The sequence below is a fragment of the Rhinolophus ferrumequinum genome, chromosome 6 (assembly GCF_004115265.2).
Source record: "Rhinolophus ferrumequinum isolate MPI-CBG mRhiFer1 chromosome 6, mRhiFer1_v1.p, whole genome shotgun sequence".
Taxonomy (NCBI): Eukaryota; Metazoa; Chordata; class Mammalia; order Chiroptera; family Rhinolophidae; genus Rhinolophus; species Rhinolophus ferrumequinum.
In genome coordinates this window covers 66050981-66283543 of record NC_046289.1, presented here as the reverse complement: position 1 = coordinate 66283543, position 232563 = coordinate 66050981, and the positions used below count along the sequence as shown (strand labels likewise).

The window sequence follows — 232563 nt, the reverse complement described above, 5'->3', positions numbered from 1 at the left end:
GATGAACTTCTTTAGCTTTTTCCTCTCTGAGAAGCTCCTTATCTGACCTTCAATTCTAAAAGATAGCTTTGCTGGATAGATTAATGTTAGTTGTAGGTCTTTGCTTTTCACCACTTTGAATATTTCCTGACAATCACTTCTGGCCTGCAAAGTTTCTGTTGAAAAATCAGCTGATCGTCTCATGGGAACTCCCTTGTAGGTAACTAATTGCTTTTCTCTTGCTGCTTTTAAGATTCTTTCTTTGTCTTTAACTTTTGGCATTTTAATTATGATGTGCCTTGGTTGGGCCTGTTTGGGTTCGTCTTGTTTGGGACTCTGTGATTCCTGGGCTTGTATGTCTATTTCCTTTGCCAGGTTAGGGAAGTTTTCCCGCATTATTTCTTCAAATAGGTTTTCAATTCCTTGCTCTCTCTCCTGTCCGTCTGGTACCCCTATAATTTGAATATTGGTATGCTTGATGTTGTCCCAGAGGCCCTTTAAACTATCTTATTTTGTTTGTTTGTTTTGTTTCGTTTGTTGTTTGTTGCTGTTCTGATTGGGTGTTTTCTGCTATTTTACCTTCTAAATCACTGATTGAACCCTCTGCTTCATCTAATCTACTGTTGGGTCCCTCTAATGTATTCTTCATTTTAGTTACTGCATTTTTCATTTCTGATTGGTTCTTTTTTATGTTTTCTATCTTCATTTTTATGTTTCCTATCTCTTTGTTAAAATTCTCCTTAGAATCATTGAGAATCCTTTTAACCAGTGTTTTAAACTCTGCATCCGATATTTGTTCTTTGGAGATTTTTTCTGTTCTTTCATTTGGGACATGTTCATTTGTCTCCCCATTTTGGTTACCTCCCTGAGTTTGTTTCTATGTATTAGGCAGAGCTTCTATGTCTCACGGTCTTAGGAAAGTGGCCTTATGTAGTAGATGTCCTGTGGGGCCCAGTGTCACAGTCTCTAGTCACTTGTGCTGGGTGTTCCACGTGTGTCTTTTGTGTAGGCTGTATGTGCCCTGTTGTAGTCGAGCCTTGGTTTCTGTTTGTACATCAATGGTAGGGATTGACCCTCAGGGTGGTTGGTTGTGAGGACTGGTCGTGACTACAGTGGAAGAGCTGTTGTGCAGGGGCTGACCCTACAGAGTAGGATTCACTTTAGTGGGATTCTGGTGCCTACCCAGTCTGCCCTTTAGGTGTGTCTTTTGTGGAGGTGGTTGGGTAGTGCTGTGGTGTGGTCCGAAGCTAGCCACCTCATGTGTTGTTTCAGGGGTTTCTTGGGAGGGGCGCTGTTGAAGACTAAGGTCAGCCGCTGCCTGTGCCCTGCCTCGGGCCACTTGGTATGAGCTACAAAGTGATCTGTAGATGTTTGCCACTTGTGCTGGACTTGGTGATGCCTAAGCTGCAAACCAAGGCCAGCTGCCAAGCACATGGAGGTGAGATGCTCTTTGTTTGGGGTTTGTGAACTTTTGAGAGATATTTGAAAAGTCCATAGCATGAGCCAAGACAGGCCATTTGTGTGGAAAAGCCACCAGAAGCAGCTCGGGTGAGCCCACAAGTAGGGTGAGATAGGGTCTTAGGAAATTACCAGGGTGGGGCGAATGTTATATTAGCTAGGTTGATGGAGACTCAGATATAGCCATCACCTGTGTCTTCATGCTGGGTGAGGGGAGGGCTCAACAAAAGAACACTGGCTTCTGCCAGCACTTTTGTCTGGGAGAAAGCTGATCCTTCAGCCCTCGCCCTGAAGCCAGACAATTCAGTGCCTCCCCCTATGTCTCTGGTACCTTTTGAGCGGCTGCCCCAACACTGAAATTCAGAGCAAGTGAATCCATCAGTAAGTTCACATATGGGCCTTTTAAGAGGAACACCTGGGACTCCAGCAGCCTTCCGTCTCGCTCAGTCACAATCTCTGCTGGTTTTCACAGCCAAAAATTATGGGGACTTCTCTTTCCGGGTCTAGAACTCTGGGATGGGGCGTTTGGTGTGGGACTGGGACCTCTCACTCCTCAGGGAGGCCTCTGCAGCCAAGATAGCCTGCCCAATTTTGTGGGGCCAGACCATTCCGTATCTGCCCCCACCCCTGGGGGGAGGCTTCTCATGTGGCTTCTTCTGTATATCCTTAGTTATAGAACTTCTGTTCAGCTAGACATTGGGTGGTTTTCAATCATGGTTGTTAGATAGCTTAGTTGTAATTTTGATGTGGTCGTGAGAGGAGGTGAGCACAGCATTTACCTACTCTGACATCTGAAGTTTGAAATTTTACTTTTAAATGAATGATTTTACAAGGGAATAATTTCTTAATTCCCACTCACATTTATTTTATTTCTGGGCCCACTTTTTATCTATCTTACTAAGTTGTGCACTATCCACAGTATGGCATGTGGAAATCCTTAAAATTGGGAGAATAAAATTGAGATAATGTTCCAGTATAGTGTGCTGATCCAACAGAAAGCACTAAAGACATATATACAGTCAGTATGTGGTATTGCTCAATTTGCTCAATTGGTAGCATTTCCCTAACGATTTTGAGTCGGAAGGATTCTTTTTCACCAAAGCAATACTTTTTCTTAAGGCAATAGAAAACAATGTTCTCAAATGAGTCTTTTCCTGTATTATACACTTTTATTTTCCTCTCTTTTTCAAATGGCCATCCATTCATATGTCAGTTATTCTAGAAAGCCTGTCTTTGAACCAGAGTTGCATTTAGTATCAGGGCTACTTCTTGCACATATATCAGAATGATTAGGTTAGTGTCCCCTCTTCTGTCAAATTTAATTTAACCTCAAATAATTCACAGTAACCTAGAGTCTGTGTGCAGTTAGGAAAGAAGTTGTACAGAAAGAATTGCAGAATTTCTAATATTGAAATAAGATCATTATTTTCTCGACAATAAAACTTAAGGAAACCTGTGTAACTTTTGTTTCCATCACTTCTTAATTTTGCATTGCCAAATTGCAAGGTTTTAACTAAATGACTGTTTTTCTTTTTAAAATGTATTGTGATATAGAAGCTCTTATGCATATTACTTGTCAAACATAAACCTCTTTGGTGCCCTCTATGTTTTCCTCCTTTCTTTTCCTTATTACAGGAATAATGTCTCCAACTTCTCCAAATCTATGAGGGGAATAATTCATGGAGAGGAAATTCCAACAGTTTATTATAATTATTTTTTAAATTCTTGTATTTCCTTCAAGAAAGGCCAGCAAGCTTAAATTTGTGTCTTTCTTCAGTAGGGGACAGCAGTGTTTCACTGTCTCTTAAAATTTAAGAGAAAAGTTGTATGGATTTATGAGCTCCCAACTAGTTAATACTTCCTGTTAAAGTTCTTGTTAAATTGTCAAAATGCACAAGCAGAATAATCCAGTTCTAAGAAGGAAATAAAAATGCAGCCCAAGTTAAGATTATTGATAAAGTTGAGTTCATTGATGTCTTAAGGCTGGGAGGCACTTTAGAGGTTGTTAATACAACACCTTTATGCTACAAATATAGAAATGGGCCCAAGGAGGCTAAGATACCAGTGCAAGGTCAGTTGCTTACTTAATAACACAGCCTGCACTTTAAACCCACACATCCAACTACCTGAAATACATCTCTTGCAGGCACCTCAAATTCAATACGGCCCAAATTGATTTTCCCGATTCTTCAACTTTTTCCCCCCTCTTCTCTGTCTTGATAGATGGTGACACCACTGCCCATCCAGTAACCTGGTCATCATCCTTAATTTCTCATTTTCCCTCACATTTCACCATCCATTCTCAATTTTCTACAATTCTGTTTCCTGTGTTCCTAAAATCTGTCTGTGTCCCTCTCTCCTCACTGCCGCTATCCTAGTAGAAATTATCTTGCACTACTGACATTGAAGATTTGGCATTGAATTACTTGGACATCTCTATGAAATACAGAGATGCTCTATATTTTAAATACATTGGAAGGTGAAAATAACAAAATGGTGATAAAAAATTGAGATCTTCAGATTGCGATATCCCCAGATTTAGACAAAAGAAATGGTTTGTGGTTGGAATGAGGAATCGGATGATGATGACTTTACAGAACAGTTCAGCACCTAGGACCATCTAGAGAACTGAGAGTAACTTGTACTATAAAGTACAAACTTGCAGAAATGATCAACTAAATTGTATGTGTGTACACCTTTCCTCAAATTTTGCATTGCCAAATTTTTTGTAATATAAGTTTTGCATTCCCTTTTTTATGTAATATAAGTTTGTCTATTGTTTGTTGTGGTGGTTTTCTGTAAGATTGGATGAAAGAAGAGAGTCCATTACTGGAAACCTTTGAAATCTTATTGTTGATAGCATTTTAAGTAAATCAGTAGCTGCATAAGCAGGCGAGCCCTTACTAAAAAGATTTTCTTTGCTTTTTGACAAATCTTTTTTTCCGTAAAGCAACATAAAGAATAGCCTACCTGGTATAGGTTTCCCTCTTTGAAGGTCACATGTCCAGGTAAGGCTGAACACTTACCTCAAGGATGTTGAGCAGGTACCGTTTTAGAGATAATAGTCAAGGATGGCCATGCAAATAAGTGGGAAAAGAATCATCGAGGTTAAAGGAAGAGCAAAAACACAAAGGCTCTGAATACAAAGAAGCTTGGCTTGTTTAAGGAAGAGCAAGAAGGCTAGTATGACTAGAGGTCAATGAGGCAGCTCATGAAAGGAGGTAAAGTCACAGAGACAGCTTTTGACACATTCTTCACTTCCTTGGCACTACACTACCCTGGTTTCCTCCTGTTTCACTGATTTCTACCCTCTTTGCTAGTTCCTTCTCCTCTTTCCAATCTCTGTAAATTGGAATTCCTCAGGATATAGTAATAGATTCTCTCCTTTTTAGCAATATTCCACTCTCAGGGGATTTCATCCAATTTTAGTTGTCTGTCAACTATATTGGTGGTAATGTCGTTCAGATCTTCTACTTGGTGTCTCCACTTGGATGTCACACATTTCAGTTTTTTGATTTTTTTTTTAATTAAAGTTAATTGGGGTGGCAATGGTTAGTAAAGTTGCATAGCTTTCAAGTGTACAATTCTGTAATTCAGCATCTATGTATCACATCTGTGTTCACCACCCAGAGTCAGTTCTCCTTCCATCACTATGTATTTGATCCCATTTACCCTCATCTACCACCCCCCCTTCCCCTCTGGTAACCACTAAACTATTGTCTGTCTGTCAGTTTTGTTTCTTTGTCTTGTTCCTTTGTTGCTTTCAGTTTTATAGCCCATGTATCAGTGAAATCATATGGTTCTCTATTTTTTCTGTCTGACTTATTTCACTCAGCATTATAATCTCAAGATCCCTCAATGTTGTCACAAATGGCTCTATTTCATCTTTTCTTATGGCAGAATAGTATTCCATTGTGTATATATACCACATCTTCTTTATCCAATCATCTATCGAAGGACACTGGTTGTTTCCATGTCTTGGCCACTATAAATAAAGCTGCAATGAACATTGGAGCTCATATGTCTTTATGGGTAAATGTTTTCAGATTTTTTGAGTAGATATCCAGGAGAGAGATTTCTGGGTCATAAGGTAATTATATTCTTAATTTTTAGAGGACCCTCCACACTGCCTTCTATAGCAGCTGCACCAATCTGCATTCCCACCAATAGTGTATGAGGGTTCCTTTTTCTCCACAGCCTCTCCAACACTTATTATTTGTCTTATTGATGATAGCCATTCTAACTGGTGTGAGGTAATATCATTGTTGTTTTTACTTACCCAAAGCAATATACAGATTCAGTGCAATCCCCATCAAAATCTCAATGGCATTTTTTAAAGAAAAAGAACACAAAATCCTCAGGTTTGTATGGAACCACAAAAGACCCCGAATAGCCAAAGCAATCCTAAGAAAAAAGAATAATGCTGGAGGTGTCACACTCCCTGACTTCAGCTTGTACTACAGAGCAACAATAATCAAAATAGTATGGTACTGACAGAAAAACAGACACATAGACCAATGGAATAGAACTGAAAACCCAGAAATAAACCCACATAAATATGGACAGATAAGATTGTCTTTGGAAAATTGACTGTTACTTTAGTGTCACTGGTGGGTAAGAATGGGTCAGTGAGTATAATAAAATGCTGAATAATGAGAAAAAATACGAAGGCAGGAATTTGAGGTGGAAAGACAGATTGAACAAAAGCAATAAAACAATAGAAATCAAAGTGGAGGGTTGACCAAGGATTTAAGGAAGACACAATGGAGGAAGGCCCCACAAAGACAGAATGGTAGCCAGGAAAGCGTGGACAAAGGAGCCAAAACATACAATGGAGAAAAGACAGCCTCTTCAATAAATGGTGCTGGGAGAGTTTGAAAGCCGTAAGGAGCAAATATCCAAAATATATAAGGAACTCATAAAACTCAACAACAAAAAAAAATCCAATTTAAAAATGGGCAGAAGACCTGAATAGACATTTCTCCAAAGAGGACATACAGATGGCCAATAGACATATGAAAAGACACACATTTCAGTTTTGATAAGGCCGAATCAGTTTTGATTTCTCCTTCAAACCTATTCCACCTTCACTCACCTTATTTAAAGAAATTATTATAATTTATGTAGTTCTTGGAAGAATTACTGTCTTTCCTCACCAAGAGACTCAAAAATTGATTGCAAATCTGAACAGTTCTGACCACGTGCACCATGACCATCTCAGACCAAGCCTCAATTTTGTCTTGCCCAGACCTAACAGCTTCCTGTCTCCACTCTTTCACAACTAGGTCTTTTATTTTTATTTTTTTCCCCATGGAACACTCATGTTTATTCCTTTCACTTCTAACTTACTAGAATTAGAAAAATGGCTTTTACATACACAGTATTGCCGAGGTCTTTTAGGTTTAGAATTGATGTATTACCTTATGTTCATTCAATATTTGTCTCCCATTATCATAGTTTCAGAATCGCTACATTTTTTTCTTAATTTGACAGTTATTTCCCTTACTCTGTACCTTGCCCTCCCACTTGTACTTTGAGAACAGGTAAGGAAAGCGAAGAACTTAACATTTAATATGTTTCTGTTAGAATCAGGCACTGTTGAACATATGCATATATATTATTTAATTTCTCAATAATTTTGTGAAGTAGATATGATTACTTCTATTTCACAGATGTGGAAGCTGAGGGCATACAGAAATTAAGAAACTTACCTACATTCTTAAGTAAGTGTAGGAGCTGAAATTGAACTGCTCTTTTCTGATTCCCACGCTTTCCTGGCTACCATTCTGTCTTTGTGGGGCCTTCCTCCATTGTGTCCTCCTTAAATCCTTGGTCAATCCTTCACTTTGATTTCTATTGTTTTCTTGCTTTTGCTCAATCTGTCTTTCCCCGTCAAATTCGTGCCTTCATATTTTTTCTCATTCTGCATTTTATTATGCTCACTGACACATTCTTACCCACCAGTGACACTAAAGTAACAGTCAATTTTCCAAGGACAGTCTAGGATTAGCTTCATGACTACCATTAATATCAAAGCCACTTAAATAAGTTAAGTCTATGCTTTGAAGACTTACAAAGAAAAGGACTAACAGGATGGGCAGCTGAGCCTCTATAGCATGTGTCTGTAAATGCCTTACATTCTGACAGAGGGCCTTTATTTGCTGCCTGGTAATGGAGCAGCATTAAGTCTATTGTGTTTAGTAAATGCTGGCATCCATCTATTACTTTCTTTAGTTTGATCTGCACTTGGTTAAAATTTCTACTTCTGATGACAATGTAGGTCTAATCTGTGTGTAGTTTGATAGAGAATTTCTCCTTTTCAGCATGATATTTTTCTTAGGTTTTTCATTTTCCTCACTAAATTTTTAATATAAGTAAACCTAATAATACATGCTATTGTTTTTAACCAGAATTAAATTATTATTTACTGTTAGTAATAGTATCTCATTTCGAAACTCCCATTTGCTTCTCAAGAAGTCATCTAATTCACAAAATTATAAACATGAATCAAGAACAAGAACTTTGGAAAAGTAGTGTTCAACACTAAAACAATCCTGGGACCACTCAGTTTTCACCAGCAAGAAGCAGGCTGAGAAAGCTGTACAGCCTCCGAAGTCCCACTTCAGATGGGGGGTAATAAAAAGGAATAATTTCCTGTAGGAGGCTGAATGATAGCCCCGAAAGGTAACAGATCCTAATCCCTGGAACCTGTAAATGTTACTTTATATCAAAAAATACTCTCTCTGAGTATGACTACTTTAAGGATCTTGAGATAGATTATCCTTGATTATCCAGCTAGACCCTAACTACAATTACAAGTGTCCTTATAAAAAAATAGAAAAAAAGTAACAAACAGGAAAAGACAATGAAAAGATGGAGCAGGGAGAGATTTGAAGATTGAAGGGATATAGCCCGAAGCCAAGGAATGCTGGTGCCACCAGAAGCCAAAACAGGAAAGAAAGGATTCACCCCCAGAAGGAGCATACCTGCTGACACCTTGATTTCAGCCCAATGATTTCTAATTGCAAACTTGGCCTCTAGAACTGTGAGGGAATAAATTTCTATTGTTTTAAGACATCAAGTTTGTGGTAATTTGTTACAACAGCCACAAAAAAGTAATATACCTCTCAAAAGGCAGAGCATTGGGCCATAGAGAACAATAGATGAGAGAATTTTTCTCAGCAGAATCAGGGGCTTTTCCACCTCTAGAGTAGGAGACCTACCTGGTGTCTCCCAAGTGGGAGAATTGCTGTGGACTATTGATTGCTTTATGTTTGCTATTTCTCTTTTATTGTTTTCCTGTTTTTGCTTCAGTGTTATACATGGGATGTGTTGGAGGGAGGGACAGGTAAGTTGACTCTTGGCTCACCGGTCTGTGGAGAAGAAACCTGCATCAAAGGAGACAAGTACGTAGATCCAGGACATGAAGCCGGACGCAACAATAGGATGGCACGTGAGGTTGCCTCACTTGGGAATGGATTGATTGTTCTTTGTGTGGATAGAAAGGATTGAAGGAGTAATTGGTGACCTGATTGAGGCAGAGATTGTTCATGCTTCTCCAGTACCCATGTGTTTCTCTACATTTCCGAGTGGCCCCTCATATGTCAGGCCAGAATTTAAACTTTATCCTGAAGATTATAAAAATCCATGGATGGGAGGGTTGTGCCATAATCAGATTTGCTTTGTTGAGTGATCATTTTATTAAATGATTCAACCCATATTTATTAAGGGGATTCCAGGGTGAACAGGACCGAGAAGCCCCGGCTTTCATGGGACTTACGTTCTAAGTAGGGCAGAAGGGAGTTCAATAAACAAACAGCTAAATCGAAGAGTGACTTTTGGGATGAAACCCAATGTAATGAGCCAGTCATGTGGAAATTAGAGGAAAGTCCATTTCTAGAAATAGGGAGCAGTTCTGTGATTGAGACTTTTGGAACTCTTATCTGACTTGCTTCTCCTTGGCATACAGGAGGATTATAATTCCCCAACATCTTGCAAGTAGGTGGAGTGACGGATTAGTTCTGGAAAATGGGCCGTGAGGAGACGTGATAGAAATAATTTCCAGGCTGATATAAGACCCTCTAGTACTCTTTTCCTCTTATCACAACGATTATGGATGAGGCCACGTACTGAAATGGTGGAAACTCCAGATTGAGGCAGCCTGAATTACTGAGTTCCCTCATGGCCCTAGAGAATTATCTGATCCCACTGGATACTTGTGTGATTGGGGGATTGCGTATTACAGTAGCATAACCTACCCTAGCCTGTCTAAAGCAGGCCCTAAGGTGGGAACAAGCTTTATGGCTTACAGGAAGACCTAAAAGACCAGAAGACGAACAGACTGAGTATGAGGAGACGGTCAGAAGCCCCATCATATCGGCTTTGTAAACCAAGGTAAGAAGTTTCGATTTTATTCTAAGTATGAGAGGAAATAATAGAAGGGTTTTAAATGGAGCATGATATTTTCAAATTTACAATTCTAAAAGATTGTTCTGGCAGCTATCTGGGGAATTGGTTGGGGAGGAGGGAGGCAAAACAGAAAGCAGGAAAATACAATTGGGAGGCTACTATCGTAGTCTTGGTGAGTTACTCTTGTTTGAATCAGGGAGGTGGTAGTGAGGGGGAGAAGAAGTGGACAGATTCTACATACATTTTGGAGGAGGTATCAAAAGGACTTCCTAATGGATTAAATAGGATGGATAGGAGGAGGGAATCAGTGAAAGAGAATAATCCGTGGGCTTCAGTCTGGAGAGAGACTGATGTAGACAAGGCGCAAGTCTTGGTAGGGTGTGAAGGAAGGTCATATCCCTTTTGAGTTGACTGTTAGACATCCAAACGCAGAAGCTGAATAGGGACTTTAATATGTGAATATAGTCTTGAGAAGAAACCAGGTTTAAAGATGTAAAATTGGTATGTAAGTGATTTTGCCTTGACTTTTAGTTTTCTTTTTGTGTGACTCATAGGATTATTAATTACATAAATAACAAGCTTGATCTACGAACACATATTGTACCCCCAAAATTGCAGAGTATGCATTATTTTCAAATGCGCTCAGAAAGTTTACCAAAATTGACTATATGTTGGACCATAAAATATTTTAATAAATTTACAAGATTGGTTATAGACACATCTCTGATTTCAATGAAGTTAGGAGACAAAAAGATAATTAGAAAAAAATATATAAGAAACATTAGAATCATAGTGCTAAATAACTGGTTCAAAGAGGGACTTAATAAAATTTAAGATTCTTTAGACCAGCACAATAATAAAAATAGCATATATCAAAGAAAAACATTTAAAATGCAACTAAAGCATTTAAAAATTTTTTCTTCGATATATGCTATTTGATATATGATATACTTGGAGAAAATTTTATAGCTTTAAATTCTAATATTAGAAAAGAAGAAAGTCTTTTTTTAAAGATTTTTATTTAAAAATATAGCTAACATACAATATTATATCACTTTTAGGTATACATCATAGTCGTTCAACACTTATATACCTAAAGAAGTTATCACTGTAAGTCCAGCAACCATCTCACACCGTACCATGCTATCACAATATTATTGACTATATTCCCCATGCTGTACATTACATCCCCATGACTTATTTGTTTTAACCTAGAAATTTGGACCTCTTATTCCCTTTCACCTTTCCCCCCCTATTTTACGTTTTCAATTACAGTTGAAAAAACGAAAGTCTTAAAGCTAATGAGCTACTAAAGAGCCAATATGAAAATTTAGAAAAAGAATAGTATAATAAAGTTCATAAAGAAAGAAAATAAGAAAGAAAAGGATGGAATTTAATAAACTATAAAATATACAATATAGAAGATCAACAGAGCCAACATTGGTTTTGAAAAAAATCTAATAAAATTAATAAACCTCTGGCAAGATTGGATCAAATATACTGGGACTAATAAAGATTAGGTTCTTTAGCCAACAAAAATATATTTCAAAAACAAAAGTGAAATGAAGACTTGTTCAGATATATGAAAGTGAAAGAATTCATTACTAGCAGGTCCACACTGCAACACACGCAAAAAAGAAGTCTTGCAGCCAGAATGAAAATGATACCAGATGGGAATCTGGATCTAAATGAAGGAATGAAGAGCACCAGAAGTAACTACGTGGTTAAATAAAGCTTTACTCATATTCAGTGTTGTTTTTTTTTTAACAATATTCACTGTTTAACCAAAAATGAAAACAATGTAGTACGTGGTTTATAACAGATATATAAAAATAAAATATATGACAAGAGCACGAGAGGTGGGAGGGGAGACATGGAATTATAAGATTCTTAGACTATAAGTGAAATGTTATCACTTGAAGGCAGACTGGTAAATATTTACACTATAAATTCTAAAGTAACCTCTAAAGTAGCAAAACAGAGTGACAGGAAGATTCCCGCTGTCCATAAAGGAAATAGCCTCTTATATTTCTAGCCTGGGAAGGTTTAGTTCTCCAGATTGGGCCCAGCACCTAACATGCATAATAAAAAATAAAATAAAATGAAATAAAATAAAAACGCTCATTAAGGTATTTTTTTAAAATGTGCCAACCTCTTGAGCCTTGGCACTCAGCACCACAAGCAAACTGTGTTTTAAAATTACAGTTTCCTTATGGCTTCTACCTTCACTAATTTCAGTCATTGGATGGAGGTCCATTGAAATTTTATGTTCTCAGTCCAGAGCAATCCTTTCTTGTACATATCCAATCTTCCCTAACCAAGTATAATTTCACTTGGGCAGGGACTTATTGTTATTTAAACAGTGTTTGTCCTTCAGCCCCACAAAACTCTTCATTTTGATTTGTATCTCAGCTTAGAAGTTCATTAAATATTTGCTGAATACACGAATGGTTGGCTGCAGGCCATTTAAAGGCACGTGGAAACAGCATAATATAACTGACTCACAGGAGCCCGGGTCCCGCCCCCCTCCCGTAGTCCCACTCCACCACAATTAGGAATCCATGAGTTTGGTGCAAACGGAATTACGGACTTTGTAATTATTTTTAACCTTTTAACCCGCAATTACGTTTGCACCAAACTATTATCTCCCCAAAACTGGTCATCTGATTTGGCTGCTTCTGTCTTGCTTCTTTTGAGCTGCATCATAACACTCTGCTACTTCTGCTTCTCTGCTGTTTTTTTTCCTGGCCTCAATTTGTAAAATGATCTGTACTCACTTCTAATACCTTATTCTCAAACGTTACTGCCTGTTTTGCACAGACTTATGTGCCAAGAGAACTATCATTCCTCACTCCCAATACAAAGTTGATTATTCAGTCAACAGGGCAGAAGCTGCATCACCCTTTACCATCTAGCCTGGGGAGTTACATAGCATCGCTTTGGTTGTACTCTAGAGCAGCGATAGATAGAGAAACTTTTTCTATAAAGGCCCAGGTAGCAAATAGTTTAGGTTTTGTGGGTCATACGGTTTCTGTCACAGCTACTCACAACTACTCAGCTCTGCCACTGTAGCATGAAAACAGCTATGAAGGGGCTGCTTGGTTAGCCTGAGTCTTAGTAGGGGATGTGAGGTTGGCACCAATCCACTGGCAACCTAGAGCAGAACCTCAGAGCCACAGAGCTGCTGGACTTCAGCTGGTCTGTGGCTGATGTGTAACATGAATGACAAATAACCTCTATTGTTGCAAACCACTGAGATTTTCCTCAGCATGACTAGAAAAATGAGCATCTACTATGTGCCAAGATCCTGAGCATATATAGCACACGTGCAATGGATTGCTCCTATTCTTTAGCATGGCCTAGGAGCCCTTCGTAATCTGGTTTCTCCTGCCACATTACCTGACAGTCTCTTTCCAGTGGTTCCAGGTTTCTGTGTCCTTTGCACAGAAACACTATACCCTCTGCCCTTGGCTGCCTATCAAATTGTATGTACGCTTCCGAACTCATGGAAACGCCATCTGCTTTCTGAGCACCCCCAACAGTCTCTCCTAGTACCTTCTCCAGTGCTCATTCACATGCCCTGAACTTTTATCTTTGTAAGATGCTAGCTTACCAGTCCGAGTCCCCCACTAGACTCTAGTCCCGTTGAAGACAGCGAGAGTGATGTTCCCATGTTTTTATCAAGTCCTCAGGCTTTAGCACAAAGCCTAGCACTGAGGAGTATTCAAGGAATGTTGTTGCACTAGTGACCCAAAGAAAAGGGAGTCCTTGAGGGTAAGGGATACAAGTTTTCAGCTCGGGCCAAATTCTGTTTGGACCTCTCTCATTTCTTTCCTCCACCATTTTTCTGCAGAACAAATCAGATTCAAATAAACATCAATGGAAAGTTTAAAGAGTAAAGGAGTCACAAAAATTCATGCTGAAAACTGTTGTGGTCTTAGGAGTCTGGGGGTTGATTTTATGTATCTGTCTATCTTAGTGTGTTTGTTTATTTTAGTACTTCCACTCCACCCATCTTCTCCCCCCTTCAGCAGTCTTCTCGTCTTCAAGCCCCCCAAACTGTGTGTTCCAGGTGACCACCCAATTTATAATACTCTAGCATGCCCTCAAAGAACAACTCTGGGTTCCTAGCAGACCAGACAGTTCTGACTTACCTACCACCTTCCCTTTTAGGGGTCTCCGTCGGAGTCCAAGGGACAGTTTTCTGAAAGCATACGATGCCTAGTATGGATCAGTCCCCACCCAGGAGGCACTGAGGTGAGGGGACGGGCCTTTTCTGTCGAAAGTGATCACAGCATGGTGCATGGAGCTACGCACACACCATTTGCTGATTAACGAGGAACATTTGTCAGCTGAATTTGGTTATCTTGTTAGCACAACGGGGACATGCTTAGGTGAGTCTTAAATTTTCCATGCATTTCTTTAAAAATCTTACGTGATAGTAATAGATAGTAATTAGGTAAGATAGTGATAGGTAGTAACCTATCAGAGATTGTGAGTATTAATTGGGTATGTACTTGTTTTATTTGACTCTAATCCTGGCTCTGCTTCTAGCTAGGTCTTTGGGCCTCAGCAAAATGAGTGATTTGGAAGTAACTGAAAGCTAATGTTCCCTTAAACCTTGAGATTCTAAGATTTCATAATGGATTTAGCAGCTGCAGGTTTTTGATGATGTGCCCAGAAATACTCACCATGATTTGATCAAGATCGAGAACGTGCTGATCTTTAAGTAAGGATGAGGGTAGGGGAACTGATGAAATTTTGGGAAGGATAACATAAAATGGTGAATGTGAACATGCTTTGAAAATGTTTATGCATTTTATGCAAAGTCTTGTCCATATTGAAGAGTGAAACACTGCATTCGTATGGAGCTTGCTATCTCCTGAACAAAACTGGTGATTATTCTGTATGAATAGGGACCTACAAAGGAGAGAAATGGCTCAGAGCAGGTCCTACGGAGAGATGGTATAAGCAACAGGACATCCCTCACACTGCTGATGGTCTTCTGCCCTTTCCTTGCTCCATGAATCACTGGTTGTCCTCACCATCTGACCTGTCTGCAAGCTAGAAACCCACTTGTCCTTCTGGACTCAGCCTCTCCTGGGAGGCAAGGGACCGTGTTTATTTTTGTTCATCATTTGAATCCCTAACACCTAGCAGAGCAAGAGCTCAATACATTTATTTTTTTTAAGTTGAATAGTGTTAAGCATTACCCTCTTTCCCCGGTCCTCCCCTGAGGCACAAGTACCCTGAGACCAGAATACTCGAAGTTATCAGATCTGCTTTCCTCGGTGACAGTAACCACCTAGGGGTGAGGGCACTAAGACCGTTGTGTACTTGGTATTGCAGGTAACTCAGAGTGTGGAGTGAGCATTGACAGGGGCAATGAGAAGTGCTTGAAGATCAGGTAAGACACCCCTTCTTCCCCAGGTACCCAGGATTGGTTTTGTGTGTTGGTTTGTCTGCTTGGAGATCCTGCATGGATAGAGGGCATCCACCCACTGGTCCCTGAGCTCTCGGGGCCCTTCCAGTTCTGAACACCAAAAGGAAGAAAATGCAGGTAACCATGAGTTACTAATTATATCAGAGTGACCAGAAAAATCATGGGCATGGCCTAAATTTTATCTATGTGGGTGAGGCAAAATTAACCCACTCGACAGGATTATTAAGGCAATTGCGAGAAAAGGAGTAAAGTCTCTTCGTTGTACCCTTAAAGTCCTGCTTCCTCCATGGAATGGTTCATTTATGCGTGCTATTCTGCTTATATGTCTAAGTGAAAGACACTCCTACTCACCTCTCAGCTTCTTTCAGGACAGTGGACCAACACTTCCTTCTTTCTTGAAACATTCTTCTTTTAGTTCTGGGGATACCACTTTCTTGTGTTCCTTAAACTCTTGGGCAGTTCCTTCTCAGCCCCTTTTATTGTCTCCTTCTCTGCTAAGAGGCTAAATTGTGTCCCAGGCCTCAGTTCTTTTAACTTCGCTGAGTGATCTCATCCGGAAACATGGCTTTAATTACCATCTATTAACTGAAGAGCTCCCAAATTTATATCTCTGATTTTGACCTCTCCCCTGACTCCCAGACTTGCATAATCAAAAAGAAAAACAAAACAAAACCAAAAAATCCTTCTTAACATCTCCATTGGGGTGTAGTGCTGGATATTTTTGATTTTGCCCTCCAGATCCACTCTCCTCCTGTCTCCTCCCTGCTCTGTGCCCTGTGACACTGACCATTTTGTGTGACATCACCAAGCAGTCTTGTCTCTGGCCTCCATTTGGGTTTGCCCAATGGAAGGCATGGACAATCGATGGGAAGGCAGGAGGAGAGTGAGATCAGGCGTCTTCCTCTCGGCGTGCTCACCATGGGTTAGATGTTTCCCTCTGCTGAGGTCGGCACTCCGCAATGGCCATAGCTGTTCTCTCTGGCTTCTGTTAAGACCACTCTCCTCCACTTGCCTCTTTAGGCCTAGGGCTGGTCACTGTTCTGTGCTGTGGCTTTAACATGGCCCAGACAGGGCTCCTGTTTGTCCTAAACCTCCCAGTCTTCCTATCCCAGTAGGTGGCACCAGCATGCACCCCCTTGCTCAAGCCAAGCACCTAAGGCTCAATTCTACTATAAAATGTTGGCATTTTGCTGGATCATCATGATTTTTTCAGGAAAGTTGTTCATCTGTGATTCTCCATCTGTAACAACTATAGAATTAGAAGACTGTGGCTTCTCCTGAATGCTGTTTGGTTCACCTGCAGTGAGAATTTCCTAGCATTTCTCCCTCCACTATGAACCCTTCAATCACATAACCTTATTCATCTTTGTATCATTACCTAGCGCAGTGTATGAAATATAATAGATGCAAAATATATATGTTGGGTTTATGACTTAATTAAGGTTTGCTAGGTATTGGTCTGGTTAAAAGAACCCTTTTTGTTCTTGTATATTTAAACTCTTAATAATAGTGTAAAACTTTTATCTGGTAAGTATGGTCTTAATTTACCTAGAAGTGAGTTTTGCTCAGCCTTGGTATTCTACGACTTTTAGTTTGAGTTTTTCTAAAGTGCAAGAGACGAGAATTAAATAGGAATGTTTTTGGCTTTTGAGTTGTTTTTGAGCAGAAGTTCACAAAACTACTGGGAGACTTTTACATGGGCAGCTGTTATGTGACCCCGGAGAAGGAAATGTGCATTTAAAAAAAGACCGAGTATAAACAATAAACATGCTGGGAGGTCAAATTGAGAAGGGGAAGAGGAAGGCTGGGAATAGACAAGGGAATATTTCACACTCGCTCTGAAAGAGCTAAGCATTTTTCCTGATGTCTTTGAAAGAAGTTGTAACTGTTTTTTGGAGAAGAGACGATTGTGGCTATTTATGAACATCGTGTTGCTAGGTGACAGCATGGGATGAGCACCACTCTAACCTATAACTCACTGGTTTCCAGGACTAGCAATGAAAGGGATGTATGGGGGTGGGGGACAGAATCCAGGAAGGAACGCAGAGATATCAGGACAAGAACTATCTGGAGTAAATGAATCAGCGCTAGAAAAATTTTCATTTTTCTCCATTCCAGTAAAATGATCTGCTCAGGATCGTAGGTCCAACCTTTCCCCTGCTCTCTCCTTGGGTGGGGTGGGGGTGGGGGGGTTGTTGCTAGCAGCCTTTTCCTCTATTATGACATTTGGCCTCCTCTGGGAGAAAAGCAGATCTGCTTCCTGCAGGAGCCAAGTCGGGAAATCGCCAGGGAGGAAACCGAGGAGTCAGCCTCCCTATGCAGCGAGTCTGAGAACTGGCATTTTCTTCCGTCTGTACTCACGCAGCCTGGGAATGCGTGGGCGGCCATGCAGCCGGGCTTGAGTGTAAGTCGGGGCTTTGAATATGATGCTGCGTGTGCTCCAGTGTGATGAGGCTGACATCCAACCAACTGACCGCCTGCAATTTCAATACATTGTTAGCCTTTCTGGAAGAATTGTGACCTGAGGAAAAGTCAATCACCACTTTGAACTGTACCTATCGAAAGCGAGGCCGCTAAAGTTTTAGTTACCTAATGAACATGGATTTAGGCTGGGAATATACAGGTTCACAAAGCTGGTAGGAATAGCCTCTGTGAGATATTAGCCAGCATCCTGAGGGAATCAGGAATTGATGAGTGCTTTGGGGCACGGTGGTGTGTGTGCAAGTGTTATGTAAGCCGGTGTTTCCTGAGATTATCCCCACCTTTGGGACGGGCTTGAGTAGAATTGCAAGGTGGACGCTGTGAGCCTCACCCAAAGCACTTCCTGGAACTGGCAATGCCTTTTATCCCCGCCCATCACTGAGGCTACAGTGAGTCTAATGCACCGCCTAGTGGCCACGAGTTGGTGTGAACCGGGTCCGCTGCTGCTGCTGCTGCTGCTGCTGCTGCTGCTGCTGCTGCTGCTGCTGCTGCTGCTGCTGCTGCTGCTGCTGCTGCTGCTGCTGCTGCTGCTGCTGCTGCTGCTGCTGCTGCTGCTGCTGCTGCTGCTGCTGCTGCTGCTGCTGCTGCTGCTGCTGCTGCTGCTGCTGCTGCTGCTGCTGCTGCTGCTTCAAAAATGCGTTGGCTGCTCTTCTCTCTTCGGGTCTTCCCTGGCTTCTCCCTCTGGCTCCGTTGCGGTTCTCCACTTTAGAGAAGAGGTTGTCCTCAGTGATACTAACTCTTGAATGCCACCCATTCTAAGCCCCCTGATAGTCACGTTTATGCAAAATTTTAAAAGATGATATCCTACTACGAATAGCAAACAGATAACCCTTTCAAGTGAACCATTAAAAAAATGTTTCTTCTTCCTGCTGACACCGCAGTCCTCCAAGGTAAATGAATGGTGGGACTTCTGTCCCCACTTGTCCTGTAAGCCTGACTGGTGCCCTGTGAACACCATATGTGGAGGCCTTGTGTTTGAGACAGCACACTAGTTTGGGGGGGAAGGGAAATGTTTATTACGAAATATTTCCAACCTATACAAAATAGATGGAATAAGAAGAAAAAGATAAAGCACTCAATATGGAAATCACCCATCTTCAACAATTAGCTCATGGCTAATCTTGTTTATATATACCTTAATTTTCTCCCCCACCCGAAATATTCTAAAGAAAATTCTGAAGGGGTTGCATTTAATCTGTATCGATAATTTCATCTGTAAATATTTCAGTATGTATCTCTAAAAGATAAGGACTCCTATAAAAATAGAAGCAATACCATTGCCATAAATGGTTAAAAACAGCTAACAGTATCAACAAATATCCAAGGTGATAGTCATATCTCCTTATTTGTCTCATAATATATTTTTTAATAGTTTGCTTATTTGAATCAGGACTCAAATTAGTTGTGATTAGTTGGTTTGTCTCTTAAGTCTCTCTGAATTCCTTTTTACTTTCAAATGTTTGTTGAAGAAATGGCATTATTCGTTCTATTTCCCAGTCTGGGTATTATTGATTCCATCTCTGTGGTGATTTATTGTCTATCCCTCAATACAGTGCTCCCCCATTATCTGAGATTTTGCTTTCCGTTACCTATGGTCAACTCTGGCCTGAAAATACTACATGAAACATTCCAGAAATAAACAATTCATAAGTTTTAAGTTGTGTGCCGTTCTGAGTAGTGTGATGAAATCTCGTGCTATCCTGCCCAGGATGGCAATTGTCTCTTTGTCCAGCGTCTCCACGCTGTATACGCTGCCTGTCCGTTACTTGCTCAGTAGCCCTCTGTTATCAGAGCGACTGTCTTGGTATCACAGTGCTTATATTTAAGTAACCCTTGTTTTACTTAATGCCACATTCACATAACTTTTATTACAGCATATTACTATAATTGTTCTATTTTATTATTGTTGTTAATCTCTTAATGTGCCTAATTTATAAATTAAACTTTATCATAGACATGTATGTTTAGGAAAAACCTGTATATATTGGGTGCGGTAGGATCCACGGTTTCAGGCATCCACTGAGGGTCTTGAAACATATCTCCCATGGATAGGGGGGCTATTGTACGTACTTGGTATTTTCTGTAAGTTGGAAATTGTATCAAGAGTCTTGCTCAGATGCAGGTTTGTTTTTTCTTAGTGAAATGACTTTATGGGTCGTGGAGGATGCTTCTATCGGGAGATGCATAATTTGTGGTTGTTGGGTTGTTGTTCTGGTGTGTGTGTGTGTGTGTGTGTGTGTGAGAGAGAGAGAGAGAGAGAGAGAGAGAGAGAGAGAGAGAGAGAGAGAGAGAGAGATTACTAGCTATCAGTGTTCACTGTCTGGTTCCATTAATTTATTAGGGGATGCAAAAGAATGCTTTTCTAGTTTCTTCTTTCCCTCTTCGTGTATGAACTGGGGTGCTTCCATAAGGGAAAGTGCAGCAACTATTTGGTTACCCTGAGGCTTAGTTCATACAGAACAGGCAGTATAAATGCTTGATCCTTCCCCTTTACTTACCAGTTTTCAAAATAGTTGGTTCCCTAGAATCATTCAATTTGAGAATTTTTTGAGTATTTTTTTAAATCCATGAACTCTTAGCTTTAAACATATTTGATGTGTTTTAATCCATTACAGATATTACCTTTATTGATGTTCAAATTGTCCTACCTTTGGTCAGTGGAAACTCAAGCAGATTGCCTTCCCCAATATTGTCTTTTCATTGTTGTTGTAATACTATCATTTATTTATTCATTCATCAAAGTCATCAAACTTTTCCCTACTGGTTTTCACATCTATTTCTACGTGTATTATTGACTTCTACTGTTAGGTAAAACTTTCTCTTTTCCACATTTGTTTGTTATTTATTTCATTAGGTAAGTATGGACTCGCGGTGTTTCAAAGTGTTATGACACATTATTATCATTATTTATTTTGATGCTCTGTTGTCCCAGATATGGCCAGTGTGAGCACCTTCGGATTAACTTCTGTGCCTTTGACATGTCTTCATTGTTGTTTGAGCACTTTGTAACTTTCTGGCACAATAGATGTTCCAGGCTCATCTTGTGCTTTCTGGGTCCCAGTCCTGGAACTGGTTATTTCCCCAGTGAGCTCTAGTACCTATTACTGGAAGATGGTAGTTAGAAATCAAGATCTGGGCAGTAGGTTCTCTGTTGTTATTGAGGTGTTGCTACTCCGAGGCCTTCTCAGTGGACAGACCCATGTGTGCATGTATTGTATCCCTGCACAGATGTACAAACATTTACATCTATATTTATCTCTCTATATTTTTAAAACACAAGTTCATTCTGATATCTCTGATTCTAATCCAACACAACAGGGTGCATTCTAGCCTTCCCGTGTTTGTAAGTGTCTTCTTCAACAGTGAGAAGCCTAAATCTCATTATCTGCAACATATGTGCCTACTAACTCCCTCTTTCTCCACTCCTCTTAGTGTGTATTTCTTGTGTAGGCCCGCTACCTGCCTCTGAGATGCCACTGCCCACATTGGCGTACCCCCCAGGGATACCATATGCAACTTCTTCACTCAGGCCCCCGATGCCAAAGAGTTTTAGACTGAACTAAGAAGGAAGAAAGGGAGGAACAGAGGAAGGGAGAGAGATTGGGAAGGAGAAAGGAAGGGAAGGAAGGAAGGAAGGAAAGGAGGAAGGAAAGAAAGAGGGAAGGAAGGGAGGGAGGAAGGAAGGAAGCAAGAAAGGAAGGAAGGAAAGAAGGAAGGGAAAGGAGGAAAGAAGAAAGAAAGGAAGGCGAGATTTATGTTTATTTTTATAGATATATTCTGTAGAATTAATCAAATTCTCCAGAGTCCATGTCTTGAAAAGGCTGAGAGGTACTACTTATATAGCTTATAGGGACATAGTTAAATATTTTGGGATTCTCAAATGAGAAAAGCATTTTAAAATACCAGGATACCATTGTCTCAGGTGTTCTTTAATGTTTACAGCCATGGTGGCGGTGGGCGTAAATCACTAACGATAAGTGATAAGTAATGATTCACTGGGGATGGGAGGAAAAGAATAGAACTTCTATGTATCTTTACTTTTATTTAAAACCTTGAAAAGAAATTAAGCTTCACAAATATTGACTGAAACAGCTAGGACTGAGTGTTAGTCACCTCACACAAGTGTCAACCAAGGTATCCTGAGGCAAGACTAGACTCTCACCGTTTTAGAGGCCTATCTATCCTTTTCGTAACTAAGTGCGATTTGCATACATTCAGTTAAGGGGACTAACAAATAGTACTATTTAGCTTTAACAAATACACCATGATAGAATGGACAAATCATTTTAAAAGATTCCTGCAAAAACAACTTAAGATGAAAGATAATGCTATTGGTGTCAGCACATATTTGTATTAAGGAAATGGCAGACGGAGCATTATGGTAGCCTGTGCAAGCTCTTCCACAGCCATGTGAGAGTCAGTCAATGAAGGCTCGGAGTCAGCCCTGTCAAGAGACCACCGGAAGTATGAACTTCTATCTACTCTCCTCAATCACGATCCTCTCTTTGTATGGTTATTTAAGGTACTATGTGCCCCAATGTTCATAACAGCACTATTTACAATAGCTAAAGTGTGGAAGCAACCCAAGTGTCCATCGACAGATGAATGGATAAGCAAAATGTGATCTCCACATACAATGAAATATTATTCAGCCTTAAAAATGAAGGACATTCTCAGAAACAGTTTTGGAGACAAAGAGGAAAAACTGAGGGTTGCTAGATGGGCGGGAGGGGTGGGGGGGTGGGGGGGAGGGTGAGGGGATTGAAGGGCAGTCGGTGACCACAGGATGGCCACGGGTTTGAAAATTAATCTGGGGAACGTAATTTGGTGGTTACCAGAGGGTAAGGGGGTTAGGGGGTGGGGGATGAGGGTGAGGGGGATCAAATGTATGGTGATGGAAGGGGAGCTGACTCTGGGTGGTGAACACACAGTGTGATTTATGGATGATGTGATACAGAATTGCACACCTGACATCTATGTAATTTTACTAACAATTGTCACCCCAATAAATTAAAAATAAATAAATACATAAATAAATAAATAAATAAATAAATAAATAAATAAATAAATGAAGGACATTCTAATATATGCTATAACATGGGTGAATCTTGGGGATATTATGCTAAGTGAAATAAGCCAATAACAAAAAGACAAATTTTGTATCATTCCTCCTCTTTGAGATACTTAGAGTACTCAGTATCTTAGAGACAGAAAGCAGAATTGTGGTTGCTGGGGGTTGAGGACAGGGAAGGAATGGGGAGTTATTGTTTACTGGGTATAAAGTTACAGTGATACAAGATGAAAAGAGCTACGGAGATGATGGTGGTGATGATGGTACATTGTTATGAATGTCTTTAGGACCACTGAACTGTAAGCTTAACAATGGTTAAGATGGTAAATTTTATGAAATGTACATGGTACTACAATTAAAAAATTGGAGGAAAAAACGATATTAGCCAATGACAGTATGAAGCCATCACGATTAGGAAAATAAAATCTGATTCTCCAATTGTGAAGACAAACACCTACATTTTTCTAGCAATGTTTAAATTTATCCAATACCATATACAGTTTCTCTAAATTCAATAATACATGGTTAGAAGATTATTTACTATTAATAAGAGGTTTTTTAAAACTGTAATGGGGAAACCCTTGCTGTTAAAAATGGCATAGAAATCAACATGGCAAAGACATAAATTACACTCTGTTGTTAGGAGATACTGTTGGAAGACAGAAATCATTGTTGATAATATGAAGATACAAATATAAGAAAGCATGTTAGAATGGAAGATTTGCTATCCTTTCAAAGTGGGCAAATTATGGCCCGCTTATCAAACTGGCTCTTTGCTTATTTCTGTAAATAAAGTGTTACTGGATTACAGCCCCACTCATTCATTTATTATTGTCTATGGCTACTTTCACGCTTCAGTGGCAGAGCTGAGTAGTTGTGACAAAGACTATACATGGCCTTCAAGGCCCAAAATACTTACTGTTTGGCCTTTTACAGGAAAAGTTGCTGACTCCTGAGTTAGATGAAAAAGTAAGGTGGTCCTAATATATTAAAGTATATTGTAATTCCCAGAGTGTTTCAATAATAAAATATACAAAAAAAACCACACCTATGTTTCTACTCAATAATAAATGATATTTGAAAGCTAACAAACACCAATGTTTATAGAAAGTTTGCATACATGTAACTACTAAATAGGGTAGCTGCTTTGACCAGAATAAATAAATAAAGGATTCTGGAACTACAAATATAGCACCACATATGATATTCATTCTCCACATGATTCACAGGCAAGCTATTGCTCCAAAAATGAGTAAAGCCAGAAATTTACAGAGAGCCACAGATGTCATTGTTGAGGTTAATTTTATACAAACAAAATTGTTTAAAAACCTTTTGTATCTCACAGAGGTTTGCTCGTTATCTGTGTCAATATATGTAAATCTGTAGCTTAATGTCTATCATCAGTTATGGAAAATTCTCAGTTATTATCTCTTCAAATATTTCTTTTGCCCCAATTTTCTTTCTTTTCAAATTATAGGTGTTCTTACATGTATACCTCCTTTCTTTATTTCTGATCCTTTTATCTCTTCACGGTTCGGTCTCTACCAACATTCTCAGACTTGTCTTTTAACTACTTGGCCATACTAATCATAGATATTTTGAACATATTAATCAGATATTTTAAGGTTATATTTGAAAACTTTTTTATTTGGATCTCTTGTGCATTTGTATCTATTGTGTGTTTTTCCTCTTGATTTATTTTCTTGTATGCTTGGTTATTTTTTATTGAGACCTTGACATTGAAGAAATATTCTAAATCTCTGGATTGTTATCTTCCTCTAAGAAGATTTGCTTTTGTTCAGGCAGATATCTAGGCTAGGGGTGCTAGCAATTTCAGATCACCTTAATTCAGACAGGGGTTGATACGCTTTGAAGTTAGGCTTCAATCATTGAGAGAGATGATTTATTTCTAGTTCACCTTACTTCTAGGTTTAGCCCTTGAATTTTTTATCAGGGCTCCTCTTCTGGTTTTTGTTCCCCTAGTCTTGTGAATCTGTTGCAAGCTTGTTTAACCTTTCGGTCATTACTTTTTAGGCTGACAATTGCCTGGAAGGCAGAAGCAGCTCTAAATGCTGGGCCCACCTCTTTCTTGGGTCGTGGTCCAGAGTTCCTCACCACGTTAGTAGCTCTCTAATACCTTCAAGCAACTTTAAAATTTTTTCTGTTTAATTTTTCTAATGTTTTAAATGAAAAAGCAGTTCCGAAACAAACTAGTCCACCCAAACTAGAAGCAAAATTCCAGCAAAAGGGAAAGATGAGTATGAGATTTGTTTGTGAAAGGTGAAGTATACCAAATTTGCTAATGTTTTGTCTGATACCATATAGTTATTGATAATATGCTCCCTAGCAGATTTTAAAAAAACAACAATTAACATTCTTGATCTATTTCTTCAAGGTAAAGGTGATACTTAACAGGCAAGACACTGCTTTTCGAAAGAAATTTGTGCTATGAAGAATTTAAATGAATGTTTGAAAAACATTTCCATCACCTCAAAATTTTGTTGTTGCAAATGATATCAGGTTGGCACTTACAAAATCTTTCAACTGCACAGTAGTTAAAAACTAGGAATTATGGTTTTCTTATTTAAATGTTTCTAGCTAAAAAATTTCAGTGAGTCTTGAAACGATTTGTTGAAAATACAAAAATGCAACATCTTCTGATTGCCCAACAGCAGCAAAATTAGAAATTTACTAACCAGATTGTTCCCCTCATTGCCCCCCCCACACAAAAAACCTTTTGTATAATTGTTAGGTGAGGTTTAAATAGTAAGCACCAAGTTTAATAATCATAGCCAATGATGCACTTCTTTCATTTAGATTTACATATCTAAGTGAATTTTTTTCTAAGTAGAGCGTCCATTAAAATCAATTATAAAAACTGAATTTAGGCTCAGATATTTGAAGCATGTCCAGTAACACTGCTCATATTATTAATTTCTTAATGAAATAGAAAATGATTTTGTACTGTTTTAATAAATGTTATTTTTAAATATGATTTCATCCTTTTTTAGATGTTATTGAGAATGCACACAATATATAAATATTGTAGTATATATACAACTTATAAATAAACATTTTAGGGGTAATGCTCAAAAATATTTGCTGATGAGTATGTGATCAAAAAAGTTTGGATGCTACAGCTCTAGGGAATGTATCAGAGGCAGTGCATATACTAAAAAAATTCAGTTGTTTATATTTCAAAGACCAAACAAACTGTTAAAAAGAAAAACGAACAGCTGGGTTAACATTCCCTTGCATTGCAGAGCCAGGAGGAAGTTGGAGTTTCTGCTTCAAATTCCTTCTCTTTGTTTTTAGACAGGCAGCATGGTGTCGACACAGGTTTCCTGAGGCTGGACACCTTTCCAGCCATCACTGTACAGTGGTTAGGAGCACGAGTTTTGAGCCCTGGTAAAGTTGTGTGAATTCAGGGAAGATATATAGAAAGTCTGCACACCTCAATTTTCTCATCTGTAGAAGCGGCTAATAATAGTATTTTTTTTTTCTACCTGACTTCTTGGCACCCTTCCTGTTTACAGTTGTCCCCTTGCCCATTTTGGGACTCTAACCTGTGTGGAAGCCAAAGGGGCAGCTAGAGAGGAGTGGCTGTGATAGAATGGAGCACCCCGTGCCAGCCCGAGGTCTCTACAGCATCAGCTTCCCTGTCCTAATTCTTCGCCATACTTGTCAATTCTTGAGCCAATTAATAGTCTTCAAAAAAAAAAAAAAGCAGCTTTTCTGCTTAAGTTGGGTGGAGTCAATGCTCATGTTTGATCTAAGAAATGTGAGAGATATACTTATCTCACTGTTATCTTGTTGTTAATTCTATTTTTAAAATTATCATACCAAATAGGTGTACAGTGTTATGAATTTTAATACCTGCATAGGTTCATGTTACCACCGCCAAAATCAGGATACAGAACGGTTTCGTACCAGGAAAAATTCCCTCCTGCTGATTCATTCTAGTCAAAGCTGCCAGCTTCCCTGCATGTGCACCCCCTAGTGGTCGGTCTGCAACCCGGGTAGTGGTCTATCGTTAGTCCAGTTCTCGCCAAGTCTTTGGTATGCCGGTTAGGATCAGATGCCTGCAAGCGCAACTAGCGGGGAGGCAAGTAGTTCACCACAAAACTTTATGGGCTCACTTTCCTGAGCTTGTTAATCTTTGCAATTTTCCTGTAGTTTCTGGTTCCTTGGGATCCCTCTCTTTGGTCCTCTGGCCAGGATCCCGTGGCTTTAGTTATCCCACTCTGCTGTCCACGCGACCAAGAGATGGAAGGTTGGAGACAGAGCGGAACTCTGTCTGGCTAAACTGGAACATCCAGTTTAGCCCAACTCTCTTGGGATCACACCTCCACCAACTTGAGAGGAAGGTTTCCTTCTCTCATAGTTCTGGCTCCTGTTGAATTGCAGCCTCTGCAACCACTGTCATGGATTGCAGGGTGTAAGAAAATGGAGAGGGAGACCTCTACATCCTCTTTGAGCTTTAGGAGTTCCCTTTTCTGCCGCTGAGCCAGATCTAGAGGGCTTCTCCTGCACCTCTGTCTGTTCACACCAATGGCCACTTCCGGGTTCTGGGCTGCATTGAGTTCAGGCCCGATGATGCCCGAGACAAAAAATAAACTAAAAAATTTTAAAAATGGTAACTATAACCAGTTTGGTTTGAATTCTGTTCTTCTTCTTTAATCCTCCTGCTACCATTTATCTTCCAGAGTCCTCAAACAGCTGCTGCATGCATTCTGTCCAGGGCTTATAGGGGTGTTTTTTGGGAGACTCGCTGGGTTTTTGCAAGGCTTCAATGTGATATTGCATGTTGTATCAGGATGCCTGACACAAACTAAAGGCTCATTAAATATTAGATATAATTGCTACTAATTTTTATTTATTTTGGTTAATTAATAATCTCTTAATGAAGATTAATTAGAAACGTTAAATTTCTTCTGAAGCATTTAAAACCAAAAGACTGACTGAAAAACAATTCTGTCAAGGACCGTGTATAATAAAATGTCTCCTTTTAAAGAGTTTCCAAAAAATACCTTTCCTCTCTCCTCCCCCTTTTCAACTTGATTTAGAGGTCATGTTTCTTTACAGTTGGAATGTGCTAGTTTTAATGGCATCAATGTCACAGAACAGAGTGATTTGAAGACGCCATGGCCTTATGGTTTGCAGATCACCGGAGATTTGAGGAATGGCTGGCTCTGCTTCAAGGATGGTGTTTTTCTTCCCTTTGAATCCACATTTGTGAGCACAAGCCAGTTAGTATGGTGACTTACTCCAGAGTTTATGTTTTATTTATTTACTTTTAACTTAGCCCAGAGAAAAGAGAACAGGATTTATAGTGTGGAGAATTCAGTTCTTCTAGACCAGAGGTTGGCAAACTGTAGCTTGTGAGCCAAACAAATCCAGCCCACCCACCACCCATAAAATACATACATAAAGTAATAATGTAGTAAGTATATCAACTTTTATGGGAACACAGGCACACTCATTTCTTTATATATTGTCTATCACATATTCTTTTTGTTTTTTCCAGCTTTATTGAGAAATAATTGATATACATCACTTTAAGTTTAAGGGGAACAGCATGATGGTTCGATTTACATATATTGTGAAATGATTACTACAATAGGTTTAGTTAACATCCATCATCTCACATAGATACAATAAAAAGAAAAGGCAATAAGTTTTCTCCTTGTGACGAGAACTCTTAGGATTTAATCTCTTAATAACTTTCCTATATATCTAGGGAATATATCAGAGGCACTGCATACACTTGATTAAAAAAAATGATTGTGGCCAGTTTCTATTTCAGTGACCTCCATTTTTAGAAGAAAAACTCCTAAAGTAGTTTCATGTGTATCGTATTTTTAAAGTTGGAGTAAATGCATGCTCATTGAATCTATTTAGTACTTGAGTTTGTCAGCTCGGGTTTTTGAATTGGTCATGTGGGAGAGGAATTCCTTGAAATGTTTTATTTATTTTCTGCTTTATATAAAGCACACCATGTTCCCAAGCTCCAATGTTGTTAAAGAAATCCTCACTTCCAAAATAACATATTGTCCAAAGTGGCTGCCCTAACTCACGCCTCTGGTTAATGGCAGCTGACTCACTGTGTGCTGGCAAGACTTCTACCTTCCACAAACAGTTTGAATTCTGTAGACATTAGGACAAGCTTCCTGTTTGGTCAGTCAGTGGCTAAGAGTCAAATGGAGGTTGTGGTTTCTGGATATGGTATTCAAGATGGAATTCACTGTGGGAGAGCTTCGGTGTTATTCTGTTTGTATGAGTATGATAGAAAATGGTCAGGGATCCTCTCATTCAGTCATCCCCCAACCTCTCCCATGGCAAAGATCCAAATTCTCATATTTCCACTAAAAACTTTCCCATGATCAACTTTCAAGTCCTCTGGTTTGTACTTCGACTTTCCAGACATGTAACCACAAGGTGAGTATAACAATTCATGTGTTTGTCCCCCAGGATTTAATCTGTGATGAAAACTTTCTTCCACATTTCCTTTGAGCTGCTTCCTTCCTCTTCAACAGGTTGTCTCTAGAGCCCCTCACATATTCTTACACTTTTCTTCCCTAACTTTTTGGCACCTTCCACCTCTATCTTTTCTTAAAAATCATTGCTAAATTTGTTCCCCATCCCACCACGAATTTCTGATCCTGAGAACAATGGCTCTTCTTTTGCAACGGCTTTGGTCTGGAGTGACCTCATGCTCTGTATCTACCTGCCATCTATTTCCACAAGGGCAGTCTAAATTCTTGCCTTATTGAAAATGTTATGAAGGTCAAAAGTCAAAGGCAAAGGGAATCAAGGGGATGATTATCATCCTTTGCCATAATTCTAGAGTATAACTATATTTTAAAGTATAACACACATAAAAGTACAACCCACCCTAAAGTTGATTTTCAGGGGAATTTTTCCACTCCTTTTTTCTGCACTGCTGTTTTAGAGGGTAATGTTGGAGGGGTAAGGCAGGAGTATTATTAAGTCAGCTTCTGAATTTTTCTCTTTTTCTGGTCACCACTTTTTCAAGAATGTAGCAAGAGTTGGTGCTCCTATATTTCTTGCTTGATTTTTCTTATTTTAAGATCATGTTTCTTTGGTTTTAATGAATCAAATTTAAAAATCTGGCTTTATGCTGGCACCCTGTTTTGGAAGGCTTTCTGATCCCTCAAGCTTTGTAGGGGGTGGGGGGAAATTGAACTATTTAACTGATTATTTCTCAGAGTCAGTTTCTCAATAAGGCCTGACCAGTACTGCATTAATATTAAGGCTAAGAAATAATGATGATAGCAATGAAGATACAATAAAAACCATGGAACACATTAGTATTCTGACCCAATTAAAACTGATTTCCAAGGTAGAGGATGAAACAAGGTTAGGCTTCCCAAGGCAGATGCTGATAAGTTACAAAAATAACTTCAAATCTAGCTGCTCTTCACCTGCTTGGGGTCAGCTTACTACTTAAAAAAAAAAAAAAAAAAAATTGTGGTGAAATAGACGTAACATAAAATTTACCATAGCATAAAATTTGTCATTCCAACCATTTGAAGGTGTACAGTTCAGTGGCATTAGGTATATTCACATTGTTATGCAACCATCACCAGTATCAATCTCTGGAACTCTTTTCATCTTACAAAACTGAAACTCTGTACCCATTGCATGGTAACTCCCCATTCTTCTTCTTCTACTTTTTGTCTCTACAAATTTTTCTATTTTTGGTGCCTCATATAAGTGAAATTGGACAGCATTTGTCCTTTTCATGGTTGGCTTATTTCACTTAGCATAATGTGCTCAAGGCTCATCCATGTTGTAGCATGTGTCAGAATTTCCCTCCATTTAAGTGTAAAAAATATTCCATTGTGTGTGTGTATGCCACATTTTTTAAATCTATTTATCTGTCAGTGGATAGTTGGGGTTGCTTTCACCATTTGGCTTTGTGAATAATACTGCTGTGAACATTGGTGTAAAATACCTCTTTGACACTCTGTTTTCAATTCTTTTTTTTTAAAATGTTAGTTTTTGTTTTTTTTAAGATTTTATTGGGGAACAGTGTGTACTTCCAGGACTTTTTTCCAAGTCAAGTTGTTGTCATTTCAATATTTGTTGTGGAGGGTGCCGTTCAGCTTCAAGTTGTTGTCCTTTCAGTCTTAGTTGTGGAGGGCGCAGCTCAGCTCCAGGTCCAGTTGCCATTTCTAGTTGCAGGGGGCGCAGTCCACCATCCCTTGCAGGAGTTGAACTGGCAACCTTGTGGTTGAAAGGACGCGCTCCAACCAACTGAACCATCCAGGAGGCAGCTCAGCTCAAGGTGCCGTGTTCAATCTTAGTTGCAGTGGGCAGAGCCCACCATCCCTTGCGGGACTCGAGGAATTGAACGGGCAACCTTGTGGCTGAGAGCCCACTGGCCCATGTGGGAATCGAACCAGAAACCTTCGGAGTTAGGAGCATGGAGCTCTAACCGCCTGAGCCACCGGGCCAGCCCTGTTTTCAATTCTTTTGGATATATACCTAAAGATGGAATTGCTAGATTATATGGTAGTTCTATTTTTAATTTCTTAAGGAATCACCATACTGTTTTCTAGAAATTTATTCCTTTTAACTTAAAATGAAATCTCCTACTAGGGAACAGTTCACCCTGGATTTGGGTTTGCTTTTGAAGGACTGCTGAAAACAGTCCATTAGATGCTAGTAATTTCATGGTAGCCCCAAATTGGGAACACTAGATGGTAACAACCAACCTAGCAAAGCAAAGGGGAAATAAAGCATACGAAATAAATACTGAGTGATGGATTCAGATATAATAACTCTTACCCTACTTGGAACTGTGCTATGGCTAATACTCACCATTGTCCTTTCATTTCAGGTGTCCTTGAAGAGGTTCTGGGTGATGAGCACTTGGCAGAGGCTGGGGTGCTCTTTCCAGAGAAACACTTCTGGAGTGAGATGGAAATAGTTTGGTGTCTATTCATCATGGTTTGGTATCTGTGGATTTCACTGGAATGAATCAGTAAGTTGGACTTCCAGAATGCTACCCTGAGGACAGTGGGCAGAGCTCTCTTTGAATTAAAAACAAGGGTCTGGAATACATCTTGTGTTCCTCTGCCAGGTGGAGGGCTGTCTGTGGAGCAGGCTGAATCTGCAGCATGGTGGGCTTTCTTCCCACAGCTGCAAGGGAACTTTTCTGGGAAATGACAGAATATATATGTCCAGACTTCAAACTTGTCACTTTTCGTAGGTTAAGGTAGGCCTTAGGTTGCCTGTTTTCAGGTTCTAGGCTTAGTTTTGATGGACAAAATATAACTTCCAGCTTCAGAAATTGGGGGTAACAGTGGGAAAAAAATGTGCTTTTAGAGGCTGATGTTTAAAAAAGAAAGAGAAAGCACATCAGGCTTCTCAGACATCAAATAGCGCTTATAAAACTGCGTTTTCATGTGTTAAGTGTAAATGATCCCAAAACATGTGGATTAAATTTTCCAAGAAGCACACATGGATTTAAAAATCAGAAGGAAGGAGATCTTGGCAATGTTAGTTTGGGACCTTCCCAGACTCCAAATGCTTTGCTGTTCTTAGTGCCTAATGGTATAATCTCACTCAGTTGTTTGTTATGGTGACTCACAGGATGGTTGACTGAATAGTTGTCTGAGAAATGAGACAACGGGCCAGATTGAGCAATTCAGACTGAAAGCTCTACTTGAGCTCTACTCATTCAGGTTGGTTCTCCACACCACCACATTCACCAGTGACTCAGCCATTTTTATCCTCTTTATCACTTGGGACATCTGCATAAGGAACACCATCAATTCTGCCACTATCACCACCTCCCCACTCAGAGGACAGTCCATGTGTGGGAGCACACTCACCTACCTCCTGCTTCACGCAGGTGAAATGCTGATGGAGGCAGCATGGACTAGAGAAAGAACTTAGGTGCATGGGTTCAGATTTCAGTGCCACCATTTATCAGTTCTTCCTGCAACTCTCCAGCCTGGTTTTTATCATAGTTTGTGAGGATCAAAGAAGACATAGATGAAGTACCTAAAAGAGCACTGGGTAATTAGGAAGTGCCTAATACATGATGGTGGTAGACAACCCCTTGTTTCAGTTTCTTTTTTTTTGTTGTTGGGCCACTCACCACTTCCAGAGGATTCCTTAACCGTTGCCCTGGTGTCTGCTCTATTCCTCAGACCAGAGTTATAAAATGTGAGGGTGCGTAAAAATTGCCTTTGGTTCTTTTGAAAATGCAGATTCTCTGGGTCCCATGTTCAAATTCTTAGGGCTGAAGTGGGACTCTGCAGTCCCAATTCCAACAAGTATCTCTGGTCACACTTTGTATGCAGTTGTCCCAAGACCTCCCCGCTGCAACCATCGAAAATGATGTGTCCTGTGAGCCAGGCATGTGTAGTCACATATAATAATGGCTTAAATTCATGTCTCTCTGGTCACATATTAGCACTTGATTATACAACAGGGTTGTATTATTAGAAAATAAATGAAGGACACTCCGGCTTGGATGTCAATTTTGCAAGTAGTGTCTGTGTGGAAAGAGGGCTGGCTGGTATTCACAGAAGGAATTCCTGAGTAGGTCAAATCATATCAGTGACTGCTCTGTCCCAGGTTCTGCTCTTTTACATTAAATACACTTGAGTGGGGGTCTTTACTCTGGGACTTTGAAATAGTTCTTTAGAGCAGTGGTCCTTAAAGAGTGCTCTCAGACTAGCAGATCAGCAACAAACACAAAGGAACTTGTTAAAAAATGCGAATTACCCGGCCCCGCCCCCCCCCGCCCCCAGACTCGGGATTGTGTCCAGCAATCTGTGTTTTAAAAAACCTTGCAAGTGATTCTGATACATGTTAAAGTTTGAGAATCACTAATTTAGAAGAACAAAAATCATTATTCTTGCAAGCAGATATGTATGCATTACAACATATGCATACATGTATGGCATTTAGAATTGTCTGTCCTAAAATGTGTTAAAACAAGATGTAGTACATGTAGTACACAAACACACACACACACACACACACACACACACACACACAGAGAGACATGCTGGTCTGTGCTTAACTATATTCTGGAAGTATACACAAAAACTCATTACAGGAGTTTTGCAAAGTGAAACTGGGAGTGGGGTGAGCAGAGAGAGAAATTTACTTTCTATATTACCCCTTTCTGAACTCTTCGGCATATTTTCTTTAAATATGTGCGTATTTTTTATTTTAAAATTTTAATTTAATAACAACTACAAAAGAAACAAAAAACAACTAAAAGAAAATACATATCAGTATCTCATGTTGAGGGAAAACATGAAAAGAAAGTAATCACAAGGAAAGAAAAGGATAGATTTATATAACAATATAAAACTTTTGTAAATTAATATACCATTGATACAGAAACATGTAAAAATAAAGTGGTTAGTAAAATGGATAGTTCCCCCGGCAAGATTAGTTAAAGGGAAAAAAAAGAGTGAGATCACAAATTACTAACAATAGAAATGAAAAAAGGACATCAGTATAGGCTAGAAATATAAAAAGAAGATATTATCAATTTCTTTCTAGCAAATAATTTGGCATTTTAGGTGAGCTGCACAAATTGCTAGGGAAAAAATAGTTTATCAAAATTCCTTCAAAAAGAATTCGAAAAGCTGAAAAATCCTATATCTACTGAAGAAATTGAATCTATAATTAAAAACCTTCCCCCACCCCACACACACAAAAAACAAAACTACAGGACAATATAACATCACCAGTGAATTATGCCAAACATTTAATAAAGAAATATCTATTACTGATAAGGAATTAAAATGCTTATTACATAAAGAGGTCTCTTAAAAGTCAATTAACAAAATGTCTCATTAAAAACAGAAAAACAACACAAATAGACAGTTTATAGAAAAGGGGTAAAGAAGCTTAAATTAGCAATAATCCTATAACATGTTAATTCTTACTAATAATTACACTAAAAATAGAGTTATTTTTGTGTTTTTGAAGGTGATACAAATTGGCAATTGCTATGAATTTTGTGGAGGGCAATTTGACAATATGTAAGAAGCACCTACACAACCTACACATCATTTGAGCCAGCACTTCCACTTTTAGGAATTTATTTATTTAAGAAAATGAACATAGATGAAGAGGGAAAGTTTATTTATAAGAATATCCATCTCTGTGTTGCTAGTAGTAAAATAAGTTTTGGAATCATAAATGTTCAATGATAGGTTAAATAAAATAAACTATGACATATCTATACAATGGCATATTATGCAGCCATTAGAAGTATGTCAAAGAATAGTTAGTAACATGAAAAATGTGGAAAACAATGGCAAAATAAGTTAGAGAATAGATGTTTGCTTTTATTTATACACACCCAGACCTCCCCCTACACACACCCACACACACCCACACACACACACGCACACACTCATGGGAAGAAACTGAAAAAAAAATAAAAAATGTCCAAGTGGTTCTTCTGAATGGTGAGATTCTAGGTGATTTAATTTTTTTCTTTTTGTTTGACAATATTTTCCAAAAAATCATAAAATGAATATTCATTAATTGTATAAGAAAAATAAAAACTAGTTGATAATACCTATGGAGTTAGATAAAAATGAAAACTTATAATACCTATCACCAAAAACTTACCACAGTACGTACTAAGAGTTTCTGCATTTACTCCATGACAAATGCTTAACCCAATTATTTCTTACAACACATTGATAGATTGAACACCATTATCATCCCCATTTTACAGATGAGAAAACAAGACTGGCAGATATAAAATGACTTTCCCAAGGTCAAAAAGCTGGTGAGTGGAGGAACCAGGATGCAAATGGAAGCCTTTCTGTCTCTAGAAGCATACACCCTGTAAACCATCACTAACTTTTGGTTGACACTGCCAGAATCTAGAAAAACTTTATAACTAGAAAACCTAAGAAGCCGATGTGGAAAACATAATTGGTGATCTATTCTGTGATGTGCCAACCAGAACAAAGATGGAACGACCCATCTTTTGGTCTGTCATGGAAGATCTGCACCAAATGAAAAAATGGGCAGTCTTCCCTCCGCTCTATTGGCGCTTTCTCTTGAAGCAGCCAGTGCTGTCTCTGGTTCCCATCTGTACCTTTTTTTTTTCTTCTTTTTTTCTGTATTCTGCAGAATAAACCACTTTCAGGAAACAACTGGGCAGGAAGTAAAGGAGGACGGAATTTCATCCTGGGAGGTTTGATTCCCACAAGTAAGGCGCTGTGGTGGGAGCAGTCAGGAAGCATTGTCGGCACATGGGGACCATCGTGCTTTATGAATTCCATCTGTTCAGAGCATCTGAGAGTCACACAGTGGGGCAGGGCAAGATTCTATTTCATTCCAGCATATTCCTATTAGATGAACTCCTGCTAGAAATTGGGAACTAGCTAAAAATTGTGTGCATTAACTCATCATACACGGACATCAGACATAGATGTGAGAAGATGACTCAATCTACTCCACTTGGAGTGGGGCCAACTGAGAAGCATGCGGTCTATGTAGATATTAGCCAACACGAGATCTAAATGGAGCTCACTTCATTCTAGGATGAAAAAATAGAGTGAAATGTGGGTCTGGGGGTGAGGGGGTAGTATTTCCAAGTAAAAGGAAGGAAGCAACATTCTAAAACCCAGAGAAAGGACAGACCTCTGAAAAACAGTTTACCACAAGAACCAGGAGAAAATTGTTTGGCACACTCCTCGGATGCAGGAAGACATGACACTATGAAATGGGTATAAAATACTAGAAAGGAAGTATTGCTGATGTGAAAAAACAATGGCATTAAATGAAAAGAGGTACCTGAGAGGAGAAGAGAACAAACATAAAAATTAAAATCCCATAGTAATCATTCATTTGTTATTTATTCAGGAAACATTTAATATTCACATATGTGCCAGGCTCAGAATAGAAGCAGTAAGAAGAGTTCTCATGGTCAAAACTGAATCAGAGACATGGAAGATAGGAAAGATTCTCAAAAATATAGGGAGGACAAAGAGATGAAAATGAGAGAGAAGATGATTGACATGGAGGACAGGAACTGGAGATCTAATCTAGCAATAACAGATGCTTCTGGTGATTAAAAAAAAAAAAACAAGGACAATTGGAATATAAACCATGAGCAAAGAAAAATTTCCTGAGTGTAAAAAGAACAAATAAATATGATATGTAAACAGAACTAGTTTACCACATTCCAGACAAAAATCAATGAAAAACAGAATAATCTTTGGGCGTAACCGAAAATTTAAAAAAATTAACAATGATATAAAAAATGATTTAAAAAATATTCATGCAGGGTAAAAATTACATACAAAAAAACAGCACCCAGGCTGGCTTCAGATCTTTCTTTTGTAAAACAAAATGCCAGATAACAATGAAGCAAAATTGCCAAAGTTGTGAGGTTAAATGGTTGAAAACAAGTAAGTTTACATACAAAACAACTGCGTATAAAAATGCAAAGATAGTTTGAAATATGTTAGATTTTGGAAAACATCATGAAAATTACTATAACTATTCCAACTTACTGAGGGCTGGGGGTTCAATAAATAACACCCCCCTTCTCTGTCTAAGTTCTGAACTAATTTAGAAATAGAAGTTGGGCAGATGGGCCAAAATATTCTTTTTATGTTGTTGATAAAGCTCATGTTGGAGAATGTGCCTTATCTATGGATTACTGGATTTCCTGACTAAACTCTAGGACTAGACTGCTGAACCCACAAATGTCTTCTCCATGTGGGTGTCTGTTCTAAGGAACGTTCAGCACGGAGGGGCCGAGCTATAGAACAAATGCTTCTGGAAGGCAGGCTTGGTTCAGAAAGGGTGAAGCAATTTCAAACAGATCCGGGTTTTAGCCCAAACTTGCTCATCAGGTAGGTCACTGTTCCACTCTGATTCCCACCCAGGGAAAAGTGAGCAAGGGATGGGGAAAGGGGCCGGGAGTGTTCTACTGGTGACATCCGGAGTAAGGAAGAAGCATCCCCCTTCTGCCTGTTGCATCAATCCAATCTCCCCTTCCTGCACCCCCTGCCCACCCCATGCAGCTGCCTGAGAGATAAATGAAGGTGGAAAACTGAACATTGGGGAAGTTGTGATATAAAAGGTGTGACATTTATGCTCCCTGTTAGAACCTATACTAAGGGAAAAAAATAGAAATAAAAATAAAATTTGTTATTCATTGCAGCATTATTTATTATTTCAATATAGTTTTGTACTATTTATAATAATAAAATATTGTGAACAATCTAAATGATTAACTTTAGGAAATGGAAAAATCATTCTGCCTTAAAAGTGATGTTTTATAGACTTTTAACAACATAGGGAAATCATAATGATACGAGTATATAGTACAGAAATTGTATGTAGTTTTTTTTATCTTGTATATCAACTAGAATTGAGTGTGAGTGACTGCTTTTTTTTTTTTTTCCAGATAGATTTTGAGGCCACATCTGGGCTCAATGGAAAAGAATGCTGTGAACAAAACTGGACATGAACATGGGATGTCATTGTTTGGGGTGGGATGAGGGTCAGGCTAGGGAATGGTGTGAAACCTGCCAAATATTGGCCATCCATCTTATGGTATAATTTTAACTGTGTCAGGAGAAGAAAGCAAATTTTTTTAAAAAGATGAGAGGAAGATACAGCGAAATGTAATTAGACATGGCGTCAGGGAATCAGGATCGTGTGTGGTGTTTTCCTTGCTTCCTCTGCATGTTGCTCTGTGGATCTTCAGCTAATCAGCCTCCCTGGGATTGAATACCGTTCTGCTACTTCCTGGCACATGTTGCTTAACCTATCTGTGCCTCAATTTCCTCTTTTAAAGAAATGGTGATAATAACTGCACCTACCTGGTATGGTCCACTCAGGCTGATGGGCCAAAATTAAATGCATCCAAATATATAATGTGTGGAGGACAGTGTCTGGCACATAGGAAGTGCTATACAAGTTTTAGCCATTATTATTCGTAGTAGTAGTACAGTGAGCAAATATTATTTTTCTAGTGAGATAAAAAGAAAAATCAGGGAAGATAATGCAGAAGTATGAAAAAATATTGGATAAAATACTAAGGGGCTGAAAGCCAGTAGATAGATAGATGATAGGTAGGTAGGTAGGAAGTAGGTAGATAGATAGATAGATAGATAGATAGATAGATAGATAGATAGATAGATAGATAGGTGATTTTATATTTAATTTGAATACAACTATATAAAACCATGTGTACATGTGGAAAGATATTTGAACGGATTATCAAAAAGACTTTTAAGAGATCAAAATTATATAAAAACCATTTCCTTTCATGTCTTTATTTTCTTAAGTTATTTAAAAATATGCATGTGATTTTAAAAATCCCCTCCCCGATATCCTTACAAACAAATATCTTCGTCTGTAGTAGTGTCTATATTTGTGTTTGCTCAGCATCTCTCTGTCCTTGTTTTGGGAAGACCAGCCCCCTTTTGGTTGGTTTCACCTTCCTCGGTAACTATGATATTTGTACAAATGCTGTTATAGCTGATTGACCCAAGGAGGGCACTTGACCCAAGCTAAGCCAATTAGAATCCTTCCTTGGGAAACTTGGAACTTGGGACGTGAGAATATGAATCAGTATCTCTCTCTGGTGGTGGGAGCCATGGTTTGAGAGTATTGGCAGCCATGTTACCCATCAAGGGAGTGAGTCTTTTCTAGTGAGAAAGGGATATCCTGCACACGGAAGAGGAGATGAATGAGAGTTTTAATATATATGTACTCATATATGTGTGTGTGTGTGTATATATATGTGCTTGTATATGTATATACATGTATATTCTATATCTATCTATCTATCTATCTATCTATCTATCTATCTATCTATCTATCTACCTATCTATATATTTATCCAGTGTGTCCTGGTAAGATTTATGTCTCTGGTCCCAGTTATTCCTCTAACCCTGCCTTTTCCACAATTTAATCGTTTAACTCCTATTGCATTCATGGAGAAACCCCATATCATTCCAATAAATTTCCCTTTATGTCTGAGGTAGTTTGCGTTGGTTGCAACCAAGAACCACAACTGATTCATATAACAGCTTTACTAACAACAGCAAAAAATAGGGAACAATATTAATCAGTAATATTAGGGAATGGTTAAATAAATTATGTCATATCCATGTGATGGGAAATTACATAGTCATTAAAATAACACCTTCAAAAAACATTTGAGAAATCATTTGGAATGTTACTGAATGAAAATAGGCGACTACCTGACATTGGAAGAGGGATGGCGATTGGACACAATACAAGAAGGATCAACATGTCCAGAGAGCTTGAGGTCTGATGAACTTGACTTGTGAAGGTACCGACAGGAGGCTAATGTACTTGGAACAAAGAAAGCGAGTGGGAATGAGGAATGCAGTGAAGATGGAGGGATAGATGCTGTGGGCCATTGGGAGCCAAGTGACTTTTATCTCAGAGCAATGAAAAGTCATTGAAGGGTGGTGTAAAAGAAGAGTGACGTGAATGATTGACATTTTTAGCTTCTGGGAAGAGAACATATTGGAGATGGGCAAAAGTGGAAGCAGGGAAAATGGGCAGGAAGCTATTACCAGGGGAGCCACATAATTACGTTTAACAACTGGACAATTTGGGGAGTGAAAAGGAGACTTCTATTCATTACACCAGGCACAGGTTTAAGCTAGGACTTCCCTGGCCAAACCAGGACAGATGGTCACCAAGTTATTATAGTTCAGACAACAAACAATGGGGACATGAAGTAGGGTGAGGAGATTGGTAAGCATTGTAGCCGTGGGTGGCTTATGGCTGAATCCTAGTCCTTGATTTGTTATATTTGGCGTTATCCTCTTTTGATGGTCCTTGCTTTGCCTTACTGGCTTTGATAGGTAGCTTTTCCTGGTGATTTTAATGCCTGTGGCTCAGTGGTTCTCACACTTTAGTGTACATCAGAATCACCGGGTTGGTTGGTGCTGCTGGACTGGGGACCACACTTTGAGAAGCATTGCTTTAGATTTATGCTGACTGTGAAGCATACTGAGGCTCTCTTCTGTATTGGAGTCCAGTTTCCATTATGCATGTTTTATGCCTTTTCTGATGCAAGTTTCTAGTTTTTAAATCTCTAACATGTCTCTGTTTCATTGCATTTATGCATTCATGAGTTGCTTTACCCAGTTGGGTTGGAAATATCCGTGATCTAGTCAGGAAAACTATGACTGTTCTAAACTTGCACTGGGCTTAGTTTTTCGTCATGGTGGTGGCTTTAGAGTTTCTCACCTCTACATCATTCCTTACTCCCAATTTCACAGTATCCATTTTTTTTTTTAATAATGCAACAGTGTTCCTGTACTGCCCAACTGCTGACTAGGTATACCTTTTCTCTGTAGCTGTTCCTTGAAGCTGCACTTTTCTTCAGCTACAGTTCCTGAGGTCTTTGGCCTCTCACATGTCATGAAGCTCATCTTTATCTGCATGACAGAGACTTGTTCCTATCTTCTGTTCCTATCTTCTTACAGATCTTCTTACAGATCTCCGGGGATCACATGGCTGTACTGACCTCTAGACAGCACTGACTGTGCCAAACTGACCGTCTATCACATCTCTCTGCCTTCTTTGACTCTCTGCTTTGTCTTATATCTCTTCTGGTCTCTGCTGATTTCGGTCCCATGAATCCTCTGCAGTCATCACTCAAAAGGCCTTCTAAGTCCACACAGGAAGGCAAAGTTTCTGAGAACAGTGTTGCCAGGGAGACTGGAAGCCTAGATATAGCAGCCACTTTTCTCAGTAGTCTTTTCCTGTTACCGCTCTCAAAATCTTTCCCCCTTTTTACAGCTTCAGAGTAAGAGACCAAGCAGCTGTGCTTTGTGTTTGAAAACTGCAACTCATATTCAACATATCCCAGTGGAAAGCCTGTTTTCAGCACTTCTTTTTGGAGAAGTAAGCAAAACTTATTCTTTTAATATAACTTTGTGTGTGTGTGTTAATTACAAAAGTAATACTTTTTCATTGTTGAAAATTTAGAAGATACAGAAAGCAAAAATAGGAAAACAACCACTGATGATCCAAAAACAAAACCAAAAACCAGAGATAAACTTTTCAGCACTTCAAAATTCTCTAATACATGGTTTTTAGCAGCAAAAACTCTCCTTCAAATAAAATTGTACTCAGAAGCCCAATACGTAAACAGATGACGCCGCCTGGGTTGGACTGAAGGCAGCAGACTTGGGGCCCAGCTAGTCAGCTGGAGCCTCCCTGCCCACGGCAGACCCACAGGCGCCCCTGCTGGATGCTAAGCCTTCCACAGGCCTGTGTGAAGATGCTGCTCTAGGTAATTCCTGTGCAAAGCGTAGACCCTGGAGAGTCACTGCCACAGGCAATGACTTGGCTTGGCTCTCTGGTTGCCTGGGGTGGGGGGCAGGAGGAACAGATGCTATTTTGGGGTTGATGTGCCTTTCAGTTTCCACATACTCCATTCTTTCTTAGCGCGCATGTTACCCACCCCCTTCTGAAGCAGAGATTATTAACCTGGGGCTCAAACATTCCCTGCAAAATATATACCCATAGTTTTAATTAGTGTAGGATTCGTGCAAATTATTATTTCCTCCATTAATGATATTTTTGAAGATCTCAGCAATTTCCAGTTCATCAATACATTGGAAATACTTGCATTTACATAATTAAATAGTCAGAGTATTAAATGTTTAGGAACAAAGGAGAAAACAATTGGAGTATAAATTTTGTTACCATTGCTTTTAAGCTTGAGTTTAATGTGTCCATTATGTTTTTTAAACAACTGATTGGCATTTTCCATCTCAAATTTAAATTGCAATGCTGTCTTCCATCTAATATTTTAATACCATCATTATGAAATAATTACATAGCACATAAAACTAACCTTCGAATAAAATGAGTGATAATGGCACTGATTGCTTATAACGATTATGCTTTTGTTCTGTTGGTAGTATAATTCAGTATGCAATAAATACATTGCGGGAAATGTATGTTTGTAAAATTTTAATAATTTCACCTATTTTAAATGTCGGTAATTCACTTGTTTTAAATGCACTGGGAGGATTTCTTTCAAATGAAATTCCACAACAAGTACATCCTTTTAAACAGTGATACGTAGTGCTTCGGTAATGTTAACTCTTGTAATGTGAAGAGGGGTCATATTTTGTTGTTTTATAGGTTCTGGCTGATTTCACCTTTATTTTGAATTTTCTGAGAGTTGGGCCCATTGTGTATTGGGCGTTATTGGCTAAGCACTTGTCCTACAGGGAGAGGCATTCTTGTACTCATTGAGAGGCGACTAATCAAAATGCTTCTCACCTCTCATTCTCTTCGCCAGTTTGTAGTGAACAGTCTGCTGCCTTTAAGGCCTCTGATCGAGGGGAAGCAGGGCTGGGCCCTGACTCTGCCCTCCATCGCGATCCCATTACCCCGCCTGAGCATCTTCAGCCCCTAATGATGTGCAGAATAGTTTATCTCTTATTTTGTGTTCATGATAAAATTACGACAGATTGAGATGAGACCCTAAATGTCCTGCCCCTTCGCTGGAGCCTTCAGTTAGCTCATTTTATTTAATGTCTTCTTATTTGTAATGATTGTTCTTAATGTATAAATGCAGCACTGCATGGTCTCCTGTTAGTGGATATTGGAGAGAACAGGCAGAAATCCACAGGTTAAGAATTTTAAAGGACAAAATGAATGCAACAGGCAGCCTCCCTGTGGCTTCCCCCAGAGTGCCGGAGTCTCCCTCCACTCCTTGGAGCTGTGGTCCCCCCAGTGGCTCTGCAGCAATTTCTCCTCCTAGAGTGTCTTCCTTTTTCAATCGGACTGCGCCACCTGCCAGCCAGAGGTTCCCGTGTGTTTGAATTAGAGAATCACAGCAAGTTCTTTATCTCTTTGACATGAGTTGCATGTGGGCCTTTTTGTTCCATGTCGCATGGCTTTAAATGAAAAAGGTCCCTAAAGCATGGAAACAGTAGGTAATTGAAATTCTCCATTTCCTCTTATTGTTAGTTCCTGTTCTCTTCAGATAAATCCTTTCCGTGTTCTGCCCAAGAGAACACAAAAGAGGACAGGTGTGCAGAGACATTGAAGGTGCGGGTTCAGGACACTGCCCCTCCAATGGTCCACTCCTGGGAAACCCAGCTCTCGCTGTGCACACCTCTGTTGATCTGTGCCACAAAGCCCTTATGCTGCAAGAGAACAAACAGTTCTTTTCACCTCTCGAAGCTATTTGGGTATATCTCAGAGGCTCTGGGGCCCTAGAAATTACTTCCGTTGAATTTTAGACTAGCCCATTGAGTGCTGGCCCCCTTTGTCTCTGAGCACAATATGTGCTTAACATGTGTTGCAATGAAATAATGAACAGGTACTTGTGTGTATCTGACACCCCATCTCAACTCTGGTTTCATAGGGGAAATGCATTATTTCCCTTGGCATACTTCCCCTTCAGAATCACTTAAAACTTGAAAATAGTCCCTGAAGAGATATATACTGTTTAATACTACAGTATTCTTGTTTTTCACCCCTTCTTGGGGGACGAACTGAAAACTTTCGGCACTTTCCATGCCCGTTCGTAGACTGTGACGTTGTTTGTTTGTTTCAATCTAGGATGCAGACCTGTGAACGGTAGTGATGTGCGGACATCGAGTCCATCCACTTTGGAATCTTACAGAGAGTGTACCAAACGGATAATTTGACCTAACAATTAAAATATGCTGCCATTTGATGGAGTGATGTCCAAGGAGCGGCTCTGGCAGCTTTGTCAGGGACGGTGGACAGAAAAGTTTAGCACAGGGAGTTAGGAGACAACTAGATAAACCCTTAGGTCTCTGCCAACTCTGTTATGGGAGTCTGTGATTCTTACTCTAAATTTTAAAATATTCGGGTCTTATGAGCCCATCATCTTAGCTTTTGTTTTAAAAATAAAAAATTGAGATGGAGGACTATGAATCAGTGCAACTAAGTTATAGCCTCTGGCCCAGTCTGCATTGAGGAAATTGTTCCCTGCTTGGGCTAGAACATCTCATGCACGTTCCTTCAACCCCAGCATCCTCCTGCTACGCTCCTTGATGTCCCTTTCCTCTTCTAATCCATCATATGGATCTCAGATCTTTATCAGGCATTGCTTTTTCTAAACAAGATGCCCCGCCACTGAGTTGGCATGGCTCCACCAAGACACGCCTTCTGCACTGCCTCCCATCTTTTGCTCTGGCATTGTCTTGATCCTCTGCTCCATTTTACTGCTACCTTGCTAAAGTGGATGAGAGGTGAGCATAGAAAGAATACTCGCTACTCCCTAGTAAACTCTGTTACCAGGTCACAACACAATGTTGTCTACGTCTTCTGATACAGTTCTTTCATTTGGCCAGGTATCGCAGTTTATTGTTACTCTTTGAAAACTAGGAAGCAATCTGAACCAGAAAGCAAAGCTCCTGGGGAGGACGTGGACGAAATTGGCATAAGGAGACCAACCAGGGTTTCCTGGGATAGAAGGAACTAGTATCGCAAACCTTATATCCTGAAAGAGTCAACGTTAGAGAGTCCTGCTGAGATGGACCCTGACTAAAGGTCCTTTGAAACAAAATTGCCCTAAAGCAGCCAGGAGACTGGGATTCGTGGACAAGTCTGGCACTGGCTCAGGAATGATGTGGCTTGAGTCTTTGAGCCAGTCCCAGCCCTCGGGAGTGGCCAAGTTATGATCTGAAAGGGTTGGTCTCAAAGAGGCTGGAGACACCTGAAGTTTTATGAGAGCCTGAAACTTTCTTTGTGCAGCAGAATGCTGGGAGGATTGTCCTCTTTCAAAGAGCTCTCATAAAATCATCAGGACAGTGGCATGTACCACTGGGACCTAAATCTCTGCCACAAGTGTTTCTATAGCCTAGAATGCGATTGAGCTAGGATTGAAACAGACATTCTTTCCACCATGCCAAGCTCCTAAACCATCATCCAGCCCAGAGCTGAGTGGTGTTTGTGGTTTCACAACAGACACAATGTCAAGCCAACACACTGGCACAGGATGTCTGGTGGAATCAGCAAGTGGGTGAGATGATTTAGGGCCCAGAATAATGAGGTCGGCCTAGTGCTTCCAAAGTCTACATGGGTAATCGGCAATTTTACATTCTCTGCTTGTGAACAATTGAGCTTGATAGAGTCTGCATATAATAAGACTCAAAAATTTCTCCAAAATTCTTTTGTGATCCCTCGTCCAGGGTGTCCTTTCAATGCTTCTCCATTTTATGTCTCACTCCTAGTTTGCATCAAACAACGTCACGTGATCTCATCACTCTATGTAATAGGGTCAACATCTATGATTGCAGCATTTCAAGAAAACAATTATCGAACATTTGTTACACACTGTACAGGAAAAAATGGACCAAGGAAATACCTGCAAAATGCTTTTGCTCATTTCAGGTGTAAAGATATAAAGGTATAAAGATACTAATTCTGTTTTGAGAGATTACTTCATTTCCAAGAGTGCTAAATCTTACCTAATATAACTCTTTTTTAGCATGCACTTAAAATGACATGAAAATTACTTGGTTCTCAAAAAATAGCTTTACATAATGATTTATTAGAGTAAGGAATAATTTGATACTATTTCTTTTGAGGAAGAAAAAGTATATTTTAAAATCGCCTTTATTACCTACTAAAGCTGATTGGACAGTGCAGCTTTAAATCTGTGGCCACGTGGGCATACTGATAACATCATCCATGAAGTAGGTGTACACATGCAGGCCTTGGCGCGGCTGGACAACCACACGTCTCTCTCATATGGCAAAGAACAAACCAAATGGACACTTCCTGTAGGTGAGCAAAGCTGTGATGACAAAGAGGAAGTGACGGACTTGGGCACATCAGGCTCCTACAATTGCATCCATTGCATTGACCAAATAACTCATTCCTGCATAGAGGTGAGTAAAAGAGTGCAGAGAGCCCAGAAACGAATGGAAGCATGAGGCCAGGGACTCGGAGCTTTGTCTATTGAGTGGTGTGGGTTGTGCAGCGAACACCTGGGTGGCCCTGTTAAATAGGTTCCCCTAATAAACTAAGCTAACATAAATGCTTCCTCCCGAGGAGCCTTTCTTAACCTCCACTTTTTCAAGAATGGGCTGGCTTTGACTACTCAGTTTCTCCCCGACACCAGCCCTTTGGAAAGAGTTTTGTCATTATTAGATGATTTTAAAGCTTTTAAATGCAGACTTAGGACTGAAGGGGGGACAAAATCATACAAAACCAAGAGCATGAAGAGCAATTTGGGGCAAGTGGATGCTGGAGAACCTATGAGGCATAAAAGCAGCACCCGGAAGAGGAATGGGGGATTTAGTTCTAAGAGTGGCTTACTGAGAACTTTGTGTCTCCTCCACAGTGTTTGAGAAATTCAGTAAAGAACTTCAGTTCCTTTGAAATTGTGTTTTGGTTGCTAGACTGTGTTTCTTTGACCATGATACACCTAGAAATTGTATCACATTAGGTTGGTTATGAAAGGTGATTTAAAGGGAGGGGACAGGGTTTCCAACATGGCTACTGAATGAATTGTGCTGTCTTTAATTAGGAGAAGGAGTGTTTAGGGGTAGAGGGTACTGATTTCAGCTCTGTTTTTGCTTTAGGCAATTCAAATTCAACATGTCTTACTATTATTTCGGGGAGAGGAGTTAACAGCTGTATTGATATGTATAGCACATATACCATAAAATTCATCCATTTATAGTGTACAATTCACTATATTTTAGTATATTCACAGAGTTGTGCAAACATCACAATTAATTTTAGACTATTGTCATCACCTCAAAAAGAAACACTGTATCCTTCTGCTATCACTCCCAAATCCACCACAACCCCCTGCTCCAGCTTTAAGCAACCATCAATATATTTTTTGTTTTTATAGATTTAATTGTTCTGGACATTTCAAATAAGTAGAAGCACAATATATAGTCTTTTATGACTGAATTTTTTCACTTAGCATATTTTCAAGATGCATTCTTGTTGTTGCATATATCAATATTTCATTTCTCTTTATAACCAAACAATATCCTATTATATGGATATACCACATTTTGTTTATTCATTCACCTGTTGATGGGCATTTGAGTTATTTCCACTTTTTAGATGTTATGAACATTGCCGCTATGAATATCCACTTGAATCTTTGTGTGGACATGTCATTTCTCTTGGGTACACGCAAAAGAATGGAATTGCTGGGTCTATGTTTAACTTTTTTGAGGAACTGCTGACCTGTTTTCTACAGTGGCTGCCCCATTTTACATTTCCACCAGCAAGATGTGAGGGTTTCTATTTCTCCACATTCTTGACAACATTTGTTATTATTTGCCTTTTTGATTATAGCCATCCTAGTTGTTGTGGTTTTCATTTGCATTTCCTTGATGACTAATAATGTCCACTATTTTTTCATGTGCTCATTGGCCATTTGTACGTCTTCTTTGGAGAAATATCTACTCAGATCATTTGCCCATTTTTTAATTGGGTTATTTGTCTTTTTCTTGTGGCATTGTAAGAGTTTATATATTCTAGATACAAATCCCTTATCAGATATATGGTTTGCAAATATTTTGTCCATTATATGGGTTGTCTTTTCATTTTCTTGACATTGCCCTTTGAAGCACAAACGTTTTTAATTTTGAATAAGTCCAATTATTTATTTTTGTCAATATGTATTTTTAAAGGCTATTAATTTATGAACCAATTATCCTAGTTTTTGGTTCCTATTATGTACACTTTTTTGATATCTTGCTATTTGAAAAATCTTACAATCTACATGTATGTCCTACACCTTGATAAAAGTTGCTGTTAGATCGATAATGCATTTCCCAAGCAGTGTTATATTATAATTAAGGAAATATAGTAGTATAGTGTATTTCTCAGTAACCATGACCTATTATCAGTGATACTTTAATCTGACCCATGTCTTAGTTGTGGACTTTGATTCGTATATATGCGTATCTTTATAACTTGCATTAAATACCATCAGACCTGTCCCATCACTAGCACAGGCTCAGATATTTTTTATCTAGCATGAAATTTTTTTTAAAACTCCTTGCACTTGTCCATCTCCTTCTGAATTCAATGGCTATTTCAATTGAGGGAATTAAATTGTATATTTGTTGCTAAAGTCAATCTTTTCTTTCACATCCTAGAAACTCAAAACTGTTTATTTAGACATGTTAAGCCTCCAAGAACACAAAAATCTCCGAAATGAAGTCTTTTCAATCAGAAGTTTCCCTTTACTCCAAAAAAGTGTGAAATATTCATCTCCCCAAAAGGTATTTTCACAAGGTACTACTGGCTGGGTAGAATTTAAATCAATACATGACAGCATTTGCTTATTTTTAAGCAATACTTTAAATTCAGAACCTGCTGCCTTTACAGAATTTCCAGTTACAAGTCCAATCAGATTAGAACTGTCCAGTGAAATTTAAACAAAGTGCTTTTAATCAATTTGAATGAAGTTCAGTTATTCCTAACTCAGTGTAGGAAACTTCATAACTCAAACCCCTCTTTCCTCACAAATTCACCCATAAAAAGGTCATCCTTTCTTTTATGTGTGAGGAAATAGGTTTTAATTCATGCATGTATTCATTGTTTAGATGTTTGCATAGCCTTATTGATTTCTGTGTGAAGAAGTGTGTTTCAGATTGTGAAACTAATGTTTTATTTTGTTGATTTGTTTCAAAGTCTTCCGAAGAAATAGAGTTTATCTCCTTTAGTATTATTCACTCGGAAGAGACCCAATACTCTTATGAGTGTTAAGATAGGTAAGAGCCAAGGTGTGCTCTTGAAAATAGTACTTAGGCTTCAGTCCCAAATCTGGCTGATCACCTCAATCACCTGGTGAGTCACTGGTCTAGGTGACAAGGATGAGACAGACTCCACAATGGGTTGGCTCAGACTTAAAAAAAAAAAAAAAAAAAAAAAAAAAAAAAAAAAAAAAAAACCACAGAAAAGGCCAAGTGTTAAAGGCATAATGAACACAGACATAAAAGTTACATGTGATGACCAGTTGGTGAGAGAAGGATATACACGTGCATATTTTGAGGAGAATTGGGAAGACTAGCATAATGGAAGGTACCTCATTAAGTCTCCTTACCTTTCCCTTTCCTCCCCCACACTTTTGAAATATATTTTTAACTTTCATTTTTTTAATATTTAAAAATCTGTAACTTAAAGGGAAAGGTAGCTGATTTACACTATGTGTGAAGTCAAAATGCATGTAAATATTTAGTACAAAGGTAGTTTCCAAGCCTTACTCTTCATTAGAATCATCCGAAGAACTTTAAAATAGAGTTGCCTCTTGAACAACACAGGGGTTAGGGGTGTCGACCCCTATGCAGTCAAAAATCCTCATACAATGTTTGACTGCCCCAAAGCTTAACTACTAATAGCCTACCATTGACCGGAAGCCTTAATGATAACATAAAGAGTCAATTAACACATATTTTATGCGTTATATGTATTATACATTATATTCTTGCAATAAAGTAAGCTGGAGAAAAGAAAATGTTGTTATTAAGACATAAGGAAGAGAAAATGCATTTACAGTACTGTATGTATTTATTGAAAAATATGCGTGTATAGGCAGACCTGTGCAGTTCAAAGCCGTGTTGTTCAAGGGTCACCTGTATACAGATTTCTAGGCCCCGTCTCTTCCTGGGTCAGAATCTCTGAGGACAGAGCCTGGATGCATGTTTGTGTAGAAAGCTCTGCAGGTGGTTCTCAGCGGCAGACAGCCCTGCTTCTGGGCCCATGCAGATGAAGTAAGTCAAATCCCTGTTTTCATATTTTTAATCAAATAACACCAAAACACTGGGACCCAAAATGCAGCTGGATGATGTCTTGCAGTAGTAGTTCTCAAAAAATGTTTGAGCTAGAAACTTTTTATTTAAAGAAATGCTAGCTTGATCTGTAAACTCTGAGAACAGGAGAAGATCAATTGGAATTGCTCCCGTCGGCGGTGGTGTGGGAGGTAGACGTGTTCCAGATTGGCTGCATCCTCCCGTTGGCTAAAGGAGGACTAGGAAGAACCTCCACGGCTCTGAGGGGACATGTACAAATCGACGTTTCCTTTCATTCCCTCCCTCTGCCTTGTCCCCTAGAGAGTCCCCAGTGTCTGTTACCATTACCATCCTTCTCGCTGTTAGGAATCAAAAGCCCTGGAGGCTGCCTTTTAGGGGACTGTAATATAAATGTAAAGAGAATATATAAACTCTTACAATGCCACAAGAAAAAGACAAATAACCCCGTTAAAAAATGGGCAAGTGATCCTTCATTGTTTCTCCTTCATTGTTTCTTGGAACATAAATCCTGTGACGCTCTGTACATGGTCCTTGTTGTCAGACAGTCGGCCCCGGCTTGGATTTTAACTCCTGATCCTTCCTGGTGAACAGAGCTGGACAAGCTAGAAGGAGAGTTGATGGTTCAAACTAAGATGTAGTCCCCAGATTCCTCTCTCTGGGCTTTAACATCTTCAAATGGGCTTCTCTCCAAGCAAATTTCTCAGAAGGCCCAGTCCTACCAACTCGCAGATATTTATAATCCCTTTACTTCTCTGATTAGAGGCCCCACTCTCTAATATCTTGATGGTTTTATCCTGGAGATGGCGGTGGAGTGGGAGGTGGGAGGTGGACATAACCTCCTGTACCCTCCTCTTCTCCTCCCTGGGCCATTATCTCATTCACTTTTAGTTTTTCAGTGATTATTATCTTCACTGCTCTGCTCTGAGGTCTTTCAGCCTTCTCCACCACTCTCCTGTATGACAGTACTTCCTGTCTTCACCCAGAGGAGGCTGGAGCAAGGAGGATAGGCATGGGCTTTCTGGCAGCTCCTCTGCTCTGGTAGTGACCACACATGTGACTTTGAACAAGTCACTCAGCCTCTCTGGAACTCAGCTCACCTGTAAAATGGGTCTAGGTTAGGTAATCCTCAATGGCTCTTTACTTTACAATAATGTTATGACCCCTTCTATGATTCTTCTTTCTTCCATCCCCTCATATACCCTCTCTCCTCTTTTCAGTGAGGACACTGGCTGTCCCTGTCCTTTCATTCCTTCTGCCCCAAGGCTCATTAACATCTTTATCACCTTATGTGGAGACAATAGCATCCAGCATTCTCCATTTTCTCCCCCAGTCAAAAGCATGAAATTGTCAAGTACGTTTTTCAAAAAACCTCTTTTGTCTTTATATTACTCTAATCAGAAATCTACAATGGCTTTCTAGTTTCTACCAAGTAAAACATGAATCCTCACTGTCTCCGCTGACTGATCTGAACTTACATTTCCAAACTTATCCATTCCTTTCCCTTTAGGAGCTCCTCTTGATCCAAACTGCTCTGGTCAATTTTTCTATAATTATTTTCTACCCCCTCACCTAAATCCCTTTCAGAGGTCGTCTTTCCCTCTTATGTTTAAATCTTACTCCTCAGTCAAAACCCAGCTTCCATCCTGTGCTTGGTGGGGGGTTCTCTCCACCTCTGCTGACCTGAATGGTCTCTGCTTCTTCGGAAGTGCTGTTAGGCTCACTGGCCACATTACTTTTGGCCTTGACTATGACTTACTAGGTAACTATATCTTTGAAGACACAGATGATATCAGGTCATTATTTATTTTCTCCTGAGGGTATAGTTCAGCAACTTGTACAAAATGTGTACTCAAAAAACAGAATCAATTTATTGAATATCAGATGCTTATTTATCAGTTACTTAGACTTATAACCTCATATAAATGTCATACATATGATAATTCTCCAACACCAAAGCAAAGCATTGCAGGGACTACGAAATGCATACTCCCTTCTCCCCCACACATATGCATGTTCATGCACACACACAGACACACACACAGGCTGCAAGCTTTTCTTTGGAGTTCAGGTCAAAAAGTGTCTGGAGGTACCAGGTGGGCTTGCAGAACCTTAGGAAATGTTATCAGGATTGTATTAGTTGGGAGTGGCTTTCAAGGGTAGCTTAAACAAGAATGTGTTGTGTTCTGTAATGGGGAATTCAAGAGATGGATTTTCAGTTAAAGCTGGATTGAAGGCTTTCTGTGGGTCCCAGGTCTGATTTAATCCACGTTGGTTTTATCCTCAAGGAAGTTCTCTCTACATGATGATAATATAAGCCTTGGCAACTCCAGGCTGAAGTCCCTACAATGAGCAATCCCAAAGGGGGCACTGCTCTTCCCAACAGCACAGTGACCTGCACTTTAAGTGACCACTGCATTTTTACCAACGATGCCCCTGGACCAACTCTACTTCATGCATGTATTACAGAGGACACTTCATGACAGCACCCAACCCCTAGTTAATACCCACTTCTAATCCCACCTCAGAAGTAGCAACCAATCCAGAATTGATGGCCACTTTCTAGAATCCTTCAGCAGAATCCAAACCTTACACAAGATGTTTCCTTTTCTTGTTGAGAGGCATGCCACAGTTCCTGTGATGGTTAATTTTGTGTGTCATCTTGACTGGGCTATGGGATCCCCAGAAATATAGGTAAAACATTATATTTCTGGGTATGCCTGTGAGGGTATCGCCAAATGAGGTTAGAATTTGATTCAGTAGAGTGAGTAAAGAAGATCTACCTTCACCAACGTGGGTGGACATCATCTAATCCATTCAGGGCCTGAATAAAACAAAAAGATGAAAGAAAGGCAAACACTCTCTTTTCTTGAACTGAGGCATCCATCTTCTCCTACCTTCAAATATCAGAGCTCCTGGTTCTTGGACTTTCAGACTTCTATTCCACTGGCTTTCCTGATTCTCCAGCTTACAGAGGGGAGATGTTGGGACTTCTCAGCCTCCATAACCATGAGTCAATTGTATTATCTGTCTGTTTGTCTATATCCATCCATCCATCCTATTCTGTTTTTCTGGAGAACCCTGACTAATGCAGTTCCTCTGCAATGTGCTCCCTCACTGTAAATCAATTATGTCTGATTTTGTCAGACTATAAGTTCGTGCTTTGTATGGTCTCTGGCTTATTTAATTTTCACACAGACATGGGAGGAGTGAGGCTGTATGTATAAACTTTACCCTAAATTACTCCTTAGAGGATGTTTTCTGATCATATTTTCTTGTGGGATTTTGACTTCTTGTGTTAAGCAGCACCTAGCCATTTTCTCTGGAATCTTTGCAGATAGATCTGAATGCTTTTAACATTGCATCACCAAGGTTTCCTTCCCTTACCTCTAGCATCACACAGAAAACAAGATTACGTTACTCCTAGGAGTCCTGATTCCATATAACTAATTTTCAACACAAAAACCAATGTAAATCGGAATGTGGGAAGGTAGGTATTGAAAGTAAACATGAAAAGTGAATATGGCAGCCCAAGACAGAGTGACTGCTGGTGGCCCAACATAGATCCTATCCATTTCATTATCTTCCCTTTAGAAGCTTATTCCTTTACCATTAAGTTCAGGTTATCTATTCTTCTTATCCAACCAACTTGGCAGATTTAAAATAACTTACATCATCCTTATGGATTCTGTAAGTCAAGAATTCAGAAAGAATGCAGTGGGGATGGCTTACCTCTGTTTCAATCTTTGGAGCCTCAGCTGACATGACTCAAAAACTAGGGTAATGATGTTATTATTATTATTTTTTATTAGTTTCAGGTGTACAAAACAATATAATAATTAGACATTTACATCCCTTATAAAATGATACGGTAATTCCCTCTCCCCCAGTCTACTACCCCTCCGATATAGTATATAGCTGTTACAATTCCTTTGACTCTATTCCCTATGCTTTACACCACATCCTGTGACTATACATATATTAAAATTATAGTTACCACATGTTATTATTATTATTTTTAAAAGTTATTATTATTATTACATAAAACCGTTTCAGACACTGAGGGTCTGTTGCCTCTGGGCCAGGAACCATTGCGCCGGCAGTCAGAAGCGCTTCAGGCTTCTTTAGTCGATACTCCCACCGGAACCTTGGCGCCGTAACACCGGTTTCCGGCGGGCTCCTTAGAACGGTGAACAGCTTTGGGCCAAAGGACCATGAGAGGGCCGGAGCAGGGTCCCGAGCCTACGATGGAGGGGGACGTGCTGGACACACTAGAGGCGCTGGGGTGAGTATTCCTGGCGAGGTCTTTCCTCCGAAAACGTAAGCTTTCCCTTGGCTCGGCTGATGCAGTCTCCTCCCTGTGGGTCTCCTCTGGGCTCGGGCAGCTCGGGGCAGGCCTCCTCTGCCTCTCTCCCTCCGGCGCCGACGGAGTTAAGAGGGAGGCGGGAGATAAAGCGGTCTGTGGGGTAGGGCGTGGAGTAGGGTCGGAAAGCTGGGGCTCGTGGTCCCCTCTTCCAAACTCCTCGCCTCGGAACTCCGCAGCCGGGACTTGTGGCAATGGCGCGGAGCGGCCTGGCTGGTTTCTGTCCTGGGGGAAGCATGCCCCTATCCGGCGCGTGATGTTTTTGTTGACGTAGTTGTCGCGCCTAGTGGGAGGTGCTGGAACTCGGACTGCGACCGGGGACTGCTGCCTGCAGCGGGGTCCAACCTGTGGCTTAATTAGGACTCATCTGTGGCTTGATGAGGGCTCAGGAGAGAATCTCTTCTGCTTCCTTGACCGGAGAAACTGTTTTAGTACAGTGCGAGTCCATTCATTCCACTATTTCATTTGTTCGTTAGCTGTATATTTACTTGGTGTTAATAGGTGTTCAATTAATGCGTATTTATGTGCTAGACAGAGGAAAGAGCGTTTCAGATTGCTAGTTTACATAGTCGTGGGGGCTACAAAGAGTGGACTAGTATTTACAATTCAGAGTGGTAAGTGCTGCGAGAACTTCTGGGATGATGCTAATACTTGTGTGCACGGGGAGCAGTAAGAGCAACATAGTCTCTACCTCAGCCTTATCCCATTTTTCCTTCACAGCCCTTGTCCCGAATTCAGATTATCTTGTCCTCCACACTTATTGTCTCTTGAATGCCTCTGCTCCCCACCCCGCAACCCCACCTCTAGTCAGCTCCAGGAAAACAGGTGCCTTACCTGTCTCATTCCAAAACCATCCTTTTGTGGTGTCTAGCACAATAAATAGTGGTTGAATGAATGGGTAAATAAATGAAGAAACGTTCAAAGAAGAGAGTGCACAGAGATATGCATAGGGCCAGATAGTTGAGAGTCAGAAACTACACTTAAAGAGATTGGAGCCATCTGCATTATTGTTTGCCTTTCCACCGCTGGACTTTCTTGAATGGGATAGGCTGTGCCTTTGTAGTGCTATTGTGAAGGTTGAACCCCTCTCACCCCCTTTATTTTTTCCTAAAACTGCACTTGCTTCTGTATCAACTGATTCTTTCGGACTCTAATAATACCTACTTTGCAATGACCCATTTTTACAGAGCCCTGCATTTAGTAGATTCTGAATAAATGTTTGCCAAATGAAAGAACAGAGCCAGTGGTTATTTAGGGGGCATTTTTACTTCTGTGAAATCCCTTGAAAATTTTCATTTAACTTAATTAAAGAAGTAACCAACACAAGAAGTTAAAATACTTAATGGAAGTGTTTAGGCCTCAAACAGTTTGACCTCTGACGTACTCCAGGTAAGAATAGTGGGATTCTGTAAATAGTTTATGAAAAAGGTAGTCAGTGCTTTTTTTCCTTCCCTCATTCCTTGACTTTGTTTGTATTACAGGTGGTTTGAAAAATGAAGTTTGCTATAATCTTGACCTTTATCAAGGAAAATTTGTTTCAGATTATTCAATATGGAAAGTAAAACAATTTACACACTTGAGAGTTGATTTTTCTTGGAATAACTGAGGAGAAGGTTTTGAAGTTTAAATTTTCTATAATAATGAAATGTGAAAAAAAGAGTTGTTCATTTAGAATATGTGTTATAATTGAACACTTTTAAAATACAATCCATGTAGATTGTGAATAATGCGTTTTCTATTGCGATTAAAGCATTTAGTATATCAGAGAAGATACTGTAGTTTTTGTCAGATAGAACAGGATTTAAAGGGAGGAAATAAAAGAGGAAATCTATGTGAAAGAACAATTTAGTGACACAGTATATTATACGTGAAAACAAGGTAGAAATGACTTAATTTCCTCTTCTGTGAAAGGAGCAGGCCAAAGCAAATGCTTTCCGAAGTCTTTCAGTTCTGACAGTCCATGATTTTTTAGAACAGTGGATTTCAATCCTGATTGTGCATCAAGATCATGTGTGGAGCTTGTGAAAATATGTGCCAGTCTTGTATATACCACAGGCTGACTAAATCATGATCTTCAGGGGTGCAGTTATAGACATGCATATTTTTAAAAAGCTTCCCAACCTAGGTTGAGAACACCATTATGAAGAGAAGTTTATTTCAAATATTTATTGAGCCCAACTCTATATTGGACTCTGTTCTGAGAAGTCAGTGGTGAACAAAATAGACTTTCCCTTGTCCCTGTGGAGCTTACAGTTCAGTGGAGAGACATGATCACACGAATATTAACTATAATGAGTGATTTAAAGGAAGAGAACAGGGTGACAAAACATGACAGGAGGAACTATGTAGTCTCAAGGGATAGTGATAGATTCCCGAGGAAGGGATATTTGAGTTGCAATAGCAAGGGTGAATAGGCGTTAACTAGCTGAAGTTGGATAGAAAAGGAGAACAAAGGATTCCTGAGAACAAAATATGAAAGACCGTGAAGTTGAAAGGAACATGCCGTATTAGAAGAACTGGAAGGCTAATGTGGCTGGAGGTCAGAAAGCAAAGGCCAGTGTGGTAGAATATTGGATTGCAGTTAGGTGTGGACCAGGACACAGCACCTTTTAGGCTGTATTGTAGATTTTGTTTTTTGTCATAATAATGGGGTATAATTGATGGATTTTAAATAAAAAGGATTTATTGTCTAGTTTGAAAAGTGACCTGTGTCAGCAAGGTGGAGAGTGGATTGGAGAATTTAGTTAGTCTAGGCAAGAAGTGATGGTTGCTTAGTGGCAGTGGATATGGAAAGAAGTGCATTACAGGACTTAGTGATTGACTGAATATTAGAACTGAAGGAGATGAGCATATGAAGGATTTGTTTCTTCAGTAGGTATTTGCTGAGCACCAAAATGAAAAGATACAGCTTGGAATCTAAATTGAATAGGGAAGAAAGTGAAAACAGCAGGGAGCCAGTAAATGCAGAGAATACAGAGCAACCAGTGGAGTGGAGGTAGGATATCATAGCTGTAGGTGAGTGGTCAGAAGAGCAAGCTGAAAGGATAGATGTAGGTTGTGTTTGGGAAGTGACATGTTTGAATTAGCGATTTCAGAGGTGGAGTAGTTCCAGGTGATGACAAGGTCTGGGGGTGGCTCCCGGACATCTTGTGGTGAAGGTTGGAAAAGAGGGAGTTAGGGAATTGAGAACTTGTGGTATTGGATAGGGTATACGTATGGACTTTAAAGAAACATAACAAAAATGGGGACGGAAAGGAAAACTGAGCACAGGGAATGTTGGGGATTAATCCAAGAGATTGATAGATGAAAATCACAAGAGAAAGAGGGTGCCTAGAGAGAGCAGGAATATGAGATAATGAGGGAGCTATGATATGAATGCTGTAGTGGGAAACAAGGAGGACAAACCCTACCATCTGATCTTAAGGAACTCGAGAGAGTAAAATAGCCAAAGCTCGAGGTGTAGGCATAATCTTTCTGAGAAGAGATTGACAATGTTGGAGATTTGTTTATGGATGGAACATAGTGGAAGGGTCTGGGAAGCGGGGGGAACTGGAGAGCTGGATCAGAGGCAAGCCAGTAGGGTCAGTAAATGACAGGGGGAAAGGGTTTCCTATTTTATATGTTGGTTGATGAAAAGAGAAAACAGAAAGTAAATTAAGCCCTGGCTGTGTCTTTGTTGAGGTTTGCCAATGGCCCCAACAGACTGAAGGTTGGATCCCCCATCTTGAAGTAGTGTCAGACCAGCAGCGACGGTTCCAGTGGATGGCGGACTCCTGGGGGAGTCTGGGCCTAGGGGAGGGATCCCCAGTGTTTGCAATAAGAGGGGCACTAATTAAGTTCGAGTATATACAACTACAACAAATTAAGAGCAAAATAACAGTACCTATTTTTCAGGACGTTGTGGCAACTAAACGAGGCAATATACATAAAGCACACAGCACTGGCCTATCATAAGAGCAATTTGTAAATGTTAGTTGCTGTTATGATTATGATTGTTATTAGATGTTAGCTTTGTTAAATGCATTTAGTTTTTATTTTTACCTCATTTGATGAGCTGAAGCATTAATGACTGGGTTCCCCCCCTCCTAAATTCAGCATTTTGGGTGATCTAATCAATTTTTGTTGAATTTTATAGTTGGCGTTTTAGTAAAAATAACTATCTGAATTAGTTAAATTTATTCAACAATTTATGATTATTGCAGAAATGAAAGGAAGTAGGGGGAATAAAATATTTTCTGTTAAGTCCCAATGAGAGGTACTATAAGAAACGGAGGAAAGGCAATGAATGAATGAGGAACCAGTCTTGGCTGCAGGAGCAGACAGCCATCTAGTCCCAGCCCTGCCTTTACTTCGCTGCATCACCTGGCCAGGTTATTTGCTTAGTTTCCATATTATTGTAGATAGAAGTTTAAAAGTTCACACGGAACATTTGAGGTCAAATCTGAATTTAAATCAGCATGTCATTATTTAGTTATTTATCTTCCGGTCCTACAGAATTAGGATAATACTAACTTCAAAGCATCACTGTAAAGATTAAGTGAATTATAAGTAAATGAATATATTTGTTTATAAATGTATATATATAGACACACACACACACACACACACACACGGGAATATGCCTACCACTGTAGCTGGCCTGCTACTTAAAACAGGTATTCTAACTCTGTTAACCCTTAATTTCTTACCCTCAGCATGGAGATTGGAAAATACCCTTCATGAGATAGGACCAGAGAATTTACAGAAAAAGAAATGCAAATGGCCTAAACATGTGAAAAGATGTACAGCCTTGTTCTTAAGAAAAACGTAAATTAAAACTATACTGAGATACCAAATGGTCAAATATCCCAGTGTTTGACAAGTTTGGTGAGTTACGGGGAATGGGTGCTCTCATACCTTGATGGTACCGCCCCTATAGAGGAGAATTTAATGCTATCTAGCAAAGTTACATATCCACTTACCCTTTGACCTAACAGTCCCACATACAGGACTCTACCCAGATATACACTGACAAAAATTTGCCAAATTTTTTAATAATAGCAAAACATTACACACAATCCAAATGTCCTTCAGGGGAGCATAATGAATAAAATACAGTGCATCCAGACAGCAAAGTACTATTACACAACAGTAAAAATGAGCAATAACTACAAATCTCTAGTACATGTAAATATGTGTATGTGTGATGTGTTTAAAGTAAGAAACAGAGCAGTATATATAGGCTACCTTTTATGTAAAGAAGAAAAAGTATGTATGTTTATATTTAAAAACATGGAATGACAAACCAAAACTAATAAATATGATTACCTATGGGGGAGGGAGGGAACAGAGTAGAGGGAACAAGATTAAGATTGTAAACTAGATTTGTCTGAATGTACCTTGTTTTGTAAATTAGGTTTTGAAACCATATAAATGTTTTAAATAATTATGAAGCAAAATTTAATAAAAATGAAATCACAACAACAAAAAAAGACAAATCCCTAAAAATTAAAAGCTAAATGAAACAAAGGTCTTTCAGTATGTTGAGTGGGTGTTTTAATCACATGGGAAGGAATTTCTTTTTTTTATACATCCTTACTGGAATATATTCTAATGATAAAAACATCAGTTGTTTTGCGTAATTTTATTAATAATACTAGTTTTCCTATTCTGAAACTACATATAATTTATATTTATGTTTTAGGTTTATATAAATGTCATTAGAAACCAGAATTTCATTGTAAGAGAAAATAGATAAAAATGTAAAACAAAATAAATAAAAAAACGCCACAATTCTAAATTTGAATAGGAACTAGCAATGTGAACTCCTGATGTAATTTCTCTTAAAAAGGTATAGATACAGTGACTAACCTTTAGTACCAGGTCGTGTACTTGAACTACCATTAAAAGGAATCAGGGCTTGTTGGAGAAATGGCTGATTACAGGTATGGGACAGGAACATCTTGTCTTAGGAAACAAAGTCAATGAAAGTATTCCACAAATACTGGGGATAAGTCACAGGACTCATTGGCTAACATGAATGGCCTCCCACTAGCCAGGATTTGAATAGCAAAAGAAAAATAACTGCAATGGATTAAAACCCATCAAATATATTAAAATCTTTGATTATAATGTGAAAAAAAAGTTCAGTTACAGAAAGAACAATAAAAGTAAAACTGTTATGCAATTCAATTAAGATAATATACAAAATGATTAAAAATTTTAAGGTTCTGTACTTTGTGGCAATGTTTTAAAAGTATAAAATTACAAAATAAATAATTTAGGTTAAAATGGTCTCAGGTCTTTTTCAGCTTTAACTTTTTAAATTTAAAATGTGCATCTGTTCTTTTTTTCACAACTTCACTGTATTTCCTTTTTCTTACTCTTGTTACCTAGTATGATTTTTAGACTTTGCTCTGTTTGACTTTGTGTTTATGTAATATTTCTCTTAAACTTGGTTGATAATTTTACTTTTTAAAAATGGTAAAATACCAAAAAAAAGCCAAATGAATGTTAATTATATAGAGCAGAAATCGGCAAACTATGACAGACCAGATAGTAAAAATTTTAGGCTTTGTTGGCCATACTATCTTTGTCACTACTCAACTCAGCCATTGCACTGTGAAAGCAGCCAGAGACAGTCTGTAAATGGATACGTTTATTTGCTGTGTGCCAATAAAAATTTATTTACAAAAACAGGCAATAGCCTATGATAAAGAATATTAGGGATTTGTTTGTTTGTTTGTTTTTAACCTTTTATATTTTCCTTTCTAGATATAAGGGACCACTGTTAGAAGAGCAAGCCCTTACCAAGGCAGCTGAGGGTGGACTATCTTCCCCTGAATTTTCAGAGCTTTGTGTTTGGTTAGGCTCTCAAATAAAATCACTGTGCAACTTGGAAGAAAGTATCACTTCAGCTGGTATTGTATTGTGTTTTAATTTACTTTTCTGTTTAATAGTAAAAAGAAATGATAGTGATGTGGGAATATGTCTCTGTGAGTCCCCAAATGATGTAGGGGACTTGTGAGTGAGTGAGTGCCAGGATCCTGTCTCCTGAGACCGAAGAATGGAAACACGGACCCAGGAGAGGCAGAGAGTTTTAAAAAGAGGATAGTTTATTGAAAGCAAAGGGTCAGAATTCCCAAGCAGGCGGGGGTCCCGAATCGGGGTGCCCAGTGACTGAGGCAAAAGTTCGTACTTTTATACCTTCCCTTGCCTGCTTGGGGAAGGGGGTTGGAGCCTTCTAAATCTCCTGTTTGCCCATCCTGAAGGGATTAACGAAATAAACCATTCATATCTATCAGGTCTGCTCCTTTGTCCGGCCAAAAGGGATTTGAGATAATTTATTTACCTCAAGTCGTGTTCTCATATCTTTGTCCAGGAGTGAAGGAGACGTTCCAGAACCTGGAATTTCGGGATATAGCTGCCTTTTGTTTATTTCACCAGGGATCTTTCCTGTCAGCCTAACAAAATATCAACTAACCTGTCTTAGTAGTTCATGCTTTACAGTTTGTCTACAATGTGCTCACTGTACAAAGAAAAAGCACTAATATGAAGAACTTCAGTATGTTATATTAAATATCTTTGGATTAAATTTTATATTAATTCAAAATTGGTTCTTCAATTTGTGTGAAATTATAAACAATTACTGTTTATCTGCTGTCTTAACCTGAGTATTGTTCTTAAGAAAAAGTAGAGTCTGAATTTCGTTATTTAAAAAGTTTAATTTTTGAATACTGTTTATTTTGAATTAAGATGTTTTTTTGTTTTTTTTAGAGCACATATAATCCCCAGTTAAATTGTATTACCAAGCCTGTAATTCAGGACACGGATTCACAGAGGAATACTTGTATAAAAAAATTCCTGTACTTCCTCATAAAATTTGTTTAATTCACTACTATCTTGGTAACTAGAGTCCTTGTGGGTCTTGGATTGGTAGAAATTCAGATAGTGTAATAAAATAAAAAATTAAAAAAATTATTGGTCATTTGCTAGGGAACAAAGTAGTCTTCCGTTTTGAAGCTATCCTGTTTTTTTCCTTGCCAAATCTAATAGAATTCACTTGAGGCAAAATAAAATAAACTAAATTGAAAACATGTGATATAAGCTCCTACACAATTAAATTACGAAAGAAATATAAGTAGTGAGGCTAATTAGGTGGTTTCATTTATTTGAATCCATAGAAATATAACAGAAATGGATCGTTTGCTCTGAAGCCAATTCACGATTATAGCCATAAAAATGCTTTTTATATTTTGGTTACTTGCATAAAATATTTTCATTTTATCTGCTTTTATGAAAAGTCCACATTGGAACATCCTTACCAGGGATTTAAATATAAAAATATTTATAATCTCATAATTAGGTACTTATGTTCTTAAATTTATAATTATATTTCTGAATTTAGGAGTTACTTTCTATATGTTGAAATTGTTTAGATACCTTTACCTAAGCTTTGAGGTCACACATGTAAGGATTTAACGACAAAGTGATAGAATTGAATGTAAAAAGTGAAATTAACTAGTGGTAGATTTTATAGTAACAGATTATATGGTACTTTTTCAGTAAATGTCTTATGATTTTTCTTTTTAAGGGACAGATGATCTAGAAAGCTTCCAGCTTGAAATAAGTGGTTTTTTAAAAGAAATGGCATGTCCATATTCTGTACTCATATCGGGAGATATTAAAGACCGTTTAAAAAAGAAGGATGACCATTTGAAACTTCTGTGTAAGTTATCTTTCTTGGAACATTTAAGTGCATGTTTGATCTGGTATTTTTTTATTTATTTTCAAGTCAAGATTTATGAAGTTTCATTAATGAAGCATTAGACATTTTGTATATTTAGAAAGTTTTAACATTTCACTTAAAATATGAAACTGACTCAGATATTTATATAAACGTAGTATAAATTTTCATGTACTGAGATTTCTAACACTTATTATTTTATTTGGCCAATATAGAATTCCCTGTTTTTGTAATTTATATGGTATTTTAGTAATATTTCTTTCACCTACTTCATGTCTTAGCATTTATGACTAGATGGCTAAAGTTGGTGATCTCCAAAGTCTTATTTAATCTTAACTCTCTGAAATTAGGCTGCGAAACAGATTATCAGATCTTGCTTTAATGATAGGCACTGAATGATAGTGGGTTCAAAAATATGTATTGATTATTTACTATTGTACCAGTAACTGATCTAGGCACTAGGGAGATATCAGTTAAAAAAAAAAAATGTGCTCCCTTGGGCCACTTGAATTCTAGTGAGTGGGGTCTATTTTCGTCAGGGGAGAATTTGGAGTATAAATTACCCTATATCTAAACAATTACTTTAAAATATCCATTTATTTGCATTGGGTCCCTTCAAAAATTTCTTAGTTAATTTAATTTCATGCTTTTTGAAAGCTCTACAGTGTCCATTTGAAAATTTTTTCTAACATCTATTATTGAAGATTTCTATTAGGTTTATACCATCTGTAAACAAATCCATGTGATATATTTCTTCTGGGCTCTAGTGTTAGTAATGTTTGTTTCATTAGAGCAAAAACTACATGTATGTGTTTAACGAGTGGTGATGATAGGCGTGTTGATATTTGAATTACCTTGTGTGTGTTGTAGGAAATAAAAATTATGCCGCCCCATTTCTTGCACTGTTTCCCCATCTTTCTTCCATTCAGTGTGAGTTACTGATTTAATGAATTTTAAGTTATTAATTGGAGATCACAGTAATCCTTTGGAATATTGGGACAGAAAGTGAGCTAAGAAGCATGGCCTAGAGGAACTTGCATGCTCTTTATGTCAGTCTATGAACTATGTAATTCATCATGTTTCCCTTTTTGCCTTAGCTGCTAAGAAGCTCAGCAATAATAGTAATATAGGCTTCTGGTACAAGTAAAAGTAAAGAGGAGATATAAGAGAAGTTGGTATAGGTTTTTTCCTGGTTATGAAAATACTACATCCTCAGGAGATGGAGTAAGATGAGGAGTTAGTGTTAAACGTGTAGCATGTAACTACCTATATAACATGCTAATCATAGAAATCTTACAAAGTAGATAAACTTACAAAGAAGAAAGTCATTTATAATCTCACTCCCCAGAGAGAATCATGAATAACTTTGGGGTGTATTTCTTTTCCCTTCTCTTTTTCATTTGTAGACACATATTTAAATAAGATTGAGATCCTGTTATATATATACAGTTCCTTTTCTTTCTCTTCATTTAATGTATTGTAAGCATTTCCCCATCTTTTAATATTAATATTTTAAAAGAATTTAAATTGGCCACATAAACATTCTATGCTATGGACCTAACATTTTTTTAATAAATTTCAAATTTGGGGGCACTTGGATTTTTTTTCCATTTTAAATTAATTTCTTTGTTCATAATTTTGGATTACTTTTACTTAGACAGGCATTATGAACATTGAAAAAAAAAATCTGTCATCTAAGTATATATTGCCACGTTTTGCTCCAGAAAGGTTATACCAGTTCACAATCTTACCGGCATCTATTCCATCTTTATCTTTAGTTTAACTCTCTTTAAAACATACATACATAAGAAGCTTCTTCATGTTCTTCTTGGAAGTGTTTGCAATATGTATAAAACAAAAAGGGCCAAACCCCTTACTATGTGGAGAGCTTTTATAAATCAAGAAGAAAAAGATAACTCACTGAAAATACGTATTGAGTTTATGAGACATGCACAGGCTTTTACAAAGAAAAGTTTTTTAAAAATTGCTTTTAAACCTGAAAAAAATGCACAGCACCCCTCAAAGTTAGAGTTACAAAAACACAATGACAGTATACAATTTTTTCACTTGTCTAGCAAATACGAAAAAAGCCAACAAAGATAATACAAGTTTGCGGGAGTAAATCATTCTCATATACTCTAGGCATTAGAGTGTGGTGAATAACTGGTAAAACCTTTTGGAAGAGCAATTATTAATACTACAATTAAAATTCACCTGCCGTTTGACTTGGAAATTCCATGACTGCATACACATATTGGTTTCCCCAAGAGTACAGATATATATGAAAAGGAGGTTCATTGTGGCGTTGTCCTAGGTGATGAGGCAGAAAAGGGTTAATAAAAGAGAACCTGAAGGGGGACTGCCCAGGCCTACATCCCCTCCCTAGGAACTGCCTGGGCTCATCCCCTAGAAATAAATCGAAGATGTCTAAACCCTTATAAAAAGAGGAGATAAGACCCAACTGGTTTTAACTGGTTCTTCACACATGCGCAAACTGCCAAAACCTGCTTAGTTGAACTCTAGCCTAATTATAATGCAATTAGAATGGAATGGACATTAAGGCTTGGCCACCCCCCTACTTCCCCCACCCCCGTGGGTTTTTCTGTGTGCATTCTGGGTAGGAGCGTGCACAGGAAGAAACTAGTTATAAAAGCAACATGTGTCAATCAAATGACATCAGTCTATGCGTCACTTCTGCCATAAGGAAATTTACCTATACTTTCCTGTATAAGAAAAAGCTAACCTAAAGTTAGGTGCAGTCCTCTGCCCTGGCAACGTCTAGGTCAGCTTCTTTCTTCTTGAATAAACTTACTTCCTTGCCCTCCTCATTTCAGGCTGAGTCTGTGAATTCTTTTCACCTTTTGCAAACGTCTAGGGGTTAATTCCAATGACACAACACTAGTTAAGTAGGAATGATATCTCGGTGCCATGCTACCACTATATAGTCATTAGAAAGAAAACAGTTCAAATGTGCTGATAAGGAATGATCTCTAAGATATATTGGTAAATAAATAATATAGGGAACATGTATAGTACGCCTTGTTTGTATAAAAGAAATAAAAGTGCATAAATGGTAGATGTGCATACTAAATATACATACACATATATACTTAAAAAGATAGCCAAGGAACTAATTATAGCGATTGCCTCAGGAAGGGAAATCTGAAGACTTCCCTGTAGTGTTTACCATCTGCATGGATTAGCATTTTAAAAACTAGGCTGAACTCTTCTTTGTACTATTACATAGAGCATGTGTCCATAGAACAAAGGTGGACTTCAGCCAAGGTTCTGTCCAAAATACACATTTTTGAAGAACTGGTGATTTGTTTTAATGAGGTTTTGAAATCAGAGGGACCTTGGCATAGTCCTCATAAGCAAAGTTTGGTCTTAACTTTTTGTGGGCACTTTGGACTGTGTAATGTGTAGATTGCATGAAAAAGTCTTTAAATCTGTGGTTTCAATTCTCTCTGCCCGTGAGAATCATAGATGCTCTACTCCTACTTCGGATCTACTGGTTCAGAAACTCAGTATGTGACCCTGGCACCTGTACTTTTGAACAGTTTCTTAGATACTATTTCTGCTCAGCTGAAGTCAAAACTACAGTATTAAATTATGGAGAGAAAGAGAGAAACTTGAAACAAATAAAAACAAGCAAAACCCCAATATTTTAACTGCTGAAGTAAAAGTTAATTTAAAACAAGATTATAAATAACCATCTAAGAATTTTCAATAATTTTCTTACATATGACTGTTGAAAGGATTAAATGAAATGGTGACAGTAAAGGGACTTGTGAGCAGCCTGGGGTGGTCTGTCCTGAAGGCAAACAATTACTCAGATTATGCGTATAGATCAATTAGAGCTATACATTCTGCCCTGGCTTGAGCACTTTGCGTATGAGAGAGAGAATATTTTATCAGAGCTTTATGTGTTCTTACACATTCTTAAGTTATTGATTTACTGGTGTGAGTCTTCTACTGGACTTTAAACTGTTTGTGGGAGGGCACTGTCTCTTTTTTGGTTGTTAAATTTCCTCCTGTCCTCTATTTCTTTTTGTGATTAAGAACACAACGAGGTCTACCCTCTTAGCAAATCTTTAAGTACACAATAGAGTGGTGTGAGCTACAGGCACTGCTGTAAGGACCTGCTCATCTTGTGTAACTGACCAGTTAGTATCCGATGTGGCTTATGAGGACTATGCCTAGGTCTCCAAAAACAGATACCAGTTCTTAAAAAAGTTTATATTTAACTGATAACTCCTTGTTTCTCCTCCCCCGCCAGCTACCATTCTACTTTCTGCTTTATGAGTTTGACTGTTTTAGATTTCTCATAAAAGTGATATATATATAGTATTTGTACTTCGGTATCTGCCTCATTTCTGGCTCATTTGTGTAGTGTCTTCCAGATTCATCCATGTTGTTGCAAATGGCTGGATTTCCTTTTTTAAGGCTGAATAACGTTCTATTGTATGTAAATACCACATTTTCTTTATCCATTCATCTGTTGAAGAACACTTAGATTGTTTCCGTATCTTGGTTTTTGTAAACAGTGCTGCTGGGAACGTGGTGGTACAGATCTCCTTGAGATCTCATTTTAATTCCTCTGGGTATACACCCAGAAGTGGGATTTTCAAGGAGTTTGTATACATTTAACATTATTTGTTTTTCCCTTTTCTTAACAGTATTTTTAAGTACAGAGCTGCAAGCTTTACAGATACTACAGAACAAGAAACGTAAAAATTCTCAATTAGATAAAAATAGTGAAATTTATCAGGAAGTTCAAGCTATCTGTGATACCCTTGGTATTCCCAAGTCAACAACTTCTGACATTCCACTTATGCTAAACCAAGTGGAGTCAAAGGTATGCATTTGTTTTATTTTTCTTTTCCAAAATTCAATGAAATGCTAACATGTAAATGTATTAAAAATGAAAATATTTCCTTTAAATAAAAGTTGTACTTTCCGTCAAGAGAAGTTTATCTTTATGGGAGCTAAATTTTGGATTTGGAGTTAATATGCCTGTCATCTAATTTGCCTATAGTTTATACTCAGGAATCAGATCTTAATGAGCGAGTGCCCTTAGGCTGTGGGAATTGCTGTGATAGAAACCACTTTGCAAATTTAAGGATCTCTATTAAAAAAAGATTGAAATACATTATAATGAAACAAGCAGAGTTATACTATAAAGTCAAAGACATACTAAATTTTTTTTTAATGGACCATTTTAGCGGAATTGCAATGTGGTTGTCTTTGGCAGTGAACAAGCAGTTTCTGGTGGATAAGTGTTTAGTAACTGTTTGCTGTATAGTGAATGAATGAATGAGTAACCTAATGGAGTAAAAACAGCCAAAAACTATGTACTTCAAACTTTTTGAAAAATTTTTTTCAATTATTAAACTACTTTTTCCTAGTCAAGTATATGTTAGAGAGAATGCTACTCTCACAGAACAAATTCTGGCCTAATTTCTAGGTTTTGTAGGAGCCTTCTAGGGAGTAATACAGAATTCATTTTTAAGGAAAAAAAATTCTCATCTTCAAGAATAGGTACTAAAACTCCATTTTTAAACACACTGCTTTAAGCTAAATCCTTGAATAAAGTACTTTTTGCATTTATAATTTACGAACTGAGGAAGACACTTGTCTTAATGAATGTGAGAGAAATTTAGTATCATTAAGATGAAACACAATATTAAAAACTTTTGGGGAGTCCCATAGAACTTGCAAACCAAAGATTGTCTGTGAATCCCAGCTCAAAAACATTGTTCTGGAGTTAACAAGTTACTCTTCAGAGTTTTTTCCCTCTGGATTAAGAATGATCTGTGTTTGGCTAAAATGTCTGGGACCATTTCAAATTGAAATAGATTTCTGGGCTCTTCTAATCAGCCATTGTATTACCGGAAGATGGGCCCTTCTCGGCACGGTGTCCAGGTTCTTGGTGTCTCGAGCAAAGAATTGAACGTAGTGAAGTAGTGAAAAGTAGTGAAAGTAGTGAAAAAGTAGTGAAAAAACAGTTTATTAGCGGAGAAGGTACACTTCAAATAAATAGGAGCGGACCCGAACAGCAGACAATGGCTCAAGGGCCCAAGGTGGCATTATTAGAAGAAAAAGTACACTGCAAAGAATTTGGAACCTGCCGAGCAAAAGAAGAAACTCAAAAGGCAAAAAAAGCCCAAAGCGCCAAGGGCCTGGGCTCAAAAAGAGCCTGACTGGCGGCGAGGACTTGGAGTTTTTATCTGTTTTTTCCTCTAGAATGGGCTATTCCTTTCTGGGTGTGGGACCGCTTGATTGACACTTGTGATTGACAAGAGGCTATTAACTCATCTTTTTTAAACTGCACAGGTGTGAGTGGCTAGTTTGAGCTAGTTGGGAATCTTGTACCCATTTGTTTCTCACAGAGGTAGATAATTACAATGAAAAGGGGGAAGTTTTGGGTGGAGAGGGGAGGTCTTTTGGGCAGTTGAATATTATGGGTTATGCAGGAATGCAGAGACCCGATGCCTATCTCTAACTGCCTGCCTTGTTTTCCCCTTGAGAGACATGATCCCCATAAAATCTTTGGGGGAAGTTGAGGGACAGGAGATCTTGTCTTCTGTGTCTGCTTCCTGCTAGACGGGCACAGAGCTAGCTGTCCCTACCTCTTGGGGGATTCACGGAACTCTCGCCTTATCTAATCTCAGACGAGAGGAAGGGGTCTCAGGATCCACCTGGAAGACCCTGTTGGCTTTGTTGGTTGGGACTGGCAATCTTGCCGGGGTATCCTCTGTATCCCTAAGACCCCTGAATGAGGAAAAATATTTTAATTAATAAATCCGTTAGCTCTATAGAGCCTGTGGCCATTCAACCAGTCATTCAGGTGGCATCAGTTGTCCAGGAGCTGGGCCCAGAATGGGTTGGAAAGAACATTAGGCTTCAATGATTACTACCAACAAGTATACTGGCCTGGGGGGTCCCGAATGGCTTGGGGGATGTTGGGAAGTTATAGGCTTTTAAGTAGTTATCTGAGAGACATTCTGTGATGCAGGCTAGGAGCAATCTTTAGTCTAGGATTCAGAAACTGATGAGAAGAGTAATCAAAGCCAGGGGCTAAGGAACTAAGAAACTACTGTGTTTCCCCGAAAACAAGACCTAGCTGGACAATCAGCTCTAATGTGCCTTTTGGAGCAAAAATTAATATGAGACCCGGACTTATAGTAAAATAAGAGTCTAATACAATGTAATACAATTGACATGCGGGGAGTCAGCTCCCGCTCCCCACACAAGAACGCAGGATATGGTGAGGCCAAAAAGGAACACCAACGGAGCCATAGGTAGGGGAGTCATACCACTGTTTCTCGCTGATGGCTGGGTTGGAGACGCAAGAAGCAGGCTCCACACGATCTGCAGCCTGCCCTCCGCTTCTCTGCCTGCCAACCAACTAAGCAACAAGCGTAGCCACAGCAGTTATGTCAGTGGCTAATGGCTAACTGGTTATAGCTGATGGGCAACCAGTCACAGCTGATGGCCATCTACTACCTGAGCCAGCACCTTTCCACGTGAGGCCAAGAGCTGGAAACTGCTCTCTGGGGCTCTGTCCCCACACTCCACCCCCCAGGGTCTCGCCTCACAATCTACGCAACAAGCAGACAAGTGTCTTCTGCGAGGGGCCCTGTGCCGTATTAGCCTATAGGCACCTACGTGTGGAAAGAAATAGTAATCATAGGAACCAACAATGGCAAATCCCTTCCATCTGGGAGGATGCATGCTAGCCTTTTGTCCTGGGAAAGGAGGGTCGCTGCCACCGGCACCTTTCCCGGTTTGTGGTACCAGACCTTTATGGCAGTGCTTGGGGTCCCTTACATAGTTTCAACATGTAACAGAACAGGGGATCCCATAATAGGCCATAGCGAGAGCGCATAAGTTCCCCGCAAAATTTTCCCGGCCTCTGGACCTCCATATACCACAGTCACTTGCAGTGGCCACTCAGCCACCACCCCTGGCATCAGTTGCAAATCCTGGGTCAAACCAGGCCCCCAAGGGGTTATCAGGCCCAACCACCGACAGTGGGGGCTTTTGACCCACCAGGGCCAAGTCCATTGCTGCCGTTCCCCTGCTTTCAAGCATGTGGGTGCTGGCAGCAAAATGTTTCCATTTCTGCCATAGCCTGACTTTAACAGAGTCTCACTTATGGTAACGTGTAACTGAATGGGAGCGCCGTTAAATGTAGCAGAGCTTCTTTTGGTGTGGGCCCTCCCTTCTGTGGCCTCTCATTCAGGATTCTCAAGACGTCCCATAGACGAGAGGCCCAGTCACCGCATTGTGGGAAGGTGTTTTGACACCCGGAGGCCTTGCTTCAATAGGCCGTTGTAGCGTTCAATCATGCCACCTGCTTGTGGGTTATAGGGGGTATGAAACAACCATTGTACGTCCATCCTGGCAGCCCCGCGCTGCACTTCTTGCCCTGTAAAATGAGTACCCCTGTCACTTTCAATGAAATCTGAGTTTGGATACTGCTCCTGCAGATGCTTTTGGATCCTTGGTTGCCATTCTTACGCCCTATGTGGGGCGGTGGATCCATGAAGTTACCATTGCCATGGCTACCCTGGGGGGTGGAGTGTGGGGACAGCGTCCCAGAGAGCAGTTTCCAGGCTCTTGGCCTCATGGAAAGGTGCTGGGTCGGGTAGTAGATGGCCATCAGCTGTGACTGGTTGCCCATCAGCTGTAACCAGTTAGCCAGTTAGCCACTGACATAACTGCTGTGACTATGTTGGTCAGTTGGTTGGTTGGCAGGCAGAGAAGAGGATGGCAGGCTGCAGATCGTGTGGAGCCTGCTTCCTGTCTCCAACCCAGCCGCCAGCGAGAATAGACTGGTATGACTCCCCTATCTGGCTCCGTGGCCTCACCATATCCTGTGTTCTTGTGCGGGGAGCGGGAGCTGAGACTTCCTTCTCCATTCAGTTCCTATCACAAGCAAAACTTTCCATATTTTCTTTCTTTTGTGTGTAATGTGTGCATGACAAATAATATAATATATCATATATAAATTATATATATTATAAATTATATATATTATGATATATAATATGATATTCTATATTATGACATAATGTATAATATATAAGACTGGGTTTTACATTAATTTTTGCTCCAAAAGATGCATTAGAACTGATTTTCTGGCTAGGTCTTATTTTTGGGGAAACACGGTAGGGAAAAGGAGACTTAAAATTTCTATAGTGAGGGAGGCTTAAAACTTTTGTAGTGAGGGAGCTCTCCCACATCAGTTGCTTTCACATGTTCATCCCAAAGAGGCTTTTCTCTGTTTATGGGTTTCAGCTAGTATTAACAAATTCCCAAACCTCTCTTTACCCTCCTTCAAGCAGGCTATCATACCTGTGTTCAGGGGCTGGCAGGCTAATTAATTATAAGGTAGTTGATATTGGGATCATTGTGGCTAAATATTTACGTCAAAGAACTTCCTTCTCCATTCAGTTCCTATCACAAGCAAAACTTTCCATATTTTCTTTCTTTTGTGTGTAATGTGTGCAGAGATTTTGTCACCATTGGGAAGAAAGTATTATTTTATAACTTGAAATTGTTTAAATGTTAATCTAAAGTAATTATAGTAATATTAATAGCAAATACATAACGTTTACTGTTCTAAGTGTAACAACTATGTAACCTATATAACAACTCATTGACTTATTAGATCCCCTATAATGAGGTAGGTACTGTTATCTACAGCAGCTATATGAGGAAACCAAGGTACTGAAAGATTTAATAAGTTAGATAAGCAAGTTTCTAAGTAGAAGTGGTAGACCTGAGGGTTGAACCCAGGTAGTCAACCTCCAGAGTCTATATATTCTTCACTCCCTCATTGTCACAAGTAATTCTCAAACTTATTAAAACTGTTATCTGATGTTGAAATCCTGGAAATATGATTACGTGTAAGAAATTGTAAGTATGCATTCAAAAATCCCTCTTGAGGGAGGAGTTACAACTAAAACTTTTAATAATATATGAAATAATCAAATTGAAAGTATTTACAATACTTGGGGAATCTATACAAAAGACCTATTTTAAGAAAATAAGTTAATAATTTTTTACAGTATGTTAGAATTGTGTCAGTAATTGTATTATTGTAGAGGTAGATTTGCTATGAAGCTAATAAAGCCTAAGCTTTAGGACCCTTCATTAGCACAAGTTCTTTCTAAGCTAATTTTTAAAAAACAACTGTCTCAAGATATACATACCATACAGTTCACCCATATCAAGTGTGCAATCCAATAAATTTTAGTATATTTGCAGAATACCATCATCAAAACCTAATTTCAGAACATTTCTGTCACCCACAAAAGAAACCTTGTGATTTATAGTCACTCCCCATCGCCACCACCAGTCTTCAAGCTAAGTTTGTGTTCATAATTTTTAATTCTTTTTGTTAAAGAGTGCCCCTAACATTAAATAAACTTCATACCTCTCAAAATCTGAACTGCCCGATTGTTTTCCCTAGTTACCGTATAACTAAGAAACTGTAAATATTTCATTGTTTTGAAATACTTTCTTTAGATAAGAAAGGATTTTCCATTTAGGAAGGGGAGCCCAACTTAGTCATTTTCTCAGTCATTTTCCTCAGGATAAATGATTGTTGGAATGATCCCTGACACTGCTAAAGCAAAAGAGAGTGCCTAATATCTTGTTCACCAAAATAAAAATGTTTCAAGTCATTCAAATTAGTGGCTTTGCAAAAGGAATGAAATGTGTATGTGGTGACCAGTTGAGAGGGCTTGCTGTCTTATGTTGTCGTGCTAAACAATGAAACCACAATACTTACAATTGGAATGTGTACGTCGTACTTAATTGAGAAAAATCAATGTGCTCATCAAAGGTTTTATTAGCATCCCTTTTGAGAATTTACCAGGATGTAAGAGAGTGCCATCTTAAGAAGAAACTCCAAATTTATTTCACATAAAAACGTACGGAGTCTCATAGTACAACCTTTTAATAGCTACTTTAGTTTTCTATGTGCATTACTCATATTTCTCATTTTGGAAAAGGTGTGCTATAGCTTAAATTAGTGTAACTAATATTTCTTTGAAAAAGATATTCTGCATAGTGGTGATATTCTTTCCTAGTAAGTAAAGGTATATTTTAGTCATTTCACGGTAACATTTTATTCTCTAGCATTCAAAATAACATTTTAAGCAAGAATAAGATTGTTTTAAATTAGGGATATACATTTTTACAATCTTTTATATTTACTTTTAGGTGAAAGATATTCTCTCAAAAGTCCAGAAAAATCATGTGGGAAAACCACTGCTGAAAATTGATTTAAATCTGGAACAGGCGGTAAATACCACTTTTATTAGTTTTTTGTGTAATTCAGTTAGTGAATGTGACTTACTTTGATAAATGGACATTTAGAATTTACAATGTGTGGCATGCATTTATTATTCTGGATAATTAAAATAGATTGATATTCCAGAGTAATAGGTCCAAACATTTCTCCAAATAGATACATTTTAAAAAACCTGCCCAAGAGTATTTATGGTGCCCAGTATGTTAGCATAGTTGTGATTTGAAATGGATAGTAGTTCAAAGCCAGCAAGATGGGAAGTTATTGGTATTTTCTTTCCTTATTGGTCCAGACTACTTAGCAAGTAGATGTTTTATGTAAATTAACATATTTGATTGAAGATGACAGTTGTAGAGTTTATATGTTTACTGTCTTCTGAATATCATAAGTGTTCTATCAAATACTCTTTATTATTTAAATAATTTGTAAAGTCTCATGGATGAGAAAATGGTCATCAAGTTCACATAATCTTTTGAATCACTGGAAAGTATTGACCACGGTTTTCAAATTTGTTTTCTGTGCAAAAAGAAAGTATGTCAAATTTATCATATTTGTTTCCAAATTCTTTAGGAACAGTTGGAAAGAATCAACGCCGCTCTTTGCAGTGAGTATGAGTGCCGCCGCCGCATGTTGATGAAGCGGCTGGATGTCACGGTACAGTCCTTTGGCTGGTCTGACCGAGCGAAGGTGAGGCTGTTCTCCCATCTGCGTCCTGTAGGTGGCGCTCTGTGACAGCTCCTCAGGCTTTCTCGTCTGTTACGTAATTGCCACATCTACACTTTTTATCACTCTACGCGGAGCACATGCTCAGGCCAACTACTGGTCTTACATAATAATCCTGGTCTTGTATAAATCCCTGTTTTCAAATATCTTGATTTCCATTCAGATCTTTCACATTTATTTTAAATTAATAGACGGTGTGATTTATGTATGCAAGGATATGCATAAAAGAAAGCATATGAGACAGGGAGATAGATAAAATGAGCAAAGGGTCAAGAAAAGAGGATATAAGAATAGGTACAGGCAGTACTGATGCCTGAACAAGTCTTTTTAAAAGTGTCTTAAGGCGGTGAAGTGTGGTCCAGTTGAAGAGGGGGTTGGAAATATCCCTGTATCTCCAAATATGAATCTCTTCAGATGGCTTTCTAGAGAGCTGTCTTCCATCCCTCACATTTTATGCCGTTAACCTGTACCCAGGCTTCATCTGGGATCCCCTGCCTCACCTTGCATCATAGTCTGGAAACTCTCCTGACAGTAAACGGGGACAATTATAGGAAATCATTTGCTTCCCCTGTTTCAGGGATCACTATCTTGTGCTCCTTGATGTCCAGTTTCTGAAAAGTCACTGGCTAACATGGGTTGGCCGGTTTTAGATTGTTTCAGGTGGAAGGGGAAATCATGCGCGTGTTACTCTCCGCTGTCATCTTTGTTACATTGGATTAACTGTGCAGTTCTGCCCCACGTTGTATTACCTGGGATACATACTCAGCTTCATTCAGCTAGTGCCTGGGCTGGGCTGAAACATCCAAGATGCTTGTCTCACATGTCTGGGTTCTGTCTGCTCGGGTGCTTTGGTTGTCTTCTTGGCTCTGATGTGGTCTCTTCATGTGGTGTCTTGTATTGGTTTCCTATGGCTGCTGTAACAAATTACCACAAACTTAGTGGCTTACATAATACACATTTATTCATTTACAGTTCTAGAGATAAGAAGCCCTAAAATGAAGGTATTGGCGGGGTTGTATTCTTTCCAGACCTTCAGGGGAGAGTCTGTTTCCTTTTATTTTGTAGCTTCCAGATGCCACATCTGTGGACCTTGGCCACGTCTGTGGACCACCTTGGCTCTGGACCTCATTTGCCATCTTCAAAACGAGCAGTGTAGGATCCTCCCGTCTTTCTTTCTCTGCTTTCAGTGTCAGTTCTTCTCCTGTGTCTGACACTTCTGTCTCTCTTACAAGGATCCTTGTGATTACACTTGGCCCACCCAGGTAGTCCAGTGTAATTTATTCATCTCAAAATCCTTAACTTTATCACATCTGCATCTGCAAGGTAACGTATTCACAGGTTCTCGGGATTAGGATGTGGACATCTTTAGGGGCCATTATTCAGTTTACTGAATGTCTCATCTTCCTTCTAAGAGGATTTTATTTTTTCTTGCATTGTGTTTCTCTATCATATCCTGCTGCTGCTTTTTCTTTTTAGATATACATTTTAAAATCACATTGTCTAATGAGTCCTCCATTTTCTGTATACTTTCCCTCCTAAAAGCTTGTATCTCCTATTGCAATCTGGGTTGTTTGCATGGCTGTCCTTGGCTACCCCACTATGTCCTGCATCCGTTTCGTTGTTTATTCCCTCATTCTGCTACAGTAAATCCACAAATAACTTCCTAATAAAGGATACATAGGAGTGATTTTCTGACTCCTTGCATTGTGAAAATATGTATATTCTGCTCTCACATTTGATTGATTGGGTAAATAGAGAATTCTAGGTTGAAAATATTTTCCTCTAAGAATATTGAAGGTATTGTTTCATTGTTTTCTAGCATTTAGTGCTATTGTTGAGAAACCTGATGCCATTCTCAGTGCTTTTGGATGACCTTTTATTTTTCTCTGGAAAATTTTGGACTCCCTTCTCTGTCCTTGGAGTTCTGAAATTTCACAGTAGATGTCGGTCTGGATCTTTGTTCATTCATTTGTGCAAAATGCTAAGTGGACCTTTAAATCTGTATATTCTTAGCTTTTATGTTTTTCTTTATTAATTTCTTCACTTTCGTTTTCTGTGTTTTCTCTTTCTGAAATTCTTTGTTAGTCAGATATTGGACATCACAGATATATCTACTTAAGTTGCGTTATTTATTCTTTTATACTCTTTCCCTTTTTGATTCACTTTCTTGGAAATGCCCGTGGTATTGAATTTTTGTTTTTGCCATCTTTTTAATTTTCAGAAATTCTTTTTTATTCTTGAGTTTTTATTTTTCATATATTTTTTCTTATTTTATGAATGTGCTATCTTCTTGAATGAGGATGAAAATTAAAAAAAAAAAACATACCTTTTTTGGTCTTCAATTATTTTTATTTTCTCCTGGGTAGTTATTTGTTTGTTTTTCTTGGTTTCTCTCTTGTGGTGGCTTTCTTCGAATGCACGATGGTTACTGATTGTCCGTATTGAAGAGCAAGACTGAAAAACTGGGGAACTACAGTCACTGATTGAGATTGTTAATACGAGGCTTTGGAGCTGGCTCCTGGGCTGTGGGAATTCCTAATGCCGACTTGTAGAACTCTTTTCTCTGAAGCTGCTCATTTTTTCAAGAAGGGAAACCTCATTTTTTCTGTACACTTTTCTTTACTTGGTCAGGGGAGGAGGAGTAGCAGCGTGGCACCAGGGGATGGAGGAATAGACTGTTCTACAAACAGACTGAATGAACCCCTATTTTTGGCTCCAGATTTCATTTTCTGAGATGTTGGTTCCCTTCTTATCTGTATCCTTCTTTTCCATTCTCTTTGTTTTAGTATACATGTCTTTTTATAATTTAGTGTGGTCATTGTGATTCATTTACCTTTAAATACTCCCTCGTGTGTATTTCCAAACACCTGGCAGACAGATACGAAAAATTGAAGAGTTACTAGAACAAGGTTGCTGGTGAAAACTATTATTATTTCAGGGAACATTTTTTATTTTTTTAGCACATTAATAGAATAGCTATGAGGTACAGTTGAAGACTACCATTTATGTTTTTCTTTCAATATTTATTCAGTATCTCATGTGTCAAGCACTGTGATATACCTGGTTCTGGATGAGCATTTCAACATCCTGTATGATTAAGTATAGAACATTTTTAGACTATTTCTGTATCTGTAATACCTAATCAGCTCCTCAGATGGTAAAAGCCTGTTTTTCTTCTGCATGCACACTAGGATAAACTCCAGAGATGCGTGTATGTCCATGTTATTAGAGTAAGTCTTGTATGCAAGAAGCCCAGATGCCCTAAGAGCTGTGAGTTACCAAAGAAATAGATGACATGCTTGCTGACCTCAAGAAATTCAGTAGAGTTCAGTTGTATGGAGGTTAGTTTTACTGACCTCTGGAAACTCAATAGAGGTTTTATATCAGTTTAACCTGATAAAATTTTAATGAGAAAAAGGAATTTAGGAATAGAACAACTGTGAAAGGTAGTGTATTAAAAATGTCTCAACATAATAACTGAAAGGATGTTTTCAGTGTTGGCCTTAAGTTTACAGAGAAATCCATAACAAATGAGTTTTGACATGTTCTTTTCTTTGAACATTCAGGGTGGCATGGATTTATGGGCATGTTGACTCTACTAGTCTTAAACTTGGGGACTTTGAGAAAATATGCCTTTAGGAACTATCTTAACTTATCTTTTCATCTTGGTCCTTTTCCATATTTCGGTATAAGGAGGTTTTGTTTTTGTTTTTTTCTCCTTAATTTAGAAAAATTTTTTAAATATGTTTTTCTTAGACTATGGGTCAATTTAGGCCTTTCATTTGATCCTTTTCAGTTGATTATATGAGTATATGCATGTATACCCTGAGTTTTCTTGTTTAATTTCATGTAAATTTAATATATTAGGTTGGTGCAAAAGTAATTGTGGTTTAAAAGGTTAAAAATAATTGCAGAAACGTCAATTACTTTTGCACCAGCATAATGTCTTTATCGTTATGCCCTTATTTCATGTGTCTGATATTGTTGAATGACTCATTTTAAAACTACCGAAAATGTTATCATATAGATATACTCTTATTTGACATTGAGATTTCCTTTAATTCCTTGTTTGACCCTTTAATTAAATCCTTAGTAGCTAAATTTTTGTACATGTTGATGACGTAGTCCTAAATTTTTGTTTTAAATTGAGGTATAATTGATATATATTATACTAGTTTAGGTGGTGCACAACATAATTGTTTGATACTTGTATATATTGCAAAATGATCACCACAACAAGTTTAATTAGCATCCATCAGTTACAGAATTTTTTTTGTGATGAGAATTTTTAAGATTGACTCTTTTAGCAACTTTCAAGGATACAATACAGTGTTATTAGCTATAGTCACCATGCTGTACATTACATCCTCATGACTTATTTATTTTATAACTGTAAGTTTGTATCTTTGACTCCCTTCACCCATTTCACACACCCGCCAACACCCACTTCTGGCAACCACAAATTTGATCTCTGTAAGTTGGGTTGTGTTTGTTGGGGGTTGGCTGGGGGGGGGGGTGGTCTGTTTTTATATTCCACATAAAAATGAGATCATATGGTATTTATCTTTGTCTGTCTGACTTATTTCACTTAGCACAATGCCTGCAAGGTATATCTATGTTGTTGCAGACGGCAAGATTTCGTTCTTTTTATGGCTGTATAATATTCCATTGTGTGTGCGTGTGTGTGTTTTCTTTATCCATTTATCCATCGTTGGACACTTAGGTTGTTACCATACCTTGGCTATTATAAATAAAGCTGCAGTGAACATGGGGGTACATAAATCTTTTTGAGTTAGTGTTTTTGTTGTCTTTGGATAAATACCCAGAAGTGGGATTGTTGGATCATATAATAGTTGTATTTTTAATTTTTTGAGGAACCTCCATATTGTTTTCTGTAGTGGCTACACCAATTTACATTAAACTTCAACAGTGCACAAGGGTTCCCTTTTCTCCACAGCCTTGCCAACACTTGTTAATTGTTGATTTATTGATGATTTACCCATCCTGACAGTTCTGAAGTTGTGTCTCATTGTGGTTTTGATCTGCATTTCCCTGATGATTAATGATGTTGAGCATCTTTTCATGTATCTGTTGGCCATCTTGATATCCTCTTTGGAAAAATGTCTATTCAGATCCTCTGCCCATTTTTTAATCAGAGTTTTATTTTTGCTGTTATATGAGTTATTGATATATTTTAGATATTAATCCCTTATTAGATGTATGATATGCAAATATTTTCTTCCATTCAGTTCATTGTCTTTTCATTTTGTTGATGAAGCTTTTTAGTTTGATGTAGTCCCACTGTTTTATTTTTGCTTTTGTTGTATTTGCTTTTGGTGTCAAATCCAAAAAATCATTGCCAAGATTGATGTCAGGGACCTTACAGCCTATGTTTTCTTCCAGGACTTTTAAAATTTCAGGTCTTATATTCAAGTCTTTAATCTGTTTTGAGTTATTTTTGTGTATGTTGTAAAATACGGGTCCATTTTCACTCTTTCTTGTTGCTGTCAAATTTGCCCAATACCATTTATTGAATAGACCGTCCTTTCCCCATCGTATATTTTTGACTTCTTTGTCATAAATTAATTGACCATACATATGTGGGTTTATTTCTGGGGTCTCTATTCTGTTCCATTGATCTGTGTGTTTGTTATTATGCCAGTACCATGCTGTTTTTATTACTATAGCTTTGTCATGTATTTTGAGATCGAGGAGCGTGATGCCACCAGCTTTGTGCGTTTTCAAGATTGCTCGGCTGTTTGGGGTCCTTTGTGTTTCAAGTGGAATTTCTTGATCAGAAAATAGACATGATTTTAATGCTTTTGATGCATACTCCAGAGTTACCTTTCAAAAAGATTGTATACCTTTGTTAGTATGGTTACTCTGGTTTCTTTTTTTCTATTATTTTGCTCATATTAGATAAGACTGTGAGTGTAATTTTATAGTTTGCTTTTTTCACTGAATTTATTATGATCAGTCTCATATCTCTATCAGATATGATGTCAATACCCTTTTTAAAATTAATTTTTAATTTCTTACTTTTGGAGATATAATTACCATCTTAAAGTGTACAACTCATTGATATTTAGTGTATTCACTGTATTCTGTAACCATTACCACTATCTAATTCCAGAACATTTCCATCATTGCAAAAAGAAACACGCATCCATTAGCAATCATTCCCAATACCCCCTCCCTTCCCTGGCAGCCACTACTATGACCTTTCTGTCTCTTTGGATTTGCCTGTTCTGGACACTTCATGTAAATGGAATCATACAACATGTGGCCTTTTGTGTCTGGCTTCTTAGCATAATGCTTTCAAGGTTCATCCGTGTGGTCTTACATAACTGTACTTCATTTCACTATCCTTTTTATGGCTGTGCTATATTTTATATAGTGATGCCATAATTTAACTCTTATTTTATACATTTTTTCCTGTATAACACCAGGAATTTTCATATGTTTAATTGTTATTTATAAATTTCAAAGTATATTTTTATGATGGATTCCTAAGTGGAAATTTACTGTGTCAAAGGTTATGACTCTTAATGCTCTTGACTCACATGGCCAAATTGGTTTTTTTTGAAAATTGATATGAATTTAAACTCCTATCAGTAAAGTAAATGAAATTTTGTCCTCACTTTAGCCTCTTTCATATTTAGAATACTATCAATTTTATTGTGAACTTGATGGTTAAAAAAGACTAAATTGTTTTAATTTGTATATTTTATTGGGTAAAGTGTAACTTTTTTTCATAAGATTATTAGTCATTTGAATTTCCTCTTTTTTTGAAATTTCTATTTGTGTCTTGTCATTTTTTTCCCCTTAGGGTCTTCCTGTTTTCCTTTTGATTGAGCTTTTTATATATTAAGGAAGTTAGTTAGTTGCTTTATTTGTTGAAAATATTTTCCCCAGTTGTCTTGACTTTTTTTTTATGACTTTCAGTGTGTAAGAAATTATAATCTTCATAATATAGTTAAGTTTTTCAGTTTAAAATAAAACCTTACACAATGAACTCTTTATTATATTTGGAATTCCACTATGGTGTACCTTATTATTTTTAGAAATAGCCAACAGCTCATTCCAGCACCATTTAAAAAAAAATCCATCCCTTTTCTCACTGACCTTTGATGTCCCCTTTATCATTCATTGCATTCATACATTTATGAGGCTCTGAATTGCCTGTTTTGTTTCATCAATCTATTTTTTTGTTCTCCCCAAGTTCCATTTCATTAGGCTGAGGTAGGATAGTGTACTGTTACCTGTATACCTGTGCTTGGCGATCAGGTATCTCTTTATTAGTAAGTGGGCAAAATTGGGATTCTCCCTCTTTTTGGGGAAACTGTTTAAGCTTTCTAAGCCTCCTTTTTTTTTCCATCTTCCAAAAACAACCACTCTAAAAGGATGTTTTGAGGATTAAAGAAATGACTATTAAGTGAACGGTATTCTGGCACATTAAATAAGTACTCAATGAATGTTAGCTATTAAGACAAGGATAATAATTTCATATTGCCTATTAATATCTGGTAGAACTCTTCTTTTGCAAAATTCTTTCAGTCATTCTTACATATTTAATTTCTGGATTAACTTTAGATTCCTCTTCCCTCCCTGCACCATCTTCTCAAACACCATTCCAATAGAATTGCAGTAAATCTAATAGTTAATTTGGGGGAAAACTGACGATACTCCTCCAGAAGAAACTTGGTATTTCTCTCCATTTATTCAGGTTTTCCTTTTGTTTTTATAAGATTCACTAATGTTTTTTTCTTAAAGGTCATGTATGTGTTTTCGGGAAAGGTTTTTTAAGGTTTGTCTTTTGTTATGAATGGAACGTTTTTTGGTGTTACTTTTTAAATAAGTTGTTACTGGTAGTTGTGTATTCTTTTAGCATCTGTTGGTCTGCTTTTTTCATTCTACATACAGATTATCAGATATTTGTGATTTCTATTGCTTTTTCATTGACATATTCTTTGGTTCCTTTCCCCCCTAACTTGTCATTTAGGTGAAAACAGATGACATAGCAAAAATTTATCAGCCTAAGCGTTATGCTTTGTCACCCAAGACAACGATTACGTTGGCACATCTACTTGCTGCTCGTGAAGACCTATCCAAGATCATTAGGACAAGTAGTGGCTCCAGCCGGGAGAAGACAGCATGTGCCATTAACAAGGTTGTTTTTTCGTTCAGTACAGTAGAGAATGAATTCATAATATCCCCGTTTGGGGTTTTTACAGATTTCAGTCCATTTTTCTTTTGTCTTAGTGAATTCCTAGAAGAGAGTTGTAGAGGGGCGTCAGTCCATCTTGGCTTAGTTATGTTTTGTGTGTGCATGGTCATTTGAATTTCTGTATTCATAAATTAAACCAAAATTTTATCTGAATTAGAGGAATTAAGAATTGTTTTTATCAATAGCTTTAGAAAGCATAATTTGTCTTTCCAAGAATGTAATCATTCTTTGTCAGTGAAAATCTGTAGAAATCATTTCAGGTACTGACAGTTTCCTTATATCCTTGGTGTAAAGGGAAGAGTACATACTTTGGAGTCATACAAATCTAGGTTCCCATCTTATCTCGCATCATTTACTTGGGCAAATTGCTGAATCTCTTGGAGGTTCCATTTCCTGATTCAGAGTATACGTAGATCCATTTGTCTGACAGTGGATTTTAACATGCTCAAAGAGTGTGAATTTTTACCTTAACAGCAGCAACAACAATAAAGTAATCTAGAATATTTGTCAGCTCAGATAACATTTAGAGCACTCTATTGCAAACTTTACTACAAAAGAGCAAAAAATCAGAAGTAAGGGATTTGAGTAATTTAAAAATATTGTTTCTTACTCAGGGTAGTAAGAAAGGTATCCTTAATATAAGATACTTGATCAGTGGTTGTATATAAATTTGATTGGCCTAATTATTGCTCTATTAGGCACCAGTGTTCATGCTTCCCTACTTCCATTTTAGATCAACCTCCTCTATTTCCTGACAAAGTGTTCTGCCTTTAAATATGTTACTTAATGTCTTGGATCAGGTTATGATCTAGTTTTGCTGGATCAAGAGTTTCACTTCTTTAGGTGAAATTTCCCATCTCTTTTCTTAGTTTATAATTTATAGTCTGATTATTTAAGGGCAGTGTTATGATCAGTTCTTGAAGCAGTGTCCCCTGTATACCCACCAACATGACGTTTGGTGGGGAGACCAGTGAGAATAACAACCAAGAAAAGCTTTTTTTGGATTTGGTAATTAGGACATTATTGCTGACTTTAAAACAATTTTTATATATTTCAAACCTTGCCCCACAGTGAGGATGTTGTACTTTCTGTCTTTCATTTATGACATAAATTTCTCAAACATAGTGTTGATTAAATTATCAAGAGAATTAGAACCCGATTCATAGGTCATTTTGGTTGAGGCAGTTATTGTTTTACCTTCTTTCCTGAAAGAAACTAGCAGGAAGCTATTGGCTTCCCCTTGGCAGTGGTGGGTGGGGGGGCCTGTTGTCTGTCTTTATCTGTTCATGGGCATATAAAGTAGGTCCTTTCTGCAGAAGGTCAGGGACTAAAACCAAACTTTCCTGGTTTATCCTTCAAAATATTGTAAAACATGGTTAAGGAAGTATATCAAGTCTTTATTTTCTTTATAATAATATAATAATTAGTATCATCATTGAAAGTGAGCTTAAGTTTCTCGTAAGAAAGGAATAGTTCATTGAGAATCCTTTCTTATTATATATTAGATATATTATATATATTATATATATATTATATATATATTTTCTTTATAATAATATATATATAATATTATATATATATTATTATAAAGAAAATAAAGAAAATATCTCCTTGAAGTGATGATACCTTGGATTACAGTTATTATACTTATCTTTGACTTCATTGCATCCACATGTTATCATATATATTTCATACTTTGTTGAAATAAAATGTGCGTAGAAATATAATCTTTTATTGGATAGTCTATTACCAAATGAGTGGCAATGGAAAGTTCTGAGTTTTTGTTGTTGTATAAATGGAGGTGAATTTAATTTGATGTTAATTAAGGTATGTAGTTTATGTATATTGAAAATGTTTTGCTAAAAAATTTCTTAGCGTGATGGGTACTAGGTTTGTTGCAGAATCTGGTAAACAAGAGAAATTAACAAGCCCTTAAGTTTCAGAATTGTTTCCCCAGATTGTTTAAAGATAATACCACATTATGAAGAATTTGTCATACATCACATTTATATTTTCAGTATTCATACTGCCATGTCTGATACTTTCAGGTCCTTAAATATTTGGCTTCTGTTTCTTTATTAGAACAGTAACTTCAATATCACTAGAATCATTTAAGTAAATTTTAACTTTTAAAATATTAGAAACTGAAAGAAAATGTTTCCTCACACAGGTGCTGATGGGAAGAGTGCCTGACAGGGGAGGACGGCCAAATGAAATTGAACCGCCACCCCCTGAAATGCCACCTTGGCAAAAGAGACAAGAAGGCGGAGGAAGGGGTGGTTGGGGTGGTGGGGGTGGGGGTAGGGGAGGTGGTGGAAGAGGTGGCTGGGGAGGGGGTGGGGGCGGGGGTGGTAGAGGAGGAGGTTTCCAAGGCAGGGGAGATTATGGCGGGAGGGGAGATTATGGAGGAAGAGGGGGCTATGGAGGAAGAGGGGGCTATGGTGGAAGAGGTTATGGAGACCCGTATGGAGGCGGTGGCGGCGGATACAGAAGATACTGAAAACTACAAAAACTAGACAGCAGTGCTTACTTCTTCATAGATACATTAGGTGTTCTAAATAACATACTTGAATGTCATCTTTGAGGTAAACACCATATTAGATTCTCTGATGTTATCATTCTTGAATTGAATTAATATGTAAGAGCATTGTTTTATACTACCATTTGATCTCTTAGATAAAGTGATGCTTTTTCCCATATTCTGTGTACCCTTAAGCATGTTATGTCTTTAAAAAAAATGAGCAAAACTATTTTTAAAAATGTAAATATTTATTACCATCGAACTTGGAAAATGGAAAGTATTTTATTGTCATGATGGAATTTAGATTGTTACCTGTATTTTATTCAGGTTTGAGACACATAAATGACCCCACTTGTAATTAGAATATTGCCTCATCTGTATTCCTGTGGCTGTGTCTTTTATTTGTTAATTCTATTTTACAAAATAGGGAAAGGGACTGATAGTTTTGTTCAATAGGTAGTTGTCATGACTTGTTTTTTTCTTTTATAGGAAGCGATTCCTCTGGCAAGGTTTCTGTTAAAAGTTCCATTAATTGAAGCCTGAGTGTGTACTTTTTGGTATACATATTTACTTTCCAACTGGATTTGAAATCTGCAATTTTGTTTGGCTGACAAAGCAAAGTTATATTGGGGTCAGGATTACTCTAAAGGGACAAAGATGTACCAATTTTACATGATGATATAAAAAATATTCCTATAAATTGATTTCTTCATCCTTTGGGCATCATTTTAGGTATCGGAATATTAAAAGGCAGGCTGAGATGTATTACGTAGGATTAGAGCAGTGATTTCCAGTTTCAGGAGATCAGAGGTGGGGCCAAGGCATCCCTTGGTAATTCTGATTCACATCCAGGTTTGGGAAACACAGAGCTAGGGAATGGTATATGTGGTTTGGTGGTTGGAGCAGTCAATGGCTTAGGGACCGGAAGCTGTGAATTCAAATCATAGTACTAGCCCATTGAGCTGTGGGCTGAAATGACCAGAGATCTCAAGGGTTGATTTGTCCTTATTTGTCAATGAGGAATGTGATACTTGAGCGCCACTCAGGTTGTTTCATAAAGACCTAAGTACAAGTGAAATTTGTTGAGAATTTATAGTGGGCCTGTTGTTTTACTGGTTTAAGAAATCGGCCAAGTAATGCATTCTTCTCTTAGTATAGAAAGTTGGAGAAAAAGAGATAGCCACACAAGTTTTTTCATTTCCCACTGTAAAGTCTGTATTCCGAAGTAGGCTTCTGGTCAACACCTGTGCGTAACAAGTTTCTGTGCTCTAACCAACTCAGTAGATGGAAAGATGAGTACCAGTAGACAAATGGTCTTTGATATTTGCCAGTATTGTTGTTGTTTTGTTTTACGTAAACCCTGTGGTGAAATTTAAAATAATGTTAAAACTAAAAGTAAATATACTGTGTATACTGCAGTCTTGGCCATGTATTTTTCAAGCTAACCCTTCAAAGAAATTTGTTCAGGATAGGAAAACAATTTTTTTTGGTTATTTGTAAACTTAGATTGTTTTTATTACGTTTATATTTAATGAAGAGACTTAATTTCATTTGTGAGAATTGGAGAAAAATGTTTTCCATAATTAAGGAAACAGTAGATGTGAACTCTGAAATATAATATTGAAAAATATATAAGCAGAGACCACTGGAGTAATATTTCAAGCGAGTTATTAGTTAAAACAGAAAATGTTCATTTAAAACCTTTACATTTCTGCTTCATTTCTTTCGGGAGCTTTAATTGCTGATACAGAAAGGGTTTACAACTGCCTTCAACTTTTTATCACTAAAGGGTTATGGCAAATAATGGCAGAAACATTAATTTATCAGTTTCTGTAAGATTTCTTTGTACCTTCATAGGGGTGCAGTTGAATTTTCCACTCACTGTAAATCTTACCTAAGTTTAGCACTTGTTACTAGAATCACGTTGTAGCTGGAACAACATTTATACATTCCTATAAACTTCACTTGAATCAAAAGCTGAGTGGTTTAGGCAGACCCTACTATCTTATTCTTTCCTGTAAGTTAGGATTTTCATGATAGTCTTTGTTCATTTGTAGAAGAGTACACTGAGGAATAAGACAATCATGTGAAAGTGTTTTACAAAATAAGTGCAGTGCAGTTGTAGAGCATGATGCACTTCACTGCTTGAAGCCCAACACCTTTTTCTCTGCCTCTGCATTCCTTTTTGCCTGGTCCTTATTTTCATTTTTTCCTATTACCTTGTTGTCCCTCCCCTTTTTTCTTTTTCTTGCCTTGGTGTAGCCTGTGGTATCTAATAGCATATATAGATATGTCTTTACTGGGAGTTTCTGGGTTAAAGAAGGTAACGGACCTCACATTTGGACCATATAAAAAGAACGTTAAGTCCTTTCCGTACATAACCACCACACCATTACACATAAGCTGTCAGCAAAAGAACAGATCAAGTGTTTTCTTTGAAACTATTCCCTGTGTTCTGCAGATCAGGGAAACTTGTCTCACTAAATAGAAAAAAGTTTGTAATTTGTTTTTTCTAGTAGGATTTTTACTGAGATTGATTTAATTCTATAGAACAATTTTGAAAGATTTAATATCGCTACAGTTTTTGGTTTTACAAAGAACAAAACATTTTAAACCAAAAACAATTACCTATATTTGTGTGAAAAGAAGGTACGATAACCCAAAAAAAGGTTTGTGACCAGAGAATGTTCTGATAGGCGATACTGTCCATACCTTGTAAGGAGCCCGGGTAGAGATCTTTGGGATGGGCATTGGGGCTGGAGGAGGAGAGGCAGTTTAATCTCTTCTTTAGGTTTAAGTTGTCAGTGTGACTTCATTATTTTGTGTGAAGTATTACGAATTGCCCAAATGATAAATACACCCACATCCAAATATATTAAGATGCGTTCTGCAGTGGAATTTGAGTGATTGGAATTTTTGTCTCTTCTGGTTGAATAAAAGTTGGCTGGGGATTAGGGGAAAATTATGGCTGTCTCTGTTCACTATAAATAGTCATGAGCACAAATGAAGTACTCTGGGTGGTCTACACTGGATTGAACCATCCTCTACTAATTTCACCCACAGCTTCAAAGTTTCTTTACTTGCTAGTTTCCTTAGAACTGTGTAAAGACGAAAACCACTAAGAAATGACAACCTCAAATTTGGCTCCTTCAGTGTTAAGTATCTATAAACTTAATATTTGGGATCACTGTAAGTCATTATGCAATAAGATGAGAAGAGGTTGAATATTTCTGTACTGTTATTTTGTCATGTTATAAAAAAATGTCTAAGAACTGACACTGAATAATTAGTTGCTTTGCTTTTCCTTCTAGGAAAACTGCTTAATAGAATAGGATAGGGGCGTGGTCTCAGCTGTGGATTAGTCAAAATTCAGGCGAAGTTTCTACATATTCATGAACTAAAAGAAATACAAGACATATATATTGTAGGGATCCTAAGGTCTTTTATCATATAAATATTACACAAAGAAAACTTACATTAGGTATAAAAAAACTTTACATTCTATACATTTGTTTTTTCTTTGCAATTCTTTTACATAATACATCTTTAGACAGAAATTCACATATAGTCAGTAAAAAGGTAAGTCAATTACCAAAGAAAATGAGAAGTGACATTGCTGTTAAAACAAAATTTGTCCTTGATTTGACAGATAAATATATGCCCAAACTTATTTCAAGTAAGTACAAGACACAAAAATTTGTATCCTAGGCTTGATAAACCAAAAATTTGTTCCATATTATTTTTGGAAGATTCCACTAATCCCATGTAGCTCAGTGCAAATAATATTAATGTACACACTATACTTCTTTGGCCCTTGCTGGACTGTAAAAACCTGTGATGATACTACTGCTTCCTATCCATTTCAGTGATAAATTCTGGCATGCTTGAGACCCTGTAACCATGTTACTTTGACTAATTAAGGGGACTGTGACATTTTGAATTCCTGTAGCTTACAGGTTATTTACATAGAAACTAACCTGGATGGAGGGTAAGAAAAATGAAAAAATTTAATTGTTACATGACTGTTCAAAGAAATTGAGCGGTACCGGCTTTGGTCTATATAAGAAGAAAATAATAATAGTGAAGAATATGAATTTTAAAGATTATGATGAACTAATGTTCCATATAAGGTAAGTAGCAAAGTGCTTCTGTAAGTTTCCATACCAGGTGGTGGACCTCAGCAGCCCTGCTGTGCGATTTTTGAATTTGGATTTAGAAAAGAGTAAGTTTGTGTGTAAAATAATTATTTAAAAACACTAACTGAAAGCTAGTCACTAGCTTTGTCAATAAAGCTCAGTACAAGGAGGTACGCAAATGGTAACTGGTCTTGGCATCAAAGAAGCTTCTTAAATTGTCTGAATCCTCCAAGGAAGCTACTGTGTGTGTGTGTGTGCGCACACACGCACACATATATACTTTATATTCTGATTAAGACTTGTTGTTGGCTTTAGGTTTGGAACTTCTAATTGTTGAGATTATATTCTTGGCAGTTGGTCAGCTTGTTTATTAATTTCAAGTCATTTTGATAACCAGGCTTTCCAAGCATGGAAGGTAAGTCCTCCCCCCCCAAATAAAATGACCATATGAATTTTTTTAGAGAAATAAAGAATCATCTGACAAAGGAGTTCGTGAACAGATGCCCAGACCACTAAATGAGCCCATTTTTCATTTACCTTATTAATAGATAATTCATAGGACTCTTACTTGTGACTTAGCCAAACAATACCGTTTACATTGTGAGTAAATTCTTCATCTAATAACAAACTGAACTTTATATTTGTGTAAATGACTAAAAGTTGTTTAATTCACTTCCTCCATTTTATGAAAGAGGAAACAAATTTGAAGTCACATACATGCCTATTATTGTATATACATAATATATACGTATATGTACACACTTGTCAGCTGTTATTGAAGGCTGTGATCCAATTAGCTTATTTCTAAATAGTATTAATAGTGAAGACAGTATAAGCACAAATTCAGCTCAATAATAGTTACTTCCAAAAAGAGGGTCAAGATGGCACATGAAGCACTAAAATAAACACTTTAAAAAAACCAGTCATAAAGTCCTAATTCTATCCACTGTAGGTGATAATGAGGACAGTTTGCAGTATGTTTATTTTTAGCTAATTAGCCAGTCATGTATGAGATGATAATAGCCATGTTTTCAGGTATTTAATTTGGCTACTTATTTTATTATGACTGTGAGACTAAAACTATGAGTTGATCTGCAATTGGATAATGTCATGTTGTTTAATCAGCACCCTCCTGCCCTGAAATTTGTGGCTATATCTCTAGACGTTCACTTCTGCCTAGGTAGGTATCCTCGTGTGTATGTATGAGTGTAGTGAGGAAGGAGGACGGAAAGGTTAACTGATTAGATTTGAGGTAGTGAAGTGGGAACCAGATTTGTAAAGAATGCTGGAATATAGAGAGGTGAATCTCCTTTTGGAATGTGGGTATTTTAATATAAGCAAGCTCTGGATAGAACAAAGTAAATCCCTCAGTTCACAGAAAACCCTGGGGAAGGAAGCAAATTTCATTTTTTAGGGATTTTAGTTCTAAGGAAGCAGCCAGGCAGGCCACGTAGAAGCTGCCCTGTCAGAAAACTATAGTCATGTTTTTATCACACTTTTGCTATTCGTCTCAGGGAAAAAAAGTTTGTGGTATGAATGGTAAAAATTTTGCATCCTTCAGTTTTCCTCCCCATTGATTCAGCTAAGTAGAAGAGAAAACAGTACCACACACGAGGACTCTGAGGTTAAAAAAAAGAATAATTAGCTTTTCTTTTTTAAAGTACCCTTTTTAAAGCTGGTCAACCTAAGGTTCCCTGGGTCTTTGTGTTAATCGTCTGGGAACTGAGACTTCTGATACACTCATCTACTGATTGTGCCCCTTAGAGTTTCTGGGCTAAGAACAGTCACTCTGTTCCATCTGATTTAAGCCATGGTTGCTTTTTGCAAGTTGGAGGCTTTCTATTTTCTTCTTTGCATATTTCAGTTGAATCTTTAGAGCATCATTATCTGCTTTCAGGGTATTTATTTCCTAAAGGGAAAGGAGAATGAGGCATGTTAATAAAGCAGCAATGAATAGCAGATCATCACAATATCAGGAGTATCACACTTGATTGTCACTTCCCATTCACTGTGGCTGAGAATTAAAAACTATTTTCAAAACAGTTATTTTGCCCTGAATAGAAAATAACAAGTTAAATATTCAATGAGCAAACAGCAGTGTCCGCTTTTGTTCCTCATGTGGAAGATGTGAGTGCCTAAGGCAGAACCAAGCATTCCTGGGCAATATAGGTGGGTAATGACAGCACCTTTGCCTGTTGTCTAGCAGGAGACCTAAACGTGGCAGAAACAGGCTCTGGTGGGTCTAAGGGATGACAGCAGCGCCCAGAAAACGAATGGAGTCTCGATAAACAGAGAAGTTTTATCCCGCCCTCTAAACTCGGATCTCGTTATCGAATTTTCGTGAATTAATTATAGAGGCAGCAGTTGGTTTCCTGTCTTGATTTTTTTAATTGAAATCTATTTGACACATTATGTAAATTTAAGGTGTACAGCATGTTAGTTTGATACTTACATATTATAATATGATTGCCATTGTAGCTATAATTAACACCTATCATGTTACGTCATTATCCTGTTTTTAGTAGTTGGGATAATTTAAGTTCTAGTTTCTTATCGAGTTTGATGATTTTAATGCAGTATTGTTTGTATTCACTATACTGTACATTATATCCCTAGGGCTTATTTACCACGCGTTGTAAGATTGTACCCTTAAACAACATCTATTCTATCCTCCCCCCCCCCATTGCCTGGTCACTGCCATTTTAGTCACTGTTTTGACAAGTTTGGCTTTTTAATATTCTACATATTAATGGTAGAATGTAGTGCTTGTTTTTCTGTCTGACTTACCTCACTTAGCATATCGTGTTCGAGATTCATCTGTGTTGTTGCAAATGGCAAGATTTCATTCTTTTTTATGGCTGAATAATATTCCATTGTATATATGTACCACATTTTATCCATTCATTCATCAATGGATTCGTAGGTTGTTTCCATATCTTGGCTATTGTAAATAATGCTGCAGTGAACATGGTGGTGCATTTATGTTTTTGCGTTAGTTTTTTTGTTTTCTTCCGATAAATACCCAGAAATGGAATTGCTGAATCATATGGTAGTTCTGTTTTCCCATTTTTTGAGGAACCTCCATATTGTTTTCCACATTGGTATTACAATTTACATTCCCACCAACAGTGCACGAGGGTTTCCTTTTCTTCACATCCTCATCAGCACTTACTATCGCATGTCTTCTAGACGACAGCTATTCTAACAGGTGTCAGGTGGTATTTAACTGATTTTGATTTCCATTTCCCTGATGATTAGTGATGTTGAGCAACTTTTCGTGTAACTTTTGGCCATCTGTATGTCTTTGGAAAAATGTCTTTTCTCATTTTTAAATTGGATTTTGTTGTTGTTATTGAGTTGTAATGAGTTCTTTATATATTTTGGCTATTAACCCCTTATCTGATGTATGGTTTGCAAAAATTTTCTGCCTTTCTGTAGGTTTCATTTATCATTTTGTTTCTTTTCTGCAAAAGCTTTTAAGTGTGATGTAGTCTCATTTGTTGATTTTTACTTTTGTTTTTCGTGCTTTTGGTGTCATATCCAAAAAATCATTGCCAAAACCAATATTGAGGAACTTCTTCCCTACATTTTCTTCCAGGAGTTTTATAGTATCTTGTCTTATGTTTAAGTCTTTGATCCATTTTGAGTTAATCTTTGTGAGTCGTGTAACATAGGAGTTTCATTGTTCTGCAAGTGTTTTTCCAGTTTTCGCAACACCATTTGTTAAAGAAACTATGTTTTCCACATTGGGTGCTCTTGCCTCCCTTGTCGAATATTAGCTAATTGTACAAGCAGGGGTTTAATTCTGGGTGCTCTTTTCAGTTTCATTGATCTATGTTTATTTTTGTGCCAGTATAATGCTGTTTTTATTACTATAGCTTTGTAGTATAGTTTGAAATCAGGAAGTGTGATACCTCCAGCTTTTTTTAATTTTTATTATCAGGATTGCTTTGGCTATTCAGGGTCTTCTGTGGATTCATACTGTTTTGGGGATTGTTTTTTCTATGTCTAAATAATGCCATTGGTATTTTGATGGGGATTGCATTGAATCTATAGATTGCTTTGGGTAGTATAGGTGTTTCAATAATATTCTTCTAATCCATGACCACGGGTGTTTTTCCATTTGTTCATGTCTTCAGTTTCTTTCAGCAAATTCTTGTCATTTTCATGGTACAGATCTTTCACTTCCTTGGTTAAATCTATTCCAAGTATTTTATTGTCTTTGATGCTATTGTGAATGGGATAGTTTTATTTCTTTTTCAGATGTTTCAACCTTAGTGTATAGAAATGCAACTGATTTTTGTATGTTGATTTTGTATACTGCCAACTTTATCCTTTCAACAATCCTGAAATTGTTGATTAGTTACAATGGTTTCTTGGTTGAGTCTTTGGGGTTTTCTATACACAGACTCATATTATCTGCAGATAATGATGGTGTTACTTCTTTCCTGTTTTGGATGCGTTTTATTTATTTTTCTTGCCTAATTACTCTAGGTAAGACTTCAGTACTATATTGAGTGGCGAGAATGGGTATCCTTGTCTAGTTCTGATCTAAGAGGAAAAGCTTCATATTTTTCTCCATTGAGTACAAGGTTGGCTGTGGGTTTGTTATACGTGGCCCTTGTTATCTTGAGGTATGTTCCTTCTGTACCCAATCTGCTGAGATTTTTTTATCATGAAAGTGTGTTATATTATTTCCCTTTTGATTTCTTTGACCCATTGGTTGTTTAGATTCCATGTATTTGTATATTTCCCAGCGTTACTCTTTTTGTTGATTTCTATTTTCACACCATTGTGGTCAGGAAAGATAGTTGGTATTATTTCAATCTTTAAATTTGCTAAGATTTATTTTGTGCCTCATCATATGATCTCTCCTAGAAAATGTTCCCTGTGTACTTAAGAAGCTGAGAAATTTTTTGGATGGAATTTTCTATGTATGTAAATTCGATTTGTTCTAGAGTGTGGTTCTATTCCAACATTTCCTTATTGATTCTCTGTCTATATGACCTATCCATTGCTGACAGTGGGGTATTGAAGTCCCCTACTGTTATTCTATTGTCTATTTCTCCCTTTAGATGTGTTAGTATTTGCTTAATATATTTCAGTGTTCCAGTTATGGTTGTATATGTATTTACCATTGTTATACCTTGTAATACTCCTTTTTAACCCTTTATACTATAATTAAGTGGTTAATACACCATTCTATTATGTAGTTTTCCAATTCTGTTTTTCACCTTTGCTAGAGTATTGTAGGAAAGTAGGAGATGGGACAACTGGGGACAACAGGCAGTTGTCCAAATACTTTATTCTGTAGGGTCAATGCACTTCTTTTTGTTTAGAGTACAAAGCTCAGGGTGAGCTTTGAATTACAGATAGATAAGTCATTGTAAGGATTTTACTTAGCGGGAAAGTGGGACTCATTGTTCTTCTAACGTAATAATGAATTCTTATCCCTAGGTCTCCGACAGGATAAAAGGGGCAGCTGGGAGGATGGTGAGAGGGTTTACGAGCTCTGGTATTACTGGGTAGGAAGTATTCTGGACCTAACTCATCTCAAAGCTTTCTACCACCACTGCTTGCAGAAAGAAGTCATTGTTGCCAGCTACACTGTTCCTTTTCATGGGCATGTAAAATGTCAATATCTGAAACAAACGGTAGAGAGGGCATGGACTCCTGGCCCTGTGTTTTACAGAGGACCAAACAGCTCACAGAGTTAAGAGACAGCTCACTAGCTAGTGTAGTAGATGTATCTGGGACTAGAAACACAAATCTTCGTCCCCAAGGCCAAAGTTCTTTCTGTTCCGTTTAGTTCACTTTTCAAGATTTCTTCCTTTTTTTTTTTCCTTAAAAGTTGCTTTTGGCAGTTTCTATACCAAAAGAGAGAGGGCTTTGTGTAACCCACATTTTGCCACCTTCTGAGTGTTTTGATTCTTAAAGTATGTCTTAAGAGCAAGAGAGTATGTTTCATTCAGAAAGTCTGTTCTCTTTTCATATGTTCCTCCTAATATTATGTTCTTTGTTCCAGGCACCAAACCAAAAGTTTCTTCATATGTGTCTCTAACTCAGTTCCTGGGAATGACAGGGAATAAGGTAGGGAATCCTGAGGCCTTCTTGCAGTTTCACTGTGTACTACGTGGAATTATTTAAGGAATTCTACCGAGGCAGATGTTGGTTTTATATTTGTACTGATAGGCCTCCAGAAACACATGGCCATCCTGGTTGTTTTGAAACAAAGACAGATAGGCATTCCCCCCCTTTAATAAAGTGAATAACATGGGAGCTAATATATCTTTGCTTCCCTGTCTCTAAAACAACGTACCTGTCATTGGTAAGAATCTACTGTCCCCATGACAAGAAGTCTTATCTAAGCCAGCTCACTGTGAGCTTTGTACTCTAAACAAGAGAAGTGCATTAGTAATTGACCCTATGGAATTGAATATTGGGGCAACAGGCAGTTATCCCATCTCCTACTTTGCTATCTTTTCTTTAACCTCATTAGACGTGAGCCTAACAGGAAAAAAGCAGCTCTTGGTACCACAGTCGTTACCATTTTATAGGATATATTAGAAGAGAGGCTTTTCCTTGGTTGAGCTATGATACTTACCATTATTATTATTGTTTGGTAGCACAAAAATCACCTGCCTTCTCTTAGGAAGATACCTAGACATCCATGAAAGGCCCAAAACATAACCCTGATGAATCGATAGATTAGCAAAGACCTCTGTGGAACCAAGCAAGTTCATTTTAAGTTCCATCTAGAAAAGGGGTGGTGTCAGCACAGTAAAGCTGATAGTAGAACCTGGTTTTTCTCACGGAGCCTTCTGTGAGCAGTTTTGGGCCCTGGCACCAACATTTTCAAATCGGTACCTTTACGGCAATAAAGGGAGCCCTGTCTATCCTGTTCTACTTATGTAATATGAACCAGGGCCCCTGGAATCCTTTTTTTCCCTTTCTTTGCTTTATCCTGCTAGTAAATCAACCTGGTCTGAATCATCAGTTTACATGCCCTCTCCTGGTTTAGCCCCACTTCTCTCAGAAAGTCTGAAAAAAAGGAAGGTACCTGTTTCAGCTCTTGGTAGGTTGGGAGTCTGAGGTGATGGAGTTCCTCCTTTGATTTTATGAGGGATTCTTTATTCTCCCACTTGACAAAAGCCCGCTTTTTGACCGAGACTGGGCTGGGGCATGGAGACGTGGGACTGTGAAGCACATACAGCGTGTCCTGGGCTGCCTTCCTTGGGGAAGTCAGCGTGAAAGTGCTCTCGCTGCCCACCCAAGGCAGCAGCTCGGTCTGGGTGGCCTTGTGGGCAACAGTCCTCCTCAGCCGGACAGAAATCTTCTGTGAGGACACTCCCATGAGCATGATGGTCCGGTCCTTACTCTCCTCACTGTGTTCCACAGCCTCCCCATTAGGGAATGTGAAAGGTCCCTCTTCAGGCGCTGTAGGAAGATACACGACAGCTTAGTGCTCTTCCTCAGAAAAGCAGAGACTCAAGATCGACACATTAGTTTCAGAGGAGATGGTTCTTACTGTTACAGGAATTCCACTGCCCCAGATGGACTCCGTTTTTGCGCACCCAATTTAGGGGAGGAAGGGGGCTGAAATTCAGGGGCTTTGCTGGCCAAGCTGGTATTAGACTACATCCACCCTGAGGTAAGGGCGTCTTTTTCTGTTTGCACAAAAGTTGCCTAGAGGGTTTCTGCAGAAAATTCGAAGCCCCTGCCTCAATGATGGAAAGTTTCATAAATTAAAGAGAGCAGGGTCAATATATAGACAGATATGCCTTATAAATATTTGCAGTGGGAGCTGTCAGTACTTAAGTTTTGGTCCTAATAACAGGTAGCCTTCAACAGCTGGTAGGAATTCTCTGTGGCACCTATTTGTACAGTGGATACAGCTTAACTGTGATAGGGGAGTTCTAGCTTTGTGCAGGTGGATCAAAATATGTTGCCTGGTTTGATACTGATTGGAAAAGGAGAGAGAGAGGAGTCATTCTAGTTTTCTTCTTTGAACCGACACCCCTGTCCAGCATAGATCTTAACCAAAAGGAGTAAGTTCCTGGAAAAGGAGAGGAGGAGCAGATGTATTCGAGATGGGTGGTAGGCTTTAAGATAGACTGCAGAACATCTACGTTTCCTGCTTTGCTAAGACTCAGCAGTAATTTTAAGGTCTAAGATGTTTTATATATATGGGAGAGAGAGCAAGCGAGCGAGCTATCGCTAAACTTTCTGGCCAAGACACGGGATTGATATAGTCAAAATGGCTTCTGACAACTTCAAAAGTGCTCTAATTAGCACTTGAAATCTGAATCAACAGTTGAAATACTAGAAACCTTATAAGTATCCTAGTGTAATTTTTTCCTAGGGGAACATAATTTAAATTAACATTAAATATTTACCCAAATAAAACTCAAAATTATACTGTTATTTAAGCACCAGAATATTTAAATTGTCGTATTCATCCTAAAATAATTACACTTTTTCTTTTTTAGAGGATTACACTTTTTCTTTTTTAGAGGATTATTATGGGTGGTGATATTTTATATCTCCATTTCCCAACTTTTCTGTAACATAGTTATATTCCTACCAGCCCAAATTATAAACCCTTCTATGATTTAGGTCAAATTCCTAGACATACAGAACGCTTGGGACAGATTCTTAGGCACTCTATCATTTTAGGAGCAAAAGGAAGAAAGCAAATTAAAAAGCAACAGAAAAGGAGCCCTTAAAATGGCAGGAAAAGTTCTAGGAGACCACAATGTTATAAAAGTCAGGAGAGTTGTAAGTTTCAAGAAAGGAAAAGTAAGTGAATGTAGAAAGGTGCAGCCCCTTTCCAAGCTTCACGCTGAGGTTCCAGACTTGTATGCTGTTCTCTGCCACTTTTTGCCCATGAAAATGTGCATTTTATGTGACAGAATTGTGGTGCCCAAAAGTGAAGTGTTACTCTTAAAATTCAGGGTGTATAATATTCGGGCATGTCTTCCACAGTGGTATTTGTGCTTGTTTCTATTTAGAGAGAGAAGGATAAAGGTACTCTTTCCTCCTTGAAAACCTGATCCTTTCCATTTCACGTTCCAAGATGAATGTTCCCAGGGCCTGGTACTTACTGTGGAGCAGATCTTTGGCTCCTAGTGAGCAAAGGCTGGACGCCGGCCCCACAGAGGTGCTGTTCTCGGTGGGAGCTGCTGAGGTCTTGGCTCGCTTCTTGCACTCGAACACAACCAGATCTTTGCATTGCTTGTGGCAGTTCATCCCGCAGTCTGTGCACAAGACACTCTGGTCAGGAAGTCTTTCGGTTCCCTCTTTAGCATCTCAAAACCACATCCATGCAGCTCTCTTAGCACACATGCCTGTCCTGTTTTCTGGAGCTAGGACACCTAATGTTCCGAATGAGCCCAGCATTTTCCCTCTGCCCACCCCGATCTCGTGAGTCACCTAAGTGGCATCCTGTTAGCTTGGAGGGTAGAGGTGGGATCTTGGTTATCCCACACACTGCCTACTCTAAGGAGACTGGAGGCTTCCAGTGGTTAGGTCCTTTCTTTTTTGCAGTAAAAGGACTCCTATCTTTCACCCCTGAATTTTTCTAGTCACAAGGTATCTACTGATAAAAGGAAAGCTGACAAGGGTCTTTGGTAATCACTTCTGTTCCAAAAGTGGTTCTGTGCCTTTCATTGGGGATCCACCTTTCCATGACCATGTGAGAGTATAATCTCCTACCAGCCATCTCTCTTTCTAGGACTCCCGAGGCAGAGAGAGGATCTTGTAAAAGGAAGCTGCATAACTGGTCACTCAGGCACTCCTCTCGCCTGTCTGGTGGCAGCCACTACGCGGGGTGCTCTAGGGAAGCCAGTTTGGGGGTGAGGCTATGCTGAGAGGTTGTGGACTGAATGGACCACTGCTGTGGGTAAAGTGCTTTGTAGGAGAGCCGCTAAGCCAAGGAGAAACAATGCAGCCGACAGCATGGCGCCTTACCTTTACATCGATATCCTTGTTTGATCACTCCCCAGAGCTGCAAGACAAACGAGACAGAATGCACCACAGTCACCCATCGGGTAGGAGGCTAGGCACTGACGTTCAGTCTTGATTTTCCCTCATTCTATTTTCTAGTTCAAGTGGCAGGGGAACCTCATTTATCTCTCATGTGTATTGTCCCTCGTGACCTTAAGTTGCAAACAGGAAAAGTTTGTGCTGATGAAGGTCAAATGTTCTTAAGAAGCTCATTACAGTAGATTTAGGAGCCAGGCCTTCCCCAAGCCTGAAGTGGATGAATCATGGGAGAAACGGGCTTGTCGGGACTCCAGACTAAAGAACAAGGATATAGAATCCTGGGGTCAGGGCCCGGGTGTAGGAGGAAGCCCTGTTGGCCAGGGGTGAGGCAGAGGAAGGGCAGAGCCTGGAGGGCTTCTTACAGGCAGTTCCCTTTAAAGTGGGGACGGGCGAGGGTGTCTCCTACTGCTTTTTCATAACATTTGGAATAGCATTATGATACTGAAAAAGTATATCCCAATTCAATATTTCTTTACCATTTATCCAAGGCTTCAACGCACCAGAGGGAAAATAAAGCAGGAAGGAATGGGAAAAGGTGGGTGCAAGTAAAAACCATGTATGTGAGGACCAGGTTGTTAAGGGTGTTTGCTTAGGTAGGCTCTAAGCTGGGCTAAGTCGTTGAGGGTTGTGAGGTCTGTGCCTGGCTTACTCATTTAACCTGTCTCATACTCTTCCCCGGTTCAGCCCTGAAGCACTCTAAGAACAACTTACAAATCCAGCACAGTTGTCACAGAAAGTGGGCTTCAGGTAGGTTGTCTCTTGGAAGTTGTGAGGAAAGCCCAGGCCCAGCTTAGAGTAGATTGAGCTGGCCCTCATGAAGTAGGCCGTGATCTCGTCCCTGCTGATAAGGCCTTCCCTGCCGGCAGAGGACACGGAGAAGGGTGTGAGGGGGGAGCAAGGGCGGCTTCGAGCCTCAGAAACTCACCGTTCTTTTTATCCTCGAGTGGTAGGTAGTACAGTGTGTATTACCTGGGAATTACGTGCAGGACCCTTCCTCTTAATAAGGATACATGAATACATGTAATACGTAGGTGAGACGGGATTACTCATCTTTACAGTTGTTGTTTGGCTAAACTGTTTTCCTAATGTCACCACTGTCTATAGGACTTGAAAAAGAAATGATGGACATTTTGTGTATAGAGGGAGAAATACCTTACGCGGCAGTTTCTGATTTCAGACTTCAGTATATAATACATAACTGGAACCCACCAACCATACATTTGATTTTATATGGAGAATCAAGATAAAACTTACATAACTGTGCAAAAAGTAAATATGCAAATTATTAATTCTTAGTTTCTCAACCTATAAGTACAAAACAAGAAAGAAGACTTAAACTTTTTAAAATTAATAAGTTGACTATTCCTAAACTGTTTTCACAGTTTATTGTGGTCCAAACCAAAGCCAGACAGGCATTCATCTGATGATTGCTCTGTTAGCCCCAGTATCTTAGCCCAAATATCATTAAGTGATCACAGCAGCAACACATCCAAGATAAATTCGCCTAGCGATGCCCATAAACTTTTTGTGCCTAAGGGCTTATAACCATATATTCCATACACAAACCCTCACCTGTCTTTGTCCATCACACAGAAGGAAAATGGAAAACTCGCAGCAATCTTTTCAAATTCTTCCTGAGAAATGTAACCATCTTGGTCATGATCATAGTTCTTGAAGACAGACTGTGAAAAAAGGAATTTCTTTGGTGATTACCGAAGAGAAAACACTCATTTCTCCCTTTAGCCAAATGACAAGGGCCAGAGCAGCTGGCAAAAGCCGCCTCCCCAGCCTGAAGGAGAGGAACCGGGAACATGCTCCTTAGGCTGCTGCGAAGATGCGTGGGTCACATCCCAGGTCCTTGCTGGTCCCAGAATCTGGAGGGTGACCAAAGGCTTTCGATCCCTTAGCATGTCAATTATCCGTCACCCTGGTGGCACACTCCTTGCTCATTGCACAGAGGGGCGTTCTCCCTCCACTCTGCCCTTTGATCGCTCAGCTCAGGCTGCACCATCTCTGAAGCTTCTACTAACCAGCTCAGTCCTCTGCCACTCATTGTTCCTCGTCTCTTGTTAACGCTGGAGTGGTCCACAGGATAAATGTAGAAATATGAACCTATGTAGTGCCCCTTCGGCATTTAGCACAGTGAACTGAATCAAGCAGTGCCAAAATTTTCAATTTTAGATTCTCCTTATTACCTTTACTTATACTCAGACCTTTTCCAACATCTCTCTGCCCCCACATCAACCAGCAACCTTTCCGTATATACTCTCCTGCTGGGTCTTTAGGAGGAGGCACAGCTCCCCCATATAAGGCCCCCCGTGTTGGCAAAATGTAGCTTCTGAACTGTTCTGCAGCCACAATGTGAGAAGTTGTTCCCTGTGCTCACATAGGAACGAGTTTCAAGTTTCTCACCTTGTGTTTCTACCACTGCCCCCACCCCCTCTCCCAACATACAAAATTAAGCCTGGCAGTGCCTGGCTTTTGTCTGCTGAAACAGCTGTACTCACATCCACCATCCTCTGGACGTGTTTGCTTATAGTCTTTGGGTCAGGCTTGGGAGACACTCCAGAGGCCCAGTCCACGACTACTGGTGGCTTTGAAGGTGTTAGTGGCTAAAATGAAATAAGCAGAGAAATCTCCATGATTATAATGCACTGTAATTTACAGCTCCTTCCTTTCCACTACCCAATGGCTGCATGTACCTGACGGCTGTGAACACCCACCTGTGTATGTGGTAAGGAGCAGAGAGCCCAGGTCATTGAAATTTAGAACAGTAATCGTGGCTACCACTGTTACTGTGCTTTACGGTTTACAAAGGGCTCCTCACATATCTCCATCTACAGATAATGTAAAATTCTCAACCTGAGTTTCAGTTCCCCCCCATTAAACTTTTTTGTCAAAGCTATCAATAAAGAGTAAAGAAGATCACTTATTTACTATTTAGTGGGGATGTAGATGAGGAGAAAAATAGCTAAAAGGCAGGAAGACACAAGAGAAAAATCTGAGGCCTGGACAAGCTGAGATAGGATGGATTCCACCCTTAAATATTTTAAGACTTGGCCCGACTTAAAATCTCTTCTAAAAACAAGAGAAGGTACCCTTTCTATTGAAATGCTTCTAACATTCTGAAAAGGAACCTACCAGTGAACATCTTTCATTACAATAGGAAGCTAGAACTTGATCTGTGTAGAGACAAGGACATTTAGCCACCTGACAGGTCAGCTGTGTTTCTTATGTGGGGGCACTCTCTCCCTTGAGTACCACTTGTTTGGGGCCTGGGAAGCTTCCCAGGATACTGGCAATTACTGGTCCCTCAGGAGGAAGACTGCTATTATTAACCCTCCTGCAGGAGAGGTGGGGCCAGATAACCTGCGAAGCTCCTGCTGTGCAGTCCCCAGCCTGCTATTGGAGGGCTGCTCTGCACAAAGGTCTCTTTCTGACCCATGTGACTCTCGGATGACGGGGGCTTGTCTATCTACCACGCTGGAAATCTGCTGAAGTTCGGCTTCTGATAGTATCCATATTGCTCTCATTATCATCAGCAAATCACAGAAGGGAAACAACGATGTGGGGACACTTCCTACTAAATGGGAGGGAGAGGTCACTCCAGCCCACAGGACTGCCTCCCTTCTCTACCTCGGAAACCACCGACTGATTTCACTGCTCATTCTGATGCCCTATGACATTTAGTTATTTACTGTTCACACAGGAGTCTTACCCCTTCAACCACAGGCTATTTATGGTCAGGAACTAGTCCTCATGCATACATTGAAGCTTTCTCTGTTCTTAGCACACAGTTGGGCACACAGTAGAAACAACACACTAACTGAACTAAAAGTCCCTTCAGATGAATGACGTTGATAGATAGCTTGTAAAGCACCTGTTACCTGCAGGAGTCTTAATATGACAAACTCACTGGGGCTTTGTGGTTCCTTGGTTCCCGGGCGTAGGAAAGCTCGTAGATTTCATCCTCCGTGTAGTAGAGATCCAGGGATAACTGCAGATCAAAGGAGAACGGGGTTAATTGTTCAGATGCTGTCTGCCTTGCCCAGGGCTGATGTGTTTCTTTCTTAGTTCTTCCTCTCTAGTGGTTTAGTCTAGGCTCTTAATAGTTGGCTTTTAAATTTAAAAATTCACAAAGTTTGGAGGGTGTAACACCTACTGTTACAATACCGCAAGCACTAGTTCTTTTTCGTTAAAATGTTTTTGAATTTTGGAAATTTCTCAAGATGCCCTCATTTAAACTATAATATCTAAGCCTTTACATAGAGCTTAGGCCCTAACTGCTCAGATGGTCCACACCTCACTCATTCTCTCCCAAAGCAGACAGATGACCTGAAAGGACTGTTTGCATGACCTGATATTAAAATTTGATTCTAGCAACAGAACCCAGTTTGAATGACAACAGGTATTAGACGAATAAGAGTTAAGGAGTTTCATTTATCTTAGAACTATAAAATTTTAGAGGTGAGAAGTCTTAGAAATAATCTTAACCCAGAGTCTGTGGATGGGCTTCAGGCGGTCCAGAACTCAAAAACATACAAGTTTTTGCATATATGGCTCATGTATATTTTTCTGAGAAGAATGTTCACAGCTTTCATTACAGGATTTGTGATTCCAAAATGTTAAGATTCTGTACTTCTTTCCACTGATGATGATATCAAAGGCCGAGACCTGTCAAGGTCACCTTGCCAGTTAGTGAAAAGGCTAGGATTAGACACACCAGCTGGATGTGAAGCTTCGGGCTCTACCAGAATCACCCTGTGATATACGTAGAAGCTATGCTAATTATTCCATTTTGCAACAAAAGTGGATGAAAAATTGTATAATTTTAGAACTACCAGAAAAGTTAGAAGTCATTCCAGACACGAATCCCTGATTTTACAGAGGAGGAACCGGACTTAGTTACGTGCCCACAGTCACACAACTAGTGAGCTGCAGAACTGCACGTCTGGAAGGGAGGGAGCTCGTCTGGTCTCCCTATCCCCCAAAGTGCAAATCCTGGTCTCCTGTACCGATACCAGTGTGTCTGCTTTCCCTTGGCTCACATGCTTCCAGAAGCAGGGATCTAGGCCAGTGGGGGCAGGGGCCAAATACTGAACCTGTTTGTCTTTTTAATTCACTGCCTTGTCCTTTTTTTATGAGAACACACTGTCTCTGTCTCTCACCAAGCCTGTGTCCTGATTTGCTATCGGCTCCTCCCAGAGAGCTTAGGACTGCTTTTGCAGGGAGGGGGAAATGCCCCTCGGAGTCCAGAGGGCATACACCCCCTGGGTCTGAACCCAGGCTCCGCTGCAGACTGTGTGGTCCTCAGGCAGGTTATGTCTCTGTGCCTCAGTATCCCCATCCAGAAAACGCAGATAACAGTATTTCCTTCCTCCAGTTTGTCTGAGGATTGACTGAGCTCTGTTTGGTAGGGTGCGGAGCGGCACCTGGCACACCAGGTGCTCGGTGCTCCTCTCCTGGGGGGGGCTCACCGTCAGCAGGTGCACCAAGTCCTTGTTGGCCTCCAAGGGCGGGGCCACCTCTTGCAGCTGCACCAGTTCGTTGATGTGATTGTAAAGGGCCAGCAGCTTGTGGACGTTCACCTTCCCGTCCTCCAGGTGGTCGGGCATGGCTTCGTACAGGGAGATGAGGTCCTTGAGGTGCACCCCCAGGATGGGGATCTTAAAGTGGGTGCACTCCCCGTAGGCGCGCCGGTAGTTGTCGTAGTTTCTGCAGGAGGACAGCAGCTCTGTCATCTCCCCCAGGACCTACAAAGCAGAGAAGAGACCCACTCACAGGTACCTTCCAGGCAGGTGTACTGTCTGCAGTGGCCACCTTGTCGACTCTCCGCCTCTACCATCACTTCACCCCAGCCCTACTCTGCCGGCCAGGGGATGATTCATCTGAAAGGTGCGGATTATGTCAAACGTCACAGAATCGGCTTTACTTGAGCCTACTACATAACTGGAAAAAACCTGAAATGAGGCCTTATTTATCATTTTTGTATTAAAATTTGTTAAAAAATAAGTACGACCTGGGCTGGCCCTGTGGCTCAGGCGGTTGGAGCTCCGTGCTCCTGGCGCCGAGAGCTGCCGGTTCGATTCCCACATGGGCCAGTGGGCTCTCAACCACAAGGTTGCCGGTTCGTTCCTCCACTCCTGCAAGGGATGGTGGGCAGTGCCCCCTGCAACTAAGATTGAACACGGCACCTCGAACTGAGCTGCCGCTGAGCTCCCAGATGGCTCAGTTGGTTGGAGTGCGTCCTCTCAACCACAAGGTTGCCGGTTCGACTCCCACAAGGGATGGTGGGCTGTGCCCCCTGCAACTAGCAACGGCAACTGGACCTGGAGCTGAGCTGCGCCCTCCACAACTAAGACTGAAAGGACAACAACTTGACTTGGAGGAAGTTCTGGAGGTGCACACTGTTCCCCAATAAAGCCCTGTTCCCCTTCCCCAATTAAAAAAAGAGAAAGACCTGATGTAAAAATTAAAGCTAGAAGTGTATATAGTGAACAGTAAGTGTCCCTCTGACCTCTGTCCCCAAGCCATGCAGTTCCCCTCCCTCGTGTCATCTGAATGCTTCTAGAGACACTGCACTGCCGAGCAGCTGAAATGGGATGTCAGAAGTGCTGATTTGCTGGCAGGGGGAAAGGCCTGTGTTAAGTGTGGCGCTTTATCAGCAGGCCATTGCATGTTCTTCGCTCTGTGGGCGTCACCTCAGTTATTCTGAAAACGAAAACGGGCCTATGTCTAGGAAGCAGCTGGGCAGCTGGCACTCCATCCACTGACTGAAAGCTGGAACTAGAGAGACTGAATCACCTAGACCAATTTCCAGCAAAGGACATGCAAGAGAATGAGGCAGAAGCCCCAGGGAGCTCTTCATCAGAGCTTGCCCGCTCCCTCGGCCCTGGAAGGGGCATGGCAGCTCAGCAGCACAGAAAAGGAGCGGCCCGATGTGGTGTTCTTGTCACACACACCTGGTTCCAGTCAGCACGCAGGTCACAACCCCACTTCCCGTGTGTGAGTGGGAAGCAAAGACAGGAAGTAAAGACTGCCAGTCACGTTACAACTCAAAATTACCATTTTAAACACTGCCAGAAATCCCTTTAATAAAACTGGCCTAAGAAGTACCATTTCTCCCCAGTTGAAGATTCTGAGGTTCTGGCATCGGCCTTCGTCAGTCCCTGAGCTGGCAAGAGCACCTCCTCCTCACACATCTCTAGCAAACAGTGCAGGTGAGCGTGAAGTGTGGAAGGTGCTCAGACGAGAGGCGAAGAGCAAAAAGGAGAGATGTTTGTTCTTAGGAGGTGAAATAAACTACCGGGGGCACACTTGCTTTAACCCTGGACTTACTAATTCACTACGTAGACCAGCCTGAGGTGCAAGCAGCTGCAGACAAGGAAGCACTGCAGAGGGCGACCGCAAGCTGAAGAAGAGGAGCAAGCTCTAAGTGAAATGACACAGAGACAAGTTAATCTATATTTCCCTGTCACATCTGAGACACGGGCAATCTTTTCAGTTGTTCCACCTGGTCTCCACAGAACTAAGGGAATTACAAGGTGACCAGACCACTGACGGGTGCGAGTGGGGGAGCTCCACAGAGCCCAGCGTTGTGAGAGCATGGATGACTAGTAAGCGACTCCCAAAGGAGCTAAACACCTGGGAAAAACAGATGGGGCAACGAGGCGCAGGCATCTCTCCCTAAGAAAGTCTCTCCGTGCCAGTTTGGGAGAATGGGGGTTTGAGTTTAGGAAGGGAGGACTGCTTGGTCCACTTAAATGAGATGAAATGCTCAGAAGAGCAGTCATCGTTTAGCCCATACCATATATTGCTGCACTGAGATCTTCAGTATATCCTAGTGGCTTATGTTTATAGTAACGGCCTTATGTTATAAAAGATTAAAGTCTCTTCTGTAAAATCTAAGAATGTAGGAAAGTGCATAGGATATTTAAGAAAAACATTCCTCAGTGAAACACTCTCTATTACACAATGGTGCCTGAAAAACTCATTTCCAATTATCTGGGTAACTTTATCCAGAATGTCATTCTCCAAGGGATGTTGAGAGGTAGGGTTTTAATGTATCACTATGTAACTACACTTGATGTGCAAACTGAACTATGGTCAACTGAACCACTCCTCTGTTCGGGAAAACACTTGGGAGTAAGGGAGTCAATATTTAAGACGGTGACCGAATATCCAGTGGCACATGAACATGGGAAAGAGGCACATTATTTCAGCTGACCAGCGGGAACGTGTGCAGTGGTACGGAGCCAAGGCTGAATCACAGCCACTCACACCTGTGACGTCCCCATCCTGTGGGTTTTACTGGGGTTTACCTCCTCCGTATTCTGCCTGGTTGGGTGGGATGGTGTGGTTCACAAATGCTTCCTGGGTTGCCCCTAAGGAGGAGACACTGACACTGGTCCTAAGAATGCTGCTAAGGAGCCACAGAGGAGACAGCACTGACCTTGTTGATTTCGGGTGGGACGTGCGAACTTGTCTCTTTGAGCCTGGAGATTGAGCTGTGACAGAGACCGCCTATCACAGCCATCAGTGTGTTGAAGTTCTGTAGTTGGTGGAGCTTCTGTGACACATAAAACAGATGGAAACAGAGTCACTGTACATGTCAGTTACATGCGAGTGTACAGGCTGCCTCTCGTCTCTGTGCCCCGTTTTCCTTCTGCGGGTCAAAGACTAGCAATCAGGTGTTGCAATTTCCTGTTCATATCTCCTCTTAGCCTTAATTCCAGACAACTAGGTGCCAAGCCAGACAAGGTGTCACATCTCCCTCCTTTTGTGTTGCTGGTCTTTGACCACCATCTAGATCAGTGGTTTCTAAGAACCACCAAAAGTACCGTGTTTTCCCGAAAATAAGACATAGCTGGACCATCAGCGCTACTGTGTCTTTTGGAGCAAAAATTAATATAAGACCTGGTATTATTATAAGACCCGGTCTTATCTTACTATAATACCTTATAGTAAGATAAGACCGGGTCTAGACCCGGTCTTATATTAATTTTTGCTCCAAAAGACACATTACAGCTGATAGTCCGGCTAGGTCTTATTTTCGGGGAAACACGGTACTAGTTTGATACACAGATTTTTGGACCCAAATCCAGATATTCTGATTGCCTGGGTCTGGGGTTGACCTTAGGAGTCTGTGCTTTTAATATACCTCTAGTTAATATCAGAGCAGGTGATCCCTGTCCCAGACTTCGAGGAACACTGGTGTAGACCATCTGGAGCTGGAAAAATGTTTCATTAAGTATAATATTTTATATCCTTCGCACCAAATTAACCAGACTTATTTTTGAGGGCAAGGACTTTGTCTTAATTCCTTGGCAATGCCAGTGCCTACAGAGGTCAGTAACTGGGACAGAGAAGATAGAATTTGGTGAATTTAAAATAATGTGTCCATAGCACTGCAGGCCCTCGAATAACATCATTTCAGTCAACGTCATTTCATTATAATGATGCCACAGGAACCTAACTCTTGTTTACGTCAATTAGCCTATGGTAAAATGGGTTTCATTATATGTCATTTCACTTAAAGTCACAGAACCTAATGATGATAAGTGAGGACTTACTGTACCGTTTTCCTCTTACCAAATGTTTACACATTGCTCCTCAAACATTAAACCTAGACATTTAACACAGCATGAGCTCAAAGACCTAAGACAACTCCAGCCCCAGGCAAAGTTGGAATTACCCTTTCCTTTGCCGTGTGGGCCAGATTTGGGAAAACAATGCAGGCTGGTAAGCATCTGAAAAACGGTAACTATCTAAAATAGATCTAAAACCATAGCCTGACTCCTGAGATGGCCCTCTCCACATTGCCCTTGTCTGGGAAATAGAAGTCCCCATGTCTAGATCTCAGGACAGTTTAAGGTACACTAACCCCACCGTGGCTCAGGAGGGAAAGACTTGGCAGGGTGGGGGAGGAGAGGGGATAATTTACCCCATAGCCCAGGCCAGACTTTCACTCCATCACTCACCTGGGCCACCTGGATGAACTTGGTAAAGACTTCAGCGCGGAGCTGCGGGGTGGGGCGGCTGAGCACCATGAGCTGCACCCACTGGGAGATGCCGTTGCACAGGGCAATGGAGCGCTCCATGGTGGGGTTCTCCTTCACGCAGCTGTTCACCAGGTAATTCTGATAATCAGAGAACTAGGGGGAAAGAAGCCCATCAGGGTGGCTGCTCTGCTGTCCTGGGAGACCTGAGGGGCATGTCCCCTCTGCTCAGCTGCTGGCGCAGAACTGCTATGGGGCAGAGGAGCTCTGGGCCCTCCTCCCTGTCATGCGCTCTGCTTGGCTGAAAAGCAATGGTAGGGAGGAGATCTTTCTTACTGTGCCCACAGCATGGTCTGTACACCACAAGTCACTGGCATAAGTGGATGTGTACCTGGCAATCCAACACATTAGTTAATCCAAATGTTGTATTTGGGATGATACTGATACTTCTAAATTCTAAAGAGTACAGAATAGAAGGAAAATCTCAATACTAATTCCAGCTCTCCTACTGAAGGGCAAATATGTATATTGGCTGAGTGACTAGGGATATATATATATTCCTCTTATAAAACTATTTTTCGGGGGGTGGGGAGTGGGAGATGAGGGTAAGGGGGATCAAATATATGGTGATGGAAGGAGAACTGACTCTGGGTGGTGAACATACAATGGGATTTATAGATGATGTAATACAGAATTGTACACCTGAAATCTATGTAATTTTACTAACAATTGTCACCCCAATAAATTAAAAAAAACACTATTTTTCTCCTGTTCCCCCCTTGCATGCCCTCCATCTTCTTCCACTTCTTTCTTCTCTCCTTTTTTTCTCTCTTTCCCTCCTCACCCTCTCCCGCTCCCCCAACTGTTTTCTTACCTTAAAAAATGGGATGATAAAAATCTTCCCTATCTAGCACATGGAATTGTTATGATCAAACATGATAATATGTGAAAGCACTTTAATTTTTCAAAGTGCTACATACATGTGAGGCGGTGCTAATGGGATAATTATTAACTTCATGCTAAAGCAAACCTGTTGGGATTTCCTTTTAACTTGAACAGAAGCCAAGTGAGTTGGGTACATGAAACCTGGTTAGCCAATTCTGTGACCACAATTTCCGAACTGGACAATAGCACTGACTATGGTTGACAATGAAACAGCATATACGAAACTAGAAAGATCCCAGATCACTGTATAAGTAATGATGGTAGCTCTTGTGTCTTTGTCACAACCAATCCTGCTCAAATAGGATAACCAAGAGGGAGTAGTCTATCTGCTCCAGTGCTCTATGGAAGTTTTTGGTGCTGCACCTGTAAGAGACTGTTAGCATGAGAACTGCTATCTTTAGGGCAGGGTTAACAGCCCCTAGCCTGAAACAACATAATTATAAAATTCCAGGATTTGGGCAGTTGCAGCATGGAGACTAGAAGTTCTGTAGCTTATCTTATACTCCTTATAGCTATGCAAGTCCTGTAGCTTATCTTATACTCCTGGTCTCCTTGTCCTGTAGTAAATCTTATACTCTTTGAAGCTATGTAAGTCCTGTAAGTTTATCTAGTACTCTCAGAAGCTATGGAAAGCCTTGAAAATGCTATATAACCCCTTGGCTTTAAGTGTTTGGGGTCCTTGTTAAAACCCGCTGCGTCGGGCAGAGACTTGGACCCCAGCTGGCTGGAAATAAACCTCGCTGTGTGACTTGCATTATTGTGCGGGTTCTCTGTCTGTCTGAGGGGGACAATTCCGGACCTTAACACCCCCCCCCCTATTTCAGCTCTCCCCTCTGAAATCAGGGGTGGCCATGTGGCATAGTTTTGCCAGTAACATGTGAGCGGAAGTGATGTTACTTTCGAGGGAAAGATAGAAGAACCAGGGAATGATGTGTCGTGTTCCCTTTCCACCACTACACAGAGTGTGTCAAGATGAAACCTCCCACATCTGGGTCCCTGAATTACTGAACCTCTGCTGACCTATGTTAGATATGTAGTGTGAGTGAAAGATAAACTATTGCTTTGTTAAGCCACTGAGACTATGGGGGAGGGACTCGGGGAGTTGTCATTTCAGTACACATACCTTAGTCCCGCCTGACTAGTAATATACTAATGAGAAAACAACCTAAATAAAATAAATGCAAATGAACCGATCCCTGTTTTACTGGGCTGTGATTGCTAGTGGTTAGAAAACTATGCGTAGGACCAAAATGACTCTAGGAGAGACTCAGAGCAAAACTTACTGGCGCTAAGAGAAAATTCCAGTGCTCCTCCCAGTGAACACACTTATATGCCCCTCTAACGTGTTCAATTCACTTGTTTTCTAAAAGAATCATCCCAGTGATCTCCCTCACCCCACCCTCCAAAGTATTGTAATGAAAAGAAAATAGCAAATGCCGCTCAGTGCACAACAGGGAGCAATTTCCCTCCAGTCCTATGTTGGAGGGAAAAATTATTGTTTGGGAAAACTGTTTAGAACATTTGTTTTAGGGAAAACAAAAAAGCCCCCCAGTCTTCTAGGAGGGGCCTTGCCATTCAAAAGCAATTAAGGTTGGAACTGAGGTTCTCTTTTGCAAATAGAACACTGCCTCAGCGGCAGGGGAGCACTGGAGGGGGAACGTAGGCTCAGAGTCATTGTTCTACACTGATTTTTCACTTCTGCCTCTGCTGATCTGAGCACTGGCATCAAGCAGGCATCCTGTAGGCCTGACTGAGCAGCCCTGCCAGCTGGGACTCCGATTTCCAGTGTGATAATGGCTCCTTTCAGTGTCCCTCCTCGTGACAGAGGAAGGCACTGCCAAATGGAAACTCCCCAGGTGGAGCTTCCAAGTCGGGGCCTGAGGTTCTGTCTGAGGGGTGCCAATGAGGGGACTGGGGGGCTAGTGCAGAATAATGCTTGGAGATTTATTTCCAAATGGTACCTGGAGGTGGGGGTTGGGGGTCCTGCCTGGGCAAACAGCTGTGTGAAAATAGGGCAGATGTCAACATTATGGGAGAAAAGATGAAACAACCTCTGTAACTGGGTTTTCAGGTCTCTTTCCAGTACAACGGGGCTCAATAAGTTGGTGCTGAGTGACTGAGACTTGCATGTGATCTGAGCCGCAGCCCTGGCTCTAATAAGCCGTATGACCTTGTTCAAGCCACCCCCTGGGCTCCATCCCTCATCCAGGGAACACAGGTCGTCATTCTAAGAAATGCACCCAGCAACTAGGTAGTCCGTATTTTTAGAATAAAGCTGAAGACTGCATCTTTCAGTCGGGGTGGGGGCTAAGTAAAGGTAACATTTCTCAGGAAAGCATATTGGCAGGTGAGGGTCTAAGTGGCATCTGCCATGTCAACGAGCTCTCTTCTTTGGTACCAGTGTGTTTTGGTATCACATAGAGCGTTTTAAGGAGCACGGTTTGGATCAGTGTAGTTTATCTCTAGGATCAGGGGTGAATGCTGGGCCATGCAATCACCAGGTATATTTTAGGCTAGACCAGTGACATCTACTTTATTTTGGGAATTCCCATAGCCATTCAAAACCTATCCTAGAATGAACTCAAACTCTCAAAGGACATATCTCCATTTTGGGGGGAAGGAAAATTTTAAAAAGTTTTTCTGGAACCCTAATGATTATCGGGGTAAAAGGTTGTGTGTGTATATGCTCACGTATGCATGTGTGCCCACCATGTTGTCACTTGAGCGAGTGGTAGGGTGGGGACAGGCACGGAGGATGGAGGGAATCACAGCAGGAGCAACAAAGGAATTCAGAGTGTACTGATTCTCCGGACTGCACGTCTGATGGGAAAGCCTACCGTCACGGAAGGGGGCTCTAGAGGTACGACGTGGACAAGCTGTTGAATTTCTCTGCTTATGTTCAGAAATACATCCCAGGGAAGCTTTTCTCCTGCCCCTTGGGTACATACGGATATCCTCCGGAACGACTTGAACTCAAGGTAGGTGAGGTGCTCCGATAGCTCCTCTGGTTCCAGATGGTCAAAGAGTAGGGAGACTTTCCGTTTCTTGCTGGTGTTTGATTTTATCCTTTGAGTAAGTTTCCTGGACCAGTCGCGGGCATTGCTTTTGTGGTTAAACGTGAAAGAGAGACAATGAGGAAAAATTAGAAATCGAAATTGCTTTTTAATGCAAGTAAATCCATTAATGTTTCCCGCAAGAATATGCAAAAAAATCATTAGCTGAGTTTCCTTGGCCAAAACAATGCATTAACAGAGTTTCCTCAAATGAATTATTTTCTATGGCGGCAACTAGGAAGCCTTGCTGGTTTTCTATGAACCTTCTGAACGCACAGCGGAACTGGGTAAAATGCGTTTACTTTAAGGCCATGGGAAGGACAGAGCCGCAGGCATCCGTCAGTTTCCTGGCCATTGGTCACTGCTCCTTCATCTAACCCCTGGCACGTCTGTTCTCTCCATGCATCCTATGTGTTCCCTCATGCTCATAAGGGTGACGGGAACTCTATCTGGTTGGAAATCTCAAGGTAAGAGGGCAGTTTTCATGCCAGAAGAGCACAGAGAATCACACAGAGATGTCACGTTGCACAGAATTACGTGTAGGAACGTGTGGTCCCTCTGGGCAGACGTGTGGCGTTTTCCTTAAATGTCCCCAGCCTCTGAAATGACCGAGGAAGCCTAGCTGTCCCTAGAGTGCCCCCCACACCCTCATTTTGTTGTAATCAACCCCTGTATTTGTGATTCAGCTTCAATTTCCTCCACTAAGAAAGGAAAGGGAAGCAGCCATCGGAGAGGTAGGAGGTTGCAGGTCTGTTTCCCAAACCGGTATTCCTGAGACCCTTGTCTCTTTACAGAAGGATTCTGTGGTCAAATGAGTTTGGAAGATGCTACAAATTCTATAGCCTCCTTGGCCAACGAGCACATTACATACTCTGAGATGCATGGCAAAAGGCGAGTTTATCTCACCACTTCTCAAATATAACTGGTCAGACAACATCCCACTGACTAATTCCTAAACAGTATTCTCTGGGAAATATTGGGAGAGGAAAGTCAGCAAGGGGCCTATGGGGACAAGGAGATTTTGATTTGAGATCTGCCCTGGAGCCCAAGTTCTGCATCTGTAAAATGAGGAAATTGTTACTTGGAAATCTCTTACTTTTCAAGTTGTATAATTCTAAGCAGAGTACAGAGACTCCATACTGATAAATAGATTTATTTGGGACTATGAAACATGATTTCGAAATCATTTTTACATGGCTATGGCACAGTGAACGAAGGCCCTGAGTCCAGCTTCTGCTCTGCAACTAACTTAGCAAGCTGTGTGACCCAAGCCGAGTCAGACACCTTTGCTGAGCCTCAGTGTCGTAGGATGTTGAAGGAAATGAGCTCTAGAATTTGTTTCAGTTCTAGAGTTCTATATCCTAGGGATCTGCACTATTCCAAAATAAAGTGGCCAAGTTGTGAAAATCTTAGCATCCAGTGTGTGCATTCTGTTCTCCCAAATGAGGGAAGGCACTCGTTTTTCCAGAGTGGACCAACCTCATAAATAAGAAATCCAAGGAATAATGTGAAATATTCCTGAGATCTCTTCCAGCTCTGGAAGTCTAAGTGTCTTTCATAGAATCCACATATGTTATAAGCCCTCTGCTCAATGCATTTTTCAGCAGTCCCTTCCCCATTTTCAAGTTTGGGGGGGGGAGGGGGGCCCTCTGGGCCTTAGCTGCTGAAGAAGCACAAGTTTAGTCACTGCACTTTCAGTTTCTCATGATCTGGATACATTTTAGTCAATTATTGTGCTACCTGATTTCTTTTTGACTAGGACTTACATTTTTTTCTGCTCTTGAATTATTAGTCACCCACAGCTTTATCACCAGGGGGCTTCTCTGCTTGCTTGTTAAATGTCAAGCTTTTTACTTTGGTGAGGCAATTTGAACGTGTCTGTCTGAGGGGCTTGTGTCAGCGGTGAGAGAGCAGCAGTCACAGCCAGGAGTCAGAGCCTAGCTGAGCAGCCTGGATGGTATTAGACAAGGGAGGTGGTTTTGAAAGATTCGTCACAACCCTGACACTCACATTTGAGTTGTGTCAATCAGGCGGCAGTGTAACTCCTCACCATTAGCTTTCACCAGTTCCTGAAACTCCTCCATAGTGTTTGTCAAGCTGGCATCCATTTTAAACATGATCCAAAATTCTGTTATCCAGTACCTACGAGATGGAAGTTAGAAAACACAATCCAAAACGGAAGGCAAGGACTCATACTTTGGTGGGTTCTTCCCACAAAGAGTACTCAGAAAAAGACAGAGGCTGGTTTGTCCTGTATTCCTGGGAATATAGAATATAGAAAAGGGCTGGGGTGAAGTTTGGGGTCGGGGAGAGGGAAGACAACCCCCTGTTGACAAGTCGCTGCCCCACCATATACTAAATGCTCTGATAGGACAAGGTGTATCATAATCAAGGGAGCCATGACAGATTTAAGCACAACTGTTAATCAGAGATAAAATGATAAATAAGACAACTACAGACAAACCAAATTCCAAAGATGGGGCAATGTCTCTGTAAATTATTGCACTTTATCAATTCTTAGACTATTATAAGGCCATTAAAAACAATGTTTACAAAAAGTTTTTAATGACTAGACAAGGGTACTATGATATAAAGTTAAGTGAAAACTATAGGATACAAAACTATATGTGTTTTGATCTCAACTATGTTTTTAAAATTTGCTTGGAAAAAAGACAAAGGAGATACACCAAAATAGGTAGTTGCATGTGAGTGAGTATTGCTATAGTTATATTCTTTTCAGCATTTTCAAAATGCACAAATATGAGCTATTTACTTTGATAATTAGGAATAAAAACAAACAAGGTAATGTCTCCCTAAGTCATTTGATACAAAATGTAAGACAGAGGAAAATATCCATAGAAGGTGTGAAGCTCAGGCACACTTGAAAAAATTGACTGCTGTGTCGAGGAATTTCCAGTATTAACGACGGCCCTTACCAGCCTGGCCAGCAGTGGTTTATAGATAGATGGTCAGAAATAGAGGCAGGGAGGATAAGAGCTAGAGTCGCCTTGCTGCAATCATTCATTTCACCCCACCCCTCCACAAAGCCGCACGTGCATGCAGAAACATTACCTTACAAAATAGCAGATCTTCAGGCAAAGGCCTGGTGAATTCTTTGCCAAGGCATCCTGATACGTGGGCTGTGGTTAAGGCAAATAGAAGCCTATGACAGAAACCAAAAAACTTCTCATCTGTGGAAGCATTTGCTAAAATTACCCCTCCCCCAATAATTCTTATTTTTTTTAATGACAGTCTTTTCTCTCCAGCCATGGGATAAAAACCAACTTGATGTGTGCAGCTGTCTGCCTGTTAACCTCTAGAAGGGTCACATGTTGACTTTCTATCTGGCTCATGCTCAAATAGCTTATGGAATGAGGCTGCAGCATTTCCTTTGCAGAAGTAGAGCTAGGAAGTCAACAGTATGGAAAGAGCCCAGCACAGGTGACCTAAAAGAAGTGAGGAAGTGGCAAATGACCTCCTGCCCATGCCCGGAGAACAGGAGTCCAACAGAGACAAAAAGAGGAGCCCCTTCTTAACTTTTAAAATGGATAAACAATTTATACAGTGAATGAGAAGAAAGGGACGGAATAAGTATTCAGATATATTGTCATGATTATAAGAATGATATGAAAATGATAATATATGCCTAGAGAATATCAGTAGGTTGATCTTATATGTTCTGATGGGAACTCCAACAAAGCTATGTGAATAATCCAAAATACAACTGAAGATCACATGAAGGTATCATTCGGAATATTCCACAAGAATGGTGCCATCCTAAGAATATGAAAGAACAGCAAGATGCCATCAAGTTCATGGGTCTCTCAAGATATATGGAAAGAACATTCATGTAAGAGTGAAAGAAATGCAAAATTCAATCCAGTGATGAATCTGGGTGGGTCCGACCATCTTCTGTCAACAGACCGAGGCAATCAGGCTAGTGGGCTCTGTGCCCTGCAAGACTCCGCCCTCTTTTTCTTCTAAAAACTGTGCCATAATTACTGCAATACAGGGCTCAATGTATCCCAGCAGGGCCTTTGAGAGGAACCCAGGGAGAAGCTGGTGGAGATGTCAATTAACTGGGGCAGCAGGAGTCTTCCCTCAGTGTGCCTGCCTATTGTAACCCCTGGAATATTTAGAATTAAAAATAGCAAAGTGAAAGCCAGTCCAAATCATGGTATAGCTGTTTTTTTATCAGGAAGGAATCTGTGCATTTTGAGATGTTACATGTCTGCAAAGTTTTAGCGCATATTAGAATGATAGTCTTGAAACTTCAATTTGGAATATATAATTGTTTTATACTTGTGGTTTTAAATTGAAATCTCAGGAAGCTTATGCATAGCTTTGGAACATCTAAGATAATGTTAGCTTTTGTGTTTATAACTTTAACTACTAGAGTTATAAAAACTATTTAGAATTCAGGAAGTCCTCTGAAATATTTAAACATAGTCTAAAATGTAGAATTCATAATTGTAGTTTAAAACCATTGGCAGTATTTAATTAATTAGCATTGTCCGAATTAAACAAACCTTTTTCAAGGCCCCATAAAAATGCTTCGTGGAACATGCCAGACTTATAGAAAGAATAATAAGATTTGCAAGCTAAACTTGAACCCCTAAAGAAAAGCTATGGTTGTAACATTTGTACCTTTAATAAAATAATTTTAAAAACCTATATTTTAATAGATTTACTACCTATAAAATCTGTCCTTGAGGGCACCAAAACAAAACAAAAACAAAACCACAAAACCACACATGCATCAACAAAGGTAATAAAACTAAGCCCAGGCAACTGGCAAACCTCATGAAGTAACAGGTTTTCAGCCCTGCCTTTCTTTGGGCATAGAAGGTAGGAGTGAGAATTACATGACTTTGTCTTTATGCCATGTGCTAAGAAAATGCAGAGATTCCCCTCAATGCAAAGAGATTCAAGCCTAAGGCACATTCTAGATAAATACATCTTAGATTCTATATTTCTATTATTTGATCCACTTGTTGACATTTTTCTTCTTCCTTTCTTACGAGGAAGGCACAAAAACCACATTTCTCTTTTCAAACAACTAAGTGGACATATAAATCAACATGGGGCCTTTCACTGTGTTTAACTTCCTCCTGGTCGTTCTTATCCTTCTCTTCCAATGTCCCTTCTGGCGGCAGTGTCTTCGTCAATCCAGTCCGTCTAGGTCTACATCGGAGTGCTGAGCCCTTAGGGGCAAACAGAATGCCAGGCAGAAGGGCAGGACCTCCCAAGGTCATTAGAGCTCCTGGGCTTAGCAGAGGCAGCCCGGTGAGGCAGGCACCGCTTTCCCACTTGAGGAGATGAGGAGATACATATGCCTTACCCAGGCTGGTAATAAGAGGCTGGGGCTTCTGCCCCCTGGGGTAAGCGTCCTCGTGGGGGTGGGGGGAGTTCAGGCTTCACACCCTTTCCTTCTTCTCATAGCTACTATTCTCTGGGAAGTACCAGGGCGGTTCTGACTGTAGTTTTCAGGCCTCTGAACGATACAAAGCATGTTTTAAAATTTTTTCTCTTTCTCTCTTTTTAACAGTGGTAAAACAGGAACCCTGCTGAGCTTCCTGAACTAACAATTCTATTACTTCCAAGACAGAGAACAGGGAACCTAAGTGCAATCAAACTATCGTTTTGCCTTCAATGTTTAACCTGGGTTTCATGATGGGAAGTCTTCTTTCCTATTCCCTTCTTAGAATCCCTTCCCCCGCCCCAGACCTGAGCAAAGCCCAGATTTCTCACCTAAAAGTCCTGACAAATACAGAAAAAGTATCCCAGTGTTTTGCACCCAACATGTTGCAACAGTCATTGTGTCCTGCCTTGCAATGGCTCTAAGCTAAGTTCTAGAGAAACGAAGATAAGCCTCGCTTCCTGCCCTAGTGGGGGAGACCACGGAAACAAATCATTTACAATACAGTGTATGTATTTTTAAATCTATGTTAAAAATATATTTACATTTTTTCTTACAGTCACATGTAATTTAATTAATTTTTCAGTACCCTTGTGAAAATTCTATATTACTAACACAATTCAAACTACAGCAATGAGACCTGAACATTTTGCAGTGTACTTAAAATAGTCACCTATAAAGACCAGAGTATGTAGATACCACATTTCAAAACGTACAGACTGAAGTTTAGGCAGATCAATTTATTTAGCTAACAGAATACAAATACTTCACACTTTCTGCAATCATAGATGAAAAGCTTTTCAAGGCAGATTACATCCAGGCCAAAGATACGAGGGCTATACTGACTTAAGCAATATAAAACTTTTAGGAATTACATAGATTTTCAATCAATAATACCATTTTCAAACACTAGATGTCTTCTTAAAAGGAGGGGGTTGGGAAAGTCAGGAAAGACTTCACAGGGGGCCTTGAAAGAGTTTGCTAGGGAAGAGGGAAGAACAGTGAGAGGACCCATGACAATCTGGTGCATTGAGAAGTTCAGTGTGGAGGGAAAAGGGTTTCTGAGAGCTGCAGGATGAAGCAGGAGTGATGCACTGGGGTCAGACTGTGGAGGGCCGTTTCCTGGCAACTGAGAAGTCTGACGTTATCCCTCTGAAGCAACGGTGCATCTGATTTGCTTCTTAGGAAATAACTTCAGAGGTGGGTAATGAACGGGAGGGGGAGGCATGCAGATGAGAAGATTGTAGGGGACAGAGGCCCAGGAGAGAGACCATGGGGGCCCGAACAAACGCAGTGGCATGGGAATGGAGAGAAGAGACCTAGTAAGAGTCATTGCTGGAGTAGAAACCTGGGATTGGGTGATGGACTCTGTAGGAGGTGAAAGGCAGGGAGGAGTCGAGAGTGCTTCTGATGTCTCTGGTTTAGGCAACTGCATGGGTAATGACACCATTAACTGAAACGGAAAATGAAAAGCCAGATGTCAAAGCAGCATTAATGGGGTAGTGTTTGGGGATGGGGGTGGTGAGTTAATGAGTTAAGTTTTGAACATATTAAGATTGAAGTGTCTGCAGCACAAACTAGTCCATATATATATATATATATATATATATATATATATATATATTTTTTTTTTTTTTTAATGGTTTGAGTTAGAGAAATCCAGACTTGAAAGTCATCAACACAGAGGAATGGTGGCGACAATCCTGGTGAGAAATCACTCAGGGAAGGAAGGAGAGTGAGAAGAAAACCAGGATGTTATCCTTATATTTCAGAGGTGCTCCAAGAAGATGCTAGATGGAATGGTAGAGGAGAGACAGCCCAGGAAGAAGGAGAGCCAGGAAGGGGCAATTCCGGAGCCCTGGAGGGAGAGTGGAGAGGCAAGGGTTTGTCACTAATGCCCAGTACTTCTGGGAGGTCAAAGTAAACAAGGATGGAAAAAAGCCACTGGGGCTTAGCAACCAGGAGGTCATGGGTGACATCAGAGGAAAGTTTGAGTGCAGGGGTGGGGGCCACAGTTGAATTAAGGAGCGAGTGGGAGTTGAAAGATTGGAGATACTGAATGCAGACTATTTTAAGAAGTTTGCACATCAAATTTCTAACCCTAACAATGGAATGAAGGGGAGGCAGGGCTGAGAGTTTATTTTTAGGTTGGGGAGATTTGAATGTGTTTTAGGCTGAGAGGCAGGTGCCATTGAAGAAGCAGAGTTTAACAGTATAGGGGAGAGGGGAAACAACTGACGGGTAAGATTCTGTGAGACACGCAAGGGAGGAACGGGAAGGGGGGAGGAGTGCGTCCACCTTGTGGGCAGGCAGCTGGCGGTGCCCTAAGGGCGGGCACTCCAGGGACCGTTTAGTCCATAGACCAGCAAACAGTTTTCCAGTATTTAATCCCTGACATTGTTTAGAATTGCTGGTGCATTGAGTTAATAAAAAGCAGACCGACTTTGAGGCGGTTTTGTTATAGTTTTGAACTTCTCTGCTGACGCCCACTTATTACTTGCACCTCTTAGGCTGTGGACCTCTCATAAGGCTCCACCCTTGGAATGCCACTGGAAACGCCTCCTTTGAGATGCGAGGTAAAGATTTCTAAGTAGGGTTAGAGAAGACATTCAGTCCTGATGGCATTTATTTTTTTCTGTGTGCCATAAGATGAAAAGGGTGGGGTCAGGAGAGTGGTACAAAATTTGAAGAGCTGCCTCGTGACTCAGTGCCAGAGACCCGGGCTTCAGGTGCTAAACAGTCTCACCCCACCTACGGCCCTTCTTCTTCAGAGGCACAGCTTACAGTGTCATCAGCGAGAGGGATAGGGCAGGCACTTTACCTCCCCTACTCAGTTCACATCCCATAAGAAGGTTAAAATCCAGCAGGGCTTGCTGCCTGAAGCAAAAAGGCACCAGCAGACTCTCCAGATGCTACGGCATTAGGAAGCTTTCTTCAGAATCTGGAGAAGATTGCAGAATTGCACAGGAAAGCCAGAATGCAGTTCATCATTTGAGTCATGCTTGCACGCTTGTCAGTTTGCACAGGATGAATATGAATTTTGATTGTTCTACAGGAAAAGTATGTTTACTCGCTACAGGTACTGAAGAAGACTGTTTTTGCATGTTGATTTCTTCGACTACTTCCTAGAGCAATTGGCAATCAATAATATTGCTTGACCCAACAGAAGATACATACGGACATATGTGTACACACACAGACACACCTTGAAAGGACATATGAACCCACTTACCACTCAGGGTTATTCCAAACCAATCAATATGAAAGGACACTTCAAATTTCAAGATACTTCTAAAGGAATCCCATTTTGGGATTGCCAGTCACTGTACTAAAAGGATATAGGGTTATCACTTTTTGGAGCAGTTCAGCAGAGGAAATGATAATTCGGTGCATGGTCAGCATGACTTGCAACAGTTGGTTACTTCGACACAGGTTTCCATCTGCATCTGAAAACATAAAGAGCAGCAGCTGAGTGAGGCCCCATCTGGGGCTACACAGCCCGCCTGTGGGCTCTTCCCGCACAGAGATTTCCTTCCACTGCCTCTAGCACCACCCATCCCTCCCTGCTCTGCTTTTATCCTCCTACTGCGTTCTCCCCTTCCCAAAATGTCCACTGTGATGCTCATTAACCCCCTCCCGCCTGAAAAGTGGCAGAATCTTGGGAAAGGAATAAAATTTGCACCAGGTACACACGAGTCTCTGTTGGAAGCAGAGCCACATACAGGTTTTGTGGGGCCTAAAGCGCGTATGTGCTTTAGGGGGGTCCCATCTGGGTTCAGAGTAAAAAAATTGTAGTCTTAATAGATTATAGATAAATTACCTTACTTTCGCAATTTTTACAGAAACGTACGACCATCTAAATCCATTTCTAGCGCTCTCCCATGGACTCAGAGGAGCCGTGAAACATAAGCTTCCCTAGTTTTTTGGGGTGTATATCTCTGGATGCAAACAAAGGAGGAAGACTATGGGCAGACATTACATTTGGGGATTATGGGTGGGTTACAGGCATCCATGATTTTATCAAAGAGCATGGTTAGCTAGGTTTTCCAAATCCTGGGTGGTACCAAATAATAAGATGCATTCTATACACTGGCATTGGGTATAAAGATTTCCCTTAGAGTGATTTCCAAAATATTTTCAACAGTTATGGCATGAAGTATTAGAGGCTGTGCTGGTTATTCGCTGCCAGATCTCCTTGTCCTTCACCACGGGTTGCATCACCTTTGCCAGCTAGCTTCCAGATGGGTTCAGCCATTAGGAGGCATCAGAAAGAGATGAGAGGAGGGAGAAGTCAGGATATTTTTTTTCTCAGGCGCCACTTGCCTGACAGTAGCTACAGGTCTCCTTGTTCACACTGGTTGGTCCCTCCTTCAGGACTCCAGCTCTCAGTTGGATCTGACACTACTCATCTCTCTTGGCCCTTTGGCCCTAATGGCGGCAATGACTTCTGGCTGTTGATAGTCTCTGGGTGCAGCTCTCTAAATCCACTCTTATCTCTGTAAATAGTTCCTTCAGTAAAGTGTAGTCATTTAAACAAACCAAATGAATTCTATTCCCTGCTGGGAACTTGAATAATTCAGGGTAAAGTATCAAATGAAAAGAATAAAACATGAATTGGGCTTGATCATTGGATAGCTTTTTAAAATACATTATATAAAGGGTTGTCATTGTCCTCTGTTCCAAGGGTACCAAATGGTAAATGAAGGACACAGTGCATTTGGGCCGAGGATTCAGAAGTCCTGCCTCGTTCTCAAAGGATGACCTGAAGTACTAGTTCATTGAGAAAATATAAGTAAACTAAGAGGATCACGCACTTCCTATCACCAAACCCACCAAATACCCGCACGCTATTACTCTTACTGCTTGCTTTCCATTTCCAAGGAAGGCCTCTCAGAAGCCAACGCTGCCACTGTGCTCTGGTCTCCTCCTTTCTCAAGGACTTTTATCCTGCCTTTGTCCACTTTCTCTCCTGCGTAACAAACTTTTTTTTCTCTCTCCTGATTTACATCCAATGGCATTGAACATGCCCCATGATCTCCTATTTAAAGCAAAATGAAATAAAACAAAACCTTAAACTCTCGTCCTCCCTAGCTACCTCTCCATGTCTCTGTTGTCTTTTTCATTAAAACTTCACTGTCATCAATTTCTCACCTCCTGTTCATTTTCAACCATTCTACTTTGACTTCTAATTCTATTATTCTACTACACGTTTTACTTTCAAGGTCACCAGCCAGCTCCACATTGCCAAATCCAATAGTTTATGCCTCTGTCCTCATCTTACTTTATGACTCAAGTTGCACTCAACCCAACTCAACCCACGTTGACAACTCTCTCTTTCCCAGCACACTTTCTTCTCCTGGCTCCCATAACATCACACACTCTCAGCTTCTCTCTCATGCTCTTCTGTCTTCTCTTCCTCTGCTGAGCTTTTAAATGTCACCATGCTCTGTGGCTTACTCCTCCCACTTCTTTTTTTCTAACACTTTTTAAAATTTAAAACTTCTTAAATTTTAAATTAAAAAAAAAAGTAACTATTTTTCTAAGTGAACTCATCTAGTCCTTTGGCTAAAATACTTCCTATATGCTGATGACTGTCTGACTTACATCTTCAGCCCTGAGTACCAAATTAGTATGTCCGACATCCGACTTGGCAAATCCACTCAGACGTCTAATTTCAAACCTAACTCATCCAAACAAAACTCTTGACCTCTCCCTCCCCGATTGCATTCCTCCTCCACTCTTTCTCATCTTAGGAAATGGCACCACCAACTATCCTCTCAGTCACCCAAACAAAAAACCTAGGAGTCATCCTTCATCTCTCACTTTCTCTCACATTGAACCCATCAACAAGTCTTGATTCTACCTTCAAAAGTGTATCACAAATCCATCCATTTCTCTCCATCCTTGCCATCTTATTAGTTGTAGCCATCACCACCATGCAATAACCTAATTGCCCTCCCTGCTTCCACTCGTGTCCACCTACAATCCATTTTTTATACAGAAGCCAGGGGCACGTGAGATCCTAAAACCCATACATCAGGTCATGTGCTTAAAACACTTTAATGGATTCCATGATACGTGTACTAAACCACTACCTCCATACTATGGCCAATGGAGCTCCACAAGCTCTGCCCCCTTTACTATTTCCCACTTCATTTCATACCACATTGCTCTTCTCCCCACCTGTTTGTGCCTTGGACCCTCCAAGTTTATTCCTACCTCATGGCCTTTGTATTTGTTATTTCCTGTAATATGGTCTTGCTTCCCGTGGCCCATTCGTGTCATTTAGGCCTCAGCTTCAATGTCACAATCTCAGAGAGGTCTTCCGTAAACTTCCTAAGGGAGCCACTACCCTGCCTGGGTTTCTTCATAGCTCTAATCATTATCTGAAGTTATCTTTTCTATTTGCTGAATTTTTGTTTTCTGAGTTGCCACTAGAATATAACCTTCATGAGACCTGAGTCTTGTTCTTTTTTTCCACAACCATCTCTCCAGGGCCTAGAACAGGGCTGATACGTGGTAGGTATTCATTAAACATCTGTTGAGTAAATGAGTGGACTGTATCAAATAGAAGACCCCTTAACTTTTTATGTGTCTTGGATATTGAGTTCACTTTTATCATTAGCTATTTCATTGATGATATGTAATATACATACTTATTTTCTTCTTGGCCAGTTTACAAAAGAATCTGAAGGTTACAACTTGACAAATCATTTTTATGAAGTATTCAGCTAGCCTGGTTATAGTTCTGTGGATCTTTCATTAATTCTTCTAAACTTATACTCTGGTGAGGTAGGGTTAGTATTGCTATTGCTGTGTTTTCTAGCCCACACAATTGCTGTATTAGTTATCTCTTACCACAAAATTCTGCATAACAAACCACCCCAAAACTCATGCATTTTTTCTCAAGTGTCTGAGGCGTGGCTGGGGGTTGGCTGAGATCCGCTGACCTTTGCTGGGGGTCCTGCCCCACATGCCCCCAGCTTCCTTGGACCAGTGGGCTAGCTGAGATATGTTCTCTCATGGTGGTGGCAGGGCACCAAAGTCCAACTGGAAATATCCAAGGCCTCTTAAGCCTATGCTTGGAACTGGCATCCCATCACTTCTGGCTTGTTCTGTTGGCCAAAGCAAGTTATACTGCAGAATATCCAGTCAAAATGGAAAAGATCACTGACACAGAGAAGGCGAAAAATTGAGAGATGGGGGCATAGTGCAATCAACTCTACTACAGTTATGGGGGGTAACTTTTCAATTCAGCATCTGAAAATCATAGTTTTTGTAATGCAGCTTTCCTCACAGAAGTAGTAGCATTCATATTCCCATACACTACGGTAAATGGCAGGAGAAACTGTGAAATATATTTGTAGAGTATGCATTAGAATGTTCAAAGGAGCTATGGACACAGTCACAGGCTTATTTAGTATGAACAGAATCTAAGACTAGTGATCTCAATTGTTCTTTGTGGCTGGTTAGCCTCTTTCCATGGATGCTCATATATCAGGGAAAGGGGCTTAGAAGTATCCTGGGTGAGATGAAAACCAAGTCACATAGGGAAGGAACTAAAGAGGCTTGCTATGGACAAGACTCTGGAGAGAGATTAGAATTGTCTTTAAATATTTGGAGTGTTATTTGTGGGAGAAGCTTTAGACTTGTTCTGTGGGGTCAGCAGAACCAGAGAGGATGAATAGAAGAAGTTACAAGAAAGAATGGGGCACAACGTGTGGCAGGAACGTCTAACCACCGGGACTGCCCAACGAGGGAAGCGTTTCCATCACAATGCATTCGAGAGGAGGCTGGAGAAGGACACTTAATAAGCCTGACTGTAACTGGCCGAGCAGCTATTATTGACTGAAATCCTATGAAAAATCCCAGGGCCTGTGCTAAGCACTTGACAAAGCTATTTCTATTTTTTCACAACAACTCTGCCATGTTGGTATTGCTCACTATTAACAGCGGAGGAAATTAAAGCCTGGAGAGATCAGGTAACGTGTTCTAGGTCAGAGAGACGAGGGGTAGAAGGGCTAGGATCTGGCTCCAGGATGTTTGGTTCCCAAACCCCTGCTCTGCCCACTATAGTCGCTGCACGCTGCACAACCATGTATCAGGACAAGGAATTCAAGTGTTAAATGAGGGGGCTAAAGTGGATGAGCTCTTAGACCTCTTCCACTCCTTAGGGCTAAAAATCAAAAAGATGCCACTGGACATTAGATCGGAATCGATATACATTTGGAAGAGTCGCTTTTGTACTTGGGTGATTTCTGACAACCTCGAGTAAGCTCTGGATGACTGATACTGACCACGGACGTTGCCTTTAAGAGAAGAAGGTTGCCGTGCCTCACATTTGCCATCCTCTTCACACTCACTGGTACCTCACACCTCCTCTTCCACACAATTGCATGATGTTTCTCTACTTGAGCTTATTTATCCTCACGTGCTCTCTGTGGAGGGTGGGCTGGCCAACGGTAATGCTAGCAGGGGATGACTCACTCAGCAAAGGGAGGCAGAGGCAGGGTGACAGAAGAAGCACCTCTGCACTGAGGCCGAGAAGCCCCTTCTTGGCTTTCCATTTTCAACAGGAGAATGTCTTGAGTATTCACATGCTCTCCTTCCCACCACCATCTCTCCCCTGCATGACCTTCACCCTCCATGTGACCTCATGGGGGTGCATTCCCTTCCTGTCCTCGTCTCCCAGAGCACCTACCTCTACCTTTCTGAGGGGAAAAGCCTGCTTTTGAAAGTCAGCTTTCAATGCGGGTAGTCAAAGGGAATCTACCCTCCCAGACTGCTGGGTGTTATTTTGATATAATTGCTGTAAGCTGATTTAAATATTTCAATGAATAATTTTATTTTGATTGCATCTTGAGGCTTTTAAAAAATGCTTTTTATCACACTAAAAATTCTAATAAGTAGAAGGTGCAATGCATAATAAAATGTGCATATTTTCTCGTTACCATCTGCTTTTTCTTACACTTCAGAGGAAGACTTCTTTAAAGGGTTGAAACCTCAGTGGGGTATGAAATGTTAAGTGACATACTCTGTCACTTGACTTAGGAAGTAATGTGAGCTGCTATAAAAGTATACTAAAGACCCACCCAGCCTGTGAACCATTTACTCCACAGAGCAAACAGAAAAGTCATGTGGCGTCTAGAAAGTCATTTGTCTACGAAGCCGTGACCCATTTTCCATCATTAGACTCAATGGCAGCAATAGCTATATTCCATGGAATCATAGAATCTTGGGGTCGAAAAGACTTTAGGCATCTTCCACCTCAACCTTCCATCTGATCCATTATTTCCCTAACTATTCCAGCAACTTATCATTTTACTGCCATTAAAAACAGTTTTGGACACAATGAACCAATACTGATCATTAATCGACCCTGTGCAAGGCAGTATCCCAGGTCCCCAAGGAGATCTGAAGCGCTACAAGAAAACCCATCACGGAGGAGCTCACAATCTAGTTGGGGGAGTGAGACACACATCCAAGACACCGAACCATATCCGGCAGTAACTGTGAAGTGTGAAGCCATGCTGAGTGGTGGTGAAGTGCCGAGAAGGGAGAGACGCCATGCAGTGTGGTGGTTCAGGAAACGTCTCTTGATATCCGTGATAAGGTGACCCAGAACTTCAAGATTCAAGAGGCCATATGGTCCAGCCCTCTTCCTCTAAATCGGCCTGCACACTCTTTTTTTCCTTTCTGTGGTTTCATCTCAAATAAGCTATTTGTCTCTGACAGCGATGCCTTGCTCCCTGATGATTAGAATCCCGTGCGAGCCAAGTTGCAAAGGGCTGCATTCCAGGGCCTGCTCGTGCTGGTGAGAGCTGGGGAGACTTTCCTACAGTAAAGGCTTGGCTGGGGCATGAGGCAGAAACGACTTGCTGCAAAATGGACATAAAACATTTCCAACACCAGAGAGACTCCAAAACAGTCTTTTCTTCTCCTTTGTTTTGGTTTCCATGGCAATCTCTTGACGTGTGAAGGGATTTTGAATGTACCAAAGGCAGAACATCAGAAATTGGTGTACTGAGGGTAGGGAGTCTGTCAGCGTTGGGGGCATAACACAAAAGAACAGGTCAGTGCTCTAACCTAAAGACAAGCATTTTAACGTGAGGGGAGATGTCCCACCCAGTTCCTTATCAACCCAGCCCTGCTCTTGGTGCCTCTGGGAGAACCAGGTATATCACACCAAGCCGATGGTGTGGGGCCAGCCACATGAGTAAGAAGATGTTTGTCTAGCTAGAATATTTTCTATTTCTCGGCCCAATACAGTGTCCAGGAGTTCTGAGTATCCTGGTTACAATTAGCTTTTAACCATCTATCTGTAAAGGCCAGGGGCACCAAGATGTGGCACACAAGCCTCAATTTAACCATGACCTGCAACTTCAAACCTCTGCCGCAGGACCTTAAGCAGTCTTAACAAAGTGGAAAAGGCTGACCAGGCGCACCTCTTCCCTCTGCTCCCACCTAACCTCTGGGGGTGGTGATGGCCAAAGCCAGGGACTCAGACAAGGGGAAAACCTGGCTCATCGAGCCCTGCATAAAGGGGATTTGGTCTAACCAGGCCTCCCTCGACTTCTGTCCCAGAGAGACCAACTGGGGAGACACTTGGTGAAGGAAAAGATCCCGTGCTTCCTCCCTGCATTCTACTGATATTTATTCACTGTCCTGCTGGGTCAGAGTGGTGGAGTGGGGGTCGGGGCGGGGGACAGGTGTTTCAAGTGGCACAGCATCTAGATACACACATGCAGGAACCGGCATGGACACAAAACGTGCACCTGCACACACAAACCATCCCCGAAGCCAGCCAGCCCTGGAGGACCACTATTCTCCCTAGATGAGAACACCTGATAGCCGTACATTATGTTTTCATAACACTTAGGTTCAGCACAAGCAGAATCACCTGTGCTGAACACCTGAATTGTACAACTCTGTGCGGTAGTAGGGACCATGGGCTCCATTTTAAACATGAGGAAACTGAGGTATTGTGACTTGGCCACCATCCCAGGGCTGATGAGTGGAGGCTCCTGGACAGGCACAGCCATCTGGTCCCCAGCCCAGGGCCCTTTCCTCGGCACCTGCCACTCTCTAGGGCTTAGGAGATGACTGGGGTGAAGATTAGCTCTATGGGGAAAAGTTCTACCTCACAGCCATTCACGCCACAAAACTGAACTCCCTACCCCCCCTCCACGGCTTTCTCCCCAAAAAGCCCTACACCCATACAGACCAACCTCTTCACCCTTCTCACTGCAATTCGGTACATACACTCTAAAAATCTCTCTGGAGAGCTGAACCCTTAAAGCCATCACTTTTCCCGACACCACCACAAGGCAGCTATCCCTGGCATCACTTAGCTAGGACAACTGGAAACCAGAGAGCCTGTGCGCCAGGGGCCGTGTGGGTGAAAACAAGAGCTCCGCTGGGAGCTTGAGCCCCTGTGCTGGCCCACCTCTGCCCCCCTCACCCCCCCCACTCCCCTCCGCTGCAGCAGGCACTCTCTCCACCCCATCAGCCAAACCAGGCATCAACAGGAACATCCCTCCCTGGGCATGGCTTTGCTTCCGAAGCGTGAAGCGCTGTGTAAAGGATGACCTAGATTTTTTGGATGAGCGACTGCGATCTATAAATGTCTAACCAAGCGCATGAATTGCCTAAAGTGAAAAAGAGCTTTTAGCTGTGTTGCCTCTGCTGAGCAAGAGAGCTGGCCTTCCTTGGGAATTGCCATCTCGACTGGACCTGTCACATCTGACGAATCAGGGGCCTAAAAAGTCGCAAGGGCAGCTGTCCTCTTCAGTTCTGCAAATTGGACACAGTTCTGGGCCTGGGGGTTGAGGGGCTGGGCTGGCACTAAACGACAAGGGGAAGGAGGAGAAATGACAGGTCCTGGGTAGACCCAGTGATCCGATTCTGAGGTGACAACGATGCTATGACTTCAAACCCTCAGAGCCATTATTGGAAGGTAATGTCCACTGGACACCCTGGGACAGCTGCTTCTCTGGGGCCCATGGAACTCCATGGGAACAAATAAAATTATCTGGCTGAGAAGGTAAGTGGCAATTTGATTGTTGGTGACCCAGCCTGCCTGGCTTACAGTGATCAATCCCCACCACAGCACCATAGGAATGGGCCTGGTAGAGGGCAAACCCTCCCAGAGGACACAGAGCTGCCAGCTGGTGGCCGGGAGAGAGGTAAGTAAAGGGGGAGTGGGCCAGGAGAAACACAAATGCAAACAAAACAGGGAAGAAAATCTGGGGCGCCGCTCTTTCCTTGCTCACCAGCGCACCTTCCTCTGGCCTCATTCTTATCTGTTCAATTCTGGGCCCTTTTTTGCATATTTGTTGACAGACTGAATAGGTGCTAAAAGGCAACTCGAGGAACTTCCCAAATGCTCACACAGTGAAATAATACAAGGCCTCGCTGAGATTGGTTAGCCTCAAATTCAGCCTTCTTCACAAAGTTTTTCTCAATGTGACTGGATCCTAACAGACCTACATGCCGAGATAACCTCATTCCAGGGCGTAACAGGACTGAAGTCGTTGGTGTATGTTGACATAAAATAGCAATACACCAAGTACAGTCTCACCACAAATTGTGCTTTCACCAGAAAAACTGTCATTGGCTTATAATTCTCTGCAGGGAACAGTACTGTACCAAAAACATCATCATATCACCATGGATGGTACAAGTAACTAAAAATGTCTTGTAATCAAAGTTATTCTGCAAGTCTCCTCTCCCCTTCTTTGGTTGTAGTTTGATTACATTTGATTAAATATAGAGAAATGCTTAGTAAACTGAGGCACAGCAACAGTGAATTGTTCTTATTTCTCTTGCTGGATTCGGGACATGATTTTGACTTTCTCCTTGCTTCAGCTATCCTAAATGAAACTATGATTTTTCATGAAACACTGACTATAACTAAAACTCAAAGAATGGCTGTCGACTGTGGTTGTGACCCCGTCCGTGCCAGTGAGATTGGACGTGGCTTCCCCTCAAGCATGGTTGCACTCCGTGGCACAGTTAGTTGGGGGCCTTCAAAACTTCCTTCCAATCCTAGGTTTTAAGTGCACCCTCCCCTGAGACCCTTAAGACGAAAGGATTCTTAGAGTTTACTGAGGTGCTAGAGAGAAATCTGCATGAGGACCTGGTGAACAACTCTGAAAGAGAGACTTGCGTGGCTGGGTAAGGAATCTCTTACTATTGGAAGGAAAGAAGAAACTGTCCTCTACTAAGGAGCCAAGAACTAGATAAGAAGATTTCAACACACCCCAAATCATGAATTGGTGCTGTGTCACCGTCTTACAGAAAGAGTCCAAATGCACCACTGAAACTCACAAGATTGATACCAGTTGGGAGAAGGAATAGCCACGAGAAATATGTGGTAGTTGAGGGAATGCAGCATCTGACCAGAAGAAATGAACTATACTCAAAGGTTAGCCTGATTCGCTCTCCCTCTCTCCCTATCTGTCTTTCTCTGCTGCTCTCTTTTTGTTTACATACAATGGAATGCTTCCTGCACAGAAAGAGTCATTACGTGTATTACCTCTATGAGACAGGTGGTATTACTGTCCTCTGATGGTGCAGAAACTGAAGCAAAGAGGTAACTTTCCCAAGTTCAGCTATTAGGTGGCAGACTTGGGATTCGAACCCAGGCTGCGCAGCCTTGGGATAGCTCTGATCGTTTCCGAGCCTCAATTGGCTCGTTTGCAGAATGAGAGCTTGACAACGTCCTACCCCCATCCCTCCCAGCAGAGACATAATCAGGAGATCAGTCAAGATAACACAGAGCTTTGATATCTTTTAGGGAGAACAAGGTCCTGAACTGATTCCAAAGCACTGCGATTTCTGGTTGACTTGTGGGTCCCAAAATAGCTAGGCTGCCTGACAGTTGTCTCGCAGGCACACGAAACCCTCCCTCTGTTGTTAAAGCCCTCATAACGTACAATTATTAGTGCTTTCTTGCTGCACACCCTACCCATGCTGTTAGCGCATTTGAGCCTCACGACAACTCTGGGGGGTGGGTATTATGCTTATTCTTGTATAGGTGAGGAAATGGAGAGGGAGGTGAAGTGACCTGCCTGAAATCACACAGCTCACGAGTGCCAGTGTTGGGACTTGAGTTCTGGTCCTCTGACTCAAGCCCCGCCCTTTCCACGGTATCCCAGGGCTTCCTGCTCTGAGAGCTGTGAGGATTAAAGGCACATCCTTTACCTCGGCACTTCAGGGTTTCTGGAGCCAGCCTCCATGCTAAATGAGAATACTAGCAACAATGTCACTACGTTTCACTGAGCATCCCATGTGCCAGATACGGGCAAGGCCCTGTTACAGACATTTTCTCTAATTGTTACCACAGCTCCGCGCGGTAGGTGTTTCTCTGTGTCACACATGAAGAAACAGACTGAAGAGAGGTCAAATAACTCAGCAGTGGTCCCACAGCTAGGAAGTGGCGGGAAAGGGCTGCAAATTATTGTCCTGGTTACTTTATCATTCTGATTCTAGGGTTTTCAGTCTATGACAGTCCTGCTTTGCCTTTTAAATAGGGATCCTCAAGGGATAAGAAAAAGGGTGTGTCTACTTCCAATCATTCCTTCTGTACACATTACACTGGGGCCATGTCCTTCACTTAAATCACCATATATAAGAACAGCCATCAACTAGCAACCACTGATAAACACACAACAGCAGCTGCACACTTACTATGAGTAAGAGCTCAATGCTTTTGGAAGGAAGAAATAGCTAAGGATGTGTATTCCCTCGATCCAGAGCTGTTAGGGGATGCGGGGAGCGGAAGGTGAGGAAACTAGCACAGTTTTTAAGAAGAAAAGGTAAAAAGAAGAATCAAGAAACTGTATGGACAAAGTAGGAACTAAGGATTAGACTGTTCTTTCAATCTCTGTTAATGTCACTGGCATTTAATTTCATTTACAGATCAGCCCCTTGATACACAATGACAATCAGAGAGCCACATGTCTTTAGGATTCTGAATTTTAAGGTCATTGTGCAATAGAACAAGATGTCCTCAAGTGAAAAGAAAAAGCTTAGTTAAAGTTCAAAAATCCTGTTCTGGGCTTTTGGGCTTGATTAGATCTTCCAAAATTTACCAAAAAACTGACATTTTCAGGACTGAAATGATGTTTGAAGAAGCTGATATCCTGAGTTTCTGTGGAATCTAACAGTTCTAAGCGTTCTCCAATTTGTTGTGTCCTGTTCAACTGATCAAAACCTCCTTAGTCAGCTCCTAGGAGCCTGTTCTGAGCAGAGCAGAAGGGAATGCTGAGGGCAGGGCTCCCATCCCCACACACTAGCCTAGGAAATCCCACAACCACCTGACATATTTGCATAACACTTCACAAAATATTTTCCCACATATGATCTCATTTGACCATCATAACATCCTTGTGAGGGAGGTAGAGACTATATCTATTTTACAGATGAGAAAGTTCCTACAGCGCTGATGTTCAATGTGTCCAATTGCATCTGTTCACTTTGATGGGGGCCTGTGCCGCACCAGTTATTAAATATTTGGAATAGCACCTCAATAAACAACTGGCCCGTGGATAATACCACTACCAAGTGGCAGAGTTGGAGTTACAGGCTTGGATGTTCTCTCCACAAGTCCAGGTTCTTGTTCAAAGAGCACTGTGCTAGGTACTATGGGGGGTGCAGAGATAACCAGGATCCCGTCCCAGTAAGTGTCCAGAAGCTACCAGCTACACTACAGTAGAGAATACAGTAATGGCCTGGAGGGAGGTACAAACAAAACAAAAGGCAGTATGGAGGAGGCGGCAAGCCAGATTTGACAAGAAGAAATGGCTCAACCTTCATGAAGAGGTAGCATTTGAGGTGGGCCTTAAAAAAGAAGAAGGGGTCCGATTTTCACAGACTAAGATGGAGGTGAGGGTATTCTAGGTGGGGGAAGAAATGGTTTCTACTTTCAGATGAGAGAGTTACAAGTATATTCGGGAAAGGATGTAAAGTCCAGTTTGGTTGAATCAGAAAGCACTTGTGGGGCGGCCAGTTGGCTCAGTCGGTCAGAGGGGTTCGAGTCCCACATGGGACAGTGAGCTGCACCCTTCACAACAAGATTGAAAAAAACAATGATTTGACTTGGACCTGAGCTGCTCCCCCCACAACTAGATTGAGAACAACTTGATTTGGAGCTGATGGGTCCTGGAAGAACACACCGTTCCCCAATTAAAAAAAAAAAAAAAAAAGGAAGAAGAAAGAAAAGAAAGCACTTGTTAGGTAGGGAGAGAAGTGTGGAAATGTAGATCAGGGGTATACTGAGGGAACCTCACATAGTAAATTGGGGAGTTGCCCTTACTCTGATCTTTGTCTTGAAATTCTACAAAAACAGACGGTCTATAGAGAAAGGAAAGCAGTATGCCCTCACCTAGTGTTCAGGTTGTTGCATGTTACGACATCAGCCCTAAGGGCTCTTTCCAAGGTAGATCATTTTTAAAGAACTTTGAACCTTATTTTAATTTCTACTTTTATATCTTTCCCTAACCGCATAGCCCCTCAAAAGACACAGCCACCACAGGAAGGCTAGAAAGTGTGTGAGGGTGTATGTGTGTGTACGTGTGTACACTTGCTGCTACAATGAGGTCATATCACAGTATGAAATAAAGGTTGGATTTTGTTGAATTCAGCTAATTTTGTTGTTATTTAGGAAGCTCGGCCACTTGCAGTTCTTTTTCCTTCCTCACTTCGCCAGCATGAGCATCTTAACCCTCCATTTCCTTCCCTGTCCACACTCTTCCCCACTAGCTTTAGAAGCTGAGCAACCAAATGGAAGGCCATCCATGATGACAAGGAGCAACAACTCTAGGGCTCCCCAGATCTGTCACCAAGTTACTGGATCACTCACATTCAGACAAAATCAGATCCCAAAACTGGACAAGAAGTCAGCAGGATGGGCTGAAAGTTGGTAATGCTTTGGCTTCAGCTGCTCGGCTCAGAGTTTTATCCCAGTGGGATAAATACCACAATTTCGTCTTTGGTCCCTCATCTCCCCCAGATAGTACATCTACCCATGGTCCACGCTAGTGATCTGAGGAAAATTATAACCCTGTGGCCAGTCCAGAGAGGTCTAGAGCAGATTGTGAAGTAGGTAAGGACTTCAATGCTTTCCCTGTTGGTGTGTTTCTTCCCATTACTTTCCATCTTTCCACACACCTCGTGATTACCTATGGAAACCATAGGAAAGATCTACCTGTGCTAAGGTGTTGGAGACATCAATATTCTTCAAGTCATATTTGCATAAAAATAGTCATTCTGAGAGGAGACAACAGTGAAAAGAAAAATTCACAATAGGTTAAATTTGGGGCTTTCAGTGGGTAATATTTTTTTCTTTTTCTAGTCGGGGGGCTCTTAATTTAATAGAGTTTCAGGGGGGAAAAACAATCGTTTCACATCTCAGGATGAATATGTTCAGGCTTATCCAGAAGCAAATAAGCATATTAAATCCGATTGACTTTTCAAGACCTCCTGGGTGGCTTAAAAATAAAACAAAACAAAAAAACTAAACAACCTCCCTCCCCCAAACGAATTCCAAGTTCTTATGTCATACCTATCACATCGAGATACCCAGGAATGAGGCAAAGAATTCTGTATTTTTCAAAATCTCTCCAGGGATCTGATGATCAGTCAAGTTTGATTGGGCTGATTAGAACATTTAGTTCATTCCATGCCCTGGGGTAAGTCTACGAGCTACTACCGGACCCAGGGAAGAATCTTCCGATTTCAGAAATCAGTGGGGGAAGTCTTTCAGTTGTTTTCAGCGCTAGACACAAGGGAAGTACTTAACAAATAGGTGATCGGTGCCAACATTACAGGCTCCTTCGTGGGGCTTCGTTAGTCCTAATTTCCAAAGCGCCAGGAGAAATCAGTCTAGGATGAGCCAGAGGAGCACAATCAAAGGAAATTGGCCTGCATCACACGGGAGTTTTTGACTGTATATTAGCAAAGCTCCGTCTCTCTCGGGCCTGCACAGCCATATTCTGAGGTGATGCTTTATTCCTGAAGCCAGAGGCCTTGGCCCTTCATACTCTCCAAAATAATGATATCAGTTCTCCGGTGGCCTTCCCAGGCTCTCCTGGTCACGGATCTTTGCCTATCCTGTTTCCCCGAAAATAAGACCTAGCAAGACAATCAGCTCTAATGCATCCTTTGGAGCAAAAATTAATATAAGACCCGGTCTTACTTTACTATAATATAAGACCGGGTCTTTAATATAATAATATAATATAATGCCAGGTCTTATATTAATTTTTGCTCCAAAAGACGCAGTAGAGCTGATTGTCCGGTTAGGTCTTATTTTCGGGGAAACACGGTATGGTATCTGGGTTGTCTTCTCTTTCTTTCCCCTCTGCCTCTGGTAGCTGAGAAAGTGTCCACTGGGCTCTATCACTTTGCCAGCATTAATGAAGGGATACCCAAAGCTCAGTTCTGGGGATGGGCCTGTTCGACATTGTTAGGACAGGGCCATTTTATCCAGGACATTAAAACACTTCCCTTTCCCTTTCCCACCATCCAACTCTTGGGACTTTTACCACTGACAGCACTTCTGCCAGAGAGAGGATCCACAGGAGGACTGAATGCTAATTATTTTATAGTATTTCAGCAACTCTGGTAAAACAATTGGAACAGTCTTAAAAGGATGATTAAAATGTGTGGGTACTTGATAAATTCCAATACACCCCTCTTCTGGACTGCATGGTCTCATGAATTAACTTTCAAGTAATTTGCCATTTCACCTCTTTAGTTCTTGGGGGTGTTGCAAAAAATGTTTCATTAACAGCAGGTCATCTGTCTACAGAAGGACGTTCTTTTTGGCAGGTTTTTATTTACTCCCCACGCCTGCCCAGCAAGTCATCAGAAGGGGGCTCTGTTTTCTGATACTAAACATTTTGTGCCTCAGATCTTTGCCCTCACGTATTTGATCACGCACATCACAGTGTAACCCAAAGAATTAAGCCAAAGGTGAAGCAGAAGTTAGTCATCTTCATTTGTCATCTGCTGCTACCTTGAAAAGTCTTGCTCCGCCTTCTAGCAAGTTCTACCACATAGGCATGGACTGTGAAAAAGAGATTTCCCCTCACTTACAGTTCCTACAGAAGGAACTTCCACCAGTTTTTTTGGTCGCCTGCTTTTTCTATCTTAATGAGTCCAGTGAAAGGCAGGCATCTCATTGTACAGTTTGATGTCTTCTGACAAATACATACATTCAAGTAACCCAAACCCCTCTCCAGATCCAGCACAGTTCTATGACCCAATAAGTTCCCTAATCTTCCCAGTCAGTTCCTCCAACACCACTCCACCATAAAACCGTTATTCTTATTTCTAAAAAACATAGACTAGTTTTACCTATTTTAGAACTTCATATAATTGGAACACACAGTACGTATTTTTTTCTGTAATGCTTCTTTCATGAAGCAAAATGTTCTTTGAGATTAACCAATGTTAATTATATCAGTGGTTCATTCCTTTTCATTGATGAGTAGGTATGCTGCTGTATCAATAATACTTTTATTCTTTTTGATGTCAAGTGATATACAGGTTGTTCCAGTTTTGAATTTCTATGGCTAAAGCGGTTATGGACAGTCTTGTACAAGTCATACGGTCGACATATGCTTTCCTTCCTCTTACGTAAATACCTAGGAGGGGAATTGATGGCTCATAGGGTAGGTGCATGTTTAACTTTATGAGAAACTGCTAAGTTTTCCAAAGTGATTGTATCATTTTACAATCCCATCAGTAATGCTTAAGAGTTCCAGATGCTCTACCTCCTTACCAACAGTTGGTGTTGTCTGTTTAATTTCAGCCTTTTCTATGGGTGTACAGTGCCATGTCATTGTGATTATAATTCATATTTTCTAGTGCGTAATAATGCCAAGGATTTTGTGTTTATTTACATTTATGTCTTCCTTTGCGATGTTAATATTCAATTATTTTGTTCATTTTTAATTGTATTTTTTTTTTTATTATTGAGTTGCAGAAGTTCTCTCTACATTTGAATAAAAGTTCCTGTCAAAGTTATATATTACCAAGTATTTTCTCCCATTCTGTGGCTTGGCCATTCATCTCTTTTATGGTTTTTTAACAAGGAGAAATTTTTTATTTTCGTGAAGTCCAATTTATTAAATACATTATGTACTGTAAGTCTTTTGCATCCTATTTAAAAATATCTACCCCAAGTTTGCAAAAATTTTCTCCTATATTACCTTCTAGAAGTCTACTGCTTTAATTTTATATCCAGATCCCTGATTCATCGCAAACTATTTTTGTGTGTGGTGTGAATTACAAGTCACAGTCATTTTTCTCATGGGTATCAGTTGTTCCATCACCATGTGTTGAAGGGACATTCCTTTTTCCATTGACTTGCTTTGGTGCTTTTGTTGAAGATTAACTGCCAATATATGGAGGTATACTTTTGAACTCACTATTCTGTTCCACTGATATATTTGTCTATCCTTACGTGGTCTTGATTATTATAGCTCTGTAGTAAATCTTGACATCATATAGTGTAAATTTTCCAACTTCATTCTTCTTTTTCAAGAAAGTTTTGGCTATTTTAGTTCCTTTCATTTCCACATAAGCTCTAGATGCATGGCCTGAAACTCTAGGTTTTTTTCTTTTTCAGTCTTCTCTTTCTAAATTATTGATTTACCTTCAAATTCACTGATCTTTCCTTTTTCAGTGTCCAGTGTAGTATTAAGCCGATGCAGTGAATTTTTCCATTTGGTGTATTTTATTTTTCACTTCTAGAATTTCCATTTGGTTCTTTTTATTGTTTCCATTTCTCTATTGAGGTTACCCATCTGCTTACCTTACTTTAAATCCTTCAATATATTTACAATAGCTGTTTTAAATTCCTAATGAACTAATTCCGTATGGGCTAATTCTATGACGCAATATTTGCATGAACTCTGAGTTCATTTCTATTAATGTTATTTCGTCTGGTTATTGATCACATTTTCCTGCTTTGTTACATCTTGCAATTTTATATTACATGCTATGCATTGTGGGTATAATGTTGAGGCATTTAATTTACATAAGCCTTAAATTGATCTTGTCAAGGCTGGAATTTAGGTTTTGTTAGTGTGGGTCAAATGTAGCTCTTAATTCTAGGGCTGGAGTAGCCCATCTCTTAGGTTGCAATCTTTTTCATGTCCCAATTGAATGCCCAAGATGTAACATCTCTCCATTCTGGCTGGTTGGACTGTGATATGAGATTTCCTGTGACTCACAGACCCCCAGTAACTATTTGGTGTCATGGAGTATTACTATATTCAGACACAGTTTAGTATTTGGCCAAAGACTCAAGGAGATGCTTTTCTCCAGTACCCTACTCCACAAATTCCAGCCATCCCAGAAGCCCTGAACATGAACTCTGTTTCCTCTGCCAGACAAGATGTCTGAGATCTCGTTCCCTGTACCACAGTTTATAAAGTGCCCCTAGGCAGAAAACCAAGATTTATTTTTGCGTTTACCTCCTGTCTTTTCATTTTATCCACCATCACAAGTCTGTCCTGTTTTCCAATGCTTGAAACTAGTTGCTTCACATATTTTTTCCAGTTTTATAGTTGTTTACAGCAGGAAAATAATTACAATACCAAATATTCCCTTATGGCTAGAACTGGAAGTTCCTGTTTTGATGTTAATACATTTATAAATGGGAAGTTACAGTTTTTTGCTGAAATTTGAATCCGTTTAAACTTTTTATCTGTCCTCTTGGAGGTAAATAACTCGTATTAAATCTTTAATGCTTAACATTCTCAAGATATACATATGCTTAACACCTTAATATATGTTAAGACCAAGAAGAAAGAAAAGGCCACCTATTTTTCTTTTGTTCAGGTGCTGTCACCTTATATCCTCATAGATTTTATTTCTATATCATTTCTTAACTATTTATCTCCTCTGTACTCACTCCAGCCTTCCATTCCGATCTTAAAACCCAGAAACTAAACCTGAATTTAACAATACCCTGGAGTCTAGTATTTGGTCACATCTTAGTCTGAGATCTTGATGTCCAGAACATCAGCCTTCCTTTGGGAAATATTCCTTCCCTGAATTCCATTGTGTGACTTTAGAGAGAAATGTCCCATTCTTAGATTACTCCACTCATGTGACCACAGTTGCTTGGTTCAAGCAGTACCTACCTGCCCCAATTTAAATCAAAGTTCTTTGCTGGCAATTTTTTCTTTGAACTTGAGGAAAAAATATTACATCTCTAATGGTTAGAAATACAGAATTTGTAGCTGTTAGCGCCATATTCCCTGTCCATGGAGGAAACAAATCTTGGTGAAAGAGAATGATTAGCTGACAATCAGAGAGAAGCAAGTCAGAGAGAGAAGACAGGAGATAGAGGGAGGGGGAAGGAGAGGGAGAGAGAGAGGGAGAGAAAGAGTGGGAGGGAGAGGGGGAGAGAGAGGAGAGGAAGGGAGGGAGGGAGGGAGGGAAGAAGGGAGAAGGAGAGAGGAAGAGAGAGAGAGGGAGAGGGAGGGAAGGAGAGAGGGAGGGAGGGAGAGGGAGAGAGAAAGAGAGAGAGAGAGAGAGAGAGAGAGAGAGAGAGAGAGAGAGAGAGATCGAAATATGTGTTTCCCTGAAAATAAGACCAAGCTGGACAATTAGCTCTAATGCGTCTCTTGGAGCAAAAATTAATATAAGACCCGGTCTCATATTATAAGACCCGGTCTTATAGTAAAATAAGACCGGGTCTTATATTAATTTTTGCTCCAAAAGACGCATTAGAGCTGATTGTCTAGCTAGGTCTAATTTTCGGGGAAACAGGGTACATGCTAGAATCTCCTGATGATGTTCTAGTCCCTAATTTCAGATGTCCCCAAGGCCTATAGGTATCCTGTACTCTTCCTGTGTTTCCGTTATATGTAATAGCTATATTCCTTCTAATAAATTCCATCAGATAGTTCATGTTGGATTTCTGAAAATGTCCTGACTAATATATTGAGAAATGAAAGGATTATTTTTTGGGGTCTTATTTACTGAACAGATATTAATCCAGCCCAAATTCATGTAAAATTTAAAATGATAGCACTAAATTCATACCTGCTGTGTCTATTATGATAACATCCCAGTAATTTTTTGACTCAGCTATTCCAACCAGGTATTGCCACATTGTATCACCAGGATGTATTTTGGATCACTGACAGCTTGCATTATTAATCTGAGGGAGTGAAACACTAATAGTAATAATGACTGTTACTATTTTTGAGTGTCTACTATGTAATGATGTTTTGATAGTATTTTACATAAATTCTTTTTTTCTACTAAGATACCTACTTCACAACAATAATAAAATATGTATTAATTCTCATGTTTATAGAAACTGAGTCTCAGAAACATTAAGAAACTTGCTAAGGGCAAGAAGTTACTATGTGCCAGTGTTAGGATTGGACCTCAGAATACAATTGGGGTATTAATCCCTTCACCCGGAAAGTCTATTTCTATTAATGCAATCTCAGAATATTTTAACTTTTTAAGAAGACACATGGCATTATTGGCTCATACTGAGTTAACAATCCACTAAAATCTTTTGGTATTTTTCACACGCATGACAATCCAGTTTTTCTCTATGCAGAACATACTTGTATATGAATCAATATTTTTAAATTTAAGTGCAAGACATTTATTCCTACCGACATGCTGTTTGTTAGAGTTCTTTGTTTTACCTTATTCATCTTCCTGAATTTTGATTTTCATGTAAAGTATTTACTATTTCCATCATTGTGTCTAACAAAAACATAGATTGTGTTTAAGTCTGATGAACATGTCCAGAGCCACTCACAAATGCTTATAGCTGCAGACTGACATCCATCTAAGCTCCTACCTGTATGTATACACTCCTTGAGTATGATTATTAACCAGCTATAAATTTGTTTATCTGGATTTTTATGTAGCTCATATTTGCCTGTCTAACATTTTTTGAGCATTTATTTTTTAGCTTTATAACAAGTCTGTCAGGGTCCCACCCATTTACTCTCAGGCCTTACCATTATAACGTATACCCACTCAACTTCCACCTGCCTGAGGGCTTTCTCTGGAAGCCCGACCCACCCCAACATAAGGCAGGCCAGACACGCTAGAGAATTAACACCCCTTAAAAGCAGCCCGTAACCAGTGACTGATGGAACTTGTTATATAAATAACCCAGCTCCTTTGCCTTGGGTGGAACCGTTCCGATCTCTTCTATCCTGACTCCAGAGTATTAACTCACCTGACAATGCACCCTTTAGAAGCTGCCTTCCTTATTCCTCTATCAGTTTTTCCTAATATCATCTTTCAAATTAAGTATTTGTATTCAAATCCTTGTCTTCGGATCTGCTTCTGGGAAAACCCAAACTAACAAGTGTTGGTAAGGATGTGGAGAAAAGGGAAGCCTTGTGCACTGTTGGTGGGATTGTACATCGATGCTGCCACTATGGGATATAGTATGAAATTCCTCGAAAATCTAAAAACAGAACTTCTGTACAACCAAGAAATTCCACTTCTAGGTATTTATCTAAAGAAAATGAAAATAATAATTTGAAAATATACATATGCACCCCTATGCTCATTGCAGAATTGTTTACAATAGCCAAGATATGGAAGCAACCTAAATGTCCATTGATAGATAAATGGATAAAGAAAATATAGTCCATATATACAACAGAATATCACTCAGCCATAAAAAAGAATGAAATCTTGCCATTTGCAACAACATGGATAGATCTAGAGAGTATTATATTAGGAGAAATAAGTCAAACAGAGAAAGACAAATAAGGTATGATTTAACTTAAATGTGGAATCTGAAACACAAAAACCAACAAACGAAATGAAACAGAAACAAACTCATAGATACAGAGAACAAACGGATGGCTACCAGTGTGGAGGGATGAGGGGTGGGGAGAAAAGGGGAAAAGGACTAAGAAGTACAAACTTTCAATTATAAAATAAGTCACAAGGATGTAATGTATAGCATAGGGAATACAGTCAATAATATCCTGATAAACACGTATGGTGATTGATAGTTACTAGGCTTATTGTAGCGATCACTTTGTAAGGTATATAAATGTTGAATCACTATGTTGCACACCTGAAGCTAATATAATACTGTACATCACCTATAATTAAAAATAAATTAAAATAAGTAAATTTTCTAGCACTGATAAGATTTTTTTCAGCATTAGTATCCATTTTGTAAATGAGAAAACTGCAGTGAAACAACTTATCTAAGGCAAATACTTGATACATGGTAGATTCAGGATTTGATTCCAAAGATCATGATGCTGTGTGGCCTCCAATGGCCTCCTCTGTAATTCGTTCACTGCCTTGCTGAAATCAGGCTTATTATAGCCCTGGTCTTTCCCTGTTCAAATTGGGTGTATATGTGTGTAAGACGGGGTGGGGAGGAGAGTATTACATTTTCTCACTTACTTAACTCCAACTCCCACCTCTGATAATAGGATTGAAGGTTAAAGTTTCTAGTTTTATTTCTTGTCTTTCTACCAGACAAGACATTTCTACCAGAAATGCAACATCTCAGTGTCGAGCAGGAAATGGCCTGAATTTGATGTGGGATGCCAAGTACAGGACATGAATAAGTTATTTCAGTGGTATGTAACCAAAGTACCCCATTTTTATTCTTTACTCTCTTCCCTCTTTAATACAAACATGACACTCTATTTCATCATCGAAAAAAACGAGAACAATTGATTCCTTTGAATTTTCTGTAATTCTTAATCATCTATTTTTCTTAGGTCTTGAGGACACTTTTCTTCTTAGGTATTAATATGGAAAAGTATAGATTTCCGGTCAAGATGACAGAGGAGGTAAACACTGTGCTTGATTCCTCCCACAAAACCATCAAAATTACAAGTAAATTATAGAACAATTATCATTGAGAACCACTTGAAGTATAGCTGAACAGAATTCCTATAACAAAAGAAATAAAGAAGAAGCCACATTGAGACTGTAGAAGGTATGGAGACACAGGAGGGGCAGGTCTCACACCCACGATGTGGTGATTAAGAGTCAGGAGGGATATCTCTGCTGCGGAAGACCCCCCTGAGGAGTGAACTGTCCCAGCCCAACACCGGGCTCCCCGGGCTGGGACACCAGTGCAGAGAAGAGGAGTCATAACATCTGGCTGTGAAAACCAGTGGGCATTGCGTCCAAGTGAGACGAGGGCTGCTGGAGTCCCAGGCACTCCTCTTAAAGGGCCCATGCACAGACTTATTCACTGACAGACTCACTCAATCTGAGCTCCAGTGCAGGGACAGCATTTCGAGAAGCACCAGGGACATACGGGGATGAAGTAAATTGACTAACTTCAGGGAGAGAGCTGGAGGGTCAGGGCAGCTCTCTCTGGGGTTAGAGTACTGCCAGGCACTCTTGTTCCTTTGTTTAACTCTCCTCCCACTCGGCCTGCAGGCACAGGCAGGCGCCAAATCTGAGCTCTCCATTAACCTGGCTAATAATGTTCACCCTACTCTGGTGATTCCCTGAGACCCTGCATCACCAAACTCCCTCATCTGCCCAAGTCTCTTCCAGCAGCTACTCCACACAAGCAACCTGCCTCTCCTTGTGCTGAGGACTTTCCTAAAATATCTCAAAGGTCCCAAAACCCCAAACAAGCAGTGGTAGGCCTTGGTGTGCCCTGTACCTCTTGCTAAGCATCCCAAATCCTGGCACAAGTGGTGACCAGACTCAATTTGCATTATACCTTCCATCAGGTGACCCCAAGACTGGCATATATGGTGGCCAGTCTTGGTTTGGAACACAGCTTCAATTAAGCAGCACAAACCTGACAAAAGTGGGGGGTGTCCTCAGCTCATTTTCTGGTGCCCACCAAAGGGTGCCACGCCCAGGAAAAGTAGCAGCCAGCCCTTGTTCACAGCATAGCCTTTCCCAAGCATCTCCATGCCTAACACAAGTGGTAACTAACTGCAGATCATCTTGTAGCTCCTACTAAGCAGTCCCAAGCTTGGCACAACCCATGGTTGACCATGGCCTGCATTGGAGTCCCACCCAAGAGGCTCCAGAACCAACACACCTAGTGGCTGCCTTCAGATCACCTCACAGCACCACCCAGCCAGTTCCACAAATGACACACCTGAAGGGTGGACTCGACTGGCCCTAGAGCCCTGCTAAAGTGACTCTTGTTCCATGGGTCAGCTCCTGCACAACAGCTCATCTACTGTGGTCACACCCAGGCCTCACAGTCAGTCAGCCTGAGACACAACCCCACCCACTGACATGCCAAGAGCAATCAAGGCTCAATTACAACACAAAACCCAAACAAGGGACACTCCTGGAACACTCAGCTCAGGTGACCAGAGAGACTTCCCCAATGGGCCACACCTTCTACATCTGGCCACTCTGTCAAGATCAGTAGTCATAGCAAAAATACCTAATACACTGAAACAAACACAAAGAGTCAGCCAAAATGAGGGGACACAAGTCCCAAATGAAAGAACAGAACAAAACTCCAGAAAAAAATCTAACCATAATGGAGACAAGCAATTTCCTAGATGCAAAATTCAAAACGTTCATTATAAGGATGTCCAATGAACTTAGGGGAGGAATAAATGAACTCAACAGAGATATAAAACATTAAAAAAAAAACACCAGTCAGAAATGAAGTACACAATAACTGAAATGAAGACTACATTAGAGAGAATAAACAGAGTAGAAGAAGGAGAGTACTGACTCAGCAATTTGGGAGTCAAGTAGTGGAAAACACCCAATCATAGCAGCAATGAGAAAAATTAAAAAAAAAAATTGAATGAGGACAGTTTAAGGAGTCTCTGGGACAACACTAAGTATACCAACATTTGCATCATAGGGGTATCAGAAGGAGAAGAGAGAGAGCAAGGATTTGAAAACCTATTTGAAAAATAACAGAAAACTTCCTTAATCTGGTGAAGGAAATAGACATACAAGTCCAGGCAGTGCACAGAGTTCCAAACAAGATGACCCAAAAAGGCCCACACCACAACACCTCATAATTAAAATGCCAGAGGTAAAGACAAAGAAAGAACCTTAACAGCAGCAAGAGAAAAGCATTTAGGGAGCTCCCATAAGGCTATCAGCTGATTTCTGAACCAAAATTTTGCAGGCCAGAAGGGATTGGCACACAGTATTCACAGTGATGAAAAGCAAGGACCTACAACCAAGATTATTCTACCCAGCAAGGCTATCATTTAGAATCAAAGGAGACATAAAGAGTTTCCCAGACAAGAAAAAGCTCAAGGAGTTCATCACCACTAAACCAGTATTACAAGAAATGTCAAAGTGACTTTTTTTTTAAATAAGAATATCAAAAACATGAATAAATAAATACAAGAAAGGAAAAAATTCTCTCTGACAGAGGCAAACAGTAAAGCAGTGGATTTGCCAACTGTAAAGCTAGTACCTACTACCTACTGGCTTTGTAAAAGCCAGTACAAAAGTTAAAAGGCAAAAGTAGGAAGATGATATATAATTACAACAATAAATTAAGGGATACACACAAGCACACACACACACAATGACAAAAACATAAACATGGAAGGGGTAAGTAAACACTGTAGTGATTTTAGAATGTGTTTGAACTTAAGCAACCAGCAACTTAAAATATAAAACTTAAAATAGACTGCTGTAAACATAGTTTAGTCAGTATGAGGCACATGACCACCACAAACTGAAAATCTACAAGAGATACACAAGGAATAAAGAGAAGAGAATCCAACACAACACTACAGAAAGTCACCAGCATACAAGAGAAGAGAACAAGAGAAAAAGAAAAGGAACAAAGAACTACAAAAACAGTCAGAACACAATCAATAAAATGATAATAACTACATACCTATCAATAATTACTTTAAATGGAAATAGACTAAATGCTCCAATTAAAAGACATAGGGTGGCTGAAATGATTTAAAAAAGAAAAAATTAGACCTGTACATTTATGCCTACAGAACAGCTACTTCAGAGCAAAATACACACATAAACTAAATGTAAATGAATGGAAAAAGATATTTCATGCAAATGGAAACAAAAAATTATTGGGTAGCAATAATTATATAAAACAAAATAGACTTTAAAACAAGAGCTGAAACAAGAGACTAACAAAGGGATTTCATAATGATAAAGGGATCAAACCAACAGTAGGATATAACTCTTGTAAACATTTATGTACCTAACATAAGAGCATCTAAATATATAAAGCAAACATTGATGGACATAAAGGGAGAGACTGACAGTAAAACAATAATAGTAGGGGACTTTAACACCTCCCTTATATCAATAGACCATCCACACAGAAAATCAACGGACAGAAGCTTTAAATGACACGTTAGACCAGATGGACTTAATTGATATTTTTAGAGCATTTCACCCCAAAGCAGCAGGATATAAATTATTTTCAAGTACACATGGAACATTTTCCAGAAGAGACCACATGTTAGTCTACACAATGAGTCTTACAAAATTTAAGATTGAAATTATATCAAGCATTTTCCCTGATCACAATGGTATGAAACTAGGAATCAATTATAAGACGAAAATTAAAAGACACACAAACATGTGGAGGCTAAAGAAACATGCTATGAAACAATGAATGTGTTAACCATAAGATCAAGAAAGAAATCAAAAGATACGTTGGCACAAATGAAAATGAAAACACAACCCCAAATCTATGGGACACGGCCAGTTATAAGAGGGGAATTCATAGCAATACAAGCCTACCTCAAGAAACAAGAAAAATCTCAAATAAACAATCTAGTCTTACATTTAAAGGAACTAGAAAAAGAAGAACAAAGCCCAAAGTAAGTAGAAGGAAGGAAATAATGAAGATCAGAACAGAAAAAACAAAATAGTCTAAAAATAATAGGAAAAAAAATCAATGAAACCAAGAGCTGGTTTGAAAAGACAAACACAATTGATAAACCTTTAACTAGAATCATCAAGAAAACAAAGAGTGGGCCCAAATAAATAAAATCAGAAATGAAAGAGAAGTGACAACTGACACCACAGGAATACAAAAATGCTACAATTATATGCCAACAAATTGCACAACCGAAAAGAAATGGATAAATTCCTAGAAATGTGCACTCTTCTAAGACTGAATCATCCCATGATACATCCAATAAGGGATTAATATCCAAAATATATCCAATGATACATCCAATAGGGGTTAATATTCAAAATATATAAGGAATTCAAACAACTCAACACCAAAAACAAACAAACAAAAACAAATCCAATTAAATAATGGGCATAGGTTTTGACTAGACATTTCTCTAAAGAGGACATACAGATGGCCAACAGATAGACGAAAAGATGTTCAATGTAACGAATCATTAGAGAAACGCAAATTAAAACCAGAGTGAGATATCACCTCACACTTGTCAGGATGGCTATCATCAATAAATCAACAAACAACAAGTGTTGGCAAGGATGTGGAGAAAAGGAAACCCTCGTGCCCTGTTGGTGGGATTGCAAATGGGTGCAGCCACTATGGAAAACAGTATGGAACTTCCTCAAAATATTAAATAGAACTACCTTATGACTTAGCAATTCTACTTCTGGGTTTTTTCCCAACGAAATCCAAAACAGTAATTTGAAAAGACATATGCACCCCTATGTTCACTGCAATAACCAAGCACTATTTACAATAACCAAGATATGGAAGCAACCTAAGTGTTCATCGATAAATGAATGGATAAAGATGTGATGCGTATATACAATGAAATATTACTGTCATAAGAAAGACTGGAATCTCGCTATTTGTGACAACATGGATGGATGTAGAGGGTATTATACTAAGTGAAATAAGTCAGACAGAGGACAAATACCTTATGATTTCACTTATATGTGGAATCTATAAAACAAAATAAATGAACAAACAAGACAGAAACAAACTCATAGATACAGAGAACAAAGTGAGGATTGGCAGCTGGGTTAGGGTTTGGAGGCTGGGTGAAAAAGGTGAAGGGATTAAGAAGTACAAGTTGGCAGTTATAAAAATAGTCACAGTAAAGTTCAGCATAGGGAATATAGTCAATAGTAATAGTTATGTATGATTTCATATGGGTACTAGAGTTATCAGAGTGATCACTTAGTAAATTATATAAATGTCTAATCACTATGATTTATACCTGAAACTAATATAATATTGTATGTCAACTATCACTGAAAAGTTAAAAAAAAAATAGATAAGCACATACCACAGAAGGCAAAACAGTGTAAGGACTCTCCACGGACTCGCCCAGCTTCAACAATGCCATCTATTCCCTATTCACTTCTCCCTCCAATATGATTTTAAAGCAAATCCAAAACCTGGTATTTCATCAGTAAATATTTCAGTATGTATTTTTAAAAACAAGGATTCAAAGAAAACCCTAATGCAACATTAATATGCCTAAAACAAAACCAATAGTAATTCCTAATATCAAATATGCAGTCAACATACAAATTTCCAAGTATCTATAATTATATAATTATGAGAGTGTGTGTATGTGTGTGTGTACGAGTACACGCACGCAGTTGTGTACACACACACAATTTTTAGAAGAAAGGTTCACAAACTATGGAAAGTTGAAAACTCCGTTATGTCTCTTTCAGTTGCAATTTTGAGGGCACACTGTCTCAGTTAACAAGTTAAGTCCATCTTAGGTAGATGGTGGTGGTTGCTGACCAGGTAATGGGACTCAACCACTGGGAACAGAGAAGATTGGGGAACCACAGGCACAGTGTGGGGAGCTCTTTCCTAGGGGCTTAAAGCAATGCCAGTCCAGTAAACCCCAGTGTCACTCGCTGAGACCAAGCGCTCAGCCATCCTTGGCTATAACTGTAGACAGATTCCAGGAGCCAGTAGTGTGGACACTACAGCTTCCGGGAAGCTGTGGGTCAGAGGCTGGAGTGACACTACAGCTGTGTGGCTTGAACTGGAACTGCCTGGGAGTGAAGTAAATGGTGATCCCATCACGGCAGGTTTGGATGGAGCAAATCTGGAACCCACGCTGCTAAGAGGAAGAAAGGGAAAGGAAGCATGCTAATGCTCCTCTGCATTTGACATTAAATAAGTGAATGTAAAATTAACCAAAGTGATGAACTGCTCATTAGGTGGAAGGACGCTCCGTAGGCTGTAACTACATTTTAACAAGACACACACATCAATGATAATGCTGGCACATTTCTTGGCTTCCTAGAAGCCCTGGGTGCCCCCTTAAAATGGGACTGCTCACAAGATTACGAAAACAAGTCCTGGTTAGAGGTTCGGAGACCAGTGAAGGGAAGCCAGACATAGCTACCTTTGCTCCTCCACCCCAAAAATTCCCAGATGACTTCATCACTGACTGCCTCAGTACTCTGGTTATTCCATTCTCTCCTTCACTACGAAACTGGCACGCTCTGCTTCCCCCGCCCCTTCAAGAACAGTGTGCCTCTAGTCCATACCCCTTTTGCCGGTTTCAGTTAATCACTGGTGTCCCTTCAACCCAAGCTCTATCCTGGCAGCATCTTCTGACTGAAAATTTTGGTAAGAACTTCAGCAATCACCCCAGGGTCCTTGACCACTCTCAGGAAAAATCCAAAGCAGACAACATGGCCTCCCCCACACCACCGCCCACCATCTCTTCTATGCTGCAGAAGAAGCACAGATGTACCAAATTGTAGCATCTTGTGTTTTTGTTATGTATCTTTCCCAGTTGCTACTTAAGAGTCTCTTAGAAAGTTAGTAAAGACACAAGAGTTTTTCATTGTTTCTGAAAGCAAAGCTTCTCTTCCACAAAACCCATCTGAATTTCCCTATACTTAAGAAAAGCCCACCTAGAATTTTAAGCTAATGGAAGCATGTTTTTCTTTGTTTCCTTCTTTCCTTATAACTACAGTCACATGGTTATCATACTTAGCATTTGGCCCTGGAAAGAAATGAGTAACTACTCATTTTTCTTATAATGTCTTTTCTGATAATGTCTTTAATTCCTCATTAGAATCATTTTAGTTGCCAAGCAACCTTCACTTTTAAGTCCCATATTTGAAGGGATTATGTCAGAATTATTTTTAAAAATCCATTTTAGGATAGAATAGCAACTTTCTGTGCTAGCATACCTCTTTATAAATACTAATGTTGATTTTAAGAGCATAATTGTTTAAAATGTGAATTACAGAAAGCAGAGTTAATTATAGCGACTCTACCATTAAAAAGTTAATGTGATTAAAGTACATGTAAATATGCACAGGAGGGAATGTGGGAAGATATTCCTAACAATGCTAAATAACACTCCTTATCTTGCTCTTGGTGGTAGAATGGATGACTGTAGTTTTCTTCGTTTTGCTAGTCCGTGTTTTCTAAGTTTTCTATAGCGTGCAGGAATAAATTTTAAAGTTATGAAATTTTAAAAAGTAAATATGAGAGCTGGGTTAAAGCTACATCTTTGTAAATACAAGATTTATAAAACAGTAGGATTAAATAATATGTTTATGAACTATATGAACACTGCTGTTCATAGTAAATACAAGTTAACTATTACTCAAATATTTTAAAAATCTATGCAAGTGGTAAATTTGATGTACATTTTACCATAATAAATGGTCTATGCTAGAACAATATAGACTCAGTGTATATTAATAATTTAGAAATAATGGATTTAAATTTGGTTGGTTTTCTAAGTCTCCACCCTAAGGAAATTGACTCTTCAAACAGATCAAAAGTACTTTCTTTAAACGTACAAATTCCTAAAGGACTTTCTTCAAATTCACATTCAACATCATGACTGAAACTTCATTAGACCCTCTCCCAGATATTTTCAGTCCCAGAGATCATTTCAGCAGTATCATAGTGAGGGGAAACTGAGGCTGTGAGTTACAAAGTGACTGTCTAAGCACTCTGGTTTTAAGCCAATGACAATCCAGAAACAAAACTGAAGGCTTCTTTTTCTCCAGCAAAAACTTATTGACAAACTTTTACTGATCATCCACAACAGTGGATTACAGAATTACTCTATATCACAGACTGGACTGAATAAAACTTTGATTAAAACAACAATGGAATATTCACCAAATCTTTGGCATAGGGATATTATTTTTAAGTTTAGAGTTAATAAAAGAAAAGATACCAGGAAACACAGGCACATTTAACTGTTAATACATAAAAATGTAAAATTTCTATCCATTAAAATCCCAAAACCAATATAAAAATGGAAATGAGAATAAGGGAAAAAATGCCCATAGTAAGTGATAGGCAAAGAGTTAATAGCTTTTTAACATAAAAAGCTTTTGCCACCCTCAAATAATAAAAACATTAAGCAGCAAGTGATAAATAGGCAAAGGATGTGAACAGACAGTTCACAAAATTGGAAATATAGTTAGCAAACAAACTTATGAAAACACACTTAACAAAAGCCTGGTTATATAGATATATCAATAGCACCTGTTACCACGTAGCAGGAAATGAAGGCAAATAATTAAACAGATGGAATCAGAAACAAATAGAGACAGCATATAATACATGAAGAACAGAAAGTTCACAAAATTGAGATTTTGTTGGTCAGAAATAAGGGTCAGTTAAATCATGGAGAATTTCTAGAGGAGGTTAATTAACAAAACAAAAACACAGAGTGAGAACTTTGACTCCAGAATGAGAATCTCAGTTCTAAAGTTCCACTGTCACTTCTTTGAGAAAATTTCTCAGCTTCACTGATATTTGATTTCCTTACTTCTAAGGTATACCGTTTCTTTTTTCTTTTTGGAAGAACACATGGAGAATTGTTTTATAAAATACGTAGATGAAAGGAGCAAAACAACAGCAAATACTACCTTCTCCTAATTAGGTGATACAAAATTAAATTTCCAGTTTTAGCTTCCTCTTCCCACCTCAACACTTTGCTTTGTAAGCACCCTCTATAGCTGGGGAAAGCGTTGTGCTGGTAAATGTTTAACCATGGCCTCTCCAGGGATGGGGTTTCAGGGGAAACCCTGATTAGCAGTGTTTGTCCATTTTCTGGTATAAATACTCCCAACACAGGCAATTTCAAGCTACTAGCCTGACTTCACTGAACATGGAGCTTGGAAGGAATGTCCATACCATAGCTTACGACTATATAGCAGTCGTACCATATAGATCCAACAGATCTAATCTCAAGAGCATAGATGATAGTAAAATATGGCAATATACTAGGAAAGGATGAGTTTTGAGGATTGATCTTGCAAGTTTATACAATAATGGTTAATGATGGCTGTGTTCAACAACTGGCTTGCAAAAATTTCCGAAAATTTAACAATCCACTTTCGCAGATGAAGACTTTCAAGACTGCGCCAGCATTAAATCAAGTGTGATACCCTGTGTGTCTGCACAGGTCGTGTGCCCATGAACACGAAGCTGGCCCTGTGTACACTTTTGCTCTTTCCCGGCTGTTTTCCTCCCAACCAGTGTAGGACAACCCCAACTAGGTAGTAGCCCAAACTACCCACAGAACAAGGCACAAAGTCCAGCAGCTAGAACTGCTCTGGGCAGAAGTGGGCAGGTCCTACCCTCAGGAGACGGGTCTGCTGGTGGGGCCTGCACTTCAGATGACCTCCTCAGTGGTCTCACTGCCCAATCACTGCTGTTTCAGTCCATTACTGAACACACAGCTTTTGCTTTCACACTACTTCCTAATGTGTTTCTATCATGGACTTAAAACCTTCATGCCAATCTATGGCCTTAAAAAATCTATTGGAAAAGTGGCACTTTTGGAGAAGTACTTAGAGGAAGCACCTCTCTTGTTTTCCCCCTTTCCCGCTGCCTCCCAGCGAAGCCACTACTTCTAGGCCTCTGACCCATGGGGGACAGGCATACAGTAGAGAGCAAGGCCCTACAGCACCACAATAAACTGGTCTGGTTGTGCTGTCAAGCTGGAAATGCAGAATAGGCATGCTGCTTATGAGGACAAAGAATGCAAGTGTAATAATAACAGACACCCATGTTCTGTTCATTTCCATGGCCAAAGATTAACTGGCTGGAAGTTTTGAAGAGAGTTTCAGCAGCTGAGAATGGATAGAGACGTGGGAAAATCTGGTAGAAGTGGGCCCAGGGTTGCAAACCTGCTCGGGGGCAGGCCTCTCTCTAATTAGATCTGGCCAGATTGCATTACAGATGCCCAGGAGGCTGGCTACACCATGTGCTTTTCTAATTCATAGAGTTGAAAAACCTATTTGCTCTATCACTTCTCATAGGATTTGTACCCTTCAGGTTTTCCATGCTTTCCTAGAAAGCCCAAGAAAATGCTCTGGGACATCTAAGAAGCAAGTGTACCATAGGATAGTATTTCTTAAAATTAGTTCATGGGAGTTGTCTCCATCAAAACCATAGTGACTGCTGGCTGAATGGAAATCTCTGGAGTGGACCCTCAGAAATCTGAATATTGAACACACACGGTCCAACTCCTGAAGATTACTGCTCAAATTAAGCTGGAGAACCTCTGGTACAGTGGGAAGAACGTGAGCCTTGGGGATAAACTGACCAGAGACCAGATCTCAACGGCTCTCCCACTAGTGCGTAGGGCCACTTTCCACAGGTTCTTAACATCCCTGTGCTTCAATTTTCTATTAATTAAAGGAGCAAAATAATATCCATCTTTTAGGGTTATTGTGAAAATCAGTGGGCCCAATTCAGGTAAAGGCCCACTAGCCTTCAGAACCCACAGTAAGTAACTGTCCAACCACCATCAGTCTACTATCTGTCTGTTTGACTGTCTGTCTTGTTCTCTTAGCAGTAAATCTCATCTCTCTGGATGGACTTGCTGAACTAAAATGCTCAGAATTCCTGAGACTTTGTCCATCTTATGAATAAACATTTTTATGACTGCCTCTGTTCTCTACCACACAGAGAGATCTGTTCTCAACGCCGCCACACAAGAGAGCACAGGTGAGAGTGAAGGGGGTTTCCCATCACCTCCTTTCGCAGGCCTGGCAGTCACCGAAACTCACACATGAGAGGGCAGACATGCCAGCCTGGGGCACTGGATGATGCCAGCCTGTCAAAGATGCAACAAAAAGGCTCCTTGGAATAAACAGCACCTTGATCACAGAATGCTAATTCACTGCAGAGGACTGAGGACAGGCATTCCTGGGAAATGCTCTGAGGCCTAGAAGCCTCAGTTAGGATGTGGGTGCCCCAGGACTCTCCTTTACAGGTGAAACTTGTGGTCAAGACTCCCAGTGATGGGTGTTCCACTGAGGAGGCTACTGGGACAGCTGTGGTCTTCTTCACGAAAGGCCTGTCACCAACAGTGGCCAAGGCCCCTTTCTGACCCTGCACTTGGCTTTGTTCCTTGGAGGTGCCCATTCTTGGATCCCAGTGGCCTTTGATGTCATGGCCCTGGGCTTCTGGTCTTGTGTTCCTGTTGCCTCTGGGTACCTCGCTTTGGTGCACAGACTCTAAGCTGCAGAGTGGTAAGGAATACCTAACCTTCCCTTGTCGTGTGTGTCGTCCCAACTAGTATGTGTTTGCCTTCATGGATCCTATTTTAAAAACATGTGTAGTGTTTTACCCTTAATAAGTTTTACCCTTAATAAGTTAAGGTCTATTCAACTGCTCCATGCTGTGGGAAATATACGTATTACCTTACAGGTATTTCTACTTTGGCAGGTCTTTGGATAGCATCAATACAATGTATATGGTAATTTTAATCACTTAACACTTCATTCAAGAAGAATTTTCAGGCAGACACCTATGGCATAAAGATGGGGTCCAATATATGTATTTCTTGTATTTCACGGAGTTTAATTTCTAATCCAGGGAAGACCAAGGCTGCAGAATGTGGGCCCAGGGCGCAGGCCTGTCCTGCGTGGCATGCAGATCTCCCCTGTCCTAGGAGAGAGACCTGAGCATGTGCCAGAGGGACCCAGATCGCAAGTGGCTGCTGGGGGCACAGGGGGCAGAGGTGAGCAGCATGTTTTCTCTTCAGACTGGAGTCGTGAGGCTAGTTGTTTCAGTTCTCAGGGGCTCAATTTATTTTCTCATTTGTCCAGTGGAGGAGACAATAATATCTGACCTGCCTATTTCAGAGTTGTTTTGAGTTTAAAAGAAAATCAATATATTATGGAGCTCTAAGAAAAAATAAACAACACTCTAAATATAAGATACTAGCTAAGCTGTTTCCCTTCACACTGACAGGTAAGACAAAGACATCGAGTTCCCTCCCACATCCCAGTGGGGAGCAGGAAGGCTGCTTGCTGAGGGACAGGTAGGCCGTTCTCTTTCTGATGTTGTCAGAAGTTGTCTTGCATTCAGAAGGGGACAGGGTAGAGCTTTGTGAATTTGGACATCTGAAGCGGTGCATTTAGCCCCAAATGCTGGCAGCCCTCTTACAAAGTGAAAATATTAATTTGAAAAAAAAAAAAAGAAAGGCCCAGATGATCTCATAGGTCTTTTCTACCTCTGAAATAGATGGTATGATTCACATACATTTGACATAAACGTACCAGGTTGTGATGATTTGCCTCATTATGCTCAGCTGAAGAGTGGATTAACAAACAATAATATGCTGAGAGTGTAAAGCATGACCTCTGATTAAAACAGAAGGTGGGAGTGGGTTGTTCCATGGTTAAAGCAATGAACTATGACTCAAGGCTCTGAGTTTCTCATCACAGATCTGTAACCTTGTATGTGACACTGGGAGGCTTTCTAGAGACCTTCAAGAGTACCCTTAATTTGCACATGCGGATCACCGCTTCTTAAAAGCATTGCAATAAGCCCTCCCTCTGCAAACAGTGGGTGATAATTAATGGCTAATAATATAAAAGAGAGAGCGATCAGTAAAGATTGCCAAATGTCCATGATACCTTAGGAAGTATTCAGACTACTCCCTAGAGATGCTACAAAAAGGCAAATCCCACCATTTCCAGAACATCTGTCTGTTGCTGTCTCCCTTCCAATCAGCCATCTACCCTGTCCCGCACGGCCCAACAGACATTCTGTGAGGATGGAAATATTTTCTATTCATTCTGTCCAGAGGCAGCTACCACTTATGGCTATGGAGCACTTGAAATATGACTAGTGAAGCGTAGGAACTAAATTTTACATTTGATTTCATTTTAATTCATTGAAATGTGTATGTAAACAGCCACATGTGGCTAGGGGCTACCATACCAGACAGAATAGCTCTAGCCAAGTCAAACCTCCTCAAAGCAACAGGATGAAGATAGAAAGTAAATTAACTAATTAGTCTTTATGTTCATAACAGGTTTTTTTCCTCCTCTTTTTTTCAAGTCGGAGGGAGGAATGGCCGAAATCAGGGTCTGAAGCGAGAGATCGTACCAAAAAATCAGAATAATTTCCCCACACCTCTGTACTATTTCCCTCTCTTTTCATGCATATTAAAACGAAACAGCACCTAAGCTCATTAACAAAAGGCTAAGCTAGATTGCTTTATTCTACAGCAAAAGTCTTCTATACAAACCTGAGGAAATGACCAGTGAGATAAGGTTCAAGAGAAACGAGCCTCACTCTGTACCATTCTCCGATGGCCTCTGAGGAGACCCACAGGCACATATTTTGCCTCGGGTTGTTCTCTGTCTTTGCTACCCATCCCCAGCCCCACTTACCTCTGTGGCTCAAACTCCACTCCCCTCCCCCACGAGACACATCAACTGATAACCTACGAGTCAAAATCATAGGCGAAGTGCTGTCTCCCATTCCCTCCAGACATAGGGTACCTTTTCATTTTTGCCCCTTTCATGTAAATTCTGTGGCAGGAAACTGTAGTACATAATACGCAGAGCCCTGAGGTCTTTTCTTCCTGCCTTCCCGCAGCATTCCCACGCCCCCAAAAGGGGTTTGCTTAAACAGTGGCTGTTCTCCCTAATCTACGTCCTCACCCTTGAAGTGAATTTACTCCAACTCTTTGTGGTATTAGGTGGGTGCAAAAGTAATTGCGGTTTTTGCAATTTTTTTTTAACTTTTTAAACCGCGATTACTTTTGCACCAATGTAATATAAAGAATCTATTCTTCCTGCGCTTCGTTTATTTCTGCTCTGTCATTTGTATCTGTTTTCTTCCTGACCACTGCATTTCTCAGATATGCTGAGCTGAAATACTAGAACAGGGATTTGGTCCCTAATTCTCCTTGTGCACTGCCTAACACAGCGCCAGATGCAACGAGGGGCTTCATCAAAGCCTCTTGATAATGGATACAAGACTATTAGGCTCAGTGGGATTTTTATAGCTTTGGGATGTGAAGGTACTTCTTTAGTTCAACATATTCTGGGAAACAATGTAATATTTTTCCCTTGTGGGACTTGTTGAGGGGAGTGGGTTAGGCTTGGTTCTTTTAGGGAAGGACTTCAGAATCGGTCCTGCATTTTTCAGGTTGATGTCATAACAATTTGAAGGAAAACGGCCCTGAACTCAGCCAACAGTTGCATGAGTAGCATGGGAGGAAGAAAGAAATCATGACAAATACACTATGGGTCCCTCTTGTCTCAACAGTGAAGGGAAAAGGGAATAAAAATCCTTATTCATGAAATAGCCACACTGCCCCATTTAAGACCAGTAAATATGACTACCAAGCCTTGTGAGGAACTTTGCAGTTTATTCAAATTGGGCGTGAGGTAACAGGCAAGTACATGATGAATAACAGCTCATCAGAGCCATATTTCCACTAGTCTCCATGGGCTCCTAGTATAATTTGTGGCATGCTTATTTTCTAAGGAGATTATTTTGAAATAGAAAAACATTCATTCTGCTTGCAAATTCATCCTTAAGTGAAGGATGAAAGTTATAATAAATAGAAATTTAATTAAATATTAAGGTTAAACTAGCAATAATAAAAATGCTCCCTCTTCTTCAAGTTAAAAAACGTACAACAAACCATAAAGCAAAGTTGGGTTCTCGGATCAGCTGCAGCAGCATCACCTGGGCATGTGTGAGAAACGTAAATTCTTGGACCCCACCCAGACCTACTGGAGCAGAAACTCTGGGAGTGGGGCCCAGCAATCCCCATTACAAAAAAATCTCCACGTGATTCTGCACTAACATTTGAGAATGATTGCTTTAAACCAATGTTGAAATCATCAAAACTATTATTTTCAATGTCATACTCAAGTGTACTAAAGGAGTGCCCCTGAAATGTCAAATCTTTTCCAATTTTGTACGTAAGGTCTGAACAAGTCCAGCCAGGGTTCCCCAGTTCTGAGTTCTCACAGATCTGCAAGCTGTGCTACCTGCGATCTGATCAAGCTACCCCTGTACTCCCAGAGGCGCCAGGGCGCCGGCTGGGCAGGCACTTCTGAGCTGAGCCACCAGCTATCTGCTGCATGGTGGGAGAGGGAGGGGTTCAAAAAGGGGGTGCAGGGATGCAGTTGGTGGATGGATCCATTGGTGATGCTGGAAATCTATGACTTTTCCATCAATTGTGATCGTTCCTTTTTGGGAGGGGAGCACATATTGAGTGCCTTTCAATCACTCTTTCACAAATAACAATCAAAAGAAAGACCGTGCTTATAAAAAAAAAAAGGCATCTCTGCAGATAATTGCTTGTCAGCTACACTAAACAGTGCATCCATCATAGTGAGTCTGGGTGATGACAAAGTGCAGCGTCTGGATAATTCACTGCCACCGTGTGTCTGTACACTTCTTCCCCAGATCCTTGAACCTCAGTCGCAACGCTTATTAACCAGGACCTGGCAGCCAGACATTCTGGCTTTCCCCGATCCTCTCCTATTTCAGCGCAATTACCCTCCAGATTCTAAAGGGAATTTTTAAGATGTTTTTGTCCACATGATTCAAAGACTTTGAAATTTGTTTGATAACAGTATTTGTCATGTAACCTATTCTTTGTATGCCCCAAGAACACAAGGACAAAAACAAGTCAAAGTGCCAGACGCACAATAACATTTTGTGACATTTTTCGCCAGAAGAAAAACTCTGTCCTAAGAAAAATGGGATGCAAACTCTCCTCAGTAACTTTCCTCACTTGAAATCACACCTCGCATCACGACCTATTACACCCACACAGTCATGTGCCATAGGCACTGCACAGTCTCCAGCATTTCAAAGGCTCAAAAGCTATTTTTAAAGCCAAAATACAATCTAGGTTGCTATTCTATAAAGTACTTTTTAAGGAAGAACAAAGTAATATAGTCATTTTTATACATGTGGGCAGTTAGCCAACTCACCAAAAGATTGAATGCAGCTGTCGATGAGATCGTCCAGACTGGCTCCTTTGGCTAAATGTCCCAGAGACACCATCATTCGGAACTGGGTGATCTGGGCCAGGCTGGGATGGGAGGGAAAGGGGTTGCGGGCTGGCTTCGTCTCTAGTTTTGCTTTAGGGGCAGCTCTGCAGCCATGAGGTTTCCTGGGGCAAAACAGAGGAGGCAGTGAGTGCAAGCAGAGCAGCCAGGGGACAAACAACCTGGCAGCTCCGTGCTCTGGAGGCAGATTGGAGAGGAAAGGAGTAGAGATAAAACAATTAATCCCAGGAGTTGGGCTGATAGAAGATATACCACTCCCACTTGGCAAATGCACCAAACGGACTGGTTGGCTGTTAAAGAGACATCTCCCAAGTAAATAACAAGGTGAGATTTCAGGGTTGCAACTAGGGCTCGTCCTCCTGGGGTTAGGAATGCTTTGGCCTGCTGTCTCCATTTCTCGAAGGGGAGAGGCAGAGGCAGGGCTGTCGGCAGTCCTCAGTGCCTAGTAGTAATTTTAAACTTTAGCCTCAAGGCCACTGACTTTGGCCTTAAGAATTAAGTTTCAGGTAGTCTCATCTTCAGCTAAATTGATTCATCTTGAGCAACACCAGAGGTGCTACAGAAGGTCAGGTGGCCTCAGAAATATCTTCAAGGGCTTCGGGGGTAAAGTCAGAGACGGAGGACTCATGTGCAGGGGGTGAGGAGTGGGGATGAGTGTGGTATTTAGATTTTAAGCTAGTCCTGCCTGTCTCACAGATGTTGGTTGGTTTTAAGATTCTGTTTTTCATGATGGATAGTAATCATTAGGAGCTATTTTTAGTCTTAAACATCATTCTATCAAGTCCTTACTTGGGTTCCTACCTATTGAAAAACAGAAACCAAAACAGAGCTTAGGAGAGCTTTATTCCAAAGCTGAAATGCCAAAGGACAAGCCTGGACCTGGAAATGGCATAGGAGACTGAGAAGTCACCTTTGGCCACTCTCATCTAGCTTTACCTTTGGCCATGACCTCTCAGTATAATTCAAGTTGTTTGCAAAATGATATATGAAGGTTAATTAAGCATTTTGTTTTCCTTTCCATTAAAAAAGACAAACATACGCAGATACATTTCTATAATCTTTAAAGGTTTAACAGTGATAGGTGTTCTTGCTGATAACTTCTATAGTTAATTCTCTTGTCCCTACTGTGGTTTGGTTATTTCATAATTTACAAAAAGTCAAGAAGAAACAAGAAATATGCCTCAGATCCATAACTTTTGCTACTCACTATATATTTTGATGAACACATGATGGCATCGATTAATTAATAATGCTTATTCCATGACACTATCATAGGCCAGAGAAGACCAATGAGATCGTCTATGTGAAGGTGCTGTATAAACTGTAAAACATATTTGTTAGATGTGAGCTGTTGTTTAAAGATCATCTAGCAGTTCCTGAAAACAAAAATCTGGTTGGAGAATCAGCCCCAGACCATGACGAAGACAACGCTATCGAGTATCAAGGGTAAGAAGTGGGATATTCTCAGAGCAGGGAGAACCAGTTCCAGGTCGAGGGCTGGGGAAAGCTTCTCTGACAAGATAGAATCTCACCTAGAAAGGGCTGAAGAAGTGATGAGATCAAAATAAAATGCTGGGGCACACATGGAATTGGGGAAACCAGCCGACCTATGAAAAGATTACCTAACTACAGGGCCACTCAGCACCCAGCCAGGCTTAGGGACGGAACACCCTGCCCTTCATGCTTCATTTCAAACTAGCTCCAAAGCCCTGGGCTGGCAGTGGCTGCTGGGCTGTTCCCACCTAGGGAGGGCCCAATGACATCGAGTCAGCAACTGGCTATTGGGAGCCTGCTAACCCAGGCTCTGATTTCTGAAAAGTCAAGTTGATGTTACACGACTTGATCAAGTTTCTTCTGGCCGTTACTGATTTTTACCCAGGCCCTCTGATAGCCGCAGGATCATATCAGTATCTGCAAATGGGAGGAGCTAATAATGGCCACCTGTGACCCTGTGCTGGGGATCTTTACAGCTTACGGCCCAGAAAGATATCTCCATTTCTTCAGGATGTTGAAACTGAGTCTAAAAGAGGCTAAATGACATAGCCAAGGCTGTACAACTCATATGTGCTAGATCTGGGATTTGCACAGGGCTCCTCTCTGGCTCTATTTGTTTAATAAATATTTACTGTGTTTGGAATTGAGCATCAGAATTAGCCAGAGGGGCTGTAAAGGTCAATTCGACTTAAAACAAAAGTAACATCCTCCAAAAGCAGAGCTGCTAACATAGAGACTGACTCCCAGTCCCGAGACCTTCTGCGGGTCCCTGGAACAGTTCTCAGACCCCAGAGCTGGATGGACTCTTCATGGTTATTTTCCAAGCCCTTTACCTAGAGGTGTGGAGGTCCAAGCTCAGAAGGGCAACGTGACTGGCCACAGGTGCCGACACACGTAGAAGCCAGGCCACCTGTGCCCATGCCATGCTCCCTAGCTGGGCTCCCTCCCCTTCCAGGGAACACTGACAACAATCTAAACCAGGGGCTGGTTGTTAGGTTGGAATTAACCAGCTTTCTGCCTTAGCTACTATCTTTTTACCCAAAGCAGAATTGGGAAAGGAGAAAATAATGTCCTCGGTACAAGTCTCTTTCTCTTAGGCCTTCCACATTACTTCTTCCTGGCCCCTAGAGAAGAGGCACTTGGAAGAAGAGGCTGGGCCCCCACATACAGATCTTCCCTCTGGGGCTGGGAAGTGTCTACCTGTCTCTCCGCTGAAGATCCAAGGAAAACTCCATTTCTCTTTCAGTTGGTGGCATTTACCATTTGGACTCTGAAAACTGCCCTGGCTCTCATTCTAGAAATGGTTCCTAGCGTCAGCAGTAGGGGAAACCACTTTGGTTCACAAGGTGAGATGCTTTTACCAGAACTAGGAGGAACTGGGGTAGATTCAAGTAGAAAGAAAGAACTTGAAGGAGGAAGGGAGGGGAGGCTAAGAGATGCAATTTGGGATGTCGGTAGCCCAGAGAGACTCAGACAGCTTCAGCATGAGAAACCAGGGATTAGAAAAACTACTAAAAACCAAATTGCAACCTGAGAGGTCTAGGAAGAGGCGGGTAATCTGCACCATAAACAGGGAAACTCAGCTCTTCTGCTGTGCAGTCTCTTGATTGGCTGCTTTGTGACAAACCTTCAAATCATTGTTTCTTCTGGTGAAATGGCTGTAGATAAGGATTTACAAAATGTTTCATTATAGACAGGTCTTGAGGGTGTTTTAATCCATAGAAGGAATAGCTTCTAGAGTGCCAAGACCTGCTTTTAAAGGATAGTAGCCAAGTGTTTCCTGACCAGTTCCCTGGTGAATTAAAAAAAAAGGGGGGGGGAGTGGCAAGAGAAACAAATTAACTTGAAGGTGTTTTTGAGGCTAAACTTGGCTAAGGTCTCAAGTTTGCTGAAGGAGATTGTCAAAACTTGGAACTGGTTCAAGTGAAATCCTCTCCGGGCACAGGTACCTCAGAGGAGGTCACAATTTAAGGCTGCACTTTTTATAGACTCTTCCATGACTTTCTTTGCAGTGGAAGACGGTTTTTATTGGCTTCTAGTGAGTCTTTCTTCCAGGCCTGTCCTCTACCCACCCCCATAATATAGACTCAATTTAACTTACTAAAGCCTTGCCCCTCCATCTAGTGCAAGGTACAGTGCTGGACTCTAGGGGATACAGGGTGGGGAGGTGCATAAATGGCTGAGAACCTTTAGCTCCAGAAAGTCCAGCAGGGCAAAGCTTCCTGCCTCTAATGGGCACGCGTGTGCAGACTGGGCACGGGGCAGTCACGCCAGAGTCCCTGCGGATGGAGGTGGGAAGAGCACAATCTATCCAGCCCTATGATGAACCCAGGCCCTCATCCAGCCAGTTGTCTGGTTCTGGCCCTTTGGGGGACAAACCCAAAGTTGCCTGGCCCCTCCAGGCCTTTCTCCTGCCAAGAGCCTTTTCACTGAGTTACTCCTGTTTCACCTTCTGTCACCCCAAGATCCTTCTAAAATATCTCCCTAGAATCACAGTGGGGTGGAGGAGAATACAGGTTTCCACCCAGAATGTTAATGGTTCGCTAACCTCTGCTTGCTTCCTGCAAGCACAGTTGGCCTTTCCGAGCCTTCCCGAGACCCGCAGGGCCGGGACAGGCCGCCAGGTGGCGGTGCCGGAGCCCCGCGCCCGCACCAGGTGCGGGCGACGGGGAAAGCCCGCGAGTGGGAGTCCCAGGTACGCGGCGGCGAAGAGGTCCATCCGTGCAATTCTGGAGCTCGCTGGGCGAACTCTGGCCACGCAGAACTCACAACCTAGCTCCCTCCCCTACTTGCCGGGTGCGACGCGCTGGGAGCTCCCAGAGCGTCCGTCCCTTGTGCGCGTTTCCCCGGACTTCAGTGGAGACCCCGGCCTGCCGCCGTCCGCACCCCAGAGGGCAACTTCCCATAGGAAGAGGTGCCCGCGTGGGCCGCCGCACTTCCCATCCCCGAGAGATCTCAGAGGGCCTTGGCGCAGTGGCCCCCAACCCAAGGATGGAAATTGGCACTCCCGAAGGCCCGGGCCCCTACTCACCGCGGAGCCTCTCTCGCCTTGCCTAGGGTGCCCATGGCCGCGGCCGCGCTCCGGGAGCCGCCTCACCTCGGGCGGCGGGTCGGGCTCGGCTGGGCGCAGCGCATCGCCACCGCCGCCACCGCCTGCGGAGCCCTGCGCCCGGGCCTCTGCACCCCCGGGCCGCCCACCCGCCGCTCTCGGAGCCGGGTGAGCCTGCCCGACGCGCACCCGCAGGCACAAACTTTGTGTGCGCGCGCCCTCTCGCCTTCATCCGCGCGCGCACACACCCGTCCGCACGAACCACCTGACACACTGATGTTATCGGCTGTAGGAAGTGTGTGGCGCTCTTCAGCAGCGCTTCTCCGAAACGTGCCCCCAGTACTCGGTAGGGTCTGTAGGCCAGCGCCTCTCGCAGTCCTCGCCTTTTACCCCTGCCCCCGACCTCTTCCAGCCCGAGGGTGCCGTCCGAAGGGAAGCTGGAGGGCTGGGGAGGCTCCAGGTGCCCTGGATCCCACCAAACCTGTGCTAGGAGAGCAGGTGTGCGCCCCATGGAAGCCGCTTCGCCCAGCGGTTCTCGGGGGGAACCCCCGCCCCCTGCCGTCCCGCATTTCAGTCCTGGCTCGCGAGGACCCCTTGTGCCCTCGCAGGCCTCTTTTGTATATCAGAGCGTGGAGCCGGGGGCGGGGTAAGGAACTAATACACAGTTGTGGATTTGCCTTAGCTTGCGTCTTTGGGGGTCTTCTTCGTAGCAATTTGCGAGACTGGGCTAGAGATACTTGCACTGTACCCTGCAAGAGGCGGCGGGTTTGGAGGTGCGCTCTGGGGCGTGATCTCCCACCGTGACCCGGTGGGAGACAGCTGCCTGGCTGCTGTGGGTGTAGGAGATGTGGGGAGGGGGTCATCGAGGTGGGGAGAACTTTCTTAGAGCAGACCTGGCCAGGAATGGCAGCCTACCCCTGCGTCCAAGTGAAGATAACAAGGAGAACTAATGTCAATTGAGTGTACTGTGCTAAGTGCTTTCTGTGCATTGCCTCGTTTAATCCATCTCCCCCAAATACCAAGAGGTCATTAATTTAAAGATGAGAAAATTAATGTTTCCAAAATAATATGCCTCCCATTACATAACTGGTAAACACCTGAGAGAACTGTGACTGGGCTGAGATCTGACTCCCTGTAATCACTGCTGGACTGTCCAGATAACTCACCCATTATTGTCACATGCCATAACTCCAGCCACAATAATAGGTCTCTTCCCAGCTATAATGTTTTGGACCTTAAAGCCTCCCTCTGCGACTTTATCTATACATTTCCTTATATTTATATGTCATCTTGTCCTAGAAAAACAATTCAAGATAGCTAACAGAGGTACGTAACCTACAAAAGAAATGTGCGAAATGAAAAATGAAAAATAAGGTACATAAAATGGAGCCAGAAATGAAAGTTTTTTTTCCATAGAAATGCACCCCATAGAGTCCAATACACTTGCTACAAGTGGGACAAAAACTTGTCTCCTGGATTTCTAGCAGTGAAGTTCAAAAGGAAGCCTTATCTAAAATTCAATTCCTGTCACATGCAAGACAAAAAAAAAAAAAAAAAAGAAAGAAAGAAAGAAAGAAAATTGCTCAAGAGAAGATCAGCTCTTGTTGATACTGAGACCAGAAAGAAATTTCTCTAGAGAATCCTCATGAACTTGGAGTGATAGAAAGAACCAAGTCCTCAGTCACAGCCATATACATATAGACGGGGCATGTGGATGTTTAATAAATATTAAATAATGACACTCCTCTAGACTTGCACTGTATATGCATATTTATATATGCCAAATGGGTAAACATATACCTTTATGTAAATGCACAATTATATGTAAATGTGTGTATGTGTAGATTGATAGGCTATTTGGTGTATACATACAATACTAAGCACATATATAGGAGCTGCACACACCTACATACTTGCAGTCCATATGTATATAAGTATAGAAATTATTAGCTTATTCCAGAAATGAGTCATGCCAAGTTTTCTAGGGAAAGAGGCCTGCTTCTGGCCTGGAAGCTTTTTCCTTTCCAGCTTCCTGAGAGCTCTGCACGCCACTTGCACTGGATCCTGTTTCTCTGCCCACCTGAACTCTTTGATGAGGCTTTCTGGCTGTTCCTACTTGAGCAATTTGTTTTTTCCAGACATCTAAAAAATTAGAATCTCTTCCTTCATCTTCTGCCATGTGGTTAGTCTCCCTGGCATTGCATGCGGTGTCTCTGACCTCAAGAGCAAAGTTCTCCTTCTTTTCTCTCATCCTCTCCTCTTACCCTCTCTCCTGCTTATCTAACTGCTTTGATGAGCAGTAGTCAATGCCTCTGTACCAGTTGAGAAAGGTTGGGGACCATTGTCTTCCTCTGCCCACCCCTTGGGTGAGGTCATTCCTTGAGACTCTTTCTCTGTCATTCTTCTTTTCATTCAGGCGTTCTTAACTGATGGCCATGGAGTTTTATTTGGCTTTTTGGTGGGTATTGTGAAATACCTGCTTTTATCAGATTTTCTAAATGATCCATTGCTCAAGTTAGGTGTTTTTATTTTCTTCTATGACTTCAACAGAATCCATATGATTCGTATGTCTGAATATCCAACCTTGATATCTAACATCTACACCCACATTTCCAACTGGTCACCAACTCCTTTAATTATTCCACAGGGCTTCCTCTCCATCTCCATGGCCACATGTTGGTCTTGGCCCCAATTATCTCAGAATCTGGACATGTGTAATAGCCTCATACCTGGCCTCCCTAATTACAGAACCTCCTCTTCTCCTCACAGATCCTTCTTTCATATTACTTACAGAGTTACCTGATCATGTCATGTCTCTGCTTCCAAGCTGCCAAGGAACCCCCGTTTCCTACAGAATAAAGTACAAACTTATTAACATCGTGCCTCTTCACAGCTGGACTTTACCTGTCCAGCCTGGCCTCCAGCCATGCCCCTCCCAGGCACCTGACCTTTTAGGTTGCACCTTGGTCACATCTGGTAATTGCTGTGTTCTGTGCCCCTGCAAACCTCAGTGCTTTTGCTCGTGTACTTCTTTCTGCCTGACATCTGTTTTCACCTGGGAAACACACAAAGGCACATTTATACCAAACTCACGTCAAACTGGCAAGTCACCTTAGAGGGCACACATAGAGCTGCCTCCCAGGTGCAGAGGGGGGCAGACTCACCTTTCAGAATCTGCCCGATGACTGGTGGTGCTTGGAGAACCTACTGGCTACCACAGCTTCCACTCTGTTGTCTACCATTTATTCACCCGTTTAAGATATATTCACTGGGTACCTACTTAGGGTCAGATGCTGTCCTTGTCATTGAGAGCCTGGTAAAGAACAAGACAGGCAAGATCCTGGTTCACAAGAGCTTACGTGTCTAACAAACAGACAGTAACCAAGTCAACAAATAAACAGATAAACCACGGTTTTACACCCTGATTTCCAGGAGCTGCCTCTTCAGAGTTGGGTTACCCCTGCCTTCACGGGACATCATGACCTATCCCAGTTGGGGCCCCCACATGGAACTGTGAGGACAAAACTGCCATATTTGAGGGCACACAGCTGCAAAGAAGAATGGAGAGAGATAGAGAGGGAAAAGAGGGAGGGCGTGTGGCACCATCCTTTACTCTGCTGCTGAGTGCGACTCCTATTTCTGAGGCGGGGAGCCTTGGTGTCATTATTTTATGGTTGTGACTGGCCGCCCATTGCAGCGGCACATTGGACACTGTCAGTCCCTGCTGTTGTTCACCTTGGACCAACGCTAGAGGAACTGCCCACGTGAGCAGCGTCTCCTTTTGCTCAATGCCTATAGATGGGGGACTCCTGGTTGCATGCCTGCTTGTTTCTTTGTCCTGGGCGTCTTCATATGGATGCAGCAGGTTGTCTCTCTGACTGTGGGCCAGCTATTCTGCAGAGTATTCTGCCTCCTTGAGGTACTCCCAGGATTCTCCAAAGGGAATTTTATGAATGTCATGTCAATTCCAGTTTAACACAGGTCACCCGACAGATAGGCCCTAAATGTGAATAACTATTCTTGTTTTCACCCGCTGTGACGAGTGCTGCCTTTTGCTGTGACGTCCCTTCCCAAAACCCCCCCGCCACCTCTGTTCATATTTATTTACATCAGAGCCTATATTTTCAGTTAGATTGGTCTCAATAGTCTCTCCAAATTTGATTTTATAATATTTTTAGGATGCTAATACAACGCACAACTAGAGGTACATGTTTTCTCACGCTTTTATTCCTAGTGACATAGGAGTCCCTGGAGAACTTTGAACAGATGAGGGACAGGATCTGATTTCTGCTTTATAGGGTCACTCAGGCTGCTGAGTTCCAAAGTGATTCTTGGGAAGTAAGGGCAGAAGGTTCTTGGTGGAAACGGCCTTCAATTTCTTGCTGGGTGGGTCTGCCAGGTCGGCAGCTTTCAAACTGCTTTGAACATTACTCTATGGCAAGAAGAGTAAAGCCAAATTTTATACTCTGTGACTCAGATGTACATTTATGCTACGTGTAAAACTGTGTGAAACACAAGCTGTGTGAAAGAGGACCACACTACATGTGGTCCACTCTGATCCTTTCAAATCATTTTTGAAAAATGACATTAAAAAATAAATGCTGGTCAGGACCCACTAAAGTCATCCATTACTGGGCTGGGATCATAGTTTACAAAATACAGCTCTAGGTCCACCTCTCATGCTAACAATAGGTCTCCATAGTTACCTCAGGAAATGGGAAGCAGGTGGCTCTGAGTAGAGGGGGAATTTTTTCATTGTTTCCCCTTTGTAATTTTTATTTTTGTGTTATGTGCACAGATCTATTCAATAAATAAATCCTATTTGGAATCATGGCAAAAAATTTTGTGCTTTCTGATTCTGACCTAAATGGCTTTAAAAAATCAGAAGCTGGGGCCAGCAAAGGTAAGTTGCCAGTGAATTCACTGTGTTCAAGTTTATCAAAAAATATCGAACAATATATGTTTTTTTACAAACATTTGGGAGACCTTACGGCACCGTGGTTAAAAGTGTAAGCTCTGGAGTTAGATTGACTTTGAATGTAACCCCAATGCTCCTAGTCATGTGACCCTGAGCAAATTAACTTTTCTAAGCCTCAGTTTCCATGTCTGTAAAAATGGGTGTAAACAAGGTATACCTTACGGAACTTTGCTAATGATTGTATGGAGCTGATCTACACCTAACATGTAGTAACCACTGAAGACATGTTAGTGTTGTGGTTGATTACTCTGTGCCAGGTTGTGGCCATACAAGGTGAATGTTTCAGGAACCTAGGAAGTACTCACATAATCACATCCAAGGGACACCTATCCTAGTTCTTGGCTGATGGAGCCAACTTCTCAGCAGAAGTAAGCTGTAGGTAAAGATGCAAAGGGTGAGACGAATAGAGAGCCAAAGAGAAGTGAGGGGAGAGGAGAAGTGAGTGTTGCAGAGAAAAGGAGGATGCAGAGGTAAGGGAAAGGAAGAGCAGGTGCTTTGCTGAACTATACGACTCAGGAACTTAATTCTGATGCGCCCCCTGCCCCCACCAGCCAATATAGAAATAAGGTTCTCAAGTCTGACTTAATCTGACTGCCTTTGCAGAATCCCAGAGGTTTCACACCTTGAAGAGTCAGCCCCCATGGCTCTTTACACACCCCCCCACTCCACTGTAGTTATGATTCAATGAACACCGCTCCTCAAGTTTGTCTTTGGGTGCTTGAGATGAGTGCTGCTGAAAAGAGGACTGAGTTAATTAAAATTCAACACTGGACTTCTTTTACATGGCTGGCATTGCAATCGAATGGCAGGAATTTAAATGCTAAAACTCGTTTAGTAATGCAACCACTATTTTAAAGACACCTAGTGTGCACCCAGCACCATACTAACATTAATACTACTTAATAATTGAACAGCTACAAAGACACATGGGTAAAAGCTGGTAAAAAAAAAACCCGGTTCATAGAAAGATTCAAATAGCCTGGACCAGCCCATGGATGTGGTTATCTGGGTACAAAAAGTATTTAATATGCATTCAAGAAAATGCTGTGATAAGCATTGCACTGAAATGACAACTCCTGAATATTAATAGTTGTACCGGTGAGCAGTGAGAAAATCATTGTAAATTCAAATTCTCAATCTGGGATCATCTAAAGATGCATCCTTAAGTGTCTAGAAGAATTTTCTTTTCCCTTTAAAAAGGGTAATGTTTTACTTATGTTTCAGAAATAGCAAATTATGCCATTTCACATGCAACCTACAAGCATTTTACCTCTTGATTTCAATAGTGTAGTTCTAATACTCCATCCCACTCCCCTGTGCTAAAGCCCAGTCTTCCCCACCCCCCCTTGGGGGGTAAGTATCTTTGTATTCAGCCTGATTCTTTGTCATGGGACTTGGGAGTGAAACAGTTGTGGCCTTAGGAAAATCTAAATTGGGATAGAATAATCTTTTCTATTTCTCTGGCTTTGGAAGTGGGAAGCGAGGCTCTTGCAGCCCTATGAAGGAGGGTGTATAATCCTGTGGGTAACTGTGTTCTCTGAGTACAGAATTTGTGTTTCACAAATACTAAAGTCACACCCCAGAGAGCGTCATGAAAATTAGAAATTCACTGATTAGAAAACAAAAGTGAAAGCTTAAATTTGCTGCAAGTATCAATCAAGACTGATCTGCCCCCGTGTGCAACTGGCAACTGACTCAAACATCCTGGTCACAGTAATTTCTCAGTGTCCATCCAAATGATAGCCAAAATTTACTGTAAAAGAAAACTGTCCTTTTTGTATTGTATTGGGTTGGTGTGTGTGTGTGTGTGTGTGTGTGTGTGTGTGTGTGTGTGTGTATCTTGCATCAAACTGAGAACTTAATTCTAAACAAAGCATGCAGCTGGCGGAGTCTGCATTGTGGTTTCATGAGTACAGATGGAGACCTAACGGTCAATCAAGATAGTCAACCAAGTGTTCAGCTTAATTGATTTTAAATTAAGTTAAGCAATGAAAAGCACTGCCATATGTTACGATAAATCCAGTTAATGCCCATTTATGTGTGATTTTCAAGTGCTCCAGAAGTGAGGCTTTGCTCCCTGAGCAAGGTTACCTCATGTTGGATCTTAATTTGGCCCATGCAGGTGTGATCCTGCTGTAGTGTTATTGCTTTGACGTTGTTAGTTTGTATTTGGGTCAGGGGTTGAAGACATCTGGGTGAGACTTATGATGGAAATAGACCAGTTATATATAATCAATGTTGCGGTTGTTTAAAAAATCCTCTTAAAATTCTAAGTCAGTAAGTGACTTTTGTCCTGTAACAGCTAGAGGAAGCAAATGGGTCAAATTGGAGGGAGCAGTGGGAGGTGAGGGTGGGAGGAAGGTGAGTTTGCTCAGACCTTCTCCACTTAGGACCACTCTAAACTCAGCAGGATTGGCAGGGCCATATTTTACCATTCATGGGCCCTTCCTTCATAAAAATATATTAAAAATATTTTATGATTGTGTTGGCACAAAGGTGAATATAATCCAAACTGGACTCATTATTATATATCCATTCTTGTCATATTCATTTTTCTTCTGATTTTAAAAGAAATTAAACTAAAACACTTAATTTGACATGGGCCCCGATAAGTACCATCGACGCTAGGCGCTGCCTCTCCTGGATTAGTCAGCCCTGGGTTGGGAGGTTGGCTGTCTCCTTCATGAAAGACAAAATTCTCTTTCTTGGCTCCAGGAGAGTTCATGGCTTCTGGCTGTTCAGAAATGGTGTAAAATGAGGGGAAAGGTGAGTTTCGAAGAGGAGCTCCCTCTCTGCCCCTTGTGGGCAAGCAGTAAGGAGGAACATGAAAGATTGCCTGGAGAGCAGTAAGGTGAGAAATGGGATGAAAAGTGAAGGCTTGTGTGGGACAGAGCCCCAGAGAGCAGTTTCCAGGCTCTCGGCCTCACGTGGAAAGGTGCTGGCTCGGGTAGTAGATGGCCATCGGCTGCAACCAGTTAGCCACTGGCCACTGATATAACTGCCGTGGCTGAGCTAGCAGGTGTGGATTGCTGTTAGCAAGGGGATTGGTTGGTGGGCAGAAAAGTGCATTGTGGATTGTGGATCCTGTGGATCCTACTTCCTGTGTCTTGCCCGCAGCCGCCAGTGAGAGTGGGGTGCAAGAAGACCCCCTGTTGGGATACTGGCGGATGTTTGCTTTTGTGTCTCGACCAGCCAGGCGAGATTATAGTGGTATGAACCCCTCATCCATGGCTCTGTTGTTGTTGCTTTTTGGCGTCACCATTATCCTGTGTTCTGGTGCAGGGAGCTGGACCAGAGACCCTGCATGACAGCTTGCCTGGGGAGGAGAGAGAAACACATGATACTGTTTAAAATAGGGGTTCTGAAGGGTGATTCAAGGCCAGAGGGGCCAACTTAAAGGGGCCAAAAAAAATAGTACTTACTGACCAACTAGCTGTCGGCACAGTGAATTAGGAGTCCTTGTCCTGTATCAGGGAGTGAGTAAGAACTTATTGCTTCCATGTTAGACTTGAACTTGGAACTACCATCCCAGAGGCTGAACCAGAAAGGACCTGACAATCTCCAACTATTGCAGAAAGTCGACTAGACGATTGCACACAATTGGTGGTTGGCAAAAAAAAAACAAACAATAAATGGACTGACATGTGTTAAACTGTGCTGAGCTAGAGTCTTTCTTTGATCAAACAGAATGCTTTTTACTTTTTTCTCTGTATATCTGTTGATCCTAAATTCGTCATGATGATTATATAAGCCACTATATTGGGTACTTCCTCTGTGTCAAGCACTGTGTCAAGAAATCAGTATACATTATTTCACTGCATCTTCACAACAAACCTTATGACGATTTACCATTGTGGTCCCCACTTTGAAGATGGGGCATTCAAGTCTCAGAAAGGAACTCACCCAAGGATGCAGAGCTAGTGAAAAGTGAAGCTGGGTTTCAAGTCAATGTGAGTCTGGAGTGCAAGCTTATCACTATTTTGCTACACTGCCTGCTCATAATATGTTTGATTTTGCTCCCAAAACAGTTGAGCTTGTTGGGTGTTACCTGTTATGAACGTCTGGGTGAGGTAAAGAGAGTAAGTAACAAGTACTAACTATATTGTTGATGGTCTCAAAGAAGTGATAAGCTTTCAGCTGTCTTAGCAACCACAACTTACAACCTTGACCGTACATAGAGGGTCAAAATTTTAGTCTAGTTACATAGATGCTCCTCAGCCCAGCTCAAGCTAAAATTGTCTCTAAAAAGACTTGGCCATTGGTGGGGGGAGGGAGACCCCCTGACTTGAGGCTTCTTTAGGCCCTACCTCAAGTTCTCACTTTTCAGTTATTTGAAAAGTGAAAGTAAAAGTGTTGTCAATGTGCTATTAATATGTTGGTCAGGCCTACATTACTTTTATGTATTAGTTCTCAAATGACAGGTACCATAGCTTGTGTGTGTGTGTGTGTCTACACATGTGAATATTTCCTTAACAAATTGGGCTAAAACCATGGTTCCTGCTACATTCTCTTCTCCATGATTCTCTTTTTAGGTGCTTTGGTCCTTCTCTTTAAGAAATGGGGATTTATTAGATCAAGTGATTAAAGTATTATTCCTTAGGACTTTCCTACTACAACCCAAGAAGTTTTATCTATTTATTTACTTAACAAGAGTTTTAGCTCATTATTACAGTCGTCCCCTTTTATTCATGGGGGTTATGTTTCAAGACCCCCCAATGGATGCCTAAAACCTGGATAGAACTGAACCCCATCTCTCTCTCTGTCTATATAAATATAATATATATTGTAATATATATATTATAATATATATACACATATATATGCATATATATACATATATATGTATACATATGAATACATATATTTTTTTCCTATATACACATACCTATGATATAGTTTAATTTATAAATTAGGCATAGTAAGAGACTAACAATAGTAACTAATAATAGAACAATTATAACAATCAATATACAGTAATAAAAGTTATATGAATGTGGTTTCTCTCTCTGAAAATATCTTATTGTACTGTATGTACTCACCCTTCTTCTTCTCATCATGATGTGAGATAATATAACGCCTATGTGATGTGATGAAGTGAGGTGGAATTTTCCATTTAATACTTTTGGTGTGCAGGTGACCACGGGTAACTGAAACTGCAGAAAGCAAAAGGTGGATAAGGGGGACTACTGTATACTTTTAAAAGAATTCTTATGACTGAGCTATTAATACAGTTATACTTCAATTTCAAAATCTACTTTTAAGAGGTATGAATATTTTTCTGAGGTGCAGATGTAAATTCAGACATTTGGTCGAATCTGTTCAAGTTAGGTGTTAAGACTGATATTGACTTTTCTCCTTTTTGGATTATTTTGTCCAGTCCCTCAAGTTCCCAGTCGGGGCCATCCTTTCCTGGAACATCACAGAAACCCACTGTTCTCAGTATCTTCCTGCCTGTTGGCCTACCCAGCCTGCTTACAGCTTCTGATAGAGATCTGGACACTGAAGAAAAAGGGCCTCTTACTTGCCTTGCTGTCAATAGAGGGCAAATCACATGTCACATGCTAGGATGTTCCTGATTCAGTGGGTGCTGCTTTTCTTCCTGGTCCCCAGCCTCTTGGGAAGACTCACATAGACTTCTATTTCCTGCTATTCCATCAGTGTTTCACTTTTCCTTCTCCTTTTCTGGAACAGTTGAGGACCACTTTTTATTTTATCTTCTACTTAACGTGCTGCTTGGCATCTCTGCCAGCCCTGAAAGTACATGCCAAATCCTGTCCTTACAAACTCTGGAGCACACAGAGGAAGGATCAGATGGTCACCTATCCAGGATGCCTATGAACCAGACAGGGGGCTAGAGATAAGGAAATACACGGAGCCGCAGTGAGTAGGGTGGCTCGCCCACTTTCTAGCTTCTGCTACAAGGAAGTATGATAGGTCCAGGTTCCTGGAAAATTGTTTAACTATGTCCCACCCTACTCCATGCTCTGGGGGAAGATTTTTCCTCTGCTCAGACTTTTGTTTTTGTCCTCGTCACTTGGGACCAGAGGTTTGAGCTGCCTAAGATAGACAACTGTCTTAATATTTTTAATGCGGTATCTTAACTAAGGTTATGGTTATCCCAAACCTAGGACAGGCTTCTGACAGTCAGTGGTGGCTTTTGATTCAGATGCTCACAGTCTAATGTTTTGGGCCGGTGTAGCTCTTTCTGAACAGTAAGTCATTGTTGGGTGATACGAATAAGTCCAGATCTAATGAAAATTAAGGTTTCAAAAGATTGTCAAAAACAAAAGTCCTTTCAGTGCCTGGTATTCAGGGTTTCATCCCTCCCTGAACCAAGGCTGCTCATTTTGCAGAGAGAAAGCACACGAAACTGCGTTCTGGAAGGCAAGCGCACTTGGCTTGGGAGGTCGGCTGCCATTTAAGGATATGAAGTGCTCATTGCTTGGCATAAAGTTTATCTGGAAGGGGCAGAAATTGATAACTCTTTCCTGTTATTTGCACTTATTATTATCTTGTATTTCATAAGGGAAATGACTGTAATTACAGGTAACTATCAAACAGAAAACAGTGTCATTCCAGTTTACTAGGTTCCTTCCTCCCTATGCTTTCTTTTTCTTTTTCTTTTTTTTTTTTTTTTAACTCATTTTGAAAGCTGTTGAGGTCTAGTTGTTTCTTAAGGTTTAACTCAGATCTCAACTAGAGGACTCAGGAGGGTCTTATCAATTGTGGTTTTGACCTTAGGAAGTGACTCCTGTCTGGGCATGGAGGGGAAGGCGCAGCACTCTGAGACCTCTAAGGAGCCCATGGACGTTTAAAGATGGACTGGTTCCCTGGGGGAGATTTCGAGACGTGAGAGGCCCCTGGAAACATGGTAGACTGAGCCTTCCCAACTGGGGCATGTCTAAAACAGGGCAGTTCCAGACTTTCAGGGTTGAGAAGTGGGGAATCCCAAAATTTCCTAAATTTTTCTTGGAATTTCAGGAGACAGATGATTTCTCTTACTTCACAGAGGACTTTCCACCCCTGTTCTTTGTTCATTGCTCACAAGAGTCCTTCCCAAAGCACCGAGGTAAGTGATTTGTGTTGCCCCACAGGTTGAGTCATTAACAAATTGAGAATTGCATCATGTCTCAGTCTAGCTCGGCTTCTTGACCAAAATATCATCGAGTCTTTCTTGAAAAGATTATGTCACAGTTCCCTTTTCCTTTCCTCATTTCATTTGTTTCCTGGTTTTTAGCAGGTGTTGTCTGAAATGTCTGATTAGCCTTTGTAATTGAGCCACATTATACAATTTGATTTTCCTACGCTCCCTCTCTGCTGAGTTATTTTGTTTCATTAAAAAGACGGATATTGGGCAGCCAGGTGGCTCAGTTGGTTACAGTGCGAGCTCTGAACAACAGGGTTGCCGGTTCAATTCCCACATGGGCCAGTGAGCAGCACCCTCCACAACTCGATTGAAGACAATGAGCTGCCGCTGAGCTTCGGGAGGGGCGGCCAGATGGCTCAGCTGGTTAAGAGTGCGTGCTCTTAAAAACACGGTTGCTGGTTCAATTCAGCGACTGGACTTGGAGCTGAGCTGCGCCCTCCACAACTAGATTGAAGGACAACGACTTGGAGCTGACGGGCCCTGGAGAAACACACTGTTCCCCAATATTCCCCAATAAAGAAAAAGGCAGATATCTGTGTAATAAAAACTAAATAAAATGACACATATGAAAACTGTCTGTATCCTGGAAATCATCCCTATTGCAATCCTTGCTCTGTGCTGTACCTGGTCTTTAGTTTAGGGAAGCAAGTACTTGATACCTAAGAGCAGTTTTAGTGTTGACCTTGAATATGTCACTTTTGATTTTTTAATCAGGGACTTGTATATGTAAACTGAAAATATACATACATTTTTACTATGAATATGATGTTAAACATCTTCTTAATTTCATAACTTGTTTTGCTGAGAAAGAAATTTGATTAGGAATCTGATGAATTTCTGGAGGGGCCAGATGGTCTCAGAGGTTTAGTCCCTTCTTTTCTTCTCTGGAGCTGACCCAGCCAGGGCACCCATAAACTAGTTTCAAAAGGGGTAGGGCCTGAAGAGGGGTCGAGGGCTCTCAGACTTTGAGTTTTTCAGAGTTTTCCTCAGCTTTTAAATAAACGTTTAGTGTTAGGTTGTTATAATAGTTCACCTCTTTGTTTCTTTGCTTAACACACTAGATAAGTCATTCACTTCTGAAATCTCAGTCTTCCTCAGTCTGCTCCAGGGGGTGGCATCTGTGCTAATTTTCACCTCCTTAATTTTGATTGATGAACTCCATGCTCTTCAATTAGATAAGCGATACAGTAAAGCATCATTAATCCAGATTCTGCACTTTGAGAGATTAGTATTCCAGAAATATGAGATGAAGTTTACTATTTTAAAAATACATCTATGAAGAAAGTGTTTATTAAGCCTAAGCGTATGATTGCAGGAGCAAATACCGTGTTTCCCCGAAAATAGAACCTAGCCGGACAATCAGCTCTAATGTGTTTTTTGGAGCAAAAATTATTATAAGACCCGGTATTATATTATATTATTATATTATATTATATTATATTATATTATATTATATTATATTATATTATATACCCAGTCTTATATTTTATAAGACACGGTCTTATATTATAGCAAAATAAGACCGGGTCTTATATTAATTTTTGCTCCCAAACATGCATTAGAGCTGATTGTCTGGCTAGGTCTTATTTTCAGGGAAACACGGTAATTAACATGCTTGAAGAAAACTACCTTTCTTCAAAAGATGCAAATACTTTTAAATGCTGCTACTACTAATTACAGAGAAGTTTAGCAAAGTAGACTGAGCAGCACTCTAAAAGAATCTTAGATTAATATATGTCCTATGAAGTTAAAACAACAGAAAACTCCATACCTCTAAAGATATTCTGTAGATGAGACTTAAGGAAAAAAAACAAAAAAATATGACATTGGCCTTCACATCAATTGGTCCATGCTTGAGAAGTGTGGATGTCATAATGAAGATGTCATAATGTTATAGAAGGTTTGGAATGACTTATTGGACTATGACTTTTTGAGGGCAATCTAAGAACAGCTGGGATTTAAGTGTGGTTTTCAAATGTGTGAGTCTCTTTAGCTGCATATGTTTGTACGTGTGTGGGTGTGTGCACCATGCAGGTGTGTGTGCTGTGATGATAGATTTCAGTGCGAAAGCAGTTTAAGGAAGAAGACCCAGGGAAATGAGCAAGGGCAATAGAAGTTACCTGTATGGAAGAGGAAAAATCGTATCAGAATTTTGAACTTAAGTAAAAGCAAGCAAGAGTGACTTCACAACATAGAAATAAAGGGGAATGTTAAGAGGCTGGCATAAATTCATCATAAATATTAAGATCTTTGGCAGAATAAAAAATGGAACCCATCAGAACAGAATTTCTGAGGTAGATGGTTATTTCTACATTTGGATGGTGTTTATGTTTAGGGATAATAAATGAGTTTTGACATTTGTGTCTTAGAACAAGAGACCTGTATTCTATTCCTGACTCTGGTAGTGATTAAAAAAATGCAATCCATTTCAACTAGCTTTTAGGGAGCATATAGACTGGCAAAGCTCCTTTAGGAGCTTTTCGCATAGTTAGTAGTCTTTCTTACTCAGCCCTGTGATGCTGACAAATTGCCTAACTCCTCCAAGTCTGAGTTTAAAATGACAGATATGGACAGCACGTGTCTACTTTCTCTTCGTCTTATGCTGACTGTGGTACTTGGAGGATAAATGGGATTACCCATCCAGAAACAAGTATTTTTGTGGACGTCAAGCATTCTTTGTCCATGGCAGTGACTCCTTCCAATATTGTTCGTAATTTTCTATTTTCAGATATTATATGACACTTTCTCTTCGAAGCCATTTCAGTTAACCCAGTCTGCTCTTCTACTTCTCGCTGCTGGTTCTGAATATCAACCCTGGAGCGGTGGGGCTGATACCTGCACACGGCAAAGGCTTTCTCACCACAGCTCAGGAGCAGGTGCCCAAGGGCAGGGGCTTTGGAGAACCTTTCTCTTCTCAGGATACCAGCATTGTGAATCAAGTGGACAGATACCAAAATGATATCATCGAGTTCTTCCTCCAAACAAAAATAGCTTCCTCACTCACTGGCTTCAAGGCCTGGAATTCCTATAAGAAGAGACTTTGACATTCAAAGTTCCCTTTAAAAGGCCATACTAGTTGCCCTTTGTGAAGCAATTTAATATTATATATAATGTGAGGTTTTCTATATATTATATAATATAGTATATATCATATGAGTATAAATTAATATATAGTATATAAGTATATTACATAAGGTAATATATATTATATACTATATGATAATAATATATGATAATATTTCAATATAATAATTTATGTATATATAGGAATTGAAACCTTCTAAAATAGGGCTACTCAGATTAGATAACTAGTAAATGGTAAACCTAGAACTGGAATCTGGATCTTTTGTCTGCAAATTTAGTGTTCTTAACAATTAACCACGCTGCCTCCTCCAAAAATATTCTACCCTAAAAAATATTTTAGCACAATTAGATCAGCAGATTCACAGCCTTCAAGAGAAAAATGGTGCTTATTTGGAACGGAGTCTAGGGCGTGTGTGTGTGTGTGTGTGTGTGTGTGTGTGTGTGTGTGTGTTTTACTAAGTTTATATTATGAACTTCAGACATAGAGAGAAGTTGAAAGAATAGTATATAGAACAACCATCTAGCCTCCACCTAGATTCAATAATTAACAGTTTGCCATATTTGCTTTCTTCCTTTTAAAAATATTCTTTCCAAGAAGAATTTTCAGACCTCATAACACTTTACCCATAAATATTTCAGCCTAAATCTCCTAAGTATAAGGACACTCTACTCTCCCACATAGACATATTTCACTTGTAACTAACAATAATTGTATAATAATATCTAATAACTAGTCCGTAGTCCATTTTTTTCCAGTTTTAATGTTCTCAATTGCCCTCTCAAATGTTGCATAATTGTCTTTTATACCCTTTTCTGTAGAACTAGGATCCAAACTAGACTCATTCACTGACTTGGTAATTAGGTCTCTTTAATTTCTTTTAACCTAGAACTGCACTGACCAACAGAGTAGCTACCAGCCAGAGGTAGCTATTGAGCACTTGAAATGTGGCTGGTCCAAACTGAGATGTGCCTTAAATGCAAAATATACATCAAATTCTGAAGGTTTAGCATGAAATAAAGAATGCAAATTATCTCATTAGCATAATTGTAATCTCGATTAAATAATATTTTGGCTACATTGAGTTAAATAAAATATATTATAAAATTTAGTTTTGTCTAGTTCTTTATATTGTTTTTTTTAATGTGACCATCAGAAGATTAAAAATGACATATGTAGCTTGCATTATATTTCTATTGGGCAGAGGTGGTTCTAGAATGTGTCTCCTTCCTTTTTTCCCCAAGACATTGACTTAATGACATGTCTATGACAGTTATCCTTAGAATAATATAGGTATATTTTTGTGGAAAAGAAAGAGCTAGGAAAAATCTGCAGAAAGAGCTGCGTCTTGGGAGTGCCTGGATGGGATGCACTGGTGGGAGGACGGCTGAAGAGTCTGCTGAAAGGAGAGGAGGCTATAAACATCCTGCCCGTGTCATGCATTTGCTCAGCTGATTGACCTTGGCTCTGTCTGCCTCCTTCACATAGATTTGTAAAGTGTCTGAGGATTCATTTTCACATAATATTTTGATTTTTCTTGTTTTTTTTTGTTTTGTTTTGTTTTGCCTAATGTATTTTTTTCTCAGCTCTTTCCTTTTTCTTTCTATGGCTGCTCACTTCTAAATTCATTCTCTCAGTTCTATTATCACATCTCTTGTTTCTGACTTTGTCCCTCCTGCCTCCTATTGTGATTACATTGGGCCTACCAAGATAATCTTTCCTTGAGAAGGATCTCAAGCTCCTTCTTCTCCATCTGAAAAGTCCCTTTGCCATGTAAACTAGCAAATTCACAGGTTCCAGGGATCAGGATGTGGAAATTTTGCCCCCCCACACTTTATTTTATTACACCTTCCAAAACCCAAAAGACATTCCACGACCTATTTGCCTCCATTTATGTACATGCAAATGTTTATTGTTATAAATTGAGGAATAGTGAGGAGTTTGTGGTTTGTTTGTTTCTTGGAGGAGGGAAAAATAAAAGCAGGAAGGGAGAGTGGAAAGTTCTTTGAAGTCTACTCTAGTTTTGGCCGAAGAACTGAATTTGAGACCTGCTGGATAGGCAGTGATGGCAAGAATTGGATGGAACCATTTAAGAAAGGCTGTGTGGTTCTAGGCACATTTCCCCTTTAAGATCAGGGGAAAATGTGGCTCAGAGTTACTTGTTTTTGCCAAGAACCCAGCAGACGTATGATGTACCAGGGATGGAAGTGTTGAGGCATCTTGATGTGGCAGTGTCACACGGGCATGCTTACTCTTATGGAATCGGTGGTACAGGTGTCGTATGAGAGAGCTGGTAGGTAAGAGAAGGGACAGGTGAATGCCACAGGTGAACTGTTGATGACCATGGGCACAGAGATGCCCCATTGAGAAGCTCCCAGACAGTCTTCTTATGAAAGGAAAAAAAGACATTAGAGGCAGAACAAATGGATGTGCGCGCATGCATGTTCCACTTAGCAATATATAGGAACACTTTTCTTTGTATCGGTTATTTCCTTCTATGATATGTGAGACTTCCTAGTGTTCTATGTTTGGAGATGTACCAATATTTGTTCAACTACTCCTCTTTTGCTGGTGCTTCCATTTTTTTCTCTATTTTAAACGATAGTATAATGAACCTTCTTGAAACATTCTTAGGATAGTTTCTTAGGATAAAACTAGTTATCCATAAATAGTTTCTTAGGATAAAACTTACCTGGATGTGGAATTGCTGGATCTAAAGGGTGTGGGAATCATTCTGAGGCATTTGAAGTATGAAGTACAATTTCCTTATCTGTAAAATGAAAGGGTTAGATGAAATTGGTGACTTTGAGGTTTTTTTCTGTTCTTTTTAGCCAGTAGACTCTTCCAGCAGGAACTTTTGCAGAAACCTAGGAAGTAAGTGAGTCAGAGGTGAACCCACTCTGGCGGAGTGGGCCTGGGCTGGTCTGTTTGTGTCTCCTCATCCCCTCAGCTGCCAGGGACTCTGAGGAACCTCCGGGTCTCTGAGGCACACACTTTGCAAACCACAGGGTGAGGTGACCTCATGCTTCTTTCTACTGACATCTTTGCTATCAGGCACTTGGATTGAACTGCTGGTTGTCTAGTCAGGTATGAGATTCCATCGCTGGGTCCCCATTATGCCCTTTCCCTAAGCGGTCAGTAGGTACTAGTTAATCTTAGATAGCAACCATTGCACAACAGATCAGAAGCAGGAAGGATCCTGCAGGCCAATTTGAAGGGAAAGAATCTGGGCTACGCCCATTTGAGAGAGATGACTTTGGAGTCTGGATGTGACAGATGAATTGGGGGGAATTGCTGTGACTCAGAACTTGGGGATTGTAGACCGTCTATAATAAAAAATATAACTTTAAATATATAGGTGACTTTGGGAATAACAAATCCAAACTCCTCGTTTGTAAACGAGGAAAAGGAGCCAGAAAAGGTAAGGGTCTCACCCCAGGGCACAAAGTAACTTAGTGGTATGATAAGGCATCCTGAAAACTACACGAATGTTCTTTTGCTTTTACTGTATTTGAACTTCCCCTTCCTCTTCCCTACAAAGGGAAAAGAAAAGAGGGGAAGAAGAAATGAACATTTAAAACACCAATTATGTGCCAGACAATTATCTAGGTATCTGCCTTACACTTGGCTCACCCCATGAGGGTGGGCGTCATGCTGTCTCACACATGAGGTCTTTGCCTCCCACAGTCAGTCCTGGGTCCAGAGGCCCCAGCGGTGAGTGACAATGCTTCGATTTGAACTCAATTTCTGACACCAAAGACTATCCTTCCCCAACTTTGATACATTGTATTAACCTAGAAAGTTACTTGTTGCCTAAATATCAGATTGTGGAAGAATTTGGGAAGTAATTTTAAGACTAAATAAGGTAAAAGATGATGAACAGGAACCTGATAAGAGACAAGACTTTTAAAAAGATATAAACACATCAATTTGATTTACACACATCAATTTAGGAACAGAACATGACCTGAAACTGCCCAGAACACAATCTTGGAGGTCCTTTCTTGGCATGAAAGTTGGTGCCACAGGAAGTGGTGTAAGATATAAAGAGAAAGCCTCTTCCTCATGTCAGATTCCTCTGGGAAATACCATGCAGTGTTCGACATTCTAATGTTCCCTCTGACTGGGAAACCCAGTTCATAAAAATGTGAGGTTTAGGTTCGAATCTCCAAAGCCATTCAGAAGATTTGGGCACCCAAACTATAGATAAGGAGATATAGTCCTTGGGGACATAAGGGTCTGAGGAAGAGGAGATGTGCATAATTACCTTGAGTTTGAACTCTAGCACCACCTTTTGTGCAACTCAAATCTATCAGAGATCTTGCCACGATTGGGGGAGGAGCGGGGGCGGGGGAATTACAGGCCTTCCACCAATGTCTTGGAAGTTCACAATGCTATAGATCGGGGCTCATTTGCAGTAATCGTAAGAGAACATTAGGAATATTCTAGAGTTTAGCAACGAGATTGGGTTTCCCTTGTAGAAAAGTTTTATGATTCATGAAGTCCACGGTAATGCAGCTCATGAGCCCATGGTTTCATGAATAAAATAGCCTTCAATGTCTCTCCGAAAGTCAAATGTGGCTAGAACCCTTCACCACTCCTCCCAAGCCACTTTCCTTTGCCCACGCCACGTAAGAGTAGCTTTTTATTCCTGAAAACTAAAAGCTGCTACGCCAGTCTGGCATGCTCTCCACTGCCCCCACCCCGCCCCGAACTCACACCTCCCCAGAGCCCAGCCCCGGCTGCGTCCCTGACATCACCCTGACTGTCTTCCCCACACTCAGCACATGGGTTACTTCTTTCCTCTGTTATACCACTGAGACTCTCACTAGCTCTGCTGTATTGTGCTGTTCTCTAATTTTTCATGAGTGTGAATCCCACTGAACTCAAAATTTACACATTTCTTGAGATTAGGGAAGAGATGGGGTGATGGAGTGGATTACCATTTCAGGGCAGTAACTCTTAGAAAATGGATGCAGGAGAGTTGGGCTTTGCAGTGAGACTGCCTGAGTTTGAACGCAGCCTCTGCCCTGGTCAAGTTACCTAATTCACCCGGGCACCAGTCACTGCATCTGTAAGACGGGCATAATAATGGTGCCTACCAATTAAATCAGAGTGTCCATATAAAGTGCCATTCCCTAAAGTGACCTGCTATTATTATTCCCATGTGTCAGGCACTAGTGGGCCATTTTCATCCATAATCTCTTCTATTGATCACAAGAATTTGGTAGGATGGCGTAATAAACATCATCAGGTGCCTGAACTCCAGCCAGCGACTGCTTTCTCCTTATCCATGAAGTACTGCTCTTGGTGAGGTGTTGGTCCTCCGATCACCCTGTTCTTGGGGAAGTAATTCTGCTCTCAGTTCAGGGGTAAGTGTTGAGTAGTTTAAACCAATTGTGGCATCCGCCACCAGCGATTGGTTCAGAGGTGGTCACATGACCCCGTTTAAGCCAGTGAGGCATGAGGGGAAGCCTGGCTGAAGAGTAGGGGTTTTTTTCCTGCCCTGAGTGGGTGGATAAAATCCTCAAGAAAGAATCTTTCACTCTAATATTTAGAAAGTTAAGTTTCCTCTTGCCCTGAGCGAGAGAGAGCTAGAAGAGATGGTAGCATACTGGACTTTCCAGAAATGTGACTACAAAGTGTTCAGTGTTGGCCATACCGTTCTGACCCAACAACGGAGCGAGGTGGTTTCTGCTCCAGGGCCTGAGTGCTCAGAGAGGAACTGTGAAGGAACATACTATCTTATTGGGAAACATGTGCTTCAGGGACCCAGGAGATGGAGAAGGAGGCGAGGAAGGCGGGAGTGGGGGCTGTGGATCCCCATATCCATTACCCAGCTGGTGGTCAGGAAGGCACTAACCCATCTGACTCTTGAGAAACCCTCCTATAATAAATACATTCCCTGATGGTGGCGAGAAGCCTGTGCCACTAAGGACGTGAATCTGCAGCCTGCAGGCAGGAGGAGGGGCCGAACTCTGGGGCACGTTGTCTTGAACTTGGAGGCTATTTCCTGGAAGAACTGCTCTGATAGTAAAGAAGCAACCTGAGAGATGAGAACCTGAGTGTGAGAAAAGTCTCTGGGAGGCCAAGGCCATGTTGGATCACATGAGAAGGAAAACACAACTTTGCAGAAAGTAGCCAATCTCAACTCTCCCTAGGCCCAGGGGGAAGCCAAAGACTGGAGAAAACATCTTCAAACACTACTGCTCCTGGGACCAGCCAGAGGGAAGAAAGCACATGTATCTCCCCACGTGGGAAATACGTGCAGTAAACTGGCAACTTCGTTCAATGAGTTTGAGTTAAACGGGTGGATTCAAGGAGTTCAAAATTAATTCTTTCAGAGAAATTGCTTTAGTGCTTTAGTAGGTAATTGGGGAGCTATAGCCACGGATGAAAAGGTGTGAGGAAGTAGTTTCATAATGAAAGGGCTCCCTCTGTTTGTGCCATGAATTTCAGTTGGTTGGGTAATGGATTCTTGGTAGAGGTTACCGAAAGGCATGCAAGTTACCTTCCCCTTTCCTTAATGCCACCATTCATTGTTCCAGCCACAAAAGTGGTGACCTTTCCACTTTATATGAATGATGTTGATCTTCATGAAGCCAAAGATTTCTCCCAGAAGAGTAGAGGATGTTTTCTTTGTGGCGAAAGCCACAAGATGAGGAAGGAAAGGAGAAATATCTCACTCCTCACACTACTGACCTAGGTCTAGATAGATGAAAAGCTATGTAGGCAGGGAGAGAAAAATGAAGAGAGATGGCCACCTGGAGATTTTGTAGGCCGTCAGGAGGTTGGAGATAAAAACTCTATTTCGACATTAATCGGCCCTCCTGAAGCCTACTTCAATTCTTTAAGGTATCCATCCTAATAGCATTCTGTATGTCCAGAAATCTTCCCTAGAATTAGTATGACTTCTAGAAATTAGTTTGGGCGTAAGAAACTGGGGAGCAGGCAAAATAGAATGAAGCATAATTTTTCAGTTAACTTACTTATGTCACTGAATAATTCTTTTTAATGCAGCCTAGAATATTTTCCAAAGAGGATTCCTCTGTGTGATACAAATAAATAATACTCATACAAAGAGTTTTATGGTCAAGTAAGTTTGAGGTACACAGGGTTAATATGAATTAGGTTTCTTTCTGGTAGAAATTTCCAGGACTTTTAATGAGCTAACGTGAATTATAAATCAATATGGACTATCTGGTGAGTAGCAATTCCCAAGATTATTCTCAGAGTATCACGAAACAATAGTAATTTAAGGAGCACATTTTAAGACATGCCAAACATTTTTCAACAATTGATTTTACTATTGGTAAGTTTCCTTTTATAGGTTTCACCAGGGACACAGTGCACAGAGATATCATGGGGTCAGTGAGACAACATATTAGTCGGGCGACCTGGGTTCTAGTCCTACATACTTCTTACTGGCTGTGCCAAGTAGTAGCAATTTTATCATCTGTAAAATTGGAGAACAGTGGTCTTACTTTGATTGTAGGGCAATAATTGGGAATATCAAATGAGAAATTTGAAATAAACACATGTAAGTTGGTGGTTGTTACGACGTATGGGTTAAGAAATCTTTTATTTTGTTTGGATTATGCTTCATGTCAGCTGTGCCTCTCCTTTTTCTTTATTTTCTATGAAGTCAACAGAAGTCTGAATGCTTTTTTGTATAAGGCACTGCTTAGGTTGATTTTAGAAGAACTATGCTGAGATCCACATCAATGTCAATATTTAAATTCCCCAGATTGCTGTGGTGGCATTATTTAGGGGAATTGTGCAAGTGCCTAACTTATGTCGGCTGTCTGGACAAGCTCAGTCTGATAGTCCTTTTTGCCTGTTGTTCATGGTCATTAATGAATTGCTTCCTTGTTAACTGGACCAGTAGGACAAAACACGTGCCTTCAGGGGCAGAATTCGTTGCAGGGCTTTTCTGCCTATCACTTCTGTGAACTCAGCTTTTTTTAGGACAGGGTTTTGAAACTAGCTTCCCAAAGATAAAAGCTAGCATCGGTTTGGATCATTTCAGACTAGACCTGGATATTTTCAGACTTGAAATCATTTACCTTTGTTGTCTAAAGATGTTACCAAGTCTGCACTGGAAAAGGATGTGTTTCCAGAGATGGTTAAATTTGGCAATTGTTGAGGCACATGCTCTTGAAAAGGGTGGGTCAAGGCAAAGAAAATAAGTTGGGAGTTAAGGGCACAGCCTACTGGAAAACCAGAGCAAAAGTGATTGAAGTAGAGCTTGAACAATAATGCTAGTCATAGCCATTACCATGTGCTAGACACTGTTCTCGGCATTTCACGCAGATTAATACCTTTAAATCTCATAATAGCACCATAGGGGTAAACCGTTATTAGTCTGATTCTACATATGAGGAAACTAGCAAGTTTACAATGCCTACTCCAGGATCCTGGTTTCAAGAATAGTAAGTGATGTCCTGGTGTGATGGACATATCAAGCAATTTGCCTATACTACCCATAGCTCTGGGGTGGCACTCCTGGCTATGGCTGATTGGATTCTGGATCAATACCTGTCTCAAAGCCAGCCAATTCATTGACTAGTCCTATTCTCTCAAGAATTTAAATTAGGAGTCATGGAGATAGGAGTCTCCATAAAAGCTCTAGGGATGAGGCAGCCATTTTGGATCATGTGCGAATAAATGGGAAAGTAAAGGGAGCTCTTCTACTCAGAGGCAGAGAAAAGAAAGAGCTACATGATGCTAAGAAGTGGAAAGAATGGTTCAACAGTCTGGCTCTGAGCCTGATAGGCCTGGGTTCAAATCTGGACTCTGTCATTTGTGAATGTGAACTAATTACCTAACTTCTCTAGGACTCAATTTCCTCATCTTAGAGTAGAAATGATGATATCTCTATCACGTGAATTGCTTAGCACAGTGCCTGGCACACAATCGTCACTCACAAAATAATAGCTATTGTCATGCTTATTAAGATTTTGGATAGCTTTTCAGTTCTTCTAAGGCCTGATTTCATTTAATTTCCTTTTCTAAGATTCCATTATCTCTGTATCCTCATCATAACCCTTCTGTTACGAGAGTGTAACTTGATGGGAATGTCACAGTTATAACTAACCAACCCTCTCTTCCATTTTTTAAAAATAGACTTTATTTTTTAGAGCAGTTTTAGGTTCACAGCAAAATTGAGCAGAAGGCATGGAGATTTCCCATATAACTGCAACACCCCCTACACACACATACACATGCATAGTTTCTCCCAGTTTCAACACCCTTCATTGTAACAACGGTACATTTGTTACAACCGATGAACCAACATTGACACGTCATCAACACCCAAAGTCCATAGTTTACATTAGGGTTCACTTTGGTGTTTAACATTCTGTGGGTTCGAACAAATTACTAATGACACATATCCATCATTATAGTATCACACAGAATACCTTCAGTGCCCCCCAAATCCTCTGTCCTCCATCTATTCAGCCCTCCCTCCACCCCACCCCTGACAACTCCTGATCTATTGTCTTCACGGTTTTGCCTTGTCCAGAATGTCATATAGTTGGAATCATACAGTATGAAGACTTTTCAGATTGGCTTCATTCACTTAGCAATATACATTGAAGTTTCCTTCATGCCTTTTTATGGCTTACTAGCTCATTCTTTTATGGCACTGAATAATACTCCATTGTTTGGATGTATCACAGTTTTTTTGTCCATTCACCTACTGAAGGACACCTTGGTTGCTTCCAAGTTTTGGTAACTATGAATAAAGCTGACATAAATATCCATGTTCAGGTTTTTGTGCCAACATAAGTTTTCAACTCATTTGAATAAATACCAAGGAGTGTGATTGCTAGATCGTATGATAAGAGTATATTTAGTTTTGCAAGAAACTGCCAAACAGTCTTCCAAAGTGTCTGTGCTATTTTGCATTCCCACTAGCCGTGAATGAGAGTTCCTGTGGCTCCACATCCTCACCAGCATTTGGTGTTGTCAGTGCTCTGGATTTTGTGACAGCCCTTCCCTTTTAAGACCAGCTCTTTAGAAAATTATCTGGTTCATGTGCAGGATTTGTTCTTCACGGAATCACAAAAACAGAAGACAATATAAACAATTCACTATACCACCATTGCATTTTCTTCTTTTCTCACCAGGTATGGCAATCCAGCACCAACAATTTATTGTATCTTCACCTTGTACTCAGTATTGCACTGTAGTGTGTGTGTGTGTGTGTGTGTGTGTGTGTGTGTGAAAGAGAGAGAGAGAGAGAGAGAAAGAGAGAGAGACAGAGACAGAGGGAGAGAAGCCCTGCCCTTGGCTAGAGTAGCTGATAAGTAGTAGGAAAAACAAAAGGAGCAAGCTCAAAACAATTGAAAAAAACAATTTGATAGTATACCTCACATATAAAATGGTTCTTTATAGACCAATGATTCTTAAGTAAGTACCTATGGGGACATTAAAAAACAAAAACAAAACCAAGAGGCACATTTCCCATTCTCACTTCCCAAATTTTAAATCCAGACAGTCTGACGAGAGTGATAGTAAATACTTAAAAAGCTCATCAGTGAGTTTTGCTTTGCCCCAGATTTTAGAACCACCACTATATATTATAAGTGCAGTTAGGATTTCTGGAGTTCACAATAGAAAAGTATGCCTTGAGAGAAGGTTGAAAATTAGACCTGGATCTTAGGTGTGAGACAGAGAGACAAAGTCGAGCGGGGGGGGGGGGGGGGGGGAGCATTCCAGATTGGGGGACCAGGAGGAGAAAACGCGGGGAATTTAGACTCCCCATGGCATCTGTTGGGGGATAGGTGAGAGAGGTGTGAAATAATGTGACCTATAAAACAGGAGCAGCCAGTCTAAAAGGGAGAACCACTGAGGCAGAGTATCATGATTAAATTTCGCATTTACGTTTGCAGATTCAACATCATCTTGGCCTATTTTTGTAACAGTCTCTTGTAAAGTGGGTGGAGCAGTGCTCCTGCTGGTCCTGGTGGTAAAGCTAGGTAACCTCTAATTAGGTCTGAGAATGTCTCATTTCTACTAGTAATCGCCATTGTCAGTACCATACAGCAAAACCAGCTCCAAGTGAGAGGAGAGAACCCATGGTGTTTGCTGAAGTGATACCTGAGCTTTGCAGGGAAGTTCTGGATTGGCTGGTTAAGTCAAGATACCTGGAAAAGCCAGTTTAGTCCAACCTGAGCCCTCCTTAGGGGCTTGGTGATGGCCTCCAGGAAGTTGGCAGCTCAGCTGACTCACAACTTTTGTGGTACTGACACCCTCTTTTACAGGAAAGGTTTATGGAGGACAGAGGACGCTTAGCTCAGGAAGGCTTTTGAGAAACTAGAAAGACAGAAAAATAGGTGTCTTTGCTGTATATAACTCCATGTTGAACCCAGGGCAGCTGCCTCCCTTCTTCCCAGGCACCAGCAGCCTACGCATTGATCGGATGTGGAGTTTGTGTCTTCTGAAGGATCCAGGGCCTGGCCTCCACGGAGCCTGGCCTCCACAGTTGTGTCTTCACATGCTCTTCTCTGTGTCAACCCTAAGTCTGAACATGGTGTGGGGAGCCATGATTTCTTGTTTATTCTGTAACCTTGCAGACTGGCTCAGTTTTAGCTCTTAAGGCGTTGTCTCTGCTTACACCTGGAGGGTGCTTGTAAGCTGCTAAGGAATGAGGTGGGAACGGCCAGTTCCCGGACACAGATCACTGATGATTATCAGGGTAATTGGTGGGCTTTGTCCTTGAGATAATGACTTTGGGAGAGTTTCAGTGAGTCTGTAGTTCACTGAATTGTATGTAAAAGTTGCAAATTTTACTTTCAATGAGGAAATGCTCACTCGTGATTGTTAAGCTGCACGTACACAGGTGGTATATATTGGTAAAGGAAAGTAAACTCCGCGCTTCAGGATCACTGAAGACCGGCCGCATCATCAATTGTGTGAGTGTCTCTTTTTCATTCCCACTCCCCTTGTCAGGAACTGTTCGACTCGTAACGGCTGGTCCGCTACAACATGGTCTGTCAATTTTTCCCTTGTCAGGTCTCCCCTATCCTGTTCCTTTGAAATTAAGCACGAGCATTCATCAAATTGAATCTATGCAGAGTAAATCCTATAGCAAACACAGAAAATGCTATAACAAATTCCACAGCGTTTGGGGCTCTGACTACTCTGTGAATCAAAATATTTGGGGCCCAGGGACCTGCACTGTCAACAACCACCACTGGAGTTTTTGATGCTCACTGTTCGTCATGGCTATCTAAACACAGAGCCTCTAGAGACATCTTACCTTATGTGGAGTTCCTTGGTGAGATTGTCTTGCTTTGTGATGTAGAGTGAGGGGAGAAATGTTTTTTGGGTAGAAGGGCCTTTCCAGGTCCTGTGACCCTTTTGCTGCCTTCTATGAGGAGATTGTTGATGTCAATGAGTTAGATGCATATCATTTCTTAGCACTGACAGATTTAGACTCATAGTCTTCACCTCCAGTGTTCAGGTATGATGCGCCTCATTGTTACTGTCCTACCATCCCCCGACACAAAAAAAAGTGCAACCAAACAGTAGTCCCACAATCTAGAACCTCAATGAGCCATGCTCTCTTATTAGAAGTGAAGACAAGAAAACTTGCTGTGTAAGCATATTTTCCCTCCCTTTCTGCATACACAGACCTGGTGTCATTGCTGCGGAGCCCTGGGATGTGTGTATACTCAGGTGACTCATGGGGAAGGACACACCCTGGGAAGCATTGCCCTTCTCATGAAGTATGAAATATTCCCCTTAGCAGGTCTTCTTTTAAATAAACTGTATCACTCAATGGATGAGTCCACGTTCGTGGAATAAGTCAGTGTTCTCCAGAAATAGTTGTGGCAACTTTTTGGACGTGTGCTGGACTTTCATGTTAAGTAGTTGAGAATCTCACTGTGCCTCTGGAATCTCACTGTGCCACCTGTGAAAAGCCCAGCACAGACAGGGACCTCAGTGAAGAGGACTCAATGAGGTGCCACAAATGCACTTGGGTTCCTTCAAGTGCCATGAAGTCAAAGAGGAGTCTGTCTTGTTTACCATGATACCCTTAGTGACTGTTGTAGTTATTCAATAAACCCATGTTGGATGAATTGGTTGTCTTCAATGGACTGAGTATGGCACTGTAGGTATGAGCCGACAAAGTATGGTGTGTTGTGAGTTGACTAGAGGTATGACTTGGCTTAGATATGGCAGCTGTCCTTGAAGAGTTCTCAGGCTAATATTGAAGGCAAACAGTTGGGCAAAAACAACACAGAATGTAGAAATAGATGTACGAGTTCTGACAATTATGTTCGCGAACTTGTTGCAATGATGTTGTTGATATCAGAGGGATTATTCATTATGAATTTGTACCAAATGGATAAACAGTTAACCAAGTTTAATATTTGGAAGTGCTGAAAAGGCTGCGTGAAAAAGTTAGACGACCTGAATTTTTTGCCAACAATTCATGGCTCTTGCATCACGACAATGTACCAGCTCACATGGCACTGTCTGTGAGGACGGTTTTAGCCAGTAAACAAATAACCGCATTGGAACACCCTCCCTACTCACCTGGTCTGGCCCCCAATGACTCCTTTCTTTACCCAAAGATAAAGGAAATATTGAAGGAAGACATTTTGACGACATTCGGGACATCAAGGGTAACACGACAATAGCTCTGAGGGCCATTCCAGAAAAAGAGTTCCAAAATTGTTTTGAAGGGTGGACTAGGCGCTGGCGTTGGTGCATAGCTTCCCAAGGGGAGTACTTCGAAGGTGACCATAGTGATATTCAGCAGTGAGGTATGTAGCACTTTTTCTAGGATGAGTTCACGAACTTTATTGTCAGACCTCATATGTAAAGGTCCTAAGAGAGCTCTGAGGAGGGAGCTCAATCCTTGTGTTGGAGAGCATACAGGTAGATCAGGGCTTCACGGAGGAGGCAAATTGGCAGGGATATTTGAAAGATTGAGAAACATGCAAGACTGAGAAATTTTAAACAGTTAGAAAGACCTAGAAAGACTTCATGCTTCATCAAAGGAGTGGGAGATGAGCTGGATCTTGAAGAAGGGGAAGGGGATGGATAATGATGGAAGAGGACAATGTAAGCATGAATTCTATTGCCGAGGGACTCACAGAGGGTCAGGGGAAACCTCTGTGACACAGCGTTAGAAAGCATGTGTTGCAGGATGTTACAATGAAACCATTCCTGCCTCTGTTTTGACTGAGGCACCAACATAATAGTTATCAGTCACCAAAGGGAGTAGGAAACAAAACCCACCACCTCCACATTCTCTGCAGATTTACAGAACAAATAACTCTGAGGACATATTTCATGTCTCTCAGCCACCTCAGCCAGATTAATGACTTTTCAGGGCAAGGATGCCATACACGTTGTTCCCTTTCCTGTGGACTTGATGAAGGCCACTTGGGAGAGAGATGAAGTGGAGCCATTTTTGGTCTTGTCCAGTAGGAGAGGTCTTATCATCAGAAGAGAGGAGAAACTCCATTGAAAATGGCCAGAGGTGCATTGCCCTATGCCCCGGAGTTGAGAAAAGAGCTGTAAGAGGCCACCAAGACCAGAAATATATTCACCAGGTCAAAGGGAACCGCAGGAGAAATGAGTCTAGCAGGAGACCCATGAAGAACTGCAAAAGCACTTTATGAGAGAAACTTCTCCTACCCAGGAGCACTGGCATGAGCCATGGGCTGGGCCCAGAGAGCACAGAGCCATCCAGTCAAGTACTGTCCCATTCCCTCATCTCTCCTTCTTTTCTTCTCAGGTCTGACAGTGAGGGAGTGGGGAAGATTGTAATAGGAAGAGGAGTCAAGCCTCCTTTCCCACTACAGGCTTCCAGCCTGCGGCAGACCTGAGGAGAGAGGAGAGAGGATTCAACGCTAAATCAAGTTCAGCCTCTTGATTATTACATGGGGCTGGACATTGTTATGACCAAAGTGAGAATGTCTTTTTGGCTTAAAGTGACTCCAGTATTGGTCCTTATTCATGTGATGGTGGAGAATACAGGACAGAAGGCAGCAGGCCAGTCTTGGCTCCTTACTGGGCTTCAGTTTCCTTATCTATAAAACTGGAGATCTAGTTAGATAATCTGGAAGGATTTTCTAGCTCTACGACTCCAGGTTTCTGCGTCCGAGGACATGTGGCTGTGTCATCTGCCAGCCCTTTTGCTTCCCAGGTGGACATGGCTGACCTGGAGACGGAACCGCCCTCCCTGCTGTATGAACATCGCCCATAACTACTTGCTCATGTTAAGTGGAAAGAGGCTCTTCTGCCCAGGATAATGAGGTAACATCTGTGTTCAAGCTTGAAGGATCACAAAGAGGAGGGATAAATGTTGATTGGGCACCTACTGTGCTTGGTGCTTTCACAAATGTTATCTAATTTTATCTCTCTCTACAACTCTGTGAGGTTAATATGAGCTCTAATTTTTTTGCCCCCTTTCTTCTGCCTCCCCCACCACTCTGGTTCAAGCTGTTGTTTTTCAGTCTAGTTGTGTAGGACACAGCTCCCTGGCCCATGCTGGTATTATGAGGCTTGCCCCCACCCGGCCCCCCCGAGGCAGTCGTTCTCCGGGGTCCTCGGTCGGCAGCTCTCGCCAGCAGCGGGCTGATGAGCTCTACATTTAAAGATGGGGAAATGAGACTCTGTGGTTTTAAAAAAATTGCCATAGCTCACATAACTAATGAACTAATAGAGGTAGGATTTCAAGCCATGTGTCCAGACTCCTAGTTTGGTCTTCCTATTGCTGTTATTCCAGGCAGAAGGAGGGTGTAAGTATAAAGGCACTAAATTGGAGAAGCATGGAGAGTATTTGGAAATCAGGGAATGGTGCAGATAGAGGGAAGAAAGCAGAGGGCGTTTAAAGGGGGATGGTGTGACACAGGACTGGCATGGTACGTTGGGCATGCATATTAGCCACTGACAGTGGACAGTGTGTTTACTAGGGAACCCTGGGAAGTTTTGAATACAGATATGACATACTCAGAATTGTATATTATTAAGGTTAATCTGGCTTTGGAGTAAAGCACAGATTGAGTAAGGAAGGATGAGGGACCTCTTAGAAAGCCTATGGGAATAGCCTTCCTCCATGATAAATCATTCAATCGTTCAACAGAGTGCTGTTTGTGCAATCCACTGTGCTCTACACTGTGAAGGATACAGAGATGAAAGAGACATGGGTCCTGCCCTCAAGAAACTTAGTATCTCATAGAAGAGATGATATGAGGACTTTTACAGTATGTGGTCTTCTAGATGTAAGTGCTAAGGAGGTACAGCCAAACCCTGCCTTTGTAGAGTTCTCCACTGGATACAACCCTCTCGTTTTAAAGGGGTCAGCAGTGAGTTTTTGGATATCTCTTTGTATCAAAAATTGGGTTTCCTTTCTTACTGTTTGCTTGGATGTCTGAGTGTTCACCTTTCAGTATAAAAGCAAATTATGACTCACGGACTTCTCTCCTTCTCCTTTACGCTTCACTCTACCTCCTAAGCGTGAATCGAGGCGTCAGAGACTACTGCAGGGTTTCCACATGCTCAGGTCAGTGTTAGGATTACAGTTCAAAGATGGGGCTGGTGGAGCTGCCTTCGCTCCCATCTGCACCTAGAACTAAGGATCTTCTTTACTGGCTCCTCCTTCTCCTCTCCACAGAGGCCAGGATCTCTAAAATCTCTGGGTACCATTAGCTCACTCGATCCTTGAATCCCTTTGCATCAAGAGATGTGAAGAAGCTCTGCTCTTCTTTCTGTTTTGCTTTTGTTCTATTTGTTCCTTCACAGGTGCCCCGCACATTACAGACTCTCCTCACCTCAGTCACCCACTGAGTGCTGACATGTCAGTTCTTGGATGTTTAAATAATAGTTTCAGGGGAGACATTCCTAGCTATTAAATCAATCTTCTTTGAACTAGACATATAGGCAGTAGAGAAACTGACATGGCATTATTTTAGTCCCTACTTTTTTTGTTTTGTTACTTCTTCTTTGTGGGCTTAAGACTCTCTTCCATGCCCAGGACTGTGTTGTGAGAGATCGAGCAGGATGCAGGGTTATTTATTTACTCACCAAAATTTTAAACAATCACAGAATGCCCTATGCCAGGCATTTGGCAGAGATCTTTCCCTTTTGGATTCCAGCTCCTCAGCAAGGAGCTGACACTAGTTGGAAATGTGCCAATGCCATTGACCTTGAGTGGCTAAAATTCATTCTTTCATTTGTCTCCCTGTCCTCCTGACAACCACCTGCATCCCACATAGCAGTTACTAGGGAGAAAATCCCATTGAAAAAGAACTCTGAAACTGAGAGGAATTCCAAGCCCAAGATAAACAACGGATCTTGACAAGGCTCTATACCATGGCTGCTGCCCTCATCATTGACTTTTCCTTATTGAAAACTACTCAGGGACCTGAGGAAAGCTTTGTGCTAATACTGGTATGATTGTGCTTATTATTACTATCTAGGTTAGTTTCATTAACTATTTAGAGTTCCACGCAATGCAAGATGCTATGTCGCCCTTAGTTTATACATGGCAAGAGTTTCTCAAACTCCTCAGTCGCAATGTAATAAAGTAAATGTGGGAGAAAAAAGCTCTGAGAATCTAGTCCCACATTGGCCACTTTGCTTCAGTTTCTTTGTGTTTTAAGAAAGGGTTGGGAAAATGAGTTTGCACTTCTGGTTTGGGATTCTGTAATCCCGAACTTATCACTTCTTTTCTAATATTCTCTTATCACTGTTTTTTTTCTTCCTTCTTTATTTAAACATCTCTCTCTGCGCTCTCTTCCCTCTCTCCTCTCTCTCTCTGTGCCTTCCTTTATCCGCCTAGTTTACCATCAACCCTGTTCCCTTACTTTGCAAGTAACAGCTTCTAGGACCTAGTGCACAAAAATCATGACTGTTAGTCCAAGCTCCCAGAGGAATAAGGAAAAGGGAGCCATTCTTTACCTTTATTGATGAACTCCTGGAAAAACTGAGTCCCTTTACTCTTAGCAAGCTGTGAGTAAGTGAGCATTAGGGCTGAGATCTCAAACTTGTTCTCCTCTTATCTGCTGTCGGGGGAGGAAGAAACTTTCCACTACCCTTCTAGGTTCTCCCTGATGGTCTAATAATCAAATTGGCATGAGACAGATTAAGAAAAGAAAATGACCAAATTCAATTACATACCTACGTATGGGAACTTCATATACGTGATAGAGTCAGAGACCCCACATACATGAGAAGTTCAGAGACAGAAAGGAAAATGAGGTATACATGGTATTTTGAGCTAAGGATGAGGTAAGTCACTTTGGGGCTTCAGAGGATCATTGCAGAACAATAAGAAGAGCAGATGTTCAGGATAGAACATTGCCCTACCGTATAGATAGGTCATAAAAAATTATTTCTGGTGATAACTCTTATTATTGTCAAGGACTATAATTTACATTTTTCAAGGGAGAGATAAAAGTTTCTTGTGCGCCTGCAGGGTCTCAATTGCCTTCACAAATAATTCACAAACCAAAGTGTTTCATCTTCAGAAGGCCTATGCTGAAGGTTTTGGGGAAATAAATGAAGGCAGAAATAAGTCCATTGTTGCTAGATCCTCCTATTCTCCTGGACTCTCCCCTTGTCATGTAGTTTCTCTAGGCTATTTGTTACAACTTCTACCCAAAAAAGTAGAAAGAAAGAAATTACTTTATGATGACCAAACGTCATTTATTACGTTCTTAATTGATTAAAACATCATAGTTGAAACTGCATTAGAGTGTGCATTTCCTGAGGGCACATAGCAAAAGCCTAGCACATAGTTGGTATGTAACAAATGCTTTATTTTGAAGGAATCAGTGATGTACATGGTTACACTTACAACTTTCTCAGAGGCAGATGTTATTTATGATGATTGCATTTTAGAGAGAAAATTTGGAGACAGGGATTTACAAGTAGCTTTTCCTGATTTTGGAACATATATGAAACTACAACAGTATAAATATGAAAATTTGTTTTGTTACATATTGCATGAATCACATTTATTGAAAGAATAAGTATGTAAAAATTGGGGTGATTTCAGAAATTAAACATGTAATGTCATACTCATGCCTTGCAAAATCAGAAGTTGAAACATGTAAAAGATTTAAAATATCTTAGAAACAATAAATACATACTTAGTCTCTTAGTGTGGTCACAGCTGAGGAGTAGCTATGGGACTGGGGTGGGTGCTAGTTAATGCATCTATGAATGTTCTGAGTTCAAGCTGAGAATCATATAGCAGCTTCTTGTTTAATCTCAGAAGGCTAGAGGGCATGACCTTGCCAAAGTATTTGAAACACGAACAAAGATAATTAATATTAATCAGCTGATGTCATCAACTGCTACCAGAGTTTATTGAGATAATACACTCATCTTGTGCTAATTCTGACCAATTTGGATTTAGGATCAGGACTGAAAGATTGCAGAAGGAAATGAAGTGTCTCATAGTCACATACTTCTAGGTACAAAAAGATAATGTAGGAAAATTTTGTTCTAATCCCTCATCACCTAAACCCAATAAAATGGAAAAGACAGACACCCAGGGCAATATTCTAATCTGCGAAGGCATAAATTAAGATGTACGCGTATAACCACAGGGGATGTGAGGCTGTCTGACTGCATTTCCCTGGTGGTAGGAGGATAGAGATGACGGGGTACTCCATATGGCACGGCACACAGAGCCTCCCCTTAGTGCAAACTGCCATTTTCTTTCACCTTGATTGTTGATTGGTCTCCCTGTTTCTGCTCGTCTCCCTCTACCATCTGTTTTTTCACAGAGCAGCCAGAGTCTTGTTATAAAAATGCACTTCCTGCATGAAACTGTCCGGTGGTTTTTCATTACAGTTAGAATATAATGTTATCACATTATATTCTTACTCTGGTCATTATATTCCTACTCTGGTTTACAGAGCCCTACAAAGCCCTGGCCCCCACTCACCGGTCCAGCTTCATTTCAGGCTATCTTCATGTGCTCCAGATACAAATGCCCTTCCTTCTGTTTCTTCTTTGACCTCCTAACCTAAATGAACTCAGAGTCACTCACAATTGATCCGCCCTATTTTATTTTCCTCATTGTCTTTATCACTTTCTAAAATTATTGTGTTTATTTAATAGTTTATGAGTTTATTGACTGTTCCCCATTACTAAAATGTAAGCTTCAGAGAGTATGCTTGTGACTGTATCGCACACTGCTCTCTATTATATCCAGAGGTAAGTTTATGGCACATAGTAGGTTCAAAATAAGTAGTGTTTTTTTTAAAATACCTTACAGTTTTATTTATCAATTATACTTCAATAAAGCTGATAAAAAATAAAATTACAAAACATTTTTGAAAGAAACTAAAGACCTAAGTAAATGGAAAGAACATCCTATGATTATGGATCCAAAGACTTAATATTATTAAGAAGTTAATGTTCCAAACTGTCTATAGAGTCAATGAAATCTTTATGAAAATCTCAGCAGCAGTTTTTATTTTATTTTATTTTATTTTTTTATTAGTTTCAGGCGCCCAAGACAAAGTAATACTTAGACGTTTATCATTTATATCCCTCACACTGTGTGAACCCCCCTCCCCCCATCCACTGTCCCTCTGACATCGCACAGAGCCATTACATTTCCACTGTCTCTATTCCTGATGCTGTACTCCACTTCTTGTAATACACACATATATATACATATATATACATATATAAAATTATAGTTGGCATTCATTATTGTTCAGCTTCAGCTTCAGGTGTACAGTGCAGTGATCAGGCATCTACCTCATCCCTGAGGTAGGTGGTCTCCCAAATGGTACAAGTGTCCATCAGATACCCTACAAAATCTTTATAACATTATTGATTACATTCCCCAAATTGATTTTCAAAACCCCGTGGCCATCTTGTGGTTACCGACTGTTTTCTAATCCCCTCGCCTTCCCCCTTATCCCCACCACCCCCCAAAAAATAAGTAGTTTTGATTGGTGTTGATGAATGATGAGACTTAACCCATTCCTCCATCCCCCTGGCACTGACATGCTCCATGGATAGGACATACCTTTCCTTTGTAAATTGGGTTGAAATGCCTGTTTACTTTGGAGGAAGAGCCAGTTGAGGACACACAATAGAACACTTTTCAAGCAGTTAAAATTTAGGAAGGGAGGGCCCATGCTTAGCATCTAATATCACCCAAGAGGGGCAGGATGGTACAGTCTCCCAAGATGGCCAACATCAATCCCTTCCCTCCTCGTATATGGATGCCACTTCACCCATCACTAGGTGGAGACCATTGCTCCTCTCCTTGAATCTACTTGGCTTTGTAATTTGTTTTGACTAATAAATAGAACGTACCAGAAGTGATGTTCTAGGACTTCCAAGCCCAGGCCTTAACTGAATCTGTTTCATCTTGGAAGTTCAATAATCTGAGAAAGCTGTGCTTTGAGGAAGCCCAAGCTACCTACATAAATAAGCCCCAGAGAGGAGCACCGAGGCACCAGATATCTGAGTGAAACCTTGGCCTCTGCAGTCCAGCCCATAAATGCAGCCTGCTGATTGACTCCAACCCATGCCACTTGAAGCAGAAGAACCTACTAACGGAGCCAAGTCAACCTACAGAATTATGGGAAATGACTCATCAGAGTTTCAAGACACAGTAAGTTTGGGGAGTGGTTTGTTAAACAGCAGACGGCTAATATTAAGCTGCTGTTGCTATGGAATTTTATGTAACCAAATCCTGAGGTTTGAAGAAATTTTGAGTCTTTCAAGCTTTAATCTGCAAATAAGTCATCAGGGCACACTGTTAAAAGGGAACTTCTGCTTCTGTAGGTCTGCCTGCAGTTGAGATTCTGCATTTGTCACCAGCTCCTAAGTGATATTTATACTGATGACAAAGTGCATGGACTACACTTTGAGTAGGAAGGCCAGTCCCCAGCCTCCAGGAAGTTCCACTGTGAAATCAGCTTCGAAAACTCCAGGCTTTCCCATGCATATTTGAGAAAAAAGTAGTTTGACAACAGTTCCTCAAGTAAGTTTGGTAAACACCACTGACTATATTCTAGAACTAGAGATTCACAATTTACAGTAGCTAATTAAAAGCTGTTTAGAGCTCTTCCAGTGAAGAAGCCTGTTTGACTCTGCTTAGCACTGTATTTCCAAAAAGTATTTGATTGTAGCTATTAATGTCTTAAAGAACTAGTATTCTGTGGGACGGACCCGGAGAAGCACAAAACGACCCTATTTTTTTTTTTTTAAGTTAACTTAGCCAGTTTCTCATTGTCCCTAAATAATGAATATTTATGTTACACAATTTCTCAATCCAAAAGTTTTTTTTCCCCGTTAGATTTAATATAATCCCTTGCTGCAATGTAAGACATTTCTATTCAGTTATCATAGAGCAGGAGAATCACTGCCTCTCCCCTTCATTCAGCCCTGTCTATACTTGAAGGTTTCCCCTCTTTGTCAATGCCCTTGATCTTCTGGGTCTTTCAGTTTTACTTTCCATTTCCTAGTACATTTTTGGTTAAGGTCTACCACTTAACCAGTTGAGTGACTTGGAGTAGTGTCTTGATATTTCTAAATATAAATACCCCACTTATAAAATGGAGGTATTCCTAGTATTGCGGTGAGCATTAAGTGAAATATGAAAAGATGCTCAACCTCACTAGTCATCAGGGAAATGCAAACTAAAACCACAATGCAATATCACCTCACACCTGTCAGATGGCTATCGTCAACAAATCAACAAATAAGTGTTGGGGAGGAGGTGGAGAAAAGGGAACCCTTGTGCACTGTTGGTGGGACTGTAAATTGGTGCAGCCAAGATGGAAAACAGTATGGAGGTTCCTCAAAAAATTAAAAATAGAACTGGATGGCCCAGCAATTCCACTTCTGGGTATTTAACTGAAGAAACCAAGAACACTAATTCAAAAAGACACATGCATCTCTATGTTTTTTGCAGTCTTATTTACAATAGCCAAGATATAGAAGAAACTAAGTGTCCATCAATAGACAGTTGGATAAAGAAGAAGTGGTACATATATACAACAGAATAATACTCAGCCATAAAAAGAATAAAGTCTTGCCATTTGTGACTACATGGATGGACCTAGAAGATATTATGCTAAGTGAAATAAGATAGACAGAGAAAGACAAATACTGAATGATCTCACATATAGAATCTAAAGAAACAAAATAAATGAATAAACAAAACGGAAACAGATATATAGATATGGAGAACACACTAGTGGTTGCCAAAGGGGAGGGGATGGGAGGATGGAAATTAAAAAAATGATTTTCCTACATAAAGTGACACATACACAAACACACACACACACACACACACAAATTAGCAAGAAAATAAAATGAATTGATCTATGTGAAGTGCCTAGCATAAGGCCTGCAAGTCCTAATCACTCAATAAACGTCAGCTCTTGTTATCATTATTACGGGTCTAAGCCCCGTTTCATAGCTCCAACTCCAGCCTTACGGGGGTTGGTTCCTATTCCACTGAGGCTGGCGAGGAGGGAAGAGATTGGGGGGCATACAAAGCTGACTGAAACTCATCTAATTCCACAGTCTGATTTGAGCTGCTATTCTTAGCCACCTTCACACCAAATCTTTTCCCCAGAACTATGAGCAGCTTCAGAAAGTTCAGGCTAAAGTTAGAATCTGAATCTGTGTCTCTGGAAGTCCACCCACTCCTCATCTCTGGAAGCTGTTCTTTGGTGCTGACACTGGCATTTCAAGGGTTATCTACTATTTTTACATTTTTATCGTCTCTTTGCTCTAACAAGTCAGAGATTGTCTCTGAGTTGCCAGGCTCCATCCTGGTAGGTTTTGCACTGAAACGTGGCTCTGATCTACATCACTTCTACTGTTTATTCCTTTATTCCAGAGACGACCTGCAAATAGGGTTAATTTTCTTGCTTTTCTTGTTCCCCGTTTGCTTGGGAGACAGCGGGCAGCTTCTCATCCATATTAAAAAGCTGTGACACTTTTGATTTCCCTGGCTGCTATTCCCTACCATTTGCAGACCCCGCTAATAGCATCACACTCTAAGTCTCGGCTCCTATAAAGGGAGCACAGAGTAACTCAAGCTGTCCTTGTTCCCTCTTCCTTGGCTTTAAAAGGAAGTAGCTCTGGTCACAAGACAGACTTCCTTTTCCATGATATGGGAGAAAAATCTGCTGGATGTTGTTTGCCTTCAAGCCTGATATGGTTTCTTAAGTATGTGCAGATAGAATGTGGTTATTATTGTATTTCTTGGTGGACACCAATTGCTGTCCTTCACACAGGCTAGAACTAAAAGCCCGAGTGAGGGCAGCAGGGCTTTGGGGTGTGTCCTGTACGTGAATGCAGCAATTCAGCTTCTCTCTGTGACATCAAGGCTAGTATTTCCATCTGACTTACAGACAGTAATGACAGATAAGATTTAATGTTACTAAAGTCCCAGACACTTTACCTATGAATAATCCCATCTCAATGCCCGTTTGTATTCCCATTTTTACAGCAGATACCTGAAAGATCTCCTTTAAGGAAGTGGCATAACTTGTCCTAGGTCACAGAGCTGCTCAGTGAAGAGTGGAGATGCAAACCAGAACCTGGGAGCTTCGAGCCTCACTCCTGTCCATCACAGATAGAACCTTTGCGTGGAAAGTCAGCTCAGATGGTTTCGGCTGAGGGGGTTGGGGTGGGGAAGGCAGTGCGGCTTTATTTATGATCCCTGTAGGGCTGCAGGGCCTTCCTGAGGTCACCTCGCCCATTTCCCTGTCTCCAGGGAGCATATCGCTCAGCTGGTCCTTTAGGATGTTGTCACTCCCATTTGTAAATAGTTGGGAGTTAGATCGTTCCACAGCCGAGTCTCATAAATCGGTTGGGGTTTCATGACCCTTGTGCAGGAATTTTTAGCCTGAGGTTTCTATTTGTATCTGAAAAAAAATCTGTGTGCTGAAACGTGAACCCGTGTTATTTTCTCTTTAGCTTCCCACGGATCGGAAATGAATCCAGGGAAGTTGCTACTTGAAACTGGAGTGCACATATGGTGCTAGTCTCAGGACTACTGTGGATCCAAAGAGAGTTTTATTACCAGTCTCATTACAATTCGTATTTGCCTATTATATGAATTATTAAGTAAAAGGGGGCAATGACTTTGATTTTAAGGTGGTTTAGTCCTGGAGGTTTTTTTTTTTTTTTTTTTTTTTTTTTTTTGTTTTGTTTTGTTTTGTTTTGTTTTTAAATGGCCTTGCTCCTCAAAGTGTGTCTCAGTGACCCGACAGCGTTAACATCACCGGGAAGCCCCACAACTATGGAATCAGAATCTGTATCCCAAGCCTATCTGTGTGCAAAAAAGTTTGAGAGACACTGTTTTGGGGGCACTTAAAACTTGAGGGTGACATACAGATGGCCTAGGCCCTAGGGCAATTATTCACAATGCTGGCTGAACTTCAGAACATGTTAAAGACTGGGACCCACTGCTCCAGATTCTGCATTAATCTTTCTGGTGTGTGGTCTGGGCATGGGTTCATTTGAAAGGTTTGTTGGGTGAGCCTGATGTGCAGTCAGGTCTCAGCACTACTGCCCAAGGAAAAGAAGAGTCCTGGCTCTGGAGCGTCCACCAGCATGAAAATGTGGATTGTGTGAGGAGAAGGGCTGTCTCTGCTGGGCCCTCTAACTAAGGCAGCATGGAGGTAGACAAGGTTCAAGGAAGGATGATAGAATAAATACTGAAACACACAGGCAAGCCCTGCGACGTGTAGGTGATTTTTTGAGAAGGCAATGAAAAGGGAGCCACGGGGATTATGTTCGGACAGAGTCAGGGTTTGGAAAAATGCATCATTATTCTTTCAACTCCACGGGAGGCATGTTCATGGAGAAGACCCAAGGTCCTTCATCCAAGATTTTAGCATCTGTCATTCAGGACGTGTACCTGTTTTAGGGTTGTTAGACTTAATGAATAAAAAATACAGGACACACACTAAAATTTGAATCTGAGATGAACAAAGAATGATTACTTAGTATCATTTTCTAGTATGAAATATTTAGGACCTACTTACATTAAAAGAGTATTCACTGTCTGTCTCAAACTCAAACTTAACTTGGTGTCGTGTATTCTATCTGACAGCCCTAGCCTGTTTAGAAGAGTGAATCTCAGTCAGTGCTTCAGGATATTGTGGTATATTTAAAAAGATGCCCTTGGTGACTTGTGAGGGCTGCATCTGTGTGTGTGCGTGTGTGTGTGTGTGTGTGTGTGTGTGTGTGTGTGTGTGGTATTGAAGGGGTTGGGATGCTTGAGAGAGAGTGAGGAGGGAGACAAATGTTTCAATAATGATAAAGAGACTGAGAATAATTTTTTTAGTGTATGTCAGGGAAAATTTACCTATTAGTTACCAATTGAAAAAAGCTAAAGAAGACTTCATAAATTTTTCCCATGAGAAATAGACATTTGTGTGTGTAAAATTATAGAAGGGATACATGCTTATAAAATTTTTAAAGTGTTCAAACAGGTGTCAAATGGAAAGCAAAAGTATTATAACCCCTCGTTATCACCCCTTGAAGTTACCACTCTTAACTTTCACTTGTGTATACTTCCAGAAATTTCTTGGGCATGGATTAACATATGTATATATCTGAAATTTTTAAATTTCAAAATGAAAACATCTTTCACATCCTCCTGAAAGTTGCTTTTATATTCACTTAACAGTATATCTTAATATCTTTTCATATATGTGCATACAGATACACTTACCTCATTTTTAAAAAAAAACATAGTATAATTTATTCAATTATAGGAATATTTTCTATCATTTTTTTAAGGGACACTTACAAGTACTTTCTCTGTGCAGAGCTTTGCGTAAGTGGTTGCTTCTCATCATTTAATATTCAATTCATTGTCAAGACTTAGGATTAGTCCAATTATCATCATCTCACAGGGACCCTCCTTGCTTCCCATAGCAAAAGTAGCTTTGCACCTACCCTCACTCCTTCTCACAAATTACTGTGTGTTGTTTTTCCAGTGGTGTTTATATCGCCATCTGAAATGATCGTCTATGTTGGTTTAGTTACATCTGACTTTCCCCACTATCATGTCAGCCTGAAGGCAGGGACACTGTCTAGTTTATGGCTCTCTCCCCAGAACTGAGGATATCCCAAAACACACAGTAGAGGCACAAAGCGTATCTGTTAATGGATGAATGATCAAATGATGGAATTGAGCATACTGTGGCGTATATAAAGACAAACAAGGAATGACCGGAAAGCATATGATTTATTGAATGGGGGTAGCAAATGGAAATAACTTTACTTCAAGACATACTGTTTTAAGAGAGAGATACCAGCAATTCTGTGGGAGCTTATGAAGGGGGCATATCATTTACAGGCGGCAGAGAGGAAAGGTGTCATTGGAAAGGTGAATTTGAAGTGATAGTTTAAGGATGAGAATGACTGGCTGGTAGGGACAGTGGGGATGGTCGTGCAAGGCAGAGAACAGGTCTAGACCAACTTTGGAGGTAGGTAATGTTTTCTCTGTAGGAATGATTTCTCTGTAGCCTGGCATGTTTGACAAGTGGCACCGTGGCCACCATGGCAGGCAATCAGGATGCGTATGTGAAAGGCATAGGGGATTGTGGAGGGACTTGATGCTGTATTGAGGAACTGAGATATTTTTACTCTAAGAAAGCATTAGAGAGCTAGGAAGGATTTTTTGAGGTGGGGGTGATGGGTAATACATATTCTAAGAAGATAATATTGTCAGCAATGGAACATATTTATTGGAGAAGGGAAAGACTGGGGTGAGGAGGAGGCATTAAGAGAGAAGAAATAATGACCAAGACTGGGGCCAGAAAGATGTGAAGAAGTGGCCTTTTCAGATGGGGAGAATTAGCTGTGTTTGATGTCTTTCCTCAAGACTAGGAGTTGGCAAACTGTGGCCCGTGGGCCAAATCCAGCTCACCACCTCTTTTTGTAAGTGATTTTGATTTGGAGACAGCCATACCCATTCTTATACATATTGTCTGGGCTGATTACATTGGTAGAGTTGAGTAGTTGTGACAGAGAACTTATGGAATGAAAAGCCTAAAATATTTACTATCTTGCTCTTTACAGAAAAGGACTGCTGATCCCTGGTCAAGACTGACAATGTTTATACAGGCATACCTCGGAGATATTGTGGGTTTGATTCCAGACAACTGTAATAAAGTGAATAGCATGATAAAGCATCACACAAATTTTCTGGTTTCCTAGTAAACAAGAGTTATGTTTACACTGTACTGTAGTCTAATAAGTGTGCAATCGTAGTATGTCTAAAAACATGTACATAATTTAAAAATACTTTATTGCTAAAAAAATGCTGACTGTCATCTGAGATTTCAGCAAGTTGTGATCTTTTTTTGGTCTTACCTCAGTGTTGATGGCTGCTGATTGATCAGGGTGGTGGTTGTTAAAGGTTGGAGTGGTTGTGACAATTTCTTAAAATAAGATAACAATGAAGTTTGCTGCATTGATTGACTCTTCCTTTCATGAATGATTTCTCTGTAGCACACAATGCACTGATAGCATTTTACCTACGGTAGAACCTCTTTGAACAATGGAGTCAGTTCTCTCAAACCCTGCCATTGCTTTATCAACTAAGCTTATGTAATATTCTAAATCCTTTGTTGTCATTTGAACCATCTTCACAGCATCTTCACCAGGAGTAGTTTCCACCTCAAGAAACCATGTTTTTTCTTCATCCATAAGAAGCAACTCCTCATCTGTTAAAGTATTATCATGAGATTGTAGCTATTCACTCACGTCTTTAGGCTCTACTTCTAATTCTAGTTCTCTTGCTATTTCTACCAAATCTGCAGTTGTTTCCTCCACTGATTTCCTGAAACCCTCAAAGTCATTCATGAGGGTTGGCGTCCACTTTTTCCAAACTCCTGTTAATGTTGATATTTTGACCTCGTCCCGCGAACAAATATTCTTAATGGCATCTAGAATGGTGAATCCTTTCAAGAAAGTTTTCAATTTACTTTGCTCAGATCCATCAGAGAAATCTTTATCTATGGCAGCGATAGCCTTACAAAATGTGTTTCTTAAATGATAAGATGTGCAAGTCAAAACTACTCCTTTATCCATGGGCGGCAGAATGGCTGTTGTGTTAACAGGCATGAAAACAACATGAAACTCACTGTACATCTCTGTCAGAGCTCTTGAGTGACCAAGGGCATTGTCAATGAGAAGTCATATTCAAAAGGAATCTTTTTTTTCTGAGCAGTACGTCTCAACAGTGGGCTTAAAATATCCAGCAAACCATGTTGTCATCAGATGTACTCTCGGCCAGGCTTTGTTGTTCCATTTATAGAGCATAGGCAGAGTAAATTGAGCATAATTCTTAAGGGACCTAGAATTTTTGGAATGGCAAATGAGCACTAGCTTCAGTTTAAAGCCCTCAGCTGCATTATTCCCCTAATAAGAGAGTCAGCCTTCACGTTTTGAAGCCAGGCGTTAACTTCTCATTTTCAGCTATGAAAGTCCTAGATGACATCTTCTTCCAATATAAGGCTGTTTCATCCCCATTGAAATTCTGTTGTTTAATTTGAACCCCTTAATTAATTAATTATCTTAGCTGAATCCTCTGGAGAACTTCCTGCAGCTTCTCCATCCGCACTTGCTGCTTCACCTTGTACTTTTATGTTATGGAGATGTCTTCTTTCCTTAAACCTCATGAACCAACCTCTGCTAGCGTCCAGCTTTTCTTCTTCAGCTTCCTTATCTCTCTCAGCCTCCACAGAGCTGAATAAAGTTCGGACCTTGCTTTGTACTAGGTTCTGGCTTAAGGGAATGTGGTGGCTGGTTTGAGCTTCTGTCCAGACCACTCAGACTTTCTCCAAATCAGCAATTAGGCTGTTCCGTTTTCTTATTACTTGTGCATTCACTGGAGTAGCATTTTCTAATCCCTTCAAGAAATTTTCCTTTGTATTCACAAGTTAGCTGAATGCTTGGCACAAGAGGCCTAGTTTTTTGCCTGTCTCAGCTTTTGACATGCCTTCCTCATGAAGCTTAATCATTTCTCGTTTTTGATTTAAAGTGAGACATGCAGTTTTTCCTTTCACTTGAACACTTAGAAGCCATGGTAGGTTTATTAATTGGCCTGCTTTCAATGTTGCTGTGTCTCGGAATAGGGAGGCCTGAGGAGAAGGAGAGAGATGTGGAAAGGTGGGTGGAGCAGTCAGAACATAAACAATGTTTATCGATTAAGTTCATCATCTTACATGGGTGTGGTGCATGGCACCCCCATTTCTAGTTACAATAGTAACATCAAAGGTCACTGAACACAGACAACCATAACAAATATAATAGTAATGAAAAAGTTTGAAATATTGTGAAAATTACCAAAATGTGACACAAAAACATGAGCAAATGCTGTTAGAAAAATGGTGCCGGCAGAATTGCTCGACAGAGTTGCCACAAACCTTCGAAGTGTGAAAAACGCAATATCTTTGAAGCACGCAAAAGCAAAGCACAATAAAATGAGGTGTACTTGTATATCCTAGATATAGGTCTTAGACGTTCAGATGACTGCCATCTAAGTCTGTCCCTGTCCTCTGGGAACCATGGGCCACAATTTTCCCATCAACTAGCTGCTGCTCTTTGCGTTGAGCTCAATTCCAGTGATGTTAGGAGACATAAGAGCCAGACGCCATGAGATGCAGCCCGGAAAGGCCGCTGGGGAAGGAGACTGTGATCTCTGGCCAACGACCAAACAGTTCAACTTCCTCCAGAATCATCCTTTGCCTTTGCAGAGCCCACCAGACTGCCCCTTTCAGGATATTGCCTGCTTGACTTCAGAGCTACTTGAACCCTGTCCCAAATTGGACTTCCTCCAAGGATAATTCAAAGTTTTAAAATTTTCCTTAGCAAAAAAGAGAGCAGCAGTGACATGACAGCCTTCCAGAATGCCGAGGGCCTTTACACGCACATGCACATGGAGACGTACCTCAAACAGCCTTAGAATGGGAAGCCACACGTTCGTGGCAGATGGCCTTTTACCAGCATTCCTGTTGCTAGGATACACATCATCTGATTGATGTGTTGAACAAACTCAAAAGGAGTCTGGAGGCTTTGCTAGAAATAAATGATAGAGATTTATTCAAGGGTCTTAGAGTTTGCAAACTATAAACACAGCTAGGCAAAAACCCAAAAGTATTCCAGAGGTTCTTATAGTAAAATGTACATTCTTAAGAATTATCAGACCTGCATTCTTAGCCCTAGGATTTGCCCAGGACGGTTATCAGTCAGATGACAAGCAATCAGGATGATGGATGCCAGGAGGTCTGGAAGATGGGTGCTAGGAGGTTTGGTCATGTCTGGTGGTCTGGATAATAGATATCAGGGGGAGGTATACATTCACTCTTTCCTCAGGTGGTTCCAAGATCCTGGTTGAAATCCGTTTGTTTCCTTAGCCTTAACACTATGGATTCATCAAATATATGGTGATGGAAAGAGAACTTACTCTGGGTGGTGAACATGTGATGCGATATATTGTACACCTGAAATCTATGTAACTTTACTAACAATTGTCACCCCAATAAACTTTAATTAAAGAAAAGAAAGAATATGTCTTTAGGTTTTTTGTTTAGAATTGAGTCTGTGGTTGTGTCAAACAAATTGGGCTGACATTTCAACAAGCTGAAAAGTCACTGAAACATCAATTCCTCCATTAGTAATAGTGACGCAGACTTTCCATTTTGGCAAATGGACCTGCAGTTCCTCACTTCAAGGTACTGGGTAAATGGGAGTTTCCTTGCTGACTTTTCTCAGCTTGTTTTTTCCTTTGATCTACCCACTTGAAAATAATTTCTTTCTTATAAAAAGCTCCTACTTATTTCTAGAGTCAAGAGTTTTTCTGTAGGTTGTTTACTGGGATGTCATCAGCCAAACTGCAGTGTCAGGCTGCTCAGAGGAAAGCTAATTTCCTTTTGAAAATTGCAATTCTGAAAGCTGCAGATATTTTATCTTCATCAGCAATAGGAACCAAAGTACATGTATCTTCGTGCTGAGTGATATACCAGCAAGCTAAATAAAAATAATCCTGCAACTGAAAAGAGATCATAATGGTGTGAAATGACCCCACTTATGGCACAAACAAAATTAACTTACAAGAAGAGCCGTTATCCTTCAATAAGAGACCTGGGTGACTGTCAGACAGAAGAAGCAACTATATATATTAAGACTCTTTGAATAGAGAAAACAAGCAGTAGTTTCAAGTAAGTTCCAAATTGAAAGTGACAAAGACAGATGCTTCAACTTCTAGGCAATGATTTGCAAATGAATTATTTCATACCCAGGCAACTCCAGGTGGTGTGCTTCAGGGCTTACAGCCTAGGGCAGTGATTCTCAACTGGGATGTTTTTGCCCTACTCCCCATCCCCACCAGGAAATATTTGGTAATGTTTGGAGACATTTTTGGTTGTCATGACTGGAAATGGGAATGCTACTATCTATCAAAGAAGCCAGGGACGCTGCTAACCATTCTCCATTTGCATAGGACAGTCCCCCCACAACAAAGAATTATCCAGCCCAAAATGTCACTAGTAAAAAAGTTGAGAAATGTTGCCCTAGAGATTTAATTCTGTAATGATGGTTGATGATCCTGCTGAGCAGTGCCTAGGTGGCCAGATAATGTTACAAATGAATTTGTAGTCAAGTGTCTGTTATTGCAGGGCTTTATCGTTGGCTAGTAGTAAATAGTGAGACCTGTGAAACCCATGCTCAGTGGCTTTCACTTGGAGGAAGGGGCGGGACTTCTAGAGTCCTTAGAGTGATGGAACGGAAAGCCTGTGGTGAGCTGGAATGGGGCTGGGCTTTGCATGCCTAGGTTTGTGGAATGAGTAGTTTGGTTTGGGGCAAACTAAAGAAGAGTTTGATAGAATGTAAGCAATCTTGTAAATGGGGGTAGGGGAAAAACTGTCACCTTGGTGGCAGGTGGAGAGTTTCTTACTACCTAGTGCACAGATGGCTTCCTGTGCTCTAACCTCTGTGCTCTTGCTTACAATGTGATGCTCCATGAAGCACCCCGTCCTCTCTGGAGGGGAAGGAGTTTCACTATTCCTGGTAGTCCTGATCACCTCTTCTTTCGAGTCTCTCTTCCATATGAACCTACAGGAAAGTGGTAACATGTTGTTTTCTGGGAAACCCCAGAGAACAGGTCTCAGCAAGAGAAGAGTATCTGGGAGATGAGATATCCTAGATGGTGACAGAATTCTTTTTCCTATTACACAACCTTGCCAAAACCATTCCAGTTAAAATCAGGAACTAGATGGGATTGCCTGTCATCGATATTATTGCTTAATATTGGCTTTGAGATTCCAGTGAATGCAATGATATTTTAAAAAATGAAATAATTTGTGTAAACTTTGGGAAAAAATAAATAAAATAATCTTTTGCTCCATCTGCAATCGTAGACTTGGAAATCAAAATGTCTAGTAAAAAAATACTAGAATTAATGCAAGAATTATGTAAGTGGCTATCTATAAGATAAATGCATATAGGTCATTAGCTTTCTGCCAAATTATCGTAAGTACCTAAATGAACATAAACAGTCTATTCTCAGTAGCAATAGCAATTACTAAAGCTTTATAAAGACATACTTTGTTCTTGGATAGGAAAGCTTAGTATTATAAATAAATCTTCCTAAGATGAAGGTGAAAATTTAGTCAAATTTTAATGATAATCTCAATAGATTTCCCCCTTGGAATGTGATAAAAATAATATTATACATTACATAGAAGAATAAATGTCCAAGATAGCTAGAAAAATGTGAATAAAAAGAAGGAGGGGCTTTCCTTGAGTTGGATTTGCTTTACCAGATATCAGAACAACTTGTAATCATGTAAACACAATGTTGTCAAAGGAATAGACAAATAGACCAGCGTAACAGCATAAAGAAACTAGAAAACAATGGAAGCATATGTGAGGGTTTTACATACTTCAAAGGTGATTCAATGAGGAAGTGATGGATTTTGCAATAAGTGGTGCTGGCACAACTGTTTCTTCATCTGGATAAAGGTAGAATTAGACTCTATCTTATACAATGTTCAAAACTCAAATTTAAGATGAAGTAAAGATGTAAATGCAAAAAAAGAAAATACAATACAATCTAGAAAACTTCATGAATAATCTAGTATAGAGGACACTTTCTTAACTAAGACAGAAAAACCAGATGCTATCCAAGAATATACAAATATACAAGTATATACATGTGTGTGTATATATATATATATATATATATATATATATATATATATATATGCTAAAAGAGACCATAAATAATTTGAAGAAACAAATAATATGGAAAAATACAGCTCTGATATAGAAGACAGTGTAAGACTTTGTTTGAAGAGCTTTCATAAGTTAATAAAAGACAAACTATCCAATGAAAATAAGGCAAAGGATATTGAAAAAAACAATTCACTAGGGAAAAATGAAAATGGTAACAAATACCTGAAGAAGTGCTCTTTCTTATTAGTAGTTAGGGAAATGCACCTACCTAACAATAAGCTATCTCTTTAGTCCCATCAGACTGGAAAAAATTTCTAAGAGCCAAAATATATATGCCCTCTGAGCCAGCAATCTCTTTCCTGGGCATATTTCCCACAGAAATAAAACACCAAAATGTGGCGCGCTACCTGTAGGTCTTATTGCAGCCTTATTTGTAGTGCTTAAAGATATCTGGAGACAAGCAAGTGCTACTAAGAGGGGAATGGATAAAAAAATTATGGGCGCATCTCATTACTACATATTGTGCAACTTGCAAAAAAAGAATTTAGAACATCTTACACCATTTTACTTGGGGGAATTTCTATGACATATTGACACATTGTTGATTGAGAAATGCATGATGATGAAAATCTTGTATTATATGATTTCCATTATTGTTAAATAAGTAATGACCCATCTTTAGTATATGTAGAGTGTGCATGTGAACATGGAGAAAAAGAAACAGAAAGTTACCTTTTAGGTTTTTAGCACTCTGGGGGTAGGCGGTGTGGAGGAGGAGGCGGCTAGCAAAAAAGAAAAAAAAAAGAGAAGACTGCAATACACACCCTCCCATATCTATGACATGATTCAATTTATAAGTTAAAAAATTAATATTATATTTATTTATGTATATATTTATTCATGTATTATGTATATTTATTTTTATATTTGTGCATACATATATGCCCAAGTTAGCTGGTTGGGAGAAAAAGAAATTAACATAAATAACAGTTTTCAAAAATATGCTAATGCTACCTTGAATTTATATAGCAGTCTTCTCTCAGAGAATTCTTAATGCTTTCATGTATACCATTAATTTCATCCTTCTGACTTCCTAGGAGATGTGACCTTTAAATGTCAAAGCCCACAGGGCTCTCTGCCCGGCTCCAGTGATGGGCATCTGCAGGGAGATGCCTGGATCAGCCCCTTTCTGTCTTAGCATGAGTTTATTCAGGGAGTCGGACATGCGCTGGGTTCTTCCTGCCTGCAGGGCTTTGGGTTTCTCTAGGCTCCTTTGTAATGTGCCTTCTCCTTCAGACACAACTCACCCTGTTAGATGAAAGGGAGAGCGTCAAGGCTTTCCCTGGCTGCAGGTTTGTTCTGGAACCCTAATCAAGTCTCTAGTGAAAAGAGAACAGTCAGTCAAGAAATAGCCTAATTAGTGACTTTCAGGGACTGACAGGAAGATCACTGAGTGAGAGAACTAGTTTTAGTCAGTAGTGGATACAATAAAAGCAATGGAGCTTTCCCTTGCAGAGGCTGCACAGAGTGGAATGAAAAAGGTGTCCTTGGAATGCAAGAGTGAAGGATGAAATCCTGATTTTACCACCTTCTTGGAAAATAATTTAACTTTTCTGAGCTTGTAAACCAAACCCTCTCAAAATAGCTCTTAGGTACCAGATTATTGCAAGGATTGAACGAGAGGGTGACTATGACAGCCTCTAACATTGCCTGGCACATCAAAGGCACTTAACCAGCAGATGCTAGGAAACCAATGTTTTGAAAGCCTGACGGCATATGGCTCTGTGTTCTCTCCATTTCTCCTGTCCTCCCTCTCGTGGAGAGGAATAAATTCTTCCAAAATTTATTGAGTTGCTATTATACCGAATATTGGGCCGTGGAACTCTCATAATGTAGTGAGGGAGATTGAGAAGAATACACACATTCTATGGTAGGTTGAGGGCTTTTAATTGAAGTATATACAAAGTACTGTGGGGACATCAGACAATCACGTCCTGGCTTAACAGAAAGTAATATTTGAGAGTTCCTCTGGTTGATTGGGGGATAGAGAATAAATGGTAACGGTGTAAGAAAACTAACGGACAGGAAGACACATATGCAAAATAAAAGCCAAAAGATGAAAATCCATTGATGTTCATGGCTACTGTTTTTGGTATAAAAATTAATATAATTTGACAAAGAATTCTGTGCAACTGCTATGGCTGGGTTAGCTGTAATAGGTTAGAGCCTCTAATACTGAACTGTGGAAACAGTCTGGCAGGTTGTAGGGGTAACTAAATACTTTAAGGTATTTTAAATCAAAATATGATATATAACTTTCAAGAGGGCCCCCAGTGATCCCTGCCTCCTGGTTTTCAAACCCTGGTATAGTTCCCTCCCACGATATAGAGGGATTGGTTTGTACGACCAATAGAATATGGAAGATGTGACGGTGTGTCACTTCTGAGACAGTTATAAAATTCCGATGCTCTGTCTTGGGCTCTCTCTTTCTCCTTCTTGGATCACTCACTCTGGGGGAAGCTGGCTGCCAAGTGGTGGGGACATTCAGGAAACCTTTGGAGAAGCCCACGTGGAGAAGAACATGTCTGCCAATCACCATGGGCATGAGCTTGGAAGCACATCCTTCAGCCATCAAGCCTCAGATAACTGCGGCTCTGACTGACAGCATCATTGAAACCTCATGGCAGACACTGAGCCAGTGCCACCTAGCTAAGCTGCTGCTGGATTCCTGACCCATAGAAGCTGTGAGATAATAAATACTTGCAGTTTTAAGGATAATTTATTATACAGCAGTAAATATTTGTTCCTGATTCTTTACCTTTCTTTGCATCAAGGCCCTTTGCTAGACGTTATTGCAGTTTCTTCTACTAGATGTAGAATATATTACCTTCCCCCATTGATGTTGAACTTGGCCATGTAAGTTGCTTTGGCCAATGAAATGTCGGCGAATATGACAGTATGTACATTCTTAGCTATGTAGGTCTTAAGATGTATTGTGTGTTCCTGCTCACCTTTCTGGGAGCTTTTATTCTCCTCTGTGAAGAACTGGTAGCTGCTGCCCTCGTAAGTGATATCCTTTCAGCCTGGGTCCCATAAGGAGTATACATTGTGCTCCCTTCCGCAGCACATATATTAAAAATAGGAGTATACATTAACAGAGTAATTTCTCCAGCCAATTTGTAGACCTGGTAGCCTGAGGATAAATTATTGTTGTTTCAAGCCACTGAGTTTAGGGTGTCACACAGAATTAAAGTGACAATAAATGATTGATGTTATCCCCTTAGACACATCAGGAGAATAGGAGACATGAAGATTGAAAATGGTTGATGATATTGGAAATCTGGGTTATGACTATGTTTGAATACCAAGTTACAGTGTTCAAACTTCATTCTGTACAGCACCCATGACAATTCATTTTGGAAAGAATACTTTGGTGACAGTGCAGAGAATGGATTAGAGGGCAAGACCAGAGGCCAAAGTCCATGTAGGAGAACGCAAGAGTCCCTATGAGACGTATACAACCGGAGCCTGAATTAGGACATGGGCAGTTGCAATGAAGGGAGAGGATAGATTTAACCTTGAGATTATCTCCTGAAATAACTCGTTTACTAAGGGAACATGTGGGGAGAGAAAGTCTCCTACTGAAGATTAACGCTTGCATTCAGCCAGGAAGGCTATTGTTTTGAAGGGTTGGACTAACTTGATTAAATTTTCAGGCAGATCTCGTTGCTCACTCCTGCTGGATCTATGGGAGAAAATGCAAGTTACTCTTTAGGAGGTGGGGCAAATCCACTGCCCAAATGCCTGCTGGAGTACATGGGAGCCTAAAGTGTTGTTCAAGGGCCCACTCTGCTTTCAAGAGAATAGTCCCTTTGCAAATATGTAGATATTTCTCTTCCCCCTCCCTCCCCCCCCCCCCCCCCCCCCCGTTGACCCCACTCCAGCCATTTCCTCCAAAGTTAGGGGAGTGTGGGTTAGCTGTGGGTTTCTTTGGTAAGTGAACTTTCAGATAAAGTTCAGAGGTTGCCCAAGGGAAACTTGCTTCGAGTAGAGCCAAACGTTCCCTGAGAAACATTTGCAGTTTCTACCAGAAACTTGACATGAGTTAAGATGGGTATCCCAAGTAGGACAGGTTTGGAAGACTTCCTTCCTCACTCTGAAGTCACAAACTGGGCTAGTAAACTTTGGATCCATCTGGTATTTTCTATGTATTAACATATTAGCTGGGAGAAGTCTTGTGTTGTTGCCTAAGAGTGGGAGGTGTCATAGATTGCTTGTGATCATCATTCCTACATGTTGGTACAAAGATGTGTATGTGTCTTGTAAGTAGGAGTATGCTAAACAAAGCCTAACAAATACTTGTTAACATGAAATGTTCATAGACTGAGATCGGCACAGTCCACATCTATTACCAAGTTTATATTCTTAGCTGTGAAGATAGAGTCTGAGAAATTTGTAATAATTAAGGGATTTCTCAATGTGAGAGACGTAGAGTCAGGAGAGAGAACATCATGTCACTTGGGTGTCTTGTGATCTAGTCTCAGGCCAACCTATGATGTACTGAAGGGCAACTCATGGTCTTTATGTCTCAGTTTGGTCACACAGAGAAACTTTTTTTCTATAGGAATTTCGTAACTGGTCTGTTGAGAGACTTAATCAGCATTTGCAAACAATTTACAAATACCTTTGAAAACTAGACAGCAGCTAACGGGTGCAGTATAACAGCCATTTCCTCCAAGCAAGGGGAGTATGAGTTAGCTGTGGGCCTCTTTGGTAAATAAACTCTAAAGCCTGGGAGCAAAGAGATTAGGAACAATGTCTTTGGTGTGGTGTGAAGTGACAGGTCTTACAACTGGTGGTAAGAGTCAGGGCATCTATCTTCCAGGAGACTGATATGATTTGAAGAGAAGCTTGAGTATGCAAGGCGTTGAGTACAAAGACCCATTCTGTAACCACAACCACCTGTTACCTTGAACACTCCAGCAAAGATGGCTTTGCAGTAATCTTTGGAAACAGTGCCGTTAAATCAACAAGGGCTGCCAGCGCCAGTGATGGCAAAGACCCCACGAGTCACAGGCACATTAGCCTCAGTGATAAGGAATGGGGTCTGTTAGTGCTAGATGTGGTTGTTCTGACAGCTAAACACAACCCTCCTACTCACAAACTGCAGCTAGACATTGGGACTTGCTGGGATTTAAAAAAACATTTCTCTTGTGTTTCTCGTCTAGATAAGGGGCTCTACCAGGGGACATTTCACAATGTGAATGAAGGAGAGGTCCTCTGAGAATTCTCACTTGGAGGATGAGGAGTGAGGCCAAAGAGGTATAGTGACTGCCCAAGGTCATACGGCTTATTTGTGGTCAAGTGGGAGCCCTGCACCAGCTCTTCTAATTCTCAATCTATTAATTATGTTTACTTATTGTTTTGCCACTTTGGTTCTCGACTCCTTGAAATTCATCATATGCCATTCTGACTCCTAGAAAGAAGCCACCTGCCTCCTTCAAATGAAGAAGTAGATAAATCTACTTCCAAAACTTCCTTTATCCCTCCCAAGGAGCTTCTTGAAGGTCACCCTGACTCCAGGCAGAGGGGTTGCCTATCTACTTGGGCTTCCCTTCTATCGACCACACTGGAGTTGGACTTTCTCCTGCACACACTTTCCCTTCCTCCCAACCTCTCCCAGTAGCAGAAAATCTTTCACACCTGTATTTTATGTTACCCTTCTCAAGGAATATTTGAATTTAACCAGCTCCTTTTAATATAAGAACCCAAGGGGTGATGAAAGGTAGAAAGCAGGTACTCAGGGAAGCCAGTGGGGTGTTCAGTTAGGACAAGTTGATTTCTTGTGCTTCTGAAAATCACTGGCTCCTTACTTTGCCAATTTCAAGGAGTAGCGAACAACAGTGATAAAACAGTAAAAATAATGAATAAGTTGGGAATTAGAAGAACTGGTGCTGGGCTCCCACTTGACCACAAATTAGCTATATGACCTTGGGCAACTAAGTTTGGACCCTATTACTTCATCTTAAAGGAAAAGGTGACTCTTAGTTTTGGGCATGCTGTGATATAAACTGGCAGTATTTTGTGAGATACTAGGTGGAGAAAGAGAGACAGAGATAGGCAGCAATGAACATGATGTCTAAATGGTACTTAGCTTATAGCAAAATGTAAAGAAAGTTAGAACATAATTTTTTGTTTCCTACCACCTATTTTGCAAATGTCTATTAATTAAATGGGGCATGATATCCTCCTTGCGCCGTAATTACACCTTAGTTTTACATGTCATCATACCAGAAAATGACAACTGCACACCTTCTCATATTATCCTTTGTGACCTTAGCCAACTAATTGGTTTTTCCCTTATCCTTCAGTCTCATTACCTATAAATAGGACTAATACCACTTATCACATCTAAAAATAAGATCTTTTGAATTTAACCTCCCTTAAATTTTCTTAAATCAATTGTGTCAGTTATCTGTTGCCACACTAACATTGTATAACAACCACAAAATCTCAGTGGCATATAATAATGCTTTTGTTGGAAGTTAGGGTATCCACTGTGACTATTGTGGGACAGCCTTGAGCCAAAATTCCATTCACCACCCAACCTCCATAAAATCCTACTCTGACTAGTAGACACAGCGGTGCTTTGGATCTCCAGGAATTAGTGAATGCCCAGAAATCCCTGAAAAGTCTGATTATTTTTCTTTCTCCAGTGTGTAGTCACTTTGATAAACAGCCATGGGTGCCTTTGGGGAAAGTTAGGAGAAGATTTACAATATAAATTTTTTGTCTGTGTAGCAGTGTCCTTACTCACGGGTGTCCTTCTCCATTCAAGGGGTTCTGGGTCTACAAACTAGCTCAAGTCTGGGAATTGGTTGTTATTTAAATTTCTTTTGATGCGAACGGGCAAAGTCATTCAATTCCTTTAGTGTTTATTGTATTATACCTCCTTATAAGTCATACTTTGTACCTTGCCCTCTTGGGTCTACTGAGACTTGAGTGAAGTTCCAGGAGCAGTAAAAGGCAGGCTAATTAGATCCTAAGGAAGATCAGCAATTCTTCACAAGGCAAAATATCTCAGGGGAAGTGATTACAGGTTCTTCAGGCAAAAGGAGACTATCCTCCTTCGACAGGGGAGGAAAGGCTGCTGCTATTGGAAAAGGAGGGTTAGTCGAGTTTAGGGGTTCAACTTGCCCAGCTTCATTGGAATTGGGTAATACATCCCCACCCCTATATTTAGATTTCCACTCTTCGTCAATTAATACTCTAACTCTAACATGGGAAACTCTCTATAAGGCCAGGAAATAAATCTGCATTGTAATTTAGCCTCCTACAAGAGTAGGCTTGGAGTGTGGTTTTGGAAGCCTGAAGGTTGTAGGTGATAAAGGTTTCTATTAGGAGGTCATACATTTTAGGCCCCTCATGCAGATCTTCAGCTGGGAATTTAAAGCTCTGATTTCATCATTTTATTTCTCCAAGTCTGAAGCACGTTCAGAAGCAACCAACCAAACCATGCCCAGTACCAAATTTTGTTGAGGTGAAGAGAAGCAGAAACCACTGTGAGCAATTCTATATCATTATATCATAATAAAGAATTTCTTACAGAAATTTGATCATATGCAATTCTGGGAGTTTATATGCAATTGTTGCAATTGTGTACCTATGTTGTATTTTTGTATATAGAGGTTATTGGTTATGTTTTTGTATATATAAATATATACATACATGTATGTATAAACATGTAGAATACATAGAAAATATATAAGATGAAAGTACATAGAAAACATATACAAGTACATACATGTATATTTAAATATATATACATACAGACAACTATATAGAAAATTAGTGGCTTCTGGCAAAAGAGCAAACTAGGAGAAACTGAAACTCTCCCCCTACAAATTCTGAGAAAAGCTAAATCAAATGTTTGAAAATTCTTTGAAATTTATAGCTAAGCCTACAAGACAAAAAGGGAAATCCCTACATCCAAGAAAGGAAGAGGGAACTGAAAGCCAGATCAGTAAACTATTCAATTGACACTGGCTGCCCATGGTGTGGGGATTTGGGTTCCAGCAACTAGGGCCATGAAGGACCACAGTGTGTGAAATAAGAAGCCAGAATTTGCATGATATGGCGAGTGAATCTGAGGTGTCTGCAAAAGCCAAGACATCCAGAGGCTGAGGCTGTACCACCAGTGAAAGGACAAAAGAGAAAAAAAGTCAACACCGTGGCCAAGAACTCAGAAAGGAAACTTTTATGTTTCAATATGGCTCTTGGTGGGGGAAAAAAAAAGTCTGACCTGAGACTATGAAACCACAGACCTAAAGCTTACGTGGACTTGATATCCAAATTTATATTGCCAACATGATCCAGGAATTCAAAATGCATAATAAGTGATCTGAAACTGGTAAGCTGTCATATAAACAATAACAATAACAGCATCCAACAAAATGATACCAATTATGGGGATACAATTTCAAGGTGGAATTAAAATAAAAGGAAAAGATAACATGTAGGATTTCAGAGGGTTTACTAAATTAAAAAAGCCCTAGTGTTGTTAGATTATGTGTGAGAAAGTTAGAAATATTGGTTAAATTTAGATTTTGTTGATTAATCATGTATGTACACTTCTAAGAGTAATCTTCAAAATATAGAAATAAAAAATATAACTTCAAAATCAGAAAAAGGCAAAAGTAAAAATAGAAAACATGATAAATCCAACAGAATTTAAGGGGAAAAAAAAGCAGCAGTGAAAAAGAAGGACAAATAAAAAGCACAAAATAAAATTATAGAAATAGAACCTGCCAAATATATCGGCAAAGATGATCATCAATATAAATGGGCTAAATTCACCAGTTCAAATATAGAGGCTCAGATTGTATTTTAAAAAGCCTACAACCTTATAATCTGGATATATGATATTTTCAAAATACATAAGTTAAGTATAATGTCACAAAAATTTGAAAATAAAATGCTGGTAAAGAGATACCATGAAAAGCCTGACACAAAGAAAGCTAGCTACCTTACTATCAAACAAAACAGATTTTAAAACAAACAAAAAAATTGTTGTAAATGAATATTATTAGAATAAAAAGCAGTAAAAAGGAGTAATTTTTGAGGAAGCTATTACAACACAGTATCAAAGTATATAAATCCCAAACTGAAGACTCCAAGGAGAAACTGATAAATCAGCAACCCCAGAAGGAAATTTTATCACATGTATTGCTTAGAAATTGATATATCAAGAAGATAAAAAGTAAGGACATAGGAATTTTGACTAATACAATTAGTATAGTAGATCTGATAGATGTTTGTAACCCTGTATCCATCAATTAGAAAATATACATTAATTATAAGAGCAATTGTAGAATTTACCAAAATTGAGCACTTTGATTGAATTAACTTGGGTGGATTTCAGGAATCAGGTTTTTTGTTTGTTTGTTTGTTTCTTTAAAAGTTTCCCAAGATGTTTTCGTGTGCAGTCAGGAATGAGATCTACTATAATATAGCAATTAAAAATGAAAGAACTGTATTTTCATATATTGAGAGGAATACATCTTTTGAAGATAATGTCGAGAAAAAAGGCCACTTACAAAAAGAATATATACTATATTTACATTGGTTAAAAACACAGAACAATAATTCTGTTATTTCTAAAAAGTAAAAGAAATATAGCAAAGTATCTACATGGTAAATTCTGGTGACAGTTGTGTGGATAGCTGCTATATGATTTTTGTACTTTTTTATATTTGAAATATTTCATATTTCAAAAATTGAACAAAAAATACATTCACAGGTGAATTAGGTCTCGTGTCCACTGTAGTTTGTAGTGTGTATGCTGATTAGGGAAGGAAAGGATTTTTTTAAATAAGGTTTCATAGAGTGACATTATCTTGTTGAGTCTAACATGAACCTGAATCTTTCAAGCTCATAATTTAGGTTTGTCTGCAAATCAATGCACAGAGAGAAAACTGTTACAGCAATCTAAATATTCCTGCTTGATGGACATCTTCTTAGGCTTATAATGTTGGAAAAGAAATCCTGAGGAGGTTTGCTTAGTGAGCACAGAATTAGACTATGTGGCATAGTTTACACAATGCTTTTGTTTAATAGCATCAGGCTCTGATAACACCAGAGCAGCTGTTTCATAACTGGATTGACCTTGGCAATGTGATTGGAAATTCTCAGAGTTCCTTTGTGAAGTTTTTCTCTCCTCTGGATAGAGCTGGATGAGTCGAGTCTATATTTGACTCTGTGAATGTCATTTTTCGGCTTTTAAGGCTGGACATCTCTTCACTTCCTCCACTCCCAAAAATCTTTTGATTGGTTAGTAGGGGTTCCAGTCAGCTAAAGCCTGAGAGACATTCTTTCTTTAAGTAACTGTTTCTTGGCTTTGATCTAATTTGCATTGATTTCATAATGTTTCTCTAAGTACCGTCTCGCTCTTTTATTTCCAAAGAATTGTAGGGGGAACACTGGACTGTATGTCCCAAAAGATGACACAGTGACGATAGTACTTCCCTGCTTAAAACACTTCAATAGCTCCCGTCTCCCTGGCTAAGGCTCAAGCTCCCTACAATGGTATGATCTGACCCCTGCTTACACCTTCAGTCTCACCTCTCTTCCTTCTGGCCTAGCGCTGTACACTCAGCAATGTTGTACCAATGCTCTACTTCTTGTTCTACACACATTGAGCTATCTCTTGCCTGTTTTGGCTCCATCTGCCTGGAGGGCTGAGCCATCCCCTGCCCCCGCACTTGTTAGATCCCTCCTACAATTCACTATTCACTCAACTTTCACTGTTACCTTCACTAAGTAGCCTTTGCTACCTCCATGCCTCCCATCTTGGATTCACCATCCTCCGTCTGTGCTCCACCTTTGCAGACTTCAGTTTTGGCACTTAGCACACAGTATTTGAAAATTTCTGTTTATGTATCTCTCTCTCCAACTGGATTGATTGCTCCAGCAAATGCAAGAACCTTGTCATTTTAATGGTCTATTCTATGCTGGTCACTATTTCTAGATCTCTGCTTCTGGGCATGTGGTAGGATTGTATTTCCTGACCTCCCTGAAGTTATGTGACTAGTCCTGGCCCGTGTGTTATGTGTGGCAGTGATTTGTGTCAGTCCTCGGTCAGAGAGTTTAACTGCCAATAGGAGACCCTCTAGATTGGCTGTTGTTCCTTTGGCTGACCGGCAACGTACAAGGAGTGACTGCTCTGTCACCCTAGGACCCGGAGTGAGGATGGTGAAGGTGCTGAGCAGATCCCCACTGCAACTCATGGCACAAATTTAGTGTGACTATAAAATAAACTTTGTTTTGACTCTCTATGGGGTAAGGTTGTTTGTTACCACAACAGACGCAAGTCCATCTGACTGATACAAAGCTGCAGCATTTGGCATGGTGTTGGCACTTATAAGTATTTAATGAAAGTTTACTGAAAAAAGCTAGACTACTCTAGGAGAAAGTGAAATAGTGCTTGTGAAAGTACGAGACATCTCGTAGGCACTCATTAAATATTAACTGGATCTATGGAAGTCATTTATATTTTGGGTTTCTTTTTACATAGTTCAACTGTGTGAGAGTATAAGTGTCTGCTGGAATGAAAGGTAAGTTACTAAGTTAGAAATAGTTCTCAAGGAGAGGAATGTCATATGTAGCCAAAGATAAAACATGATTAGGGAACACATTTCTCAAGCAGAATAAATATTTAATATCCCAAATTAAATAAGAGTCCTATTAAAAAAGAGTCTTCATTTGAAATCCTGTCCTAGGTCTCCTGTACTCCTGGCAAGCTGTATAATTTGTTTTAGAATTATTTATTTAGCTCTTCACTGCTCTTTCCAGATTCTACAGGTTTTCCTAAGGTAGGGAGAGACTATTGTTAGCAGTGGGGGGCTGGTGGGGAGTAGGACTGATGGGTGATAAACAGGGAAAATGTTTATTTTGAACGGTGTTCTTGGCCTCTCTAATTGTTGTTACTGCCTGCAATAGTAGCGTGACAGCAGAAATAGGACTTCTTTAGAGCTGAACTCTATGGAAAGTTAATTAATAAATAAGCAGCAGCTGATGTTTATTAAGTGTGTGGTAATGTTCTGAGAATTTACAGCGAGTGCAAAAGATAATAAAACTCCCATCAGAAACTTGTAAACTATGTGGATAAACTACACAAGAAGCCACTTGCAAATGTACAAGGAGTTGTTATTGATTTGTACTGGGCACAGACCAGATACGTGTTTTTAGCGAGTGAGAACATGTAATTCCCTTCTGGGCAGAAAAACAAATTGCTTCTTATGAAATGGTGCAAAACCATGGGCTTGTGTATGTTAACTGGGAACATTCACACTGCTTTTCTCCTCCAGGAAGAAGCACTGTGTGGTCCCAGGAGAACAAGCCCAGTTGTCCAAATCTCAGAGGCCAAGGCAGAGAACGAGCAGTAAATGGTAGAAAAGAGCGAGTGCTAATGTTGTAGAAGGTGAGAAGGATAGAGTGAAAATAATTAACTCATGGGGACACAAACAAATAAAAAAAATATCCAACTCATCCAGAGGCAAGAGTTGAAGCTCCTTAGAACCCAAACTCCTAACCCTAACGGAGAAGCCCTCGTAATCTGGCCTCTGCTGTCAAACGCATCCACCACGCTCCATTCACATAGGCTCCACCTACGCTCTCGTATGCCTGCTGTTCCTCAAACATTGCAAGCTTTCTCTCACTGAGCGACTAAGCACTTGATGTTCCCTTTGTCCAGAAATCTGTTCCCTAGATCTTCACACTGGCTGGACTTTCGTTTTAGGTCTTAGTTCACATATCATCTTCTCAGAGAGACCTTGACTGACTGCCACACTCTAAATGGAAGGTATCCAATAATGTTTGTTGAGTAAATGAACTTGATACAATGGAAAAGCGTGTTCTGCTATGTGTTTTACAGAGACTAAAAGCACCAAGACTAAAAGCACCAAGCATTGAGGTGACATATTGTAGATTATCCAAGCCTATCTAGAATCTGGCTCTCTGAATCTAAATGTGCTGCTGTCCAAAGTTTGACGTGGAGAACCGTGGTCGAGATAAACCACTGGTAATGAACTAGTGAATCTATACTTTATTATCAGTGAAAGTGTAGCCTTTTTTCATAGCCTTTGGGAGCTTCCTTAATGAACTCTTTTGTGCTTTAATGTTTTCATCTGAGGATATCAAAACATATATATTTTAAAAGGTTATTAAAACTGAAAAGATATATTTGCACCTTACATCACAAAGAAGTCATACCATAATATAAACAAGCTTCTAAAAACATAGTAAAGGAAAAGACAAATACACCTATGAAAAACGGGCTAGAAATATGAGTGGACAGTCCACAGAAATGGAAAGCAAAATGGCCCTTAAGCATAAGAAAAGATGCTCAATCTTACTTATAATAACAGAAAGACATATGAAAACTTCACTGAGATACCATTTTTCTTACCTATCAGATTAACAAAAAACTAAAGGATTGACAACGTATTTTATTGGTTAGGCTGTGGAGAAATAGACATTCCCAGGCTAGTGGAAATACAAAATGGTACAAACTCAGTGCATGGGGATTTGACATATTTAGTAAAATTATATATGAATTTACCATTTGTTTTAGTAATTCAGCCTCCAGGAATCTACCTAAAAATGTGCTGTGAAAGTTCAAAAAAAGGCTTTTACATATGACTATATACTGACTAATTGTTTATACTGTAATAGCAAAAGATTGGAAACTAGTTGAATAAACTATGGAACATCATCCCTGTAGAATACTATGCAGTTATAAACAAGAAGAGGACTGTCTCTATGTACTGCTAGGGGGTGACCAGCTCAATAAGATGTTTGGTGATAAAAATTAAGATAGAAAATCATAAATAGTATTCTAACATTTATCTAAGGAAGGGTGATATGAGTGTCTCTGTGTGTACTTGCTAACATTTATAACCATACAATAAATAAAACAATTATCTAAAGGAATCCTAAGGAGGAGGGTAAAGGGACAGAGATGGAAGTTAGATTTTTCTGAATGTACTTTGTTTTGTAGATATAACAATGGTACATTGTAAATCTCTTATATAATTACAAAAACAATTAAATCAAAATTAAAGATGTAATTCTTAAAAATAAAGAAAAAACACAAGTGATTTAAAACAGTCATGTGAGTACATAGTTCTGGTGTAGTAAACTGTCAAGATAAAAAGAACTGCAACCAAACAAACAGCAACAACAAACAAACAAAAAACTTGATGGTTCTGTTTGTACCGTTATCTGAAATAGTTATATGTATACATATAATAGTATAAAACAAAAAAATGATTATGTTAAAGAGATTAGGAACTAAGATTTTCCATGTAAGAGAAAAAAAGGATACAAAGTCACATAAAGCCACGTAATCCTAAAGTTGAATTAAGAATTATCAGTATGAACCTATGATGAATTAAAACAATACTTCTTTCCTGATCTATCCATAAAATGGTCAATCTGATAACTAAAAGCACCCCTTCTGTCCAGATAGCAGCATCTAAATAATATTTTCCAGTAAAAGAAACAGGGATTTTGAGGAAATGGATGTTCCAGGTCTGGAAGCAGACAATGGACAAGAAGAACCTGAATATCTGGTTATATCACAACACAAGGAAGTTATAAAAGATGATTAGACTTGGGTCAAAATTTCTCAGGAGCCAACTTGAAGAGCTTCCCATTGGCCAAATGTAGAGCATTTGAGTGTCAGAAAAGCTAAAAACCACAATGAATTAAAATGTATCAGATATGTTAAAACCCATGAATTCATAAGACTGATGGGTCATCTTTGGAAGATGCTGGAGGACCAATTCATTATCCTGAATTCTCCACAAGCAGCAGGAAAAAGTTAGGCATTTATCCTTCCTTTTGTGTGAGAACTCTATCTCAGGGTAACCAAATAATGAGAAAATTTCTCTCTCCATAGGAGCATTCCAGCTAATAAGGAAGAATGACAGAATTGGGATAGCACTATTTTGCAACTCCTAATTGAAATAATGGATCCAGGTAATGATCATCAATGGCTGCTAATATCACTAAAACAGGGACAATCAGACATCCCACGCCTCCTGATGGAGGCACACACCACCACCTGTGAAGCATTCTTGTAAAAAAAAAATTCCATCTGAATCACACTAAGCTTCTAGATTGAACATCAATTTACATAGGAAGTTGAATGGACAAAACTGAAACAAAACCGTGAGAATGCAATCAGCCAAATCCAGAAAGCGAGAATCTCTATAGGTCACCCAACCCAGTTTATGCAACAAATAAATTTCAAAAACCCCCCAAGCCCATGTAGATTAAAATAGACTGAAGGTCAACATCAACCAAATGTCAGTGGAGCCTGTTTAGCTCCTGATTCAAACAGATAGACTCTAAACTTAAAAATCAAATTCAGTTAGTGTTCAAATTTTCCTGGTCATCCTATGAGAATGAACATGGTCTGGATATTTGATGATTTTAAAGAATGAGTGTTAATTTTGGTGAGTGTAGATATTGTGGTTAGGTTTAAAAACTTAGTCTTTATGCTTTTAAAGTTTATGTTGAAATCTTTATGGATGAAATGATGTGATGTCTGTGACTTCCTTGAGAATAACATTAAGTATGTGCATGTGGTGGGGAGGGAGGTAGTTTAGCAATGGATGGGGTTATAGATGTAATAAGACGGATAATGACTATTGTAGCTGAGTGTTTATTGTGTTCTTCTTTGTAATGGTGAGTATATCTGAATTTTATCTATTTGAGACAGTGCCTGGCACACAGTGAGCACTCAATATATGAGTCCCCGAGGGAGTCTGGGGCTCGAACGTTCTGGAACTTTGGGAGACAGTAAAACACATCATTTCTTGTGGATCCTAGATAATCTATATGTGTTCAAAAGGAGGAGACTTTTTAAAAAACACGGTAGTAGCAGATGATTCACATTGTTGTGTACCGTACTTTTTATCACTTAATATCTCTTGGTGATTGTTCCAGGTCAGTGCCCAGAGAGCTTCCTCATTTTTTGTTTTTTTGCAACTGCTCACTTTTCCATTTATGGTTACACCATATTATATTTAACCCACTCTTTACTGATGTTTGTTCCCATTTGTTTTTTCATTTTGAGTGTAGTATTTAGTAACTCATTCCTATAGGACACAGAAAAGGTTTTATTTCCTACAAAGAGCTCCAGGGCTCTATAACTTTCTCAGCTATCAGGGGCAAA

The 232563-nt window shown here is 40.4% G+C and overlaps 2 protein-coding genes across 2 annotated transcripts; one reads left to right on the top strand and one right to left on the bottom strand.

Moving 5' to 3' along the window:
• Positions 1-54797: 54797 nt before the first annotated feature.
• On the top strand, positions 54798-87242 carry FAM98B (family with sequence similarity 98 member B). The gene is made up of 8 exons (XM_033107967.1): positions 54798-54938; positions 61770-61915; positions 63589-63723; positions 68421-68599; positions 74980-75060; positions 75638-75754; positions 83793-83960; positions 86188-87242. The coding sequence occupies exons 1-8, from the start codon at positions 54868-54870 to the stop codon at positions 86515-86517; spliced, it is 1227 nt and encodes a 408-aa protein (XP_032963858.1). The 5' UTR covers positions 54798-54867; the 3' UTR covers positions 86518-87242.
• Positions 87243-88097: 855 nt separating this feature from the next.
• RASGRP1 (RAS guanyl releasing protein 1) lies at positions 88098-167028 on the bottom strand. The gene is made up of 17 exons (XM_033107968.1): positions 166878-167028; positions 162275-162456; positions 123474-123579; positions 117787-117849; positions 116725-116856; positions 114610-114763; positions 110699-110872; positions 109171-109287; positions 106196-106471; positions 104635-104715; positions 103226-103330; positions 102291-102400; positions 101430-101574; positions 100644-100680; positions 99779-99931; positions 97735-98111; positions 88098-92583 (listed from the first exon to the last, which is right to left on the bottom strand). Exons 1-17 carry the CDS (start codon positions 166910-166912, stop codon positions 92449-92451), a joined length of 2382 nt encoding a protein of 793 aa, XP_032963859.1. The 5' UTR covers positions 166913-167028; the 3' UTR covers positions 88098-92448.
• Positions 167029-232563: the final 65535 nt, after the last annotated feature.

Bases quoted from the DNA above. Each gene is read 5' to 3' on its own strand.
- FAM98B (XM_033107967.1), top strand. From the start codon at position 54,868: ATGAGAGGGCCGGAGCAGGGTCCCGAGCCTACGATGGAGGGGGACGTG. The intron at 61,916-63,588 runs GTATTGTATTGT...TTTCTTTTTAAG, and splicing joins AGAAAGTATCACTTCAGCTG to GGACAGATGATCTAGAAAGC. The intron at 68,600-74,979 runs GTATGCATTTGT...ATTTACTTTTAG, and splicing joins TAAACCAAGTGGAGTCAAAG to GTGAAAGATATTCTCTCAAA.
- RASGRP1 (XM_033107968.1), bottom strand. From the start codon at position 166,912: ATGGGCACCCTAGGCAAGGCGAGAGAGGCTCCGCG. The intron at 123,580-162,274 runs GTGAGTTGGCTA...TTATGTTTTCAG, and splicing joins CAGCTGCATTCAATCTTTTG to ATGCAGATGGAAACCTGTGT. The intron at 104,716-106,195 runs GTGAGCCCCCCC...TTTGATCTGCAG, and splicing joins ACTTGGTGCACCTGCTGACG to TTATCCCTGGATCTCTACTA.